This window comes from Mesoplodon densirostris, chromosome 8 (assembly GCF_025265405.1).
Source record: "Mesoplodon densirostris isolate mMesDen1 chromosome 8, mMesDen1 primary haplotype, whole genome shotgun sequence".
Lineage (NCBI taxonomy): Eukaryota > Metazoa > Chordata > Mammalia > Artiodactyla > Ziphiidae > Mesoplodon > Mesoplodon densirostris.
The window spans coordinates 91,416,351-91,704,708 of record NC_082668.1 but is presented as its reverse complement, the minus strand read 5'-3'; the positions used below and the strand labels follow the sequence as shown (position 1 = coordinate 91,704,708).

Below are 288,358 nucleotides of genomic sequence, written 5' to 3'. Positions count from 1 at the left end.
GTGGCACAGAAGGGCATCAGCTTGGCTGAAGTAAGGATTGTTTCTGGGAAAGAGCTGGAGGAAGTGAAGTTAGGTAACCAGAGTTAGAGCATGGATGCCTTTGCAGGCAGGTCAGAGGACACTGGAATTTTCCCTGTAACAGGGTTACCAATGACACCTTATCAGTGCTTAAGGCTCTACAGTTTTCAAGGTGCCCTTTCCTGTCTTATCTCACACACATTATCACAACAAGGGACAGACGGGTTAGGAGGGAACTGGAGGAGTGGGGTTTTGTACTCAGACTCCCTCCTTCCTATCTCCCCATGCGGAGAAAGGAGTTTATAAGGAGAGAGCCCTTTACCTTTGGCCACTGCAAGAACATTCTGCAACTTCAAGAGTAAAGGATCAGTAAATTACACGTTACTTGATTATCTCATTTAATTATTATTTCATTAATTCACTCACTACAGCACTGTGAGGTGTTGGCACTTCACAGATGAGGAGACTGAGATTCAGCGAGTTAAATAAGGTGTTTGGACGCTCCGGAAGCCCAAGCCAGGAATCACAATCATGACGAGAGCAGAGGCAAGGAGAGGAGTGACTTACAGGTTTGTGGAATTAAGGGAAGAAATCAGGGGTGAAGAAAAGACTGGAAAAAGCCACGTAGAAAAGGAACTAATTGAGTATAAGGGGTTCTGAGAGGTGCGGGGAGGCTGGGCAAATGAGGGCATAGGTGTGGTGAATGGAGAGTTCCTTGTCTAAGACTGTGAGCAAAAATGAGGGCTAATTCGAGGGAATTATCCTGAGATAGAGAGGAGAGTAAATGTGGGAATCTCTGGTTGGCCTCAATCTAACTGGCCAAGGAGGAGGTGAAATAGTCCACTGGGATAGAGGAGGCGTCACCAAAAGAGGAACAGGAGATGATTTGCCTATGAAGCTAAACAGCAGGATACCCTCACTAGCAACGCTCTCCAGTCCAGAATGTAGTGATTAGTGGGTCTTGTTTTCCCAAACTTCCAGAAAAGTAAAAGAGATCTAGGGGTTTGTGAATGATCCTGGGATCTCATAACATCCTAGGCCTGCCTGTATCACTGCATCATTTACACTCTGAACCAATATCCCTGGCTAGACTGATAACTTATCTGGCCTCCACTAGATCAACCTTTTGGGCATCAGGGACCGGTTTCGTGGAAGACAATTTTTCCATGGACGGGGGTTGGGGATGGTTTCAGGATGATTCAAGCACATTACATTTATTGTGCACTTTATTTCTATTACTATTACATTGTAATATATAAAGAAATAATTATACAACTCACCATAATGCTGACAGGAGGTGGAGTTCAAGTGGTAATGTGAGCGATGGGGAGCGGCTGTAAATACAGATGAAGCCTTGCTCGCTCACCCGACACTCACCTCCTGCTGTGTGGCCCGGTTCCTAACAGGCCACAGACCAGTGGATTGGGGACCCCTGCACTACATGATAAACTCCTTGAGAAAGGGACCCTGTCTTAGTTGACATGCAAGCCACGATGATTTGTGCTATGTCTGGCAGATAGGAAGCATGCAATGAGCATCTAAGGATGGAGAAAAGTCGAAGGAGGAGAGACTGGCTGACCCTGGGGTCAAGACTGGATAAAGTATCTGAGCTGCCCAAGAGGGGATTCCTCACTGAATGAAAGGAGAAAGCTCGTGGTCCAAAGGGAGATGAAATTGCACTGGAACCAGCTCACACTAGCTCCTAAGAGTAGATTTTGCATCTCTTCCCAACTGCATGTCAGTGAAATTATATTGGCAGCTTAAAATCAGCAGTGGTGTGAGTATTTACACCATGGTAACTGGCAAATGCTACATATCAGGGCTTCTTTTTTCTGAAGAGGTGGCTGTTAAAGAGATATTGGCACACCACTGTATAACACCCAGATTCGTCACAGGTGGAACAGTAGAAGTGATGATTAGAGACTGCAAACAGTGAAGGAGGCCTCCACACAAGACAGCAGCCCCAGGTCCCCTCTGCAGAGGACACACATACCAAAAGAGTCACCCAGAACCAATTCTCATGCTTTTGTTTTTAAGGGCAGGGGTCAGAGGAGCTCCTGTCTTGCTATCTCATCTCTTCTGTCTGTTATTATGACACAAGGAAAGTGTACAGATGAAGAGGAGGAGTAAAGTAAAGCCAAGCAGTATAAAGACGAGTTGGTTTACTATCACCTTTAATTCTCTGGGGAATTGTTTTGGTTTTGGCCTTTAGCTTTTGCAACAGGACAGAAATAAGAGAATGCTCTTGGGAATGTGCACATGCACAGACCAGAGAAAAGAGGTGATATAGACAAGACTTTAAAGGGACACATCTGATGCCCTCCTGTGCTTAAGCGCTTTAACCCTTTGGCAGGAATGGTTGAAAAGTGTCTACACCCCCTTACCCAATACAGACAATATTCCAAACTTTTTCTCACTACTCACCCAGCTCTATGTAACCCTATCTCAGTCATGCACACTAGCGTGGACTCAGAAATCAAAAGAAATTAGAGCAGAACCAAGAAAAACTGAGTTGTGGATCATACAAGGTTTAATGAAGGTTCACAGTCCTTCCCAGGGACCATCTTCAGTCTGATAACTGGGAGCTACTACGTGAATGAGTATAAGCTTTACATTGGAACGGCCAAGGCCATTCTGTGAGAAGTTAAAGGATTTTTATGCTTATCAATTGATTGTCAGAGCGAATTCTTGTGCCAGCAGCACACATAGGAACTGAGACCCAGTGACACAGCAGCATGTTTGTGGTCAGACCTGGCTGCTGGAATTTTTCACTACTGTTGTCCTAGGCACATATTTTATGTGCAGATAATTTTGAGTGAAAAATAAAATCTCTCTTCAAACAAAAGAATGTTTATGTTCAAGAGTGATAAAAAAGAAGTTATTAACCAGGAAGTGTACATTATTAAAACAAGGCAATTTGGTGCATTAACCCAAGAAAAAATTTGCATATCACAGGTAGTTCACTTATAATAACTCTTGAAACCGACATGGCTATTTCGATTTAAAATGGACAGTCTGGGCCTCCCTGGTGGTGCAGTGGTTGAGAGTCTGCCTGCCGATGCAGGGGATACGGGTTCGTGCCCCGGTCTGGGAGGATCCCATATGCCGCGGAGCGGCTGGGCCCGTGAGCCATGGCCGCTGGGCCTGCGCATCCGGAGCCTGCGCATCCGGAGCCTGTGCTCCGCAACGGGGGAGGCCACAACAGTGAGAGGCCCGCATACCACACACACACAAAAAAAAACAAAAACAAAAAATAAAATGGACAGTCTGAGATTTTCTCCTTCACCAATTTAATTTAAAATTTAAAAATGCAATAAATATTTCCAAGGAAAGTATGAAATTGAATCAAAAATTATACCAGAGTTAAATTTGACTGTTTAAAAAAAATCAGTGGATAGTTAATAATCCGTGATATTTAGAGCTGAAAATCTGACATTTGTTTATTGCACTTCTGTTATTTGATGCCTAAGCAACATATGGTATGTACAAAATGTATTATAAGGCCAGAATAACACACCAAGTTTTAAGTTAATATAATCTAATCTACTCACTCACATTCTCTACCAGTGTTTAAATGTTCATTGAGTTCCTAAGGAAAATTAGGAATAAGCAGAATAGCAATTCTTATTTCTGGACTTTAAGAGTGTTTCAAGTAAATAAACATTAAATTTTGTTTGACAGATGAGAACTCTAGTTAAGTGATATGACAAGGCTATTCAAAAGTTTGGGTGAAAATGTTTAAATGCAATGATGAATTAGTGGTCCTGATTTTTATATCCCTACTCAAAACACTAAACTTTTCTTAAGGGGTAGAGTTTGAAGATTAAATTCAAAATGGCACAAATTTGATTCTGTGATTCCAATTCCTATCATGTAGTCTAAGAAAATAATTCTAAAAATAGAAGATGCTTCATGCTCATAGATGTTGATCCAGCATTATTTATAATCTAAAAGTGTTAAATGACTAAAACATCCAGTGATGTTTGGGGAGGTCATCTTGAATATATCAGCGCTATGGGATGATTTGTGAGGGGTTCTTGCATAACTGAGTCACATACCTGGGAGGTACCAGGCCCCACTGTGAAGATCATGGGATCTGGGTCATTTCTCCAAGGATGCTTAAAAAGGTCAAAGACAGTATATCTTTTCTCTTTTTGAGATAGCAAAAGGTGATATTTTGATGTCTACAGCCACCTCTGATTAATTCCACTTGTTAGTTTTAAAAGTATAATCAAATAAGTCTACATAATTAAGAGGATGCCTGCAACTTTTGCCAAAATGTCAGTGTATTATAGAGCTGACTCTAGTTAACCAGAGAAAAGGGAGTACAGAAAAAGGTAGTAAACTTCCTGTTTTCAAATTGTTTATGCTCCTGTTAGGTTAGCACACTAAATTTTTTTAATGGTAAACATTGGGGAAAAAAATCATTTCATGGTGCTTTAAAATACAGTATAAATGAAACTCATCAACACTGAGAGGCTTTCGCATAAAAGGGCTAATCAAAGGCAGGCGGTGTAATCCAGGCCCGCGCACCAGGGCCGGGGGGAAGCAGTCAGCACTGCACAGAGCTCGCTGCTGCCCTGTTTCTGTAAAGTTTTAAGGGACGTGAACAAAGTACAGCCCTCGTCCAGCCAGTGACATGTTTGCTCACTTCATAATCTGCTTCCTACATAAGCTGTTACTGAATGGAAACCAAATGGACGCGCAGCAAGTCTGTGAACAGATGGCGCTTCTGTGTGATGAGAAAAACTGAGCGCAGGGGGACAGCAAGTTTAAAAAGGTGGCTCTGTCCCCTTCCCCCACCATCGCCTAGCTCCCTCTTCAACCTCCTCGGGTAGCCCCGTCCTTCTCGGCGGCTCCTCCCACCTTTGTTAGGATGAAAGACGTTACAGGTTAGAGAGAGGGAAGATGATGCTTAATCCTAAATCCCCTTTGTACGTTTCAGTCAGGCTCTTGTCTCCTCAAGTAAAATAAAGAGGCAAAGGCAGCTGGAAAATGGCAGCGAGGCCATACACAAAGAGCACCCGGCATATGGTGCCCTTCCCTTCTCCCAGACTGGTTGAGCCTCCCTGGTCATGCTGGGGGCTTGTTCTTAAATATCATTTGGATGCTATTGTTTGTCTGAGGCCCAGAAAAATGTGACTGTCTTGCTGAGCTGGAGGGAAGAAGAATCTAAAAAGGGTTTATGGAAATGCCTGGAAATTTTGCCAAAATGTCAGTGTGCTAATTGTATGTTGAACTACATCTGAGGCAGCTCCATCTCTATGTATGGGTCTGAAAGTGTGTGTGTACTTTCTTGTTACCCTTTGGTTCTTCTTGCCTTGTTTTGGATTAGGATTCTATAGCATCACGGTAAAAGCGGTGTGGTATGTGTTATAATGAGAACATTCTGCTAGTGACAATAACCACACAAATCACATTTTCCAGGGTAGTTCCTATTTCAAACATTCTGATTCTGTGCATCTATTTGGGACTCTCCTACTTGTCAGACCATATGTTGCCCAGGTTTTTAATTCCAAAAATAGATGGTCCCTTGTTTATTATGAAACAAGTATAGAGTAGGCATGAATAAACATTGTGGAAAGGAAGGGAGAGAGATATGAATGAGTGAATGAATGGATGAAAGTGCTATACTAGGAGGTGTCAGGAGGCTTAACTAGTTGTGTTAGCGCTTGACCAAGAAAAGTAACTCTCTGTGTCTTTGGTTTCTTCATCCAGAAAATGTCTAGTCAAACCTAATGTATTTCTGAGACCCATCCAGACCCAAAAATCTATATTCTAATAAAAAAGGACTTCACCCAACATTCTTAGCCTCTTTTTCTGAGTTCCTGGTCTGATGACTTAATTGTGACTAATCAGATTTACCAGTCCTCTACACGAACATAGGCAATGACGTTTAAGTTTCTTTATCTTATGGTAGGCGGCAAGTCCAAGACTGGAAGCCACTCAAAGAACAATCTATAATGACGGGGGGATATATGCAGAAACTAGATGATTTAGTCTTATTGTGTTTCTTTAAGGGGAAAACTACTATTAGCTTTAAGGCAGAGGGGATGCCAAGGTGTAGAGGCAAAAATTAAAGGAAACTTAGAAAAGAATTTGAATAGATGATTTAAGAATAATATACTCAGAAACTAACACACCATTGTAAAGCAATTATACTCCAATAAAGATGTTTAAAAAATGCCATTTAAAAAAAAAAAAAAAGAATAATATACTAAGTGAATCGAAAAACATAAAAGTGAAACATGAGCAATTTGGGGCTTGCATGGGACTGTTCTATAATGAAGACAAGACATCTGAATTTATGGCCAAGGGAAGAATGCCTTGTAGTTAACTGCATGCACTCAAAATGTGGTCCAAGTTATAAAAAGAAGAATTGAGGGGTATTTTTGAAAATAATTTTTGTTCTAATATTTAATTTTGCTAGAAAGAGTGTTGTAAATTAAATACAATAGTTAAATTAACGCTGGTAGATATGTAAGCAATGCATTCTTTCAGAGCCCAGGGTTTCTTAAGGGCCCTCCAAGCTGGGGCAGGGTGAGAAGACCCCGGCAAAAGAACCAGCAACTTCTCCTCTCAGCACACCCTTGCCCCCAGCAGGGTGAAGAAGATCTCTCTGAGAACTAGGGGGAGGAGAAGGAAACCAGAGTGGGAGCAGGGGGGAGAAACCTGGGTCTGGGAACAGTCAGGGAACATCTCCCAGAAAGGCCTCCACGGTTCTAGTACATATGGACCAGAACACCAATATTGAGTAGTGTATGCTATTTGCTACATTAGCAACATAATGAACTCTTTAGTTACTTTTTAGTTAACTTACTTTTTTTAAAAAGCATTTACTCTTTTATTTATTTATTTATTTATTTATTTATTTATTTATTTGCCTGCACCGGGTCTTAGTTGCAGCACGTGGGATCTTCAGTTTTTTTTTTTTTTTTTTTTTTTTTTCTTTTTGCGGTATGCGGGCCTCTCACTGTTGTGGCCTCTCCCGTTGCGGAGCACAGGCTCCGGACGCGCAGGCCCAGCGGCCATGGCTCACGGGCCCAGCCGCTCCGCGGCATATGGGATCCTCCCAGACCGGGGCACGAACCCGTATCCCCTGCATCGGCAGGCGAACTCTCAACCACTGCGCCACCAGGGAGGCCCGGATCTTCAGTTTTGGCATGTGGGATCTAGTTCCCTGACCAGGGATGCCCACTGGACCCACTGCCAGACAAATCCTGTAACTTACTCTGTTTTTATTTGACACTTTGTATTGATCAGTTGGAAAACAGATAAGTTTATTCAAGGGGATTTCTTTTTTTTTTAGAATTGATAATTTTTTAAGAGAGAATGAGAAAGAAAGAAAAAGGAAAGAAAGGAGGAAGGAAGAAAGGAGGGAGGAAAGGAAGAAAATGTGCTACAACCCTTCCGTCCCCCTGCGTTAAAAGCTTCATGTTTTTTAAATCCAGGCTCAGTGTATGGTTTCTCACTAAAATCCTGGCCTGTGGCCCTGGCCAGGAGAGTAAACTGCTGGTCACCAGAACATAATTCTGAACTTGTTCTTTAATATCTGTTGAAGTTCCCAGGGCAGCATCCAGGCATAAAACAAAACAACCGAGTTTTTGTGTGGCACTGAAGCAAGGCAAGGAAATAGTCCTCTGCTACTCTCTACTCCCCACTTCCTGCCTCCTGGGAGCCCCCTCCTTGCTTAGAAAAACTCAACAAAAAGAGAAAATCTTTTTTTAAAACATAAGCCTATGTTAGTCCACATTAGACTTTGCACAATTTTACTAGCTCTGCCATTGATCTAAGTGTCTATTCCATCTAAAATAATAATAATAATATCTATCATGTATTCAGCACTTAACATGTGCCAGGTAATGTTCTAAGCACTCTACATGCAACTCCATAGGGAAGTTAGCAAATATTAGTCCCATTTTGAAGATGGAGAAATTGAGGCAAATGAGGTGAATGACTTGCCTGGGTCACAAGACCAGGATCAACCATAGGCATTCTGGCTGCAGCATCTATTTTCCTAATCAGGGAGGTTGAAAACTTTTTGCAGGAATTAAGCCTCCTATTTTCTCTTATCTTCTTCTTGGTAAACCATACAGAATGCTTCATCTCTTCAATGAAATCTGGAATCATGTAAATATACAGAGTAGCTCAAAGACATTCAAGTCCAAGAAAGCTTTGGAAGTGCATATTTGTTCATTTTAAAGGACTTTCAGCAAAAAATTGCTAGTGTTTTCATCTCTACTCCCATATGTTTAAAATAAAAAACATTTATTAGAGCAGGTCATTCAAGTAAGATACACATTTTTTTTAAAAGAAAAAGGAAGGAAGGAAGGAAGGGAGGAAGGAAAGATCTCCTGAATGACCCAGAGCCATTGTCTGGGAAGAAAATGATAACTAGGACTACAGATATAAACAGTTTTTAAAATCTCAAAAGAGTGTTTGAATTTAGTTTGGATAGTTTTTTGGTTTTTTTTTTTTTTTTTTTTTGGCTGTGTTGGGTCTTCGTTTCGTGAGAGGGCTTTCTCTAGTTGTGGCAAGTGGGGGCCACTCTTCATCACAGTGCGCGGGCCTTTCACTATCGCGGCCTCTCTTATTGCAGGGCACAGGCTCCAGACCCGCAGGCTCGGTAGTTGTGGCTCACAGGCCTAGTTGCTCCGCGGCATGTGGGATCTTCCCAGACCAGGGCTCGAACCTGTGTCTCCTGCATTGGGAGGCAGATTCTCAACCCTGCGCCACCAGGGAAGCCCTTGGTTTTTTTTTTTTTAATTTTATTTATTTTTAATTTATTTCTGGCTGTGTTGGGTCTTTGTTGCGCACAGGCTTTCTCTAGTTGTGGTGAGCAGGGGCTACTCTTCGTTGCGGTGCACAGGCTTCTCATTGTGGTGGCTTCTCTTGTTGCAGAGCACAGGCTCTAGGTGCACAGGCTTCAGTAGGTGTGGCATGCAGGCTCAGTAGTTGTGGCTCGGAGGCTCTAGAGCGCAGGCTCAGTAGTTGTGGCGCACAGGCTTAGTTGCTCCGCGGCATGTGGGATCTTCCCAGACCAGGGCTCGAACCCATGTCCCCTGCACTGGCAGGCAGATTCTTAACCACTGCATCAGAGAAGCCCTAGTTTGGATAGTTTTTACATCTACCTTTAATCAACAAGTATGGTCATTGTTAGCATTTTGGAGTATTTCCTCCAATAAGCATTAATATTTCTAATCACAACCATATTGCTTACATAATTTAACTTCCAGATTATGAGTGGGTTGTTTTTGTTTGGGGGGAGGGTTTTGGAGGATTGCTGTGCCTTATAAATAGCTCCCAGAGCCTTGGGGGAAAGTAATGGTATTAATGCGTCAAAAGAAAGTACCTATAATACCAAAAAAGCAAAAAGTTCCATGAAGAAGTTAGTTTTGATTCAAGAATAAGTCCACATTTAATATGCTTTACATTTCACTGTTTCTCATCCACAGAATGAACATCTGTGGCACCAGAACAGCTTGCCAGGAAAATAGCTAGATTCTAGTTATTAAACAAACAAAAATCCAACCAAGTAAGGGTTCTGAGATCATGAAATTGATGCAAAAAAATTAACCATTGGGAAAGTCTAAGTTTTAAACTTTTCCCCCAATGTTTGAGCCTGTGGTCAAAGATACAGCTTAATTTGATCATTTCCTTTCTTGAGTTCCTTAATGGGTTTGGTACAATACAACCACTAGCAGAATATACATAGCTCGATGAACTTATTTAAAACATCTCAAGGTGCTTGTTAAATTGGAATGGAAAAAAGAGGTCAGTACGGTCTGAAATCTCCCTGTGGAATGCCTAATGTGTGGGATGTTCATAGAATGGATTGATAATTGTGTTCAGGGGCATCCACTTTTTTTCTTGTCTGTCCCCCATTACAGTTTGCATGATCTTTGTCACCTGTGACCCATGTGATCCAGGTAAATGTATGTGACATCATGAGGTTGTAAGTTGGTGGGTGGTATGACGTAACCCAGTGGTTTCTAACCCTAGCATCTTGGTAGAATTGCTGGGTGAGTTTCTTAAAAATAATGATGCCCTGGCCCCAGCCCAGACCAATTTCTTTAGAATTTCTGGGTGTGGAACAGGAGCATTGGTGTATTTTTAACTCCCAGAGGATAGGATTGTGGAACCCAGTTTGAGGCACACTGATACAGAGAATCCACCCAGGCTCTGGAGCCAGCTAGTGCTGGGCGCAGAGACTGGCCCTGCCCCTCATGAACTGTGCAAATTTGAATCTTGTTTTCCTGTCTGGAAAAGGGGATGATAAGACCTACTTTATAAAGCCACTGTAACTATTAGATGATAAAATATGTGGAATATGCTTGGTAAATAATAGATACTCATTAATGCCAGGTCTCTTCTTCAAATTTTGTCCTACTCTGAAACAAATCTAATTTTGCTGAATTATTTCAAGAAAGTAGCTCACATAGCCAATGTCTTTTCATTCTGTCCCCAAAACTGGCTTTTTGAAGCTGTGGAGTCCCTGGCTCAGGAGCTTGTCTGGCGGGGCTGTTCAAAAACAAGGCAAGTGTGAACACCATATCCATAGGCAGTAACGCTGTCCCATGCCACACCATAGGAGGAACAGAAAAGTCTGCTCTTGACTATATCTCTGCAGATATAATGTGTAGACTTCCCCCCCTTTAGGAAATGACTCCTTGAAGCAGCCTGGAGGCTCCCTGTTGGATGACTTGCTGAGTCGTAAAGGTTCTGGTGTTCATTTCCAGTGATATCCTACAAACGTGTGGAGCAATGGGAATCTGATGCAAGGCATTTTCTTTAAAATAAGATACATAATGTGGTCTTAAGACCACAACAGACCTCCTCTTAATGACCTGGAGATATCCCATGAGCTCTGTAAGGAGGCACAGAGGGAGTGAACGTTTGCAAGTGCGTGCTGCAGCTTCATTCTCCTGGCAGCCCCACCCAGGGGTGTGTGAGCAGGAAAAAGTCACAAGCCCTTCTCCTTAGCGCTGCTCTTTTTCCATCTTCAAGTCTTCAGCAGACTTCTGCCCACTCGACATTCTAGAAAGGACCAGTAATGTTGTTGACTTCTGTGTTCACTTCAGAACAAGGGGAAGAATTATTCTTATTTTTGTTATCATATTTCATTGGCCTAAATTAAATACTCTCCACTCTTCCTTAATGTTCATTATTTTGCCATGGAACAATGTATGTTTGGGGGTTCAAGTCTGGATTTTCACCAGTCAGAAAAAACTCAGAATGTATCCTTGAGGCAAAGACAGGAAACTTCAGCACAAACAGTGATGGCAACTGCATCAAAAGAAGGCCACTGGGGTTTCCCTGGTAGTGCAGTGGTTGAGAGTCCACCTGCCAATGTTGGGGACACGGGTTCACGCCCCGGTCCGGGAAGATCCCACATGCCATGGAGTGGCTGGGCCCGTGAGCCATGGCCGCTGACCCCGTGTTTCCGGAGCCTGTGCTCTGCAACGGGAGAGGCCACAGCAGTGAGAGGCCCGCGTACCGCGCAAAAAAAAAAAAAAAAAAAAAAAAGGCTGCCACTGGGTTCTACTTCAAATAAGTCCGCATTTCTTGTTACATCTGTGGTGCATTGCAGGACTGAAATCTGTAGCTTTTCAACATAATATGTGTCTAGATCAAACAGTATTAAATAATCATTAAAATCTGCTTTGTCCTTCTTGAAGAGCTGCTCATAGCCTCACATTGTGCTGTGTATTAATGGAATGTTGGATATTATATAAAATGTGAATTGCAACTGTCTTGTGTGGTAGACAGTTTACTAAAGTATTATCCAGAACACATGCTATCTGATTTACTAACTTATTATCCATTAAAAAAATCCCTGGGTAAATAAATGTGTAACTAAAAGAATTGTTACTCTGTATAATCAGATGAATAGATACAAACAGGGAAGATTGCTGTCATTATGTTGTATATTGTGCCAAACAGATGCACATGATTTTTTCAAATAGTGTGCTATATCAAACTGCTTCCTTCCATCTAGGCTTTGCTTTTATCAATAAGACATTTCATATTTCAAATCAATCGTTGTTTTCTGAGAAGGCCATTCCCCCTCCCCTCCTCCTCCTCTCACCCTCCTGCCTTTCCCCCCTGCCCCAAAGCTTCCAGCCAATGGGCTTGGCACAGAAGAGAAATGACTGGAAAGATCGGGTCTATAATGCGTTGCTAGTGCTGGGTCTGCCCTCACCCCAAGGAGCATGTCATGCCCCAGAGAACGCTGGAAACTCAACACAAATCACAGTGACTGGAAAACGAGTCCTTGGAAGTTTGCCAGTTGCCCCAGATAACTGCTCTGACAGAAATGGGCTAAACTGCATCAACAACATCTGTGTTTTGGATTCTTGGGTAGATGACAATGGTGGTGGGGCTGCATGCATCTACCCATCCTGCAGCCATTCTCCCACTGGCGCACATATCTTAGGTGACTGGTAGGACTGCTAAGGCAGTGGTCATGGGCAGAAACGACAACTGGCCCTTTCCCTCTTTCTATCCCATCCAACCATTCCATCCATCCCATCCACGCAAGAAACCTTCTTAGGTACCTAGCACATCAGGCAGCATGCTAGGAATGCTGAAAGACCCCCAGAGACTTGCTAGTGTGGCACCAAGTAGGATATGGAATAATAAAAGAGATGTTCATGTATGAGATGCTTCTGGAGCACAGAGGGGGAGCACTTGACCCAAATTGAGGCCCAACTCCTGCACTAAGAGTTGGAATCAGGGAAGGAGGTAAGCCAGGAACTGAAAGAGTTGAAGATGTCAGGATAAATTTCAGAGCTTGGATTTGGCAAGATGGGTAGAGAGTGTGGCATTTATTAGAATAAACAAGAAGGATATGGTAACTTCCGTGTCCTCAGCCCCTCCTATGGAAAACTACCCAGCAAACACTTTTTATTTATCTTTTATTTTATTTATTTACTTTTTAAAACATCTTTATTGGAGTATATTTGTTTTACAATGGTGTGTTAGTTTCTGCTCTATAACAAAGTGAATCAGGTATGTGTACACATATATCCCCATATCTCCTCCCTCTTGCGTCTCCCTCCCTCCCACCCTCCCTATCCCACCCCTCTAGGTGGTCACAAAGCACCGAGCTGATCTCCCTGTGCTGTGCAGCTGCTTCCCACTAGCTATCGATTTTACATTTGGTAGTGTAGATATGTCCATGCCACTCTCTCACTTCATCCCAGCTTACCTTTCCCACTCCCCGCAAACACTTTTTTTTTAAAAGCACCTTTATTCAGATTAATTCACTTACCATACAGTTTACCCATTTAAAGTGTGCATGTTAAACGATAACTAGATTTATCATGGTGATCATTTTGAAATGTATAGAAATATCAAACCACTATTTTGTATACCAGGAACTAACACAGTGTTATAGGTGAATTATAATTCAAAAACAAAGAAACAAACTCAGAGAAAAAAAAGGTCAGATTTGTGGTAACCAGAGGCAGGGGGTGAGTGGAGGGGGGATTGGATGAAGGTGGTCAAGAGGTACAAACTTCCAGTTAGTATAAGATAAATAAGTACTAGGGATGTCATGTACAATGTGATAAATATAATGAACACTGCTTTATGTTATGTACAAAAGTTGTTAAGAGTAAATCCTGAGTTCTCATCACAAGGAAAAAATTTTTCCATTTCTTTAATATTATGTCTATATGAGATGATGAATGTTCACTTAAAAAAGAAAAAGACTCATAAGCAACCACCATAAAGATGTTTTAAAAAACCTTTGAGCTAAAAAAGGTAATAAAAATAAATAAAGTATACACTTTAACAGCTTTTAGTGCATGCACAGAATTTTGCAACCATCACTACAATCAATTTTAAAACATTTTCATCACCCCAAAAGAAACACCACACCCCTTAACTATCATCTTCCAATTCCTTACCCACCCCCAGCCCTAGGCAACCACTCATCTACTTTCTGTCTCTATAGATTTTTCTATTTTAGACATTTCATAAAAGTGGAATCATACAGTATCCGAACCTTTACAACTGGCTCTTTCACTTAGCATGAGAATTTGGGTTGTAGAAACACTCTTGAAGAAAGGCAGCCCAGGGGTCCTACCCTTGGCCACAGCTGACTGGATTGGATCCGACCCAAGCGTAGCAAATCCATATATACTGGTCAATAACCAGTAAGGTGGTCTGGCAAGAAAGGATGTGCTTGGCAATCAGATTCTCTCCAATCTGAGCTGCAAAAGTACTGAGAGAATGATTCAGTAGGATTCAGTGGCAACAAGCAGCGGGGAGCTGACGATGGCAGGATGCACAGCGCTTCCATGAGCTAGAGTCAGGCTGTGAGGGGTCAAGGCAAGCCAAAGTTATGCTGGAGCAAACTCTATAGTCAAGGTGAGGAAGAGGGAAGTTAACAGAAGCAATGAGGTAAAAAGAAAAGGATGGGGCTTCCCTGGTGGCGCAGTGGTTGAGGGTCCGCCTGCCGACGCAGGGGACACGGGTTTGTGCCCTGGTCCGGGAAGATCCCACATGCCGCGGAGCGGCTGGGCCCGTGAGCCATGGCCGCTGAGCCTGCGTGTCCGGAGCCTGTGCTCCGCAACGGGAGAGGCCACAGCGGTGAGAGGCCCGTGTACCGCAAAAAAAAAAAAAAAGGGAAAGGATGCACAGCATGTAGGGTGGACCAGCTACTCAGTAACAAGTACAGAATCTGGCAGACCCTGGAGGATAGCTGAGTAAGGTTAGCAATGGGGACCAGACTAAAAGCATCCCAGCTCCTGCTGTTTATGTTCCCAGAGCTGCTCTGGGATTCTGCTTTTCCTGATCCACTGTGGTTTCTCTTCTCCTGAAGCCTGGTTTTGTTTTTGTTTTTTCAGCTTTAACAGGTTCTCTCACATATGTATTTTTACAATAAAACCATCATTACCTGAAATGATACGAATAAGCTTAAAAAGAAAAGCAGCTAAGCGGGATGAGGGAATAATGAATTCAGTACAAGATGCGTTACGTATGAGGTGTGGGGCTCCAAGCTGAGTGGGTGTTGGGAATATAACTGCATAACAGGAAGGTGAACAGAGAAAGAGAAGCCAGGGAGATGGGTGAAGAACCAGAGATGGTGTTTGGGGACCAAAGCCACAACTCTGGCGTCATTATGCTCCGGCATAGATGCCAGCAACTTTTGCAATATGGTTGCTTGGGTCTTCATATATTTCCTCCACCTGCTTAGAAAAGCAAAAGGATTTCCTCATTCTCAGCTTTGATTTCCATTTAACTCAATGAACCTTTACTGAGAATCAACTTATACAAGTTGATATTATGGCACTATACCATATGGACTATCTATCTGGCAGGGGTTAGAGGGTGGGGTGATTAGGTCCCTAGACTCAAGGGAAAGGAGAGAAAGACCTAGTGTTTATTGTGAGCTTACTGTGGGTCAGGCTTGCACCATGCTATTTATCTTATTTAAACCTCTCAACAACCAATGCAGAAACCGTAAATAATCACTGGCTAAAAACAGACAAAATATGGCTTTCAATCCTAGCAGCATCAGTAAGTGACGGTGAACCCTTGCTCTAATCTCCACTGTAGAACAGGATAAGAATATAGGCCTCGGGAATTCCCTGGAGGTCCAGTGGTTGGGACTCCATGCTCTCGCTGCTGAGGGCCCAGGTTTGATCACTGGTCGGGATCCTGCAGGCTGCACGGCACAGCCAAAAAACAAAGAAAAATATATGCCTCTCGGGCTGTCATGAGTATTAGATGAGTGCTCCAGACTGAATATCTGTGTCCCCCCTAAATTCAGATGTTAAATCCTAGTCCCCGGGCTTTCCTGGCGGCGCAGTGGTTGAGAGTCCGCCTGCCGATGCAGGGGACACAGGTTCGTGCCCCGGTCTGGGAAGATCCCACATGCCGCGGAGCGGCTGGGCCCGTGAGCCATGGCCGCTGAGCCTGCGCGTCTGGAGCCTGTGCTCCACAACGGGAGAGGCCACAACAGTAAGAGGCCCGCGTACCACACACACACACACAAAAATCCTAGTCCCCAATATGATGGTAGTTGGAAGTGGTGCCTTTGGGAGGTGATGAGGTCATGAGGGTAGAGCCCTCTTGAATGCGATTAGTGCCCTTTAAGAGAGACCCCAGAGAGCTCTCTCCCCGCTTCTGCCACGTGAGGACACAGCGAGAACGCGGCGGTCTATGAACCAGGAAACAGATTCTCTCACCAGACACCGAAGCTGCTAGTGCCCTGATCTTGGACTTCCCAGCCTCCAGAACTGTGAGGAATGAATGTTTGTTAGCAGGGTGTTAGCAAGTCTCTGGCATTAGCAGCCCAAATAGACTAAGACAACGAGGTAAAATGTGTACAATTCCTCGTACATGGTGTGCACTGAATCATGGGAGCTGTTATTATCATCATTACTGTCCACTGGCGTGTGAGGGGCAGGCCGACTTTTAGCCCCAGATTTGCAGACTGCATACTTGTCCTCTACATCTTACTACAGGCTCTGAGGGTAAGAGACGGATCTGCCAATAACCATAAGACAAGGCAAAGCACAGGGCAGGGGAGGGTCAGAAGAACCCTGCCACCTCTTCCTCCCTCTTTGTGTCAGTCACCCGCCCTCGGCCTCTCCACCACTCCCCTCACTTCACCTGGATGTTTACAGCACAGCTGACTCTGCATGGAAGCATTCTGTGGACTCTAAAGACTATTGTGCAAAGGTTACAAATTAGGGTAATTGGGAAAGACCAGTCAAGTTAGGCTTTGTGAAAGACTTCTGGATATTCCAGATCGACTGTTCATGCAAGTGCACACTTGGAAGGGACCCCGCTGTAAAGGCTCATCAGCCCCCACCCTACTTAGGCAATAACCCTGCAGCAGGGAACACCTAAATTGGGTTCCAGGGACTTCCCTCGTGGCGCAGTGGTTAAGAATCTGCCTGCCAATGCAGGGGACACAGGTTCGAGCCCTGGTCCAGGAAGATCCCACATGCCGTGGAGCAACTAAGCCCGTGAGCCACAACTACTGAGCCTGGCTCTAGAGCCTGCGAGCCACAACTACTGAGCCCACGCGCCTAGAGCCTGTGCTCCGCAACAAGAGAAGCCACCGCAATGAGAAGCCTGCGCAACACAATGAAGAGTAGCCCCCGCTCGCCTCAACTAGAGGAAGCCCACGTGCAGCAACGAAGACCCAATGCAGCCAAAAATAATTAAATTTAAAAAAAAATTGGGTTCCAGAGTAGGTAGAGGGAGTGTCTCCAGAAGGTGAGCAACGATGTCAGGAGGAGAGACGTGTGAAAGGCAGAGACAAACGCCCACAATCGTATTGCTCATCTCCCTGTGGGTCTCTCTGAAGGAGCCCAGACCGCACAGCCCCACAAATCCCCTTTTGGGCCATCTGGAGTGTTGGTGCCATCTGTGGTCATCAAACTGACTGAAACCCTCATAATTAGCCACAAACTTGTAAAACAGAAAGCCAGGGAAAAGACCACATCAGTGGAAGTTGCCTTTGGAGATGAATTCAGACCACCCAGAAAGGCACTTAATTCTGCAGAGTTCAACAAATGTTACTGCACAACATTTTCAACAACCAATACTGAGAAGTAAACCCAAAATCTGACCCTCTAATTCTGAAACTAACAAAAACCCACTGAAACAAAGAGAGTAGACAAAATAGATAGTTATGCACACTTAACACGCAACATACACCATTGGCTCAAAAACACGTTTTAATACTCTGAGGTGCAGAGACCTGTTGTCTGAAGGATTCCCCGGATTTGCTGTGATTTGGTGAGTTGTATTTATAGAGGTACCATGGGCAAGGAAAAGTGTTAGGATGTAGTCCCTGCTCTCATGAAGTATTTACATCCTAGTTAGGAATTCATATAAAACTACAGCAACAAGGCAGGATATAATGCATGCTAAGCTGCACGATCCAACCAAAACCGTTTAGCATTTGGCAGCTATCAGTGAAGGCTGCAAATATCAGTGAAGGCTCCAGAAAGGAGCCTGAATTTGAGCCAGAGCTTGGAAGAGAAGACCTTCCACTTGGTGAGAATAAGCACCTGGCACATAGTAGGTGCTCAACCAACATCTGCCGGATTCATTCAACATTGCTGAACAAGGACTTGCAGATGGGCATGCGCAAGATGGATGTCCAGTAACATATCACAAACCCCCGTTTCCCCATCTTCCTTCTGATTCACCTCACCAATATCCCCAAGAAAAGGCATTCATGGTAATACCATTTCTACTTCCAAGAGAAGGAGAGGCAGGGATCTGGGGAAAGACCAGAAAGGCCCTTTCATCCTAGAGGACCCGATACTTCAACCACTGTTCCTTATAGCTCTTTTAGCAAAACCTCTGGCTGTATGCTTTCCAACTTGCACTGTTTCATCAACGCCAGTCCCTAACCACCACCAGCAGGCATTCTGGTTCCTGCTGCTGCTCAGAGAAGCCTGTATGTCCTTGCAATCTGTGGAATCCCTGTTAAGATTCCGGATAAATGTCCTCAACAATTAAAATTCATTCATTACATAAACTAAATCAAAACAAGACCCTTGCAGTTTTGCACATGGAAAGCACAGAGAACCATGCATGCAGCTAATCCATTAAGTAAAGCGGACAGATAAAAACACACAGAAGTAGCCACAGGACTAGTGTGGTTTATAAACCAAATACAAAGAGAAAGGAATATTGCCTCCTTCTGTCGTATGATTTTTGTCAATTTTGTCTGTTCATAGACAAAAGTTCACAACTTATTTTCCACATAAACATGTGATCAATTTCCATCTTCAGAAACACAGGTTTTAGGAGCTCTGAATGTATCTGAACATCTGGGATTCCCAATGCAGCCAGGATGCACATAGATGTGTAGAACTGAAGGATCATCACTTTACGGAAGAGGAAACTGAGGCCCAGAGAGGCTAGATGACTCATCACAAATCATAACAACAGGGAATTCCCTGGTGGTCCAGTGGTTAGGACTCCATGCTTTCACTGCCAAGGACCAGGGGTTCAATCCCTGGTCGGGGAACTAAGATCCCACAAGCCACGTGGCATCGCCAAAAAAAAAAAAAAAAAATCATAACAGTTAAACTCAGAGCCAATCTGCAGAAACGCACAAGTTTCTTCACCCCTAGAACGTGGCTCTTTTATGCATACTCAACATTTCTCAAAGTGCGCTCCAGAGAACACAAGTGCCCGGGGGATAGGTACTGTCTGGAGAGGGGAACAAATATTTCATGGTCAGATCAATTATGGAAATGCTGTAGTAAAGAAAATTAAGTTGTTTTTTTCACTTGTTCATTTGAAGTGGTAACAAGCGTTCTTGCCAGGAGAGGTGGGGAAGGGGGGAATGCATGGATAGCGGTACAGCCTTTCTCAAACTCTATAAGGCAGAAGTTTTTTTGTCCCCGAAATACCTGGAAACTCCCTAGGGACACTGTCATGTGGAACGTTGACACAGCTTGGAACAAGCCGCTGGAAGCCCGGCTGCTTCTCAGATATTTCATGGGCTGGAATGGTTTTTATGTGTCTGCCTTTTGTGGGGCTGCCTTTCTCTCTCTGCAGAACCTTCTACAACAAGCACAGAAGACATGGTAAGTGGAGCCTCTTGGCCCTGATATAGTTACAACTGAAGGGTTTTCTGTGTCTCCTGCCTAAAAAAAATGAGAGCAGCAGAGACCCAGCTGTGACCCAGAGCTGATGGAGGGCATCGAGAAATGCGGCTCATTCCAACGACTGGCAGCTTGTACAGCCCGGGAGGCTCCCCCTACCAAATATGTCTTTGGCGTGTCCCATCAGACCGCGGTCCTGGTCCCCAAGAAACAGAGCTGTGTCCAGGGGCAGAGGAAGGGAAAGGAGGAAGAAGACGCTTTTTCTCTGATGCCTTTGTAAGACTTTGGTCACTGGCTCTTAAAATGTCTCTTTTAGCTCTGTTGCTATAAAGGTATTAACTGCTCTCCTCGTCCAGAGCCCATGCGAAGGGAGACCTCTGTTTCAGGTTCAGTGACGTCACTCGTGGGTCTTCTTACCGACCTCTACGACCACAGAGCTTTCAACTCCTTGGAAAGATCTAGACTCGGTGAAGAGCTTTCCGGGACCACTGACGGGTTTCCGGAGCTAGAGCTCCCCCTGCTGGCAGCCAAAGCGCTTCGTAACGCCGTCCGGCGTTATTTCATTCCTGCAAGTGCTGAAGCCCTGATTGAGTGAGCTTTCAGTCAGCCACTCTATTCTCGTATAGTGGCTCTTTCCAAGGACTTGAGCTGACGTCGGTGTTCAGCCATTTGTGATTCTTACTTCCCCTTGGCTATCTCCCTTTTACTGAAAGATACTCCAGTTTGCCCAGCCTGGATCGAATCGAGCTCCTCTGGACCGGGAAATTAGGTTTGGGAAATTTCCCAAATTAAAACAAGGTCCTTGTAGGACAAGTTTCTCACTAATAAAATTACATTTTCAAATATCAGACCCTTTGCATTGCCCATCTAGATGGAAGAAAGAAAAAGAAGGAAAGAAGGAAGGGAGGATGGCAGGGAGGGAAGGAGAGAGAGAAAGAACAGCCCTGCTTTAGTATCATGGGGAAAAGACATGTCTAAAAAAATGTTTCCCTTAATTGGGATCCAGGGGATGAAGGGTGGAAAAATACCTCAAGAAAGTTGCCCTTAGGAGTGAAGTCTGCTGCACAAACTTTGGGAATCTGGTTTCACTCTGCTCGGATTGCTAAGCCTTTCCTTGCTATAGGACCCTGTGGGTTTCTGTCGAATAGAAGAATGAACAGTGAACATTCCCTCATTTCTAAGTTCATCTTCAGAGACCAGACTCTCCAGGATCCCTGGTGGCTGAGTAACTTCATGTCCCTATTTGGCAAATTCCTGCTAGGTAAAGCTTTAATAGACACTATCCTATTTTAAATTGAGAACTCTGTGCATCTTTTAATTTCCCAAATAGAAAGATGAAGGGAAGGTTCAGAACTGAGACAGTCTGAAATGGACCTCTGGCTTTATGATGTGTGATAGGGGCAAGGTTTTCTGCTGTTTTTTTTCAATCAGACGATGACTCATTATGATCATTGGCACAGAATTTGGAGGCTCTTTATGACCTAAGAATCAGAGAGTGTGTTTGCTATGTTTCCTTCCTCTAAAGGTGGAATGTGTGCACATTTGTGGGCTCATTGAAAATAAGAAATGGAAAGACACCAAATGCAAAAACCTAAATAAAAGCATACCTCCTTCAACCCACTGAATAATTATTCAGATTTACAAAAATGAATAACAAGGGAGCAAATCTTCATTTTACAGAAGGATGCACCATGGGATTCCTTTACGTTTCAAGCTCCCCTGATGCATAAAACATATGATTAGATTTACAAAACTTGATTTACACAGTTTTTTAGGAAAACATCTTTGCAGAAAGATTAGGTGTGATTAGACGCAAGAGCTCTTCTCTCAGGAGGGAAAACAAATGAGCTTAGCTAACAGGAGATGGTAGAGTTAGCAACCCAAATCTCTTTATGCCATTTGGGAGGGCTGATTTCAATTTTGTGGAGTTCTTAGAGATTTCTTAGGCAACTCCAAATGACTGCTTACAGGGATGGGAATAGTGCTCCTCTAATGGCCTGCCTCTCACACTGGGTGGGGTTCAACCTTTTCTGATCTCATGAGTTCTAGAAAAGTCTGAACACGGCAGCTGGGAAATGGTGGCATGGGGCCCCCTGTGAGGCAAAGCACTGCTGGTAGAGAGAGAGAGACAGAGAGAAACAGACAGAGAGACCTGCGTGACATTGAGAGTATTTGGCTGAGGCTAAAAGAAGAAATGTGTTCTTCTAAATTAATTGGGTTGTTCCAGGGAGGTCTAAGAAGACTCTCAGAGCCTACAGGATACAGCCGGGTTTTCCAGTTGCAATCTCCGTTATTTCCAAAGACCTGTCTTCCCATGAAGTCTTGCCATGTACAGGGCAAACAGTACAGCCAGGTAGGTGATGGGCAGGATAAACTCTCATCTAGTTCCCTGGATGGTCAGAACTCACTCTATTATTAAATTCAGATTCAGGATAATGAGCCATTCTAACCTTAAAGGAAAAACAAGATTCAATTCACATACTCTCTTTTCTAATAAAGAAATACTACCCTGATCCGTTCTGAAGTGTCTAGGAATTTCTGTCACATTGTGGTCTAATCCCTGATCTGCCTTTAGCCTTCTGATCTGAGAAGGAGCCATGAGAATCGATATCCACATTCCTTTCTCTCCCTTTCATTCTCACCACGGTCGCACCTTAGGATGGTTAGGAAAGGGAGCGTTCCCTTTCTTTCTTCTCTCTCTTGGACTCAAAGCCACAATAACATTGAAAACCAGTGCAGACGTCCACTTCCGTCTCTGTTCATGTTACAGTATTTGTTTATGATTTTGCCCCCCTTCTGATGATGCAGCACATTTACTGCTCGTGAATATTTGATACTGAATTAAACCATTTGTCATTTGATTACATAAAGAACATAATTCAGTTCAGAGCAAACCATTTGAAAGAGAACTCATTATTATGATACCACGATTTTATTTTATTTTATTGAAGCATTTCAATTGTTAAATAGACAGGTCTTTCTTTTAATTTTTTTTTTTTTTTTTTTTTTGTCTAAAAGATGAAACCCTGCCTTTTACTTTGCAAACTGCATTACTTGATTTCATTTAAATAGGGAATAGTTGTTTTCTAAAATATTAAATTGTTTAATTTGGGACAAGTGGAATAATAATGTTTTGCCACAAGACAGAGCTTCAAAAATTAGAAAGGGAATGTATGCCCCCCCACCCCCCGTTTTTTTAAAATAAAGACCAAGTTAGTATTTCATAACAATTCAGCTAAAAGAACCAGCAGCGGGGCTTCCCTGGTGGCGCAGTGGTTGAGAGTCCGCCTGCCGATGCAGGGGACACGGGTTCGTGCCCCGATCCCGGAAGATCCCACATGCCGCGGAGCGGCTGGGCCCGCGAGCCATGGCCGCGGAGCCTGTGTGTCCGGAGCCTGTGCTCCGCAACGGGAGAGGCCACAGCAGTGAGAGGCCCGCGTACAGCAAAAAAAAAAAAAAAAAAAAGAACCAGCAGCAGCCAGGTTAGAATGTCTGTCAATGAAGAATTTGTAATTGTGTTCTGTGCATATTGTTTTAATGATACAGATTCATTTAGGCATGCAGGGATGCATTATAAATGTTGGGCCATTATCAACGTGACTGCCACAACAGAATCGTTGCCTTGTGCATCTGATCAGGGCACCTACTGCGAGCAATGATGACAACAACTGGGGTTTTGGTAGGTGAGCTGCACAGGCAGCGGGTTCTTGCCCTCCCCACCCTGTTTGGTGGCGGCTTCTCGCCAGATTTCCAGAGATGACCTAGTTGCACAGATGAAAGACTGCCTCAGGGAGGCCTGACCCTGCATGCTCTGTTCCCTCAGGTAGAGGCTGACTTCCTGACGGTGACATTGAGCAGCCTGTTCTACAGCCTGCGCGCCCATCATTGGTGAGGGGACACCACCAGCAATTAGTAAATACACAGAGACGCTCAGAGGGAGGGGTCCATAAACACGCAGAGATGGGAAATTGTTCGCAAAAGTGGCAAAGCATTTGTGTTCTTCTGAATGTTCATCGATTTCACTTAACATAGCTATTTTCTTGTTTGATTTTTTTCTCTTCCCTTTAATTTGACCAAAGCAAAGCAGGAAATGGCCTTACAGCTATAAAAAAAAAAAAAAAAAAAAAAGCCAATAAAACACATCAAACTAAATAAACCACCCTTTGAAATCATAAAGATATTTTCTTTTATTTTCAATAATTGATAAGACGTAGCCACATATGAAATTTTGATTTAGAGAACCAGTTCTCAATATACCATATCAGTAGCAACCATCCCCAAATATTTTCCTTTCTTCATGTTCCTCCCTGTAAGAATATTTTTTGCTTTTTTCCCAGGACACAAATTGCTTTTAAAGGTCCAGCGTAATATTCTACATGCCCAGTATTTGCTGATTCACGTTCTAATATCGAACATTTTTTTTCATCAACTGCTTCATTGGGTGTATAATTTAGATGAAACCATCGTCACATATAACTAGGACAAACTGACTCCTGAATGCTAACCGACTGCATAAGACACCAAAAATATTTAGGATTCCTGTTCTTGCTTACATTTGATAAGTCTACTGTATGATATTCTTTAAAAACTTCCAAAAGCACATGAGCTACATCTGATATTACTTCTAGAATAGCAAGTGGCTCTCTGTAACTTTGTAGAGGATACAGGCAGTCCTCTGTATCCTTGAGTTCCACATCCATGGATTCAACCAACAGAGGACTGACAATATTTCGGAAAAAAAAATCCAGAAAGTTCCAAAAAGCAAAACTTGAACTTGCTGCACACCAGTAACAACTTACATGGCATTTACACTGTATTTACAAGTATTTACCTGGCATTTACATTGTATTAGGTGTTATAAGTAATCTAGAGGTGATTTAAAGTATATGGGAGGATGTGCATAGGTTATACGCAAACACTACACCATTTTATATAATGGATTTGTGCATCCAAGGACTTTGGTGTCCCCTGCGAGTACCGAGGAATGACTGTAAGGGAAAGACGACACCAGTCAAATTGTGCTCTCTCTTCAATAATCTGTTTCATGTCAAAAGTTACTGTACATGCGTTTGTGATGATTTTTCCTCTTGATTAACTTTCTACAGTAATCTGTGTGCATCTGCATTGATCAAATATAATGCCCAGATCATCACAATTTGTGTTTTCATATTAATTCCCCATTGTTGATCAAAAGGCAGTGAACTCTAAGGTAGATTTTATTTGTTAAAAGATTAATAATAACAAAAAGCTGAAGTCATGCAGTTGTTTAAGTGAAGTGCCATGTCTGCACAATGGTATTGCATTTTTTGTTTGTTTGGTTGGTCATTTTTGATCATTTGAGGACCCAGTGTCCTTAGCTGTAAAATGAGGACATTGGATTACATGGTATCTAGGTTTCTTACAATTCTGTTTCAACTTAAGGGTTGGTTTATAGAACAAAGCTTGTCATTTTAGGGTAAAATAATTTAGGCTAACTCATGTGCGGTCTCATCAGCCACCTGGTGTCACTGTCAGATTACCTGGTGGGTGTTGCTGACCTCAGAAATTTGGGGGCAGGACACCATTCTCTGGGTTTTGATGTTGTTATTGTTGTTTGCTTTTGGTTGTTGCCTTTCTTTTTGGTTTTCACTCAAGTACTTTGATTTCTTTCCCCAGCCTTCTTACTGTTTGTTCTCTTTCTCTGTTTCTCTAACACACACAGCCTCCCTCTCTTTTCCTTTCAGGACCCCTGATTCCCGTTTCTAGCTTGCTTGCCTGCCTTCCTCTCCCCAGTCCTCACAAGAGTTTCCTTCTCCGACTTTCTGTTTATTCACCATTTCCCTCAATTACTTGTTTCTAAATCACTTTAGATCCAGGGGCTCCTGAAAGGATTCTCTAGGGGCTCAAACAGGGCCAAGGGTCCTTCAAAAGATAAAGATCGGCCCAGGGAGGAGTCAAGTTTGTCTCCCAGAGGTCACCTAAATGTGGAAAGACCCAGACCTGTATCTGGTCTCCTCTGTGGGCAGGTGAGGGCTTCCCAATGCTGCTGAAGTCACCAAATTAGTGACTGGCATAACCTGAGCATGTCATTCCCACTGACCAACAGAGACGCGCCTTATTGTTCATTGTAGTCCTCCCGTCACCGTGAGTGGACAGATCACCGCAGCCTCCCACCCAGTCATCCTTAAAAGAACAGCTTTCAGGGAAATGCAAACCCCTCAGAGACTAAAGGTTAATCACACCAAGATTCAAACTGCTTTAAGTCTCAGGAGAAAGTATGGCATTTAAAAAATATAGTGAAGTTGGTCATCAAAGGATGTAATGGTAGAGGCCAGCACCCAAAGAGCTGAAAGAAGCACTTTCTAAAAAATCAGAAAGCTCCCCTCCCCCATTGTTATTACTGGTATTTGGTATTGACCATGTTTTCTACCTACACCCAAATGTGGACAGGAAGTGCTATTTCCTACCCTGTTGGTGCTTACATGGCTGACAGGTCACAAAGCCCAGAAGACTTTCCTCTCCACCCCTGCCAGCACCTGGCCTTTCAGATGCATATATAAGAGCCTGTCTTGATTCACTGGGTAACTCCCATCATGAACTCCAAAAGCCAACGCTTGTGCATGTAGGAAGCTTGCATGGGTAGGAATCGGTGGCAGAGATCCTTGGACTTGACTGGAGCATATAGAGACCGAGGCTCAGTCAGAATCCTCTTCTTGAGATCCATGCTAAACAAAACTCTCCAGAGCTCTCAGCAACTCTGGATCAACTAAGTGCAGCAAGCATTTGTTAAGGACCCACTCCAGGCCCAGACCCTGAGGACGCCTAGAGGGGCCAGCCTGGCCCAAAGCTAAGCTCCTACAGCAAGCTCTTGAGATCTAGAACCACCTCTGCTCAGGTCAGAGGAGCCCCACCACCTACTAGACATGGCCTGGTTTGCCATGAGCAGGAGACTCCCCCAGGAGCACCTTGGGGGCCTAGGAATGTTGTGAGAATGCAGGGTCAGCGAGGAGAAAAGTGACTGCTTCCTGCAAGTGCCGTGTGGACTTGAGCTGTCTGTCAAAGCATTTTCGTCTCCACATGCAACTTGTTCACTACGTATCAACTCTTGTGTATTAGCTCAGGAAGCAAGCCTGACAAGATGACCTGAAAACACTTGAAATTGGTGCCATCCCTGCAATTAATGAGGGGTAAAGCATCTCGAGGGGACATCCTATTTGGATACACCCAAGTTCATCCAGGTAGTTTCAGAATCATAATAAACACCCTCGGTGAATCCGTTATACAAACCCCTGTTCCGGGCTATGCCAAATGTAGACCCTACTCTGGATCTTGTGGAGGGAGGAGATCTGCCTAATTCCTTTTTGCTTCACAGTACACTGCGTCTTCTCGTGCAGGCTACCAATGGTCACAGTAAAGCAACTAGAGAAAAGGTACGAAATATTTAAGATTTCTCTTAAGAGTTCTCTTAAAGCTGTTGGCAACACTAGAGAACTTATGCTAAAATTTTTGCAGACGCTTTTGGGGTTCAGACCAGCTTGCCTTCTTAAAATAAACAAGCCTCGGGCTTCCCTGGTGGCGCAGTGGTTAAGAATCCACCTGCCAATGGAGGGGACATGGATTCGAGCTCTGGTCCAGGAAGATCCCACATGCCGCGAAGCAACTAAGCCCGTGTGCCACAACTACTGAGCCTGCACTCCAGAGCCCGCATGCCACAACTACTGAAGCTCACGTGCCACAACTACTGAAGCCCACGCACTTAGAGCCCGTGCTCCACAAGAGAAGCCACTGCAATGAGAAGCCCGCTCACCGCAATGAAGAGTAGACCCCGCTCGCCACAACTAGAAAAAGCCCGTGCGCAGCAATGAAGACCCAACGCAGCCAAAAATAAATTTATTTTTAAAAAAAATAATAATAAAATAATCTTCATCAATGTGCGAGCTGAGGTTTTCTTTGCACGACACGATTTAGCTATCTTGTGTGTTTTTATGGCAACCTCCCTCCCACCCCTAGCCCCACCCCACCATTTATCACGTCATCTTATCATAGTCTCTTTCTAGGAGACGCAAATAGCACACTAATGTTTCCTTTTGTTAGGGTGAGTTGTCAATCTCTTCAGAAAGGGAACAACTACAGACAGCTCTTTCTTTTGATAATCTTCCTGACACTTGCCTGAGCCCGGCTGATCCATCACAGAGAGCCTGGCTCCATGGAGAGGCACATGCCGACAGTCAATCAGTATGGATGTCACTTTGTGTCCATCAAGGAAATATGTAAAGTGAACTATCTTGTATTTTGCGCTAGTAAATAGCGTTCCTTTTTATTCCTAAATCTTGTCTGTTTTTCATAGGCTGACAGTACAAACACAACACACAGACCTCTGCCCTTCTAACACGCAAGTCTGAAAGCCGTCCTCTTTGTGCAGTTTCCGGCTTATTGGTGTACTCTGTTATTTTCCATGACGAGGGAGGGGGAGCACAAACATGAAGACTCAGAACGCCGTACTCTGGGCTCAAGAGCACCTGGTTAGACTCAGGAATGCTGGACTTGGTGTGAAACTGCTACTACATTACATCATCAACCATAAACCTTCCAGCCACCAGAAATCCTCAGAGACCACAGTCATCAGGTTGTAAATGCAGAACAATCCAGAGAACTTGTAGGAGAAAACTAGGAATATGGAACCAGAAAAATAGAATGCAGTCATTTCTCTAAACGAGTTTGATACATCAGCCTAGTTGCTAAGCCCAAAACTTTCTTTTGGAAACTTTTTTCCATGTGGGGGGAAGAGAGGAGGCATGTGGGAGGAAGGAGGTGGGGAGGCTGGGAGGGAAGAAGGAAAAAATAGGTTTTATAGTTACATTCGTGTGCTGGGTAGGCAGGCCAATCACTGGCTGTGGATTCCCCCATTTCTTCTCTTCTGGGAATAGAAATGGATAAAAATAACCACCAACTGCCAATTGCGACTGGTTAAGATCTGTGGCTATAATTATAACGGGACCTGTGAGACATTTAGATTCAATATACAGGCTTGTAAATAGAAAAATCTGTAGGAAAACCTAGATATCCATTGATCAACAATGGTTAAAAAAATTATAGGGATTCATGCTATGGAATCTTCTACTGCCACTCTAATGAGGTAGATCTTTGTGTTCTGCCATAGAGATGTGTCCAATACGTGTGGAGTGAAAACAGCTTTTTGCATCATGATATGAATAATGCAATCCCATATTTTATTTCTAAAGCATGATACAAATGCCAACTATTAACAATGGTTACACCTGAGGTAATGGGACTGTGAGAGACCAAATTTTATTTTTTACATTTCAGAGGTTTGCTTGAATTTTTTTCCAAACAAGTCTTTTTTTGCATGGCTATTTCTTTTAAGCCTATAAGAAAATTTTACTTTCACTCATACATAATCTGGCCAGGGAGGGTTTTAGGAGAGAAACTTCATGTGCCTCATTGCCTTGGAGAAGAGGCTATGTGTATTTTATATATATATTTCCCCCTGGGGGCGGAAAATTATAATGGAAAATCCATGTTTAAAAAACTCCCAGGCAGGGACTTCCCTGGTAGCACAGTGGTTAAGAATCTGCCTGCTGGGCTTCCCTGGTGGCGCAGTGGTTGAGAGTCCGCCTGCCGATGCAAGGGACGCAGGTTCGTGCCCCGGTCCGGGAGGATCCCACATGCCGCGGAGCGGCTGGGCCCGTGAGCCGTGGCCGCTGAGCCTGTGCGTCCGGAACCTGTGCTCCGCAACGGGAGAGGCCACAGCAGTGAGAGGCCTACGTACCACAAAAAAAAAAAAAAAGAATCTGCCTGCCAATGTAGGGGACACAGGTTCAAGCCCTGGTCCGGGAAGATCCCACATGCCACGGAGCAACTAAGCCCGTGTGCCACAACTACTGATCCTGCGCTCTAGAGCTCACGAACCACAACTACTGAGCCCACTACTGAGCGCCTAGAACCCATGCTCCGCAACAAGAGAAGCCACCGCAATGAGAAGCCTGCGCACGGCAAGGAAGAGTAGCCCCCGCTCGCCGCAACTAGAGAAAGCCCGCACGCAGCAACAAACACCCAACGCAGCCAAAAATAAAAAATAAAAAAATAATAATTTAAAAACTCCCAGACTTTCCTCACCTTGGCTGAGAAAAATAAGATTTTGGTGTGCTCTGCCAATGCTAGTGAATTGAATTTGTTTAAATGGAAGAGAAACTGGTTCTTCTAGGCTTCCCACAAAGATCTAGGGATTCCATGACAAAGAAATAATAATCCCTGTGGCTTCTAGACTAAAAAGAACTCTGTAGAGTCAACATAAACAAACATCCTAATAAAACCCCCTTTTACTTTAAACACATATCTCTGAGAATTATTTTTCCTTGTCCTTTTGAGTGAAAATAAAAGATGTCTTTAAAAAATAAATAACTGACCAGGAAAATGAACCCGATTTGAAAATTCAACGAGCGTGCCAACCCACAGCACTGGAATTTTGTACAAGACTCTCACTCCTAATAAAGAGAATGGAGTATTTCACAAAAAGCCTGAGGTGGGGGGCTGAGAGACCAGGGCAGTGATACTCACAGATTAGAGCAGAAAGAAACGCACTGTGCGTATTCATGGAAATGCTTTCTAGTCAAGGGGAAGGGGTGATGTTACAATAAGGATGGAATCAGAGGACTTGAGCCAGATACCTTTTTTTTTGCCCCTGTAAATAGAATGATCTGTGAAGATGTGAAATCCGATGAGAATTTTTAAATGACTTTTAAAACCTCATGACATGATGTGTGGACCCAAACATAACTTTCTGTCTCCTGCTCCAAGACTGGGCTAGATTGGGACTACTACATTAACAATATCTGAATAAACACACACACACACACACACACACACACACACAGTCCTTTAGCATGTGCTGAAAGATGAGTACACACAAGAGAAAGAACAAATGTGGAACAAAAGAGATGGATAATATAAAAATGTAGAAGCATGTAAGAAATACTCACACTCAACAGTAAAGGATTACAAAGCCTTTGGAATAAGTTTGCTCATAAATGTTACCCTAATGGCAATTTCTAAATATAATCAAAAGGGAACAATGCTAAATGTCCATCAGTAGGAAAGTAGTTTACAAATTATGCTACACCTAATAATGGGATGCAGCCATCACAGATGATGGTTTAGTTTTAGATTTAATGACATAGAAAGAATATGAAGTGATAATTATGTAAATTATATATTTGTATATTATATAAATGTGAGATCTTATTGGTATTATATAAAGTGAATTTATATATTTTATTATATATAAATGTAAATTTTTTATTACATAAAGTGAGAAGATTGGATCACAATACTATATGAAGAGTTTGGTTTCTTTTTGTAAAAATGCCTGCTATACATAAGCAAAGCATAAAAAGTGTAATATAGAGAAAACAGTCTAAAATGGGATACATATATTATATGTGCTCAGGAAGGGATGTCTGGTATTGACTAGGAGGGGACACAACAGAGTTTGCTATGGTACAAGGAATGTTTTGATGTAGGTGGTGGTGATATGGATATATACTATTAAAAAATTTTTTTTAATGTTGAGATGTGCATTTATGATTTGTGTACCTTTTCATGTGTATTTTATACCTCAATGTAATAAAAGAAAGAAAAACACAGGACAAAGGTATTAATGATACTATCTTTGGAAAATATGGTTGATGCTTATTTTTCTTGGTCTATCTTTCTATTACTTAAATTTTTTTTACAATCACATACTTCTTTTATGATCTGAAAAAAATAATAAAGCAGTTATTTTGAAAACAAATAAAGCCATAAAGACCATGATCATAGTGATTTTTCAGAATCAAGCTAGAGCATCCCTCTGCTAGACTCATCTCTTTATTTGTGGGAGATACATATTACCCATATCGTGATTTCCATACATTGTACACATTTTCCCCCATCCCAACGAAATCAAGTTTTCACTTTGTGGTTAAAAGGTGTAAGTAACATGGAGACCTCATCCTCCTGCCTCATTAGGAAAACATCCAACCAAAAAAGGTCAGAAACCAGAGCAGTGTCCAGCCCGGGAGGGAAGTGAATGAGAGAGGAGATGAAGGAAGGCCCGTCTCAGATTCCCGCAGCTCTGGCCTACAAGTTGAAGGGCTCCGTTGAGGTGTGTTGCTGTGTACGTGCCAGGTTATGTTTATTTCATGTTCTGAATGATTCCTTTTTAACCTACCAAGTATTTATAGCCCATAGAAACTCAGAGATGAAAGTTTTTCCAATGTGCAAAAGCCACAAATGACAAATTCTTGTTAGAGTGGCCAAAGCCAGGAGGGCTCTCAAGCCCGCGTGTGTGTCTGTCCGTCTGAAGCCCCGTTCATTACGACTGAGCTTTTCTGGGCTGGTCCTCAGTGGAGAATGGGTGACCCTAGGAGACCATTGCGACCACTGTGTTGTGAGCTGAAGGAGAGCCATTGAACACAACAAAAAGGATGCTTCAAGGACGCACTGCAACACAATCAGAACCATGCCACAGGCTCTGATGGCTAGGAGGTGACAGCAGGAGTGACACAATTAGGGACAGGAGTGGTTCAATTTAGGGGGAAAAAAAGCTCACAGAAGTATGCTGTTTTCGGGACAAAGAGGCCGAGTTCTAAAGTACCCCCAGTAAGCAGCTTCCACAAAGGGCTGACCATGTGCCTGTAGCAGATGGCCTTTAAGCCACACTCAGACCTGGTGCTCTAAAGAGTTCAGGGGCAGCAGGCTTGCAGGCGAGGGAGAGCGGAGCTGCGTGAGGATGCACGGGTGCCCCGGGTACCAGAGACAGGCCAGGCCAGACACAGCTGCCCCTGGCAGGACTGGTGAGTCTCCAGCCTGTGTCTCTTCTCCTCCTGCCTCTTCCCCGTCGCCCCCCTCCCCACAACTCCCCACTTTATGCATTCTGAAAGGATAAGCCAGTTGAAAATGCCCACGTCTCATTTGTTCAGCCATTTGGACTACAAAGCTCAGTCAACCCATCAGTGAATGCTTTTCCTCTAGACAAAATTCTTGGAAAATAAGAGCTTTATCGTCTTCTGGAAGTCCGGGTTGGAAAAAGCTACGTCTTCCCTAGCAGGAATACTAAAGATGCACACGATACCTTCATCAACAATGTCTCATATCAAGAAGAAGTAGGGGATGATGTAGATGAAGACAAAATGGAATAAAATACGTGTTTAACCAAATCGTTTTCCTGGACTGTAGTAGCCCAGGTTAATCCTTTATAAATATATTCACAACCCACTCATGACAAATGAATCTCAGCCAGGCTTTGACGTGCTCTTGGGATAGGAGCGATGAGGAATCTCTTCAGCACTTCATCTTTTCCATGTTGCTCTTGAGTTTGGGGACGAGGAGTTCAGGGGTGGCAAAGATCCAACTCGACATACGCTAAACACTGACATCTTTGACTTCTGGGAGGGCTCTGGGTACACATTTTTAATTTTTCTTGCAGTTCTTGCAGGTAAGTTTCCTTCTGCAAATGTGAGTGCTGGGTGCAATAACATTAGTGAGAGGAATATACATGCATCTTTTAGAAAAGATAAACCCTGTAAATCCTATCAGTTTTAGGAAGCAGACTTTCTGTACTAGTAGGCACAAGAGCAGTCTGTCTTGGAAAAAATATACACTTCAGATTGACCACTCTTTAGGCACTCAAAGAATGGTGTGTTGGACTCAGGGCTTCTGAGTGCGGTTGTGCAGTTTGCGTACTGAAGAAATCTCAAAGAAACTATAACGTGCAAGCTCATCTACCATACGTGGAGGTGTTGCTTGATGCTAACAAGTAGATGAATGTTTACTTTGGGATACTGTTATCCTAAATCAACATAAGTACTTGGTCTTCTGGTCTTCTCTACGCCCTGACTCGGGTATAATGGCAGTGCTATGCCTTCACATGCCTCACCTTTGTCCAACTCCCCAGCAGTCCATCTACCACCGAACAAGCACTTGGCTGTCTGCACACCGCCACAGAGCAAGAAGCTCACCAGCCTGCCCCTCAGTAACAATAATGATTATTTCCACACACTGATTTCTACTACATGCCAGGACCCGTGTGTGCTGAGGGCTTTACGGATGATGTTATTTAGGCCCTTACAACGAACACAGAGAGGTCGACTGGCCCTGTCTTTCTGACCCCGGAAGTCACGTTCTTCATGTGATGACTACGGGATCCCCTCTTCCCTCCATCCCTCTGACCTTCCGCCAGTTCCCACGGGCTCAACGTGCTCTCCTGGGCAGGAATGCTGCTTCCTGTGCCTCAAATGCCAACCCCACCCCACCATTCCCCTCCTAACTCCTCATCTTTTGAGTTCTCAGCTCCAATATCACTTCCGCTAAATAAATTAGGTCTTTCCCTCCCCAGCACTTACACCACACGGACACTGCAGGTTAGTTTGTACTTGTGCTTGTTCAGTGTCTGCACTGCTCACCGCGGGCCTCACTTCACCTCACGGGTGCCTGGGCCTGGTACCCGTACTGCTGGGTGCCTGATGCCGGGCACGCAGGAGGCTTATAAACATCTGATGAAGGAATGAATGGCCGAGGGCTTACGCAAGGCAGATAACACTCCTCTTCAAATTGCTTCTAGTTTAGCCACATGCGATTCTAATTGTGATGAAAACTCACAACTGACACTGACTCCTTCCTTCATTTTCTGTCGGGGGCTTCAATCCGTCTCCCTGAGGAGCCCCTGGCTCCCTGCTGCTCTGGTCTCCCCACACAACCCTCATCTTGTCCCTCCCCGCTATTTCTCCCTCTCCAAAGAGGGCTTCTTGACCTTCCCTGATGATGAAATTCCGGCCTCACGTCCCGCAGGGCAGCATCTTTCCTAGGTTCTCTGGTAAGACGCAAGGCTGCTCACCGTTTTCAATGTTAGTGTGACTCAGTCCCACCACTAAGTACAATATTACTCATTAGTTTCGTGTACCATAATCATATTATAGTGATATAATACACTGTGACAATCTTGATACTTTCGTCTGACGAGCCAACAAACCTGACAATTTCATTTTAAGGCATAATTTAAAGAAAAAAATGTACACTCTAATGTCATTGCACCCTCCCCACGAGAGGAGGGGCTGGACCCACTTGGAGTACGACATTCAGAGATGCTGTCAGAATTCTGAAAGTTAAACAAAAATCCTCTGGGTGTTACAAGTGAGAAGACAAAAGCAGCCACCACCTGAATAGATAGTTGTCACTCCAGACGACAGCCTGCCTACTATTCAGAGACGTTACTTTGGAGAGGGACACTGTGCTGAGGCTTCAGCAGGCTTTTCTACTGGGTACCTGACTCCAGCTGCTGGTGGGTGGGAGACCCTCACTCAGCGTGGCTGGTCCCTCATCGGCAGGCCATGGTTCTGTGTCTGGGGAACAAAAGCTACCATAGGGACCTGACATAGTAGCCCTGTTATGGAGTAAGGCTAGTATCCATCGTTTATATTAATCCAGAAAACTGCAGTACAAAGCTGTGTTGAAGCATACCTTGTTGGATATTTAATGTGCCCACTTAACCCTGTTGCTGTATTTTTTTTAAATTGTGCCTACCGGGCTTCCCTGGTGGCGCAGTGGTTGAGAGTCCGCCTACCGAAGCAGGGGACACAGGTTCATGCCCCGGCCTGGGAAGATACCACATGCCGCGGAGCGGCTGGGCCCGTGAGCCATGGCTGCTGAGCCTGCGCATCCGGAGCCTGTGCTCCACAACGGGAGAGGCCACAACAGTGAGAGGCCCGCGTACCGCAAAAAATAAATAAATAAAATAAAATAAAATTGTGCCTACCACCAGATCAATATATTTTCTGGCTTTTTCACATATAGACTTTCAATCAAAATTAATTACTTGCATCCTTTAAAAAAAAACACTTAGCTCCATGCTATAAATAAAGAGCAAAAATTCTATCTAGTTCTGAGCTTTCAGAGCAGGAAGAAACCCGCAGGAGCTTGTAAAAACCATCAGCTGTGTTTGCATTAGAGCCCAGGCTCAGCGGCTGGTTTTGAAAGCGCCAAGCGGAACCTGTACCTCAGCGGTCAGAGTCGAGCCCCCAGACTTGAAGGGCGGCGTGTGTCTGGAATCATTTCCCAGCCTTAATAAGAAGCTCTGTCCTTCCCAGGCACAGATTAGTGCTCCTCTGTGACCCCAGCACGCCGGCAACTCCAAGTCGCTGAGATGATGCTCACCTTTGGGAAAAGAATGCTCTAATCTTGATCCTGTTCCTACGGCTGCAAGAATCCTCCCCCCCACCCCCACCCGGGTTGCATGTCCTTGGTCTTTTTTCTTGTTTGCTTTTGTGGTCTGGGTACACTGCTCCTCTCCTGCCTGGGTGAGGGAGCGCGGAGCCTGTGGGGCTCCCTCCCTCGCATCCTCATCTGGGTAGCAGGCTTTTTCAACCCCCAGTCCTTCTTCACAGGTAGGAAGCACATCACAACTCATTAGTAATTTACTGCTACAGTAATTTTTATAATTACTGCCAGGAGGCCTCATTAAATTTGATCTAATGAATAAATATTGTATTTTTCAACGTGATTACCAGAACAGCTTAAGCTGAGTGCCATAAACAATTATTTTCCTCACTACTCAGGATGTCGGTGACTATTGATTTTTATTTCATAAAGAATTTACTGTAGTAATACTAATATAAATGACTTCAGGAATAGGCAACGTCCCCCATGTCAATTCACAAGCAGCATAGAGCCCCAGAAACAGCCAAAGGGGAAGAAGGCTGGGAGTCAGAAGGAAAGAAAAATCTGTCTGGAATATAGAGGTCGGCTGAGTGTTTGTGGCCAGCTGGGGCGAGGTGGGGACAGTTTGGTGCTGCACTGACTTCCGACAGTGTACGGAGATCAAGATTCCTGACATGTGGGTATGGAGCTCCCCAGCTGAGCTATACTGCTGGCAGCTGATTTTTGCATATTATAAAATAGTCAATACATTCTGCTCAGTTACAAAGTAAAACATGAAAACCAGGCTCTGATGTGGGACGACTCACACCAAACCCTACTTGCTCATTTTTGTTACTTCACGGCCACTGAATATCGTGTGCTTTCCTGCTTCATTTTTTTTCTTGGTTTCTAATGTCATGGACTGGAATTTCACACCTTCACTAGCAGGATGGTTATTTCCCTATATCTTCTGCTTTCTATCCCACTCGATACCCCCTCCTCTTCATATCTAAGCTACTATGAAACATTGGGATTCTCTGTGAATTTTATTACTCTTTCTGTAACCAAAACATGAATTTGCTGCCCCAGGTGACCCTCACCTGTCCAGGCTGGCTCACTGCTCTCGCCAGACCTCTCTTCCACACCAGAGCAGTCATCCTCAACCCTGGCTGCACATTAGAATCATAGAGGAACTTTAAAAATATGCTGGTACCCAGGCCCTACCCCAGAGATTCTGATTTAATTGGTCTGGGGTAGGGCATGGCTTCAACTCTTCTTTTTTGAGCTCACCAGATGATTCTAATGTGTGGCTAGGGTCTAAAACCACTGCCCAGGAAGATAAAGCAGACGAAGGCAGGAGGTAGAGAGGGAGTCAGGAGCCAGAGCTCCACGTCCTGTGGGTAGTTGTTATAGGCTGAACTGTGTCTTCCCCAAATGCGTATGTTGACATTCTAACCCCCAGTACCTCAGAATATTACTGTATTTGAATATAGGGCCTTTCAAGAGGTAATTAAGGTAAAATGAGGTCATACATGTAGGCTCTGTCCTTATAAGAAGAGAAGATTAGGACATCGGAGAGCACAAAAGGAAGACCATGTGAAGATACAGGGGAAAGATGGCATCTACAAGCCAAGGAGAGAGGCTTCAGGAGGAACCAACCCTGCCAACACTTTGATATTGGACTTGTGAGAAAATACATTTCCATTGTTTAAACCACCCAGTCTGTGGTACTTCGTTATGGCAGCCCTAGCAAACGAATACAGTAGTTTTCACAGATTGTGGAACCTAGTGGCTAAAAGCAGAGATTCTGGAGGTGGAACCCTCCTCAAACCCAAGGCTCAGACCCAAGGTCTGTCACTTACCAGATGTATGGTGCCTTGATGTTTTGGTTATCTATTGCTGTGTATGAAATTACCTCAAAGCTTAGTGGCATAAAACTACTCTTTGTCACATTCACCAGTTCTGTGGGTCAGGAATGTGGACAGGGCATAAAGGGGGCAATTTGTCTCTGTTCTACAATGTCTGGGGCCTCAGCTGGAAGATTGGAAGGATGAGAGCGACTCATCAGCTGAGGGCTTGTTTTCTCACATGCCTGGTGATTGATGCCAGCTGTTGTGCTGGCTGGACCCTAAGTTGACACTATTAGCCAGATAACCTACATGTGGCTTCTTCATGGAGCCTGGGCTTCCTTACAACATGGTGGTTGGGTTCCAAGGGTGAGAATCCACAGGGAGAGAGACATTAAGAAGCGTTCCACCTTTCTAAACCCAGGCAAGTCATGCAGCAGCAATATATCCACAGCATTCTACTCATCAAGTCAGCCACAAAGGCTTGCCCAGGCTTAAGGGGTGAGGAAATAGACTCCAAGGCAATGGGGAAATAAATGGCAGTGTTCTGGAAAAGCAGGTGGGACCAGAAATACTGTCGTGGCCATGTTTTGGAAAATGCGATCTGCCACACTTGGACAAGTTTCTACCTCTTTGAACCTCTGTTTCCTTACCATTAAACTAGAATGATGTAAACTAACTCATTCAGTTGTTGTAAGGATTAAAATGGCAACTTTAGAGCAGAGCCTGGTACATATTAAGTGCTTAGGAAATTCTAGTCTCTCCTTATATCTGGGCCAATGTGCTTATTCTGGTCAGGCCTCGAGGGATGATGAGGATGTAGGGAAGAAAGGTCAGGAGATCCAATATATTAGTGTCTAAAGTTGCTAAATCAAAAAATATCAGGAAAAATATTGAGATATGGAGGTCAATCCTCAAAAGTTACAAAAACTGGAGTTAAAAGTGATTTCCCCCTAGAGATCAGCACTGGGATTCTGGAGAAGTGGAGAAAGGCACCATTGCTTTCCATTATGAATCCTTCAGAACTATTTGATTGTTTTAACCAAATGCATGCGTTACACTTATTTAAAAAAAAAAAAAAAAAGGCCCATGAAAGACATGCCAAAAGTGGCTGTCCGAAATAAATGTAAAGAAATTACTATTACTCTTTATTTTTATAGTGTATTTAAATTGATGTTTTCTAACAGTGAGTCATTATTATGGAATTTAGATTTTTTTTTTTTTTTTTTTTTTTGCGGTATGCGGGCCTCTCACTGTTGTGGCCTCCCCCGTTGCGGAGCACAGGCTCCGGACGCGCAGGCTCCGGATGCGCAGGCTCAGCGGCCATGGCTCACGGGCCCAGCCGCTCCGCGGCATATGGGATCCTCCCAGACTGGGGCACGAACCCGTATCCCCTGCATCGGCAGGCAGACTCTCAACCACTTGGGCCACCAGGGAGGCCCAGATATTTTAAAAATAGAAAAAAATTATATGAAGAGTATGATCTTAGCAATATTAACAATACTTATGTTCAGCACCCATGAGTAATCTAATTCTCAACTGTGGTTACCTGTGAGTAGCAGGATTATGGGTGATTTAAATTATGGCATTCTAATTTTATATAATAAGTGATTTAAAAATATAAATAAGAATAAATTTTTAAAATATGATGACTATAAGCTTATTGCCCATATCTCTCTTTTTTTGTGGTACGCAGGCCTCTCACTGTTGTGGCCTCTCCCATTGCGGAGCACAGGCTCCAGACGCACAGGCTCAGCGGCCATGGCTCATGGGTCCAGCTGCTCCACGGCATGTGGGATCTCCCCTGACCGGGACATGAATCTGCGTCCCCTACATCGGCAGGCAGACTCCCAACCACTGAGCCACCAGGGAAGCCCTATATCTCTCTTTTTTTCTCCTCCCCAACATATCAGTCAGCATTTTAAAATGTAGTATTATCCATGGTTAATTAAAGAGCAGAAACTTCTTGCTAACAAGACAGTGTTGAAATCCCTATATCAAGATGGATGAAACTAAGGAGGAATTAATATCCTTCAGCATGAAGGCCAGAGAGTAACTGTTAAATCCAAAGAATTAGCACAAATTATCAAGGATGCACTGGTGAGAAAACAGTTTCCTTAAAAATAATAGTAACTTCAGGGCTTCCCTGGTGGCGCCGTGGTTGAGAGTCCGCCTGCCAGTGCAGGGGACACGGGTTTGTGCCCCGGTCCAGGAGGATCCCACATGCTGCAGAGTGGCTGGGCCCGTGAGCCATGGCCGCCAAGCCTGCGTGTCCAGAGCCTGTGCTCCGCAACAGGAGAGGTCACAACAGTGAGAGGCCCACGTACCACAAAAAAATATATAATAATAATAATAATAGTAACTTCAATATACAAAAACGAGTTGTATTTCTATATATAAGCAATAAATAATCTGAAAATAAAATTAAGAAAATAATTTCAATTATAATAGCATCAAAAAGAATAAAATATTTGGGAATAAATTTAACCAGGGAGATGCAAGACTTGTACACTAGAAACTATAAAACATGGTTGAAAGAAATTTAAAAATACCTAAATAAATGGAAAAACATCCCATGTTCATGGATTAGAAGACTTAATTTTGTTAACATGGCAGTACTCCACAAATCACAGATTCAATGCAATTCTTATCAAAATCCCAACTTCTAATTTTGCAGAAATGGATAAACTGATCCTAAAAATCATATGGAATTGCAAAGGACCCCAAATAATTGAAACAATCTTGAAAAAGAAGAAAGTTGGAGGGATCACATGTCCCAATTTTATAGCTTACTACAAAATAGCAGTAATCAAAACAGTGCAATCTTGGCACAGGATAGACATAAAGATCAATGAAATAGAAATTAAGAGTCCAGAAATAAACCCATACATCTCTGGTTAACTGATTTTCAACAAGGGTGCCCAGATCATTGAACAGGGGAAAAAAAGTCTTTTCAACAAATTGTGCTTGGACAATTGGATATCCACATGCAACAGAATGAAATTGGACACTTACCACACACCATATACAAAAAATTAACTCAGAATGGACCATAGACCTAAATGTAAGAGTTAAAAAGCATAAAACTCTTAGAAGAAAAACACAGGCATAGATCTTCATGATTCTGGATTTGGCAGTGGATTCTTAGATACAACATCAAAAGCACAAGCACCTAAAGAAAAAAATCAATAAATTGGACCCTATGAAAATGAAAACTTTTGTGCATAATAGAGTACAATCAAGCAAGTAAAAAGACAGTCTGGCAGTTACTCAAACTCTATGTCCTAGAAATTCCACTCCTCGCTATATACCCAAGAGAACTGAAATCAGGTGTTTAAACAAAACCTTGCAAATGAATGTTCATAGAAGCACTATTCACAACAGCCAAAAGTGAACACAAACAAAATATCCATCAACTGATGGAGAAATTGTGGTATATCTATAAAATGGAATGTAATTAGGTCACAAAAAGGAATAAAGTACTGAGAACTACTATAAGGTTGAACCTTGAAAACATGCTAAATGAAAGAAATCAGACACAAAAAGCCACATATTGTATGTTCCCAAATGTCCAAAATAGGCATAGCCATGAGACAGAAAAGCAGATGGGTTCTTATGGACTGAGGAGAGAGAAGAAGGGGAGTGACTGTTTTAGTGACTGGTTTCTTTGGGGGAGTGATGAAAATGTTCTGGAGTTACATAGTGGCAATGGTTGCACAACATGGTGAATGTACTGGAAGCCACAGAATTGTACACTTTAAAATAGTTAAAATGGTAAATTTTATGTTATGTGAATTTTACTTCCATCTTTTTTTAAAGTTAAGAATAAAAGTGACAAAAAGCTAAACACTAGGCGAAGACCCAATGAGCTTGATATTAGGTTGTTTCCAAAACCCAGTTTTCTGGTAAAGCAAACTAAGTTGCAATCAAACCTCTCTCTTACCAGGGCCAGCTCTCCCCAATTCTTAAGAATCCCACATCTCACTTTGCTGAAATCAATTAATAGAGTTCTTGGTGTCTGCCCTAATCATCCTTTTCTCCCTCCCCAACACTGAAAAGTAAGATAAATAGAATCTATCTTCATAATTTTACTTAGTCATTTAGTTTGGTAGCATCTGTTTATCATGATTTACAGAAATCTGACTGGCTATGAGAGTTGCAGGGAGCATTTGCATGAAGGAATTTTATTTACATATTTTTCTCCTCAAGCACTAGGTTACTCAAAATGGTCATGTTGGAAATTCAGGCAAGCTCCAGTGGTCATTATTACTTTTTAAAAAGACATACTGGAGGGTCTTCAACAAGTGAGAAACATTTATAGCTATACAATTTAGAAGACAAACTTGAGGACCAGTCTATTAAAAAATGTGTAATCAAATAAAAATAAAACTGAAATACTGGTTCCTACTGATATGGCTTGCCTACTAAGCATGTGAGAAGAGAGAATTTGACTATCTTAGCACGAGCTCACAGAAGAGTCTATCCTTCAGTGTTTGAGTAGGAGAGAAAACCACTCTCTATAATATCTTTTTCTCTGAAACCTCAAGGCTTAGTTCCATGTTCATACATGTGAGTATATTTCAGAATTCTTTGTATAATAAAATTAATCATGACTCTCTCCCATATGTAATTAAGTAAAAAAGGCAAGATAAAGAAAAGTATGTAGTGAGTAGGATACTATCATTTAACTGAGAAGGCAAAAGGAGGGTACATATATATATACGTATTTGCTTATAGTTCTGAAAATCAGAGTATAAGTCATAAAAAATTTTAAGATGTTAATCTAGAGAGGGAGAGAAGGATAAGGGTGGAAGGATAGGAATAAAATTTAGACTTCACTAAAAACACCTTATTTTCTGAGCTTGACTTTGGAAACATGTAACTGTTTTACATCATTACAAGACAAAATTAAATCCTAATTTTTTGAAGAGCAGTCTTTAAAAGCAAAAGCAAAATAACACAAGTAAACCTAACAATGTATCAAGTTGGTGGCTTAACGACATTAAGAGTTTAAGGGCTTCCCTGGTGGCACGGTGGTTAAGAATCCGCCTGACAATTCAGGGGACACGGGTTCGAGCCCTGGTTCGGGAAGATCCCACACGCTGCGGAGCAACTAAGCCCGTGTGCCACAACTATTGAGCCTGTGCTCTAGAGCCCCTGAGCCACAACGACTGAGCCCACATGCCACAGCTACTGAAGCCTGCGTGCCTAGAGCCCATGCTCTGCAACAAGAGAAGCCATTGCAAGGAGAAGCCTGCGCACTGCAACGAAGAGTAGCCCCCACTCGCCACAACTAGAGAAAGCCCGTGCACAGCAATGAAGACCCAATGCAGCCAAAAATAGATAAATAAATAAATTCATTATTTTAAAAAAAAGAGTTTAAAATTACTTTAAAAACAGTAATATGTACCAAAGGACTGATGAAAACAGAAAATTACCTTCAACTGTTTTCAGTAATAATGTTAATATTTAAGTAAAATATTGGTACTATTATTCTGACACCATATATATATTTATATATAGTGATGTTACTAATATATTTATATATAAATGCTAATACATAATTGCTTATATAGGAGCACATTTACACATAAGTACACATAAGTTGTGTGTATATGTAATACATAGATAGATATGAAAGAAATGTGTTTTGAAAACAAAATACTTTGAAGGAATGGTTGATTCTAGGTTTGGGGCAGAAAATGTGTAAGATAAGCCTGGAACATTTTGTCTTACCAGAAAACAAAGGAAACTATCAAAGACCACTGGGGTCATATCAGAAGGATGCAGGAGTCTATGACAAATCTCCCAATGGGCCAAAATTGGGCATCAATAAGAATAATAACTGCTATGGACTGAATCACATCAAATATTTGAAAAATCCAAGAGTTCATGTGATACTTAAACAAATAAACAAAAACCCTTGGTAGGCACCATTAGAAGATACTAGAGAACCAATTCTTGATTCTGAAGACTGGTTAAAAAAAATACTCAAGTCCTTAATACACCTTTTATGTAATATAAACTCTACCTTGTGTAATTAGATACTTGAGGGGAAGTTTCCAGTTGATTAATGAAGAGAGAATTTACAGAAAATGTTTATCAATGGCCACTAACAGTACAAAAAGGGAGAGAACAGGATAGTAAGAGTCTTCTGATGTCAGTACACAATATAAAGTACTGTTGTTGCATCTGAATCAGATCAAGCTTCTAGATAACAGAGAAGACAGAGGAACATATTAAATGACACCATGGGGCTGCAATTAGTAAAATGTGGGAAACTCTTTGGGAAAGATGACTTTTTTCAACAAATAAACAGCAAGGGGAACAAAGGGAGGGGAAACCTAATAATTAAGAGACATTAATATATAAATGAATAAGAGTCGAGTCCTGAATTCAAATAAACCAATTGTATAAATGGAAGGTGAGGGGTGGGATAGTGAAAATTTGAACACTGATTGGATATTTGACATTAAGGAACTCTTGCTAACTTTATGTAGGTGTAATAATGATATTTTATTATGGTTCTAAAAAAAGAGTCATTATCTTTTAGAAATACTGAAGTGTGTATGAATGTCATGTAATGTCTGGGCTTTTCTTCAAAATAATTCAGTGGACTGGGGGTAGTAAAAGAGTATAGATGAAACAGGATGGGCCATGCTTTGATCACTGCTGAAGTTAGTGATGGGCACACACAGTGGGGGAGGGTCTCTTCTCTCTTTAAAAAAAGTTTAACTTCTATGCACACAATTTTTGCCACCAAAAGTTTTCCCCCAACAAATGGATAACACTCAGAGCTACTATATCTAAAATTATCTTTTTGTAGCTCATTTATAGCTCAATAATACAAATTCTTTACTCAGTAGAATATATTCTTTAAAGTTAGTATAATGAAGTAAAATGTATTTTTCCCATAGAAAAATACATTACTAGAAATACATGATTCTTAGTGAACTGACCATTGCAGCTTCATAGAAAGCTAAGCATTATATCACAAAGAAAGGTTACACCTCATAGGGGTTAATGCTGGGATTGACCAACTCTTCAATGTTGGGATCTATCCATTATTTCTCCTCCACCATGACTTTAGTTCTCTCCACCCAAATCTCAGGAACTTTCCTGCCCAGAACCCTCAACTCATCTTTTGATACATATTTAGTGAACTTTTTTCTTTTCTTTTTTTTTTTTTTGCCACGTGGCTTGCGGAATCTCGGTTCCCTGACCAGGGATTGAACCTGGGCCATGGCAGTGAAAGCCCGGAATCCTAACCACTAGACCACCAAGGTGCTCCCTTAGTAAACATTTGTTGAGTACCTAGTACATGATAAGGGTATTCGGATCAAAGATGGTCTTGCTCTCAATGACTTCAGTCTTAATGAGGGGAGAAAGTGAAATAAACACATAACTATGGGTGGCTGGTATTATATGTTATGATCAAGATATGTAGCCCTATCAAGTATGTAGCCTGGTCTATCAGAAGTCCTCAGAACAGTGTTTGGTTCTAATATCTCTCTTCTCTGGCTAGAAAAGCAGGCATGGGCTCTTGAGTTTTCATAAGTTACTTAACCTCGCTGAGTCTCCTCATCTCTAAAATACCTGCTATGAAGAGCTAACGTACATACTGTACTGAGCACTGTGTCTCGTACCTAGGAGGTGGCTCAACTAACTCTAGTGTCCCTCCTTTGGCAAATATTTATCAATATAATGTTGGATTGAGCATTGCTGCAATCATGTGTTATCAGCGGGTGCTTTCATCTGACAATAAACACTCCCAACAAACCTTCAAGGCACAGGATTACGTTAAAAAAAAAAAAAGTTTCCTATTTGGCAGACTATGCACATTTGCAATCCTACAGGTTGAGTTCACCTACAATGAGCCATGCCTCCCATTTTGGTGTCTAGTCAAGTAGCTTTCCTCCTCTCTCCCCACCCTTGGGCTACACACAAGTTCACCTAGAACTCTGTGCTACAGTCTAGGGCTACAGACCAGCCCCACACTCTCCAAAATTCTCAGCCTCCTACCTTTCTTCATCCTTGTAACTAAGAGTTACCACACTTTCTAGAAATCTATTTTAACCAAAGATTTGGGCATAACAATACTAACAATAGCATTACTCGTAATATCAAAAGATTGTTAACCACCAAGATACCCCAATTTTGGGAATTGTTTAAGTAAAATATGGACCATTCATATAAACAAATACTATTATATAGCCATTTTAAATGTTTTGACATTCTTAATGCTATAGAATTTGCATATAGAGTACAATTGCTACCATATAAAACAAAATGCAGGGAAGATTGAAAAAAAAAATGTTAGTGACTTTTAACCTTAAGTGATGTCTCCTTTGTTTCTGGCTTTTTGCCTCAAACAAGTCTTTCATCACCTGGCTATTATTATGAATAAAGGTCCCTACCTGGAGCACACCAATTTCTCTACAGCTGAGCCCATACCTTATACATTGGAAAGCAAAGATCCCCAGCTCCCTCCCGCCATTCCAGGTGTTAGTCCATCCTCCACTATCTCATAGCAATGCCTCCTTTGGAAGTTCTCACCCTCTTCTCCTCCTTCCTCAACCTTGTAGTTAACTAAGGAGTCTTCTAACCACAGGACTTTAATGCCCTGCAGTTAAGAGCCTCATGAGTTTCTAACATCTATGCTGCATGAGCCAATACCTACCACAGTAAGCAGACCCTTTTTATCCGCAGTCTTGCTTTCCTCGGATTCAGTGACCCAAGGTCAACCTTGGTCCAAAAATACTAAATGGAAAATTCCAGAAACAAACAATTCAGAAGCTTTAAATTGTGTGCCATTCAGAGTAGCACAATGAAGTCTCGTGCTGCCCTGCTTGTCTGCTCCTGACATCCAGGGTCACGGGAAGGAGATGATCAACAGTGGCCTAATGCTACGTCTCAACGCCCGCTGTCATTCACCTCACTTCATCTCATCACGAAGGGCATTTTATCCTCTCACATGGCCATCAGAAGGGTGAGTGCAGTAGAATATTGTAAAAGAGCGAGTGTGCACATTCACCTTTTATTACACCTTTGTTCTATTGTATTATTAGGTGTGGCTGTTCATCTCTAACTGTGCCTAATTTATAAATTAAACTTTATCATAGGTATGTATGGATAGGAAGTATAGTATACATAGGGTTTGGTGCTATCTGTGGTTTCCGGCATCCACTGGGGGTCTTGGAACATATCCCCCAGGGATGAGGGGGGCCTACGGAATCCTACCCCCAGCCCCTCCTGACCACAGAAGCCCTCAGCCCCTCCCGGCCATCCTGTCTCCCCACCAACAGGGTTTCCGCATAAGCCACCTCGGCCGGTACTGTCCCAGCACCCAGGACGCCCTTGTTCTCACTGCCACAACCTGATCCACAGCCCTTTCCTCTGTTTCTGACTCCTAAGGCTGCCCGAGTTTTGCTTAGTTACCAAAAAAAGAGAAAAAAGGCTTCTCCCTACAATACTCTAGTCAAGCTCAGCCACTTTAGCTACGTGGCATTGGGCACTTTTCTCAACTTCTCTGGATTTAGTTCATCCTTGAGCTACTACCCGACAAATGTGCAGTTAACATTAACACAGAAGTCACATATGCTCACCTTTTATTCCCCTCAGGACTTATCACTTTCCTATCAGAACCTAATCCTCTGCAGCCATGCTCTAAATCCCTGAACCTGTAATCCATTCCCCTGGCATGCAAATAACTCAATTGTCTACCCGACCTTGAGCCATCAGGAGCTCCCTCTCACTCCTTTTCTGAAAGCAAAATAAAACACAAATAACCCCCTCAGTGCAGCACCTTCTAACTACTGCCTTTGCCCCTCCTATGAAACTACTAAAGTCTATTATAGTTTCTATTTCCTTTCTCAACCTCTTAGTAGGTGAAGATAAAGGTGGATACCATCTCTACCTCTGGGAACCCAGGATGGAGAAATACAAAGGCAAATTCCTGAAGCATGAATATCCTCACACTACTTTTACATCTAATTGTCCAAACTGGAGTTCTCTCAACTCTAAGGATGGTGTGTGGAGCTTTACAGTGGGGTGCATGGGAGAAAGTAGAGGTTCCCACAGTCAAGGCTGAGAGCAGCAGACCTGCCCATCAACGCTGTAAAACGCCTACTAGTGAGAAAACGCCAACTGCTTTTCCTCTCTTCATTCCTACAGAACGTTACTTTTAGGTTTTTGTCTTAGTTCTTCCACTAGATTGTAAATCCTTTCAGGGTATAAGGCTTCAGCATCTACTGTTGCTAGCAATATTTTTAATGAAAACCACCTAAATGCCACTTCATAATTTTAAAACATGGTAACACCAAAAATGTTCCAAACGACGACCAATTTCGATTAACTCCAAACATATAAGCCTCCCAATTGCATCCCTAAAAGGGCTGGGTTATAATTGGGCTTCTTAAGATACTAAGAGTTTATGAAAAGAAATGTCAATTTCTTTTGGACTTGTATAGAATACAGTTACAGTTGTGTAACTTCATTTATCTTGGTCTTCTCCCCAAATGTATGTGGTGTAAACGTGGTTTCTCAGATAAGTCTAGAGCAAGAGTCAGCAAACTTACCATAAAGTATTTCAGGCTTTGTGGGCCACTATGTCACATGCTTTCTTTTTTTTAAAAACTCTCTAAAAATGTAAAAGACCATACTTAGTTCATGTGTCATATGAATATAGGCTGCACCAGAATCTGGTCCCCAGGATGTAGCTTGCCAACCCTGGTCTAAAGAATCGGGTATGAGAACTTTTGAACCATGCTTTTTTCGTCTTTTGATTCTCTCAGTTCTGGAACAGGTCTCAAGGCACAGCGTGCCTGTAATAAATATCTGAACGGTTGATAAAAGCAAGCCAGGTATTGTGAAATCACTGTTGGTTCTTGGGTTGGCAAATGGTCAAAGAAAAGAAAACAACATTGTAAAACCTCAGGGGCTCGTATTTTCTATCTGGTGATGTAGCCGTCTTAGCCGATTCTGATTCACAGCTATCAGGCGTATCACCAAGCCAGGCCCTGTTCAAAAGAGCTGGCCCTTGACTGTCAGAAACTTAAGCCGAAGTGTGTGTGTGCAGGTGGTGGTGGTGGGGCCTCTCGAAAAGGCAGAAATGGTCTTTTGTTTAAATAGGAGGAAAAAATTAGGACTCAGTGCAGTAAGATTGAGCATCAAAGATTTTTAAAAAAGCAGACAAGCTAGAACAAAATGTTTTATTATTAAAATAAAGAACTTTGTATAAAAGCATAACAGATCAAATGCTCTATTTACATTTATTGATTCAAGGTCCAATTATGCACCAAACACTGCACAGGCACAGCTACGGGCTGCAGACGCAAAGCAAAATGAACACAGACACTTAGATTCTACCTCTATTGAACAATTTGATTCATGCCGAAACAGGCGGAGGGACAGACATGGACTCTGCCCAGAAACTAAACTGGCAGAGAGATGTCAAGTTAGCAAACTGTTGAAAGTCACCCTTCTCCCAAAAGGCACTTCTCAGTGTTATAAAAGTGCTTCAAACCTGAATGTGAGCCCTGTGCCTGGCTTATAATTTCTTCAAGAAAGTAAAAACTGCAAAGAATTGTAGCTGAGTATAAGTATCAATTTTCCATGCAACATAAGCAAGAATTTATTTGAAATACCTTACGTTATGAACTGAAATCAACTTGGCAAACTACAGTTATCCTCAAGTTTTATTCCATGAATTCAAGTCGGCCTGTTCCTAGAGGCTCCCCGTCCCAATTCCCCAGGATGGCTTTTCTACAATGATTTCAAGCATAGCACTGCCCGAGAACCTCTGGGTCGTGACCGTGTGGGCCAGATGCACTTGGTGGAAGAAATCAGCAGCAACTAAGCCTCAACTGTGACAACTTGAATAATAAGCACAATACATGGAATATTCTCCTGAGAGGCCTCCACAGTCATATACTCCACTTGCCAAAAATCACCTAATTTTTCCACATGGTTTTAAGACTTTTGTGCCTTGATTCTGTTAAAAATGTCAGCGAACACTAAATCAGACCCAGTGTTTTCACGTAAGCAAGTTAGAGGGCTAGTCTCTGGAAATCAAGAGATGTAGTTAGTTAACACTACTACTGCGTTTCTAAGTGCTTGGTTTTATGGGTGGATTCCAGGGCTATTTCAACACCAATTCAATAAAACATGCTTTCATAAAATTGTCATTTAAAAAGGATTCTGAAACTACCACTGGAGATAAGAGGGGGATGGCATGGGATGAGGGGTGGGGGGAAATGCAAAGGAGAAACTGCAGGAGGGCAGAGTACAGCGGGCACTACACCCCCATGACGCCCAGACACGCATGCATGTCTAATGAGGTTAACCTGATGTGCCTATAAGACAGACTGATCATCAGAATTCTTAAACTCGGGTTTCAATCACATGACAAAATTGAAAACGTTAAAACAAGGAAGATTTGTGAAGTGGAAGGCAGGTAGTGGATCTTCCAATTATTATGCTTGCATTTCAAACTCCTGTTTTAGACTGAAAGAGAAGAGGGAACATGTCAGGATATGGTTTTCGGCCTGAGAATTATCTTCTGAAAACTAATTCCAAGAGACACACGCACCCCAATGTTGACAGCAGCACTATTTACAATAGCCAAGATATAGAAGCAACTTAAGTGTCTATCGACAGAGGAATGGATAAAGAAGATGTGGTACATATATACAATGGAATATTACTCAGCCATTAAAAAGAATGAAATAATGCCATTTGCACCAACAGGGATGGACCTGGAGATTATCATACTAAGTGAAATAAGATAGAGAAAGACAAATACCATATGATATCACTTACATGCAGAATCTAAAATATGATACAAATGAAAACTTATTTACAAAACAAAAACAGACTGACAGACATAGAAAACAAACTTATGGTTACCAAAGGGGAAGGGGGTTGAGGGGATAATAAATCAGAAGTCTGGGATTAACGGATACAAACTACTACATATACAATAGATAACCAACAAGGTCCTACTGTATAGCACAGGGAACTAAACTCAGTATCTTGTAATAAACCATAATGGAAAAGAATATGAAATATATATATATGTATAACTGAATCACTTTACTGTATACCTGAAATACAACATTGTAAATCAACTATACTTCAATTTTAAAAAAGCTAAAAAAATAATAGTCTTCTGAGAGCCTAATTCACTCTTTTAAACGTTTCTATCGAGTTATAACACATCTTAAGTGTACAGCTTGAATTTTACACACGCACGCCCACGAGGGTCACCCTCACCCAGGTGAAGATATAAAATGTTTCCAACGCTCCCCGACTCCCCATGTGCCCCTTTCTAGTTAATACCTGCACCCTCCTGCCCTCCATAAGACCACTATTCTGACTTGTACCATCTTTTTATTAAGATACAAAAATGAATGTCAGATTTGGGTGTAGAAGAGGGAAAAAACAGCCCTACCTTTTCAAGTAAGCATGCACGTTCCCGAAGCCGTGGTACTTGGCTAAGTACACGAGCACCCCAGTTGCACACCGCCCGTCTCTCTGCCGACAGAAGCTACAGTTGCAGATCCCGCGACAAGGTGGGCAGTGCCAGCTCTGAATAAGCATGAAAAGGCACCATTAAGTTAAACCTCATGCCGCCGCTTACTTATCTACTGTTTAACCTTTAAGGTGGGCATGATCAATTGCATTCAGATCTTTTTAGTTATTAAAAAACTCGTGGGCTTCCCTGGTGGCGCAGTGGTTGAGAGTCCGCCTGCCGATGCAGGGGACACGGGTTCGTGCCCCGGTTCAGGAAGATCCCACATGCCGCGGAGCGGCTGGGCCCGTGAGCCATGGCTGCTGAGCCTGCGCGTCTGGAGCCTGTGCTCCGCAGCGGGAGAGGCCACAACAGTGAGAGGCCCGCGTACCGCAAAAAAAAAAAAAAAAAAAAAAACTCGTGGGCTTCCCTGGTGGCACAGTGGTTGAGAGTCCGCCTGCCGATGCAGGCGACACAGGTTCGTGCCCTGGTCCGGGAAGATCCCACATGCCACGGAGTGGCTAGGCCCATGAGCCATGGCCGCTCAGCCTGCGCGTCCGGAGCCTGTGCTCCGCAACGGGAGAGGCCACCGCAGTGAGAGGCCAGCTTACCGCAAAAAAAAAAAACAAAAAAAAACAAAAAAACCCTCTTAACATGGTTAACATCCATTAGTCACGCATCACGTTCCCTTAGGAAATCCCACAGAAAAAGTTCCACAGCCACTAGCAGGGCTAAGTGGAGAATGGACTTCACCGAATTGCCGGGTCGGGAGCACTCCAGAAGGGCTCACAGCTATCTAGCACCAACACTCTGAATTCATCTGCCTTCCCCGAAATGAATGTCCCACGACACTAAGGGCTCAATCTCTTTCTGGCCCTATCAGCTCACGACAGACTCTCGAGCCCACAGGACCCCCCGCTACAAGGCACCTACTGGGTCTAGCAGAGCATCCCTGACTTCTTCACCGTAACGGTTTCGAAGGCAAGGCCCGCAGAACTGGCCTCGAACGCCCCAGCACTCTGGGTTTCTGCAGTTTGTCTTGGTATCCATAGTTTTCTGGCGGCACTGATGACAAGTCGATCCCTGCAAATAATAAGCAAATAAGAACCGAAAACAAAAACACTGCTTTTTGTAGACAAAATACTTAAAGAACGTCCTTCTTTGGGAATTCCCTGGAGGTCCAGTGGTTAGGACTCCACACTTTCACTGCGGAGGGCAAGCCGCACAGCCAAAAAAAGGATGAATTTGACTACAAAAAAAATTTAAAGAATGTCCTTCTTTGTGGGTAGAGTCTCATTTTCTCTTTGAATCCTAGTTCACATCTATATACACATGTATACAAAAGGACATGAAAAGTATCTCAAGCATGGTGATTTCATTCAACTGGCAGACGCAATACCTTATGTTATCAAAACTATATCAAGAAAAGATCTGTTTATCTTTAGCACACCACCATATCCCCAGCACCTATCTATGTAGGCACACGTTAATAGATACTTAGGTTGAATGAATCAATTTCTAAATTAAGAGAAAAGATTTAATGCTACTGAAGACTAAGCAACTACTACTATTGCAAACTTACTAAGCTAAATCCCAAGGATGCTACAAAACTCTCTTACATGAAAAAAACACACAGGCACACATCCCATACGCTGATTGTTAGAACATTAGCAAAATGTCTCTCTCACAGATGTATACATTTCCAGACATCATTTAGAGGCTCTGACCAATGAACGGTTATAGATCTTCTCTCGAGAGTTGTTGCAGATGTTGTCCAATTCTTCCTCCGTGATTTCGTCCACTGGGCGAATTATATGGGGAAGGGTCACGGATCCGGGGCGACGACTTCGGGGCATGTCATCTTCCTGCATAATGAGAAACATGGAACAGAGTGGTCTTCCTGGCTCTCGCCAGCTCTGAATCTCAAGATACTTGCTTTGTCATTTCTTCAGAGAATTCAAGCTGGAAATCATTCTTAGAGCTTACGGAGAAGGGGAGAATCCTACATTTACTAAGGATCATGGGACAACATCGTGGAAATGACTCCTACAATTAAGAAAAGCCCAAGGGCCTCCCTGGTGGCGCAGTGGTTAAGAGTCCGCCTGCCGATGCAGGGGATACGGGTTCGTGCCCCGGTCTGGGAGGATCCCATATGCCGCGGAGGGGCTGGGCCCGTGAGCCATGGCCGCTGGGCCTGCGCATCCGGAGCCTGTGCTCCGCAACGGGAGAGGCCACAACAGTGAGAGGCCCGCATACCGCAAAAAGAAAAAAAAAAAAAAGAAAAGAAAAAAAAAAAAAAAAAAAAGAAAAGCCCAAGATAATTTTGATCCTCTCGCCTGCTACCAAGAACCATCAAAATAAGCTGATGTGGGCTTCCCTGGTGGCGCAGTGGTTGGGGGTCCGCCTGCCGATGCAGGGGACACGGGTTCGTGCCCCGGTCCGGAAAGATCCCACATGCCGCAGAGCGGCTGGGCCCGTGAGCCATGGCCGCTGAGCCTGCGTGTCCAAAGCCTGTGCTCCGCAATGGGAGAGGCCATAACAGTGAGAGGCCCACGTACCGCAAAAAAAAAAAAAAAAAAAAAAAAAAAAAAAAAAAGCTGATGTGACCTTAACCGTTCTGGAGCCTTTGAGACGAACATTAATACGGATCATTGGTGTTGAGGGTGTGTGTGCTCCCATGCTGTGCCCATGATCCTGGGCCCAAACAGAAGAGAAAGCATAAAAGCGGAGAACTCACGTTCATGTAGCCGGCCATGGGCTTCCTCTTTCTCACCAACATGTACTTATCCTCCTCCTCCTCGTCCTCCTCGTCCTCCTCCTCCGTGGGCAGGGCACTGTGCGACCCAAGGACCCGAGACCTTGACCTGGTGAGAGGACGAGCTCTCCGCTCAGGGTTTCTCCTGCAGGAGACACCTGGGAATGTGCGCCTTCGGGGTGTCTTTGGACGCTGAACAAAACACAGAGGATTGGACCCGTTTATTCCACAATGAGAAGTGGCACCTTCTCCTGAACCAGGCTGTCCTTTAAGTAAAAGGAGTACTCCACTTTCCGATTTCCTTCATCCTCTCTGTAATGCATGGAAAATGAGCCCAGAAATGATACAGCCATTGTAATTTGGCTTTTGTTAACACCAAACCTGGTTTCTCTCAAACTGAGGGATGATCTATTTATTCTTTACTCAATAAAGATGTAAGAAAGAATCTCGTTCTCCAAATAAAAACCTTTTCTACAACATCTCTTGAGCCCTGAAACATATTCACTGTTCCTATACTGCCCAAGAGAGAAATGTATGTATGGTTTTCCTTGTTCTATTCTTGCTCACGGAGAGGCGGGAAAGGAAATCTTTCCTTTTGTACCACACCAGACACACCAGATTCCCCTGAGTTGCACCAGCTTAGTTTCCTCAGAATATAATCACATATATTAGGCCATGACTTGGTTAACAAACTGTTTTTTCTTTCTTTTTTTTCATTCTCAGATTTTAAAAACATCCATTACCATGTAGGAGGAATCTGCCAATGCTGGGGATACAGAAAAAACAATTTTCGATCTTTATTTCCTACCCCTGACGGTCTTAGGTTTACTTGGGTGGGAGGAAGAGAAACAACCAATCAAAAGAGGTTTGAGGAACTTCCCTGGCGGTCCAGTGGTGGAGGCTCCGTGCTTCCACTGCAGGGGGTGTGGGTTCGATCTCTGGTTCAGGAACTAGGACCCCACATGCCACGTGGGTGGCCAAGGAAAATGGAGGGGGGTGGGGTTTGAGCCCCACAGGAGCTCGGCATCAGGGGGCAGGGGCACCCCTGGCCCAGGGTGCAAGGAAGAGGTCCCAGAGATCTATCAGAAGCTTTCCTCTATCACCTCTAAGTATGTCTACAAGACCACATGAAATAACGAAATTGGACTTTAAAATCAGACCTGCCCAAAACAGTACCATATAAACAAGGATTTGTACTTACTGAACTGGAGCCTGGCAGGGAACGCCTTCCAGGGAAGGAGCCAGGAAAGCTTTCTAATTCTGACATTAGTTTTGCAAGCTAAAAAGGGAGGAAATTAAACAGAAGTTACTGGTTTAGAATAACTACTGAAAACAAGTAAATTCTGGAAATCACAGTAGCACGTTTCAAAGAGTTTCTGATCTCCCCTATACATCTACCAAGACTTTAATAGATTAAAAAAAAAGAAAAGTTAGTTTAGGGAAAGAAACACATTTTAAAACATATGTTATGAAAATTTCAGAGCTACATGGAAAATAACTCTTATGACAAAGATATAAGCAACAAGTGGCTTAGAGAAAAGCTGGGAAGGGTGAGTTCTAATACATTCAAAGTCAGATACCTACCATTGCTTTGTTTTGCTTTATATTTAAAGCCCTTTTCTCCAAAAAATTCATGCCACTTTCATCTTCTGAATCAGAATTGCAATCGGTCACAGAATTCTCTGAGGGTTCGGGGGGCACTGCTCTCTCATTGGCTGCTCCCCTGGTGTTTCGAGTTGGAAACTTCATGGCCACCCGGAGAGGTCCGGAACTTCTGCACTGACTGCGGGTCCGACAGCCTGCGTGGTCTGTCTGCAGCCTCTAGTCAATCAGAACGAGTGAGGCATTAATGACTTGCTGATTGTTGCACAGTCTGCAAGAGTATGACCACAAAACATGCCTTTGGAACAAAAAAAGCTTCAGGCAAATATATTTGCACTGAACACTTTAATTGTCAAGTTTAATTGACAGCACTGGGTAACAAAGTCAAGAATTACAAATAAATACAACAACCTGAGTGTAGTTTAACTCGAGGAGCCTACCTGAGACACATTGTTATAAGCCACCTTCACAGTCCCTAGGCCAGTGATTCCGAGCCTTTTTTTTTTTTTTTGCGGTACGCGGGCGTCTCACTGTTGTGGCCTCTCCGGAGCACAGGCTCCGGACGCGCAGGCTCAGCGGCCATGGCTCACGGGCCCAGCCGCTCTGCGGCATGCGGGATCCTCCCGGACCGGGGCACGAACCCGTGTCCCCTGCATCGGCAGGCGGACTCTCAACCACTGCGCCACCAGGGAAGCCCAAGCCATTTTTTAAATGTGAAAATCCCAGCTCCCTTTTTCATTTCTTTAAAAATAGAATCTTTGGGCTTCCCTGCTGGCGCATTGGTTGAGAGTCCGCCTGCCGATGCAGGGGACACGGGTTCGTGGCCCGGTCCGGGAGGATCCCGCATGCCGCGGAGCGGCTGGGCCCGTGAGCCATGGCCGCTGGGCCTGCGCGTCCGGAGCCTGTGCTCCGCAACGGGAGAGGCCACAACAGTGAGAGGCCCGCGTACCGCAAAAAAAAAAAAAAATAGAATCTTTATGCATTTTTAAAAGAATTCCCCTAGGAGTAAATATGTGTGCTCTCATAAATATGATTTCAATGCTTATGGCAATACTAAACTTTATTAAAAGATGTCTCAATGCTCTGTACTACTTTTTAAAAAAACTAGCAAAATATATGTAACATAAAATTTTTCACTTGAACTACTTTTAAGTGTACAGTTCAATGACATTAAATACATTCATTGTTCTGCAACCATCACCACCATCCATCTCCAGAACTTTTTCATCTTCACAAACTGAAACTCCATACTCATTAAACAAATACTCCCCACTCGCCTCCCCCTCAACCCCCGGCAACCACCATTCTACTTTCTGTCTCTATGAGATCTAACTACCTCCCTCTCTTATCCACTTTTTGTAAGCCTAAAATTTTAAAAATCTGATTCCAAAAGTAGTATGTTTCCATCATTTAAAATGTATGAAAATTAGCCACTGGGGAAAATGCAAATCAGAATCACAAGACAGCACTTCCCACCCACTAGCAGAGACAAATCAATAAGTACAGCAAGGATGTGGAGAAACTGGAACCCACACACACACTCTGGTAGGACTGTAAAATGGTGCCGCCACTTTGGAAAACAGTCTGGCAGTTCCTCAAAAGGTTAACCATACAGACTATATGACTCAGCAATTCTACTCCTACTGAAGAGTATATATGTCCATACAAAAACCTGTATGCACATGTTCATAGCAGCATCAGTCCTAATAGCCAAAAGGTACCAACAACCGAAACATCCATCAACTGATGAATGGATAAATAAAATGTGGTATATTCACACAATGGAATATTATTCAGCAATAAAAAGATATGAAGTACTGGCACATGGAAGAACCTTGAAAACATTATGCTAAGTGAAAGAAGCCAGTCACAAAAGACCACATATTGTAGGGTTCCACTTCTAGGAAATGCCCAGAATAGGCAAATCTATGAGAGAAAATAGATTAACGGTTGTCAGGAACTGAGGATATTGGGAAAGGATGCAAAGTGACTGCTGATGGGTACAGGGTTTCTTTTTGGGGTGTTGAAAATATTCTGAAATTGACTGTGGTGATGGCTGAAAACAAACAAAAAAAGAGAGAGGAAAAAAATACCACCCATAAAGTCCCAGAAACGGAAGACCCATTTTTTAACATTCCAAAATCCCCACCACTTTTTGTACTCTTCATATATTTGTAGTGTGCATGGGTTGAAAGATATAAAATGACAAAACTTTTATCAGTTCTTAAGCCTTTTAATCAATTGGCATTTTATCAATCGCAACAAATAGCATCTACAAAGAACTGAAACATTGCCCAGAAATGATTTAGGCTATAGACAATGTTGGGTGACATCCAGATTCGCAAATCAGCCCCTGCCAATAACTCCAATACATACTGATTTAGACCAACATCACCTCTTAGAGGAAATATTACATTATCATGAAGTTAGACGGGGATAAACACTCGCTGGTCAGGCGTTCTCACTTATGTCAGTGCCGCTCAAGTGTGGTCCCAGGCAGTGGACCCGTGTCAGACCACAGTGAGCTAAAGGGCACGCACCTGACTGCAAATCAACAGTTTGCCGAGAAAGTCTTGCTAACAGAAAAACGTGTGCAGAAGTAACCAGCATGCTCAGGGAGAGTGGGACCAAGGTGCAGCAGCGGCAGCAGTGTCCTGAGCAGGACAACAGAGGCTAAAGGTAAGACAGCATGCACAGGAAAAGCCAACAAAGGAGCAAAAGTGGAAGCAGGCAGGGCCCTAATTGTCATTACCTGCACTTAAGCTCCTGCATGGGAGTTATCACAGGCTTTCCAGATGCAGGCACAGATCCACTCCAGGACCGACATTTACTGAAGGCCTACTCTATGTCAGGCCCTGGGCTGGGCACTTGAACTTAAATGTGAATGTAGCTCATCTTGAGGACACGTGTGCTTCCTCTGATTAGGCTGGATTTCTGTAGCAACAGAAATCTGCAGGCGGGCCAATTCTATCTTACCAGTTTCCAAGATTTTCAGAGACTACAAAAATGGTCAAGCTTTACAAGTAGAACTACATTTGTAAAAAACTGCTTTAAGACATGAAGAAAATACTCTTAAAACTTTTTAAAAGATCAACAAAATCTCTGGCATGACTAAAACGAAAATCATAAGAAAAAAAAATTTTAAGCAAGTATGTCATGCCTCTAAATATACCTTATTTCTTGATATTGGTGAAATTCTCAAACTCACCATTCCATCTTGTATCTCACTCTCTGAGAAACCGCAAAACGATTCATCATCAGAGTCGGCATGAAAAATACTGGCCAGTTCGTTAGTGACATCTGGCCTTGGTTTCTGTAAAAATCCACAATGGTCTAACACATCTTGCACCTCACTTTCTGAAAAGCCGCAGAAAGATTCATTATCAGAGTCCTCATAAAAAACATTTGCCAGTTCTTCACTGATATCTGACCTGAATTTAGGTTTCTGTAAAATAAATAAATAAATGTGGTTGTGCATTTTTTTCCCTTTTTCAAGAACCAATTTTCCATAAACCGTGCAGAGAGCAAATCACATTTACGAGTGCACTACAAGAGAATAGCTTTTGTTACAAAGAAAAATGGTTCAGAGGTTTACAAATGATTTCTGAGTTGTTATGGCAAATCATCAGGCATGTTAGGTTAGGCGACATTTCAAAAGGATAGAATAAGTAGCTAATCTACCTCCAACAATTACTACCTAGAACCACAGCAAAAAGTGAAATGAAATTACAGTGCATACTGTATTTTCATAACGGCTGTATAGAAATGTAAGCAAAAAGCAAGCAGTTTTAATCACGCACAAAGCATTTGAGGCATTTTGAGCACGGCAGACTCCATTCTGTTTATTCGCAGGCAGCACTTACTGTGTTTGCAAAATTATCAGAAGCAAAGCTGTCACAACTATCATCAGAGGATGACGAGGTTTCCATGGAAATTAACTTCACATATCTGAATTTCTTGAAGTTCTTCTTTGCTCTGCGATCCTTTTGCTGCAAACAGAAATGGCAACACTATTAAATGGGTTGCGTACCGCAGAATCTAACGAAAGATATCATTTTTGAGTTGAGTGGGTTCAAACAGCACTGAGGAGATATATCCATTTCTTATACCCTACACAGAAAAAGGAGGGTTTGCAATTGTTACAAACATTTTTTCAAAGCCAGGTAATATCCTAAAAAGAGATCCCTGTGAAGGAACATTATAATGACAACTATCAATTTATTCAAATATCTGTAGAGCTACCCCTTTACCCACCTTAAGAGCCCCCAACTCTTAACATTACTATACTGAGCTCCCAAGGCATTAAAAGCTAAACTCCTCTAAAATCTGCCCTTAAAAAAAAAAATTAAACTGTACTTCAAAAGTACAAAATGGTAGAGTGATTTCTCTCCCTCAGCCAAAATCAAGCTAATGAGATCTTTCTATGTAAGCTTTGGGCTCTGTACTGTGATGCTAATTTCCCAAACTGTAAAAACTGGGCAGCACCTCTACTTCGAGATGGCAGGCTTTCAAACAGGCCTGTGCCAATCAGGAGGGGTAGAGTGATTTCAGCACAAGTCCTTACAAATCAAATATATCGACCCAGTGAACAAATGTACAGGAGCCAAGTTAAAGGTCAAACAGTCCTCCAAACCCAGGTAGAATGCCTGATTCCACTTCAGGGCTCTATTAGGCTGGCCAGACATTCAGCTCTTTCTGCAGTCCCCTTGCTGCACAAGTCTTAAGTTTTTAGAGGTCCTTTCATAAGACACAAATGGCCTGTGGATATGAAAATGCAGCCTTCCTTCATGAACACTGAATAGCCTGACACTGCTCATCAGAATATGCAACTGGCATCTATCTCATGTAAAAAGATGGCAGTTTCTACCGTTTCTTAATATTTAATGAGATTTCTTAAATGTTGTATTAGTAGTTCCTATATTTTTCTCTTCTGAAGTATAGCCATGGAGTAACAGAAGTGACTCCTTACACTGAAAACTTTTGAAAAGGCAAGCTCTGCTAGGGGTCCCACAAAAATAATGCCAAGATGTGAGGTGAACAGAACATTCTGACCTTCCTTCTACACTTAACATTACGCAATTCTCTTGCAAATAAAATTATTTTCATGATGATGGGACCCAACCACCCAGTACTCCTCAACAGACTCCATTCAATCATCTTAGGAAGTTTTAGTTTTTTGTCCTTTTAGAAAGGCAGGAAAATGTGGTAATGGGTAGAGGTACTACCTATTAATGGAGATCTCAGAAACTCCCCATTTTCCAGATGAGCAAATTAAAGGCTCCAGGGAAGTGAAACAGATTGCCCAAGATCACAGGGTTGGAAGGAGTCTGCAGTCTCCTAAAACAGCAAAGCTCCTTGCACTACTGCAGGAATTATCACCATTCACTCATCAATATACCTGCCAGCAGTCAGACGCTCAAGACAAAGACAGCCTCAAGGGAGGCATTCTTTTGGAAGCTCGCAGGGAAATACCTGTTGAGCTTTAACTAGTCACCACATGCCAAGAGTGAGTTATCAGGCAAATGTATATCTGGAGGAAAAGACCTAGAAAGAAGCAAGGCAAATGATCATGGTTGAGATGGACTTTCTTGGCAGATAGGTAATAACTAACACCACTTAATAGGTGTTTTTTTGTGCCAGGCACTAAGTATGCTTTCACATTAATTCCTTGCAACAAAGGTGGAAACTGAGGCTCAGAGCGGTGAAAGGAACTATTCAAGTCCTACGATAGCCCAAATTTGAACCCAGGCACGTCAGAGTCCAAGTCCAGCTACACGTGTCTTTCTTCATGCGGAAAGCCAATGCCCAGGTCCATTCAGGAGAGCTATCTATGAAACCACGCCCCCAACACGCCCTCTCCCACCCACCCCCCAGGGAATCCCAGCCTTCCCACGTGGGTCCCTTACCCATGATATTTATTTTAAGCGTGTCACTCTCTTCCTTTTCACCCAACCCCCACCCTCTAACCTCTTCTGGGGCAGACCCTCCGTTCCGGTTTCCGTTAGAGCAGAAAGTAACGTTCCATCAGGGCTACATCCTGCTGCTGAGAGGATGGTTGGGGGGTGGGGAAGGGAGTGGGACATGAGCAAACGGTCGGCGAACCGTTCAGACCAAGTCCTTCCACTGCACTAAATCACCGCCTGGGACTGGAAATGTCCCCTCAAGTGTGCATAACCCAAGTTCTAAAGAGACCGATTTGCAAGACCTTTAAACTCCAAACTCCAAACCCTCAGTGGTTAGAAGCGCCTGCCGGCATGGGTGATGCAAAAGCGGGCGGGAAGCGCGCCCAAGGACCCCCAGTGCGCGCGGGGCTGCGCGCGGGAAAGGGCCTGGAGGCTGCAGGGCGGCGCTCCCCTCCGCGCCCCCCGGGCAGGGCTGCGGACAGCGGACACAATGGGCCCCCCCGGCCAGCCCCCAGCACACGTGCACCTCGGGCGCACGTGGCCTCGAGCTCCCCGGGGCTGCCAACCATCCTGCAAACCTCTCAAATCTCCGGACCGCCCGCGCGCCGGGTGCACACGCCCGTCGGGGGCAGCCCCTCGTCCCCGAACTACCCCCCAAGTGCACAAAATCAGGGGCTTGCCTCAACGGGCGCCGCCCAGGACGGCCACCAGTTGATAAGGGCACTCCGCCGCGGAGTTGGAAGGGGTCCGCCCGTGCCCAACACCCACCGCGCCCATCCCGCGCCTTCGCCCGTCCAGCCTCACCGGCACGCGGCGAGCATCCATGCTGGCGGCTGGCGCTCGGAGCGCTGAGAGCTGAGCAGCCGCGCGCGCCTCCGTCCCACCACGCAGGAGCCGGAGTTCGAGCAGCGCGGGCCGGCGGGCGGGGCGTTCAGAGCCCGGGCTGGAGGGGCGGGGCGCGGCAGGCTTTCCCGCGTTGGGGCGCAGGTCCTGCCAGCTATGGTAACGGTCCACCCGCGCGAGAGACCCACTCGGCCCAGGAAAAAAAAAGCGACCCACCCAGCTACCCTGAAGTCCTGTGATAGCCGTGCACTCCCCTAAAATCCTCCTTGGAACTGTGGTGCCTTGGGAGCCCCAGGACAACTCTCTTTACGTAGCTGCACGGTCCCGAGCGAATGGCGCGAAAATGGGTCGTATTGCCCCGGGGTTAGCAGACTGATTTGCATGAATTCCGGGGCTAGGAGAGTAAAAGTGAAGATGGGAGTAGTGGAGAGCTGCGCCGGCCTCCGCATTTAGCACTTTCCCTGCGGTGTACGGTTTACGTTATATAAAATAAAAATCAAAGAACCAAGCACGAACTCCACCGTTTATCAGCACTGTCCCTAGATGTGGCACCTCTTATCTGGTAACCGCACCATTATCTGAAGCAATAAAATGAGTTAAATCCTGATCTTTCTTTCCAGAAAGCACGGGAAGTTGTTTCATATAAGACTTGTGGTTTTGAAATGAGAAAGGGCTACTGTTAGTTAAGACTTATCTATGGGATAATAAAGTCTAGAAATTATAGAAGAATGGAAGCTAAAGACTGTATTAATGTGGTTTGGAGTTAACGTTCTTCCGTCTAAATTTAGAATCACCTAAGTCAGAATGAGCGTGAGATTTTTCATTGCCCTTTGAAACGAACCTGACATTACGACGAAATACAGTGTGAGGCTTAAAAAATTTTTTTTGTAGAGAACGGGGAAAAAAGTTGTTTTTAGAAGAAAAAGTAAAATAAATTGTGTTGCTTTAAAAGATCTTAATTATAATCTTACGTTTAAAACAAGTGCTTTAAATGAAGCATTCGCTTTCTCCTTCAAAACTTCTCTTGGGAATATTCCTTTGCAGGGAGAGAGCATGCGTGAACACACTGAGTTCCTCTCCGGGTATATTGAATACAAAAACTTGAGAATAAGCCATGCACGAAAACGTGGATTGGAAGAATCGTTAAGGACTTGATTGGAGCCTTTCTACTACACGCCTGATCCATGATCACTTTGCCACAGAGCGAGGAACAAAGAACTCAGGGTCTGGAAGGTAGGCGCCAGGAGAGGTTGTTGGTCTGTCTGGCGAAATTCCTGGCAGTAGCGAGCCCTCAATAAATATTTGTTGAGTAAATAAACGACTGCATGAATGGTGAATGAACTAAAATTGTCGTTAGTGCTGTGCCCTTGGGAATACAATTTTGTGCCACTAAAATTAAACATGAGAATTTGGAATTGTTAAACTACATAAAGCAGGGGAAGATTAAGTCACTTTGCCTGTTGATTCTGATAAGAAAAGTATTAGTCTTCCTGGGGCGCCAGAATATAGTTTACATATTTTTTAAGGTTAAGATCACTGGTCTATTAGTCTTTTTAGTAATCAGGAAAATGCAAATTAAAACAGAGATACAGTTTCACTCAGACTGGCAAAAAATTTAAAGCCTGTTAAGACCAGGTGTTGGTAAGGATATGAGGAAATCCCTGAAATGATGTTATTAGTGTAAATGTTTCACTTGGGAGGGCAATTCAGGAATATTTAGCAACACCACTTCCAGATATATACCCTAAAAGTTTTTCATGCTGCAAGTTAGAACCCATTGGCAAATTGTGAAATCAATTTAGTGAGTTGCAACTAGCATACTTTCTTCTTTCTTTTTGAAATAGAATTTTAAAAATAAGAGTAGTGTGAGTATTGTTTCCTGAAGCACTTGTGCCTGTCTGTGTGTATGCTGTATAAAACGCGTACTTCTTACTGTGCTTCACCATCAACAAAGTTTCCAAGATACTGTCCTGGAGAAGGTACATTATGAGTCTTGTGCTGATGCTCTCTCCTTTATTCGTTCAGCTGAGGCTTGCCAACACCCATGACACCAGGCACTATTCTGAGAACTGGGAGATACAGCCCAGGAAGTTTACATTCTAGTGGAGGAATGGAAGTAAACTATAAGATAATTTCAGGTGTGATAACTTCCAAGAAGGAAAAAGTAGGATAGAGGGATAGGAAATGAAAGAGGTACCAATTCAGAAAATAGAAACAGGAAAGGAGGTGTTATCTGATCAGGAACCTGAATAAAAATAAGGGAGGAAGCCATAGGAAGATGAAGGAAGTACTGGTGTCAGGCAGAGTGAACAGAAGCCCAGTAAAGGACTATACTGGACTACAGAAAGCTAGGGAAAGAGAGGGTGAGGGGTCAGATCACATGGGGCTTCCCTGGCCATAGGAAGAGGTTTGGATTTTATATCAGGTATGATAGGAAGGATTCTGATGAAGAAAAGACCCAATCAGACTTCATGGGCTGTGTGAACTGTAAACTAAAGGGGGACAAGAGTGAGACACTTAGGAGCCCCTGGAGGAAAAAATGATGGCTTGGACTAGGGTGATCGTGGGATGGGGGGAAGTGGTCAGATTTTAAGATGTATTATTTTGAAGGTAGAGCTAACCAGACCAGAGGAGTGGATGGTTCATTCACAGTAGTATTTGTGTATCGTAGTGAAATATTGCCAACAACCTAAATGGCTCTCAGAAGGGAAATGGAGACATGAACAGTGGTGTATTCATACAATAGAATTTGAAGTGTTCAAAGGAATGGCATAGCTTACTTGCATCAAGGTAGGTAAATCTTAAAGTTGAGTGGAAAAGCAGATTGCAAACATTTCTGTAAAGTGTACCCCTTATGCAAATTTTAAACACAAAACATACATAAGTTGTGAAAGTATATAAAGACATGTGCAGTTGGAATAGGATACAGGTTAACTCTGAGGAGGGAAAGATGAAGGAGGGGAGGGGAGGGTCTTCAATGTATGAAGCAAATATGGCAAAATGTTAAATGTGCGTGGTAGATACATAAGTGTCTTTTATATTTTCACTTTCTGTGGGATTTTTTTGTATCTGAAACATTTTATGATAAAAAACTTTTTAATTTTGAAACATTTGTCATGTCAGTCAAGATATATATTGTAGTGTTAAATATGCAGTCCCTTTATAGGGTCCTATAAATTGGAATACGAGTTAGTCTTGTAATTTTAGCCATCTCATAAAGGTTTTATGTCACTATGTTAATCATATATGGGTAAATATGTTCATTTTGAATGAAAGACACAACAAATGAGTAAGAATGGAAATTCAGTGTGCAGAGATGAGGGCGCAGCCAGAGCAAAGGTAATAGGTACATACCTGACATTTCATAAGCACACACCTGACATACACAGACAGGATCTGGTACGAGGGCTGTAAATACAGCACATGCTCAGTAACTACCTGTTACTAGCCAGAATGATTGTAGGAGGAATGTTAAATCTGTAAAACATTCTAAAATACCAGTGTCCTGTTAAAGAGCTTTGAACTCCTCAGGCTATTATGAACTTTCAGGATGGTTGTGTGCTGTCCCATAGCTTTAATTCACTTTGCACAAAGAATTCCATTTCTTATTATTAAGTATGATACTTGACCCTGAGGTTCTGAGCACTAATAACAAGGTGAGCTGAAGTCAACCTTGACCTCTAGATGTTTGGTTAGATGGATTTCAAAACAAAGCTAATGTCCCAGTAGGTGTGCCGCTCCAGTCCCACACACCCTTCCTTCTTTCAGGCAATGTAACTTGAATGCAAGCTGCTCTGTAAACAAGAGACCTTCAATAGCTGCCACACACCCAGGAACAAAGGGCTGGGGAGAGTTGTCATTGTATTTGTGGATACAGGCAGGTTGCAGTCTGTCAGGTGACAAATCTTTATTTTAAATAACCCCCTAATTATCGATGTACATGACCCCCCTCTCCCCCCCACCACGCCTGCTTTCAGGATGCACAAAGGCAAGAAACCCAAAAGGTCTAAGTTACCCTTCTGCTGCCAGAAGCCACTCTGCAGGAGGGCCCAGCCCATGACCACCCTGGCTCAGTCAGATCCACAAATCCTACCCCTCCAAACCATATTGGTATGTTTGCTTTTAATCATATGTCAACACCATTTTAAGTAGGTCAGTTTGCTGACATCTGACACCTGATGCGAGAATGGACTATGGAAACATGAATGCAAACCTGGCCATTTTTAGGGAGAGGAAATATTTGTTTTCTCATGGATAAGCATTGTCCATTGTGAAATACTTGATTGCTAGTGTTAGAGCACCATTAAACACTGGATGAGATAAAGTCAAGTTTTAATTACTGAATCAGTCGGTTCCAACATTATGGACACTGAATTATAACTACAACCTAACTCTGCCTACATTTTTATGATCTAGACTCCCCTTTAGCTTGCTCTCCTTCCATAAATTATTTAAAAATGTACACTTAGCAAGGTTTTTGTTTGTACTCAAGAGTTTTGGGTTTGTTTTAAATTTGATCATCCCCCCACATACACTGGAAACAACTGGAGTGTACCAAAAAAAAAGGTGTGAAAATTTTCTGGTTTTTGCTACATAGACAACTTATTGAAAACTGTCCTAGTTGTGAATTTTCCAGATCATTGATTTCTTCTTCAGATCTGTTCCTCTTAAACAACTCTGTGGAAAGAGAATTGCTGTAGAGAGAGGAAGTTTAACTGTTAGCTTAAAGGAGACTTGAGGATTGACTATAGATTGGTTAAAAATTGAAGATATTGGTCAGGGCCCCAAGGAAGGGCCTAATCTGAACACTGATCCGTAGAGTTCAAAACCAGTCCACCAGCAGTCCTTAAAAGTTAAACAGAGAATTACCATATGATCCATCAATTCCACTCCTAGGTATATACCCAAGAGAATTGAAGCAGGGACTCAAAGAGAAACTTGTACACCCATGTTTGTAGCAGTGTTATTAACAATAGCCAGAAGGTGTAAATCATACAAATGTCCATCAACAGATGAATGGATAGGAAAAAAAATGTGGTATATACATACAATAGAATGTTAGCCTTAAAAGGAATGAAATTCTGATACATACTACAATGTAGATGAACCTAAAGAGCATTATGTTAACTGAAATAAGCCAGACACAAAAGGACAAATATTATATGAAGTACCTAGAGTAGAAAAATTCAGAAACACGAAGTAGAATAGAGGTTACCAGGGACTGAAGGGAAAGAGGGAATTAACGTTTAACGCATGCAGAGTTTCTGTTTGGGAAGATGAAAAAGTTCTGGAAATGGATAGTGTTAATGCTTGCACAACACTGTGAATGCACTTAATGCCACTGAATTGTACACTTTTAAATTGTTAAAATGGTAAATTTCATGTACATTTTACCACAAGTTAAAAATAAAAAAATAGCAACAACAACAACAACAACAGCTCACCAAAAATCTGGATTCCACGAGGACTCATGGGGTCAGGTTAAAGGCGCTGGGAGTGAAGAGAAAAACCATGTTCCCATCCCACCCTCTCCCAGATTTCTAGACAGAAGAAATTACCGTGGAAAATGTGATAGAATTATTGATAGTCCAAAAAGTCATCATAATTCACAGCTCCTTTTTGCTACAATAGTGTTTCAAGATTGCAATCTGGGGGGACTTCCCTGGTGGCCCATCGGTTAGGACTCGGCATTTCCATTGCAGGGGGCACAGGTTCGATCCCTGCTCGGGGAACTAAGATCCCACAAGCCGCACAGCAGTGGGGGGGGAAGATTGCAATTTTTTTAATAAAAATAACTTTCATGATCATGACACATAATATCCATAACTCACAAACATGTCCTCTCTTCATGGGCCACCAGGAAGAAACAAGGAGAAAACACCCAGCACTGTCAGTCTGGCCGGGGTGTACAGAGATCCAGCCTTGGGAGAACCAGCATGCCTATTCCTTGGTGAGTGTCACCCAGTGTTAAAGGAAATGACCCTGACAAATACTCAGGCTAGACTGGGAATCTCCCGGACCTATGGATTTTTGGCCCAAAGGGATGTTTTGGAGTAGGACACAATGATTCCACTCAAATGGTCTTTAAACAGCCTGATGAAACTTGTGCCTCCTGGGGTTGTAACTCAGAATGGACTGCTCCCTTTGGCGTTTATTGAAAAGAATTGTAAAAGTGGGCGGTGGGAGAGGGGGTTCTTTTCCTGTCTCAGCAAGACCAGCATCTGCAACTACAAGTGCCACCAAACATCCTCATTAATGACTGAGGAGATGATGAGGTGGTGTGAGTAGTACTAGAGCACGGAGCTTTGCCACGTAGGACTACCAGGCAGTGGCACAGAAAACAGGCACCAACAGGTGCGATACAGACGATTTAATGGCAACCAAGGAGATCACAGGAACCGGTTGGGCTAGAATTGCAAAGGCCTAAGGAGTTTAGGTTGTATCCTGAGAGCAATAGGGGTTTGAGCAAAGGAACAATATAGTAAAATTTGCATTTTAGAAAAATCACTCTGGAAGGATAAAGAACGCACATGAAGGGGACAAGGAAGCTGGATGCTGGGGAAACGGGAAGCTATTCCAGCTATCTAGGACACAGAATGATGAGGGCCTAAATTAATATTGTTCTGGTGGGATTAGAGGGAGGGATGAGCATAAAACAGGATGTAAGAGATATTTAGGAGGTCAGAGAGAACAAGAATATAACCAGTGGGAGAGGAGCATAAAATGGTAGGATTAAAAAAGAGATTCAGAGCGCTGTCGCTAAAAGAAAAATAATCTCATTGATGTCCTCGAAAAACAAGCCAATGAACTACATTCATGATGCTCTGCAAATTTGGAGATATATTTTGAAAGCTATGTGAAAAATCAAAAACCATGATTATAATTCCAATAATCAAATAGCAGTTAGAAGTAGAAGTGCAACATTGGGGGCTTCCCTGGTGGCGCAGTGGTTGAGAATCTGCCTGCTAATGCAGGGGACACGGGTTCGAGCCCTGGTCTGGGAGGATCCCACATGCCGTGGAGCAACTAGGCCAGTGAGCCACGACTACTGAGCCTGCGCGTCTGGAGCCTGTGCTCTGCAACAAGAGAGGCCGCGATAGTGAGAGGCCCGCGCACCGTGATGAAGAGTGGCCCCCCGCTTGCCACAACTAGAGAAAGCCCTCGCACAGAAACGAAGACCCAACACAGTAAAAATAAATTAAAAAAATAAATTAATAAACTCCTACCCCCAACATCTTCTTTAAAAAAAAAAAAAAAAAAAAAAAGAAGTGCAACATTGGTCCTCCAGTTGAAATTATATAATTACTAGGGTTATAAAAAAGTATAAGAGATCCCACATTAGTGTACTTTGCTCTGTCCATAGATATCCACTACGTACCTGGTGCTTTACTAACATATATTAACGTAAGGCAGGAAAATAGGGGATCTGGTTTTCTTGGGGCAAGGCTCATGGTTAGCTGATCTCATCCCTATAATTACTTTAATTCTTAGAAATTTATTTTTTAAATTTCCTCATTAACTAGTAGATACTTTTATACTTAATATACTTACATACTTTAATACTTTCATACACTTTAAAAAGTAGTTAAATAATAAATATCTAAATAATATATCAGCAGTGTTGATGGTGGTTAAAGGTACCATTTATTCCATAGGTTGTAGAATGGCAAGAAAGAATTGTAGCAGAACTAGAGATGAGACGATAGTGCCAGGAGGTTGTGAACGTAGACCGAGAAGCACCTTTGATATTGCTCCATGATACTGTCTCTTGATACAGTAGTTATGATTTTAGGAGCTTTATTTTAAAAATTAGGAACAGGAATATGAGTTTCTGACTAGAAAAGTAATATTTGAATCATGTTGGTCTGGGGTGTCTTTGAAACTACACAATGGAAAAAGTTATGTGCTTGGCAGGCTCAATAATAATAGCTAAAATGTACTGAGCACTTACTATATGCCAGACATGTACTCATTTAATCCTCACACCAATCCTATAAGGCAGGCTTGGTTCATTCTCTCTATTTTATAGATAAAATACAAAAACTGAGAGAGATCAACTTGCTCAAGGTCATAGAATGTGTGGTGAATGGCAGAGCTGCTATTTCAACCCCGACAGAGCCCACACTCTACTGTTATATTGTACCTGACAACATCTGAATACCCAGCCCCACCTGCTTAAGCATCATGTTTGATACCAGGTGATAATGTTCCCCTGCTCCCAGCCACCACAGATTAGACACCTGAGATAGGGGCCGCTGATCCATAATACCTTAGTGGTCCCATATACATACATTCACATACACAGGTGAATTTAAGCCCGTCATTTTCTTCCTCTTAGCTTAGTTAATACCAAGAGATAACACTGGCCAATGGTGGGATTGAAGGCAAATAAATGATGCTCTGAGTCCACGCAGACCAAAGATTACTATGAACCAATGTTATGAGGAAGCAAAAGAGACCAAATGGCCAGTAAGAAAAGAGGGTTGCTTAGGGAAGCAAGAAGAATTATCCAAAACTCAAAAATTTAGAAACTGTAAAAACTGCCTGTCTTAGTTCTAACAAAGATACCATAGACTGGGTGGCTTAAACAACATTTATTTCTCATAGTTCTGGAGGCTGGGAAGTTCACAATCAAGGTGCCAACCGATCTGGTGTCTGGCAAGAGTCTGCTTCCTGATTTGCAGATGGCCCTCTTCTTATATCCTAACAGTGGAGAGCAGAGATAGAGAAGAAAGCTCTCTCATATCTCTTCTCATATCTTCTTCTCATATCTTTTCTTCTAATGGCACTAATCCCATTCATGAGGGCCCCATAACCTAATTCCCTCCCAAAGGCTCCACCTCTAAATACCATCTCACTGGGGATTAAACATCAACATACGAATTTCAGGGGATGGGAGCCACAAACATTCAATCCATAACATTGGTTTCATAAATTCCTAATTGGAAATTGGTAACACCTGGTTATTTTAGTTACTGTCTTTCAAAGTAAGCGTCTGGGGGCTTCCCTGGTGGCGCAGTGATTGAGAGTCCACCTGCCGATGCAGGGGACACGGGTTTGTGCCCCGGTCCGGGAAGATCCCACATGCCGCGGAGCGGCTGGGCCCGTGAGCCATGGCCGCTGACCCTGTGCGTCCGGAGCCTGTGCTCCGCAACGGGAGAGGCCACAGCAGTGAGAGGCCCGCGTAAAGCAAAAAAAAAAAAAAAAAGTAAGCGTCTGAAAGATCTAGTCTAGTTTGTAACCAGAGTTGTGATGGCAATCCCATTTCTAGGATAAGAGCTTGGTCAAGCTGGGTCTGGTGTTGTATGGGAATCCTGTGGCTGCTGTAAGAAATTACCACAAACTCTGTGTCTTAAACAACAGAAAGTTATTCTCTCAGTTTAGGAGACCAGAAGTCTGAAATCAAGGTCTCAGCAGGACTTTGCTCCCTCCAGAAGCTCTAGAGGAGATTCTGTTCCTTGCCTCTTGTAGCTTCTGATTGCTGTCCTCATTCCTTGGCTTATGGTTGCTCACACCGGTCTCTGCCTCCATCTTTGCATGATCTTCTCTGTGTCTGTGACTCCTCCTCTTGTGTCTCTTATAAGGACGCTTGTCATTGGGTTTAGGGCCTACTTGGGTAATCCAAGATGATCTCATCTCAAGATCCTTAACTTAATTACATCTGTAAAGACCCTTTTTCCAAATAAGGTAACATTTACAGTGTTCGGGTACTAGGACAAGGACATATCAATATTTGGGGGGAGGGGGAGCACCACTTCTTTTCCTCCTTTGTTTTCTAATTTATGTTTGATGGTTGAAGAAAAAATTATAACATGTCTAATATGGGTCTAAATTTACGTGGTGGTAATATTTAAAATAATTATAAAATGGGAGCGTAAAGGGATGTAAAAAGAAATAAAGTTTCTATATACTTCACTTGAACTGTTGAAATGAAAACACAAGCAGATTATGACAAATTAGGTATAATAATGTATACCTAGAGCATGCAGTACTAAAGATATACAAAGAGATGCACTATAAAATATTGTAAATAAGTCAAAATGGAATTCTAAAAAATGTTCAAGTAACATGGGAAAGCAGAAAAAACAAAATTGCAGATTTAAGCCCTGATATATCATTACATTAAATGTAAATGGCTTAGGGGACTTCCCTGGTGGTCCAGTGGTAAAGAATCCACCTTCCAATGCAGGGGACACAGGTTGGAACCCTGGTCGGGGAACGAAGGTTCCACATGCTGCACACACCACAACCACTGAGCCCACGCACCTCAACTAAAGAGCCCACATGCTGCAAACTATAGAGCCCATGCGCTCTGGAGCCCGCACGCCACAACTACAGAGCCCATGCACTCTGGAGCCCACGTGCCACAATGAGAGAGAGAAAACCCACATGTCACAACTAGAGAGAAGCCCACATGCCGCAACTAGAGAAGTCTGCACGCTGCAACGAAGATCCCGCATGCCACAACTAAGACCTGAAGCAGCCAAAAATAATAAATAAATGTAAATGGCTTAAATAAATCAATTTAAAAGACAGATTGGCAGAGTCGATTCTTGAAAAATAACCTAACTCTATGCCGTCTATCAGAAACTTACTTATAATAAATTATCAGATGAAAAAAGATACAGCATGCAAACATTAATAAAAGTAGGAGTGGCTATATTCATATAGATAAAGGAGACTTCAAAGTAAGTAAAATGAACAAAGATGGAGAAGGACATTGTATAACAATAAATAGGTTAATCCACCAAGAACAGTAATCCTAAATGTGGATGCACACAACAATAGAGCTGCAAAATATGAGAAACAAAAGATGATAGAAATGGATGGAGAAATAAACCCATATTATAGTTGGAGATTTCAACAATCCTCACTCAATAAGTGATAAAACTAGACAGAAAATCAGCAAGGATATAGAAGAACTCAACACCACCAACCAACAGGATGTAATCAACATTTATATAACACTCCATCCAACAATGGCATAATACACATGCTTTTAAAGTGTCCAGGGACTTCCCTAGTGGTGCGGTGGTTAAGAATCCGCCTGCCAATGCAGGGGACACGGGTTCGAGCCCTGGTCCGGGAAGATCCCACATGCCTCAGAGCAACTAAGCCCATGTGCCACAACTACTGAGCCTGCGCTCTAGAGCCCACGGGCCACAACTACTGAGCCTGCGTGCCACAACTACTGAAGCATGCACGCCTAGAGCCCTGCTCTGTAACAAGAGAAGCCACCGCAATGAGAAGCCCGTGCACCACAACGAAGAGTAACCCCTGCTCGCCACAAATAGAGAAAGCTCGCATGCAGCAACAAAGACCCAATGCAGCCAAAAATAAAAATAAATAAATAACTTTATTTTAAAAAAGAAAGAAGGGCTTCCCTGGTGGCGCAGTGGTTGAGAGTCCGCCTGCTGATTCAGGGGACGCGGGTTCGTGCCCCGGTCCAGGAAGATCCCACATGCCGCGGAGAGGCTGGGCCCGTGAGCCATGGCCGCTGAGCCTGCGCATCCGGAGCCTGTGCTCCGCAACGGGAGAGGCCACAACAGTGAGAGGCCCGCGTACCGCAAAAAAAATAAAAATAAAAATAAATAAATAAATAAATAAATAAATAATGAAAAAGAAAATAACCTAAATAAAATATCTAATGGATAGACTTAAGATTGGAGATGATGTCAGAATATGTGAGCATAAAGATAGATGATTAGAAATTATCCAGAATAAAGAACAGAGAGGAAAAAAGATTGGGGAGAAAAAAGGAAAAAGAATAGAAAAGGGACTTAGTGACCTATAGGAACAATATAAAAAATTCTAATATATGTGTAATCAGAGTCCTAAAAGGAAAGCACAGAGAGAATGAGGCAGAAAAAAATAGTTAAAGGAATAATAACTAGAAATTTCCCAAATTTATAGATTCAAGAAGCTCAGCGAACCCCAAGCAAGATAAATACAAAGAAAACCACATCTGTGATGTCCTTCGTAAATTTTCTGAAAACCAAAGATGAAGAGAAAAATTTTAAAAGCAGTTAAAATATATATATTATATACAAGAGAATGCAAATGACCACTGACTTCTCATCAAAAGTATTTGTATTTCCAAAGTCTGTGTTTTAGCATAATGCAATTTTAGCATAGTACCAGCTAGAAAAGACAGTATAAGGATCATGTCCATGACATGAGGCCCTTAACAGAATTATCAGGAATTTTTTCTTCAGTCCACCCTTCAAAATAGGTCAAAGAACCAGTTACTCCACAGTGAACTGACTAAAACCTACTTACTTAAGAAAATAAAACTGTGCCTTCATTATATAAATAAATAAATATTAACACCAGGTGGTCATACCAATCCTTAAAAAGCCAGGGTAAAAAGAACTGGTAGCAGAGAGTTTAGAAAAAGGAGAGCTGATTAAATTGGATTCTCATCCTGATAACCCCTTTTCTAATCTCTTTTCAGTGCTGCCTCCCCGGGGGTTTATTTTCTTTATATTCTTCCGATAACAAGTGTTACTTTCCAGGTGATATCGACCTGATCTAGGACTAGAGTCAGATGACTTAAAAGAAAATTTATAACCCTCCTCAGGATCAAGATCAATGTAGGAAAAAAAAAGAAAGGTAACAATAGACATTTCTGAAATTGAAGTTTCATCAGAGACATTCAAACAAATGAACTTATAGATGTATTTTAAAGCTACCTTCACAATGGTGGGACATAGAAAGCAAACATCAAATAAAAAACATAAATCAAAAGTGGAATTGAACAGGTTATACTGATTCTTATAAAATTTAACAACCTATAAGGATAAAAACATCTTAGGGAACCAAAGATAGAATCTCTTAGGATGGCTGTATTCTCAACAACATTTTACATTAAAGTTATAAAACCTGATTCTTACAATGGCACTGGACTGAAGGTCTTAAGCCTTTGAATTCTCTAATCTCTAGTTCCTGTCCTGACTTCTCTTCCTAACTCTAAACTTCCATTCACCAGTGTCTCATGGTCACAGGAAGTATGTTACTGAAGGGCGTTTTCCTAACTTCAGTATTCCCAGCACTGTTGTCTTATGTTTTGCCCTAACTGTATAATCCTTCTACTATTACTTATTAGTTTTCTTTACATTGACTCACACTTGTTTTACTTGTATAAAAATTAAAATTATAGCTACAGTTGGAAAAACAGTATAATTGGCCATCAATAAAATGATAGATGGATAAAATATGAAACATGATTATTAAATTCTCACTAGATTTTATTGTCTTCTAAAGTCTGAGACATGATCTCTTGGACAAAACAAAAAGTGTGATGTTAAATATTTACAACATCAAACTGAGGCTTTCTCATTGATATAAGAAAGACTTTTAAAGGATAAAAAGAGAACTGAGAGTTATGGTGTTGATAATGGCAGAATAACCAGCACTAGAATAACTCTCCCACAGATAACAGGCATAAACTGTGGATAAAATGTAATTAACTATTTGAAGATACTGCAGAGGGGCTGAAGCAAGCAAAAACTGGAGGGGCCTTCAAGCCTTAAAAGAAGGGAACTATACTCACTGGATGAGATCCACTCATACAGAATGTTCCCATGTCTAGGGGAGCTAGAAGAACTCAAGCAGAAATCTGCAGTCTTACTGGCTTGTGGTATCAGACTAAAAAGCAAATAGAGGAACTAAAATTGAATAGTAACAAGCATGATTTCCCAAACAGAAGGAGGCAAAGGAGAAATAGAGGAACAAAAATCAGCTGAGACAGATAAAAAACAAATAGCAAAAATAGTGGAATTGAATTAATCACACCAATCAATAATTACAGCAAATGTAAATGGACCTAACAAACCAACTAAAAGACTGGAATTGTCCAACTGAATAAAAAAGGAAGACCTAACTATGTGCTATCAATGAAAGACCCCCTTTATTTTATTTCATTTTTTAAATTTTTGGCTATGCCACATGGCATGTGGGATCTTAGTTCCCCGACCAGGGATTGAACCCATGCCCCCTGCAATGGAAGTGCGGAGTCTTAATCACTGGACCTCCAGGGAAGTCCCCCTGGAGACTTATTAAAGAGACCCACTTTAATACAGGACAAATTAGACTTCGAAACAAAATGTACTACCAGAGATAAAGAGGAATATTTTATAATGATAAAGGGATTGTTTCACCAGGAAGACATATCATTCCTAAATGTATATGAACCTAATAGCAGAACTTCAAAACACATTAAAAAAAATCTGACATAGACCTAGAGTCTGTCATAGAGAGTGAAGTAAGTCAGAACGAGAAAGACAAATACCGTATGCTAACACATATATATGGAATTTAAGGGGGAAAAAAATGTCATGAAGAACCTAGGGGTAAGACAGGAATAAAGACAGACCTACTTGAAAATGGACTTGAGGATATGGGGAGGGGGAAGGGTAAGCTGTGACAAAGAGAGAGAGAGGCATGGACATATATACACTACCAAACGTAAGGTAGATAGCTAGTGGGAAGCAGTCGCATAGCACAGGGAGATCAGCTCGGTGCTTTGTGACCGCCTGGAGGGGTGGGATAGGGAGGGTGGGAGGGAGGGAGACGCAAGAGGGAAGAGATATGGGAACAGATGTATATGTATAACTGATTCACTTTGTTATAAAGCAGACACTAACACACCATTGTAAAGCAATTATACTCCAATAAAGATGTAAAAAAAAAAAATCTGACAAAGCTAAAGGGAGAAATAGAGAAACTCACAATCATAGTTGGAGATTTTAACATCCAATCTCAAAAACTGATAGAATTAGACCAACACACACCCACACACCAAAAAACTAGGATATGGAGAATTTGAAAAACACCATTAAGCAACTTTACCTAATTATATAATTAACATTTATAAAACATTTCATCCAGCAACTGTAGAGTAGCAGAATGCATGTTCTTTTCAAGTGCAAATGGAACATTCATCAAGATACACATTATTCTAGGTTATGAAATAAGTCTCAATAAACTTCAAAAGGAATTGCCATTGTACCTAGTCTATTCCCTGACCACAAGATAATTAAATTAGAAATCAACATCAAGACATCTAGAAAAGTCTCACATATTTGGAAATTGAACAGAACAGCACACATCTAAATAATCCATGAGTCAAAAGAAGAAATCACGAGAGAAAAATGTTTTGAACTGGATGATGAAGTACAATGCAGGTATCCCCTATTTTTCGAAAGTTTACTTTACAACCTCTTTGCTTTTACCTGTTTTCCACACTGGAAAGAAAGCCAAAGAGAATTGTCACTTTTACAGAAAAAAAAAGGTGAAAAATGAAAATAACGTACAGCATTTATTTTGCAGCCAGCCTGCAGCCACCATTATAGAGGTGGCACTGCCAACCTCCTTCCCCGGGAACTACACTCAGCATCTCAGCATCAAGCCGCCACAGATTTGAACTGTGTCTGTGCTTTATCTCAATTTATTTTGTGCATCAGTTAGCAAGAAGTGTTAAGGTAATTGCTTTTTCACTTCATACCATTTCGGCTTACGAAACGTTTCATAGAAGCGCTCTACTTTCAGATAACGGAGGGGAAACCTGTATCAGAACAGGTGAAATGAAACAATGGCAATAGAAATCGGAATGGTGATTGCCTGTGGAACGTGGGGATTACCTGAAAGATGGCACCAAGGGATGACATGTTCTTCAATTAGGAAAGATGTGACTTTATCAGACTGTTTTTGAGGAACAGTGGTTCCATCATATCCTGTGACTCCCAGTATTATATCTCCAGCCAAGACCTTTCCTCTGAACTCCAAACTCGTATATTAAATCAGCTACTTGATGTCATTTTGAATATAACATGTCATAATAGATCTCCAGTTCCCTCCTCAAAAAGCCACTTATCTCCAGATCTTTCTGCCTCAGTAAATAGCATCATCATCTACAACTGATCAAGCTAAAAACCAAGTATTAGTCGATAGTCCTCTCTATCCCTTGTTTCTCCCTTCTAATGTGTCACCAAATACTGTTGCTTTACTTCCACAAATATATCACAAATCCATCCACTTTTCTCCATAGCCACTGCCATTGTTCTAGTCTATACCACCCAGATCCCTCTGGATACTCCAGCGACTTCATAAATTATATATCTACACAGAAGCCAGAACAGTTTTTAAGAAAAGTAACTTGGATGGTTCTCCTGTTTAAAAAGATGCTTCATTAGCTTTCCACTGCTCCAGCCCTGCCGAACTCCTCCATCTCATCCTATACCAATGGCCCCCCTTGCCCAACGTGATTCAGCCACGGGAACCTCAGACTCATAACCACCTAGAGTTCTTTCCACAGGCTATTCTGTCTGCTTGAAAGGACCTTTGTACTTTGATTCCTTCTCCGCCTTCAAGTCTAAGTTCAAATGTCACCTCCCCTAGGCCCTGTATTACATTCAGAAAGCCCTCCCCTCAACCCTATTATGTTCTATGTCAGGACCCTATTGTCTTCACAGCCCCTCTGAGAATCTGAAGTTTTCATGGTTATTTGTTTACAATCTGTCTCACCCACTACTCCCAACATACACACACATATCCAAAATCTACCTAGAATTTAAACTTTAGGAGAGCAAAGACCCGGTCTTTTTAATTTATTTTTGTACAGCACGTTCTTATTAGTTATCAATTTTATACATATTAGTGTATACATGTCAATCCCAATCTCCCAATTCATCCCACCACCCCCCACTGCTTTCCCCACTTGGTGTCCATACGTTTGTTCTCTACGCTGTGTCTCTATTTCTCCCTTGCAAACTGGTTCTGGTCTGTCTGATTCATGGTCCTCATCTTAGTACCATGACTGATACAGGGGTTCAGAACATGTCACCCTAAAATATGCCACTCTGGCTTTTTTTTTTTTTTTTTTGCGGTACGCGGGCCTCTCACTGTTGTGGCCTCTCCCGTTGCGGAGCACAGGCTCCGGATGCGCAGGCTCAGCGGCCATGGCCCACGGGCCCAGCCGCTCCGCGGCATGTGGGATCTTCCCAGACCGGGGCACAAACCCATGTCCCCTACATTGGCAGGCGGACTCTCAACCACTGCGCCACCAGGGAAGCCCACTCTGGCATTTATTTTGCATTAAAGGTACCGGAGAAACAGCCAGTGCAAGGACACTCTGACTCTCCTTTGTCCCCTGAAAGTAGGAGATAAATCTCCTGTGATAAAAAAAAGGACTAAAATAATGCCATTTTCAGCAACATGGATGAACCTAGAGATTATCATACTAAGCTAAGTAAGAAAAAGAAAGACAAATATCATATGATATCACTTATATATGGAATCTAAAATACAACACAAATGAACATATCTATGAAACAGAAACAGACTCACAGATATAGACAACAGACTTGTGGTTGCCGAGGGGGAGGGGGGAGGGAAGGATTGGGGGCTTGGGATTGTTAGCGCAAATTTGTGTGCCCGACGACACAGAGTGAGGCCAAACAAGCTGAAACGTCAGTTTGGAACACAGAAAAAGGTTTATTGCAGGGCCATGCAAGGAGATGAGTGGCTCAGCCCAAAAAAAAACCCCGAGCTCCCCAAACGGTTTCACCAAAGCATTTTTAAAAGCCAGGTGAGGGAGGGGGTGTCGCAAGACATGTGATCAGCACATGTAAAATTCTCTAACTGGTTGATGGTGAGGTAACAGGGTGGTGTCAGAGGGGTTAACATTATTTATCCTTAGGCTCCAGGAGGCCTGGGGCTATGTGCTCATGGTCATCGAGTAGTTAACATCTTCCATTTGGTGGGGGCTTTTCACATCTGTAAAACAGCTCAGGAATGTGCATCAAATACTGTTATCCAGCTACTTCAGAGAGGAACTAAAGCAGAGGATATGGGGGAGGTTATCCCATAGGCTCCTGCTCTGTTAGAGGATGAGCAGATGCAAACTAGTAGATATAGGATGGATAAACAAGGTCCTACTGTATAGCACTGTATATTCAACATCCTGTGACAAATCAGAATGGAAAAGAATATATATATATGTACAACTAAGTCACTTTGCTGTACAGCAGAAATTAAAAAAAAAAAAAATCTCCCCTGTGAAAGGTACCTTCCCTGTACCTGGAGGGTAGAAGGCATCCTCACCACAAGATACAGGGAATCTAGGGCCAAAAAGACTAGATAAACAAGTCTTGGTACTTCCTCACCATTTACTACTTCTAGCCCAAACCTGTTTGTCTTGTCAGTTCTTCACAAATTTATCGTTTCTTTGTCTGAAAGTTAGGAAAGCTTCCTGCTCTGGTCACGTCTTTCAGTCTCTTATCTTTGTGGGGCTTTGGTATATAGGAACGGAATTAAATTTTCCTCTTGTTAATCTGTCTTTTTATTACAGGGGAGTCTCATTCAAGAACCTAAGAAGGGTAGAGGCAAAATTATTTTTCCTCCTCTACAGTGATGTATAGTAAATGTTGAATAAATTAAGATAACACCTGGGGCTGCCAGGACAGCTGAGAGTTTCTTGGTTATAGGACTGATAACAAACCTATTCGGACAGTCTCCTTTTTGTTAAAACCTAGCAAGGCTTCTTGCCTTTCAGTGAAAAAGAGGCTACGTTTGTCACTTTCATTTCTGACAACTGTAAAAAGGAGAAATCACCCCACACAGCCTGGGAAGGAAAATAAGTCTCCGGACTAGGATTTTGTAGGCTCCTATAGATAGGGAGGGGAAGAGCGAAAATAAAAGATGGACAAAGAATGAAGCAGATGTATGGAGCGGCTGAATCATCTCCCTGCCTGTGGTCCCACTGCCAACTGCCCACCCACCCACCCAGATTCTTCCCGGTCAGCGAGCGATTTTAACACACACACAACCACATAGTTCCCCTATTTGCAATACCTCAGTGGCTCTCCATCTGCTACTGAATAAAAATTCAAGAATATCAGCCCAGGGCTTCCCTGGTGGCGCAGTGGTTGAGAGTCCACCTGCCGATGCAGGGGACACGGGCTCGTGCCCCGGTCCGGGAAGATCTCACATGCCGCGAAGCGGCTGGGCCCGTGAGCCATGGCCGCTGAGCCTGCGCGTCCGGAGCCTGTGCTCCGCAACGGGAGAGGCCACAACAGTGAGAGGCCCGCGTACCGAAAAAAAAAAAAAAAAAAAAAAAGAATATCAGCCCAGCTCCCTTACGTATTGGTTTTTATTTGTTTGCCCTTTCCAATGACCGCCTGTTTTTCATGCCTTCTTAAAACTCCCACCATCCACCACCTACTCTATCACTTGGTGTTCTTTTTTCCCTTTTCCAAGACTTGGCTACATTTCCCCAGGAGCCCATGTAGCCACCTTTACAGGCACTCTTTCTCACTTCCTCTGCCCAAGCTAAAGATGCCGGTGTTCCTGGGGCTTGTTCTAGGTGCCCTCCTCTATCCACACACTCTCCGTGACCACACCCAACATGCTTGCCTCTTGTCTCTCCTTTCCTCCTCTACTCACCCTTTTTTGGGCCAAGTCTTTAGAGTTAGGGTGTGTCTTTCTCTTTAAAAGAAAGGTGAACAATTTCACAGGCAGTGAGGGTAAGTGACACCCAAGAGCAGTATATTTGTCTACACCCTTTCTCCCTACAAGCTGGGCCGCCCTAGAATTGGCAAAGGCTCCCCCAACCCAGCTACAAATATCTCCCTCTACCCCCTAGTTTTTTCACTTGGCCCCAGGCTAACTCCTTTTCTCAGAAGGTGGGCCACAAATAGACAATGAGAAACAATAGGTATTCTTTTGTCTTAAGTGGTTTATTTGCATTTTGAAAAAACTTCCTTCCTACCTTCCTTCCTTCCTTCCTCTGTCTCAAAGAGCTTTTGTCTCAGCAAGAAATGTTCTGAGAGGTCACTTTCTATCTCACTTTCTAGACTTAGTTAGGTGTTCCTTTTCTGAGCCCCATCAAGACTTGTTTTGTCTCCCACTCTCTCCTCCTCACCACAGCCATTAAGATCCTTGAGAACAGGGACTTAAGTGTTCCCAATGCCTAGCACAAAAAAGGCAAGGGAGTTTCATTTTTGAGTGCAAACTCTAAGAGATTGGTAGTGGTTGCCTGGAGCACTGAGAATGGCCACGATCCTGGGGGGGTAGAGAACAGCAGCCACCCAACTCTAGAGCTTAATAGGAATTGTTGGGGCCCAGGGTAGGCTGCCCCCAAATGTGCCTCAGTGGCATATTCATTGTTTTGAATTAAAGTTACTTAAGAAATGGCCAACACAGGAGGGACATTCTGACCCTCCTTTCTCTCTCCCTGAAAGCAGGAAATAAATCTCTCATGTGAAGGGTATATACTTCTGATAGGGATTGAGCAGGATAATCAAATAGTCAGCTTAGAAACCCCACTAGGGGACTGTAGATAGAGAGGGAACTTTAGGGGGCTTTGGGAGACCACAGTAAGATTAATGGTCACTCAAGAAAGTAATGGGAAAATCCTGAAACAATGTGGGCTTGCTTGACTCATGAAGCACAACAAGTCACTTAGCATCAAAGCCAGATTGGCTTGCTTAACAACAAAATCAAGCTAACTTGATTAGCGACAAAATCATGCACCAGAAGCACGAGACATGTCCCAAAACAATAAAACAATGGTGGCAGGCATGAGACCTACATCCTGCCCAGTGAGCTCAGTAAGTTAATGACCCTCAAAACATGCTCTTTGACCCCTAGGACATGCTCTTTGCACAGTTCCCTAAAAACAATAAAACAATAGTGAAGAATAAGACTTACAACCTGCCCAGTGGTGTCATCAAGTTAATGATCCCCAGCACATGCTCTGTGCACACAAAAAGTCATTTATAGAAAGGTGATGTTTCCAAATGAAAGACCCTCATGGTACTGAAACCTGAAATAATTTTTCCAATGTGCCATGACAGTCCTGACCTGACCATGTAGGGACAAAAAACCCGACCTGGAGGAGGAGCTGATGATGGAAACGTGATGTCTACTCAAGAAAGATAAGGAAGGTCTTCTCCCCCCGCCTTCCTTGGATTATAAAAATGTAACCCACTAAGTACTTGGGGCAGCGCAAAGCTTGCCTGCCTGCTCGTAAGCCTCACAAGCGTCCTATTCTAATAAATCACTTATCTATCACTTGGCTTCTCGCTGAATTCTTTCTGTGCTGAGACATAAAGAGCTGGGCTCCTTGGAGCCCACAGAAATGACACCCAACGGTTTCACCCCACCTCTCCCTTCAATTCCACTATCCCCCCTTGGGGCTACTTATTTACCAACCTCCAGGTGACCAGGGATTTGTCATTATCCTCAGGAACTTTTACGCCGGTGCAAATGACCCATCTAACAGTTTACCTTCAGATTTCCTCAGTCAGATTCTCTTGATCTCCAAATTCTTCCCACACCTCAGAACAGCTCTGTTCTCAGAATGGTCGGCTCTAATAGCATGACTCAAGACCACTCCTGTCCTCTCTCCAGCTTTCTCACTCCCTTACTTCCACAAGGCCTGCTTTATATTTTATCAAACGTGCTGTCATTTGACTCTTTCTTTTCTTGCCCTCTGGCAAGTTGGTCAGCACGGATAGAGCTTTCATCACTGGCCTAGACCTCACAGTCACTGCTTCACTTTCTCTCACCACTAGCCTAAGCGCCTCACCCCCTTGGGCGGCTGCCCTTAAGGCCTCGTCTGGCAGCTGAGCACTGTTGTAAAAGATCAAAGGATGATGAAACTAGTCCTCATTTTAGATGTATGACGGCTAATTTAAGCTAGATTTTCAATGCCCTTAGTTAATGCCTTATAGGGTTCCTAAGTCAGTTCCTTCATTAAATCTCAGCGAGGCTTACCCAAACCGCTCACTCCTTTTATCACACCTTTTACTCTACTCTTACCTTCTTTTCTGGCTGAGGATTCCGCCTCCTACTTCAGGTAGAAAAAAGATGCAACTTGTCGCCTAGTTTCCACCAACAAACAGTTCTGCGGTTTCATCTATTCTCAGTTTACCTCCTTATCTTCTTTTGTTCGAGACTGTTTTTCTATCTGTGGTTTAGATCAGTGTTCTCTGAGTGTGGCCTGTAGCTTTGGCCAAGGGCTTGGAACTTGTTAAAAATGCAAATTGTGATTGGCCCCGCCCCAGACTTGCTGAATCATTCACTCTAGGGATGGGCCCAGCAGGCTGTTTTAACCAGCCCTCCAGGCTATTCTGAGGCGACTGAAGTTTGAGAATTACTTTTTTGTAAACTTGCTCTTTCATATATCTGCATTCTCTTTTTTCGTGTAATATTTCCTCTGGGCATTTATTCTGTTAAAAGAAAAAGAGACGACAGGCTCCAAATGGAGTCACCTGAGCTAAGCTCCACATCAACAAACCAAGACTCCGTACCTAACCTAATTGCAGTTTCTGCCTCTCCCAGGAATGTAACCTTTAGCTAGCCAGTCTGGAATTGCCTGGTCAGTACTAATGAGGTAATCCACCGGGTAGAACCCTTCCATCCCACGTGGGAAGGTGACCTTGCCTGAAACAGTGCGTGCTTTCCTTATCCCTGCCCCTTTCTACCCTTTTGTACAGCTCCTCGGGGCTCCTCTCTACCTGCCTATCGCGAGATGCTGCCCCGATTCATGAACTGTTGAATAAGCCAATTAGATCTTTACATTTACTCAGCTGAATTTTGTTTTTTAACAGTTCTAAGGAAATCAGCTAAAATCGGGTCATGGTTTTATACACACAGATGTTCATTACAGTATTATTCATAACGGGGAAAAATTAGGAACAAGCCCAATGTCCACGATGGTGAAATTCTTAAGAATGGACAATGGCATATAAGCAGCAGTTAAATGATGTTTCTCGAGTATTTTTTTTATTATACAGGGAAATGATTATGCTATAATGTTAAATTTTAAAATTTTAAAGAAAATATGAAGTTGTATATAAAGGCTGGTTTACATGTTGGCTTTAATACCAGCAATGATCCATGCTCCCTTCCCACACTCCACTAAACCCACAGTAACGGGTTGTTGTTTGCTGGTTTTTAAAAAGAGAAAACCACAAGATCAAAGAAATTGGGAGAGGAAAGAAAAGCAACAACATTTTACAAACTGGAAAAGAAAGGGTGGAATGGGAACCATCTTAAGAAAATGGATTCCTACAGCAGAAACTAACACACCAAGCAGTTATACTCCAATAAAGATGTTTAAAAAAAAAGATTAAAGCAAACAAACAAACAAAAAAAGAAAATGGATTCCTTTTACAGGGCAGAATTCCCCAAAGACTCAGAAATTGGCAGCTTCATATACCTTTCTGAAGAGGGGTACAGGTGAGCTACAAAAAGGAGGAATGGTTGAAATTCAGTGTAAGGAGAAATTGGAGGCCTAGGCCCCTCCCCCACTGGAACTCCCAAGTGGCTGTCTCTCTCCCGAGACTGAGGTTTATCACCTGCAGAGGTTAATATAAAGGGCTTCTGAAGTGAGGGACTCTAAATTGAAAAATTGGTGATTAATAACCGTTCACATGTTGAAGATCAAGGCCCTACCCCAACTTGGCTCCCAGACCTCTGGCCACCAGGCATGAACTGTTGTGAAAGGAAAATCAAAATGAAGTTGGTATCATTAAGAGAGCTCTCCAAAATGTAGCTGGGCAGCCTCTAAGGATTTATGCACATCTCAACCTGAATGGAATCTGACCTTTTGACCTGATGAAGGCATCCAGAACACCTGCCAGAAACTCAAATTACTGTACTTATCAGACCCTTACCCTAAAATAACTCATGACAGTCCAGCTACCTATCAGACCCCTACCCTAAAACAGCCTGTGATTCCTTAAAAACAAATATATTCTGACTCAGTCAGAGTCCATCACAATTCTCACCAGGCAACTTTTAACAACGTCATGACCTTTTGTCTTTATAAGCCCCTGACTCTTTCTCTTCCTCACAACACTCTTTTGGGGTTACCTGAATCTGTGTGTCCTGAATTGCAATACTTAAAACCCCAAATAAACCATTCTGATTTGCAGCTTGCTGTGTGTTTTTTTGTTGTTGTTGTTTTTCAGTTGACACTCTCCATGCAGGGAAAAAGAAAAGTATCTTCTGGGTACTTGTCTAAGAAGTCCAAGAGAGAAGGACTGACCAGGATTCCTCCAGAAAACAGCCCAGCTAGATCACCTCTATTGGTGCTGTTCAACTTATGGTGATAATACTTTACTGCATCATGAATTTATTATGGTAGGTTGTGTCCACAAAATAGAAAAGGAAAAATGAGACTGTATCACATATAATAAAGGAAAGTATTGTCAAAGTATTGTGAAGCTTTTAAGACACACACACACATCCACATATACAGGGTCATTATGTAAAATGCATTTCTTACTGTTCACTTGGTCAAAACATGTAGAAAACCACTGCACTACGGTGAGATCACAGCTAATAGGCTACACTCAAGTGTTCAGAGCTTCCTATCAGCTTTTCTTACTCTAAAAGATGGTACTGGAGGAAAACATGTAATATGAAAGAGACAGAAAACAGAAAAATAGAGAAAAAGCAACTTGGTGAAAACAGAGACTCTGGGGGGGGGAATAAACATTGGGGAAAAAAAGACTATATTAGTATCTGCAGATATGAGAAGATTTTAAACAAGAACAGATTGCTCTAAAGAGGGAATGTTCAGAGCACAACAAAAGGAAAGCTTTTCAAAACAAACAAAATTGCAGAAATGAAAACTTTACTATAAGTGTTGGATAGATTTGAGGCGACCTTATTCACCTTTGCATCCCTTTCTAGCACCACATTCTGCACAGATCAAATGATAATGAAAGATTTGTTAAATGACTGACTCACTGAACTAATCACTATAAATTCAGAGAGGTTACATGATTTGCTTAAGGTCACGTGGGTAATTTGCAGAGCTGGTATTGTAAACCAGGTCACCTGGCTAAAAAAAAAAATCTTTCTACCACACCAGAATAATGCAATAAATAGCTAAATACTTAAATATATTTTGTTTCATGAAGCACGTGTTTTGTTTGCCTTTTGACATGTGGTAGGAAACAGTAGGCTGAGCTGGTGTGACATTTGGACATTGGTGTTTTTATCCTGAAAAATCATTACTTCAGTCAAGTTGATAGTATGAGCTGATCTGTGCCTGTTATTTTTGTGGAGTTATTGGATGGTCAAAGGATATTATCAATGACCCTAAAGAGGAGAGAGCTACTGTCTAGTGAGAGAAGACCAACCTACAGAAACAATGAGATCATTTTAACACTTTATTATATATTCTGTATTAAAATCGAGTGATTAAAAATATCAAGTGACACAATATAAATGTCAGACTGTAAGTGGTACAGAAATTTTTAGGAAGGAAAATCAAACTCTCTGTGGCCTGGGTACTCAGGGAAGGCCAGAAAGTCACTTGGGAGTTGTCACCTAGCCTGGTACCTCCTACAGATGAGAGGCAGATGGACACTGGGGCTACCTCTGCAGTCTTTAGATAAAGCATTCTGCAACTTTGCAGCTGAGTCTAACGTTGGGCCTATACTCTTTTTTCTTTATAAAAATTTTTTTTCAATTTTTATTGAAATATAATTTATTTACAATGTTGTATTAGTTTCAAATATATAGCAAAGTGATTCAGTTATACATATATATGTATATATATATATATATATATATATATTCTGTTTTAGACTCTTTTCCATTATAGGTTATTACAAGATATTGAGTATAATTCCCTGTGCTATACAGTAGGTCCTTGTTGGTTATCTATTTTATATATAGTAGTGTGTAGATTTTAATCCCAAACTCCTAATTTATCGCTCCCCCTGCCCCACTATCCCCTTTGGTAACCATAAATTCATTTTCTATGTCTGTGAGTCTATTTCTGTTTTGCAAATAAGTTTATTTGTCTTATTTTTTTTAGGTTCCACATATAAATGATATTATACGATATTTCACTTTCTCTGTCTGACTTACTTCACTTAGTATGATAATCTCTAGGTGCATCCATGTTGCTGCAAATGGCATTATTTAATTCTTTTTTGTGGCTGAGTATTCTCTTTTTCCATACCGGATGTTCACACATGGTTAAATATAATGTCCACATACTGTTATTAACTTTAGACATATGAAACTCCTCCTCTATAACCCCCAACCTGTCACAACCAACAATGTGATTCTCAGAGTTCTGGAAGTTTATTAGTATAAAAAATTAGACAAAAATATTTCCACATTGCATGCAGCCCATCACAAAGTATTTCTGCTGATCTCTAATTTTTTTACGGGTAGAGAGCATGGTTATTTTCTTCCAATTTATTGATATGAAATGGCAGGAGGTCTTTTTGGCTCAGGTTTTTTCCTCTCAATTTCCAAATAAAGCAACTTGTTTTTTCTGGCTGGGAGTCATAATAGTAATTAATAGTAATTAGGTCAGAGGGCATGTCACTATGGAAGTAAAAATTCAAATGAATATCTTTGAAGCACATCCTCAGTATCTTTGGAGTGGGGTTTATGGAAAACACAGGCTTAAAAGGCAAAGGTTTGATCCTCAGCAGTATCACTTACACCTGGCAACAGAATCATCAGAGGTGCCAGGCACAGAGGTCCAGGTTTTGAGTGATTAGCACGGGAGGCGGGGGAGCTGTTGAGGGAGGAGCAAAGAATGTCTGAGAAACTTTGTGCCCTTCCATCAGCTCAGCAAGTTTCTAGATAATGGCCAGGGAATGGTTTTTTGGTTTTTTGGTTTTTTAACTTATTTTTTTTTTTGGCTGTGTTGGGTCTTTGTTTCTGTGCGAGGGCTTTCTCTAGTTGCGGCGAGCGGGGGCCACTCTTTATCGCGGGGCGTGGGCCTTTCACTGTCACGGCCTCTCTTGTTGCAGAGCATGGGCTCTAGGCACGCAGGCTCAGTAGTTGTGGCTCGCGGGCTCTAGAGCGCAGGCTCAGTAGTTGTGGCACACGGGCTAAGTTGCTCTGCGGCATGTGGGATCTTCCTGGACCAGGGCTCGAACCTGTGTCCCCTGCATTGGCAGGCAGATTCTTAACCACTGTGCCACTAGGGAAGTCCTCATATCTTCCTTTTTTTAATTAATTAATTTTTTAAAATTGAAGTATAGTTGATTTACAGTGTTGTGTTAGTTTCAGATGTACAGCAAAGTGATTCAGTTATACATATACGTGTGTGTGTGTTTTTTCAGATTCTTTTCCTATATAGGTTATTACAAAATATTAAGTATAGTTCCCTGTGCTATACAGTAGGTCCTTGTTGTTTACCTATTTTATATATAGTAGTGTGTATGTTAAAGATATTAGATTATAATAAGTACATTTTTAACTAAAAAAATGATACAAGTAATTCACCCTCATTTTTGAGGTATTATACAAATAAGCAAAACAAAGATAAAATACAAAGCACCTGCTATCTAATCACCCAGAGACAAAATTAATATTTTATTGTATATCCTTCCAGATGTTGTCTTTTCTCTTTCTCTCTCTCTCTCTCTCTGTCTCACACACACACACACACATGTGGGTTTTTTTAGTTGTCTTTTTCAGGTAATGATATTAGATTGGAATAGTGGGAATCCATTAAAAATTTACAGAATTTTGTTCAATGTACTGTCGACTAAAAAAATATTCACAACCTAAAAGTTGAGAGCTATGTTTTATTCAGCTGGAATTTTTAGGACTTCAAGCCCAGGAGGCAACATCTTAAGCAACCCTGAGAGAACTGCTCCAAAGAGCCGAGGTGGGGAGCCAGGAAATATAGGAGTTTTGCAACAAAGGGCAGGTGGTCTGAGCATCAAAAGATTACTGTTAATTAAAGAAAACCAGATATGTCAAGTTAAGGAATTTAGCGCTTTTCTATTTATGGGAAGATGCAAGAGTCTGGGTTCACTGAAATCATTCCTTTGATGTGCACCTCAGCTATCTGGGGCCAGTATCCTGTGTTTTCATATCCTGAGTTTCCTCAGAGCTCACCGTGGGGACTGGCTGCAGTCTAATGGCTATTAGCTGGCAGATATTCTTTTCCTTCCTGAGTTCCCTCAGGGCTCACCAGCTCACCATTGGCTGTGGCTGCAATCGCTGATGAACTGTGACATCCTTAGCTTGCTGATATGGCAGGCAATGTTCCACTTATGGGTACCAAGCCATCATGGTATGTAGTGTTCAGGAACATACAAACTTGTACAACCAAGTCCCGGATATACAACCCTTTAAAAATAGCCAAGGCCTGGAGGCAATAAGTATATTTATTTTGGGGTGGGCAGAAACTGACTGGATTACAAAATTTTAAGGAATTGAAAAATTGGCCCACTACTAACCCAGTCTCCTTAAAACAATATAAAAACAAAACAAAGAAAAAGCCTTGGGAGAATGGTTTAAACAAAGAAGATTAATAAAAAGACTAAAACAAGTAGCTGGAATATAGTTTTATTGCTTCTTTCTCAGGCCTGGCCATTTTAATTTGAGTTTTAAGATCTAATAAAATACTGCTAACAACAATGGTAACAGCTATAATCTATTGAGCCCTTGGCAGGAGCCAGCTACGAACTGAGCACTACATATAGGCCCTTTTGTATTTTTTGTTTGTTTGTTTTGTGGTACGGTACGCCTCTCACTGCTGTGGCCTCTGCCGTTGCGGAGCACAGGCTCCGGACGCGCAGGCTCCGGACGCGCAGGCTCAGCGGCCATGGCTCACGGGCCCAGCCGCTCCGCGGCATGTGGGATCTTCCCGGACCGGGGCACGAATCCGTGTCCCCTGCATCGGCAGACGGACTCTCAACCACTGCGCCACCAGGGAAGCCCCCTTTTGTCTTTTAAAGATACTTAGTTCACTCCTATTATGGAGTAATCTTAGTGAAGTAAGGGCTAAGCACTCTGCTTTCTAAGGTAATGTAGGGGAGGAAAAATAATTACCCTCTACTCTTCCGAGTTCTTGGCTAAGACCCCTCGTCCTCATAATAAAGACAGATTAACAGGAGAAAAATAAAACGATTTTATTACGCACATTCATACTGGAGCCTAAGATTTGAGGCTCAAAAGGCAGTCTCTTACGGTTGAGACTTAAATGCCATCCTGATCTAAGGACAGAGATGGGAGCTGGGGATTCAAGGGGGAAGCAGTTCAGAGGATGGTGAGAAGAGGAAGGTTTGGTAAACAAAGGTTGCCCGCCACTGCAGGTAAGCCTCTCAGCTGAAAACGCAGGCCCCCTTTCTAATGTAAATTTCTTTATAAATGAAGATTTCCCTTTACCAAAGGGTAACTGCTACTGTTTTCAGAGCCTTCTTTGCATCTGCAGTTTCTTTAAAATAATCCCCTCAAAATAATTCTTATACCAAAGAGACAAATTTTGGGGTGGCACATTGAAGCTACCCTTCAGTAAGGAGAAGAAAAAATATTCCCAGAATGACCTCTTTAAAAAAATCGATTTTCATTTTGTTTGGTTTTAGTCTTTAAATTCTATTTACCTTGGTAAATGAGCCGGTACTTCCAGTGGTGGGTCCAACAACCAGATGAGCTAAACTGGGCTCCTCCTTAACCTCAAGCCAGCCTGACTTCGGCACATTTACAAATTTGCCCAGTGTTAAAGGTCAAATCCTGGAAGTGCAGAAAGTGATGGAATTTATTTTCCACTCCCTAGCTTGTTAATAGTAATGTTTTGGTTTTCAAATGCTGCAATCAGCAAACTCGGGAACGATGATTTGAAAAAGAGAGTGTATTGATAATCATTGCGTTATTTTTTATGTTTTTTTTTTTTTTTTTTTTTGCGGTATGCGGGCCTCTCACTGTTGTGGCCTCCCCCGTTGCGGAGCACAGGCTCCGGACGCGCAGGCTCCGGACGCGCAGGCTCAGCGGCCACGGCTCACGGGCCCAGCCGCTCCGCGGCATATGGGATCCTCCCAGACCGGGGCACGAACCCGTATCCCCTGCATCGGCAGGCGGACTCTCAACCACTTGCGCCACCAGGGAGGCCCTGTTTTTGTGTTCTTAATCATTTGTTTTTAAACTAGAATCAATGTAAAGTCACTCTTTTCAATCTTTTTTTTTTTTTTTTTTTTTTTTTTTTTTTTTTTTTTGCTGTACGCGGGCCTCTCACTGCTGTGGCCTCTCCCGTTGCGGAGCACAGGCTCCGCGGCCATGGCTCACGGGCCCAGCCGCTCCGCGGCATGTGGGATCTTCCGGGATAGGGGCACGAACCCGTGTCCCCTGCATCGGCAGGCGGACTCTCAACCACTGCGCCACCAGGGAAGCCCTCTTTTCAATCTTGATACAGCATCAGTGCTAGGGAGCTATAGAACAAATATATCTTTTAGATACGCCTAGATTTTTTTGAGTAAAATAACTTGTTAACAATTTGAGATATGCCTCTCATATAACAGAGTCAGTGACAGCAGGGATGGGGGGAATAGTTATCTTCTGAGAAATTCTCTTTTAAGATTTGTATAAAATTAAAGAGGGAATTTTCCCCAATACTATAAATTGTATGCTTTTCTCCTGTTAATCTGTCTTTGTTGGTTTAATTTTCAGACCCAGCCAGGGACCCTAAGAGGGTCGAGGGAAACTTTTTCCTCCCCTACAATATTCATTCTTTTTATTCTGTAGCTATGATGGCAGTCAGTCTTACAAAGACAGTGTTGTGAATGGGACCACAGTAATCTGAATTAAAGACTAAACTTAAGCTCCAATTTGGATAGCACTCTAGATTTTTCTAGATTTCTAGGGAAACCTTTTCACCTCTGTAGAACAGAGATAAGGGTGTTCAACGCAGGGGTGTTGCCGGCTCTGGGGCCGGCCTTTGTGGCTTGGCTGTAAAGCATTGCATAAAGGGAAGGCATTGTTACATTTGATACTTTTCCTGTCTGTGTTTGAGAAACCTGTCTATGTAAAAATGATGGATTGAGAGGGGAAGAGGAAGGGTGTTTTCTTTCGTGGAACCTAAGGAAGGCAACTCACAGCAGAACACTCTAAAATACAAAGGTTTCCACCAGCATGGAAGCTGTCTTTTATTGAGAACCAAATCACCACAATCATATCCCAAGCAAAATGAACTGTCTCTCTTTAAGGACAACAAAAAGCTCTCGAGATAATGACTGGACAAGTATCATTAATTCATGATTCCTGTAATAGACACAATAGCCTGATTCAGGTTGAAAACGTCACCCTTCAGGAACACTCAGCAGCCTTTCATCCTGAAAAGCTGCCCAGCTAAAGAAACTTACACAAGACAAAGACATGGGAAAAACAAAATGGTAAACAAAACAAAACTGAAGACAATTCAAGATTTGAGGAGTCTAATCAAACATTGAACAAGATAATGTTTATAAAGCACTGGGCACATAGCAAGCTACAGTAAAACTGTGGTTATAATTATTGCTACTACTGAGAATGGGAGAGAGAAAAAAGACAGGAAAAGGAAGTTGGAATACTATGGAAAACAATATGGAGGTTTCTAAAAAATATATAGATTTACCATATAATCTAGCAATTCTACTTCTGAGTATATACCCAAAGGAAATGGAAACAGGCTATTGAAAAGATATTTGCATTCCCATGTTTATTACAGCAGTATTCTCATAGCAAAGATACGGAAACAACCTAAGCGTCCATCAACACAATGGAAGAATATTATTCAGCCACGAGAAAGGAGGAAATCCTGCCATTTGCAGTAACCTTGGATGGACCTTGAGGACATCATGCTAAGTGAGATAAGTTAAGACAGAGATAGACAAATGCTGTGTGATATCACTTATATATGGATTCCAAAAAAGCCAAATTTGTAAAAACAAAAAATAAAATAGTGGTTAGGAGGGGCTGAAGAGTAGGGAGATATGAGAGTGTTGTTTAAGGGTATAAACTTGTAACAAGTAGTAAATAAGTCCTACAGATCTAGTGCACAGTACTGTGAATATAGACAACAATATTCTATTATATTATAATCATCAAACTTACTAAGAGACTAGATCTCGATTATTCCAACTACTAAAGAGAAATGATAATTGTGTGACATGATAAAGGTGCTAATTATTATCACAATGGCCATCATATTATAATATTTAAATGTATCAAATCAACATGTTGTACACCTTACATCTACAATGTTATATGTCAAATATATTTCAATTAAAAAAAGAAAAGAAAGTCACAATTAGGTGATCCAGGTAAGCAAGGAACTGACAAGCCTCTGAGGGCAGGGAATAGGAAAGAAGACAGGTGTAAAAATCTCATCCTGGCTCTCTCACTATCTTGCTGTGGTCTATTTTTTTTAGTTCAGTTACAGGTAACTAGGGATCTAAGTTCTGTGCACTCGGCCTGAATAAGTCACTTCCTGTCTTAAGTAGCTCACAGATTTCTTTATATTTCAGTGCCTTGTACCTACCATCTGAAAATTAGTAGAGTTGACCGAAATCAGTGTTCGTCAAACTTGAGTAATGTATGGTATCCTTTAAAACAAAAAGAATTCTTAAATTCTGCCAGTATTACTAAATTATTTTGGTTATAATGTTACTTACAAATAAACACCACCACCCAAAAAAACTCCTTACCTTATAGTTGTCATTCAACTAACTATACAACCCAAACAAATTTACAAACTAAATGTAAATAAAATCAAGATCCACAGACTTAGGAAATAAACTTATGTTTACTAAAGGGGAAAGGTGGGGGGAAGGGATAAATTAGGAGGTGGCGATGATCATATACACACTACTACATATAAAATAGATAACTAATAAGGACCTACTGTATAACACAGGGAACTCTACTCAATACTCTGTAATGACCTTTATGGGAAAAGAATCTAAATAAGAGTAGATATATGTATAACTGAATCACTTTGCTGTACACCTGAAACTAACACAACATTGTAAATCAACTATACTCCAAAATAAAATTAAAATTAAAAAAAAAGACATTCTGGGGAATTCCCTGGTGGCCCAGTGGTTAGGACTTGGCACTTTCACTGCTGTGGCCCGGGTTCAGTCCCTGGTCAGGGAACTAAGATCCTGCAAGCTGCACGGCATGGCCAAAAATAATAATAATAATAATAATAATAAGGACATTCTATAAAAATAAATAAATAAAATAAAATAAACATTTCATTAGATATGAAGAATGATGTTTTTTGAAGTGAAGTTTCTGTCTCCCTCACGAGTACAGTGCCCTCAACTACACAAATTCTGTCATCATCCTCCTGTGTTCAAACAACTGGAAAACCAAACTGTTAGGGGAACCACTGACCAAAACCACCTGCCCTGGCCAGGCAAGATAGTAGCCACTTGCATGAGTTATCTTACAACAGGAGGTCCTGAAAAGGAACCCGGAACTAACAAGCTACCACCAATGGGGAGAATTCGGGAAAGGTCAAAAGGAGAGAGGAGACTCCAGTCCTTATGTCCTACCAACCTCCCAGAATCCTCCTCACTGGAATCCATCTTGGCTGAGCGATGCACGTGCCACCAGGAAGGACCCTGAGTCAGAATGATTGGCCAGAGACCACCCGGAAACTAACCCCATTACCATAAAACCCGAGACTGCGAGCCACGTGGCAGAGCAGTCCTCCTGGGTTCCCTCACCCTGCTGCCCTCCACCCCAGCACCCCTTCCCAATAAAGTCTCTTGCTTTGTCAGCACGTGTGTCTCCCCAGACAATTCATTTCTGAGTGTTAGACAAGCGGCCACTCTTGGGCCTTGGATTTCCGCAACAAGACCACTGAATGCAGTGGTTTGGGCATAAATGCAGTTCATTTGTATTATTAGGTTTTCCTTTTTTATCATTAGGCCACCAAAATTATGTTAATCTGATTTAGCATCAACAAAAACACAGACTCAAACCCTGAAATTGTACAGCAGTACATAGGTTTGAGGAGGCCAAACAGGTAATCCAAAATACACTCATATTTTTATTTATTTTATTTATTTATTTTTTGCGGTACGCGGGCCTCTCGCTGTTGTGGCCTCTCCCGTTGCGGAGCACAGGCTCCGGACGCGCAGGCCCAGCGGCCATGGCTCACGGGCCCAGCCGCTCCGCGGCATGTGGGATCTTCCGGACCGGGGCACGAACCTGTGTCCCCTGCATCGGCAGGCGGACCCTCAACCACTGCGCCACCAGGGAAGCCCTACACTCATATTTTTTTAGATTATTATTGGAATACAAACAGAAAACTTTTTAAAGATTTTTAAAGGATGTGTGACCTTTAGAACACATCTGACTCCAGTCCAAGGGACACTTAGGGATACTAAGTCATCCCTAAGTCCTTCCTAGCTCTCAAATTCTACAAACTATTTTTACTCTGAAGAAGTTTGTCCGTGATGTTCCTCACAGTAGATGCTCAATTAGATACTGATTTAAATTGATTACCCTTTGGTATATAGAGGTGTCCACTCTGTAAAATAATAGAAATTATATACATGGTCTCTGCCCCGGTTCCTGGCCCAGAGCTACTAAAACCCTTTCCTAAGTGATAAGAGCATTAGGAGCATCTTTTGTTCTAATATTTGACTTTTGACTCTGGTTTCTGACACCAAGCTTCTAGATCCTTTGGCATTTCCTGGGTGATGGGAATGCCTTTTGCACTAATGAGATGATTCTTGGTAAGCTCCTGGATGGGGCTGGTCACAAGAAAGACAAAGTCATGATTAGAAGTTTGGGATTTTCAGCCCCACCACTCGTTCTCCAGAGGGGAGATGGGCTAGAAAAGGAGTTAATAATTGATCACGTCTATGTGATGAAGCCTTCATAAAAATCTCAATCGTATGGAGTTTGGAGAACTGGCTTGGTGAACACATGGAGGTGCTGGGAGAGTAGCACTTCTGGAAAAGGCATGGAAGCTCCGAGCCCCTTCCCACATACCATGCCCTATACAGCTCTTCCATCTGGATGTTCATCTGTAGCCTTTATCACATCATTTTGTAATTAGCTGGTAAATAATGAGTAGACTGTTTTCCTGAGTTCTGTGAGCTGCTCTAGCAAATTAATCAAACCCGAGGAGGGGATCATGGGAACGTCTGATTTATAGCCCACTGGTCTGAAGCACACGTGACAACGTGGACTTGCAATTGACATTCCAAGTTGAGGAGTGTGTGTGGCAGTCTTGTGGGACTGAGCCCTTAACCTGGGGATCTGACACTATCTCCAGGTAGACAGTGTCAGAATGGAGTTAAGTTGTAGGCCACCCCTGCTGGTGTGACAGGACTGCTTGGTGAGGGGGAAAAACCCCACCCATGTGATGTCAGAAGTGTTATGAGTGTGATAGTAATGTGAGAGTGAAGGAGAAACATAGAAGTGGTGTAGGTTTCCTACTCACAAGCCAATCTTTTTTTAAATAAATTTATTTATTTAATTTATTTATTTTTGGCTGCATTGGGTCTTCGTTGCTGCACGCAGGCTTTCTCTAGTTGTGACGAGCAGGGGCTGCTCTTCGTTGCAGTGCGCAGGCTTCTCATTGCAGTGGCTTCTTTTGTTGCAGAGCACAGGCTCTAGGCAGGGGCTTTAGTAGTTGTGGCTCATGGGCTCAGTAGTTGTGGCTCACAGGCTCTAGAGCACAGGCTCAGTAGTTGTGGTTCACGGGCTTAGTTGCTCCGTGGCATGTGGGATCTTCCCAGACCAGGGCTTGAACCTGCGTCCCCTGCATTGGCAGGCGGATTCTCAACCACTGCACCACCAGGGAAGCCCCCAATCTTTTTTAAAAAGCAGACATTTTTATCTGTATAATTTTCTTGGTACAGTTCTTATAAATTACATATACAAAGACTTACTAAATTCAGCCAATGTGTTTGAATATGCCCTTCTAGAAGACAGTGTAGATTAGACATTAGAGAATAAAAATGTGCTGGAAGAGTATGCCTATACCCTGTTCTAAGAGACATGATGGCAGCTGCCTACACTTGCAGCCTACATGGCCATGCTTTCTGTTGTTTGCCATCCTCACACTTCTCTCTTCACAGGTCACAGGACCAGGGAGGGTACCTGCCCAACCTAAGGTCAGCTGAGCAACCTGGGCCTTCTCTGGTCTGTCTCAAAAATATGATCTGTGCCAAGTCGATTCTCTCTCTTTGGGGACTTTGAGACAAGGACTATGGAAGGAATTGAACAGTTACAAGTGGGAGTTGCAGCTGAAAGTTCAGAAAGTAGCACGAGGGATGGGAAGCCCCCTGTTGGTGCAGGTTGAAATATGGGGGAGAAGCAAACAGCAGACGCTGGTGGCTTGGAAAGCAGCAGCGTGGGGAAGCCGAGTCATTGACAGTGGAGCATGGGGCAAGGAGCCAGCAGCCCAACCCAGGCCCTTGGAGCCACCTTCCCTCCAGTACCAGCCTTTGTGGGGTCTTAGCCTGGTACAGTGCCCCTTCTTTAATTACCTTGGTCAGATAATTGACTTCTATGCCTCAAGTTTCTCAACTGTAAAATGGAGATAATAATAGAATCGACCTCATAGGTTGAGAAAATTAAAAGCGGGAAGGGTTTAGAACTGGGCTTGGCACATCATGCTCCGTCAATAAATGTTAACTCTAATCAAAAGTATTTCTTCCATGATACGTTTTATATTACATTACAATAAATTTGTGTTTGAACAAGCTAGCATGGGATGCCGTTTCTTACAGTGAAAACTCCGTAAAATAAGCAGGTGGTGTTATTATCCTTTGAGTCTCCTTGGAACTTCATCTGTGTGGGTAAGAATTAGGGGATTTCTGAAAACTGACCATCTAGCATTGGATGGCTCATTTTCAGTAAACTCATTTTGATTCTTTTTTTTTTTTGCGGTACGCGGGCTTCTCACTGTTATGGCCTCTCCCGTTGCGGAGCACAGGCTCCGGACACACAGGCTCAGCGGCCATGGCCCACGGGCCCAACCGCTCTGCGGCATGTGGGATCTTCCCAGACCGGGGCACGAAACCGTGTCCCCTGCATTGGCAGGCGGACTCTCAACCACTGCGCCACCAGGGAAGCCCTGTGAATACTTTTAAACATGGCAATTTAGGGACTTCCCTGGCGGTCCAGCGGTTAAGACTCTGGGCTTCCAATGCGGGGGGTGTGGGTTCCATCCCTAGTCAGGGAATTAAGATCCCGCAGGCCACGCTGCGCAGCCGAAAAGTAAAACAAAAAAACCATGGCCGTTTAATTTGTATTATTTTTATGAACTACATTCAGGAATTGGTTGAAAATAATTACCAGGTTATGTTTATTTCTAAAGTATCCTTGATAAATAATCTGTAGTTCTCCTTTACATATTTGGCATTATTCAATTACTCAGGTTAGTTCTATAGAATTGCTAGTCTAGTGACTGTGCAAAGAGCAAAACATCCCGCTTTGTCTGGGCAATGCCTGGAGTGATGACTGCTTCGTTGATAGCAAGCAGTATAGACTCAGCTGTTCCAGACTTGATCAGAAGCCTACGAGGGTCGACCACATCACCCACACATAGAGGTGCTCAACTCAAAGAGATACTTTCTTAATTTATTCCTACTATAATTTTTTTCTCTTAAAATATCCCTGGTGCATTTTTTTGGTGGTGTTTGTTGGTGGTTGTTGTTATAAACTCAGTCTCTTGCAACTGATTTAACTTGATGGAAAAAAAAGTCCCGTTCATCCTTGCTCTGCCCTTGACTTACATTCATCTTTCAACCTGGCAAGCAATTTGTGGTGAATAAGCATCATTAGAAAAAAAAATAACATCCACTCTTATTACTTCTTTACAACCAAGAAGCAGACTCCAGATGTTCTTATTTTGGTTTTGGCTGGGAGCATTGAGGTGACAAGTATTTTTTCATGAGATCTTATGTAGTGGTCAGTTTTATGCACTGTTGGAATAACCTCTCATGATCAGCTACTGCACTAACTAGGGATGAGGTCATTAAGTCATTTTACTACCAGGTTGGATTCTCTAACAAATAGCCCAAGAAAGCAAGAAGAGGGGAAACAGCATGAAACAAGCAATCACTGGCATAATACCTTTTAAACCAGAGTCTTAAATAATTCCCCAGAATGCACATTTTGTTTAATAATTAGAGCCACACTTTGTGCTCCCATCAGAGTGACCCAGTTAAGAATATATTCAGCTACTTATCCAGAAATTCTTCTTTTTTTAAAACAAATTTATTTATTTATTTATTTATTTTTGGCTGTGTTGGGTCTTTGTTGCTGCACGCAGGCTTTCTCTAGTTGCGGTGAGCAGGGACTACCCTTCGTTGTGGTGCACAGCTCATTGCAGTGGCTTCTCTTGTTGCGGAGCACAGGCTCTAGACGCAGAGGCTTCAGTAGTTGTGGCTCGTGGGCTCTAAAGCGCAGGCTCGGTAGTTGTGGCGCACGGGCTTAGTTGCTCTGCAGCATGGGGGATCTTCCCGGACCAGGGCTCAAACCCATGTCCCCTGCACTGGCAGGCGGATTCTTAACCACTGCGCCACCAGGGAAGCCCTATCCAGAAATTCTAATCAAAGAAAATATTTTATTGCTTATTTGGAAGCAGCATGCTATGAAGATAGCATACTTTGTATTAGCTCACTTTAAAAAAATTAAACATGAACAAAGGACAAAGGGAAAAAAATAATTGAAAACAGACTGTGGTTGATATAAGCTTCGTGAGAAAGGATCACAGTGGAGCTTAAAACCTTAGAGAAGTTGGTTATCCATGGTGGAAAAGAGGACCTCGGTGTCTGATGTCACCATTTCCCATCTCTTTTGCTTGTAAATGCAGGTGGCAAACAATAAGAGTTAGACAACTGAGTTGTTGGATTGATGTTTAGGTCACAGCTTCCCTCGCAAGTAAAGGTCATTTCCTATAACCTAGATTTTAATGCTGCCCAAATGCAGTTTCCACCCCCAGGCCCCAAGCACTGTATTAGAACAGGGCAGCTACTCTGGGAATATACGCATGTACTTGAAGACTGGTTTCTATTAAAAGAGACCTCCCCCAACCCCCCCGCCATCCCCAGAGCCAGTGTGTCATGTGGATTTCTACAGAGCATTGAGAATCCTATCCAGGCCAAAGGACACTTGATATTCAGGGTTAGTGAATGTTGAACAGAATCTCAGAAGGTACTGAAAGTAACACTTATTCATTCATTTGACATATAATATGTTCGTTGCCACCTGACCCTTTTTTTTTTTTTTTTTTTTGTGGTACCCAGGCCTCTCACTGTTGTGGCCTCTCCCGTTGCGGAGCACAGGCTCCGGACGCGCAGGCTCAGCGGCCATGGCTTATGGGCCTAGCTGCTCCGCGGCATGTGGGATCTTCCTGGACCGGGGCACGAACCCGTGTCCCCTGCATCGGCAGGCGGACTCTCAACCACTGCGCCACCAGGGAAGCCCCCACCTGACCGTTTCATTTGTAAAAATATGAATTTCCCAAGCTGGATCCCACAGTTCCTGTCCTAAACTGCAGGCAGTTTCCGCCCACCTGTACCATTCGCCTCTTTACCCCCAGGTGCTCACAGCTTTCTTGCTACAAGGATGGTATTTACTGTCTTGCTCTAACAGGGTGTTGGTAATTTTAAATTTCTCTGGCTTTTAGCTTGTGATGTTATCATCCCATTCTGTGTCTGTTTGCTTTTAGATTTTAGAGTGCTGACATCCCAAGAGGACTTTATGGACCGTTGTTTTCCCCTCTTTGCTCGTCCTTTGGCGAAATATAGAAAATGATATTCAAGGGCAGTCCCTGGGAACTTTGGGAAAGAAAGAACCACAAATCTCCTAGGCAATTGAGATCTTTGGTTTCTGATGAGTCTTAAGGTATGATATATGGCATCATAATCAACATTAAGTTCAATAACCTTTTTTTTTTTTTTTTTTTTTTTTTGTGGTATGCGGGCCTCTCACTGTTGTGGCCTCCCCCGTCGCGGAGCACAGGCTACGGACGCGCAGGCTCCGGACGCGCAGGCTCAGCGGCCATGGCTCACGGGCCCAGCCGCTCCGCGGCATATGGGATCCTCCCAGACCGGGGCACGAACCCGTATCCCCTGCATCGGCAGGCGGACTCTCAACCACTTGCGCCACCAGGGAGGCCCCAATAACCTTTTTTATTGCCTAAAAATGACAAGTCAAATCAATTTGGCTCTGACAGTGAAAAAAACCCAAATATCTTACTAAAATAAATACTAACCAGCAGTGTGGAGATTGGGTAAGGCAAGTGAGGCACTTGCCTTGGGCACAAAATTTAAGGGGGCATTAAAAAAAAAAACACCTCAGTAATCAAGATAAATGATATTTTAAGGCAATATTTTTAAAAGAGAAAATTCATGCAAAAATTACATGATGAAAAAAATATCAAAATTCTAAATACAGGATCAGTAACAGTGCCTTGCCAAGCTATATGGGAGCCTTAGACAAAAGGAAAAATCAGTAATACTTATTCTGTCTTTATGTAGAATTTCGATTCTTTATCACAGTTATTTTGCATTAATTTTCATTTATTTAAATATTACACCTGAATATTATTTATCTTGATTACTGAGCTTTTTGATTCCTCCCTTAAATTTTGCACCCAAGATGAGTGCCCCATGTAAGTAAGATAAGTTTTTCCATTTAACCTCACCCTAGTCTAGGCCCTGCTAACCAGAACAGCGACGGCTAGGGTAATAAAATGGTATATTCCCGCCTCTAAAGATGTTCATTCAGGGAAATAAAATATGTTTGGTTATATTTAAGTCTAGTTACTTACATTGGACAACCAACACCTATAATGTGGCCCTGTTTTGGCTATAGTCTCACTTAGAAGGTATTTCCCAAATCCAAAAAATGGAAAGGTTGTCTTTTTGTTAATTCTGTTGGAAGGCAGCACATTAGCAAAATCCATTACATTAAAAAAAAAAAAAGTGCTAGGAAAAGCTCAACTAGTTCAATTCATCAAAAGTTTCTCCTTCCACGGAAGTTTCCTCTGGGTCTTTCTCTGTTGGTCTTGGCAGGAGAGGGCCTGTGGGGTTTTCTCCGGTATTCCACCCTCGTCCATCCCCCTTCGCTGACTTTGCTTTCCTCTTCATTGGCTCGTGGGTCAGTGTCTGTGTGCAAGGGCATCCCTGGGATGGTCCTGGGTTGATGGGAGGCATTTGGGCTTCTCTTAAAGTCAGGTGACTGATGGGTATTGAATGCTGACTGAGAAACCCTGCAGAATTTTCCAGAGTATCTTTCTCTTGAAGGAGTGGAATGCTGACTTTTTCCACTGAATCTTCCTCTGAGAGAAGAATTGAGCGACAGGCTAGCATGATTGTATTTGTTCCTGCTTCTACCTGAGTATCGACCCTTCTCTAAAGAGCTGTCAGTATTAAGACTGGAAAATTCACTATCCCTGGAGTTGAGATGCAGAGAAGAGAAGTCTTTGGTCAGTCCATACTGAGTAGGAGAGGAGCTTCTGGACTGATTTATAGGTGTTATCTGTTGGTACTTAATGGGCACCTGGGTCCGTCTCACAGCAGCAGCATAGGAGTCCTGGTCATTGAGATAGGGGAAGAATTGTGACCCCAGGATGCGGTTGCTCTGGGAGCGCTGTAAGGAGGTGTTGGATGCAATCTGCCGCATCCTCAGAGTATCCAGCCACTGGCAATCAGCACCTGCGGAAGAAATGGAAATGAACATCTTTGAAGCTACAGTAAATCTGTATGCCTAATTCATAAGCCTGTCTCAGGATACTTCAAGCCTATTTGGGAAGCTCAAAGTTTTACTATTCACAGACATTCTAGGCTAGTTATAAGGACATTTCCTTTATTATTATAAATACTTAAAAAAATAAGGACATTTATACTTACCGAATTTATGCTATATGCTTGGCACTGTTCCAAAGGCTTTTCATCTAGTATCTCATTTAACCCTTCAAAAATCTTCTCAGGTCAACACTAATAATAACATTCTAGAATTGAGGAGACCGAAGCTTGAGAGGTGAAGTCAATGGACCCACGGTCACTCAGTTAATAATCTCAGGTCCTTCTGCATCTAAATCCCATCTTGTTCCCACTTAGCCATATTGTCACTTCTAGAAATTGCTGTTTAAGTGTCTTTGGATGGCAGAGATATGTTTAGTAAACAAAAGGCTTTTTTTTTTTTTTTTTTGCGATACGTGGGCCTCTCACTGCTGTGGCCTCTCCTGTTGCGGAGCACAGGCTCCGGACGCGCAGGCTCAGCGGCCATGGCTCACGGGCCCAGCCGCTCCGCAGCATGTGGGATCTTCCCGGACCGGGGCACGAACCCGTGTCCCCTGCATCGGCAGGCGGACTCTCAACCACTGCGCCACCAGGGAAGCCCCAAACAAAAGGCTTTTTGACAACCAGCACTTTTAAATCCTCAAGAACCCTAAATGCAGATAAAATAAATTGGGTTCTAATAGTTGCAACAGCTAGACATTGTTCGGGAGAAAGACAGTTCATATCTCCAGAGGAGAGATTCCTGAGGTTCAGGAATAAGAAATGTTTTCTGCATGAAAAATGAAGCTTCATGGCAAACAGGAAGAAGTTATGGTAAAAGAAAATGGTTAATTAACAAGAGCCATTTAGTAAGCTATATTTCAGTGAGTAAGCAAGTTCCTCACACTTAAGATCTTCTCTGTCTTCCCAAGGGCCTGAGTTGCCCACATTCTTGAGTTCCCTGGTGTCCTCATTGAGCTACTCTGGCCGTGCTTGTGCCAATGGAGTTTCTGGAGAGGAACAGAGCATGCTCACCTCCCTCTGCCAGCAAGCAGCCTCCCTCACTGCTCTGCACAGGTGACTCACGCCTCTCAGGTGAGGGACGCATCCAGATACAGGCGACCTCCTGTGTTCAGACACTCCTCACAGGCTTCATTCAACCACCACGCACCTTCTTCCCTTCATTTGGACTTCTCTGAAACCCTAGCTTCCAACAGAACCCTGATTTTGTTCAGTGTCCAACCCCCTCCATGGAGCCACGTGCATGGGGGAAGCGGACCACATCTGGCTCTAAGGCAGACTTTGATTAGTCCAAGCCAGACATAGCGATGCCATGGTTAGGAATGCACAAGGTGCTCAGCTCTGGCCATAGCAAGCTGAAAGGTAGTCTGCAGGGGGTTTCTAAGCAAGTCTTTCTTACTCCAAAACATGAGAGCAGGGAAGGTATTGACCTCTCATTTCCTGTGGGCCTTATCATATCTTTATGTGATGACCGTGAACACGAGAAGAGCTAGGCTGAGGGCAAAGGCAACATATTGAGGATGGCAGAGTGGAAAGAAGGAAAGGTTCATTTCTCATCCTTAACATGGTTCAGCAGCTTATCTTACTGCACCTGGAGCCCGGCCTACCTCTGGACTTCTTGTTATGGAAGACAATAAATTTTATTATAGTTAAAACCCGTGTTGTTGGGTTTAGAGTACTGCCCAGGATCCTGGGCCCCCTGGCTGGTGGGCGTTTAAAAACACCTAGTCTGGGGCTTCCCTGGTGGTGCAGTGCTTAAGAATCTGCCTGCCAGCCTGCCAGTGCACGGGACACGGGTTCGAGCCCTGGTCCAGGAAGATCCCACGTGCTGTGGAACAACTAAGGCCGTGCACCACAACTACTGAGCCTGGGCTCTAGAGCCCATGAGCCACAACTACTGAGCCCGCGTGCCTAGAGCCCGTGCTCCGCAACAAAAGAAGCCACCGCAATGAGAAGCCCATGCACCACAATGAAGAGTAGCCCCCGCTCGCTGCAACTAGAGAGAGCTGGGGTGCGGCAACGAAGACCCAATGCAGCCAAAAATAAATAAAATAAAATAAATTAATTTAAAAGCAACAACAAAAAATGCACCTAGTCTGCTTGGCAAGCGAGTCCTTATAGTGGAGGACACAGAAGCTAGACTTTCATAACTCAGGGACACTAGCCATCAGGGTACTTTGTTTCCATGCCACCAAAGAACCTTCTGTTATGGCTTCTCAGGTATATTTTCTTATTGGGAAGAGGCACTGATCAGAAAACATGTGTTTCTGGTTTGTTGGGGAGGTATGTTTCTCACGGTGAAAAGTGATTTGCATGGGGTTTTATGTAGCCATCTCCTGCACGTTTGTTAGCCTGACTCTGGGTTGTATTAGTTTCTGGACCTGCAAAGGTGAAGGTCAGAACTTCTTCCCTGAAGCTAGCAAATAATGACCAGTTCAACAGCAAGTCAGCCTGCCTTCCTCTGTTACTTCTAAATGGTTTCTTTATAATATCTGTAATTACTATCACCACTACCCAGCATATGTATTTCATGTTTTCTCTTTCTCTATCCTTCCTTCCTTCCTTCCTTCCTTTTATTTTCCTCCTCCCTCCCTTCCCCTATCATTCTTTTTTTTTTTTTTTTCTCATTTTTTGGCCGCACTGCACAGCACGTGGGATCTTAATTCCCTGACCAGGGATCAAACCTACACCGCCTGCAGTGGAAGCTTGGAGTCTTAACCATTGGACCGCGAGGAAAGTCCCACCCCTATCATTCTTATGCTTTGATGGATCCATGGTGTTCAGGACTCAAGAGGTTGCCCCAGTGATAGCAGTGATTCTACAGGAAGGTTTGTTGGACATGAAAGATGATTCTTATCTTTATCTACGATTTTGGAAACTAAATATATATGTGTATAAATATACATACATATTTTTATTTACCAATATAAAATAATCACTAATTTTCATCTTTTATGGTAGTTATCCAAATACTGTATTTTATTATAATATGCCCCTATTTCCAAGCCCATAAATACTACTTTCCATATAATTTGTGTATAAAACCAATATTCTAAAAAAAGAAGAAGGAAGTATTATATTAGAAATCTATATCAATTCACAGACTGGCCCTTATCCCTGGTCTGAGGATTTGACATTTCCACTTTGGAACATGTCTAGTGCACAGCTGACTTACTTGAGTCAGACCTGCTTCCAGGGTTGCCCTCTGAGTTGGGGAATAACGTCTGGATGGCAAGCTGGACAGCTTTCACTTCATCCTGAGGTTTTGTTCTACTCCACTGAATTGAATGGATGTGCTTAGTGCTTTTTGGAGCTCTAACATCACTCTGTAAAAAAAAAAAAAAAAAAAAAAAAAGGGGAGAGAAACCCACAACCAAATATACACACGGTTTTGTTTTGTTTTGTTTTTTGCAGTACGTGGGCCTCTCACTGTTGTGGCCTCTCCCTTTGCGGAGCACAGGCTCTGGACGCGCAGGCTCAGTGGCCATGGCTCACGGGCCCAGCCGCTCCGCAGCATGTGGGATCTTCCTGGACCGGGGCACGAACCCGTGTCCCCTGCATCGGCAGGCAGACTCTCAACCACTGCACCACCAGGGAAGCCCCTATACACACGTTTATAAAATAGGAAGGAAGGAAAACCAGGTTATCATATCCCTTCAGTGTAACTCCTTAGAACACTATCATAATGCATTAGGTAAAATATTTGCACGGTTTGCCTGAATATGGTAATCTGATTAAAAGAAAAATTTTAACCACTTTATTCCTTAGTGGACTATAGTAGTTAAAAAGGTGGTTGTCTTCTCTAAGAATTTGTTAGTTGGCAAATCTCAACTTACCTCTTCATTTAATAAGTAATGATAAACAATGTCTTTTGTTTATAGTAGTTGAATTCAGATATTTTGTTGAATAAATAAAAATCTGACCACTATTTTGCCCAGGACTGCCTGTGATCATCCTGGGTAACTGGGTGAGTGTGGGTAGGTTGGTGGGACTAATTACCCCCATGGGAGGGTACAGGGTAACAAATGCAAAAGTGAGGCAGGATAGAGAATTAAGAATAAGGATTAGAAAAAGGAGAGGACGCTGGATCAAGACACACCACTTTCTTTGTCCTGTGCTCCCCTCATCACCAGGTGTCACAAATCAGACTAGATTGAAGAGCCTCTCAGGATTTGATACGGTTATGAAAATATATATTTTTTAAAATCCTGAAGTGACTGTTACAGACACAAGTAGCATATCGTCATGGAGCCTGAGAAGGAGGAAGAAGGAGAGGAGGAAGAGGCAGGAGAGAGAGAGAGAGAAGGAAAAACCTGGTGAGGTGTATCTCCAGAACTAAGGCAGGTAGAGATGAAACTTGGCTGTTATGACTGTCCAGTTACTAAAAGAGGGCTTTTCCTTAGTAGTGGGGGGTGGGGGTGGGGGGGGCTGGTCAACAGGCTCTAGAATAGTCCAGATTCCAAGTTCCTCAAGACCAGTCAACTTCTTTTTTTTTTTTCTTTTTTTTTTTTCAGTCAACTTCTTTTATTTAGGTTCTGTGCCCTGCAGGCAAAGCTTTGACAATTAATGCTCTTTCTCAGGTGCCTCATCCCTGACAGGCAGTGCACCCTGGCTGATTAGGATAAATCATTGCTGTTGTCCTAATTAGCTTCCAGCAACGGGTCACCATGGATAAGCGGACTGTCCAGGGTTTGGATTTCTCACGTTAAAAAGCCACACCCTGGGGCTTCCCTGGTGGCGCAGTGGTTGAGAGTCCGCCTGCCAATGCAGAGGACATGGGTTCATGACCCGGTCCGGGAAGATCCCACATGCCGTGGAGCGGCTGGGCCCGTGAGCCATGGCCGCTGAGCCTGCGCGTCCGGAGCCTGTGCTCCGCAGCAGGAAAGGCCACAACAGTGAGAGCCCCGCGTACCGCAAAAAAAAAAAAAAAAGCCACACCCTGGCAGCTCAGAAGACCATCTCAATGCAGCAGCGCACAAAGTCCCCTTCCAGGCTGACTTCCCTCACCTTACTGCTAGGAAGGGAACAGATAGAACAGGAAGAGTGGAAACTGTATTCACAGTCAGAGGACCTGGGTGTGACTCCACCGACTCTCATTGACTACCCCAAACCTCGGGACCGCCTTTCATCTCTCTGAGCCCCTTTTCCCTAGCTGCCAGGTGAAGACAATGCTCCCTATTTTTGATTATTTGCACAAGGTTAACGAGGTAACACAGGTGTAAGCTCCTCTTACAGTGCCTAGGTCATGGCAAATACTTATTAAACGTTTCTTGGGTGAATAAATGAGTGAATGAATGAGGGCATGTCCTATTAAGGGTAGCTGCATACTAATATCTCCATGGGTTCCAAGACTCTGCTATAACTGTTTCCCTCCACCCCGTTCCCCCAGGGTTTCTCTACCTCGTGAAGCAGATTTTCCCACCACCATGAAGACCTTGCTGATTTTTAGAACATAATTAGATCATTTAAAGCAGCAGACTACTTAAAACACCCACTGGCTTCCCATGTTGCTTACAGTAAATCCAAACTCTTCACTGCGGCTCCGGAGGCTCTATGCTCGGCCCCGCCCACCTCTCTAGCCTTGTCACGCCCCCTGTGCTTCAGGAACTTGCACTTGCCCTTCCTCTGCTGTTCCTTGTTGCCTCCCCCTCAGAGGAGGAGCCTTCCCTCACCACCCAATCTAACGCCCCTTGTCTCACTATTTTCTGGTTCTCACTTATCACTCTGAGATTACTTATTTATCATCTATCTCCCCCCACTGGAGTACATATAAGCCTTGAGAGAGTAGAGATTTAGTCTATCCTAATCACAGAACGTTACTCGTTGGTAGGTATTTGCTAAATATATGAATTTTAATAGCACATTTTTCTAAAGTATACGTTTTTCTATTTTTCCATATATAAAATATGTGGAGTCTGGTTTTGATAGTAGACCCCCCTTACCCCCAGGTGGTAGTAGAAGTTGCACTCTGTGAAGAACTGCTGATCTACCTTCACCCCTAGACTCTAAGCACCAAGAAGGAAGAGCTCTGTTTTGGTCACTGTTCCGTATCCCCAGTACCTCACACATGCATACGTGGTATGCAGAAGGTGCTCAATCATTAACTGATGAATGAATGAATTACTACCTCAATCTCTAGGCAAGTGTATCCCATTCTCAATCCTTCCCAACACTTCGTTAGAATAATTGTATTGATCTTCCCATACTCATGTTGGTTAAGTAGTTTCTCTTCCAATAAAATTTAAGCACTCTGAGGGAGCAAATAAATCCCTATGGAGAAAATGATGGTGAAGCCAACAGGTGCCCACCCCCTGCCAAGCTTACCTCATATGTGACTGTGCATTCTACAGTCTGATTTTCCATTATTCCTATAATCCACTTCTCCATTACAAACGGGGGCTGAAAAAGATAAAAGTTAGGATGGGTGTAGTGCCATCATACAGCCTGCCCTGCTACAGCACAGGTTTCTTGGAGGCCGGCTGTGCCGTACACAACTGGCAAATAGGGCGTGATTCAGGTTATCATGAAAGCCATGATGTCAGATTATTAGGAAACTCATGTTGGTTCACATATGATTACTCACAACATGCTAACGTCTAATGTTTGGGGGTTTGGTTTCATAAGATATCCTTTCCTATGTTTGTGAACAGCTAATCTTGTCTCCCACAATCTTCTCTTTTCTGATACATCACTCAATCCAATCATTAGGTCATTAACTCAAGCTAATGTCTGGAAGCCTCAGCGGAAAGCTTTCTCAACATTAAGAGAAAGACTTAACAACCTTAGAAGACCCTAAAGTGACTTTTTTGGGTGCAAGCAGTGGCTGGCTTAGCGGCTTCATAACCACCCTGCTTTCTGGCTATATCAGGCTACCGAGCAATGCTGCAGGTGCAAATGAAACTGGGAAGACATTTCTCCACTATATTAAAATAAATGAGTAATAAAGAAGCCTATGCCTTGGATCCTATTTTAAGTTTGATGAAAATGGTCTTTATTAGAAGTGAATCTCCACTCTCTTCCCACCCCCCAACCCATCATTCCAGGTTTAAGGCTGCAAATGACTGACTGGCCATGAGATAGGCACAAAGCAAATGTGGTAGAGATTTAACTGGGCTTTTTTTTTTCTTATCAAGAGAAAAACAAAGAGATTTTTATTAACATGTATACCTCATGTATACACAGGAGATACCCAGGGAAAAATGAGTAACTCAAAGAATTCAGGATTAAATGCCATCTTTATAGAGAAAGGGGAAGAGGGGGATGTAGGCCTCTCGGAGGAGAGTAAATGATTTTTAGGAAAGATGAATGGGCCCTCAGAGGGACAGACGGGAGGTTTGTGACAAAGTTTGTCTGGGTATGGAGTCAACTTCTAGTCTCTCCTGTGACAAGAATCAATCTTCTCTGTTTTTTTTTTTCTTCCTTAATTAGGATTTTTATTATTTCTGTTGATGTTAAAAAGTTCTACAGATTTTGAATGGCCCGCCCCAATCCTGTTTTTCCCATAAGCCCTGTTAATGTTGCTGCATGATTTTGCAGAAGATATGGTTCCTCTAGAATGCCTATATGGCCTTAGAGCAGAAGCACCTGTATTCAGTTTTATAACTCCACCCCGTTCTTTTTGCTCTGAGTGACTTCCTCCTGTTATCAGGCAATGACTTGCTTCTCAGTGACACTGAAGCCACTAACAACTGGCGGCAACCAGAGATGGCACAGGTGGGGAGGAAAGAGAAAGTGTGTGTCCAGTCTCCAAGATACCAAAACACAGTCTGTCCCAACAGAGTAAGGGAAAGGTGAAAGCAGATCATAACGTTTGTGATAAATAACATAACTTCCAGTTACTCAGCGCAATCCAACAAGGAATATGTATATGCTTCTAAATTAAAAGGACTTGGGTGGTTAGCAATCTCATGCCTGGGAAGCGAACATATTAGCAAGTCTAATGCTGTGGCTTTGAAGACTCTTTTCACTTCCCCACTTGTGTTTGTACCATGGCTCTCTGCTGCCAGCCCCATTTTCCTCACTGAAACCAAATACGCAGTCAAGAGTGTACTAGAGTTAATGGCTTATGTGACATTTAGGGTGACTGTCCCATTAACATCATGGTTATTCACCTGAGTTGTTGACCTTCTACAATTGAAGTTTTATATGTATTTTTTCAGTATTATTGGACAGATTTGAATTTTTCCATTTTGAAGAGAAGCTAAGCATTTCTCTAAGACTGTCTTCAGTGTTTTAATGGGCGTGCTTGTACCATTGACCCCAAAGTAGTAAGATGCTCTCTGGCCACTCTGGGAATTCATAGGTGTGAACTCAAGGAAGCCATGAAGACTTCAACATGTGCTTCATGAATAATCTCATCTCAGTTCTTCAAGAAATTCAACAACACCAAGAAAGCCTTTCTCCTGACAAGTTTTTAAAAGTTGAAAATGACCCAAAAATTCGAGGTAAATATTTACATCATTAGCATTTTCTTTCCTTTAATAAATCATGGAATACACATAAAGAAATGTAGAAGAAAGTTAAAAAAAATTAAACAACACTTTTTTGTCGTACTTTTTTTTTTTGTCGTACTTTTTAGTTCACACAGTGTAAGTGGAATTTTAACAAAAAACTATTATGATCTCAATCTGCTAAATAAAATGTTCCTTTCAACAGCCAGCTTGAGGTTGAGCTGGTATGAGCATCACAAGCACAAAAGCACACTGCTGGGGTATTTTAATGTCTTTGTTTGACATCTGTGAATTCAAAAAAGCTTTTAAGCAGTAAATAGAACTCTACCTTTGACATCTTTAAAATCTCTGCATCAGGTAGGTTAGTGTTGAATGTCACATCTTTGATGTAGGTTATTGCAATTTCATCCCCATCCATTTCCATATACATTTTCCACTTACAATCCTGGAATTAAAAGAAAAATTATAGAATTTGAGAAAGTAAAACAATTTTTTTGTCTCAATGTTTTATAACACGTGACGTATTCTAAATGAAGTATAACTGGAGTGGTTTTTTTTTCTTTATCAATAAAAGGACATGAAATTAGATCTCTCTCTATATCTAAATAATTCCCAGGTGGGGCAGTCTTGAAACACCATTTATCAATCTAAATGTTCTATTATAGGAGTTGCAAACTCCACATCCTAAATGAGCAAGGCAGATAAAAATGAATAAAGCCAGGCAGTTTCATTACAGAGCCTTAAATTGTAATATTTCAAAATAGAAATTTACATATTAAACATTGTAGGGATATTTTTCCATTGACCCAAAGAAATGTGGTCTTCCCACTTTTTTTGAAATATAAGTCCCTCTTGATCTACCTTTCACTTTTCCAGTGTTGGTAATGACATGGGTTCAAGAAATAGCTCCCTTTCTTCTTAACAGGAAATGTAAGGATGTACGGCAATGCATAACTGGCCCAAGCATTGGTGGGGGGGGGGGTCAGGGGAAGGGTTAAGGGACTCTTGGGATCTAAAGGGCAACTGCCCTAAAGGGACAGCCACCACTCAGCTTCTGTTGATTTTTCCCATGTGGGAATATGAGTCTAGTCTTGCTAGGTCCTTTAATGATTTATGAAAAGTTGGATATCTGATTCTTGTATGAAACCTCTTGATTTTTTAAATGATGGTATGTTAATTAAATTTTCAGTAGAACCACGATGTAATGAAAGAGCGCTCTACACCATTAGTCACCAGGGGAATGTAAATTAAAACCACAATGAGATACCACTATATGCATACCAGGTGGCTAAGACTGATAACATCAAATGTTGGCTGTGATTTGGAGCTACTGGGTTGTTGGTTGGAGTATAAACGGTAAAATCACTTTGGGAAAAGTTTTGGCAATTTATTATAAAACTAAACATATATGTACTCTATGACACAGAAATTCTACTCCTAAGTATTTACCCAAGTAAAATGAAAAAAGACTTGTACAGTATTCTTCTGAGCAGTTTTATCATACTAGCTAAAAAACTGGAAACAGGCCAAGTGTTGACCAACACTTTCATAGAATGGAATATACTCAGCAATACAAAGGAACTAATTATTGATGCATGCAACAACATGGATAAATCGCAAAAGCATTATAGCGAGTGAAATTTTGTATAAAAAGAACAAACTAAGGCTTCCACTTACATGAATTTCTAGAACAGACAAAACCAATCTACAGTGGAAAATATTCAGAAAAGTGGTTGCTTCTGCAGATGGGGACTGACTGGGAAGGGGCATGAGGGGACTTTCTGGGGATGCTAATGCTCTATAGATAGTGGTTTGGGTTATATAGGTATATGCATTTGTTAAAACTCAGCAAATGTATACTTCAGATATGTGCATTTCTTACTGAACTCTAGTATACTGAAGTATTTAGGAGGAAGTGTACTCGTATCTGCAAATTACTTTGAAATGCATCCAAAAATAAAGATTGATCGATGGTTAAGAAGATAGAGGGATGGACAGATATGTAATAAAGTAAGTAGATCCTGATGCTTGAATCTAGGAGTTGAGTATACAAGAATTCCTATAAAATTTTTCAACTTTGCTGAAAATTTTACATGAAAAATTTACTAATAAAAATGTTGGGGTATAAACACTGTGTATGCAATTAAAAGGAAAAAGAAACCCATGTGCACCAAATTTGACCCCTGGATCATAAATTCATCTTCTTTCTTATATTATTTGAAGAATGAAGGATTCTGAGAGATTAAGGATAAAGCACTGACCACCTTACATGCTGAAACCAGAACATGCTCTCACACAAGCAGACCTGGAATGTTCCCTGAGCAAGCTCGGACACAATTATTATGGAAGAACGCTAACAAAGGGGCTGCTGAAAACCTGTTGGCTTCAGTAGGAAGCTGGGGGCGCCCCATGTTTTAGGAAAGCTTCTGACGAATTGCAGAACCAAGAAGGGCCCAGGCCTGAAGGGAGGGCCCCTCTTTGCCCAGCCACATTCACAAGATGGAGAGCCAATTAGTGAAGGAAAAGGTCTATTCAATAACGTGAAAAACTAGCTCTTGGCTAACACAAGTCAAATTAGTTGCTCAGAATTGACAAATCTCTCAGTATTTCTTTGTTTTGGAGCCACTGCTACCCTGGCAATGTGAGCCCTGAGATAACTGGGCAGGATAATTATTCTTTGGAGTCATGACTGCTCTTCTCTGAAATAGCAAGAGCCTCCTCAAGGCAGTAGCTGGAATAAAAAGCCTTCTAAGACAAGTTTACTTAGTTCTGTTTCTTGTGCCTGGCAAGTTTTGGAATGAAGTTAGTCAAAAGCACAGTTAAAAGACCTTGAATTGTGGTGCAAATGCCCAATCCCCTCTGCTTCACCTCCGTGACCTCAGGCCCCAATCAGACCCTGCGGAGGACAGGCTCAGGGGAGCTCTGCGTGGAGAAGGGTCTGACTGGAGGGAACCCAGGCTGTGGAGTGCTTACTATACTTTCGGCATCTTGCTGGGTACTTACACTGTGCTCTTTTATTTGATATCCATAATGACCCTGCAAGTTAGCTTTATTTTCCCATCAGGCAAGTGAGAAAAAGGAGGCTTAGACAGATTAAGGAATTTTTCTAGGTTTTCCTAGCCAAGAAGTGGTGGAGGTGGGATTAGAAAAGCACAAGGCTGGGGACTTCCCTGGTGGTCCAGTGGTTAAGAATCCGCCTTCCAATGCTGCAGACGCGGGTTCAATCCCTGGTTGGGGAACTAAGATCCCATGTGCCATGGGGCAACTAAGCCCGCGCGCCACAGTTAGAGAGAAGACCCAACACAGCCAAAAATAAAATTAAAAAAAAAGAAAGGGGCTTCCCTGGTGGCGCAGTGGTTGAGAGTCCGCCTGCCGATGCAGGGGACATGGGTTCGTGCCCCAGTCCGGGAAGATTCCACATGCCGCAGAGCGGCTAGGCCCGTGAGCCATGGCCGCTGAGCCTGCGCGTCTGGAGCCTGTGCTCCGCAAAGGGAGAGGCCCACATACCGCAAAAAAAAAAAAAAAAAAAAAAAAAAACGAAAAAAAGAAAGGCACAAGGCTGCTTGGCTCCAAAGTTGGAGGAGATACTAATAGGGAAGGGCAACTGGGAGGGTGGCAGGACAGACTCATTGGATGGTTGACAGAGCGCCAGAATGGGACCAGCTATTAAAGGAGCAGGACCAGAGATGACTTTGCTAATACAACCAAAAAAGCAAGTGGTCACAGGTCCTCCCCTAAGCCCCAACTTCTTTGTTTCCTCAAAGTCCAATGTGGAGAAACAGGATCTAGATATAGGGTTACAGACCTTTTATTTTTTTAATTCTTTTCCTCTTAGCTGAAAGAAAGCCTTTTACCTGAATCATAAAAGACGCTGTCTTCTACAGAAGCCATAAAACTATAATCAGAGAAGTGATAAGAGGGGCATTATCCATTCATTAAAAAGTAGACATTGATTGTTACACAGATGGGAGAGAAAGAAAGGAAATATGCAGCGTTCACCCAAATTATTAATTTAATGTGTCAAGGCCCTGATGTAACTCCTGGGTATTTTCAGGGTATGTATGATTTTATTGTTGTCTAGTTAAGAAAAGTAATCTACAAACAAAGTAATGGAATTCTTTAAATTCTACTCAATTTTAAATTACCCTAAGGTATTCCTGGCATTTCTGTTACTTGGTGAGCCAAAGGTGTCCAGAAGCATTCTCCACAACTCCCAGGATTTAAACAATTTATTGAATTCCACAGGACCCCACTGCAGATGGGATGCCGCCGTGTACGGAGCTCTTCACCAACTGATCATTGGAAAGGTTTTCATATGAATAAGATGAATTAAATCATCAATAATATCACTAAAAATAACAATTGTGCATATTTATGAGCCTAATATAGAATTTTACAAGCACAATTGCTAGCTTTTCAGCTTCTTGGTAGTGATACGGACCAGATAGTGGGAATAGACTCTGATTTAAAAACCATTCACTTTTACCAGGGTGAACTATTGATTTTGGCTTGATGTGAATGACAGAAATGTGGGTATTGATTTTTGAATGGGAAACATTCAAGAGTTACTTTGAACGTCTGCGAACAACTCTTGATCTTGACAGGCAGAAATCAAAAGCAGACAGCTCTGTATTCTGAGAGCCCATGGGGGCCCTGAAGGACTCCTTTTCCAAAACGATTTCACCCCTGGCAGTCTGCAGTGGTTCCGTTATTCACTTATTTGGTTTAAGGTGCTGAGGATTCCTATTAAAATGGAAACAATATAGGAAAGGATCATCACTGAGCCATTACTGGGGGAGCAAGACAGGGGCGAGGCGAAATATCACAAGTTTAAAGTGCAACCACCTGAGTTGGAATCCCAGTTTTGCCACTTTCCCCACAACCTCAGCCAAGTTATATAACCTGTCTGAATCTTAGTGTTCTTTAATGACGAGTGGGTGGTTGTATTTGGACTAAATGAGATAATGTAAGTAAAGTACCCAGCACTGTGCCAGAGCCAAATTAGGAGCCCCCAAAGTAGTGATTACTATTGTTACCAATACAGGTCACCAACAGAGCTCCAATCTGTTATTACATAAGCCAGCCCGTCATCTAGCAGTCATCTAAGAGAATGGGCCAGAAGGTAAGTGAGGCAGGAAGGTTCAAAGAGTGTCTAGAATAGGGACCTGGCCAGAGTGGACAGGCTGGATCAAAGCATCTTCCTTGGGCAGGAGTTCGGGGATCCAGAGGGCACTGACGGACACTGGTGCCGGGGACTGATCAGTGTTGGAAAAAAGAAGGTGCAGCCAAGTGGCAACACAGCAAAGACTGCCTTTATGAAATAAGTAGAAGGAAGAAACTTACATCTTCTTACATACATGGATTAGATAACACCAATACTGCCCTTTCCTGTTTCAACAGATCCTGATGCAGCCCTACCAACAGAAACCAGAAGTCCGGAGGGACAATGGCTGTGAAATGTGACTGATAGCCAGAGAGCCTTATCTTGGATGAGGAAACTAAAGCACAGAGGGATGAGGTAATTTGACCAAGATCACACAGAGAGCAAGTGGTGGAGTTCAGAACTAAACCAAGGGGGCCCACTGTGCTATGAAGAGCAGGTTTCCCCTCTGTCTTTTCTGAATCCTGAACTTTCCCTGTTATGGGTTAACAAGAATAGGAATTATAGTACTTTCCACCTTCCAAAGTCAACGAGTGGTCCAAATTATCTTGGTGAGTTCCTTTATAGGACTCCACGGCAGAGATTGAAATACTCAGTCTCTCCAACCAGTCCAACATAGTCAATTTCCCCCTCCTTTATTGAAAAAGATCATTGTTAAAAGTGTATATGGTGCCATTCCACTGTTTGTAAGCTCCTTTTCTTGACTGATTGGGCCAGGATCTGGAATCACAAACACTTCCCTCCAGTCCTGGCTTAGGCTTTGTGGCTAGGCAGGACGGCCACTCTCCAAAGCAGAAACAACCTTCTCCCATCTGTTTGCACAAGCAAAATCATGGGGCAGGTCCTGACTACCATGGATTTTTTATTTCATAACTAGATTCCCACCCAAGAGGACATTCCCACTTTTCAAATTTGTACCTTGCACATCTTTAGGGAGTGCTAGTTACTAATCTATAGGGAAAAGGCAGTGACACAGCAGCCTTTGGGGAAGTTCTTCGTTGAGGCTGAATAGCAAAAAAACAGCTGTCCAAACCTTTCTACTAGCTAGATAACTGCCCCTCAGTGCAAATCTATAAGAAACAGATGAGATTCTGTTGGGGAGAGGGGAATTTTTGCATTGGAAACTGATGAAAAAAATGACAATTCTGTTGAGTGCCCAGGATATGTACCATTTCAGCTGCTGAAATACCTGGATAATTTTAGGAGCAAGTGTGTGGTTAATGCAGGATGAGAACGCATTCCGTTTGAACTGCTTCAGCATTGCCAATTACGTGAAAACATTTTCTGAATTAAGATTACTGGCCAAGTAAAACAGAAACTCTTACACTGTGAAGTTAACATCCTAAACAACACTCAGTTAATGCTAAATTAAATATCTCTTTGTGAGAAATCACTATTACATTCCCTGCAGGCTGTTTAAAATTCTTTGGAGTTCCAGGCTAATACATGGGATGCCAAACATACACATCCCTTCTCCCTTCCATAAAAAGAAAAAAAAAGAAGAAAAAAAAAAAAAGGAGGAAGGAAGAAAAGAAATTTAAAAAGAACTAATCAAGATAGAAGTAAATTTTCTAAATAGAAAAAGTGATTGAAGTAAGCACAAAAATTATACTTAAATATTACTTTTTAAGTTCTGGGCAATTCAGAAACAGCAACCTCTCTTTCAATTTTTTTTTTCCTACCAAAATTTTATTGCAAACATGAACATTATAGATAAACCTTTAAAAATCTAGGGCCAAGATTATTTAGGACACTTGAGAAGGAAACAGACCTCCACATTCGGCTTTCAGGCTCCTATAGATGACCATTACCTGAAGGTTACAGACAATAACATTTTTTAAATGTATTTTTTATTGAGGTATAATTTGCACACAATAAAATATACACGTTTTTTGTTTTTGTTTTTGTTTTTGTTTTGTGGCCACACCACTCGGGCACGCGGAACTTCCCCAACCAGGGATCAAACCCGCGCCCCCAGCAGTGGAAGTACGGAGTCTTAACCACTGGACCACCAGGGAAGTCCAGTGTACAGATTTTTAAGTTTACAGCTCAATTAATTTTAACAAATGTGTACACCAATGTAATTACCCAAACAGGTAAGATATTCCACTAGCCTAGAAAATTCCCTCATGCCCTTTCCCAGTTGATAACTCCTCCACAACCAGGGGCATCCATTTGTCCCATTCCTACCGCCCTAGATTAATTGTGCCTGCTCTAGAACTTCATAAAATTGGGATTTTGTAGTATGCATGTATACATGTCTGGCTCTTTTCACTAGGCATAATGTTTTCGAGATTCTTATTTAATCCCCACAGGCTTACCCTGTTATATATAGCACTGCCCCCATGTTACAGATGAGCAGACTGAGGCTCAGAAAGTGTAGAGATTTGCAGCAAGTTAACTTAGCTGCACTGGGCATGCCCAGTCTAATGGAGGGGACACTTGTTTTTAAAATCCCCATCACCACCCTACCCGTTCTCCATGACCAGAGAAAAGTAAAATCACCAGAGAATGCCCAGGATTCTAGCAAAGAGGCCCTTCCACCTTAAAAAAAAAAAAAAAAAAAAAAAAAAGGGCCTGTACTGGGGAAACATTTTAAAATCTAAAATACAGAGGTCAGAATAAACTTTTTAAGATTCAAGAGGGGGGAAAAAAGGGAAACAGTCTCATAGCAGGCGACTGACTATTTTGAAATGTAAGAAGTCATACAAGATGAAATAAAAATACGATAGAAATGTTGGTCATGCTGGTATTAAAAGTAGTAAGATGTTGATGATTTAGGCCTCCGAAGGCTCCTTTACATGCGTTGCTATTATCTCGCTCAGCTGCTGAAACCTGCTGTTTTAAAGGCAGGAGACTGGAACATCCCGAGATAGCACCTGGGTTATTTATCATTATGTATAACCCTGGTACACTCTATTTTATTATGCTGCCTTTAAAAGGAAGATAATGCAAGTATGGTTAATTTGTTTCTCTTCTTTATCTATACAGTGTCGTGACCCATCACGGCTTTGTCCCACAGAGATTTGTTTTTCAACCCAAAAGAAATCCACAAGAAACTCTCCCTAAAAATTCCATTAATAACCTCTTTCAGCGCATATAGGTTGCAGGGTCTGGAACTAAGAATGTTTTAATCTCTCCAGCAAAACAATGTCTCATAATGATGTACAGGACTATTGCTGTACTGATGAAGAATCATACATAATTCAGCACCTTTCACTTGGCACCACTGTGATGTCCTCATTAGCCGTGGCTCACAGTGTCTGTCAGATGGTGTCCATGTGAACGCAGGCATTATATTGTCTTTGAGATGTGCAGCTGCTTCCATGACACTGCCAGTATATAAAAACATGACGCCAGTTTGTTTTATTTAGTGCTAAACCTTCCAGTTTGTAAAAACAAGGCTGACACAGAGCCTGACATGAGGCAGTGAAAATAATTAGCTCTCATTTTCTCAGCCTCCTATTTCCTTCTCCCTGCTGTGTTCTCTTTCCACTAAACCACCACATGTCAGTCGAAATGGGAGGCAATTAGTGGGCTCATTTCAGTCCCCACAACTGTGCTGAAAAGAAAGTATTTATGATGGCACAATGAACAGCTGAAAGATTAAATAACATTTGCCTTTTGAAAAGAAAATGACTTCTAGCTAAATGGGCAATTTTTGATTATTCTCAAACAAGCTTAGAGTAGTTGGTTTTTAAAATACAAGAAAGGAAAATGAGTCATTTTTAGGTGAAAGAATCAAATAAAACTTGACACAGTAATGCAAATAACTGATGTTTTATTGCAAAATATGTAAATGCGTTATACCCTTAACAATGGCTTGTGTCTAAGGTCAGGGCAGACTGGTGCCAACTAGACACCAGTGGAGATAAGGTTGTTCTGTTGCCTTCTGGGGGGTTGTTATTTGAGTTATGCTTGAAAAAAGGACTTTAGGGATGATGTTAAAATAAAGTGAAACAAATCAAGTGAGATACACTTTCATATGATGCATCACACACTTGACTACCTGAAATGGTTCAGATGTTAGTTGACATGTTTGGAAAGGGCTTATTTATTTATTTATTTTTAAACTGTATTTGAAATTGGGAGGTACAAGGTATTCATCTTGGAGAAAAAGAATAGTAGGTCTTCCTCTTGATTTTTGAATAAATAAGAATCTATTCTATCTCAGACTGGGTTTCTTAACCAATATAGAAAGTGGTCTCGCTTACCTAATTACTGCTTAAATGTTTTTAATACTGGGAAATGGACTGCAAATAAACTTTCACCCAGGACCCTCAAAATACAAAAACAGTACTTCTACCTACTAAATTCTCCTCCTACCTCCCATGTCTCCAGAAATGACTCTAAGAAATACAATTTTTGTTTCTTTTTTTTAGAAATAGAGTTTTTGGAAAAAAAACCCTAAACTGTCCTAGTTAGCAGGCATTGTTTATTCTCAATCCAAATCCTAATGTTATGTGGTTGTCACACATCTTTGCTTTCCTAACATAGTGCTTTTAATTTCATTCCAAATAATCTGTTCTTTTACAGTTGATTATTTCCAAGATCTAATTTTTGGTTCAGAATACACAAATTACTGTGAGTTATCAAGGCCTTCTCTCTGCAGAACTTACAGTGATTCCCAGAGACTTTTCAAAACCTGCTTCTAAAAGTAAAGATCTCTGTTATTATCAACAACTGCGCCTGTCATCATAAAGTTGCCAGTGATGGCTGTTACAACCGTTTTAAAAGGCAGTCACAAATTTAAGTTCTGTTTCTCTGTTTGTATAATAATATTCTTACTTCCTACAAACTCAAATCCTAACTTGTGATTCATACACTGTGGTCAGTGTAGCTGTATGATCCAATAGCCACCCAAGGGGATTTAAGCCAACAATGGGTTCATTGGGAGCCTGGAACACTCTCTGAGCTAACTACGCATTTTAATATAGCTGGAAACCAGCAATAATGTGTTTGCAATTTATTTAAACCTATGTTTCATCAGGTATACTTCCTTGCTACTCATGATTTTGAAAGGAATTCATAATCTTGATTAAGAAGACTAAGAGTGATCCAATCTGGCTGGAGCCAGCCTCATGAGCTGATTGCTTTCATCTCTTCCCAACTTCAAGTTCGGTGATGTCACATAGGCAATTTGAAATTGGCCACGGTAGGAGTATTGACGACATGGAAAGCTGCAAACACTACAAGTCAGGGCTGTTTCCCCAGTTATTAGACATTTTCTGGCAGGCCATTTCTACACATGACTATCAACCCATCAGCAAGGATGTACTGGACGCCTCTCCCAGTTTTGTTTTAGTTCTATAGGAGGCTGCCTGACCTGTTTGACGAAGCACATCGCCAACGCGAATTAGAAATCAGCAGCAAGTCATGTAGTCAAATTCTGAACTGCATTTGCTCCTTTGCTGTCAATTAAAATTTGTATATCTTACAGAACCCTACCGCTGCAAGCTTATATACTGAGGCACACAAACACATGTGTGTGTACATGTATCTTTCCCCTCAAAAATAGTTGGTCATGGGAAATAAACCTCCCTACACTGAATTTTTCATAAACACAAGACATATCCAAGTAAGGCAAAGCACTGCCTTTTAGTTCTTCCAAAATGTACAAAAGGTGTTGACTTTTTACTTCCTTACAAAATCCTTTGTGCCCTGTTATTTTATTCATGTTTATCTATCTATTTATAAAAACTCCACAATAGGAAAAAAAGCCCTATTTGGCAGTTTTTAATATTTATAGTGCTTTGAGAAAGGGCCTGGAGATTCAATTAAGTTTATTAAATGCCACATTTTATAAGCAATCTACTAAAGACGTAAAAGCACAATAGTAAGTGGGAAGTATTTGTGAAAAGCAGCATTTATAACCTATAGCTGAAACAACTGGAGAAGCAGAACTATTGACTGAATTTCTTCGGGTGGGGAGTGGGAGAAGGGGGCCAGATGCCAACAGTGACGGACGTAAGGAGGGAGGCGAGCGGGATGGAGAAGCCTTCTATTCCGATGGGGGCAGTTAGTGCTGCTTTCACCCTTTCCAAATGTCCCTCTTATTTTCTCTACTTGGTTCGCTTGCCCCTTCAAAATGCCTCTCGAAAGGAAACCAGAAGAGGTCATCTGAAGGGAGGTGGCTGGAGTCTGGAAGCCAGTCTCTAGTTAAGGGTCCACTGGAGCCAGGGTGTCATTTCCCAGGCTTCTCCCCTAAGCTCATCTCCTCTCTACAGCTGGTGATCCACTTAGACCCAAGGGAGCCCAGCTTCAATCAGGTTTCCTTGCCTCACTGGGGAGAAAAGGGACTAAGGACACGAGAGAAAAGTCTGTGACTGTCCAGCACACACAAGGAATGAACGGCTCCTCGGAGAGTTCCCTCCTAACTCTGCTTTTGAATTTTTATGACACAAAGTCTCAAAAGGATCTCGGTGAGAAAACTCCTGGGTGAGTTGATAGTTTATTCCTTGGCAATTTGAGAATCAATGTTCCTGACTGGTGAGCTTATAAGAGATATAATAATAAACTCTATGCAGCTGAATATTTCAATAAAAAAGGGTGGTCGCCACCCTGGGGAGTGCATGAAGCTGCCTGAGATTCCGGAAGCCGCTTTCCTTGTGTAGCAAGTCAAAGGCCTTAGATTACAAAATGCAAGGCACTTTCCACATGAAACAAAAATAGTGGTGGTTTAGTATTAACTGACCAAAAAAAGTGTTTGCCTTTTTATTACCAATACACCTATTTTGGGGGATGATGATACTTTTCAAAAAGAAGCAGTATGACACCATAGTTGAGCCCCTGGGCTGGACCTGCCCCTAACCAGGTAGGGACTCTGGGGGAGGAACTTTTCCTCTCTCCTCCTCAGTTTCCTCCTGGGTCTGATACAGGGATACTGTTCCCTATGAGGGTGGATTGTAACAATTACACCAGAAAAATGTTTGCAAAGCACTTGCCACAATGTCTGGCTGAGGTATGAAATAATAATAATTACCATAAGCATTTCAAGCCCTTCGCCCAGGAAACTTGAGCTGAGAAAGACCCAATTTCTGCCAATACCACTGTCAACTTGGAGGCTGCCTCAATGTCCATTGTTATTCAAATTAATAATTAACTGTACTCTTTAGAAATGGGTCAGGTAAATGGGTAAAACTCATTCTCAACTTCTTATTAATTTAAATTTTCAGGGAACCCTTTTGTCCAATTATTTCCCCTGCCAGGTTGTCTCAAAAAAGGAAAGGAAAAAGGATGTTTGTTTCATTTGTGGATGAATTCTTGAATTCCATATGGTGCTGGTGTCTGGTGAGGGCCTGGTCATCCCAAGGGGTTGGGGGCGGCAGCAGAGACTAAGTTCATGGGCAGGGGGTCACGCAGGTGCTCTGGACTACTGGAGCAGGCACAGGCTCCCAGACGTGAAAGGCTTTCCTTGGTCTGGTGAATCAACCTCACTTATGTGCCATTATCCATCTAGTTGTAAAATGAGGCTAAAAAAAGAATTTAATCTGAATTCTCTGACCATAAAGGTTGACAGGTCTTTCTTACAAGGAAAGGCTTTATTTTCTACATATATTTGTATATTTGTGGATAAGGTCACATTTCCATTGTTTCCTCTTAGCAGGCCAGTTACTGAAACAACAAACCGATTTTAAGTGGTAGCTAACTGGTGGTCCTTTTCAGAGGCAATGGGAAAACACAGCTACTATTTTCATGATAAAGGCACTGTCATACATTATTCCCAATGGCTGTCGTTAGAATATGTCTTTCATTTTAATTGTAAAAGAAAAGGTGAAATGGTCAAGCGAATCTCCCTGATACACAAACTCAGGTTTGGAGAGAACTTCCAAAACCCCAGTGTTCTCGTGTAACTTATTCTAGTCATGGAGACAGGGTAAAGGCTTCATCTTTTCTGTGAAGATGGGCTTATGGGAACTCAGTTAATTGGGATTTTGAGGATGACCTTTTTTCTTGGGTTCTACCTTGAAGGGTCAAGGTAACAAGGTTTTCATGTGGGGAATTTAAATTTCAATTTAAAGCACATTTGTGAGAAGTTATTTCAAAATGTTAGGATATAGTCTGACATAATTGGGTAGTTTAGACCTGGACAATAATTTACTCTAGGATTATTTTGTGGAAGTTTCCAGATGGCTTAAATATCTTGGGCCAGGTATTAGAGCTTAGCACATGTTTAATATATAGGTGATGATGAAGATGTAATTTCTGGTCTCAGCTCCGTCCTCTTACCCTAGGCTGGTAACACACTTTCTCTAATCAAGGATGACAATACCATGTGCCTTATGCATCTCACAGAAATGCCAAGGGGGATAAATGAGATGACATGACGAAATAACTTGAGCTCTTCAGAAAGAAGGACTCTCTAAGCATAAGTTTTAAAACATTATATTCAGAAAATTATTTGCAAACGACCATGAGCCTCTTCGAGCCCACATTCAAAACTCATCCCTTCCAGGGCTTCCCTGGTGGCGCAGTGGTTGAGAGTCCGCCTGCCGATGCAGGGGACAAGGGTTCGTGCCCTGGTCCGGGAGGATCCCACATGCTGTGGAGCGGCTGGGCCCGTGGGCCATGGCCGCTGGGCCTGTGCATCCGGAGCCTGTGCTCCGCAATGGGAGAGGCCACAACAGTGAGAGGCCCGCGTACCGCAAAAAAAAAAAAAAAAAAAAAAAAAAACTCATCCCTTCCAAAAAAGCGTTTCCTGGGAATTCCCTGGTGGTCAGGACTCTGCACTTTCACTGCTGAGGGCCCAGGTTCAATGCCTGGTTGGGTAACTAAGATCCTGCGAGCCGCGCGGCGTGGCCAAAAACTTTTTAAGAATTTAAAAGAAAAGAAAAAAAAGCTTTTCCTGATTAACCTCACCCATTCCCGTCACTTCTTTACTCTTTTAGTACCTTGGTGTTACATCCGCATTGTATATTTCACTTTTTTTTTTTTTTTTTTTTTTTTTTGCGGTACGCGGGCCTCTCACTGCTGTGGCCTCTCCCGTTGCGGAGCACAGGCTCCGGATGCGCAGGCCCAGCGGCCATGGCTCACGGGCCCAGCCGCTCTGCGCGCGGCATGTGGGATCTTCCCAGACAGGGACACGAACCTGTGTCCCCTGCATTGGCAGGCGGACTCTCAACCACTGCGCCATCAGGGAAGCCCTATATTTCACTTTTGATCTATTGCATTATAATGTCATCTATCCAGCTGCTCACCCTCGAAACTGGGTGCCGTCCTGGGTCCTCCCTATCACCCCAACTCCAGCTAGTGACACAGTCTGATCAGTTCGGTCTGATCAGTTCTGTCTCAGTGTCCCTGGACACAGGGCGCTTCCATGGCACTGCATAGCCTCAGCTCCTTGTCCCTTTTCACCTGGTTGTCTGCACTGCCCCACACAGGACTTTATCTCTCTATCCCGAGCCCTTTCCAATTCATCCTTCTCTGTGCTTTTGAGAGATCTTTTTAAAACGCAAATAGAAACCTCTCTACTCCCTGCTTAAAACTCTTCAAACTCCTTAGCTCAGCACATAAAACAGTTCTTTTTCTGGTCTCCAGCCACCATTCTGGCCTTAACTCTCCCCACACTATTCCACCTGCTCCATGTTAAAGTCGCCCCAGAGGGAGCGATGCTTGAGTTGAGTTGTGAGGTCCTATAGAAATCAGTCCAAAGAAGAGCTGCTTGTGTTTTCCTGGCTTCTGAGCTTTTGCACATGCTGTTCCTTTTGCCTTCAGTGTCTTCTCTTTACCTAATAATTCCTGATGGTTTTCAAATTTTAGTTCAAGTATCACCTCTACCAAGAAGACGTCAAGATCCTCTTCTGACCCCTTTCTACATCAGTGCTCATCCACTGTGCTTTCATTGAATGATATGCATGATGTTGTAAAAAATGCATCATTCTGTATTAAAACCATTCATTGATCTTGTCTATTTCTTCCCATAAACTATGGGTTCCTTGCAAGGCAGTACCATACTTTTTTACTTTGCATTCTGAGCATCTAGCATTGAGCCAGACACACAGTATGTCCTCAGTAAATTTCTGCTGAGTGAACGGATGAAATTATTACTCTGCATGGGTGACCAAGGATCAGCAGATAATCGAAAGTTGCAGTGACTTTAGGCCTTGCTGATAACCAATGACTCAAGAAGTCTATACCATCATGGTCAAAACCAGACCACTATATTTGGTCTCCAATATCATTTATAGCTTCTGATTTTTACTAACTATATATATATTTCAGTTTTCCACATTAACAAGTCATTTCTTTGTTAATTGAAAATAATTTTCTTGGTTGAGATTACTCTTGACAAGTCTTTTTCAGGAAAATTCTTCCCTCTTCTTTTACCCCCTCCAAGCCATAAAAATGTTTAAACACAGAGTTCTCATAAATAAAGTGCCATAGAGTTGAGCATACCAAAGAAGGCAAATTAAAATGTACTATTTATTTACCATCAGATGGACCTGGGGTGCCCACAGCTACAGAATCTCAGGATTGGAAGGGCCCTTGCTTATTTTGGAGAGGAACTTACTCTCCTGCCCCGCTTTCTGGTAGCTGCTTCAAACAACAGGAATGAATAGACAGTGACCCGTTCACAGAGGGAAAAGAAAAGTGTTCCTATACCAGACACCTGGAGTCAGAGCAGCTTTCACTCAACCAAGTTCTGTGGCCCAAACAAGGGACGTTAAGATTTCCATTCAGCAAAAGCATCAATATACCTGCAGTGGTGCAGGTAAAACACTCTGTCCAGTGTCTAGAAAGAGCATCTTTTTTTTAAAATAAATTTATTTTATTATTTATTTATTTATCTTGGCTGCATTGGGTCTTTGTTGCTGTGCACGGGCTTTCTCTAGTTGCGGTGAGCGGAGGCTACTCTTCGTTGCGGTGCACGGGCTTCTTATTGCCATGGCTTCTCTTGTTGTGGAGCACGGGCTCTAGGCACACGGGCTTCAGTAGTTGTGGCACGCGGGCTCTAGAGCACAGGCTCAGTAGTTGTGGTGCACGGGCTTAGCTGCTCCGCAGAACGTGGGATCTTCCAGGACCAGGGCTCGAACCCATGTCCCCTGCATTGGCAGGCGGATTCTTAACCACTGCGCCACCAGGGAAGCCCAAGAAAGAGCATCTTTTGAAGCCCCTGGTAAAACGAACCCTTTGCAACAATTTCCAATCATTCCCAAGTGCTGGTTCCAGGAATGACCTGGGGTAAGCATGGTTTAATTAGTGAGGGCCGGTGGGCCAGCTGAGCCCCACCAGCTCTCCCAGAGCAATGGGCTCATGTTGTGAGGAGTTGATTTTACAAGGTCTCTTTGCAGCATCAAAGGAAAGGTACCAATAGTGCAGTAGTTAAGAGTTTGGTTCTGGGGTCAGAGAGGCCTGCGTCAGATCCGTCTTCTGCTACTTGCTAACCATGTAACCCTTGGACAAGTTACTTGGCCTTTCAGAGCTGTAGTCTCCTTATTTGTAAAATGGGGGAAAATAGCACCTACACCTGAGTCCTGTATGCCTGGAACACGAGTGGTCAATGAATAGACGTGATCACTATTACTGGCTATTCATAGTAATCCAAAGTAACACAAACCTATTATGATTCCAATTCATATGACACCTAGCCCACGTAATTTGCCCAGACTCTAAGCATAACATAAAGTAGCAGCCTGACTGAATGAGATTTGGTCAAATGTCCTGCCACCCCATTTAGCACTGATAATCTAGGTTTCCATTTTGCCTACAGTTCCATTCTTGCTGTTGTTCTACTCTTGATATTATAAAAGTGATTCCCCTTAAAAAACAAAGAAACTGGAATCAGGAAGCTGTGATGCCAAGAAGCATAAACAATTACTCTAGTGTCCGTGCCCCCGACCTTAACACTCCCCACTGCCCACCATGGTTTGCAGTGCGTTTCCTTGAGGGTTTGGGTGGCCTCACACAGCGCTCTTCAGCTGAATGAGAAAGATTCCTAGATTGGCTTACAGAGGCAGCTGGCAGCCTTTCAATTAAATTCTATTTTATAAAGTCTATAAATTTACTCAGAATCATGTTACCAGCTGGTAGGGGGTATATAAAACCACAGAGTTCCAGGAGAGAAAAAGAGTAAATTAGACTGAAATTTATCCAAAGGATTTAAAATATGATTTACCTGTAGGCCAGTCCCTGGTTTCAAGTGAAAACCAAAAACAAGTTCAAGGTTCACTATTTTTTCCTCATTTTCTTCAGGTTCACCTACTGAGTCCTGAAACAGAAAACTAAGCACTGTTTATACTACATAGTGTTTTTACTTTTACTTCTCATGTAAAGGAGATGATTTCCCAGCACTAGTTTTTCCATTCTAATCTATTGCTTAATTTTTGGTTATTTTGGATTACACTACAAATTCCAATTACTAAAAGCAAGAGAAATGACATATTAAGCCTTTGAGAACTTTGCCAAATGATTTGTCTCATGCACTACAAACTGAATGTCACCATCTTACATTTTTCACAATGCATCTTGCATTGTGCAATTTTACCCTAGAAATGCACTTCGTCCCTGGAGATGCACAGAGACTTCATCTTGAGAGTTTCACAACACTCAAGATATTTATACCCTAATCCCAAAGAAGAATTATTCAGTTCCTAGAGCATCTGTGGATGGAGGGCCAAGCAGAGAAACAAATGAATCTTGGTGGGCTTAGAGATGGAAAACCAGAGTTGTTAGTGAATGAGGAGAGTTCTGTATATTGTTTGCAAGTATCTACTAATTTTATAACAAACTATGCCATATGCCTTTAGACTATATTCAAAATAATATGTTAAATATACTAATATGTTATTCAAACAATGAAACTCCTACCCCTCAATGCAAGTGGTAATCCAGAGCTTAGCGTGTGAATTCCTTCAGCGGCTTCCACGTCGGACAAAGGTCTCCCGAGCCAGGTGGGAGGCCAGAGGTCCTCACCTACAATGTTAGCACTTATATCCCCTAGCCACTAAGGTGACATGTGTTGTTCTTATCATGACCGTATTGTTAATATTTCAACTTACAGGGAACAAGGTTGTTCCATTTATGCACATCCTCAGCTTCACTCAAAGGGCCTTTTGTTGGACAGATATGATTACATTTCACTTCAAACAACGGTTTCCGACATTGGCAAATTTAGGTGTGGATGTGGCTGGTACATATGTCAATACAAGTAGCATATTCTCAGTAAGAAAAACCTTCCTTACCTTAATTAGTGGTGGGAAGTGAAACAAGTTTAGGTAATCGTGGGTTAACTTCTCAATGGCTGACTGTAAAAAAAAAAAAAAACACAAGAAACCCACGTGACTTTATTAATGATCCGATAATGCCAAGAAAGGATTAAAATTATTGTGCACATATAAAGGCATTCTTTATTTACGTAGTTCACAAAATACCTTGGGGATGTTAATATCCAGCATCTATTGAGAATAAACCTGGTTGTTCAAAGTATTATAGGTAGTTTATAATTATTTAATGGAACAGGATATTTTAAAGATGTTTAATCTCAGAGTAAAAAATAAATAAAACCGTTCTTCAAATACCGGTAGAGTACAGTAGTGATAAGTTAATATTCTAGTGTACAGAATGCAGTTGTCACCCCGAGTAATTGTGGGAAAAACAACAAAGAACATGTATATCACCAGAGGCTCTCATTAGGGCTGAAATCTCACTAAAGGGTTTATTGCATTGAAAGGGCTTTTCTGTGGGTTTGTGGCCAATGCTCCCTCCCCCAGTGGAGGACAAAGGACTCTTAAAGGAAAGGAGGACAATTTAAATTATGATTCTTGTTTATACTCATCAGGTATAATCTGTGAACTGAGCCTATCACATAGAGAGTAAAAACGTACCGACGTAAGAAAAATTAGATGCATTTTTAATAAAGTGAAATGAAAGCTGTTGACACATCATCCAATAATGAGCACTTATTGGATGTTAGGCTCTATTCCTTCTTCAAGGCTCCTCCACAGAGGGCTTCCAGGCTCGGGTGAGGAGGAGGCCCAGACAGGCTGAAAGGAACAACCAAGTAGCAAAGGGCAGGTGGACAGACCGTCTACTTTGCAGTTGTATAATCTACCATCTGTAGGCTGAGAGACTCACTCGTTGAGTTGAGAAGGTGTACGACAATGCCCTGCCTTCCTCAGTGAGATAGCAGAGAATGGAGGGCACTTTCTCACCCTCAGGATGGGTGTGTGTGTGCGCGTGTGAAGCACTGTGACAAGGACCAGGCGGGCTTTTCCAGTCTGGAGGTCCCCTTGCAGCGTCCCATCCTGAATGGCCCAGCTTGAAGGATTCTTTATCCCCGTTGGCCCGAGAGTATATGCAGGATGCTCCCAGACCTCCCATGGAAAGGTCCGTTTCCATGACCCTTTCCCCTTACTCTTTCCCTCTCATGTAAGCTTATTTGTTAGAAGTACCCAGGACCCAGTTGAGTTTAAGAGAGTGTCACCTGTGGGCCAAGCCCACCACCCCTGCCCAACCCTGGGGTGGCCACTGTAATAGGGCCTTGGCTTTGGCAGAAGTGGAGGGCCCGCATGCCTGACTTTTGAGACCCACCCCCCCAGGGACTGACTGTCTTTCTGTGCACACACAGAGTCTTCCAGGAGGGAGTCTCCGGTCCCCGCAGATGCTGGCTACACCCCTCCTTTGGAGTTCAGGACAGACACTCCGCTCCCAAATGCCAAGACTCTGAAGTAAGAGAAGTTGTATATACATGTTTTCTCTCTTTTCTGGGATGTAAATTCCTTAAGGGCAGGATTCTTTGTTTCTTCACAGGCCCAGGACTGTGATCAGTAGGCATCCACTGGATTTGCTGAACCATAATCAGTAAGTCTGGACATCACTTGCTCTAATGATACCAACCAGCACAGAGGGGCACTTAGACTGTCCTAGGCTGGGTCTGGGAATATTTAAATCACCGAGGCTGTTGAGGAGCTACCACAACTCGATACCCCTTTTCCTCCTGACTGCTCCTTAAGGAATAAGTCCTATTTCAAAGGCAGGAGAGGGGAAGGGGAGTTGGGAGCATCTCTTTGGCATCTGCTAAATGGGACAAGATTTACCAAATCTCTCTCTTTGAACCCTGGAACTTCTCTGTACCAGAGAAAAGAATTTTTCCTACTGTAGCCCATCTAAGCCAGCGTTGCTTTTCAGGATGGATTTGCCCACAGCTGGAGGTTGAGATTAAATTATTTACCATCATTTAAGGTGTATGTTTATGCATGAGGTTTCCTGCCCATCTTGTGAGAGGGAGCAGGTGGTAGGTTAAGGCTAAGTCATCATCTAAAGGGTGCTGAGGGGCTTTAAGGATGTTCCTTATGTGGATCCAGGGCCCATAGGACAGAAGTGGATGTGTTCTCTTTGGACCTCAGGGAGGATTTCCCTGAAAAAGCCTGGTATCAGTAGCTCCAACTGAGGCAAAGGGGAAAGTTGTTGGCAAGTTGGTAGAGCCTTTGTCAAGATGTGGATTTGGATAAGAAGTTGCTTTTTCTACATTTCCTTCCCTTTTTTAAAAAAAAATATTTATTTTATTTATCTATTTATTTTCGCCACGCCGGGTCTTAGTTGCGGACTGCAGACTCATAGTTGGCGGCATGCATGCGGGATCTAGTTCCCCGACCAGGGATTGAACCTGGGCCCCCTGCATGGGGAGCGCGGAGTCTTACCCACTGGACCCACCAGCGAAGTCCCTACATTTCCTTCTTTATTCTATTTCTCTTCTTTCTAACCTGTGCCCACCCTTCCATCTACCCACACTGGGGTTGAGGAGGTTTGGGGTGTAAACTCGATTTCTTTGTAAGATCTCTCTTGAAACAGACCTCTGAATAATAACAATGTGCACACAGACGCCAGCAAGTGTTATTTGGTTTGAGTAACTAAAAAGCAAACAAAACAAAGAAACAAAAAACCAGAACTGGTTGCTAAACTACAAAAAAAGCAACAACAACAAAAAGAGAGGTTTAGGGCTTCCCTGGTGGCGCAGTGGTTGAGAGTCTGCCTGCCGATGCAGGGGATACGGGTTTGTGCCCCGGTCTGGGAAGATCCCATATGCCGCGGAGCGGCTGGGCCTGTGAGCCATGGCCGCTGAGCCTGCGCGTCCGGAGCCTGTGCTCCGCAACGGGAGAGGCCACAACAGTGAGAGGCCCGCGTACCGCAAAAAAAGAGGTTTAGCTTTGAAAGTGTTTAAGGGACTTCCCTGGTGGCGCAGTGGTTAAGAATCCGCCTGCCAATGCAGGGGTACACGGGTTCGAGCCCTGGTCTGGGAAGATCCCACATGCCGTGGAGCAACTAAGCCCATGCGTCACAACGACTGAGCCCATGTGCCCCAACTACCAAAGCCCGTGTGCCTAGAGCCCGTGCTCCACAACAAGAGAAGCCACTGCAATGAGAAGCCTGTGCACCTCAAGGAAGAGTAGCCCCCACTGGCCTCAACTAGAGAAAGCCTGCGCACAGCAACGAAGACCCAACGCAGCCAAATAAATAAATAAATAGATTCATTAAGAAAAAAAGAAAAGAAAGCTTTCAAGACTGAAGTTCTGGGGGGAAATGTTAGGATTTCCTGAGAAAATGAGGGATAAGAGTACACATAAGGTGGTGTCTGTTCTGGGTAAAATTCGGAAGATTGCAGACTGAACACACATTCCCATGGTTTTAGGTGCCATGGTGGCTCAGGCTTTACTCAGTCCATGGACACGTTCTGGCATCGTTAGGGGGCCCTAATGGATATCCAGCCTCTCTGGCCTCAAAGCAAGTTGCCTCCTGCTATTGCCGGGTGGGCTGGCAGATCTGCAGGTGCACACGGCCTTAGTGTCACATGACACTTCTTCCCACACTGAGGCCTCTCCACAGGCAGAGCCCTCCCGCCAGAACACCTCCTCCCCACACCCTTCACCCGCTTACACCTCCTGGCCCTTCAGCTCTCAACTCCATCATAACTTCTGCACCTCAGCCCAACCTCAGCTCTCCTTTGTGGCACTTCTTACAGCTGCCATGTTACCATTTTTGCATGATTAATGACTGTCTTCTCCACTAGAGACTTCCTGAGGGCACGGGGGTTCTATGCAGGTGTATCCATGTATTAACCCTTTGTTCTGGGATTATGAAGAAGGAGTGGGGGTCCCATGGGGGCAGCAGCTAATGATCAGCTGGTATGAAGTATTTCCACACTGTGACCACCAGCTCAGCCTCTAACATGACACACGACCTGCTCCACAGTAGGAGCTCAATAAAGATTTGCTGACTGAATGTTCTCCCTTTCTGAGGTACCTTTAAATGGATGATATGCCCCTTGGAGACGATGCCCATGTCTTTCAAGTCTTCTTCCTCGAGAAGAAGCAGCCGCTTTCCTGTAATGTTGTTTTCCTTAAACAAGTTCGCATACACGGTCATCTCCTCTGAAGTGTCACCTGAAGGGAGTGATTAGAAGACAGAATAAAATTAGACTCAATCACATCCCAAGCAAAGTTAACTCCATGAATTAAGAAGGTAAGTTTTTCCACTTGCCTTTTCTGATGAGCTGCTGAACCCAAAAATACTGTGGAAGAGAGGACATATATGGTTTTGAAGATTCATTCATGGTCAGTGGCCAGACTTAACAGTAAAACACATAGTTTTTCAATGGATTAAAGTACCTTTAATTCTTGCTCAACCACAAAGGGAAAACAGAAGACTTTCTCTTTACTGTTTTACAACTTCAAGGTTTCAAATTGGAGACATCCTCCCTTTGGGGGTCTTGGACCCTTGAAGGATCATTGGTTTTCCTCCTTATTTGAAAGATATTTAAAAATCCTTTCAAGAAGATTCTTACTTATGATGCTTTTTCCATTCATGTGCCAGTGGTCCCCTGGGTTGTTGAAGGGCACTGGTTTACCCAGGAATTGTATGAGTAAGAGGGACCACACGGCAGTGGACAGAAAGATGGATAAAATGCGTCCTCTGTTCTAGGCCTGGTCATGAAGTAGCTTTGTGGCCCAAGACAAGTTCAAGTGTGGAGCTTCCTACACAGAATGAGGTTGGACCCAGCAACCTCAGTCCTTGAACTTCCCTTGGTGTGTGTTTACCGTAGCGTCTCACACTATCCAGGTGAAGGGAGACAGAATGGGGGGCCACACCCAGGCCCACCAATTCTCTAGGGAGCCTTTGACCCTGGAATTTTATTTAAATGGTTTGAAAACCACTCAACCTCAGAGCAAAGACTAAAAATAGCTTTTAGAGCTCAGTGCCTTTTAAAATATTTCTTCTCAAAGGAGAAGGGCCAACTTTGCAGCTGGGGATAAAGGGATTATATCCAGGCCTGTGAAGAGGCGAGCCTGAGTCCTCTGTCCTTGTTAAGCAGGGCTGGCAGGAAAGTTAGAATCATCAGGACTCAGGGAATGGGAAATAGAGGCAACTGGTGCCAGCATACTTCCCCTGCAGAAGCCACAGAGATTAGCTTATCTGAAAGCAGTATTACTTCACCAGAAGACCAAGGGCTGGGAGGATGTGCCCTGGCCCAGAAACCAGTTGAGTCTGGTAAACCGTCCAGAGACCTTCTCAAGAGTTTCTAATAATGAGTTTGACTTTGGGGTACCTAGTCTATTTCCTGGGGTGTGGGCCTGCTGAGGCTAGCATACAAGCTTTTATTTTTTCCTTTTTCATTTAATGAAACCCTGAACTTATAAAATGGGCCTGGACAGGCATAAACCCCTGAGGTCTCTGACCAAGAATTCTTGGACCTGTTTTTCACTTAAGGAAACAGATAGAGATAGAACAGGCTAAGCAGGATTGTTCCTCAGGGTCTCTACCCAGACTGTAGGGTGTGGGATTTCCTTTGGACTTAACTAGTCTGTTCACATCCTCCCCCAAACATGGGGCTTCTCCGGCTCCTGCTTCAGAGAATGCCTGGGAGCTCAGGTCTACTCCTTCTTGGGAAGGTCAGAGTAAAGATGGTAAAATGAACAGAGCTAAGGCACTGCCTTTACCAGTTCTTTCCCCACCATGGTTCAAGTCCATTCCTGGTCTTTTGGAAAAACTTAAGATCAATTTTTTTTCCAAGTATGTTTATTTAGTATCCTGGATCCCCCCTTTAACTGGTATTCATTACTGTATTCTGGAATACCTTTCAGAGCAAATAGGGAGGTGGAATCCTCTTGTAAGATTTGAAGAGATACTTGCTTTGCTCGAGGCCTTATTTTAAATCATTACTGCATTAAAAATAGAAAGACATGGAATTTGTCAACTTCTCCTACTTAACACTTTCCTAAGGCCCAAACCCCTTTCCCTGTTTTTTTTTTTTTTTTCCCCTCTCCCTGTATTTTTAACTTGTGGACAAATTTATGAACTACCTGCCCAGGTTAAATGAGGCATTAAAAGAAGCCGCTTACCACGTCCTCTTCTGTCCAAGCACCAATCTCAAAGGAAGGCAGCAGCTGCATGGGAAATATGAATGAAATGGAAAAAAGAAGGAATATTATCACTGTCTTTTTGGTTTATCCCCACTTTTCAGTATTTTAGCTCTGGGCTGCTGCTCTGGCTTGGTTCCTCCTGCAGGTGGCATTGAATGGAAACCAGTTTTCCCAACCGTTAAGGAATTTCTCAGGGTTCCAAAGATGTTGCCCACAGAAGCCAAACCACCTCTCAGTAACAGTTCATTGTGCTTGGTGAGCCGTGACAATGGGACTCTGCACATCTTGGGATTTTCTGCTCTTTGTACTTGGCACGCTGAGAGTAGTTTTACCTCCCACGAGAAGGCCTTGGCAGTCAAGGAATTTCTGACGTTTGTCAGATACCAGAGCCGTCTTCGGAATTCTCAGTCAACACGAAGATCGTTTGATCATTAATGAAAATTCCAAAGCAACCACTTGGTAACCAGATGTTTTACATGCTTATTTTTAGAGGGGAATTTCTAAGTGTTTAAATGTCTCAGTTGCACTATATTTTTAAAACCAAATATCAGAAGGACACGTAAAATTGGAGCCGTCCTAAGGAACTCAGGTTGCAGAGTTGCTCTAACTAAAACTAAACTAACCTAACCTCCCTCCCTGGCAAGTATACAAACATGAACGACAACTTTGCAAGAGGACTCCTGCCTGCCCATTTTCAGAGCCAAAGGGCTACTCGCTTCAATATATGCTCCATGGCCACAGACTAAATAAATACCTACGTAACGGGAAGAAAATCTGTGTCTTGTGACTTGAATTAGTTTGCTATAGCCATTAGTTTTAACCAACTTAACTTGCTGACATGGTTGGATTGCTCCTGAGGCAACATGGCAAAGTGTCTTTCAACCCCTGTTACAAATAGTATTTTTTGTGTGGGTGAGTTGAAAAAAAAAGAAGTTGGATTTGGTTACTTTTACCATTAGTGTAAAAATCAGAGGGTTGGGTGAGTTAATCCTTCTAATCTGCAGGTATTTTAAATTCACATGCTCAAAACCTTGCTAGGAAAGGCATGCCCCTGCCTTCAAGGAGCTTTTAATTTAAGGGGGGGTGGGTAAAGTAGGTATGGATTATACCTTGGGAGGAGTTCAAGGCCACCTTCATTTTAGTTTCCTCAGTGCCCAGCAGAGTGCCTGGCACACAATACCTGGTAAATTTTTGTTGAACAGTTTGTTGAATGAGTAAAACTGCAGGGTGCATTTACTATGATGCTAAATTCTCTGGTATAGAGTTCAATGTCTATGGCTATACCACGGAAAAGGGAGGGTTTCATAGACTAACATGGGGGATGGAAGGCATAGTGGCTTGAGCTGGCACAGCAGGGCTAGAAGAGAGGTGACTCCTGGTGAGAAGCAACAAGGCAAGACACTGGCAGTGGTGGAGGCGGGACAGGAAGGAAGGATGGGCACGGCACGTTTGCCCAACGGGAGCTCCAGATACAGTGTGCGCATGTCCAAGGATAAAGGGGAACTGCGGCCAACTCTAGGGGGCCAGGCAGAATTATTTAAAAAACCCACTAGTTACAGTAAATCTGAATGCATAGAGTTTGAGACCTACAGATAAGTTGCAAGGGTATAAATCGCTACCACTCTATATGTACTCCGCTACCCTCATGTGCTCCGATTCCCACAGGACTGCCCTTTCCCTCTTCTGAAATACCTGGTGTTTGTAGTCACATGCACTCATCTGCTTTAATAATGTAGGAACGAAAGTGACTTGAGAAATAGGATCTAAAGCTGAACTTGATCAAAGAAAATACATGACAAGTTTTATTTCTTCACGGGGCAGCTGGATACAGCTGCAGAAACGTCATTCGCTTTTCCCATCACAGAATCAAATGTGAAATAAGGAACTTGTTTGATTAGTTTAAGAAACAACAGACTGCTTTACAGAGCCGTTTAAGGCTGCATCAAGGCTGGCTTTTAGAAGAAGTGAGGCTGTATGGAATGTTTTGATTTGTATATAATTCCCAAATGTTGTGCTGAGCAAAATTGATAAGTATTTCTTGAAAAAGGTTGTACAGGAAACAACTAATCAAAACCAACAGGGCTTCCCTGGTGGCGCAGTGGTTGAGAGTCCGCCTGCCGATGCAGGGGACACGGGTTCGTGCCCCGGTCCGGGAGGATCCTACATGCCGCGGAGCGGCTGGGCCCGTGAGCCATGGCCGCTGAGCCTGCGCGTCGGAGCCTGTGCTCCGCAACGGGAGAGGCCACAACAGTGAGAGGCCCGCGTACCACACACAAAAAAACAAAAAAACCCTCAACATCTTTGGTTTTCATGTCAGAAGGAGAGGAGAAACAGTTCACTTGTGCTCTGAGGGTGGTTCACCAAGATGACGCCAAGGGAAAGGCACTGGATTCAGTGTGAGACTTGCTCTGGCGGGATTCTTGCATGCTGCTTGCAAAGATTAGTGAGAGGAAGGCTGGAGCCAGGCACTGCTTCAAGATGGTTTGAATTTGGCAGAACAGGGGAGAAGAGTTAATACCTCCAGCCACAGAGCGGCTTCCTGTTTCCTCTATGTCTGCTGTAACTTGTTACCATTATCAGTGTATCTGCTATAGGATGAGATCTAAGCTTTTCTGTCTCTCTTTGGGGATAAAAAAAAAAAAATCCACCTTGTGACTGCTCCATCACTTTACAAATTCATTATTTACATTCCAATTGATTTCAGGAGAGAAGCTCACACTCATGGGCATGCGTGTGATAATGACTCCTTCAAAGGTTGTTGGGAATCCAATCTAACAAAGCTCTGATATACACAATAACACATAACAAAGGGATTTACTGTCAAAACGTTTATTGCAAAATGGAGTCTTAAAACAAAGGAAAGCAAAGAAAAGTTCACATCAAAATGAAATGTATGACAGCGACTTGGATTTCTGAATACATTGTGGACTTTGTGTCGGAATATCAAATTCCAACGATGAAGTCAATAACTGAGTAGTCTTACCACACAAGAGTAAAATTTAATCTTCCATACAAACACGATACAAGATTTTGGCATAGGACTTGCTCAGAGTAACATTGCGATAGAATAATTGAGAAAAACGTTTTGTTAAAAAAAACCCAATAAGGTGATAATGCCATCTATTCAAAGCTCACACAAAGAATATAAATATTTTCTATCATTTAGTACAAAAATTTTAAAACAGTGCAAAAGCAATATGTGCAGTGTATTGTATCTGACATTAAAAGATCTATTATTCTGCACACTATATAAAATAGTTAATGTAGGTGCCTGAAACTCTAGCTCTGAAGTAAATAATCACATGCCAGAAAGCTCCTCACAGGCCAAAGAGTGTAAACTAAGCTGGAGTCTGAGGAAACATAGCTAGTCCTCCAGATGTCCTGGTAGACGCTCATTTCTCATCAGAGAGGCTGCATCTACAGCTATCAGGCTATGTTACAATCAAAAGAACAGAACAGATTCTTCTCTCTGGAAATGCTTAACATCTAAATGGAAAAACAGTCTTACCCCAAAGCAGCAAAAGGTACCTGATTATAGAAAAATTATGCTTTATTATGTATGCGGTATAGTAGACTGCTAGTTTCAAAAGGCAGCAACAAGTCTAGTGTATCAAAAAGAAGGATCAAGATTTAACTCAGAGTAAGTTTTAAAATTATCTTTCATGAAATTCTGACCACTCCAATGAAACCTCTAAGAGCAAAGTTGTGTACATCGTAGTGCCATGAGAAATCGTTTTAGATCTCTCCCAAACCTTCCCCCACCCCAATTCCTTGATTTTCATGGGGATCAAGTTTGAATTCCCCAGCTGGTGTTAAAGTCTAACAAATATTAAAAAAAAAAAAAAAGTCTAACAAATCTACTGCATATTAAAAATCACTGGCTAATAAAAAGAAATGAAACTGAGTTATTTTGTAGTGAGGTGGATGGACCTAGAGTGTGTCATACAGAGTGAAGTAAGTCAGAAAGAGAAAAACCAATACCGTATGCTAACACATATATATGGAATCTAAAAAAAAATGACAAAATGGTTCTGAAGAACCTAGGGGCAGGACAGGAATAAAGACGCAGATGTAGAGAACGGACTTGAGGACACAGGGAGGAGGAAGGGTAAGCTGGGACAAAGTGAGAGAGTGGCAGTGACATATATACACTACCAAATGTAAAACAGCCAGCACAGGGAGATCAGCTTGGTGCTTTGTGTCCACCTAGAGGGGTGGGATAGGGAGGGTGGGAGGGAGATAGACGCAAGAGGGAGGGGATATGGGGATATATGTATATGTATAGTGATTCACTTTGTTATACAGCAGAAACTAACACACCACTGTAAAGCAATTATACTCCAATAAAGATGTTAAAAAACAAAAACAACAACACAAAAACTGATCTGAAAAGTGAATTAAAAGTTGTATAATTAACATCTTCATTAGAAATTCTGCATATGGCTAATAAGTATTTCTTTTAAAATTTAATAAGGCTAATAATAGAGTCTAAAGTCTTCTAAATCATCTTCATAGATCAAGTGAAACCACTTTAAGATTCTGTTTATATGATGCAGATTTCAGGGATGTTCAAAACCCTAGAAAGACACTGATTTGGAACAGAAAGTAAAATAGCCAGAGCCACATAGTAATTATCTATAGCCCAATTTTAGGTTAGAACATTTCAAGCTTATCACTGAGGTTATCAATTCTGCTGTGTCCAAAATCTCTGCAGTTTCTTGATGGCAGAGTATTGAGCTATGACCATCTCTGGAATTTCTGTGAGGAAAATGGCAGCAGTTGAGAGATTAGAGAAATATTACCTGAATGATGGTAAACCTAGGTCTGGGTTATTACCTTTCTCCTTTGGCCTTATTTGGCTGCTTTTATTAATGCACCAAAACCTTATGTATAATCATAATAGATCTAATTATTATTATACATTTTTATTTAATGTAAATTTTTTAAAATGTCCATCCCATTCATTTCATATGTTCTAAATTTATTTCCGGTTATTCTCAAATGAGAGACAAGGTTTACACTCTTTTTTTTTTTTTTTTTTTTTAAGGTTTACACTCTTACATAAGGTGCACAGATCCCAAAATCAGCTCACAGAGATTCCATTATGGGTAAGGCCTTTCCTGACCACACTTTAAAGTCCACAACATTCCCCCATGGGCCTCATCCTTCCCTGCTTCATTTCCCAGCGTGCACTTATCAAATGTTTACTACATGATGCATTTGTTCTGTTTGTTGTCCATCTCTGCTTGCTAGCCTGTAAGCTCCACAAGTGCAGATTTTCATCTAGCTGTTCCCTAGAACGGTACTGGGCGCAAAGGAGGGGCTCAATGAATACTGGTGGGATGGATGACTTTACCTTGGCCTGGGAAGATGTGCAATGACAGGCTGTGAACTACCTGGTCTCTGGCTCTCCTTCAGGTTACATGGCACAGAGCCCCAGGGCATGCTGGGAAGTCAAGAGCTGAAAACCATCCCCTCTGCTCCACTCAGATCTTCTGCTTGAGTGGCTCGTCTTGAATCAAGGAGGACGCCTCCATGTCTGAGTGCAGACAGGATGCCTATTCATGCTTGCACCTGTTTGTCACCAGCAATATACTGTGCTGTGTGTGTATCTGTGTCTATGTTTGCATAGACACAGGAAGTGTATCAGATTGGGTATGTGGGGAACCCATCTTCTAGGGGAAACGTTTACCTCTTCTTTCTGTGTTTGCCTGGTCTGTGGGTGGTAGCAAGGCCTGCAAACACCTCAGACTAGCTAAACCTTGCCATGTGCCTGGTCTTCAAAGGGCAACAGAATAGATCGGCTCGTGTACCTTACGTTCTAAAGATGTCCTCTTTATCTTTCCTGAAAGCTATTCACTTTAACTTTCATCTCATCCTACTCAACAAATAGCACTTGAAATTGATAGTTTCGTTTTCCAGGTTACAGAAGCCACTTATTTTTCAGTCTCTTTTCACTGGCATAGTTAACAGTAGCTAACATTAACTGACCACTTACCATTGGCCTGGTACTGTGTTAAATGCTTTACATGTATCATTTTATTTAATCCTCACAACAATCCTTTAAGTAAGTACTATTACCATTCTCAAGTTAAAGGTGAGCAGACATACAAGTTAAATAATTTGCCCAAGATTGCACAGAGATTCTGAATCACGATCTGACTCCAGATCCTTCTATTTATCACTATTCTATACAGACTGGTCTACATTTCACACCCAGAACTTTTTTTTTTTTTTTTTTTTGCGGTACGCGGGTCTCTCACTGTTGTGGCCTCTCCTGTTGCGGAGCACAGGCTCCGGACGCGCAGGCTCAGCAGCCATGGCTCACAGGCCCAGCCGCTCCGCGGCATGTGGGATCCTCCCGGACCGGGGCCTGCATCGGCAGGCGGACTCTCAACCACTGTGCCACCAGGGAAGCCCCCAGAGCATTTTATTAGTAATGTTGCTCTAAATAAAGCTGGCACAGAGTACTGATCATTTTGTGGTATTTTCCACCCTTAATGGGGATTGGAAGCATCTCATGCTTCAAATTCCAGGAGGCTTTTTATGATCAAATATACTTGGAAATAGTATTAGATAATATCTATGATGATATCCTTTCTTAAATCTTCTATGGGCTTCCCTGGTGGCGCAGTGGTTAAGAATCCACCTGCTAATGCAGGGGACACAGGTTCGAGCCCTGGTCTGGGAAGATCCCACATGACGCGGAGCAACTAAGCCCGTGTGCCACAACTACTGAGCCTGCGTGCCACAGCTACTGAAACCCGTGTGCCTAGAGCCTGTGCTCCACAATGAGAGAAGCCACTGCAATGAGAAGCCTGCACACCGCAATGAAGAGTAGCCCCCGCTCGCCGCAACTAGAGAAAGCCCGCGCACAGCAATGAAGACTCAATGCAGCCAAAAATAAAATTAAAAAAAACAAACAAACCTCCATAAAAAGAACCACCCAAAGTACTTTGGTTTAATAGTCAAATGAACGGCACTGCTTTCAAATTTAGATTGAAAAAAAAGTCTTTCTTTGTTCTTTTGCCTTTCTGTATGTACATAACTACAAATGTTTTGTAGTTTTTTAATAGAGTGTTTTATAGTTTAAACAAGCTTTGACCATTCTGTGATAACATTCTGAGAATATCTCTCTGGCTAGCTAGGTTTTCAGAGCAGCACCTACATTTACTTCTCTTTAACACTAGCATGGCTGAGTCAGGGTTAAAAAAAAGAGAAATCTGGGAGGCTACATCTGCTATAAAAAGGACCCTTCATTCTGCTCTTTTGCCTAAGTAAGGACAGCTTATCTTTGCTATTCTTTTTATAATATTTAGTTCCGTCTTTAAAATATCTCTACATGTATTTAGAATCCAGGATTCTCATGCCCCTCTGGAAAACAAACACACATGCATACACCCCTACCCCCGTATTAACACTCACACTGCCTGAAGTGTGATCCCTTACCCTCTCTTTCTCTTTGTATAAAGTATAAGCTAAGCCTTATATGACAGTGTGCTGTTAAGAAGCTTCTAGGGTGAGCACTGGTATGAAAGTGCCACAACACCTGCTGTTGGTTTCAAGTTAGAGTATTTCTCCTGCAAACATACTACTGAAAACATCTCTTGGGTTTTACTTTCAGTAGTTGTGCTATTAAGTATTAAAAATCCTCAGCACTTAGGTATTTCTGGAGAAGTATTTGTTAGAACCTCCTTTCATTTCAATTTTTTTATTGTTGGATTTTGTAGTCACTATCAATTATTTCTGACAGTATGGTGTATTGCCATAAGGGAAAAAAACATAGTATGTTACAAGAAAATCAAGTGTCAAAGAAGAATTAGGAGTTAAGAGTGCTTGTTCAAAATGTAAGTTTTTTAAAGCAACTGAATAAATCAAATCAAATCAAACTATAATGTATTCATTTTTAAAAAGCCAGAATGTCATTAGTTTAAAAATGCTATATTACATATAGAATCACAAGTTTCTATAATCAGGCACCACATTTGCTGATTCATTGAATAGACCTTTTTGGCTTCATCCCCTCCCCCCTTTTCTGTAAGCAAAGACAAATCAAAAGTAAAATCGTAAAGAAATGACTGTCATATAAATGTGATTGGCCTAAAAATGTAGTGCTTGGTTTTCTACCTCCTTACTGGTTTTTGTACAGACTGAGATAACACGTTTCTTTTGTTTTCCCGGACATTTTCAATTTTATTACTTTGCTCTCTGCTTTCATTCACTATTGTTATCCATGTCATTATCCTCCTCATCACCGTCATCATCACCATCATCATCACCTTCTGACAAGTCAAAATCACTGAACCCCAGGGCCATGTTGACCTTCTTCCCCCTTCTCTTAGATGTAGTTTTGGAAGAATTCTGCTTGGCTTGCATGTTTATCTGCATCCCAGAATGCAGCACAGCTCCTGCTTTGTTCATTGAGAAGATATCCCCAAAGCCCATCAGCATCATGGCCTGCAGACTTTGGTTCATGCCATGGCCCTCCCCGTTACTTGTTGCTGTGATCTGACATGACATCTCTGCACTGTTTGACTCCTCTGTCTTAGATTCAAAGTAAGACTCCTCAGACATTCTTGCAGCAAGAGGCAAGAGAAGCTATCAGGAGGGAAGAAAGGATAGAAGTAAAAAGAGAAATTAGGACCAATTTATATCAAGGAAACAGATACCACAAAATCAGTGGGTGCTGCACAGAGGTAAATGATTAGTGAAATAAATGAATGTAAGGGATTATTTGAGAATTTATTTAATGGCAGGTTTGGCTCCAGCGTGTTTACCATAATTGATAAATGACAGAGTAAATCACAACCAAAGGTTTGCAAAGCACCACAGCAAGCCAAATTTCAAATAGGAAGGAAGTTGTAAGTTTTAAGCCCTCATTTTCCTTAAAACAAAGTAGTTTTTAGAATTTCTCTCAATTTTTCCCAATTTGACGTTCATATGGAAACATTTAGTTAACTATTATATTAAAAGAGAAATTAAGTAGAGATTAAATCTCGAGTTAAAAAAAATAAACAAGAAACCTTGGACCAAAGAAGAAAAGCTTAGAGGAAGCATAAAAACAGTTTAGCAGTCAACTGGGAGATTTGGGTCATTAGCTACCTTTTTAGCTAGATGAAGTATCTATAAACTAATAAACAGTCTAGAATTCACTTGTCTTCCTTTATTATTTATTACAGCCAGATATAATACTTGTTATCCAATTTATGAAATAATTCACTTGTAAACAAATTCTAGATTGTCTCTAACATTTAAGTTATAAACAAGTATGTAAATACATGTGAAAACTGGGAGGAAAGGAAATTAGTATTAATTTAGATTGTTACCTTTGTCTCTATTCTCTACAAGTTTCCTTCTTTTAGCAGAATTTTTTTCTAGGAATTCTTCTCAGAGCGGATACAGACACTTATTTTCAATCTTACATAATTATTTTAAACAGCCGACCTATTTCCATAAATGTTGTTCATTTCAGGGGTAAAACTGTTAGGATCTCAAAGTGTTACTGCCTCTTCCTTTGAGAAAGAAGCAAATTAAGGCTTATATTTTGATGCTGTTTAAATAAGGGTAAAAAAGTAATATAACTCTGGGATGACCTTCATATTCTGCATGTAAAGGTACTTTTTAGGACCAATTTCCTAATTTTTAAATTAAAGTTGGAATCAAGTTTTTTTAAAAAAAACTATCAACTCCATTAGGAAAAGACCTCTACAGTCATTAGTTCAATCAGAACTTCATATAATTCAACTAAAAAGCAGAAGTTACATGGAAGAAAGAAATTGTTTTAGATCCTTTAACACCGGAAACGGGCTATTACTTTCCTTGCAGTCAAATTTCCCAGCCTCTCAAATTTGTTTTCAATTGTTAGATACTCTCAGGATCTCTTTGCTGCTTATCTATTTTATTACTTCATAGGTCTTTCCTCACATTATGTTAAGATCTCAACAAATGCCTCTCAAATAAGCTACTATTTTTAAAAGAAGTAAAATTTCTACATCAAGCTACAACAATCATTAAAAATAAACATCGTTCATATTTGTGTATGGAAAATTCACCTTCCCAAATATCTTTAACTAATGTTTTAATTTCAGGAAAGAAAGCAGTGTCCTTCCTTGAAATAAATGCAGTAATACAATTTTTTATGACGTTACTTAAATATTAAATTTTATAATTAAGATGAGGCTACACAGAGAAAACCTCAATCTCCAGTTGCTTCCTTTTAAAAAAGGTTTATTCTATCAGTCTCTCAGAAACCTCATTTAAAGTCAACTAGAAACTGATGTGAGGATAAAAGAAAATACCTACTTATAAAATACCTGAGCACAAACCTTTCCTTCAGAAATACCAGCTCTATGAAGAAGAGACATTAAAAGCAAGTACTGTACAGAAAGAAAACTTAGCCTTCATAAGTAAAAAAAAAGGAAGAAAATCTCATTGAGATTGTGCTGCATGCTGTCCATTGTTAGATGGTAGCCTTCAGAGCAGTTCCTTTACAGAGAGTTTTCTGCATTTAAAACGCAAGCATACAACCTACTGTGCACTCAGAGTTTTTCATCATTTATTATATAACTGCATTACTAATAGCAATAATGTGTGCAAGGCAGCCCATAATTTCTTAGCAAAACTAATGCCAGTAAACTAAAGAAAGGTTCTAAAGCATACTTTAATGGGTCCTTTAAAGTTTTTTCTTAAAATGCTACATTTAGAAAGAGTCAAGCCATGCAGTGCTTTATAGCTTAAGATTTCAATGTACTTAAAAAATCCCCACAACTCTCAGACTTCAGAAGATGGCCGTATTTTTGCCTCTCATCAGCTCTGGGAGAAGCAGTGTTCCCTTGAAGATCCTTAAGGTAATGCTTTCTGAGTCTGCCTGTTGGTACCAATTCAACCAGAACAGGAAACTTTCCTTAACTTCTTTCTTGAGAGCCAAGTTAAAATTCACTGAACTTATAAGATGTGGTACTGTTTTAATGTCCCATGACAGTCTTATGCATAGAAATTCAGTTCTTACTTTGGGATTCCCTGGATAACCAAAGTCATTTTTGAAAAAGTTAAATCTGATAATAAACATTTAACTTCACTGTATTTTCCTTTTTTTGGAAATCAGGTTATTTCTCCACATAAATTGGAAAAGGAGGCAAACTATTTTATTCTTTAGACACTGGAAAATACTTTGCAGTTGGGCATTGGCTGCTAAATGGAGATTAAGACTTTTAAAAATAGGAAAATTTTTTGAAGATCACAAAGTGAAGGGCATTTAAGAATTTTTTTGGTATAATCACCATAGCAACTATCAAAAATGAATTTAAAGTACATAACAAGTGTATTTTAATCTTATTATTACTTGTGATCTTGAAGTGGACATAATATTGCCCATTAAAACCCCTGGAAAAGCCAATGATAAATTTATACTTAATTCCTAAAATAATAAATTATTTAAAATAGGGAAGAATGCTGAAATTTGACTAGACTTTAATATATCATGTTAACATATAAGCTCATGGTAAGTATATAAATAGCAAAATCCTTACAAAGAATTTTTATCTTAGTCCAAATACAGGACTTGGAAAAAAAACCAAGATATTTTTTGGTGGAGTAAATACTGGAAGCTTGTCCTGAGAGAAGTCTTTTTCCGATCTTTTGCTGCCCATGATTGTGACCCTAAATTGAGCAAGGAATATTAATTCTTGTCATTTATAGGTCATTAAGTTAGCTCTCTTTTAGAAGGAAAACTCGGTTAAGTTCTGACACATCAATGACTTTCTCAGACAGCTAGCTGCCTTGGTATAACATTTATTAATTACCGATGGACTCTAAAGAGTTAATCAGCCTTGAGGCACAGGCTCTGGGGATCTAGCAGATGGTGTGAAAATACACTGAATTTTATTTTTGTAATTCTAATATACAAACACACTGACAGAATAACAGTTCTCAGAGAAAGAGCCAGAAATAGGCTAAGCTTTCCTTCTAAATTTCTGGCATTTTGTTAATTGAAAAGAGATAGGAGCGCTACGGGAGTATAAATGTGGATCCTTTAATGTAGAGGCACAAGGCAGGAAGTGAGGAGGCAGCGGGGTGGGGGGAGGGGTGCCATGCTGCCATGCTCAGCCAGCCTCCTAAGTGCGGGATCCGTGAACCCTGCAGGGAGCACTCACCGGGGTGTTGGACTGTTCCGTCAGCTTTTGCTCCCACATCTTTAGCCGTCTTTCTCGTTCTTTGAGCTCCTGCTCTTTAAAGCTGAGGTCACGTTCTAGTTTCTTCAGCCTCTCAAGAGTTGCTTCAATTTCACACCTGCACAGGGATATAACTCGTTTAAGTCTCAACTTTGCTGAAGAGGTGTTACATGCTGAGGGGTCCATCACAATGCTTAATCAAAGGAATAGGCTAAACCTGTGCTTTGAAACCAAACAGTAAACGAGCAGAGAATAGGAAATCTTTCATATCCTTCAAAATCACCAGGTAGTTTCTAGCTTGGAAACATAAGCTCAGAATACTTTCTCAAAGCAGTGAAGAACCACTGGGTGGGGCCTGAGCTATGGAGCTGGTGTCTTGGTTTAGCCATTTAATAAATGCTTATGGTCAGGAGTTCCCTGGCAGTCCAGTGGTTAAGACTTGGGCTTTTGGGACTTCCCTGGTGGCGCAGTGGTTAAGAATCCACCTGCCAATGCAGGGGACACAGGTTCGAGCCCTGGTCCGGGAAGATCCCACATGCCGTGGAGCAACTAAGCCCGTGAGCCACAACTACTGAGCCTGTGCTCTAGCGCCCATGAGCCACAACTACTGAAGCCCGCATACCTAGAGCCTGTGCTCCGCAACAAGGAAGCCACTGCAACGAGAAGCCCGCGCACTGCAACCAAGAGTAGCCCCCGCTTGCCGCAACCAGAGAAAGCCCGCGTGCAGCAACGAAGACCCAACTCAGCCAAAAATAAATAAGTAAGTAAGAATAAATTTATTTTAAAAAAAAGAAAAAAGACTTGGGCTTTCACTGCCGTGGACCCAGGTTTGATCCCTGGTCGGGGAACTAAGATCCCACAAGCCGCACGGTGCAGCCAAAAAAAAAATGCTTATGGTCATCTGGCTCTATTATATATTATCTCATCTTATTCTCATTACAGCCCCAAGAAACAGGTACTAATCTCACAAAGAGAGAGATGGGAAAATGACACTCCAGTTAGATGATCACTGTCACACCACTAGTAAGTTCACCTTAGCCTGTTCGCTGAGTAGCTCAAGTAACTGACTGATTAACTTGACTCGGTCTCCTCAGTTGTACGGGGTGGTAGTTATCTTCTATCAGGGCTCCACAACTTGCCTGATCCTAATAATTACCTGGGCAAAACACACAACAAAACATAGATTCCTAAGACCCTTCCTCAGAGCTCAGGATTCAGTAGGGCTGGGTAGGGCTTAGGAATCTCCATTATCTGATAAAAGAGCCAGGTCGTTTTTTGACAATCAGGCAAGTGTGGGAACCCTGGGCCAGATGAACTCTAAGGTTCCTTTTAACTCTAATAATTTTAAAAGCAAGTTAGGGGCCTCCCTGGTGGCGCAGTGGTTAAGAGTCCGCCTGCCGATGCAGGGAATACGGGTTCGTGCCCCGGTCTGGGAGGATCCCATATGCCGCGGAGCGGCTGGGCCCGTGAGCCATGGCCGCTGGGCCTGCGCATCCGGAGCCTGTGCTCCGCAACGGGAGAGGCCACAACAGTGAGAGGCCCGCATACAGCAAAAAAAAAAAAAAAAAAAAAAGCAAGTTAGTTCCCTCCTCAGTCTCTATGGGCTGACCAACCTCACCACCTGGAACAGTATGTCCAGTTACAGAGACCTGTCCTTTATAGAGACTGAATTGGTAAGACGGCTCAGGGCAGGTTTTTTTCTCCTTCAGGGCTGTCATCATGTTTAAGTCTAAATGTATGCTCTGAGAGTGGGAAGTTCTTCCCCTTCAGTTTCTGAAGAGCCTGTGAGAAAAGCAACGGTAATGAGAGACTGAGAGAAAGAAGGAGAGACCGAGAGGGAGGGAGGGAAGCAGAGGGAAAGGAGGAGAGGAAGGGCTAGCGAAGGCGCAGAGAGAAGGACACGGAACAAGGGACTGGAAAGAGAAGCCGGTTGGAGATTAGCTGCTGAGCCAGCAGCTGCTCCCATGTGCCCCTGCGACACACCTACACGTCCGACTGTGCGATCCTGGTTGGGACTTTGACTACAGAAGGTAGATGCCCCCAGATCTAAGTTGATGACTGTATGTCGCCAAAGTCTGCCTTTTTATGTCCAGGGAAAATCAGAATAAGTGGACAGCTTATCTCCATGCCCTTGTAGATGAGAAGCAGATAAAGGAAAACAAAAAGGTTCTGGGTATTAATTGGCAAAACCCAACTCCGAGAACAGCTACTGAGGTGTTTCTGGACTTGGGCTCCATGTTTTACTTCCCTGGCTGTCTGCAAAGTACCTCAGAGCAAGGGAGGCGGGAAAGTAAGTGGAAAAGCCTCTGCTGTCAACCCCGTCCCTTTTTATTGGTGCCATCTGAAAATTATAAAGCCAGGTAAGTCAAGTCACACTAGAGTCCCTAAGGAAAGGCAGTAAATCAGTCATCTTTCAAAATGATGACTGTATCCTAAAATCCAAATTTTATCCCTGATATTTCAGACAAAATATGATGCCCATTTATAAATAAGTGTTTTTAGTTTTCACATGGAGGATTAAGGAAAAAAACACAGTGTAGAAAACCTTAGGTTAAAACTTTTGTAACAAAAAGGAAAGAAAGAACGAGCCACATCTTCAATAAATGAGAGGGTGAGAAACGGAGGCAGCGGAGCTGGGCACACCCAGTGGGATACGGCAGGGGCCTGGGCTGCTGCCCACGCGGTGCTTCCACCAAGCCCCGTCCCAACTCTTCTGCCAGGGAGACTGAGCTCACTGGTGTTCTTTTTGATCAGGGTAAATGGCCAACGCATTCAATTTCACTTGTGATTTAAGCCAAGGATTCATCTCAAGTTCCAGCTCTGGGAGCCCACTCTGATTTTGAGCCCTTCTGGAAAAGACATCAACAGTTAGGTAAGCTAAGTAAGCTGAGAGCTGTCGCAGAAAAACAAAAACTGACTGAGTAAATACGCTCCCCAACGAGGCTTTCCCAGACACCCTGGGATCTTAACAGCAGTGGTCGAGGTCCTACACCACGAGAGATGTAACCCAAACCTGGAGGGCAACACAAAGACAGTTGCTCCCCTGGCTGTTCCCTCTGTTTTTCTTGATGCACCGTTTTGCATCAAATGCATTGGCTGATGCACTTATATAACCCTCCTGTTCTAAAAATATAGTTTAATATGTTTTAAGTTGATGAAAATTTTCCACATGTCCAAAACAGGCAATAAACTATAATTGTCTTCTTTTACTAGACAGAAACTTACTTTGAAATAAAAGATTACTTCATAAAAAGTTATATAGGGGGCTTCCCTGGTGGCGCAGTGGTTGAGAGTCCGCCTGCCGATGCAGGGGACGCGGGTTCGCGCCCCGGTCCGGGAAGATCCCACATGCCGCGGGGCGGCTGGGCCCGTGAGCCATGGCCGCTGGGCCTGCGCGTCCGGAGCCTGTGCTCCGCAACGGGAGAGGCCACAGCAGCGAGGGACCCGCGTACCGCAAAACAAACAAACAAACAAAAACCCCCAGTTATATATATATTACATGAGAAATAGATAATATATAATTACATTTAATGTTATATATTAAATTATTTGTGATAAAATCCAAATTACAAAGATTAGTTTTTTAAATCTCTGTGTTCTGTTTTTAAGAAGGTGTGCCAGAGTAAGAATATTTTGATCACCAAGGAAGAATGCAACCAGCAGAGTGTTTTACCAAGAGACAGAGACCCTGAATGCGCCATCACAGCGACATGAGGCTCGCTCAGTGGAGGTGACCACAGGCCTGCAGACAATCACAAAGGGCAACAAGAACTGAAAACATGACCAAGAGGACGACACATTTTCTGTTCTTAATGCTCGTGGCCACTATTGCTAATAAGTCAATAGGAGGAGAAACAAGGTGAAGATGTGATGAACAAGGAAAGGTCTGACACTAGATTTCTTGCCTATCACCTATTAGGTAAAAGGAAAGGACATAGTTCATGTGGTTTTTAATAACCCAGTTTTAAAAAGAATTTTCAGAATAATCATTTAAGTTTCTAAGACTAGATGTTCCATCTGGTTTATGTGTAGAGGAAGCTCCACCAGCAAACAAGCATTTGCCAGAAACACCAGAGCAGGACAGGAATCCGACTTCACCGATACTCGTTAACTTCTTACACACACTTTGGACCCTAGACGCATGGTTTCAGACACCAGATAAAAGTCAGGGGAAAGAGAGGAGTGGTCTGAATGTGCTGTCCTTTGAAATATCCAGATGACCTGACAAAGCATTTCCTTCTTTTGGACACTTGGCACGTTGAGTGGGATAGTTGTTTTGCCCTAATCATCACTTAAAACCATCATGCCCTTGGGCTTCCCTGGTGGCGCAGTGGTTGAGAGTCCACCTGCCGATGCAGGGGACACGGGTTCGTGCCCCGGTCCAGGAAGATCCCACCCACATGCCGCGGAGCGGCTGGGCCCGTGAGCCATGGCCGCTGAGCCTGCGCGTCTGGAGCCTGTGCTCCGCAACGGGAGAGGCCGCAACAGTGAGAGGCCCGCGTACTGCAAAAAACAAAACAAAACAAAAACAAAACAAAACAAAACCCCATCATGCCCCTGTGATGCTTCTCTTTGCTAAAAGGGAATCCAGTGGAGGGCATGACACTGGCCACAAATTCAGGGACAGCACTGCACAGCGTGTGCGCCGCAGCAGGCCCGTGGGATCAGACCACCTGGGTGTCAGCACTGGTTCTGTTTCACATGGTATAATCTTGAGCAGGTGGTCCAACCTGTCCAGGTCTCGGTTCTTGCACCTGTGATGTACATAGTAGGGTTGCTATGTGGATTACAAAAGATAATCCAAATAAAGTACAAGCATCTGGTTAAGAATGTGATAAATGACAGCTGTGTTCGTTATTGTTACTCTAATTAATAATATTATTATTCCCCACGTGTTTAACCAATTGCCAAGTTCAATTAAAACAGCTCTGCTGCCTCTCCAACCGTGGTTTAGTGCTTCAGGTAAAGATATATATTCTTTCTCCAGCTCTCAGGATTAACGAATTCCGGAAAGACAGCCAATGAGGAAGCCCCCTAGGCAACTGTTTGCCTTTTACTCAAATACATTAATGTATTACCAATTTTATTTCTCTCATCTTTTTAGCTTGAAGAATTAAAAAAATTAATTTTTTATTCAACTAATCCAGGTTTATTATACAAAATGAAGATATACACACAGAAAACACTTCCCCATAATCTCATTACCCAATGATATGTAACACTGACCTTTTTATACTTTTCTCTATGTGCACATACATGTACACATAAATGTGTTTCTTTTAGAATAAATGGAATCATTCTGAACAGACTGGACTGTAGCATCCATGTTTGAATAATTTATCAGATCTGTAATATAATGAAAGGCTCCATACTATTTTGTGTGTGGGGATATCATAATTTTCTAAATCATAAAAACCACAAAAAAACCAAATCAATCTTTTATTTCACTTTAAGCTCATTTCCAGTTTTATAATTCTAAAGGATGTGATAAACAAATGTCCATACATTCTTGCACAACCTTCCCATTTATTTTCTCAGGAATGAAATGGCAATGGGAGAGGTGTCTGATCTATATAGCCAAACTGTCCTCCAAAAGGTAGTATTTTCCCACCAGCGAAGTATGAGGAAGTTTATAATACTGGATATTTTCATGATATAAATTTTTGCCAATCTGATGAATAAATTATGTTCCCTTTGATTTGATTGCTAAATGAGGTTGAATACTTTTCACATGTTTATAGGTCATTTGACTTCTTTTTTTGTGAAATGCCATTTCAGGCCCTTTAATATGATATTTTAATTAAAATGTTATTTTAAAGACAGAAGTGGTGGTTTTAGAGTGTGATCTGGGGACTCATGAGAGCTTTTCAAAGGTTAAATTGGTTTTCAGTATAACATTAAGACATGATTTACCTTTTCTACTCTCATTCTCTCACAAGTGTACAGACTTTTCCACAGGTTTCATGACATGGGATAGTACCATAGGCTGAATACAGAAGCAGGATTTATTATTGTCTTTTAAATGAATCAATAACTACATATTTAAATTTTTTTCTCAGTTCTAATTTTGAATGTGGTAAATACTGACAGATGTAACTCATTTAAACAAAAGCCCTTTGGAGTCCTCAATAATTTTTCAGAGTGTAATGGAGTCCTGAGACTAGAAACTTTTAGAACAAATGATCTATCATATAGGAAAAAAGTTGTAACAGTATGGCATTTGTCTTATAAATTTACTGATGGTGGGTATTGCTTTTGGTCTTATGGAGGTTTTACACTTTTATATAGAAAATTTACCAACTTTCCCCCTATTTTCTGATTTTGTTGACATACTTCAAAGACTCCCTATCTCATGGGTATTAATAGTAGTATTAAAATCCTGCTAATCCTTTGGCCAACAGATCAAACAGCAGTTCCTCAGAGAATCCCTTTATTAAACCCTCAGACTAGATTAGATTTCATGGTTATATACACTCAGACGTCCAGTAATGTTCTGTCATAATACTTATCAAAATGGTAATGAAAGTTATTCGTATATTTTGTTTAGTAATCCAATACTGTCACTCCATGTGCACTGGGGCTGTTCTGCTCATCACCAGAGCCGAATACCTAAAGGACACCTTTCCCCAGCAGAGGTTTAATGAATATCTGAATGAATGAATGTAAGAAGCACATTTGTCAAAGCAAACAAATTAACTTACATATTTCTATTCTCTTGTGTAATACTGTGATGTCTTTTAATATTATTACCACCGTGGTATTTCCTTCTCCAAATATTTGTTAACTTACATTTTAGCCAGCGAGACACACATTATTAAACAACAGACTGCAGAACTACTTATTAATTTCCACTGCAGTAGAAGCTATGAAGGAGATGCTCTCAGGGCACATAAAGTGGGACCTCAGCTGGTCTGGGGTCAGGAAACACCTCCTTAAAGGAGTGCTTTTTTTCAGCTACTATCTGAAGCAGTCGTAGGAAGAGCTAAGTTGGGTTTGGGCATCAGGGCTGGTGTGCCGCTGAAATGGGATGAATTTTATACAGAAGAAACTGCATTTGCAAGGTATGAGGGAGAAATATGCATGTGTTCAGGGACCAACGTCAAAAATTAAGGAGTAGAATGATGCTCTTAAGATGAGGCTGCTGAGGCAAGACAACAGAGGGTGTCATGAATCTTCAGTATTTTGGCCTTTGTCTTAGGGTAATGGGAGCCCCTTATACTGATTTAAAAGGGGAGTGATCTGATTAGATTGGTGCTGATCTCTTACTGTAGGAAATAAATATTACTTACATGGTTTGTTTTGTTAATTATTTCAGCCCAGAACAAAGTCCCTCATACACACCTAGACTCCAGCAAACAGTATTACTTTTGTATCACTAAGTAAAAATTCATTTTAACTCACTGGTCCTAGAGATTCCCAAAGAATAAAAAATAAAGAAGGTTATTGTAAAACACCAAACAGAAAGCCCAAAAGAAATGTGTAATCACAGGAGTAAACGATTGTCGTTTTTTAAGTGCCTGCAGTATTCATTTGGCATCGGCAGGTGGCGCCAGGCGTCACGTTACTGCCATAGCTAACAGGAGCAGAGATGAGTTACTTAAATCTCTGCTGAGTCAAGGAGGAATTATGTCAGCTTCCAAACACGCTATTTATATTCATGCATCATGTGACCCGGCTCAAATATCTCATCTCGGGCTTACTTCTTCCACTCACACAATACAGTTCTCTCATTACTAAGTTTGTTTACACCTGAAAAAATTTAATAGGATTTATAACATCAAAAGCTTTCTTTTAAAAGTGTTTTTACAGTCTCCTCTCTTCCATCAACAGATACAGCGCTCTGCATATTTCCAAGCAGACAGTATTTTTATTTCTCACTGGACAGAGGCCAAAGTTTCCTAACACAGTGTATACAGAGGAATGTCAGGTAACCGTCTTCTATCTCAGAAGATACTGCTTTAATATTCTTTCTAAATACTTACACATATGATAAAGCAACAAGCTTAGAGGAACACTCTTTGCTTACATATGAGATGGAGGGCTTACTCGATCTCCAAAATTTTCCAACACAAAAAACACACAAAGTCCGCCTGCCGATGCAGGCAATATGGGTTCGTGCCCCGGTCCGGGAAGATCCCACATGCCGCGAAGCAGCTGGGCCCGTGAGCCATGGCCACTGAGCCTGCGCGTCCAGAGCCTGTGCTCCGCAACGGGAGAGGCCACAACAGTGAGAGGCCCGCGTACCGCAAAAAAAAAAAAAAAAAAAAAAAACCACAAAAAAGCGCCCCAGTTTCTAAGGAATCAGGGCTGTCATCAAGTTTCCAGGTTCTCTTCCTGGCTGATGCTAGTCATGATCCCTTAAAGTCGGATGATGTGACTCGGATGCGAGGCACCTACCTCCACTCTGCCTTATTGTGCAGGAATGAATTACACTGGTCAGGAAGGTTCGCGTCATGCGACATGGACTCCAGGATTGAAATGATTTGCTTGAAAGTTGGCCGTTTCTGAAGGAGAAAAAATAATCACTTGTTGAGACATAAGAAAGTAGATCTTTAAGAGAAAATCTACAGGTATAGTAATAAGGTCAAGTCACCTTATTACTATATAAAATAAAATAAAATATGATGTAATGTCCCGATTTAGTTATTTTACATCTGTCAGACTGCTCAGGTTTAGGGAACCATACTTCTTATTTTCAATCAGTTATTCATAATAGACTCAGATGTCATTTTTCTATTGTGTGGCCTAAGGTTGGAATGATTATAGTATTTTTCCAGGTAAGGAAAGTACTAACTATAATTCTCTCTTTTGGGTATGATTAAGGACTCCTAAAAGGAATAAATTAAGTCTTTAAAAAAATCTATGCGATAGCACTGCCCTGGTGGCGCAGTGGTTAAGAATCTGCCTGACAGTGCAGGGGACACAGGTTCGAGCCCTGGTCCGGGAATATCCCACATGCCGCGGAGCAACTAAGCCTGTGCGCCACAACTACTGAGCCTGTGCTCTACAGCCCGCAAGCCACAACTACTGAGCCTGTGTGCCACAACTACTGAAGCCCACGCGCCTAGAGCCTGTGCTCTGCAACAAGAGAAGCCACCACAATGAGAAGCTCGCGCATTGCAACGAAGAGTAGCCCTCACTCACCGCAACTAGAGAAAGCCCATGTGCAGCAACGAAGACCCAATGCAGCCAAAAAAAGAAATCTATGTGATAGGAGCTTCCCTGGTGGTGCAGTGGTTAAGAATCCACCTGCCAATGCAGGGGACATAGGTTCGAGCCCTGGTCCAGAGAGATCCCACATGCCGCGGAGCAACTAAGCCTGTGCACCACAACTACTGAGCCTGCGCTCTAGAGCCCATGAGCCACAACTACTGAAGCCCACACGCCTAGAGCCTGTGCTCTGCAACGAGAAGCCACCACAATGAGAAGCCTGCACACCGCAAGTAGCCTCCCACTCAATGCAACTAGAGAAAACCCACGTGCAGAAATGAAGACCCAACACAGCCAAAAATAAACAAATAAATAAATAAATTTATTTAAAAAAATATGTGATAAAGCAAGTATAGTAAAAGTTAACAGTAGAGTCTGGGCGATGGTTATACCAGTGTTTACTGCAAAATTCTTTCAACTTTTCCATATGTTTGAAAATTTTTATAATAAAACGTTGGGGGAAATCTACTTATTAATCTAGCAGAACTTATAAAATTTCCTCAACCAGTTGCTCAGAGAAAAATTCCCCAATTTTAAAGCCATCATAACTTCACTGTTTTCAATGTTTATTCCACATTAAAACTAGTTTTGATGCTGGGAAACTCTCAGGTACTGTTTACTAGAAATTGAAAAAGGAGTGGTTAGATGTATTTCTTTAGCTAGCAAAAACTACCCTAGTCTATCTCTTTAGACTCTAGCCAAGACTGAGACAAAAGGTTTAAACAAAAATGGAGAAAGATAATAAAAGGATGATGTACATTCTCTCTTCATCACACCTCATAATTATACCATTTCTGAACAAATTACCGTTGCAGCAATTAAAACATGCATTTTAATTTAGGAGCACAAAAACAAGAAGGAAGAATGTTGAGGTGGCTTGCTCTCAGGACTTGAGTGCTTCCTACATTAAGAAAAGCAATTTTTCTTAGGAATATAAAACTGGGATATTTATTCTGAGTTCTCCCATTATTGTTCCCTTTCAAGGGTGTGTGGGTGTATGTGTGGGTGTGTGTGTTTTAAAAGAGGGCGTAAGTAGCTAAATGTCACTGATTGTACATTAAGCCTTGTAATAAGCAAAGAGAAAAGTGCCTTAAGTAGGAAATTTGAAAAAATTCTGTTTGTCTTCTTTGAATTTGTTCCCATTTTAATTTCTCCCACCACGTGTCAAGGTTGCAAAAGGAAAAATGTTTTAATTGTTTGTACAGGAACTAATTATATAATAAATATAGGATTTTCATTTTTCATGGAAAAGCAGCAGGAGGAACCGACAAATTTTCAAAGAATAATATTGTTCCCTACACTTAATCATTCTTGAGATAAGGTAAAACTTTTTGTAATTGGATGGCAAGTATCCCTGAAAAAATCTTAATTTTATAGTTAGAATACACTCTCAGATGGAAATTATCAAAGTGAACATTTAGAAGGTAGCAACAATGTAGAATTTTGTGTTAATATTTAATGAGTATTCTGGTTACAGAATACAGCATTTGGTCTAGGATCTTCCTCCCAAGCGGTTTAAGTTCCTTTTATGTATTACGTAGGCTTTGCTTACTTAAAAAGGCACAACCAGAACAATTTATTAAGCATCTGTATACATTATTTGTTATTTTTGTTTTATATATAAGGAAGATCAGTCTCAGAAAAGTATGAATTGCCCAGTATCACATAGGAAGCAAGTTACAGAATCAGGGTCTATGCTCTTAAACACTTCAAAATGTTTTATCACATGACGGTAAGACATTATTTCCTATCAAACTCAGGGCTTTAACTATTATTTTTTTCTCCTTTAGAAATATCATTTGAGAACTTGAACCAATACCCACCTTTACGTCCTTCTTTTCTTCAAAAAAAATTTTTTTGAACACCTGGTGGAAGCCACTGGAATGATCTAACATTTATTTACCTAATAGCAGCTTTCTCTTGTATACATTTCTACCTCCTCATTGCAAAATAACGTATTTCTATAGGTGAGCTGAATATTTTAATCTATGTGTTAATACTCTAGAGTCTAAGGACTGAAAAAAAAAGAAATAAAAAATATTTTAACCAACTATTGCTCTATCTTTGGGCATAGAACTGGCACCAACTTCTGGTTGAACTGCTATATACTTCTAGCCAGAGGACTAAAATGTGCCTCTCAGGGAAATAAACCTTGGTCTGGCCACTTGAGTCAACAAAAAATTGTGCATCTACTTACTACATTTACGGAAGATGCTATAGGGAAACAAAGAAAAGCTAGCTCTATTCCCTCATGGAGCCTGTAATCCATTTAGGAAGAAAAGATACTTTTAAAAATGCAGGGCTTCCCTGGTGGCACAGTGGTTGAGAATCCGCCTGCTGATGCAGGGGACACAGGTTTGTGCCCCGGTCCGGGAAGATCCCACATGCCGCAGAGCGGCTAGGCCCGTGAGCCATGGCTGCTGAGCCTGCGCGTCCGGAGCCTGTGCTCCGCGACTGGAGAGGCCACAACAGTGAGAGGCCCGCGTACCGCAAAAAAAAAAAAAAAAAAAAAAAAAAAGCAACAGCACAAGATAAGGCAGTAGCCCAGACTATGGTTTTGGAAAAGAAGTAGTTAGTATGGACGGGGGTAAACAGAATAACCAGGGAAGGCTTGATGATGAAGTAATCAGGGGAGAAAAGAAAAGAAGGAAAAGAACATGTTCAGGGAATAAAGGTGTTAAGGTGTGTCTAGAGGAGAGCAATGAGAGAGTTAGAAATGTGAGCTGGATGAATAATCAAATCAAATATAGAGGGAATATATTATTTGTATCAGAATAAAATGCCATGAATTTAGGAAATAAAATTGATCTCAAACATTCTTCATACTTCACGGGGCTAGAACACAAGATTCCTCTGACCCTAAAAAAGGGTCAGCTTACTACATGTTAAATAGAGACATGCCAGCTTCATGGCATCAACTCTGGACCTAATGTCCTTGTTGTGTAGGTGTTTACACTTATCATTTAATTAATACACCATAAATGTATATTCTTAGAATTTTAATTAACATAGTACAGAGTTTCTGATTAAGAAACTCAAAACCTGCTTTGCATACTGAAATATAATTAAAATTACAGAGATCTAGTTGCATTCATCTAATTCAGCACACATAACTTCAGGTGAAATTTCTACTTGAGTAGCAGTGAGAAAAATACTACAAAAATTACCAACTGGGCCACAGCGGACATATAAGTGGTAGAGTATGAAAAGGGCAGTATTTTAATAGTATAAAATAAATGTGCTACAGAAAGCTTGCAAAGAGCCACTTACAGTTTCCACTGGATTAGTTGCAAAGTGCAGGCATTTCTCTTAATGCTTAAAAATCCCCATATTCTAAAAAATCACACACTAAAATAAGGCCTACACAGGAGCAGGACAGACCATTCAAAACCTATCAACTTTGTCATAAAAAAACTAATGAAACAATAATAAACCTAAATAAAAATACTAACAGTTTGAAAACTGTTAAATTCCTTAATAAAAAACAATACTAAGTAAATATAGGACTCTTTAAAAAAGGGTGAGGGTAGTTTGATGAACAGGAATGAAAGCAGATGGAGGCTGCTGGTTCACCAGGCCAAAGGTGAAACGCACAAGGCTGGGGAGAACCAGCAACAAACTCTTCCAAGACAAAGCACCGCTCATCCCAGCCAACAGGGAGCACGTGGGGCAGAGGGACCTCTCGGGTCCATGTCTCTTGCTGTGCTCCTGGCTGCACTACTGTGCCTGGTGTTCAGCTGTTCTCACTTGTGGTGTGGAACAGTGTGCTGAAAACCACTACTCATGATTCAACATGAATTCTGCGTGATACTAACACAATCCCCATACTCACCAAGTGTTATGAGTTACTCCCACTAGACAAAACGCAGGTTTCCGTATTGGTGAATTCAATCAACCCAAGTTCGAACAGGCTATTGAACCCGAGGATGGTCGGGGGGTTCCTGACTCAACTACGCCATTTGATATACGGGACTTGAGCATCCGTGGATTCCACTGGGGTCCTGGAACCAACTATACCCCCCACCCCCCACCCCATACCGAGGAATTGCTGTATATGTTATCATCATTCATTCTTCTTGGGGGTCATACAGGAACTGTGTTTAAATTAAGGGAGAAATTCCATTCTTAAGTCTTTCTTTTTAGATCTCTATTTAAAAGGTCAGTTTGTAATACACCTATTTCCATGAAAAACCGGACAAATTTGAACTATAAAATTTTAGTTCCTTTCTTGAGTGTATCTCTTTTATTATTATTATTTTAATTAATTAACGAATTATTTTTTGGGCTGCATTGGGTCTTTGTTGCTGCGTGCGGGCTTTCTCTAGATGCAGTGAGTGGGGGCTACTCTTCGTTGCGGTGCACGGGCTTCTCATTGCGGCTTCTCTCATTGCAGAGCACGGGTTCTAGGCACACGGGTTTCAGTAGTTGTGGCATGTGGGCTCAGTAGTTGTGGCTCGCAAGCTCTAGAGTGCAGCCTCAGTAGCTGTGGCGCAAGGGCTTAGTTGCTCTGCAGCATGTGGGATCTTCTTGGACCACGGCTTGAACCCGTGTCCCCTGCATTTGCAGGCGGATTCTTAACCACTGCACCACCAGGGAAGCCCCCTATTATTATTATTTTTTTAATATTTATTTATTTTTGGCTACACCGGGTCTTGGTTGCGGCACGAGGGATCTTTGTTCCAGCATGTAGGATCCTTAGTTGCGGCACTGCGGACTCTTAGTTGCAGCACACATGCGAGATCTAGTTCCCCGACCAGGGGTCAAACCCCGGCACCCTGCATTGGGCACGCAGTGTCTTACCCAATGGACTACCAGGGAAGTCCCTTGAGTGTATCTCTCTTATTCCAATATTTAATCTGTGAGGATCTTTTTTATTTTTTATCTTTTTATTATGGAAAATTCCAAACATATGAGAAAGTAGAGAGAACAATATAATGACCCTCCATATACCTATCACTTCAAAAGTTATCATGGATGACGGTATTTAACCTATACCGTCATCCATTTCCCTTCACTTTATTTTGAAGCAAATCCAAGACTCGCCTATCATTTTACCTATAAACATTTCTGTATGTATGTAAGAGTCTTTTAAACAGATCTTTGTGGGGAAAGGAAATGAGCCATTCATGCTCGAATGGGATAACCACATGAAAGCCTTAATTTTTGGAATTTCTCCAACTCTATTGTGATAGCTTAAAAAACATCACTGAAACTCCACAGGGAGTGCGTATCAAGATTCTCTAGAAGTGCTACCTTTGCCTGGTGTTTGGCTAGAAAGGCAATATGGTGTAGTGGTTAAGCACAGGGACTCATGTCAGCTGGCTTGGCTTCATCCTCCAGCTCCACCACTTACTAGCTGTGTGGTCTTGAGAGCTCACTAATTAACCTCTGTGTTCATGTGTAAAAGGAGGATAATAACACTACCTCGTTCACAGAGATATTCTGAGGAATAAATGAGTTAACATACACAAAGTGCTTGGAACAGTTCCTGGCTTACAGTAAGCACTGTGTGCTAGCATCTGTATAACATGAAGGTGCAACAGTTACTATTAAAGATTAAAAACAAGGTAACAAAATTCTTTTTTATTGACTCAAGAATGCCAGAGTGCTGTAAGAAAGACCCAGTAATGACTTCTAGGGATCAAGACAAGTGGATGTCAACAGAAAGCCTTCACAGTCAATCTGGGGCTCGGAAGAACAGCAACCCAGCTTTGCTTTGTAATGAATTTTATTACCCCAAGTTTTAAAAAGTCAAAGCCCAACAAACAAGTGAAATTTCAGAACAACAACAACAACAACAACAAAATATATGTGTGTGTGTGTGTGTGTGTGTGTGTGTGTGTGTGTACCTTGGCATCAGCTTCCCAACACTGATGTAACAGTTCAGCAAAACTCTTGGGGCAACTGCTTGGAATGGTTAATCTCTGTAACAGGGAAAGAAAAAATAAATCAAACTGAAACAAAACAAAACAGAAGGATTTTCTCACTAAAGGAAGGAAATTCTAATTGAAAGGTATAAAAGAGTTAATTTAGTAGCATAAACAAGACATAAAATTTAAAACTTGCATTGATTAATATGTGACTGGCGAGAATTTACATTTAGGTTCATAGCATCTAATCTCTAAAGACACTTTACCGTTTTCCTCCAAAGAGGAATCACAGTGGGTGAAGAAATAGGGTTCAGCACAAGTGCAACAAAACATAGAATCAAGTCTAAAAGAAACCAGTACGAGAGGGGCAAGTTGGAACTTAAATACTAAATCTAAACCACACATCTATCACTGTATTTTTATAGGCAACTATGAGGTATGCAAACAGGCCAGGTAACTAGGAAAACAGTTCAGCTTTGGCAATAGGTGTACAACTTCTGAAAACATCTTGAGCACAGAGATAACTTTAAAGAAGTGTACATTCTCTCAGCAGCAAATGAGACATTCTGAATGGATGACTCATTATGGCTTAGTTTTGGTCAAATGCATAAACTATAAGGACTTGATAGAACAAAGATTATAATGTGAGGATTAGTCTTGTTCTAACATTGTACAGCAGTGGTTCTCAAAGGACATGTAATGCCCCCAGGGGCAGTTTACAGATCTACAGAGACATTTTTGTTTTAAAGTCTGGAGGGTTGCACCTGGAGCAGGTCAAGAATGCTGGCCATCTTTCGATATATAGTAAAGCCCTGATTAAAATTCTCCTGCATTCCACCAAACTTCAAATGCCCCGTGTGCATTCATGTGAGTAAAACAAGAAAACAATGAGGCTTATAATTTTCTGAGCCTTAGAATCTGATTTATAAATAGACTATTTTAAAAAATATTTTAAAAATACACCGAACATTCTATGAATGCAACTACTAAATAAAATAAATCAAGGGCAGATTGATTTTTGCATTATTCATAACCTTACCAAGATTTTGGGAAAATGTTGCCTACAACAGTGTTGCTCATGGTACTGGAATCATTAATACAACCCATTTCTACTCTGCATTTGTAGCTGTTGAATTCTATTTATCCATAGGTGGAAGTATCTAAAACTTCCATTATCACCTCTACTGTTGTTATGCCTGAGCATTTATACATTGCAATACATATTTACTTCTTCCTTATATTACATTTAGAGCATCATGTTGACTTAAAATACAATGTTGTACTACCTCTGAATTTCATTTCAGGGAAGAAGATGAAGCATTAACATAGTTGTTATAAAGAGAGCATTGGATGTGATAGAGCTGAGAACCTCTGTACTAAGAAGATTTATTTTACAGTATTTTTTATCGAGAAGTTTTGCAAATAAAAAACTGAAAACAACTTAGTTGGATTTGGGGGAGGCTATGTATAAAACTATAAAAACAGTTGCCTTGGCAAGAAAACAACCTATATTTGGAATAAAAATAAAAATAAACCAAAATAAATAAAACTTTAAAGCAAAGTAAAAAAACAAACAAACAACTCTCCAACTTAGAGGCTACACTAAGCATTTTTAAACTTCTGGTCTTGTGATTTCACAGAATAGAGCAAGATGTAGTAAATGGTACTATTATTTTACTGTAATGCAAACTGGGAACCTTTTGATGACGGTCAAGAGGAAAATCATGTGTTTACTTAAAAAAAAAAAGTAAGATGGTTGGGGATGGCAACTAATAAAAACAGACAGTGACTGCAATTATGTGACTGAATGCACTCCATGTGTGATGAAAAATAAGTTTTCATAAAAGGTAACATTTTCAACATAACTTTAGCACAACATTTTCCTAAGAACTGAAATGTGAACTGGCTGAATATGGATGTTGATCTTTTCTTACTGACAAACTTTTTAGATACCACATGTAAGACATTATAAAAGGAGACATAATTATTTTAAATTATCTGAGATGGTCAAATATCAGTTAAATCTAGACTCAGACACTTCATGTAACGGACTATTTTGGTACACTAAAAAGTACTTTAAAAGAGAATCTAAAATATTTAAGTCCTGATTATGTAACTGTGGGCATTCCTAATTCATTGAAACATCCTGAAATAACCAGATATTAGCACCAGGTTTGCAACACTACTTAAAACTTAAATATTTTAAGATAAAACAGTTTCAAATTTAAAATTAAAATATTTCCTAATCACTAAATTAGGCATGATATTTTAAAAAAAGATCCTATTCTTTTTTGCACCATTTTCAACATAAGATGCAATAATTATTTTTTAAGTCAAGTTCATTATCTTTTTTTAAAGTGTAGTCAAGAACAATGGATTAAGTTTTTGAGGATTTCTATGTTAACAAAGAATAGTAATTTTGCTACTTAGAATAAAACACATTTAAGCATTTATAAAGATAGAAATTATAATGCCAGAACATTCTGAATGACTACTAATTGAGTTTTATGGAAATCACAAAGGCAGATAGACATATCTGTAAGATTTTAAAAATGTATTAGTAATACCCTCTTAATTTCATGCTTCCTATGAGTTCACTGTTTGCTTTGTAAAGTTTAACAGTGCTTTATGGATTCTAGTTTCAATAGGATTTAATAATAGGAAAAATGATTGTTTGAAGACCTTATTTCATTATTAAGGCTTTGGAATCAAAGGTCTTCAGATATAATTTTTAGAAAGTATCGATCTTCCTATAGATGCAAAAAGCAATCCTAAATGGTGAAACCAAATAAGGTCTAGAGTCTGGTTAACAGTAATGTATCAGTGTCAATTTTCTGGTTTTGATACTACACTATACCTATGTCTCACCAGTGGGGGAAGCAGGGTGAAGGGTACACAGAATTCTTTGTAATATTTTTGCAGCTTCCTGTGAGTCTAGGATGACTAGCATTCTAGTGTGACTAGCTCACATTTAAAATGTCTCTCTGACAGTTTAAACATGTCATCCTTTATTTCAATGAGGCCTCTTAAAAAAAACTATAGCTTTCTCTTTTCAACTCAATAGCCCAAGGTATTCCAGAGTAAAAATAACTAAAATAAAATAACTGGAATTTGAAGAGATTTTTATAAATTATATTTAAGTCAAAGTCTCAATTTTATTATAAAATAAAATAAATCCTTGGGAATTATTTTAATGCTATCTCAACAGAATTTGTTTTGGTAATAAGTGCCTCCATTTATGAGGTAGAATGAAGACATTTTCTTGAATGATGACAATGGAAACTACATTTGAACTTAATTTCCATATTCTGATAAATGAAATAAATATGCAGAATGAGAACAGACAAACCAATATCCTTGTAATACCCAATTTTCATTAGGTTCGTTAGAAAGTTGAGAAAAATTATTTCACCGTGTGGGTTTCTTTCAAATGACTATTTCATTTAATAACTATAGTATGCGAGGCATTTGAAGAGTCTCCATCTGTTATTAGCTGATCATGAGATCACACCATGGACACTCTACTTTAGGGGATTCCTGGGGAGAAAGGGGGAGATGGCCTCCTCATGTAGCCTGCTGAGGAGATTCTGAAGGTTATTTATGGGGGACTCTCAACCCTCAAGTCAGCTACTCAAAGGCAGCTTCTAAATTCATTTTTCTCTTTGTTTTTAAAGTGCTTTAGATTCACACCTTTTCTGCCCTCCTTTAAATGAAATATTTAAAAATATTAACTACTCTGTCTTACACATATTTGGAGGGTCCAGTCAGCTTTTTAAAAAAATTTCCTCCTAGTTTATCTTGAAATGATACAGAGGGAAACAATGACATTGAGCGTTCTGCTCCAAAGTCAACAGAAGGTCAATAATCTTCTTCACTCTATTTGTCAACCCAGAACTACACGTCTAATCATCTCACTGGCAAAAGAAACTGAACAGAGTCAAGTGGGTTCTCATACCATGAGATAATCAGTTACCCTGTGTGTGAGGTCTGATTTAATAGCACACCAGGAATAACCATCCCATTTAATTAAAACAGAACAGCCTCTGTGAAACAATGAGTAAGACACATTCTTGAATATAACATCTTTCTATTTTTCTTAAATTGGCAGCTCTCTCCCATCAAGTTCAGCTATCATGAACATTTCATCCATTCTCAATGGCTCAGGAGGACAAATTAATAAGATAACCATGAATTATGTGATCTAAAATATGGAAACTTGGTTTCTCTCAGTCAATAGCAGCTTTTTGATTGATCTAGTTTGCTCCTGCACTCACGCGGGGAGCAGATCAATCTAATTCTTTTAAAGCGTTAAAAAGGGAATATTGCTACATATTCACCGTTTTGCAAATTATTTTACCCTAAGGCTGCACCCTTCCCTTTTGTGAAGGGCACAGATAAGATGTGGAAATGAAGAAGTTTTGTGAAATAAAGTTGTTTTGCAGCGTTGCAAAGACAACTGCGTGCTTCCATTACTTGATCTAACTTCTCATAATACCTTGATAATGGATGCTTCATCCTTATGCTGAGAATTTCCATGGCTGTGCGTTTCAGTCACAATTTTAAACCTTTCAAAATGTATTTGCTGTCTTTGATATGAATGTACCATGTCCTCTGATGTTGGCTCATAGGTCCAACTAACGGAAAGCCTCAATTTGTGGGAAGAAGAAAAGCGAGGCTGGGGACACAGCACAAACGGTGTTTACGCCACTGAAGTTCTTTTGAAATGGAAAGGCTCTGCATGAAGAAGGGAACAGTTATGCCACTGCCTCGCCAATTCCAGTGAGGAGCTCATCTTCAATGTAGTGTTCAACGTAGGTGGCAAAACTGTAATTTTTCCCTTTTTTGAAACTATTTTTTCTTCTTTTATTTTTGAAATTCTCATCTAAGCGACAGTTTCTTGTACTATAGTGACTCCTGCTGGGAGAGGTAAGTTGAAGTAGCTGAAGGTCTCTTACAGATATATCAACTCCCGGACAGTAAAAAAGATGTCCTAAACGCAGGAGATGGAGTTAAAACTGTTCCCCTACCTTGGACGCAATGGCTTCTTTCATCACTAAGAACAAACCCCTAGGTTTTACAATTGAGACTGAGAAACTAGTACAGTACTTGTACAATTTTTGATCTACAGCATCACGACGTGAAGCTGCAACAATTAGATGTAAAGGGTCCATTCATGAGGAATAACATCACTTTGACCCTTTGTGTTAGCTCCTACTGCTAATCTTTCCATAAGCGTGAACTTACTTTCAATTTGAAGAAGATGAAAAAGTCTTTTGCAAAACCCCAATACTGTTTTCTGATCTATGTACCTGAATGGAGAATCGCAGTCTTACCTCGTTTTTTTCCACTACAAGCCAAGCTACTTGTAATCCTTCCAGACCTTTAAAGGGGGCCTCCCTTGTTAGCATCTCCCAGAGAACCTGGAACAAAAAGAAAATGGAATTTTTATTCTTGTACTTCATATTTTTGGTATATTACTGAAACTTTAACATTTAACTGTATCCAGTTACCAGGCACAACCAACTCCATCTGTAGAAACTTGGGCAAAATGTATATATTCAGGCAGAGGACTTCTTCCATATATTTTATATATATATATACATATTTTAGTTGTTCTTGTTGCTGTTCTTTTTTCATATTAAAAACAAAATATCTGGTTTAGGAATTAGAATATCTAGAGCCAGGCTTAAAAGTTTATGAAACCAGTGGGCCTCAGTGATTTAACTTCGTCTTGTAAATTAACAGAATTCTCATGTATCACCACAAACTAGATTTTATATTTTGTTGGTCAAAACTGTTTGCACCTTCAATCTCTGATAAATTGCTCTATAAGATAATAACTGGGAATTCAACCATATTTTCAAAGGTTCAATAATGGTCTCATAAAAAAAAAAAAATATCGAGTGCCAAATTCAAATCACTGGCTAAACCACTTACTCCACAATGGTAGGTACTCGCCAAACTGTAACATTTAGATTTTGTGCTTTGGAGGAATCTCTCTCAAAATGAGTCCGTCTAAGGGATTCATTTTCCTCCACCTACCACATAATTTATTATATTATATTCTAAAATGTAATAAACGCCTTATATATATACATATATATAGGCTGTGTATGTGTGCGTGTTCATGCGTGTGCAAATTTATGTTTGTGTTATCTCTCTGCAATCCTTGAGGTTAGCAGGATTAATAAATCTGTACTGGAATGCCCAAACAAAGCAAACTGATGCTGGAAATGCTGAAAACAGCCAATGATTTTGTATTCTCTTTAAACTCTGAGTAATGGAGATTTTTACATTCAGTTTCTTTCTCTATTTATACAAAGGAGTATTAAGATTTGAATCTACCAATACTTTTGTGAAGTGCAAAAACAATTATAATTTTATCAATAATAATCGTAATAATAACAACCACTATCATTTATTGAGTGATTATGTTCCAGTTACTCTGTTAAACCCTTTTGGTATGTTATCATGATTAATCTCAATCCCATCAGAGAGGTATCATTCTCATTGTATAGATGAGGAAACTAAGGCTTAAGGAAGTTAAATAAACTTGCCCAAAGGCACTGAGTTATCAGGTGGCAGAGCTAGAATATGAATTTGCTCTCTCACCCCTGAAGGTCAAGGTCTTGACCACATGTAATTGTAGAGAGGGAAGAGCTACAGTATAAGAGAGAATGCAGCGGGCCCTAGTTTCGGTATGGAGCCACGGCAGAAGTGGCAGAAGCGAATTCAGCACCTCTGATTTACACTTCTGTTGTGCTAAAAACAAAAACCCATTTCTAAATAAGAATGTAGATTGAGGATATATACACTGTTCAAGGGAATCCAATATCCACTATTTCCTCAGCCAGCGCTCGGTCTTATTGGAGCCATAACACGTTAAATGAATTCTGGCTAATACGAAGATAATTAGCAGCAAAATCAGGGAAACTGGCAGATGCTGCTCTAGCAGGAGGAAAAGAAATTCACTGAAACCTCTTTGGGCTTTTAATCAAGTGTGTCAGGTACTTCTTTAGAAGAGCTACTGAATAATTCTATTTGAGTCACAGAAGTGCTTAGGAGAAGGTAAGGGGCATCCCAGAAGGGGATGATGCCAGCAAACACTGAAAGTAAAGAAAGGGTTCTTCCCTGGTGGCGCAGTGGTTGAGAGTCCGCCTGCCGATACAGGGGACACGGGTTCGTGCCCCGGTCCGGGAAGATCCCACGTGCCGCGGAGCAGCTGGGCCCGTGAGCTATGGCCGCTGAGCCTGCGCGTCCGGAGCCTGTGCTCCGCAACGGGAGAGGCCACAGCAGTGAGAGGCCCGCGTACCGCAAAAAAAAAAAAAAAAAAAAAAAAAAAAAAGAAAGGGTGAGAACTAGAACAGGTGTGTGGTAACCTGACACAGGGCGGCACGGGGGTGGGGTGGGGGACAGAGGCAGCAAGAGGGCTGAGCAGGAAATGAAGCCCCTCAGTTTGTTGCAATTACCACCCTCCCGGTGGTGGGACTGGGGAGGGGAAGGTGTATGAAGGGCAGGTAAGTGAATGGATTTGGCATTCCTAAGGAGAATGGGAAGAATGACTGCCTCAAATACATCTAATGCCCTGGACCCCAAAACGTCTGGATAAGCAGCCTTGCACCCCTCCTTCTGGAGTCCAGCCTGCCTGCACAGTACACTGCACGTGCGCACACATGCACAAAGGCGGCCTGGGTTTTGTGGGGTAAGATGCAGAACCAAGAGCCTGGGGAGTGACACCAGAAAAAGATTGATGTCATTCTTTCTCCCAAAATATTCAGTTGGAAAGTGTCCAAAAATCTAATAAGACCCGAGTTATATTTCTCCGAGGGTTCTAATCCTGGAAAAAATAAGATAGTTTCATTCTACTCCCTCTCTGGGTCTCTAAAGAGCTACCACAGCTGAAGGAGCCACTTGATGGATGTGAAACTGGCAAGAATGGCAGGGACGGTGTTCTTAACCACTGGGTCCTGAAGCCCAAATGAGGTCTTTAGTTTAATTCCAGGATCGGCACATCTCAAGACTTCCTATTATTTATTCACCATTCAGAAATGTATCAAAAAAGTAGTAGGTGGTATGAGACAGGACAACAGCTTTTTCTACTGAACAAAATGACATGTGGCACAAAAAATGTAACTTTGTTGAGGAAGTCACTTAGAGGTCAAAAAGTATATTAAACTATGACTGAAAATATCAGTTATGGAAAATGCAGGCCAAACATTATTGTGATCTTTCACCTTAAAAATATTTTCCAACTCATTTTATATTGAGACATCCCCATGTTTAAACTGGGTTCACAAGGGAAATTTCTATTTTCAGTTTACAGAAGAGAAACTTGGACAAGGCTGTGTACTTTTCCTGCCTTTTCTTTTACAAACAATGGAAAGCCATTACCTGAGCCGGGCTGGTTCTGGAACAGGGCTCAGAGACAAGTGAGGCAGTGACGCTCGCTCTTAAGCTACTCTGTTTTCAAAGCTGGGTTTGGCTGAGAAGCTTCTGAGAAGGTAATCCTTTCTGCATTGTCATTAGGAGAGCTTTGTTTTTAAAGAGTGGCCAGGTCTTGAGTTCTCAGAAGGCTAATTCTTCAATGATTTTGGCTCTCCTGCAAGTCTTTTCTTTTTTGTGGATAATATCCTAAACACTCCTGGTTTAGTCCTTCAAGAGAAGTCACCAGAAGGGGGTAGAAAAAAATCTACTGCCTTATAAAACAGAAACAATTGCCTGCCTAGCGAAGCTTACCAGGGCAGAAGCAAGGATCACAAGATCCATTTCTGGCATTTCACCAGCACGTTTATTTCAGGGCTATACAAGGCTGGCTAGTCTCCTCATGTGTTAAGAAGAAACGGAGGTTAATTAAACTGGGGAGGGCTAGGGACTTTGAGACTATGAAGGGCTAAATTCTTACAGCAAGTCTGAGAAAGAAAAATAAGAAGCAAACATATATTGGGGTTTTGGGGATGGGTTTCAAAAAAGGGACACCTGTTTTTTATGTTCTTATTCATCTGCATGTGACTGCTCTGTGGGTGGGAGCTCAATTAATGGAACAGGCTTTTTTTTTTTTTTTTTTTTTTCCTCGGTACGCGGGCCTCTCACTGTTGTGGTCTCTCCCGTTGCGGAGCACAGGCTCCGGACGCGCAGGCTCAGCGGCCATGGGTCATGGGCCCAGCCGCTCCGCGGCATGTGGGATCCTCCCGGACCAGGGCACGAACCCGTGTCCCCTGCATCGGCAGGCGGACTCTCGACCACTGCGCCACCAGGGAATCCCCGGAACAGGCTTTTTAATGAGCCCTGGTATATTTTCTGCAAACAGACGCACCTACTGACAAAGGAGTTCTGGTTACTCACCTGTTTTGAAAGGACATCAAAAATTCTAAATGCCCGCATTGCTCTCCTAGATAGATATCATTTTCAAGATTTATGCACTATAAACTTCTACAGCTAACATGGCCCCTACCTTAATAACTGTCCTCTACTGCTCTTTTAGGGAGTACCTACTTTGGACACGTAACGCTATTTTCATTAAAAAAAAAAAACAACTTTGATTGTTTAAACAAAAAGGCTCAGTAAAGCATGCCTTGTACTTTTTCTTTCACTAATGGTGTTAATTGACAGAACTATGGGAAGGGATCAGAATTAAATAAAATCCTGATTTGTCATTTATAACTAAATGAGCACATGTGCACTTTTCTGAATGGAATTCTGCTGATGCAGCTATGGGGTAAGAATGACCAGCATTCCGAGTAAACCCCTCTCTTTAAGATAGCAAAAGAGTAGCCCCTGTTTTAAAACTAACATGCAATGGGAAAGAGTGAGAATTGTGGTCTCTTATCAGAATACTAGGAACCGTTCTTCAGCCATGTGGCTTGTCTTCCAATCTGGAATAAGAGGGTTCCACAGGGGTCTCAAATGTCAGTCCACTACAGATGGCAGAGTGGTTTCACTGGTTTTAAAGAGTTGTAAAAAACAAAAGATTATGCAACAGAGACTGTAAGTGGCCCTCATAGTCTAAAATATTTACTATCTGGCCTTTATAGAAAAAGTTTGCTGGCTCCTGTTTCCACAGGATAAAATGAGACACTGGCCCCAAGTAGCAGGCAAAGTAAAATGTAAATTGCCCTAAGATGGTGTCTAGCGCAGTGCCTGACACAATAAATAGATTTTTGCTTAAAAATGAGGAACATGACTTCATTAAGAGGAAATAATCTCACAAAAAGTCTTAAATCGCAACAAATTTCCCCATTTTCAGACTCCCCAGCAGATGATTTGTAGGATGGTTAGAACGTAGTAACTTTTGACATACGGGACCAGCTTTAGAGTATTTTTCTTTAGGAACTTTTGTTTTGAACATAAGAATTATTTGATCACTGTCTAAAGTAGGTTATAGCCTTCATTCTTAGAAGCACACAGAATTAAGGAAAATTAGGTTTTTAACCTGATGCTACTACTGTCTTCCAACTTTCACAATTCTAGCCTTTCATCAAAAACATATATTTCATTCATGAAATGATTTTTTTCAATAGCCAACAAAACTGATATTATATTAATTTGGTATACATAAGATGTAGTAATGATTTAAAAAAAGCTAGCTAACTGAAACCAGCCCAGAACTTACTGAGGCTAGCAGTAATTACCTAGAGACTGATGAACTCTAAAGAAAAAGGAATGGGTTTGATAGTGTTGGTCTCCTTCTGTGCTATCAGCTGTCACCTTCAGTTGAAAACACAGCAGTTAGAAAGAAGAGGCATGTTGATTTGGTCTAAAGTTAGACTGCTTTTTCCCCATTATTATGAAAGTCTCCTTTTAAGAAGTTATAAAATAGAGAGGCAATATGATCAGGAGATGAGAGGCGAAGACAGGGGGTTCCAAACACTATTTTGGACTTTTTAAAGGAAATACAGCATTTTTAGGGATAAAAAACTTATCCTCAAAAAAGGGCAACAAACAAATTCCTTCGTCCACCAAGGAACCTCCCTGCCCACTCTCCCCTCCCCGCCTCTCCTCCCCCATTGCCCCCACTTCCTTCTCTCTGCTAATTCAGATACAACTTATTCCTCAAGAATGATCCATCTCAAAACTCCTCCTCTAGCAGCTTCTGCTCCTTCACTGATTCATTCCTGTGGTCTCTATTCCTTGAGCATCCCACCTCCCGACCTTGAGCATCCCACCTCCCGACTGGCACATTATTCTGTTCTTGTAACTATGTTGCTCTGCTGGTATTCTTATGTGAGACCTTAGATTCATGCTTCAGATAGCCATTGCAGCAAACATGGGCAAGGCTATGTGCTGGATGATAAGCACATTTTCTTCTGTAGTCTCCAGAAATTCACTAATCAGTTTAATGGTTGACATTTCCTGTTAATTAACTCATTTGGCAGATCCATTGGTGGTTTTTGAGCAACACATGACAATGAAGTCCTGTTCCACATTGTACCCACTGACTTACAGAGATATTCTACAGACATATGTCCACCCAGGAAGGCACTCTCCACAGGAGGGCATCAGGCCCAACACTATTTTAGGTTTCATCTAAATTTGCTTCTTGCAGATGGCACTGGCTTCTTCTCAACGCAGGACAAAATAACTCAAATGCCTAAAAATGATCAAAGTAAACCTTCTAGTAATTAGAAAATATTCTCTCTGTTGCCACTGCTCTGGGCATTCCACCAGAAACAGCATCATTGTTTTAAAACTGTGTTAAATTGTCATACCCCGCTTCTGTAAGTTGTTTGCTTTTTGCATGTCCTTTAGCAAAAAAAAATAAGAAATGAACTCACCACACCATAGGAATATGTGTCACAAGTTTCAGACACAGGGAGACTCTGGATAACTTCTGGAGCCATCCATGGGAAAGTTCCAACCAAGGACATGTGCGTTGTGTGGTTGTGGAACCGAGAGGCACCAAAATCGCAGATCTGAGAAAAGAGAAACGAGTATCAACTTTTTACTCACTGACTAATAAAAGAATTACCAGTCACAAAACCTACATCTGAAATTAACGAAATTTTTAAAAATTAAAATAAACAGTCCTACCTTCAACACCCCATCAGCAGCAATAACAACTAAAAGGAAAAAAAAAGATAAATTATGAAACTCATCTAATTTGAGTTATACTGAAAAAAATTATAAACTTCTATTTCTATCTTCCATATGGCATTATGAAAGGTAAAATCAAAGTATTTACTGCACTGAAGATTTTGTAAAAAGGAGCTGACATTAAAATAAAAATACAAAACTAATTCTATGAGGTGCTGATTTAAAAAGGCTTCAAAACACTGGTTTAAATTAAATGCAGTAGCATCCAGCAAAAAAGGCATAGATTAGTAGTAGTCAAGAGAACCAAACTTTTACTGGGGTTCTGCCACTAGACTGTCAACATGATACTGAGGAATAATTAGCATTATTACTTCGTGGTATATATGGTTTTCCCTCCCAGTTGAAGAGTAATTTTCTTGAAGGCAGAGATAATACTCATTTATTTACTTATTCATACATTCATTCATTTAACAAATATTTGTTGAGCATATACTATGGGCAAGGCCATGTACTATGTTCTAGCAGAGGAAGGTGAGCAAGACTGGCATTGTCTCAGCTCTGGTAGAGATTACAGTCTAATTGTAAAGACAGGTAAACATCTATAATAAAGTGGGATAAGTTCCATGATGAGAGGCATGGAGACTGCCATAGGACCAAAGAGCAGTCTAATAAGTCAAAGTGTAAGGAGGCTGAAGTTTCCTGGAAGAAATGATGCTATGCTAACCAGAAAGAGGAGACCTGGGGGAGGAAAGCAGTTTTCTAAGCAGAAGAGTGAGCTTGTGCAAAAGGTCAGGAGCAGAGGAAAAGGCATGCAATTTTGGAGAGCACAGGCCAGGTCCAGAAGAGCCTTTGTGAGAAGTGGAAAGGCAATGAATGATTTTAAGTGGAGGAATGAAATGGTCAAATGTGCAGAGGGGAACAGAACACAGGTAAGGAGATCACTGTGTGCACCAGTGCTGTAGTCCAAGAGAGATGAGGATGCCTGCACTAAGGCTGTGGCAAAGGACAGGAGAGAAGTGGACCGAGTTAAGAAACAGCTAGGAAGCAGAATCAACTGGGCTTGGATAATTGGCTATGGGGGAGGAGGAGGAGAACTCAAAGAGGAAATAAAATAGAGGCAATACAGCATAATGGTTAGAACAGGAACTCTGCAATCAAACTGTAATTCCTTTTTATTTGATTACTGGATTAGGCAACTGGTATTGTCACTCACTGAGAAGGGAATGAAGGGATAATTTTTGGGGGGTAGGCAGAAGATGAAAAGATCAACTTGGACACAGTACATTTTAGGGTCACACAAGATACGTATGTGAATATGTTCAATAAGCAGATAGATAGATAGTTTTGAAGCTGAGATCTATTTGAGAGTATTAAGATGTAGTTGGGGCTTTTATGGGAGTGGGCAAATAAGAGCATAAGAAGGGAGAAGGCCAAGGGCAAGATCCTGAAGAAATGTTTCTAGCCTTTCCTTTGTAAGCCACACAGTGCCTTGAACATGGTAGTTTAGCAATACTTATTAGCTGTTACTAATGACCTTGATAAGTGGAGAAAATAACCTTTGCATGATCCAATACACAGAAATAGCCTAAGGGTAAATTTGATACTATATATAATAAGCTATACGTTTTTTCAAATAAAAATATAAATATTGTTAATACTATATTCAGTTATTTTAAAAGTACTTCTACTACTTTTTTTGATTATAAGATTAATAAGTGTTCATTAAAAAAAGTCTAACATTATAAATCTGTGTAACTTAGGGCTTCCTTGGTGGCGCAGTGGTTGAGAATCCGCCTGCCAATGCAGGGGACATGGATTCGAGCCCTGCTCCGGGAAGATCCCACGTGCCGCGGAGCAACTAAGTCCGTGTGCCACAACTACTGAGCCTGCGCTCTAGAGCCCATGCCCCCCAACAAGAGAAGCCACCGCAATGAGAAGCCCACGCACCGCAAAGAGGAGTAGTCGCCGCTCGCCACAACTAGAGAAAGCTTGTGCACAGCAACGAAGACCCAACACAGCCCAAAATAAGTAAATATAATAAATAAATTTAAAATAAATAAATAAATCTATATAACTTAGAAAATGAAAGTCCTACTATTCTGTCTCCACCCCCCACAAAAAACTGTTAAAAGTTTGATCTATATTGTTTCAATGTGTATGTGTTTTCACATCAAGTAACTACACAAACTGTAATTTTTTTTTGGCTGCATTGGGTCTTCGTTGCTGTGCGTGGGCTTTCTCTAGTTGCAGCGAGCAGGGGCTACTCATTGTTGCGGTGCACAGGCTTCCCATTGCGGTGGCTTCTCTTGTTGCGGAGCAAGGGCTCTAGGCATGTGGGCTTCTGTAGTTGTGGCACAGAGGCTCAGTAGTTGTGGCTCGCAGGCTCTAGAGCGCAGGCTCAGCAGTTGCCGTGCGTGGGCTTAGTTGCTCCGTGGCATGTGGGATCTTCCCGGACCAGGGATTGAACCCGTGTCCCCTGCACTGGCAGGCAGATTCTTAACCACTGTGCCACCGGGGAAGCCCGCAAATTGTAATTTTTTTTTTTTTTTTGGCGGTACGCGGGCCTCTCACTGTTGTGGCCTCTCCCATTGCGGAGCACAGGCTCCAGACGCGCAGGCTCAGTGGCCATGGCTCATGGGCCCAGCCGCTCCGCGGCATGTGGGATCTTCCCATACCGGGGCACGAACCCATGTCCCCTGCATCGGCAGGCGGACTCTCAACCACTGCGCCACCAGGGAAGCCCTATAATTTTTAAAAATGGGAACATTCTCCATTGTTAGTCTTCATAATGACATCTTGGATAATTAAACCATTCTCCTCTCATGGGATATTTAGGATATACTGGTAAACTAGATTAAAAGGAGAGATGTTAAACAACTTATTTAGATTGAAATTCTGAGCAAGAAAATGTACAAAGTCATAAAACTCTGATACTTCCTACTAGATTCTTTATTATCTCCTAATGACCTCCTGCTAGCCAATATATATTAAAAGTGTTTAGCTCCAGGAAGCTTATGTCTAAGAAAAGCCAAAGGATAAGTGATGAAACCTAGAAAAGGGCAAGAACAATCAGCCAGAGTGAACTGTCAGGGTCAGGGTGCTGGTCCAACCTGGACTGCTGAGGAGTGGCAGCTGCTGACAACTTCCTCTTCTCCACCCCCACAAGCATCAAGGTCCTGGGCAGCTGGTTGGATTCCTGAGTTCTCTTCCTCCGCTGACCAGACTACCCATTCTAAGGATCACACTATTAGCAGTTACCCATTTTAACTGCAGTGATTTAAAGATTTTCTAAAAATAAATTGTTTTCCTCCTCCTCCATACTTAGAAGAACCACTTAGAAAGCAAGTAAAAAAATTAAAGCATGTGAATGAATTGATAGCAAGATTTTTTGGTTTTAAGTAGCAAACTCTGAGGCAAACTCTGAGTGCTGGCTAGCTAAATAATCCCACTGCCTTTTTCCATTAATTTGCAAGTGATATAATGGACAAAGCATTCTATTACCACTCCTACTTGAAGGTAACATCTAATCCTGCCATTTAAAAGTGCTCACTCTCTGAATTATAAAATACAGGATCATATATAAACTTTAGGAAGTAGAGAAGAAGAAAAAGAAAGCTCTTAATTTCCAAACCTGTGCTGATCATTTTTGGGCGCTCCTTCAGGTAATGTGAGTGACATAAAAAATTTACGCCAAATAACTCAGGAGTAACAAGAACAAAACTCCAAACTGCTAGTACAGAGAGCCATCTAAAAATAGAAGACTAGAAATACACAACTATGTGCTTTGACCAGCAATACCTGTTTTAGAAAATGATTCTACAGAAATAATTAGGGATGTGTTGAAAATTTCTACTGAGAAGTATTAACTTCAACATTTCTTATCATAGAAAAAATAATGTAAACAACCCAAATGTCCATATTCTGTGCTACTTATACAGTGGAATACTATGCAGCCTCTTGAAATAATGTGGAGGATTTTAACATTTATTAATAGAGGAAAGATTTTCACAGTATCAGCAGTGAGTCAAAACAGCAGGTTACAAAAGATATGGAAAGCATGATGCCTATTTCTATACAACGGTGCAAGTATTTTATAATAAAATAGGTAAAATAAAAACATATGACTACGTTACCATTTCTTGACTTGAGATCTCTGTGAATCACCTTGACAGGAGCCTCCATATGTAAATAGTGCATTCCTTTTTGTACAAAAAGGAAGAAAGGTCTATTAATATAATTTTTCAACATTGCCTCAGTATTACCTTTCTATTTTAAACATCAGTATTACTTTCCAGATTTTTGCAAAGGATTTAATAGCAAAAACTAAATTCATGTGCTCTGTTCTTCCACGGTGGATAAAATAGGGACAGGATATGCCCACTTCAAGAAAATTTATACGCTAAGAAAAATTTATGTGCTTTAACCTCTTAGAAGTTGGAATTTTTTCTTTTCTTTTTTTTTTTTTTTTTTTTTTTTTTTGCGGTACGCGGGCCTCTCATTGTTGTGGCCTCTCCTGTTGTGGAGCACAGGCTCCGGACGTGCAGGCTCAGCGGCCATGGCTCACGGGCCTAGTTGCTCCACAGCATGTGGGATCCTCCCGGACCGGGGCACGAACCCGTGTCCCCTGCATCGGCAGGCGGACTCTCAACCACTGCGCCACCAGGGAAGCCCAGAAGTTGGAATTTGATTGTGGATAAAGCTAGTGTCTTATAATACCCAATAAGGACACCTTAATTTTCTGGAGTCTGCATGAAAATAGCACAGATACCACTGGAAGAAATGCTCCAATGACTAAGATATTCTATACTACCAGCTGCCTTCTAAATCAGCCAAAGTTCTGACCAAAAATTTCAGTTTTCATTTGCATGTCTGCAGTTACCCAGTGCAGCTTGGTTTCTCAGTACTCATTCCAGTAAGACCTTGGGAGTAGAGGTGGAGGAGGGGTGGGGAGAACTGGTTGGATTCATTAGTTGTGGTTGGTAAAGGATTTGGGGATCCTCAGATAGAAAAATATACAGTAGTTACAAAATATTTTATTCTTACAAGGATAAATCTTTGAGATAATCTATATTTAAATGTACTCCAAAATTCTCTACAACATATTGAAAATCAGGTTATTTCAGTAAATTGGATGTATATAGAATTTTATTATTTTGAATTAAAAAATGACTCTTTCCCAGTATTTATCCAGTCTATCCCCTTAGAATAAAGAACAAGAGCATTTTCTACTGAAACATTTCCTCTCTTTATTTCTCAAGTTGTCTTTTATAAACAATGGAATAGCCCCTCACCCCAATCAAACAGGTTCCTTTGGTTAATGAACTATCTATTGAACAATACTTTAATAACTAGGCCTTGGTTCTTTTTTTCAGTATATAGAAAATTTCAGTTTTATAAAGGCTAATTTTAAAAATAATCTATTATTTTCTACTACTCTGATTATTATATAGTGAAGAATCATGAAAGAACAAGGAAAAATTTCAAAAAAATTAAACTCTTGCCATATAAAGATATTACTGAAGAGTCAACAAAAGTATTAGTAATTTAAATGATCTTAAACAAGATATAACTGGAATAAAAGAAATATTTCTTCTAATATTAAGTTCTACATATTCTAAGCTGTGAAAATTCAAAAGCTACAACTCAGGAAACTTTTAATAATTTTTATGACAGAATTTCACAGTTATTTCTCTTTTTCTTTAAGAATCAAATTCCTGAATAATTTTTCAGGTAGAAACTATTTAATTACTATTAGAGGTAGACCTAGATCATTTCTACATTTGCTGACAATAAAGAATTTCAAAAAATGCTCAAGCACAAAAGCTTTAAATACAGGCACTTTTCTTCCTCATGGCAGATATTACGAGAAAAAGTATTGTAAATTATTTGTGTATAACATATAGTATACATTTATAGAATATTTAGTGTACATAAACAGTTGTGATCAAAATCATATAAAATTCTATTTAATGTGTTTTTATAGAGCTATCTACAATTCTGTCTGCCTTATTTTTATTGCAAAAAAATAGGAATGCTGAAAAATATTTTCATCAATTTTAAGATTCAGAGTTTCCTAAAAAAAGATTTCACAGGAGTCACTGGGGAGATTTGGAATCAATGATGACCATTTGGATACTGGATCCTGGTTTATTTGCTTTAATTGTTCCTTTTACCCATTGTTGACTGACTTGTAGCAATCTCAGATATACTGGCTGGTCTGCCCTCCATCCCTCTTCCCACCCAGAAAGAAGAGAATCTTTTTTTTTGCCTTTTAGGAGATTTTCTCTTTGCAGTGATGTTAAGCAATGCCTATTTCAAAATGCACGAATCCACTCTTATTTGAAATGAATTATTCATCCTTTGATTTCTCAACATCTTGTTGCTTCAGTGGCTTCAGTCATGGTCAAACTGAAGGGCACAGCTGAATTCAAAATGGAATCAACAAAAATCAAGCCTTCCTATTTCATCTCCAAGTTCTACACATAGCTTTATCAGAGAGGGTAGAAGTCATTCTGAAAGCATTGATTTCTTCTTCCTTTTGTAGGCCATTTTAAGTATTAAGTATTACTTGTGACTACACATAAACAAGTCTCTTCTCTGCCTCACACTTCTCCCCTGAGTCCAAACACATTAGAACTTGCCTTTCAGATTAATTCATCAGCCACCAAAAAGTGATTTTATTACCATGTGGTTCTGGACACTCCCATTTTCTCCATCCCTATTTTTTACCTCTAGTTCCAGCGTGCTATTTAGTCCTGTTCTTTTTCTTCCTTGTCCTTCTGATACAAAGTGCCAGGGCTCTTGAGAAACCACAGGAATGACTGAGCTGATCTGGAGCCAAAGGACTTGCCCTACAGACAGGGACTGTTGCAGGGGAAGGGACCAGGAGGGACGAGGTTTACAGGCTGGGGGCCAGAGAAGCTTAAGTGGAGGGTGTACAGCTGGAAGCTGAGTGACTGGTGTCAGTTGATTTGTTTGCTGTCTATCCATCCTAAGTGCCATTAAGTAATAAGATGGGTGTAATTGGCTGAGCACCCTAAATGCAAATGTCTGTAAGGTGAAGTGTTTTAAGTCAAGGACTGCTTGTATATGTATTTACATTTCTGTAAGTGTATTTCCACAATGCTTCAGGCAGTTTCCAATAATAGCACATTATCCTGCTTACAAACAGGTGGCCTACTAATATGCAGAGAAGTGGCTATGATGTTACATGAAAATGTCTTGAAGAATGTGAAATTTTAAGGCTGATTTGAGACGTCTGATGCATGAATATACAATTAAGTTAATTAACACAGCCAAAGCCTTAGGTATACCATCCTAAACATAGAGCTTATTATTCTTATAAGGTAATGAAGTATCACTCAAGCAGCAGCATTTAGCATGAAACTTTTTTTTTTTTTTAATTTTCACTTTCTCCATTTGAAGAATTTGGCAGGTGTTGATGAAACTTAAAGCCGACAAGATAATTCCCCAAAGGAAAGGTTATTACTTTTGGAAGTCCCTGTGTGACTTCCCAGTGAAAGCAAAGTATGAGTTGCTTTCCTTATTGGATGCTAAATATCCCTTTATTTGCTTTGTAAAGAAATGTTGGTAGAGATTGGAGCGGCAAAATGCAACGGAGTTAATTGCTCCAGTAAAATTTGGAAAGACTTGCTTTCTAGGGGTTGCTAGAATACAAACGTAACCATCAGCATTCATTAGATTAAGTTGTTTCCAAAGCAACTTTGACAGTTATAAATAAAACTCAGAAACATTCAGTTAGGAAAATGGAAAATAAAAAGATAAAAATAAATGGAATTTAAATTGCTTTAGAAAGCATTTGTCTATGCAGGAATTTATGAGGGAAAACGAACTAGCACCTTGTTTAGGCATATTGTGTATTAAAAATATTTCATTTCCAAGGGTGATTTCCAAGTTTACATTAAATATAAAATAAAATCTGAATTGCTTTTGCATGGCAGGATAAATAAAAAAAATTTTTGCAAGTGGTTACTATTTTTAGCATATTATTATGTATCCGAAATGAGTAGAATTAATCCTACAGTAAGTCATGTTTTCTGGATACTGCATCTAAGTAGAGACTTGCAGCACAACAGAATTATAATCTTTCCATTTAATGTATCAAACAAGCTGGTCAATTACAATGTCACAAAATAGGGCAAAAATGCTGCCTTGGAGCCACTGATTTTGTTGGAACTTGGTTTTTGGTAAAAAAGAAAGGAAGGAGAGAAAAGGAATGCAGGAGTAGAAAGGCAATGATCTAAAATATTATGTGCACAGTAAGTTGCAACATTCTTGCTACTCTTGGTCTGAAAAAAGAACATCTTAAGATACAGAATAAGAAATCCTCCGACTAAAGTCACCATGTCAGGATGCTCTCCATCAATTCTGTAAGAATACACGAAGCATTACCTTTGGCTACATCAGTGGCCCAGGTCATAATGTGATCCATGTCCATCTCTTCACTTCTGTTACTGTTAATGTAATCATAGAGTGATCCCAGAGAAGCATATTCTATTTTCAAAGGAAACATAAGCATATAATAAAAACCAAGGCACATTTCAGAAATAAGACTTCATAGTTTCATTGGGAAAATGTGTTAAATAATTTAACAAAAGGCATTAAAAGTTTATAAAAACTGTTCTATGCTGTTTCTAAAAGTTTCTAAAAGTTAATGTCATCCTGATAAGAAATCTGTCAAAGACAAGACCACTAACAGAATGAATAATAAAACTTGAGCTGACAATGAAATCCAAAGACATTCACATGGAATTCAGAAACACAAGGATGTTGCAAGAATGTATTTGAAACAAAGACAGGCATGAATATAGGTGTTTCTTCAAAAATTTGTTATTCTTGGGGCTTCCCTGGTGGTGCAGTGGTTGAGAGTCCGCCTGCCGTGGCAGGGGACACGGGTTCGTGCCCCGGTCCGGGAGGATCCCACATGCCGCGGAGCGGCTGGGCCCGTGAGCCATGGCCGCTGAGCCTGCGTGTCTGGAGCCTGTGCTCCGCAATGGGAGAGGCCACAGCGGTGAGAGGCCCGCGTACCGCAAAAAAAAAAAAAAAAAAAATTTGTTATTCTTATGAGATAAGATTAAACACATAAGTCAGAGGGTTTATGTGACAATGCAAACAAATCAGTATTTGTTGCATCAGGATTTAGAAAGAGCCCTCAAATTTGAAGCACAAAAGGCCAAGAGAGAAAATTCCTTTAAAAATGGCTTTGAGATATAAATTCTCTATCTTAAAATTCACATACTATAAGTGTACAAGTTGACAATTTTTATGATCCATTTTCAGTTTACTTTTGTGTATGGTTTGAGGTGAGGGTCTAAGACTTTTTTTTTTTTTGCATGTGGATTTCTAATTTTCCCAGCACAGTTTGTTGAAAAGACTATCCTTTACCCATTTAATAGTCTTGACACTTTTGTTGAAAATCAGTTGACCATCAGTGCAAGGTTTTTTCCCCTAAATTCTTAATTTTGCTCCATTGCTCTATATGCCTGTCCTTGTGCCAATACTGCACTATGCTAATTACTGCAGATTTATAATAAGTTGTTTTTTTTTTTTTTTTTGCGGTATGTGGGCCTCTCACTGTTGTGGCCTCTCCCGTTGCGGAGCACAGGCTCCGGACGCGCAGGCTCAGTGGCCATGGCTCACGGGCCCAGCCGCTCTGCGGCATGTGGGATCTTCCTGGACCAGGGCACGAACCCGTGTCCCCTACATCAGCAGGCGGACTCTCAACCACTGCGCCACCAGGGAAGCCCCATAAGTTTTTTTTTTAACATCTTTATATAATAAGTTTTGAAATGCGGCAAAGACCTTAAACTTAGATCTTTCTTAAAACTGGTTTGGCTATTCCAGTCTTTTGTATTTCTATGTGAATTTTAGGATCACCTTGTCAACTTCTTACAAAAAAAGTCTGCTGAGATTTAGATAGGAATTGTTTTGAATTTGTAGATCAATTTGGGAGAATTGCCTTCATAACAATATTGAGTCTTCCAAGCCACGAACATGTAATCTTTCCATTTATTTAGATATTTATTTTCTCTCAGCAATGTTTTGTACTTTTCATTGCACACGTCTTAACACCTCTTATGTTAAATTTATACCCAAATACTATTAAATTTATACCAAAGTCTATTCTTTTTTTTTTTCAAAGTACTATTCTTTTTGATAGTACTGTGAATGGAATGGTTTTTTAATTTCATTTTTAGACTCTTCATTCCCAGTATATAGAAATACAATTAATTTTTGTATATTAATCTTGGATCCTTGTGACCTTGCTTACCCTGTTTATTAGTTTTAGTAATTTTTTGTGGATTCCTGGGGTTTCCTGAGTCTTAGAGAATCATGTCACATAAGACAGTTTTACCTCTCCCTTTCCAACCTGGATGCCTTTTATTTTCTTTTTCTTGCCTGATTAAACTGACTAGAACCTCCAGTACAATGTTGACTAGATGTGACAAGAGCAGAACCTCATGCCTTGTTCCCAACCTTGAGGGAAAAACATTCCATTTTTCACCTTTAAGTATGATCTTAGCTGTGGGTTTTAATAGATGCTATTTATCAGGCTGAGAAAATTGACTTCTTTTTTTAGCCTGTTGAGATTTCTTAGCGTAAATGGGTGTTGCAGAATGCCAAATGGCTTTTGTCTTTTATTCTATTATCTATTATGATGTTTTATATTAATTGATTTCAGATGTTAAATCAGCCTTACATTTCTGGGATAAATTCCACTTGGTTGTGGTGTATAATCCTTTTTATTGGTGGCTGGATTCAGTTTGCTAATACATAGTCAAGGATTTTTGCATCTATGTTCAGGAGGGACAGTGGTCTGAAGTTTTCTTATTATGTTTTATCTGGCTTTGATATTAGGATAATACTGGCCTTATAGAATGAGTTGGTAAGTGTTCCTTCTTCTATTTTCAGAAAGAGTATGGGAAGGACTGGTGTTATTTTTTCTATAAACATTTGATAGAATTCACCAGTGAAATCATCTGGGTCTGGCGTTTCATTATGAAGATATTTTGAATTATAAATTTAAATTTCTTTACTTATAGTTCTGGTCAGATTTTGTTTCTTCTTCTTTTTTTTTTTTTTTTTTGCGGTACGCGGGCCTCTCACTGTCGTGGCCTCTCCCGTTGCGGAGCACAGGGTCCGGACGCACAGGCTCAGCGGCCATGGCTCACGGGCCCAGCCGCTCCGCGGCATGTGGGATCTTCCCGGACTGGGCCACGAACCCGTGTCCCCTGCATTGGCAGGCGGACTCTCAACCACTGCGCCACCAGGGAAGCCCACTTCTGTTTCTTCTTGAGTCAGTTTTGAAATTTTTTATCTTTTCAGGGACTTGTTCATTGCAACTAAATTGTCTAATTTGTTGGCATAAAGTTGGTCATAACATTCCCTTATAATCCTTTTAAATTTCTGTAGGGACTGTAGTGCTATCCTCTCCTTCATTCCTGGTTTTGCTAATTTGTATTTTCTTTTTTGTTGGTCAGTCCAGCTAAAAGTTTGTCAGTTTTACTGATCTTTGCAAAGACCAAACTTTTAGTTTCATGGATTTTCTCTATTATTTTTCTGTTTTCTATGTTATTGCATTCTGCTCTAATCCTAATTATTTCCTTTCACTGGGCTTGCTTTGGGTTTATTCTGTTATTTTTGCAATTTGTTAAGGTTGGAGCTTAATGATCAACTTCAGACCTTTGTTTTTTTTAACACAGATGTTTAAAGCTATAAATTCTGCCCCCCCCAAGAATTACTTTATCTGTCACCTACAATTTGATATGCTACATTTTCCTTTTCTCTCTGTCCAAAATATTTAAAAATCCATTGTAGTTTCTTGACTCACTGGGTATTTAGAAATATGTTGTTTAATTTCCAAATATTTGGGAATTTTCCAGGTTTCTTTCTTGCATTAATTTCTAACTTAATTCTATTGTAGTTGGAGAAATTTTCAGTCCTTTTAGATATATTGAGATTTATTTCATGGCCTAACTTATGTATGCTAAAGAATGTTCCATGTGCCCTTGAAAAGAATATGTATTCTTTGTTGGGTGGTGTATTCTATGTATGTGAGTTAGGTAGAGTTGGTTGAGAGCGCTTGTCAAGCCTTCTATATCCTTGCTGATTTTCTATCTAGTTGTTCTCTCAGTTACTGAGAGTGGGGTAATGAAATCCATTATTGTTAAACTGACTATTTATCCTTTAAAGTCTGTCAGTTTTTGCTTCATGTACTTTGAGAACCTATTGTTAGCTGTATATACATTTACAATTGCTGTATCTTCCTGATATGCTGATCCTTTTACCATTATGAAGTGACCCAATTTATCTCTAGTAATATTTCTTTTCTTAAGCATATTTTGTCTGAAATTATGATAGTTACTCCAGTTCATGGTTATTGCTTGCACGGTAGTACAGAATTAAGGTTTCCATAGATCAAAGAAAAGACGGTCCACTATTGTATCTTTTCTTTTGACTTTGGAGATTGAGATTCTAGTCACCCCATTTCTTTGTAGATCTGGGAGAAAGATGTTCACTTCCCTTCCAAGGGAAATAAAATGGCAGCTGCCTCTTGGACTCTGTTCCAGGTCTTATAAGCAGATTTTAGAAAATCTTCTCTGGGATGAGAAGTTTCAGCAAACACACATGCACAGGTGCACACATACACATACACACTCTCACCCAGAAATCATCAATTCTAGTCCCTTCATTCACGTATGAGAAAACTGAGATATAGATCATCAGTAACCCACCTATGCAGCTTTGGCAGAATCAAGACAAGATTTCATCTCTCAATTCCTATTCTGGTGTTCATTCCATTCCATCACTCTGATAAATTATTCTTTTAAGTCCTCAGTATGAGTGACAACAGCTGCCTGCTGCAATAACCTTTTCTATTAACAAGTACACTCAAGTTGGAATAGATTCAAGCCATGGTGATCAAGGTGTGTGTGCCTGTCTCTCTTTCTGCCTTAACCTTCCCGTACTAAGACTTATTTGTGTTCATTTCAAAAGGCAGGGCAAGTGCTATCATCCCCCACCCATCTGATCTTCCACACTTGACTCAGTTCGCGTACGTATGTCGTCCCTCAGCATCTGTGGGGGGTTGGTACCAGGACCCCTTGCAGATACCAAAATCCACAGATACTCAAGTTCCTTATATAAAGTGGAGCAGTATAGTCGGCCCTCCACGTCCGTTGGATCTACAGTATGCTCATAGGCTTCTTGCATACAAGAGGAGATTCTGTATAAAATCAAATTGAGAAGTGTATTCCACTGTAGTTCTACCACTAGCTGGGTAGCCTTGGGAAAGTACTTAAGTACTTAAGTAGCCTTGGGAAAGTACTTAGTTTATGTGAAATAAAATTACTTTATCTATCTCATAGGGTTATTCTAACTATTAGATGAGATAATTTATAAGGAAGTACCTAATCCAGTCCTTTTTACTGAGGGTGTTTTGTTATTTTATATAAAGACAATCCAAGTCCTTAACACTACAGTAGAAGAAGAGAGGGCTAATCTTTTAAGGTTTTCTTGTTTGCTTTGTTTTGATCAAAGAACTGCCATGATAAAGAACCTGGTCAAGGTTACATATTGTAAAATTGAGCACTATACTTATCATAGACCTGAAGTTGCTCATTGGATTATACAAATATGAGTATAAAGTATTAAAAATATGTGCCTTTCTGTGTTTTTATATGGCAAAATTTTCCGTGTGCTCCTTTTTGGAAAGGGTATTTCCATCAGTTATACACTGCTGCTCCAAATTATGTGATAATTTAGATCAAGGTCATTATCAACCCAGATGACCAAATCTGAAGAATATTCTCATGTCAGAGGCCTTGAAGAAAGAATACTCTAACGGGATTAAAATGCCTTGCAAAGAATTATAACATGAATAGCTCAAGAAATCTTAATTTGTAAAAGGTCACAGAGTTACAAAAAACATCGCTCATTTCAACTAATTAAATGAAATTTTAGTTAAACGGCACCTTTAAATATTGGTACTGCAGCTGCGAGTGCATTTAAATAGCATTTACGCAGATATAATTAGCACAATTAAACATGGGTAGAAGTGGAAACACCATTCTTAATTATATTGATATAATCAGTTTTATTAATGCTTTATAGCAACAAAAGTGACATCTGACAGTAGCACACAATTCATGACAGAACCTAATATTAAGCATTTTAGCATATTAAAGAATCTAAAGCTAGGTAATTGGGGAAAGAAAAAAGTCAAATAGAGTTCTTACCTGTGACGATACCATAGTTGGGAGGTTCAAGAATTACTCCATAAAACTGGATGATGTTTCTGTGACTGAGGACACTGAGTATTTCTGCCTATACAAAAATCAAATACAAAATTGCATAAGATTTCACATTTATAAAAGTCTCATAAAATAGGTTTCCTATTCAATTTTCTTTTACATACATTTACAAAGATGTATATGTGCTCAACAAGTATGTGATGCTGATAAAACTCTGTCTTTGGCAGCACTCTTGACAGATTAAGAATTTATATATTGAAGCTTTCTGAAAAATTTAAAAAAGAAGTGGGGTTGAACTGGCGGCAGAAGAGGTGCTTACTGGCAAGCTGGCATGACTGACAGTGGAAGGGGATGACTAAAGAGGGGAGATGCCACATTTATTTACAGTAAAAGCCCTCTTCCTAAAAGTCAAATACACTTTTTCCTGCATAATATTTCTTTTGGGAGACTGCAACAAGACTGAACTTCTGTCGGTTGGATGAGTAGTCATGACAAAATTACGGCAGGGTTTCTTAACTATTGCTGGAATAGATTCAGGTAATACCTATTTATATTATTTATCTAACCATTTATTTAAAATACATTATTGCTCTTGTACCGTATGCAAAGTACTGTAAAGGACAGACACGTGGATTTTTGACCTTCAGTGGTGATTTGATAGGGAAGCCATACTTTACACTGTGAAATGTGTTAATTATTAGAAAACTGTACCGCAGAGTGTCATGGTAAAAAATACTGTTTATTAAACTTAATTGTTTTAAATTTATTTATTTATTTATTTATTTATTTATTTTTGGCTGCATTGGGTCTTCGTTGCTGTGCATGGGCTTTCTCTAGTTGCTGCAAGCGGGGGCTACTCTTTCGTTGGGGTGCACAGGCTTCTCGTTGCAGTGGCTTCTCTTGTTGTGGAGCACGGGCTCTAGGCCCATGGGCTTCAGTAGTTGTGGAATGTGGGCTCAGCAGTTGTGGCTCACGGGCTCTAGAGTACAGGCTCAGTAGTTGTAGCACACGGGCTTATGGGATCTTCCCAGACATGGCATGTGGGATCTTCCCGGACCAGGGCTCAAACCCGTGTCCTCTGCATTGGCAGGTGGATTCTTAACCACTGCGCCACCTGGGAAGCCCTAAACTTAATTTTTAAAATGAAAAATAAAAGAGGTACCACAGTGTATATCTGCTAATGTCTACAGGAGGATGTTCTCTAGATTAAGTAAATCACATGTAGTCATTAAAATTTTATTGCTTTTGTGGAGTTAAAATATGGCTAATCAAGAGTTAAAAGTACAATTAAAGAAAGTCAGCAATGAATAAAAATGGAGAAGCCTTGGTCATAAAGGAGACTCCCCTTTGGGAATTTGCACATTTGTTATACATTTTTCTTTTCATAGTAGGAGTTGCGTTTTCATTTAAAACGCTGTGAAACTTGTTTTGAAGGTGGTGTGACTAGATAGAAAACAGAAGGTTGAGGGTTGACAAGGGGTCAATGTGGGAACAAGAGAAAGGAACATTATTCGTGATTGGATGAGACATTTATCAAGGTTGATTTGACAGTTTTTTCTTTTAGTAATATAGGTGTTGAAGGGAGCCATCAAAACGATTCCTTAACATTCACTGAGCATCCACTGTGTGTAGAGGTTCTGTATTCATCAAACAACCTTCTCATAGTTTAGTTTTCCAAGTAGAAAGAAAATGCATTAATTGAGTAATAAATACAATTATTTATTCATATGACAATTCTATTTCTCATTAAATAATCATAAATGACCTTGGTTGTAAAAATAGAGTTCATGTGAAGTTTGGAAATCATAAGCTTTCTATTTTTTTAAAAATTAATTTATTTTATTTATTTATTTTTGGCTGCACTGGGTCTTCATTGCTGCACACGGGCTTTCTCTAGTTGCGGCGAGTGGGGGCTACTCTTTGCTGCAGTGCGCAGGCTTCTCATTGCAGTGGCTTCTCTTGTTGCGCAGGCCGGGCTCTAGGCACGCGGGCTTCAGTAGTTGTAGCACGTGGGCCCAGTAGTGGTGGCTCGCAGGCTCTAGAGCACAGGCTCAGCAGTTGCGGCGCACGGGCTTAGGTGCTCCGCGGCACGTGGGATCCTCCCTGACCAGGGCTCGAACCCGTGTCCCCTGCATTAGCAGGCGGATTCCTAACCACTGCGCCACCAGGGAAGCCCCAAGCCCTCTATTTTTAAGTGGCAGATCAACTCTTTTGTGAGTAAAGCGTGAGAGTTCAATGTGAGGAAGCATTAATGTTGGGACTAGTATTGGTCAAAATAGGGGACTGTTATCCTTTGGTGTGTTTTGGTATATTCTTTGGAATACCTAAATCCTGTGACCATTAAAAATGTTTGTACCAATAAAGAATAGATACAAGAATATTCTGAATCCTTGGAGAAGCTTTTTTTAAAATTTTATTTATTTATTTATTTTTTGCTCATTGGGTCTTTGTTACTGCACGCAGGCTTTCTCTAGTTGCAGCGAGCAGGGGCTAACTCTTCGTTGCGGTGCGTGGGCTTCTCATTGTGGTGGCTTCTCTTGTTGCAAAGCACGGACTCTAGGCACGCGGGCTTCAGTAGTTGTGGCTTGCAGGCTCTAGAGCACAGGCTCAGTAGTTGTGGCGCACGGGCTTAGTTGCTCCGCGGCGTGTGGGATCTTCCCAGACCAGGGCTCGAACCTGTGTCCCCTGCATTGGTAGGCGGATTCTTAACCACTGTGCCACCAGGGAAGCCCTGGACGACCAGTTTATAAATTCAGCACAACATGGGATTTTCAGTGTTCCAGCTAGTTTTCATGCTTATGTTTAAGATATTGACAAATTATACCCTGGAGAGAGAATTTATCTTTTCAGGTATTGGTAAGCATGTCTAACAGCTCTTTAGTAGGCATATGCTAATGACAAAACAACAACTATTATCTTGTGTCCCTTTGTTGTGCTCGTATTTTAATTTTTTTACAGTTATAAAAAACTCTTGCAGTATGATTTGCAAGTAAAAACATTTTTATGGAATAAGACTTTAGGTTCCAATTTAATAAACTAAGAATTTGATTTAACATCTTGAAAACAACATGCTATTTTAGAGTGCTGTACTAGTTTCATGGAAATGGGCTAATAATAAGCAGAGGTAGATTAAATAAATAAGTGGTATTTGCAATAAATGAAGGTCAAGTGACACCATGTTAGCAATTCAAACAAGCTCCAACAGAAATACCTGGGATTAACTGAATTACTAAAACCTGTACTTGTAGCAGCCAGTAACTGATAGCAAGCGTATGTATTATGTAGATTTGCCTTTATAGGCACCTGCTTGCCAACAGTTCATTAATGGAAATTGCTGAAGTAAGTATGCAGCAAATAATTTTTCCTTAGATTGTTGTTTTCCACATTTAAATTCTGGGATACTCTAGCAAATGGCCTGCACATCAAAATAATGGATTAGTGGTTTTAAAAAGTTCACTATTAAAAAGGAAACATAACAATGACGAAGGCTAAAATAATGTTCCATTGTACTGAAAAATGTAAATATCTTTTTACACTATTAAAACTAACAAAAGAATTATTTTTAGTACATATAATTTAATGAAAGTTGTTTATTTCTGTTGTATTGATTTTATAGTTGCATTTTTATTTAACTGAAAAATTGATTTTGATTTTATGAGCTATACACAATAAAGAGTTAATTCTTAGGTTTATATTTACTCAAGTTACACTGAAATAATAATTTTAGTCAACACTGGAAGTCCAGATGACTTTATTTTTCTACACAATGTATTTACATTTGTTTGCAAAATGCTATTGTAAGAACTCTAACAGATACTTGTATGCGGACTCACAGCGGCATTATTCACAACAGCCAAAAGGCAGAAACCACCCCAGCGTTCATCAAGTGATGAGCAGATAAATAAAACGTAGTATATAAATACAATGAGTATTATTCGGCCATAAAAAGGAATTAAGTTCTGATACTTGCCACAACATGGACGAACTTTGAAAGCATTAGGCTAAGTGAATAAGCCGGGCACAAAAGGGCAAACATTGGATGATTCCACTTATATGACATATCTTGAAGCTGGCAAATTCACAGGTTAGAAAGAATGTAGATTAGAGGTTACCAGGGACTGGAAGAGGAAGAAATGGGGAGTTATCACTTAACATGTAGAATTTCTGTTTTGAGTGATGAAAAATTTTGGAAATAGATAGTGGCGATGGTTGATTACAACACTGTGATTATAGTTAATGCCACTGAACCATACACTTAAATATGGTTAAAATGACAAATATTATGCTGTATGTATTTTACTACAATAAACATTTTAAATGTCTTAAAAATGTTATTCTAGACTTTTGCAGAGATGAATGATCATAATCTATTTACTAATCATCCAAGAGTTACACAACCCAAGGTCTAAAGATCTTTGGGGTAAATAAGTAGTTTTCCAGATTAGGAGGTGAGGATTTAAGGAAAGACTGGGACAGACTACAGCTATTTAAACTCACGCTCAAAGATTCTCCATAAAGTAAAGGATCCCAATGTGACAGACAAGTGGAGTAACCACAGGTCTATTCATAAAAATGTCTAGTAGTAATGTCCTTATCAGAGCACACAGATGTCTATACAGCTATTGGTGTTTGCAGTAAGATATGTGACTGCTCCCACTGTTTCCAGTCAGGGCTGGTTTCTTCTTCCCTCCCTCCCTCCTTCTTTCTTCATAGGAAAACTTATCAGGGATTTGGGGAGGAGGTGGGCACTCTGTTAATTTTCTTTCAGCTGGCATTTCTAAGCATTTATGTGGGGAGATGACCTATTAGCTCAGTTGGCCATGTTTACAGAACTCGACAAGCAGGTTCCAAATGGCTGATCCAATCAGAGAGAATAAGAGAATCTAAATATCATAATTTAACTAAATTTACTAAGTATCATAATTTAACTAAATTTAAGTTTAGGGGGTGGTTAAGTTTTAACATCCTTCCTTTAAAGTACTTTCAACAGTTTTATAATAAGGTTTTAAGTTAATTATTATCTTCATCTTCAGAGCAATCCCTTTCCCTCTATTCAAAACTTTTTTCAACCTAATCCCAAATTTTAATTTGTCTCTTTAATTTTGGAGAGCTACCATAGAACCCTTAAAGATTCTATGAGTTTTTTTCTTTTAGTTGAAGTATAGTTGATTTACAATATTGTGTTAGTTTCAGGTGTACAACAAAGTGATTCAGTTATATATATTTTTTCAGATTATTTTCCATTATAGATTATAAAATATTGAATATAGTTCCCTGTGCTGTACAGTAAATCCTTGTTGCTTATCTATTTTATGTATGGTAGTTTGCATCTGTTAATCCAATACTCCTAATTTATCTCTTCCCCTCTCTTTCCCCTTTGGTAACCATAAGTTTGTTTTCTTTGTAAGTCTGTTTCTGTTTTGTATATAGATGCCTTTGCATTATTTTTTAGATTCCACATATAAGTGATACCATATAATATCTATCTTTCTCTGTCTGAATTACTTCACTCAGTATAATATTCTCTAGGTACATCCATGTTGCTGCAAATGGCAATATTTCATTCTTTTTTATGGCTGAGTAATATTCCACTGTATGTACGCACACATGCGTGTGTGTGTGTATATATATATATATATATATATATATATATATATATGCCTCATCTTCTTAAACCAGTGGGCACTTGGGGGTTGTTTCCATGTATTGGTTACTGTAAATATTGCTGCTATGAACATTGGGGTGAAAGATTTTGTGTTTCTAAAGCTTGTTTTACATTTTAAAATATTCCATTGATACAGTCTGTATGTATTTATGTGATAAACACATATTAAAAATAAAAGTTGGGTTCACTTCTTTTTGTGAAAGAAAGATACCAATGGCACTCTACTACTTATCACTATCAAATCAAAGCAGTAGTTTATGAAGACCCACATCATGAGGCTGGCAGGCTCTATTTACATCTTATATTAGGAACAAGCTTTCTCCCTGGTTGTCAACAGCTCTTAGCCGCTACACAGCAGCAGGACTGTGTCTCACAGGGTCCATCTTTCGGCCTGTGATGTGGTTCCGACCACAAAGACCGTAGGTGTAAAAAATATCCAAGGTACACTTCTACTGTCCACGAATGTCAGCTGCTCCTCCTTGCCCTCTGGTGTGTGGGATTTAAAACACTCCTGATTTCTGGAGGACCCTGATTTCTCAGGTCCTCACCAATTCCAAGATTCTGTGATTCCATCAGAGTATGACAGTAAAAGAAAGAAAAGTGGCTCATCCAATCCTTCAGAAGGAAGCAGTCTCCTTACTGCACTGTGCATTCAAGGTCAAAGGCTCTCTCCAAAGACAGCTCTGTCTCCAAAATGTCAATCGGATCCAGGATCAGTATAGTCCCCCAAAGTTCAAGAAGATAGGAGATGAACCCACTTCTTTTAAAAAATAAAAATTACACATATAAGAAGAGAGATGGGGAAGAAATAAAACAACATATTGATTGTGGTTATCTGTAGGTAGCGAAAAGAATCATAAATGATTTTTAATTTTTATATATTTCCCAAATTCTTTACAATAAGCCTCTATAATTTTTGAATCAGAAAAAGTAATACATGCATGTTATATGTAATATATATGACTAGAGCATATAAATATAAAAATATTGATTTGCATGGAAATTCTGATTTTCCCCAAGGATTGGATCAGGAAGAGATAAAACTCTTTCCTTACCTCCCCAGAACTACCCTAGGTATATAAAAACTAGTTTAGTTAACCTCTGAGTTATGAGTTTCTCTTGATATGGCTCCAGAGCAAACTAGTGTTCACCTGGGTTATTCTTGAAGAAGGCCATGGGCTCTGAGAGGCCATGAGACAAAGGTGCTGGACACCGAGTGCACCTATTCAGAGTCTGGCTCAATGCTTTATTAAATGATCGTCCTTCCTCTCCCTTCTGACATTTGCTCCTATGGCCCAGTGCTCTCGAGGGAAGCCTTCCCTACGAAGCTCATCTTGCACCATGTCTAGTATAATACCACATGGGGGGAAAGGTCAGATGCTTTATATACTGGAAGTACTCAATAATATCTGAAGGCTGGATGAACAAATAGTATTTGATGATAATGATATCAAATGTGTTTAAGTAATTGCCATGGTAAGAGTTCATGTTAGGTAAATGTTTACTCTGAACAGGATAGTAAGAAGATTAAAATGCCTGTGGGTGTGGCTTTGCTTTAATATTCATTCTGTTCTTTTACATGCATAAGGGTTACTTAAGGGTATTATTTTATAAGAATGACAGTCAATCAATTATACAACCATAGTAGAAGCCACATGGAAATTTATGTTCACCAGCTCATTATTGACTTGAACTTTCAGAATGAAGACTTGGATGGCTACAAGTTGCCTCTTGCAGGCTCTGCCGTCCACGACAATCAAACAGGCAAAATTTCTTGACCGCCCTTCCTTGTTTGGCTATTCTCCAAGCATGCCCTCATTGCACTTTTTCAGATTCAGAACGCAGAGGCTTGCCTAGTCTTAAACCTTCCAGTTCCAGTTTTCTACCCAATGCATTTTACCATTTATATTTCCAAAACTCACCTCTGCAAGTAAGCCAGCTTCTTATCAAGTCCACACTTTCCATACCCACTGTGGCAGACACTCCTCTACCACACACTGAAAAATGCAGCCCTGATTCTCAGGAGTGGGGCTACATTTCACAAAGGTTTCTCTCTGTAGACTGAATGTGTTCCCCTAAAATTCATATGTTGAAACCTAACCCCCAATGCGATGGTATTTGAAGGTGGGGCCTGTGGGAGGTGATTAGGTCATGAGGGTGAAGCCCTCATGAATGAGATTAGTGCCCTTATAAAGGTGACCCCAGAGAATTCTCTCACCCTTCCTTCTGCCCTGTGAGGGCACAGCAAGAAGATGGCCATCTGTGAACCAGGAAGCAGGTTCTCACCAGAAAGTGAATCTGCTAACAACTTGATCTCAGACTTCCCAGACTCCAGAACTGTGATGAATAAATGTTTGTTTTTATAAGCCATCCCACCTTCAGTATTCTGTTACAGTAGCCTGAATGGACTAAGACAGCCCTCTTCCTAGGCTTGGGCTAGTATCACAAAACTACAACAACTGAACCAGGCCTCTTATGAACAGGAGGGGTTCGAAAAGACAATGCCACTGGTCTTCTCAGAACAGCACACCTCTTATCATTATCCCCACAGAGCCCAGAACTATCGGACTTAGCAGTGGAATGTAAGGGAAAAGGGGAAATTCTTGATTTAAAAACTCCTAAGACAGTAGTGTGTTTACAAGTCTATAAGGTCAAAATATCTGGCTCTTTCAGGCAAGAAATGGGTAGACCTTCCCTTCCCTTTTAACTCTTTCAGGCTCTGATTATAAAGATAACTGAGGCAGAATGTTCACTCTCAGTAATCAGAAGATTTACATATCAGATCATAAGCACCAGGGTCAAGAAAAAGTTGTTTAATTCATTGCATTTTTACTCCAAGAGTATCATGGCTAGAGGCATTTTCCTAAAATAAAAATTTGATTCTTACATGTATGGCAAGGTGGAAAACCAGCCCCCATTCCTCCTAAAAACTCAGTGCTATAGAACAACTTTAAAAGTAGGCTTGGATGATTCTCAATCCTGTATTTAATCACCAGAGTCATACCCAGGTCATGCTCTTTGAGTCATTTTCGGCTTAATGAGACTCATTCAATAACATGACAAGCAGCAAACCTCTCAGTTCTGTACATTCTCTTTCAAATGCTGCCCTTTAGGTATTCAGGGAAATAAAGAAGGATAAATGAACTGAATTCAGGTTCCATAATATAATACAGCCTATATTCCTCATGACATTTGATGTCATGAAATCTTTTCATTGGAAGAAAAATGGCTAGAAATACTAAGAAGGAAAAATAAACAAGTCATTCTGCTCACTCTTCATGAACAGTCAAGATGGAGCCATGTGGGATGCATTACAAATGTCACCGGTACTGGGAAGTCTAAATTGCTCAATGGTTTTCCTGATGGGTTGCAGCAGACTCACCACATGCAGCTGCTTGGACAGCAGCCTAGGCTCCCCTCCAGGGATCAGGCTGCTCTCTAGTTAAGTACATACCCAACTAAGGGCAGACTAACCTGGCAGGATGGAAGGGTGACTAAAACTGAATGAAATAAATAGTGAAGATTTAAGGATAGGGATTTAAGAGATATCTCCAAGGCATAAAAAGGCTAAGAGACTTTAGAGTCTTCATGCTCACAACAGAATGTCACTGTGATGACATGAAAACGTAAAATATATTATAAACAACCTGTATTCAGTTTGGGTGACAAAAGCACATTCAAGCACCTACCCTTCCACTAAACAACTTATGTAACTTGGTCAAAGAGATCACTTGGGGCTAAAATTACACAGAAAACCTCCCCAAAGAAAGCCCTTGAATAAGACTTGAAGTATGAACTAATGAAGGATTAGGCTTTTTTTTTTTTTAATGAAAAGCAATATAATTTAGTCAAAACCTAGATTAGGCGAGTGAAAATGTAAATTCTAATTACAAAATAGATGGCCCTGGAGCCACCTGGTCACCCTGGACCTTGTTTTCTTCCTAGAAAACTACTTGGTTGGACAAAATTATCTTCCAGATTCCTTCATGCTCTAAATTTCTTTCCATTTCTATAAAAAAAACTTGATGCATTATTAACAGTACTTTATTCAGAGTGGGTGCTCAATAGATATTTGCTAAACTGAACTGAGGTAATTAACTGTGGTGCGTTAGGACATCCTCCGGAGTCAAACAGGCTGAAGCATGAGTCTTGGCTATGCCACCAATAAGCTGGGTGACTTAAAGGAAGTTATTTAACCTCTCTGGGCCCGTCTCCTTAAGGGAGAACAGAAATCCTACCCCAGTGTCTAGCAAATACTAGGTGCTTATCCAATGCTAATTCCTTTCTCTGAAGGCTTTCCCCTTCCTTTTTAATCAGTTCATCATTCAGAGTCAAGTCAAGCTTACGAGCAAAGATCAGATCTCTTCCAGCAGTGGATTACACTTTCATAATTGGTTTGTATTAGTTAGCTTCATGTATTTATTATATTTGACTTTGTTTATCTGTGTTTTTACCTAAATATAGCACTTTAACATTTCCAAAGCACTTATGTTATTTGACTCTCACAAATAAGTTAGATATTTTTATCATATTTAAGACTTAAGAAAACTGGGTCATTGATTTGATTTGTGCAGGCTCATTTTTTTCCCAGGAGCCTAGTAAACGTCAGTAATAAAGTTTGCAACTAGGTCTTCTACTTCTGCCTCTTTTTATAAATTTCCACCCCCTTTAAAAAAAAGTCCAATAAAATATGAGTCCTTTCATCTACATATGTATTTTTAAAAATTTATTTATTTAGTTGTTTTTATTTTTGGCTGTGTTGGGTCTTTGCTGCTGTGTGTGGGCTTTCTCTAGTTGCGGCGAGCGGGGGCTACTCTTCATTGCAGTGCATGGGTTTCTCATTGTGGTTGCTTCTCTTGTTGCGGAGCACGGGCTCTAGGCGCATGGGCTCAGGAGTTGTGGCACGTGGGCTCTAGAGCGCAGGCTTAGTAGTTATGGCGCCTGGGCTTAGTTGCTCCGCGGCATGTGGGATCTTCCTGGATCAGGGTCGAACCCGTGTCCCCTGCATTGGCAGGCGGATTCTAACCACTGTGCCACCAGGAAAGCCCTCTAAATACTTTTTATTAAAAGCTGCCCTTGCTCAAAGAGATTCCAGTTTGCAGACTCCTGAATAATAACAGTTAGGATGTACTAAGTGCCTAGTATGCCAAGCACTTTATGTAGACTGCTTTTGTTTTTTAACGTTTCCATTTTTTTTAAACATCTTTATTGGAGTATAATTGCTTTACAATGGTGTGTTAGTTTCTGCTTTATAACAAAGTGAATCAGCTATACACATACATATATCCCCATATCTCTTTCTTCTTGTGTCTCCCACCCACCCTCCCTATTCCACCCCTCTAGGTGGTCACAAAGCACCGAGCTGATCTCCCTGTGCTATGCGGCTGCTTCCCACTAGCTATCTATTGTACATTTGATAGTGTATATATGTCCATGCCACTCTCTCACTTCGTCCCAGCTTCCCCTTCCCCCTCCTCTTCCATTTGTTTTTATTTCAGTTTGCGATCTTCCTCTTTTATTTTGAAATGTTTTATATTTGCTGTGAATACATTTGCTAATGCTATTTAATGACTTAGATCAATCTAGAGAACTAAAACATAATATAAATGTAATTTTAAAATGCATATTCTTTTGAGCAGAGGTACTTATTTATCTTTATTTTGAAGGTATGTAGTATGAAGAAATTAAAGAAATGAAAGGGGTAGTTAAAGAACTTAATGACAATAATCATATTTTAGAAAGGTGAGTAATGCAAAAAATCATTCTACCTGGTGATTACATATGCAATTGGGGTAGCCTAAACTTTTAAATCCTCACAGCAAACCATGAGCGAGGGCCCTTCACTATCACCCTTCACTAGGCACAGAGAAATTTTAAAATTTGCCTAAGGGCACAGAAAATGGCAAAGCCAGGTTTTTAACACAGGTTATCTTATGTCAAAGCTCTGCTTATAATCACTAAACCATCCCACTTTACTTTATAAGCCTAATTTGAATGCAGAATGGAACGCTAGTTTATAGAACATCTGAAAATTACAATAGGCCTAGAAAATTTAGAAGTGTGAGAAACAACTCCTCATCAACTCCCCCTTAGGGCCTTGGCCACTGCCCCCACTGCAAGATTTCCATACCTTCCTGACACTCAACTGTGCAGGATCAAGTCAAGAACCAAGATCTAATTCCCGCAGGCACTAGGCCGTCAGGCCAGCTAGGAACAACCAAATTGATAGCTAATAAAACCAGTTAATTGCACAGCATGAAGCACCCTCTCTCTATGCAAAAATTACATGGTTAGGAATTTTGAGCGACTCTCACAATCTGATTAACTAAGTGCTTTATAATATTACTCTACAGTGCAACAGAGTTTGATTATTTACATCCCATAAGAGAAATGTTTGCTACATTTATTATGGAAATCTGAAAAATCATTTAGAGGAATTCAGGCAAATTTAATTTTTAAATAGTCTTGAAAAGTCCTTTCACATCTTGTAGACTCCAACTAGACAGTATCTTGAATACTTGGATTCTTCAGCTAAATTAATGATTTCACTATTTCTGGGCTCTGTCAGCATACTCAAACAATAACTAATGACAAAGGCAGGTGTGTGATATCTGCCAGACTACTGAGTGAAAAAAAAGTACCAAATCCCAACAAATGTATAGTAAAAATAATCTGGAATCATAGGCTCTTAAGATCATTTCTCCCCTAAAGGTCTGATGAAGAGATAGCCTCCACTTAAGCAAACCCTCCAATACTAATAACTATCACCACCTACCATGACAGTCTTTCCTTCCACTAACCTTCATGTTGAAATCTGTCTTTCTTTGTGTTCAATAGAGATGGTGAAAGATAACATCTGAAAGCTAATTTTTATATTACATACATTATACGTTTTCCTAAGCCTAAAAATTTTGATTCTTATCAATTTCTTGACATATCTTATTTTTCAATTTTGGGGGGTTATCTTTACCTAAGTTTATGCAAAGACATCAGTGATTCGGAAAACATACTTAAATAATTGGTATTAGGTACAGCCATCTGACTGAATGTATTCACTTTTCAGCCCAATATTGGGATATGTCGTAAACTTGGTTACCGTGGCTCTCCTCAAAACCATCTTTATATTCCTCCCATCTAAAAGAAAATTTTTGATGTTCTTTTTAGTTCAATCATATAAAGTTATAATTTAAGTATAATGGTCTTAGTAAAAGGAATATTTGTGATTTTCCTGAACTGGTTTGTTTTTATCCCATTGCTCAACAATCTATCATGTTACATTTTTCAAGTTGATTGCTAAAAAGCTTAGACACAAATTTGTTGCCTATATCTAGAAAGTACAAAGAACCTCATGAGTGTGTTTTTATCATACTAACTTCATTCCTGTTTTCATTTTGTTTTTCTACCATATTTTCCGTTTGCCCCATTTTCCTACTTTAATTTTTTTACATCTCACAATTTGCATTTTTATTAGCTGCCTTAAATCGTTTTTTTTTTTTTTTTTTTTTTTTTTTTTGCGGTGCGCGGGCCTCTCACTGTTGTGGCTTCTCCCGTTGCGGAGCACAGGCTCCAGACGCGCAGGCTCAGCGGCCATGGCTCACGGGCCCAGCAGCTCCACGGCATGTGGGATCTTCCCAGACCGGGGCACGAACCTGCATTGGCAGGCGGACTCTTAACCACTGCGCCACCAGGGAAGCCCCTTAAATCGTTTTGACAACAAGGTCATACAATAAAATAGTATTCTGCAGTGTATCTCAAATTGGAGTCCTCAAGATAAGATGCCGGGGTCCACAGATAGATCCTTGGCAGCCCATCAAGTGAAAACTCAAAGAAACAATGGTCTAGTCAAAGGGTTACCTCTTGGTTACCTATCTGTGCACACAGATACTATTTCCTTAGCTTTTTCTCCTCCAGCAGGCTTCACCAGCATTCTGCTTTAGCAATTTATGACAATCCCTTAGATCCTTCCATTACCCACCCATCTCAAACTTAGAAGCCCCTCCTTGACCTTAATCTTTTAGCCTTAGTCCCCTTAAACCTGCTCTTCAGTTGATCACATTGAGGTCTCTAGTCCCTTAATTCCTTTCAGTTTTTCCTTTCTAATCAACTGGGTTCTATTGAAAGAAACAGAGATCCAAAATAGCAGTAGTTTAAAGAAGTAGTTTATATTGTCTCAAAACATGAAGGCTGCACGAAGCCCAATATGGCAGCCCCACAATTACCTCTGTCCCACCATCCTCCCTTAGCACTGGTTGGCATCCTCAAGGTTACCTGATGGTCACAATACAACCCCTGAGGTTCCAAGCCATTAGATTTACATTCTACGCAGCAGGAAGGAGGAAAGTGCATAAGGGCATCCTCTTAGGTCAGCCTCCTTTTTTTTTTTTTTTTTTTTTGCGATACGCGGGCCTCTCACTGTTGTGGCCTCTCCCGTTGCGGAGCACAGGCTCCGGACGCGCAGGCTCAGCGGCCATGGCTCACGGGCCCAGCCGCTCCGTGGCATGTGGGATCTTCCCAGACCGGGGCACGAACCCGTGTCCCCTGCATTGGCAGGCGGGCTCTCAACCACTGCGCCACCAGGGAAGCCCAGGTCAGCCTCCTTTTTTTTTTTTTTTTTTTTTTCAGTCTCCTTTAAAGAGCTTTCTCAGCAACCTCATCCAATGAGTTCTGTTTACATCTCCAATTATTGAAAGCTAAAAAACTGTAGCAGTAATTTTGAGTATCTCGAGTTTGCTCCCTTTTTTTTGCTGCACCAGGCAGCAGGCGGGATCTTCCCCAACCAGGGATCGAACCCGTGCCCCCTGCATTGGCAGTGGGGAGTCTTAACCACTGGACCACCAGCGAAGTCCCAGCTCCCTTCTTCATTCTCTGTTCACCCAACAAATACTTACTGAGTGTCTATGTGCCAGGCACTATTTTTTTTTTGGTGCTGAGGATAGTGATGAACAAGATAGCAAAACCCTTGCCTTCATGGAGCTTACAGTCTGGCAGAGGAAGACAGACAATGATGATATCAAGTAGTAAACAAGACAACCTTTATGAATCAGCTACAATAAACCTCGACTATTTTCATGTCCTTTAGCTACTCTTGCCTTTTTCAGTCTCAGATTACTATGACTACTCTACCCTGAGGAAACAGGCATAACTGCCTTCAGTCTTCCTTCCTTATGCTTCCTGCCTTTCTATCTGCCTCTGAGAAAAAGGTATCCTTCCTCCCCCAGACCTTACCCTGACACCTGTGCTCTTTATATCTCCCCTTCTTCCCTCAGGACAGTACGATCCATCAATTATATCTTTCCCGGAGCCTTCAATCTCTTTCTAGTTCTATCCTCTAGGCCGAAAAAATGCTTGAGTTTCATCTCTCCAAGAAACAAACAACCAGGCTTCCCTGGTGGCGCAGTAGTTGAGAGTCCGCCTGCTGATGCAGGGGACACGGGTTCGTGCCCTGGTCCGGGAAGATCCCATGCCGCGGAGTGGCTGAGCCCGTGAGCCATGGCCGCTGAGCCTGTGCGTCCGGAGCCTGTGCTCCGCAACGGGAGAGGCCGCAACAGTGAGAGGCCCGCGTACCGCAAAAAAAAGAAAAAAAAAAAGAAACAAACAACTTTCCTTGACCCTCTCTCCTTCTCAAACTACTTTCCTAAACATCAAAATGTCTTGAAATAATACTTTACATTAAGTTCTGTTTCCTTGCTTTCTATTCACTTCTTAATCCAATTATATTTGGCTGGATTTTTATTCTATTGTTAAAGTTTACCTAACTAACTCTGAATTCTGATCTTTTCTTTTAAATACCCTTTATAGCTTCTGTTTTGAGTTTTTAAGTTAAATATAACCTCCCCTTAACAGTCTGATACTGTCCTTAGCATCTATACCTGTGCTATATCCTGGTATGAAGGAAAACAAGGATGAGACACAGGCATTCTAAGTTATTTAAAAATAAAATAAACCCCTACCATCAAGACTTACACAATATCAGGGGAACAATAGAAGTGCATAATAACAAGATGCAACACAACCACCGTAAGAAGTACAAAGTGTTGTGGAGGACCCATGTGGAGATTAGGTGAAGCTGGAGGTTAATGGAAAGCTTCAGCTAGACAATGCAGAATGAATTGTTTTTTTTTTTTTTTTTTTGTGGTACGCGGGCCTCTCACTGTTGTGGCCTCTCCCGTTGCGGAGCACAGGCTCTGGACGCGCAGGCTCAGCGGCCATGGCTCACGGGCCCAGCTGCTCCGCATTATGTGGGATCCTCCCGGACCAGGGCACGAACCCGCGTCCCCTGCATCGGCAGGCGGACTCTCAACCACTTCGCCACCAGGAAAGCCCCTGAATTCAGTTTTGATTTATAGCTGGTGAAGGTTTGGCATTCCAAGCAAAGGGAATAGCAAGAGCTTTGGTAGAGACACAGCATGGGGCAGCATATTTGAGAAACAGAAGCACTTTTGTTTGGTTGGAACATGGAGTATATGTAGAACACAGATAGGTAATGGACCTGCAAACCTACAGTAACATGACAATACATGCTAAGCTGATTTTCAGGTTGAATTTCAGTAGGAGAGACTCCTAAAAAGTAAGAAAACATATTAATGTTTAAACAGACCTTCCAGCCTGGCCTGCAGAGGTAAAAGAATTATTAATTTACCACTAGTTGGAATTTAAAGGTCACCTGCTCCAACTGTCCTTCTAATGAAGGAATTCCCTTAGTAATATTTTAAGAAATAGGCATTCCACCTCTGATTGAACACTCCTAAGGACAAGTTAACACCAGGAAAGCAGTGATGTATTGCTGGGAATTTGGAAATGACTGACGTAAACAGGTGAAAGCAGAGATATGCCAAGTCCCTCTAAAGTGAAAAGATCCTTTCAGGCCAGCAGTGTGGGAGATAACTTGATTGAAAGTATTGACATACTTAAAGTTCATGTGTGTGCACGTGTGTACACATGTATATATTTGTGTAGCTAGTGGTAGTTATGGATGGTCAGCCATAATGGGGACACGGGTTCATGCCCCGGTCCAGGAAAATCCCACATGCCGCGGAGCGGCTGGGCCCGTGAGCCATGGCCGCTGAGCCTGCGCGTCTGGAGCCTGTGCTCCACAACGGGAGAGGCCACAACAGTGAGAGGCCCGCGTACCGGGGTGGGGGGTGGGGTGGAAATAGTTAGAGATAATAAGCACTGGCAGGGAGGTTTGTAAGGCATAATAACTTCCCCAATGAGGCGGGTCCTGTGGGAGGGTAGATAAATCAGATTATCAGCAGAATGTAGTAGTAGAACATATTCAAACCCCATTACTAACTCCTCTTGTTCTGAGTCCACACTCACAAAGCAATGTCTCACCTATGAATGGAAAATTTTAAAATTAGTAAGTTGACTTTATTCTTCAGTTGCAGTCAAATATGTTAGCATGATTTAGCACTGAGTCCACTCAACTCTGAAATTTCTGATCACATAAAGCAGAAGCTACCTGAGACTTCTCTGGTGGTCCAGTGGTTAAGACTCCGTGCTTCCACTGCAGGGGTCACGGTTCGATCCCTGGTCGGGGAACTAAGATCCCACATGCCACATGATGCAGCCAAAAAATGAAAAAAAAAAAAAAGAAAGAAAGAAAAAGCAGAAGCTACCTTACTAGTGAGCTATTTGGGCAGCTACCAGCTTTCCCTAGAAGTTGCCTTCCCTATATCCTTGGGAGCCTTTGATCTCTTATAGTAGGAAACTACTTTTCAAGATAGCCTATTCTGTTGTCTCAAATTACTTGAGTTGACCTATGTAACTTCCTGTGTTCCTTGAACTTGCTTGCTCAGATTTTTATGTCATTTCCAAACACCATCACACCCCAAATTCTGATTTTTCTCTTTGCTTGAAGAGTCAGTTGGTGTCCTTAATCTGACTGTGGCTCTATTTAATACCTTAACATTGATACCTCTGAGCAGAAAGAAAAAGAGTCCCTTTTTCTTGGCATTTGATAATGGTACTTAGTGATACTGTAACATTCTTCCCACACCTGTTGACTGAAGCAGTGTTTGTGTAACAGGATTCCTTTTATTTCATGCAACAACGCTTAGAACCCTGGAGAGATCAGAGACAGGCCTCAGTTTCTATTCTGAGTGCCCTAGGTGCAACTCTTCTCATGCAACAGACCATTATCATCACTAAAAGTCTCAGATAAAATAATTCAAGATTTTCTGTATAATTATGCTTATCAATGGCATATGACCCTCAAAAGACAAGAATCATTTTGCATGTAAACAAATATAAACCTGGAGATGACGCATGTTATATATCAACAAGAGCAACACTTCTGGGAACCCGAGACCTTTGTTAACAAAACACACAGAAAGTCATTGCTGAATATAACCGGGATGGAATAGTGAGCCCAGAGACACAGGGTCTCACTAAGTAGTGAGGTCCAACAGTGAACCCAGAGATAAAGAAGAAAATAAACCAGAACATCAGCATGTTTTCCGAAGAGTTGGATAGAAGATTGTGGGTTATGAAGCATAAGAACATACACCTTGTTAAGGGCCTAAAGAAAGCTATATAATTTTCTTTAAGGCCGGGAGAAAAGGACTTGATACAGATGAACCAGCTCCCATAAATACTATCATTTTATAATTCTTTTGCAATCAATGAATGTCATAACTTTTGAGTTTCAGAAGTTGAAAGCTGAATACACCATCACTCACACACTACTCTACCTAATACTCATGCAGGGCTTCCTGTATATTAACACTGTCTCATCACTTTACAGACATTAATGCATTTAATCCACAAAGTAAATACTATTATTACCCCCAGTTTATCTCTAAGAAACTAAAGAACAGGAGGCTATGTATCTTGCTCATGGTCAGACAGCTGAGAAGCAGTGAAGCCAAGATTCAAACCAGGCAGTCTGGCTGTACAGCCTGTGATTTAGACCATGACACAGTACTGCTTCTCTCACAAATGAATGTCGATAGATGTACATGCTCTATACACGTACACAGATGTGCATGGACACACATTTCTATATATTTCATATAAATGGACAAACTCACCGGTGACAATACATATGCCTAATATAGTAAATACTCTAACATATTTATTTGATCTGGGTATGGAAAGAACTCCAGAATCAGAATCAAGAGACCCACGTTTAGTCTTGGTTCTGACACTTGATGGCTATGTGATTTGGGGCCTCAGCTCAGCTAATGATAAAATGTCAAAATGTGGAGGTAAAAAGGACGAAATGAATGATCTAAAGTCCCTTCAACTCTAACATTCTGACTCAAATTGGATTTAATTGGTATGAGGTGGGACCCAGGCATGGGTGGGTCTTAGAAGCTTCCCAGGTGAGTCTAATGTGCTCTGGCCTGGAGAGTGGTTTCTGTGGCAAAGCTACACTGTAGCCTCGTTACTTTGGAGCCGGAAACCCTGGGGCTGAATTTCAACTTTCTCATGTGTGAGCTGCGTGGCCTTGCGAGTCTCTTAATGTCACTGAGCTTGCTCTCCATCACAGTGAAGCTCATAAAGGAGAGAATACCTGTCCTGCCACAGGTCTGGGCAGGCGAGTGACCACAAACCAGAGAGTCTAGTGAATACTGCACTGGAAGAGCGTGAAGGCATATGTCATCCTGCAACCACAGCGGCTGGAAGAATCTCTAAATCCAAAGACCAAAATATACCAAGATGACCACAAGTTGTTAAGCCTAGTGCTTCTAATCTCTAAATCAATCTCTTAAAGTCCCCTACTATTTTAAAAATAAAGTGCCAAGCTGAAGGAAAGTGAACATAACTTCTCTCTTCCACACACGGGGTAAGGAGTCCAGCTTACCGTCATTAGCCTCACGATGACTGCATTTGCAGAACGAATGTGAATCTGGTGGGGCAGGTCTTGTGTTTCTGTCCTCCGCCTATTCTCAGATCTCTGTGTCAGAGGTCACAGAAGAGCACACAATATACCATTATTTGTTTTCAAACAGCTGCCTGTGGCCCTGGCTGTCGTTCATCATAATGAGGTTTCTGTTGTGTTCGTTTCATCAAATGAGCCCAGTACACGTAACTGTGTTCTCCATTCAAACATGGAAGGACTACTGGCTCAAGGGCAATGGGGGGAATAGTTTTCAGTTATTTTTCTAGGAGCGAACACGGATCACAATGATCTATTATCTGTAAAATGAGGATATTATCTCTCTAAAGGCTGTTGGGAGGATGGCCCAGAGAGCAGCGCCTTCTTACTGCGGCAGCACGGAGAGGAATACAGGTGTGCGGCATCAGGAATGCAAGGACTTGGGTTTTCGGTTCTGGTTTTTCACTAACTCCCCTGTGTGCCTTTCAAACACTATAAATCTGTGGAATGGGGGATAATAAAAACTTTAAACTTTTTTTTTTTTTTTTGCGGTACACGGGCCTCTCACTGTTGTGGCCTCTCCTGCTGCAGAGCACAGGCTCCGGATGCGCAGGCTCAGCGGCCATGGCTCACGGGCCCAGCCGCTCCACAGCATGTGGGATCTTCCGAGACCGGGGCACGAACCCGTGTCCCCTGCATTGGCAGGCAAACTCTCAACCACTGCGCCACCAAGGAAGCCCCAATTTTTTAACTTTTTATTTTGAGATAATTGTAAATTCAGAGAGCTCAGCTCGGTGTTCTGTGATGACCTAGATGTGTGGGATGGGGGGGGCATGTGGAGGGAAGTCCAAGAGGGAGGGGATATAGGTATACATATAGCTGATTTGCTTCATTGTATAGCAGAAACTAACACAATATTGTAAAGCAACTATACTCAATAAAAAAAATAATAATAATACAGAGAGATCCCATATACTCTTTACACAGTGTACCCTAATGGTAACAACTTGCATAACTACAGTACAAAAACATAACCAGGAAATTGACATTGATACAATCCACAGACCTTATTCAGATTTCACCAGTTTTATATGCACTTGTGTGTGTGTGCGTGTTTAGTTCTACACAATTTTATCATACATGTATTCAACTGAGCTCCACAACAGTCAAGATACAGGCAGTTCCATCACAAATTTCCCACATGATTCTCTTTTTTGGATGATCTATTTTTTTATGGGGTGGAGACAGTATTATCATAGTTATAAATGCAGAGAAAAAATCAATCTGTTAAGTCATTCATAAACTGAGAAGTTTTAGACAATAGGATTGTAGGGAGGAGAAATTTTTTGCCTTTTTTTACTTTCTACTCTATTGTAATGTTTGATTTTATTTTTTTTTACAATGAACATGTATCACTTTTTTTTTTTTTTTTGCATTGGGTCTTTGTTGCTGCATGCGGGCTTTCTCTAGTTGCAGCGAGCAGGGGCTACTCTTCGTTGGGGTGCACGGGCTTCTCATTGCAGTGGCTTCTCTTTTTGCTGAGCACGGGGTCTAGGCATGCGGGTTTCAGTAGTTGTGGCACGTGGGCTCAGTAATTGTGGCTCGCAGGCTCTAGAGTGCAGGCTCAGTAGTTGTGGCACACGGACTTAGTTGCTCCGTGGCATGTAGGATCTTCCTGGACCAGGGCTCGAACCCGTGTCCCTTGCATTGGCAGGCAGATTCTTAACCACTGTGCCACCAGGGAAGTCCAAGTATAAACTTTAAAAAGAGGCATGATACTGAAGTGTATAAAATATAGTATTTAGGACTCTACTTTTCTATTATTAGTATACTATACCCAATTGGGTTCTTCACTTAAGTATGAACTAGTCACTTTAATACTAGAAAGAGATTCCAAAAAACAAGAAAAAAATTTTTTTAATTGACAGAAAGCTAAAAAGCTACAATAAATGAAGCTATATTACTTAAAATTAAAAGTTAGGGGACAATCAAGTACTTAATAAATGTCATTTGGTAAGAGTTTTCTGAGGAGTATAATTTTAATGTTGTTTTTTAAAATCACATTACAGTATTACATTATTCCTTTTATTATTGGCTGAAGATGTACTGTTAGCACTTGGTATAGACTCAGAATAACTCAGAGAAGAACTTTGTGATGGTCACAGTTTTCCAAAGGTGAAGCGGATTGTCCCAGAAGGTCAGTGAGTTCTCCATCTAGTAATCATAATTCAAACAGATGCTAAATGTCCATTCGTGGCAGAATTTTGAAGAGGAGAGCCAGGCATCAGAAATATGGTCAGTTAAGGTCTTTTCCAAAGCTGAGATTCTATCGTAGGTAAAGAGTATTGGATCCAGACCCAAAAAAAACTAAGATTAAGCTCTGGTTTCTAAGGTATAATTTTGGGAGTCACACTGAACCTGTTTCATCATTTTATAAATGGAATGACATAATATAACGGTGCTTTGTAAATGGTAAAAGCACTATCTGAATAATATTATTTATAATCATTTGAGGATAAAGCAAGGGATATTGAGTTAAAACCTTAACAGAAGTTATTTAAGCCAGCCATTAAGCAGACTTCTGAATGGTAAGGATTACAGAACCCGTTTTCCAGAGAGGTGGTGAAATTTTAACATGACATATTATTCTCAGTCTCTGGGATGATTTAGATATAGTCTTGATTGAGAACAAGAAGTTGAATTGTGAGTTATGTGGCACTATTTCTTAGTTGCTAGAAATACTAGGAAGAAGAAGAGCAAAATGACCTTTTACTGCTAATGTTAAAGTGTTATCAAACACTTACCATTCAAGCGTATTTAACCTTCTCTCTTATAACAAGCATAGTGTAGGCAGTTTAACATCATTTGAAAAATAACAGATGCAGTAGGAACTTGCCAGTGTGCTCCTGACAAGAGCTCCAAAGACGCAAACCAAAGGCCTGGCCCCTACAGCTGAATTTATTGCTACCCAATATAACAGTTCTTAACTTCAAATTACTGATTTTTAAAATGGGGGTATGGGATTGTTGGACTAAAATAGCTGTTAAATTTTCAGTTTGAGGGACTTCCCTGGTGGCCCGGTGGTTAAGAATCCATCTTGCAATGCAGGGAACACCGGTTCGATCAGTGGTCGGGGAACTAAGATCTCACATGCTGCAGGGCAGCTAAGCCCGCATGGCAACTAAGCCCGCATGCTGCCACTACTGAGCCCGCGCGCTGCCACTACTGAGCCCGCGCGCCACAACTAGAGAGGCCGTGCACTGCAACTACTGAGCCCATGCACTCTGGAGCCCATGCACCACAACTAGAGAGCAGCCTGCGTGCTGCAATGAAAGATCCCACATGCTGCAACTAAGAGCCAACACAGCCAATAAATAAATATTTTTTTAAATTTCATTTTGAATATTATATTAGGTTTCTGAGATAACAGACCTTTTCACAATTATGTGAAAACCTACCTATTAAGCAAAACCCCTACCACAGTATCAATCCTTCGTCATCTTTCAAATCTCCTTTCTCTTATTATACTGATGAGACTATCTACAAAACAGCCAAATCTTTATCCATCCATAATCAGTTCACAACACACAGAAAAAGAAAAAAGTCCCATAGTTCAAAGTCATGCACACTCTCAGATTTTAAATATTCTCTCTAAAACGACAAATACTTATCAATCTATGTATCTTTTCAAATAAGCTACTTCTCTGAAATAAATGAGGATTGTTAAAGTACAAAGAAATTGCTATGTAATTGTTTAAATAGATTTTTGTAGGTTGGTTGGTTGAAGGGCACTTTTATTTTCTTTTACTTAAACCTCGCTGCCCAAGAGCCAACAGTCCTAGTGTCAGGACATTTTATGTGGGTTACTATTTAAGTCAGAACTTTATGGAGGAATTTTTTAAAAATTTATTTCTTGTATTTAATTTTGGCTGCATTGGGTCTTCGTTGCTGCATGCGGGCTTTCTCTAGTTGTGGCGAGCAGAGGCCACTCTTCGTTGCAGTGCACGGGCTTCTCGTTGTGGTGGCTTCTCTTGCTGTATAGCATGAGCTCTAGGTGCACAGGATTCAGTAGTTGTGGCTTGCGGGCTCTAGAGTGCAGGCTCAGTAGTTGTGGCGCATGGGCTCCGCGACATGTGTAATCTTCCCAGACCAGGGCTTGAACCCGTGTCCCCTGCATTGGCAGGTGGATTCTTAACCACTGCACCACCAGGGAAGCTCTCAAGCTGACATTTTAATTAAGATGGATGCTTCTGTCTTCTGGTGCCTCCATACTGATGCTTGCCTCCCCAAACAGAGAGCTCAGGATATCTGTAATTCTCTTCTCTACACACCTGTACCACCCTGTATGCCTCAATAACAAGGTGACTATCAAAATACAAAAGATTTAATACAGCTATAATCACTATTCTTTAGGTCAAGTGTTTTGGCAGATTTCTAGATTCTGAGAGTAAATGGGGAAATTTACATATAAATTTTATGGTAAATGATTATATTTAAAATATTAAAATATAATGAAGAGCTTAATAAAATCTAACACTTTAACACGACCCAGCAACCAACCCAGGAAATCACATTTTCCCATGCATAGTTCACAAACACAGCTATGGATCCATTTCAGGTTGGGAGAGAAATTGGGAAGACCAATCTTCTGAATATTTTCACAGCTACTGCTCCTGAAAAGTGGTGCTCCTTGTAAAAAAAGGATAGAACAAAGATCTTAATGTTGCAGGTCTGAAAGATAGCCACATCAAAACCAGGTATAGTGGTCCCAACCCGAGCAGCTGGCAAACTGCAGGATGGATGTGGGCACTCTTCTGCCTAATAAAATCTGAATCAAACACTTTGCATCTGATTCTCCATGTGAGCTTTTTATGCAAACTTCTAAAGTGCAAGGAATCCTGGGGTGGAAGAGCTATTCTGAGAGATTTCACAGAGTTCATGTAATTAGGGAAACCACTTCCTTTGATTTTAAGTGTTCAAAACAGCTGAATTTCTCCTATCAAAGGCACTCTGTGATTTGGGTCACCTCTTTTACTTTCTCTTTCATGTTTCTCAGGATGAGAGGTGAAGCTGGAGAGCACATTATTTAGGGGAAAAAAGATCGTGCTTTTTGTTTTAGAGATTGAACTTACACCATTCAAAAGACTGTCATTTAGACTCTCCCTTTCTTTCTCATCCTCTGTCTCTTTCCTTCCCTATCGAGGGTCTCTGGTAGCTACAGAGAACACAAAACAAAATGTCAATGTAAGGTGGATGGAAAACTGTCATATTGTGTGTAAAAGGATTCTAATGTTCATGTCTGGGTTTAAAATATAATTAGAAAGAACTGTAATCTGCAGGCTCTTGATCTCCATATTATGTATTTTTGTTGTTCTAACAGTTGAAAGACAGAGAGACGGAGAAAGAATGGAGAAAAGGAGACCATTCCCACCTCCCAAAAAAGCACAAGCCACCAGTAGCAAAGAGTGTAAAAGAAACTACCACCCTGTTCTTTTCCTATATTCCTGGAGTATCCTTTTCCCCGAAAAGTAGAACACTGGCTATGCAACGAGGTAGTTCATACTGCTTTTGCTATACCTAATCTTAGCCCTGGATGCTGTTGAGGCTTTCAGTACAACGTATTCTAAAATACCTTGGTCAGCTTAATGCACAGTTAGGTTTGCCAGTCAAAATACAAATTAAAAGAGGTAAAAAATAATTCACCATTTACCAGCCACTTTGATGTCCATATTTCTACTGAATGCAAAGCAAGATGAACAATGAAGTATACGGCACAATCTCTTAAGATTTTAGTTATTTAAATTTTAGTTAATTAAAATTCCAGATGGTTAACAAAACTAGTAATATTGTCAGTCATATCAAGGAAAGAGGGTTTTGAACCATATGAATAAAATGTGACAAAATTCTCTAAAGTGACGACAGTCCCACTTGTATTCATTATATTTGATCTTTACAATTCAAAGGAAATACAACTAGGCAGGAGTTATCCCCATACTATAGGTGAAGAAACTAAGTTCCAGGGAAGTTAGCTGACTTGCCCAACATCCCAGTTAATAAGAGCAAAGTAAGAACAGATCTAGAACTTTAAACAGAGAATAGGGCATGATCTTCAATTGTTCAGGATCCTAAATTTCTCTTATCACGGTTTGAAAATCACATTAACTTTTCTGGCAAATATATCACATTTTAACTCATAATAAACCAAATCTAAAATGTCCTTCCCTTAAGCCATATCTTCCTCACCTTCTGTCTACACTTAGCTCTCCACAGTCTACGTATAAGATTTTTCATTTCCATCTGTTGGCTCATTGCTCTCATCCATTGAAATCTTTTCAGGTTCTTGTTCTTACCAAGCCTTTTCTTTTTTTTTGCGGTACGCGGGCCTCTCACTGTTGTGGTCTCTCCCGTTGTGGAGCACAGGCTCCGGAAGCGCAGGCTCAGCGGCCATGGCTCACGGGCCCAGCCGCTCCGCGGCACGTGGGATCTTCCCGGACAGGGGCACGAACCCATGTCCCCTGCATCGGCAGGCGGACTCTCAACCACTGTCACCAGGGAAGCCCTTACCAAGCCTTTTAACATGTCAACTACTTTTCCTACTATCATACTAACTGAATCAGATGCTACCTAAATTATTAAAGTAAGTATTAAGAAGGATGTGAGTAAATGTATTTAGTTTAATTCCACAAGGATTAAATGCTCTTTATGTCTTTATGTATGTGTAAAAGCATGTACAAATTCACCTAATTTGAACATGGAAATTTTAATTCAGTATTTTTATTTCAGTACCAGATAAACTTTGCCTTCCAAGTTGTAATCCATCCTCTTTGTTCCTATCACTATTATTGCCCTTAGCTTATTTTTTATCCAAAATGTACTGAACACTTACTGTATGCCAAGCATTGTACTGAAAACCCTTAATTCCCTCAAAGGTACTCTGCAACAGGTCATATTAGTATTCTCACCCTAGAATGAGGAAATCAGGGCACAAAAAGCTGGTTGAAAGACTAAGCTAGTCAAGTGGTTGAACTAGGGATTCCAAGAAGAGTCTGACTCCAGAACCCACACTTTACACCACTGCCTCTGTACTGAAGGTATCTATTTACAAGTTCATCTCTCCTAGTTCAAATGTAAGATCCCCATGGGTTCTCCAACTTCCAGCACAGTTCTGGCATATACTAAGTCCTTAATATATGGCTATATGGCTTCTGAATTAAGTTGAAGCCATAGCACACTAAGGATGGAGAGGGTTCTACAGCCTAAATAAAAGGTTTTTAAAAGGGCATCATAACTGTCTCCAAATATCTGAAGGCTGCAGATGGCGGAGGTGTCAAACCCAATTTATATGGCTCCAGCAGACCGTACTAAAACCAACGGGCAGAGTTAAAAGGTAGCAAATTCTAACTAAAACCAACAAAGGCCTTTAAAAGAGGGCAGTGCAAAAGAAGAAAGGGTGTCTTAGTGTAAGTTCCAATTACCAGAGGTATTTAAAGCATCCAGATAACCAGATGATGGAGAAAATCATCCCATAATGAGAATCTCTGGTTAGAGGAGATCAGTGCTTCCTAAATGCCAATGTCAGTACACTGACTTGTTACATCAGGGATAATTATTTAAACACACACACACACACACACACACACGCGTGTGCATGCCTAGGTTCTATTCTGGAACTACTAAATCAGAATTCTTGGAAGTAGGGTCAAGCTATGTGTATGTTAACAAGCCCACCAGGTCATTCTGATGTGCAGACAAAATTAGGAAAACGGGACTTGTGAGATCCTTTTCAACTTTTAAGTTTCTATAATTTTATGAAGGTATGCTCTCAACTGCCTCTTCATTTTATGACCGTATTTAACATTCTCAAGCCCTACAGATGCTATAGTCCCCAAATGCCCTCACTCTGCATCAAACTCTAACCTTGTCTCTCCTTCCACGAAGGCCTTTCTGTTACAGTTACTGTGAGAGAGCTTCCTCCAGGAAGTTAGTGTCAATTTGGAGTTTCCAAATTGTGCATCATCTCTCTACATGTTACCCAATCTGTTTTCAGATCGTACCCACTTTTATTACTGTGGATAAAAATAATGACATCAGCTCTATGGGTAAAGGACTTAAAAGTTTTCATTGCTTTACTACTATACAGTCTTCTAAAATTCAGGATTTACATGTAAATTTGTATTCTTCACCAAACTTGCCCTCTTAAAATAGTCAGATAGTTAGGTAAAGCATTTCAAAATATTGCTCCCTAAATTCTATGTATCTCCATCACTTGCTTAATAGAGAAACACTTACTGAGGACTCTATAGAAATGAGCCACAGTTTTTTGGGTTTCCCTGGTGGCTCAGCAGTTGAGACTCCTCCTGCCAATGCAGGGGACATGGGTTCGAGCCCTGGTCCTGGAAGATCCCACATGCCACAGAGCAACTAAGCCCGTGTGCCACAACTACTGAGCCTGTGCTCTAGAGCCCATGAGCCACAACTACTGAGTCCACGTACCACAACTACTGAAGCCTGCGTGCCTAGGGCCCATGCTCCACAACAGAAGACACCACGAGAAGCTCGTGCACCACAATGAAGAGTAGACCTCGCTCGCCGCAACTAGAGAAAGCCCGTGTGCAGCAACGAAGACCCAACGCAGCCAAAAAAAAAAAAAAAAGTTAAAAAAAAAAACGAGCCATGGTTTTCAATCAATAAATATTTTTGAGTACCAACTATAAATAAAGTACCACTGGGAGCTCGGAGACGGAAGAGATAAAAAGAGACACAGTGTATATTTCTAACATTTGTTTAATGCTTACTATGTGCTAGGCAGTGGGCTAAATGCTTCTTGTGTTATCTAATTCCTTAAACGAGCCTATGAAAGAGCTGCCACTGTTATCTACAGTTTCTAATAGAGTGAGATTTAGTGGTTAATTAACTTGCCCTGGGTCACAAAGCTAATAAGTAGAACAGCTGAGATAGATTCAAACGCAGGACGACCACCTCCAAGCTGTACTTCCACCCACTACAGGACGCTGAGCCTGTACTTCTAACCACTATGCTACACATCCTGATGGGGAGAGGAAAGTCTTACAAAAGCAACCTAAGTGCTCAGTAGAGATGTAAACAGACTTCTGTGAAAACAGAGGGACATTTTAACTCCCCTGGGAGGAGGGGAGGAGAGGAAGAAGAGCTTTGAAGGAGGGGTATTTTAAGGACAACTGGCCTCTAACAGGCTGGGAGCACATAGAAATGCACTTCAGCTGGAGGCAGGAAAGCGCACTGCCCATTTGGAGAACGTCCTGTCCTCTCATGAAGCCACACAGCCTGCATGTGTGGAAAGTAGCATAAGAGGTTGAAGAGTTTTACTGGGGGTGAACTTTCTTAAAGGGGGCTAATGTTATATATTTTTTTAAGTGTGCACTTAAAAAAAAATCTTATTCCTTGTATTATTTACTTATTTATTTATTTAGGCTGAGGGGCTTGTGGGATCTTAGTTCCCCAACCAGGGATCGAACCCGGGCCCCCTGCAGTGGAAGCTCGGAGTCCTAACCACCGGACTGCCAGGGAATTCCCCAATGTCATATTAAGGAGTTAGAATTTATTCTATAAGTAATGGAGAACTATCAAAAGTGTCTGGTGCAGAAATGACATGATTTGACCTGGTGATTTTTTTGTCTGTTTGTTTGTTTTGGTATCCATATGGTAGATGGATTAGAAAGGGAAAATAGATACTGGAAGGAGAGGGAATAATGACTTGTATTAAGGGAAGCAGAGGTGGAATAAGGGAACACCAATTCCAAAAAATCTTTCTACTGTCAACAAAATGTACATGGTTGAGAACACAGCTAGATGAACACCCATTTCCTTAGGAGCCCTGTCCTTCCATTCCAGGGAACTTGTTTTGGAATCTATTGGATTAGAGATGAGAATTCCACTGGGGAGTGTTGGGGGTGAGATCAGGGCTACCTCCGGGAAACCCGAGAATTAGAATTAGTCCTGGTTGCAAACTGCTCTTAGACACAGGGGAGGACAGGAAATCATATCAAACTAGTTAGCTGCCATCCTTACCACTGCTTCTGTTCCATCTTATTAATTCTTAAAACTTGTTCCCTTCCCAAATCTTTGCTTTGTAATCAATCCAAAGGCTACCTGAGGGTTCACAGTACTGAGTGCCTCTGAGCAGACCCTCGGAGAACTTGCCTCCTGCCACCTTTCTGTATTTCTACATTTGATTTTTTTTGAGTTTTATTCTTCTTTGATTAAAATATTTTCTCTTAAGAGTATCTATATGCCACACAATTTCCTAGCTGAAATGAAGAATTCTGCCTAGCTTTTTGGCTTACAAAACAACAGACAATATAAATTAACTGTCATTAATTGATACTCATTTTGAAAGATTGATGATTTTGAAAACAGGTATTTGTATATATAAACAACTAGTTTAATGGTTCCTATCTCTAAACAGTTTATTTTTCACTTCATCTCAAGATGAAATCATCGAATTCCTAAGCAACTCTTTCCCTACCTCTATCACATTAGGTATCCATGGCAACATGTCCTGAAAAATTGGTACACTGTGACATTTCATTGTTTAATGGAGCACCTAATGTCAATTACTATACATGCAACTTTACATGTGTATGTATTATTCAATCTCCTTTAGATTCTATAAGACATATACCATAGTCTCTGAATTCCCTGGAGACAATGCATTATCTCCTCTGGGGTAAAAGCCAGAGTAGAAAAACAAAATGAGTGTATACACAAGGATGACTTGAGACCTTTGGGCTGCCGCTGGTTCTGCTATTTCCACCAAGTTAGAACACACAGCCAAGGATTTGATCTAGGCAGACAAAAACTCTGCACAAATGCCACTACCATGTGAAGTAATTATCATCCCTAAGAAATTGCATACACGTTGTTTTCAAAGGTGCTGATAGACAAGTCAAATTCTGTTTCTGACAGTATCTTATTTGTTTTAGACATAGCCACATGTTTCAGTAGAGTTGTGTCAGGTTCTAAAATCTTGTCAAACTCTGAATCCCGGTGCACTTAAAGTTTTTGTTTTACCCTGATGTGATGATACTCCAGCAGCAGTAACAATCATCAGCCTGACTTTTTCTCTCATTGACGATTTCATTTTATCTCCTAGATAGGCGGTGGCAGTGAACAGAAATGCAAAGCCCGTTCCACGAGGGCACTTGCCTAGCAATGCGCTCAGCACTATCCTAGCCCCATCATACCTGAACTTGGTACCTCGGTCAACTAGCACGCTCTGGATGGGGTCCAACAAACTCTTATGTCGTATTTAATTCTCTTTAGTGAGTGTGCATTTAAATTTTAGAACTGGAAAGATTCTAATAATTCTATTTTTTAACACTTTCTTTTACAGAGGAGGGAACCAGAAAGGTGAAGGGACTCATTTCAGAGTCTAGGATAAAAATATGAATTCCACTCTCTCCTTGACAGCATTAAAATATCGATGTAGCTTCATAACCCTTTGTGTGTGTGTGATAGTGATGGAAATTCAGTGGATATCATCTCAAAGCAGTTCTTCATTAGGCAAATATATATTGTCTATAAGCTGCTTTATTTTTCCATGTCAGTAATTATGGATCGAGATCATCGTTTTCCATAGCAGCTTAATTTTCACGGAATGGAAATACCAGAATTCGTTTACCCAGTTCTCTATTGTTGAACATTTAGATTGTTTCTAATTTTTCATGACTATAAAAACATCACTGTATATTTATCAGATGTACTTGTTTGCCCATAAGCTCAGCACATATTCTTAGTTGGGAAATGCCTGGGTCAAAAAGTATGCCCATTTTGATACAGAATAATACACAGATGCAATTTAGAAATATGTCAGCTTAAGCTTCTACCAATAATTTAAGAGTATCCATTTCCCCAGCCCCCTCAATAGTAGTGAAAATTTACATATGTTTTTATCATCATCAACAGTAAATAGTCTATTTTTGGTGAAATGTCTCTTCGTGTCCTTTTTATACTAGTGTATTTGGCCCTACTTTAGTTCTTTACCATGTTAGTTATGTGGGTTTCAATTCTAATTTCTGATTACGTATAAATTTTGAAAAGGCAATTTCAACTTAATTTTAGTAAGTCAAATATAGATAAATCATCCAGTAAAGTGGATCAGTCCCAGATCCCTTAATGAAAGCATTTGTGAGAGCACAAGTGAAACAGTTTGAACATAAAACATATAGTCAGAGCCCTGGGCTCTGATTCTAGCAGGCTACCTATAAACCAGATGATCTCAGGCAAGTTATTTAATTCTCTGTCTCAGTTTCCTCATATGTAAAACTGATACTGACGTATTTCATGGATTCTAAGATGTACATTTATTTCTTCAGATATCACTGAAATCAAGGTTGTATTGCAGCTGGCGGTCATCTTGCAGTTTTCATTGGCAGCATTCTTAGTGGTGCATAAAATAACGGCTCATTTTAAACTGAAGGCGTTTTAGATTTGATGAGATGTGGTAGTGCCTACCTCACAGAGTTGTGGTGGGAATGAAATGAAATAACAAATGTATGAGCTTACCCTCCCTAGTAAACACTCCAGAAATGTTACTATTTATTGACATAGTGTCACATATTTCTGTAATTCTGTTTTCAATGTTTAAGATTTCTAAAATTGAGTTGAAGAATGTTTACAGTTCCCTGAAGCACATTTTATTATAAAACAGTTGAAAATTTCTCATTTTAAAATTATCACAAACAGGTTCTTGTTTAATGGAATTTAAAGGAAATTTTATTTGATCAGGAAATGATCTATCATTTTGAACTTTCAGGAAAGAATCAGCCCACTAAGATCCTAAAATCATGATATTAAACACAGTCTCCAAATAGCTGTGGGAGAAATAATGCAAAGCACAGCATGAAAACTTTTAATTAAAGTCAATGTGGGCTTCCCTGGTGGCGCAGTAGTTAAGAATCTGCCTGCCAATGCAGGGGACAAGGGTTCGAGCCCTGGTCCGGGAAGATCCCACATGCTGCGGAGCAACTAAGCCCATGTGCCACAACTACTGAGCCTGCGCTCTACAGCCCGCGAGCCACAACTACTGAGCCCGCGAGCCACAACTACTGAGCCTGTGTGCCACAACTACTGAAGCCTGCGCGCCTAGAGCCTGTGCTCTGCAACAAGAGGAGCCACTGCAATGAGAAGCCCACGCACCGCAATGAAGAGTAGCCCCTGCCCACAGCAACGAAGACCCAACGCAACCAAAAATAAAAAAATAAAATTTAAAATAAATAAATAAATAAATAAAGTCAACATAACCATGTTTTCCATCTGCTACCAAAGGATCTTTTGCAGATGCATAAACCCAAACCAAGCTGCTTCTTGAGAGCTGCAATTAGAAAACTACCATGAGGGCTTCCCTGGTGGCACAGTGGTTGAGAGTCCGCCTGCCGATGCAGGGGACACGGGTTCGTGCCCCGGTGCGGGAAGATCCCACATGCCGTGGAGCGGCTGGGCCCGTGAGCCATGGCCGCTGAGCCTGCGCATCCGGAGCCTGTGCTCCGCAATGGGAGAGGCCACAGCAGTGAGAGGCCCGCGTACCGCAAAAAAAAAAAAGAAAAGAAAAGAAAAGAAAACTACCATGAGAAGAAACACTGGAGAGAGCATCAAGGAGGCATGTGAGATAAACCTAGTATCAGAGGAAAAAATAAAACTTTCCCTTGTTATTTCAATAGTTTCCATAACATTTTTGCCTCTAAATTAATTCATTATATTTCTCTTGTTAGAATCAAAAAGAAATTTATAACTAGGTGTGGGAGGTCTTCAACTAGGTACGCTTCAGTTAAGAGAGGTCCAGTTGTGTATGCGTATGGTGGAAGCCAGGAAGGTATGGATTCAAATTCGAGTTCTACCACTTACTATGTGTCTTGGGGCATATAAATCCACTACTCTCCATTGCTTCACCTGTGTATTGGTAGTAACCCCTAACTCACAGGGGTGTTACCTATGCACACAGAGTGCTGGTATAAGGGAAGAGTTCAATAAAGGATTGCACATATTATTATTAGTTGATCTGTATAAATGATGGGGCTTCTGACTTCATCTCTTAATGCCTTTGTCCTAATTTAGGATAAACTTTACTAACATTATATTCCAAACTAACATAGACATTTCTGTATCCCTGTCCCCATGCCCATCTCATTTAGGAATTAGGCATTTTTTTAAAAAAAGCTTCCCCAAGAATGAAGGTCTGGTTTGTTACTAAAGATGTACATTTTAGCTTCTTCTCATATTCATACCAGTTTCCATCATCTTTCTTCCCCACCACTCTCCAAAATGTAAACATGCTTGTTTTTTGCTGGGATCCTAAATTTGAAAGATGCTGCTAATTCTTTTTTAAAGGTCACCTTTTAAACAGAATCCTCAGAAAAGCAAAATTTCTGTTTCTAAATAGTTATCAAAGTATTTTTCTTCTCTTTCCCCCATTGTGAATAGCAGAGCAAGTCTTAAGGTGTGAGAGAATAGCAAGTCATTATTTGAATTATTTAAATATCAACGGAATGTTTAAATGAGGGAGGAAATGGAATGAGGAAAAGGGAATCCAACCTCCGGAGAGTTTACCATCAGTGTAGATCCATCCATCCATCTCTTCCTTCTTTCTTAGACTCGCTGAGGTAATTAGAAGGAAATGACCACTGGGTGGTCCTCTGCAGTGGAAATGTGCTTTCTTGTTCCTTGTTTCATTCATTTCGTGATCAAAATCCTGATGTTTACTGAGTGGTCATACTGCTAATCCCTATTTCCTGGTGCATGTCCGAAGAAAACCACAAAACCAACCCAGATAGGATTGTGGTTTGACATGAAAATAAATGTCCATTCCAAAACCACCGGGTTGTCACATAAGTGAAGGATCCTGGTAGGCTCTATTTCATTTTCTAAAATTCAGAACGCACAAACCTCCTACTTGTTGCAGTGGCCACCACCAGAGTTGAACATGTGGATGCTGCCTATCAATATTTATTCTGTTTTTCTAAGCAAACCCTACTGCCCAAAATAGTCTGCGAGAGCACCTGCAATCCGAGCACTTCTCATTCTCCTTCCTTCTGTACTGACAGTAAGAACAGGAAATGAATACTGTCTCTGTAAAGAAGCTTGCTTTGTTCCTTTGGACCATCACCACTGGAATATTACAACATTATCTCTTTCTTGCCCATGCCCGCCATTCTCTTCCCTGCCCCAACTATAAAGTATGAAACCCCAAATTCTATACCCTAATTGATATAAGCCCTATATAAGTGCCATGGGCAAAAGCATCACACAAAGCTCTTTTAAACAATATATATTTAGAGACAATGCCTCATTCTTTGGATTAAACACATTAAAATTCCATAAAGAAATGTAATTATACTGCTTCCGAGCATTTGCTTTTAATCATTCTTTGAGGTATAATTTTCTGTTCATTTATAATGTACAGATTACTGCAAAACAGAAATGGAAAGCATACATCCCTCAATCTAGAAAATTAAAAGGAAATAAAGAAAAGAAAGCTTTCTGAGAAAACTCCTCTCTGGAATGAAATGCATCCTCTCTTCCACTCCCCAGTGTACTGACACTTTTAGTGTTAGGCAAGAAATACTAGTATATAAAGTTCTATTTTCAAAGAACATATCTGAAATTTAACTTTGTTTCCTATTCAAACTATGACGTAAAAACTTCTAAGCAGAAAAACACAAGTAAGTGAGGTTGCTATAAACGTAATCTGAGATCCTTGTATTGCTGTGATGAGAGCTCTCACCAAGCTAAAAAGCCATAAAACAATCTATGTTCTTTAGTTGTGGTCTCAGGATTCATGGATGGAAGGCTGACATACACGGGCAAGAATTTACTGCACTGAGAATGTTCCTTCTCTTAGGAGGTAATATACGAGAGATTCTACAAGGGATATATTTAAAGGCGGATTAAAATACACATCTTCCACAAAACATGTAAACTAAAGACTAGGCAGTTGATTTTCAATATAGGAAGAAAAAATGGTATCATTTCTTCTCAGACTGACCTAGTACTTATAAATAAGTGCCAGTTATGAATTAATTGCCTCTCAGTTAATTCTGCACCCACACTTTGCCCTCCTTTGTAATACTTGAGCTGACCCCCATAACCATTTCTCCTTAATCGGTGGGTGTGGTTTCAGGCTTTGTGAAGGGAGGCTCTGGAGGGTCAATGCAGGCACAGCAGAGGAAGGGGCGTCTCTTTCTTGCTCCTCGGTGCTTCTTCTCCCTCTTTCAGCACGAATCCGGGGGCACTCATCCTTCAGCAGGCTTCTCTGGCACCCCAGCAGCTGGCTTCTTGTCACAAGCTCTGGAAGCCACACCCTAATGGGCAGCTTCCTGCCTGCCAGCTCTGGCCCACAGGAAACCAAGCAGGTGGCTTTATGTTCACCAGCTCTGGCCCACAGATAACCCAGAGAGGGGCTGCGTGTGGGAACGACTCCAACCCAGGGCGCTACATGCAACGTCACCAGCACCCCCGGAGGTGGCTTCTTGTGAACCAGCTCCAGCCCGTGGAACCACCACGAGCTCCCCTATCACCCACTCACAGCTACAGTCCCGCCCACGGGTCTCAAATATAGTGTGGTGGATGGGACCTCTTCCAAGTCTGCTCCTTCCCTGAAGACTCTCCCTCAGCTCCAGAGTTAGTGGCTGCTGTTATTTCTGTACTCCTGAGTCCGTTTTACCCCGCTGGGTGGTTAACCGCCTTTTACTAGTCAATAATTCTCTATATTAACTTTTCTGACTGACAAAGAGCTGGTACTGCTTGTGGTCCCAGGTCACAGACCCTGAAAAATAAGTTTTTAGGGTTAGCTTGGTCACGAACGTGGACTGCAGTGCAGTGCCAAGTTCCCTGTCAACGGGAAAGAGGATGTCATACTCCATGGCAGGAAGAGGTAGCAACATTAATCACGTTCTCACCTGTGGTTAACTGAGGTGAAGCGCCAGTGGAAACAAGGCCTGGAAGCCAAAGCGTCTGTTGTCCTTGACCATCATGGCAGTAATGATGAACATAAGGACTGTAGGGTAGGATGGGTTCTTTTGAGGGCAATGAGGTAGTTACCAAGAGAAAGTGATGAGCCAGGTCCTTTAGTCCCCAGCGCAAGTCATGGTCTAACAACCAAAGAGCTTCCATAGCAGCTCTAAAAGGATGTTTTATTTCCAGTAGCCACAGGACTACTATTTCCAGAAGTTAAAACCGAAGTCTATTGTGTATGTTGCTGAATTACAACATCAGTTGATTTCACAACCTCACCAAGTTCCTCATGTGAAAGTTAGTGTATTGATTGGGAAAGAACTGGACCTGAAGCCTGGAAAGGGGTACATCTGATTAGATTTAAGACAAAACTGACCATATTAAACCCCAAAGACACTCTGAGGCTCCCTTGCCTATAGAAGTAGCTTGCCCTCCTATGTCTCAAGAGACAAGCCTTCTTTTGCTGGAAAACTTTTGCTGGAGAGCCTCACCTACAGTACATGCCTTACAAGGGGATGCTCATTGTTCTCAAGATTGACCAAAACCACTCATTGTCCCCAAATCTCAACATGCTCCAGGTGGTCAGGGACACAGTATCATCCAGAAGTAAATATATTACAGGCCAAAAAAACCTGCAAGATTTTTGTTAATATATATGGGAAAAACCCAGGGAATGTGTGTAGGAGTAAATATCCAAGGTGTTAGACAGAAGAGGGTGGGAATATATAGATCAGGTTGATTTCAGAGATATGGATGCATTTACTAGAGATTCCAGATTTAATATGTTAGCCCATGAAGCTGGAAGTGTCTCTAACAGTTTACTTGATTGGTTGACTAAAACTTGAACCCCGTGGTAGCCTACATGTAATGAGGTTGAGATGCTAGAACTTCCCTGGCGTGATGTGGAAGAAGGAATCCAAAGGCTTAGGAAGAAAAGAATGTTGGAGTTGATTACTACAGGCAAACTGCATACACACCCACCCTAACCAGATCTCCTGAGGAGGACCAGAGACACTCCACTCCCTTCACTAACAAGTTGAAAAATACACTGGTGAAAGGAGCACTGCATCGCTGAAAAACTCTGTGGCTACTCTCATTTGTAGACCAGGTATGACCGCAGGAGATGTCACCATTGAGACAGGCTTTCTGATTTCCTTGGTGATGAAGGAATAGAGGGGTTGGCAGAGGCCAAGCGGCAAGCACTTAATGCCAAAGACAAGACTGGTGCATTTACCATAAAAGGCAGCAGGGATGTATGGATAACCAAAATGCTTAGGGATACTGGGTGTCCCTAGGAATGAAATCAGTGTGGAATCTACTAGAATATTACATGATCTATTAAACAGAAAAATGTCTAGGTCTGGCAACCACTAAGTCACCACCAGGGAGTCAAACATCACACCCAGTTTCTAGGCCTAGGCCGGTTTTCAGACCAGAGCCCTCTGATTGAAGGCAAGTCCAGGTGTCCTTGAGAAAGAGCCCTGCTGTATTGTCACAGGCATAGAAAATCCTCCTCTGAGCATTCACCAAAGGGACCTGCTGCCATTTACTACACGGACAGTGCACTGGGGAAAAGGAAATGCCCAGTAGTTTCAGAGATTATGAAATACTAGCTCTGAATCAATACTAAGTTCCCTAGAGCAGGCTGACTGAGAAAAAAAATACATGAGCTCAATTTATAAATGTTTCTGTGTGATAACGTTCGTACCGACTAAAAGTAGATGTCTGCAGCCCCAAGCAGGGATAATCCCCAAGGAACAGGTTTTAAGGAAAACCCTCCCAGTGGGCAGAACCTGGACGGTACATCTAGCGACCCACTTTGTCTGGAAAGAGAGACGGCCCGAAGTATGAAGTTATACTAACTCATGGGTGATGGCTTACAGTTTGTCTGAATGATCAGCGACTTGAAAGGAACAAGGATTAGAAGACTGATGACAAAGAATTTGGGGGGAAGAGGTAAGCTGATGGATGTCTCAGCTCAGGCACAGACTACGTCCCATATAAATGCTCACCAAAGGGCATCCACCACAGATGGGGAGCTCAATAATCAGATGCACAAAATTATATGCTCTGCAGATGTCATTCAGCCTCTTTCCCAGCCACTGCAATGCTAGCTTAATGGGTCCGTGAACAAAGTGACCGTGGTGGCAGGGATAGAGACTCAGCAACACGGACCTCCCCCTTAGCAAGGCTGAGCAAGCGGTCAGCTGCTGCTGTGGAGGAGCAGTAATGTTCCTGCCAGCACAGCATCCTCACCAGCTGCCTCCCGGCATGCCTCATTCACCATTATCGCACTCCCTTCACTATACTGCACTGCTTCTGACGAAGGAAACCACTTCACGACAAAGGAAGTGCAGCAACGGGCTCATCCCAATGGAAGTGACTAGTCACACCATATACCCCCTCACTCAGAAGCAGCGGCTCCAACAGAAAGGTGGAAGTGGCTTACTGAAGTCTCAGCTAGGTCACCAGTTGAGAGACAACGCCCTAAAAGCGTCTCTGACGTAGAGGATGAAGTACACACTTTGAATCAGAGACCACTGTGCCCCGTGATGGAATACGTGGGTCTGGGAACGGAGAGTGACTCCTATCGCTCTTATACCTAATAATCCCCTCAGAGGATTTGTGCTCCCCACCACAGCAGCTCTGAGCTCTGCTAGTTTGGAAGCCTTAGTCCCAGAGGGTGAAATTTTCCCACCGGGGGACACATAATAATGATTCCAGTGAATTGGAATCTAAGAGTGCCACCTGGCTATTTTAGGTTTTTTATGCCACGGAACCAAAAAGTAGAAAAAGAAGTTCCTCTACTGATGCGAGTGATTGCTCCCAACTACCAAAGAAAAAACTTAGGTTGTTGCTCAACAGTGAGAGGCCAGTGTTCCGCAAAAAAAAAAAAAAAAAAAATAGTAGTTGACCTTTTGCTAGTTAGTAATTTTAATATTGAGTTTTCACTGTTCAAATTACTGGTGTAGTTTCTGTTGCCTGACTGGACCCTGACTGATATAATCTGCTGTTTTGTACTGAGGCATCTCTTATATCATGGTTTTACCCACTGGACAGGACCTACTAACCTTACAAATGGTATGTTTTTCAAACTTAATTACCATTATTTTGATAATATTTTAAGTAAATAACAGGAAGAAGCTGCAATTTCTTGAATAAAGAAGACAGTTTGAAATCAAGCCCTACATATATGGTGATGTAGATGCAAAACATGATGGTGAACAGACATAACTACTACCAACGTCTAAGTCAGGCCCTGCCATTGAGGACTTCCTCCCTTTTAAGGAACCTAGTTTCTGTCAAACACAATCTCCATTCCCTGCTTTATACTGTAAAATCACTGATTCCAGAAAAAGGTCTTGTGAAAACCTAAGGGAGAAAGTGTGTGGGTGTGTTTGTGTGGGTGTATGTGTGTGGCTCCTGAGTATTCACGGAAACAGAGATCAAAATTAGACACACAGTCAACCCAAGGAACCAACACATAAAATATTTATAGGTTACTTTTTTTACTTGCTGCTTTTCTAAATTGCTTCTCCACCACAAGCCCATAACACGGAGCCAAGAATCTGGAAATAATTTCAAAAAACTAACAGGTCCATAAAACTCTGTGGTCTCCCTGAACCAGACTCATTAATGTTACTAACTAATATCAGATCTCATTCATTTGGGTACATCTATTTAAAGAAAGATTTTTATCTCCTTAAATGTAAACAATTCAATAAACTAAGAAATATTCTGATTTGATTGGAAGAAAACAGAATTACAAAGAGAAAAGAGACGAAACATAATTAATCTTAAGGTCTACTATTGTACATGGCTAGATTTCTCCATCTGTAAAAAAACGGGAGCAAAGATAGCTGGCTTCAGATATGTTTTAAGGTCCCAAATTTTCTGATTCTAATTGTATAAAGAACAGAAAACCCCTTGGGGTGAGTCTCCTGCTGTACCAGAGATTTATTTTATTTTATTAAAAAAAATTTTTTTTTTTAATTTATTTTTTGGCTGCATTGGGTCTTCGTTGCTGCACGCGGGCTTTCTCTCGTTGCTTCTCTTGTTGTGGAGCACGGGCTCTAGGTGCACGGGCTTCAGTAGTTGTGGCTCACAGGCTCTAGAGCGCAGGCTCAGTAGTTGTGGTGCAAAGGCTCAGTTGCTCTGCGGCATGTGGGATCTTCCCAGACCGGGGATCGAACCCGTGTGCCCTGCACTGGCAGGCGGATTCTTAACCACTGCACCATAAGGGAAGTCCCCCTTACCAAAGATTTAGATACCGTACTCTTGTTACATCTCTCGATTGACCACTCCCTCAAGCATCCACCACCCCATTCCCACCCTCTTTTACCTTGACAAATGGCAGGTACTTCACTCTAATTGAACAGGGAAGGCCTTTATATATATCTTAGATGTTTTCTTAACATACCTCAGGGGAGAGTGTCTCTGGTATTAGATGCCACAAGAGATTAACAAAAATTTCCATAGCCAAAAATGATTTATGACTGTTGTCCCACTCAGAGACATTTTCTAGATGAGCACTCCTTTACGCTACCCTAACATCTGTCCTATCCTGTACTGTGTAATCTTGGAAATTATTAACCAATTCTTGTGCAATTAAGGATATTGAGGTTACAATTTTATTGTAAAAAACAAAATTTTATTAAGTAAAAATTTTATTAAGAAAATAAATAGCAAAATAGTTGAGGCATATAAGAGCCTTGGCATTTTTTTCATTTATGGGTAAATCATCAAGGAGCCAATTCACATAAAATTTTATCTTTTTATTGCTACAAACTTCATCATTTTTAAAAAAACTCTCTCATCAATGAAACAAAAAATTAAATATACCAATGCACTTAACACTCCTTATATTTGGGGAAAAACTTGCAAAAGAGGCAGAAGCCATTAAATGGAATGGAAATGTCTGCAAATATAATATTTTACTATGCATAAAATGTTACATGTTTATTTCTTTCACTATCATAGAAGCAAATCAGTAAAAACAAGAGTAATATGCACAGTCTGATCATTCCAGAATCTTCAAAGGAAGATTTACTTTTTCAGAGTAGCTTTCCTTACAGAGATAACTGAGGACAGGAGAGAGAGCTTCATGTGGAAAAAGAAAATGGAAAAGAGACAGTGATCTTTTCATTATCACTGTTCTTGGTTTTCGTCTCATTCCTTTATTGACACATAGGACAGAAACCAAAGGGTCACTCCATTAACACTTTGCCACATAAAAATATAATCCATGTCTATAGTTTGGGAAAATGAATGGAGATAAGGAAGGTACCGCTATCAAATCAGAAATAATTCAGGAAATATGATATTTGTAGTTTGCAAAGCTGCTTCTTGCTTAAAGATACATTTCAGCTCATGATTTTTTTTTTTTTTTTTTTTTTTTTTTTTGCGGTATGCGGGCCTCTCCCTGTTGTGGCCTCTCCCGTTGTGAAGCACAGGCTCCAGACGCGCAGGCTCAGCGGCCACGGCTCACGGGCCCAGATGCTCCACGGCATGTGGGATCTTCCCGGACTGGGGCACGAACCCGTGTCCCCTGCATTGGCAGGCGGACTCTCAACCACTGCGTCACCAGGGAAGCCCTCAGCTCATGACTTTTACATTTTGTGTTTTTGTATTGGTACTTTACATTTCTGTGCTAAAAGTCCATTTCAAGAACAGAGTTCAGTATGTTTGTTTGATTAGGGAAAAAATTCAGTGAGGAAGTTTAAAAGTTTACCAAGAACATATCCCTTCTACATAAGAGGCACTCTTGGCATTCTTAAGAGATTCAGCTTAACATTCCTTATCCTTCAGATATATTTCACAGATAAATTTTTTTTTTCTTTTTTTCTTTTTTTTTTTTTTTTGCGGTCCGCGGGCCTCTCACTGTTGTGGCCTTTCCCGTTGCAGAGCGCAGGCTCCGGACGCGCAGGTTCAGCGGCCATGGCTCACAGGCCCAGCCGCTCCGCGACATGTGGGATCTTCCCGGACCGGGGCATGAACCCATAACCCCTGCATCAGCAGGCGGACTGTCAAGCACTGCGCCACCAGGGAAGCCCCACAGTTAAATTTTTAAACAGACTAATTCTTCTTTTTTTTTAAAAAAAAACTTTATTTATTTATTTATTTATTCATGGCTGTGTTGGGTCTTCGTTTCTGTGCGAGGGCTTCCTCTAGCTGCGGCAAGTGGGGGCCACTCTTCATCGCGGTCCGCGGGCCTTCCACTGTCGTGGCCTCTCTTGTTGCGGGGCACAGGCTCCAGACGCGCAGGCTCAGTAGTTGTGGCTCACGGGCCTAGCTGCTCTGCGGCATGTGGGATCCTCCCGGACCAGGGCTCGAACCCGTGTCCCCTGCATTGGCAGGCAGATTCTCAACCAGTGCGCCACCAAGGAAGCCCTAATTCTTCTTTTTATTTTATTGATTGCATTGTAAATACGAATGAAAACTGCATCTTACTAACTGAGGCATAATTATAAAATCATAGCACTGATCTTTCTGAACCTTTTAGAAGTAATACTCCCAAATGAGCTTTGCCCTCATCAAAGAAGTCATCGGTGTCACCAATCAACAACAGGACCCAGTTTGCTCCTTTTTCAAGGAAGCTAGAAATCTGCATTTTCATATAAAATCATCTAAATTTTAAATGTTGACAATGAACTTTTTAAAATGAAAATACTGTGTGGACCAAACACAAAATACCTGTATGACAGAAATACGCATGAACTACCCGTTGGTGCCACGTTTAACAGTGACAACCCTGATGGACTAGCACACAGCTGTACACAGTGGAGCTGCCCTCTCTACCTCCCCAGTTCCCTCCACTTCCCATTGTGCTGACTTTACTCCTTTACATTACCGTATGTAGACTCTGCAGTTTGCAGCCCTGATTTAAAACTACAGGCCCTGCAATTCCATTAGCTGGGTTCCTGAGTGTTATAAACATTTGTCCTCTGATGGCAGGTTTAATTTTTGACACAGTCAAAAGTTATTAAAACTAAACCTGTGAATACATATGTTAATGTCATTTGCCCATTAAGAAAATAGTGAACACTGAGCAAGGTGATGCACAGATGCACAAAGCCATTGTCTTTGTCTTCAAGGAATAGGTCAAGGAGATAAGAACAAAGGGATTTAACAGGATTAAAGAGGTGAACACTGAAATAAGTGCACGGTGGGAAACCTGCAGGCCTGGAGGCAAATGAATCCAAAAGGGAGTGCTGAGGTTGGAGAATAAAGGCTAGATGCCGTGATAAGGATGAAGAAAAGCAGAGCTGCTGAAGACTGGGTAAAATAAATTATGGGCAGAGAAGGGAAGCTCAGGCTTGCTATTTTGAAGGCAGAGCAGTTCTAAGCTATGAGGTTTTACCCATAAGTGGCTGAAGGGAAGTGGAACTAAAAGCCATGCAAATGGTAGTGACAGAAGTCTGCAGTCGGTTCAAGGGTCCTTAAAATGGATGCCAAATTCACTCAGGATGGTTGATGGTCAAAGACAGGACAGAAACAATAACTGAGGCAGGTACTGAAATCAAGGAAGACAGGAATGTGTGCAACATGAAGTGGTTTAAGTAAGTTGCATGGAGAGAGAGTCCCTGAAGAGGGGTGGTAGCAAATGAGAAATCAGGCTGACTTTCTTATACAGCTTACGGACTGATTCAGTCAACCAGGACACCACTTATTTTGATTTATAAGTTGTATTAAAAAAAGAGGACTTTGGGGCTTCCCTGGTGGTGCAGTGGTTGAGAGTCCGCCTGCCGATGCAGGGGACACGGGTTCATGCCCCGGTCCGGGAAGATCCCACATACCGCGGAGCGGCTGGGCCCGTGAGCCATGGCCGCTGAGCCTGCGCGTCTGGAGCCTGTGCTCCGCAACGGGAGAGGCCACAACAGTGAGAGGCCTGCGTACCGCAAAAAAAAAAAAAAAAAAAAGGACTTTGTTTCTTTTTAAAGTTAAAAGGTTATTGGACTTCCCTGGTGGCGCAGTGGTTAAGAATCCACCTGGCAATGCAGGGGACCGGGGTTCGAGCCCTGGTCCGGGAAGATCCCACATGCCACGGACCAACTAAGTCCGTGCGCCACAACTACTGAGCCTGCACCCTAGAGCCCACGAGCCACAACTACTGAGCCCGTGCGCCTAGGACCCGTGCTGTGCACCAAGAGAAGTCCCTGCAATGAGAAGCCCGCGCACCTCAACGCAGAGTGGCCCCCGCTCACCGCAACTAGAGAAAGCCCGCGTGCAGCAACAGAGACCCAACGCAGCCATAAATAAATAAATAAATAATTTTTTTAAAGTTAAAAGGTTATTAATTTTACTTACTATGCCTCACTTATTACTGAATCAAATTAATATCTTAAAAGGAAGAGGATTATCAAACATTCCTTTAGAGGAGACAAATATATCACACCCCACCCACCCTACCCCACCCCACAACTAGATTTCCTAATATACGAGGATAAGAGAGACATTTACTGTTATCAAATGAGGACCAAAACGGAAAGGTAGTTTTCATTCAAGAAAAAAATTCTAAAGTGTCTTTCTGAAAATGTATTATAGAAGTATCTTATGAACATAGACAATTCAGCTAGGTGAGTTGAAAGAACTGTACAGAGGGGCTCAAAAAGAGAAATAAGAAACGTAGGAAAGGTTTCTGTTTGTAGGCACGAATGGCGGGCTCCTCCAGCCAGCTGTGAGTGCTCTTACTCAAGGCTGATAAGGTCACAGGCTGCTCTCTTTTCTAAACTCCTCTCTGAAGGGAAGAGTTAATGGAGAATCTGCCTCTCCTTCTCTGCAGGCCGTGCTAAGATAAACAGGTGTGAAATGTTTTTCTCTGTTTATATGCAGTTCTTAAAAAGGAAAATTTCTTCCTAACTCATCCTGACAAGTGGCTGTGGGTAAACATTCCAGAAGCTTTATGAATTTGCTAAAACAAAAAGAAAAAAAAATCCACCATAATAAAGGAAAAAACACATTTCAAATACCACCCAAGTACTGGTTATGTGTTCTTTACAAGTTTTCACCTACAGAACTAATACAGATTTCTCCCCCTTATAATGACCAGTTCTGGAGCAAGCTAGAAACAAAGGCAAAATTCTAAAGCCCTGTTGGTTAGTAATCAAATGTTCTATTTGTCTTCCTAAAGAATACTACAAGATTAAGATGTCAAACCCAAAGAAATGTACAATATTTTAACTTAAAATGCCTGCAGTGTTTCTTCAGCTATCAACTCATACCCGGAGAGACTCTTAAGTAGAATTCATGTTTACTTTATACCACGTGTATGCAGAACTTCATGACAGCAAAGAAATTAAGGGGAAAAATTAAGATAAACAAGGAGATTAAAAGTGGGGGCCATGGGTAATTCCCTGGTGGTCTAGTGGTTAAGACTCTGCACTTTCACTGCTGAGGGCCCAGTTTGACCCCTGGTCAGGGAACTAATCCCACAAACCGTGTGGCATGAAAAAAAAAAAAAAATGGATGCCATCAATGATACTCTAGGGGAGTTGAAGCAGAAAATACCAAAGCATATGAGTATATTTTCAAGGTACTTTCATGATTTAAAACTAAACAGGGGGTGAGTTGCCCATGTGTACAAAACTGACAAATCATAAAGATGTTTTTCCCATCTCCATGCTATAAGATTCCATGCATTTGGTTAGCTTTTTTTTTTTTTCTGATTATAAAAGTAGCATATGCTCACTGTTTCCCATTTTTCATGGCCATATACAACTCTCAACACATACGCATGTGCCCTTTTCCAATTATTTCCTTAGAACAAGTTCTTAAAAGTTAGAGTTCTTAAAAGTTAGAGTGATTTCATTTTAAGACTTCTGTGAGTCTCCAAAACTGCCCTCCAGCAGGCTATGCCATTTTACACTTCCGCCGAAAGTCTAAACTTCCCTCATCTTCTGACAGGAGCTGGCTCTCCTCTGCAGCTCTCCCGATGACAGCTAGTCTGTCTCTTTCAGCACTTGCTCCATGGGGTCTGGAGGGGAACAAGGTGTCCTCCTGGCTCCTCACAACCGTTTCCAGACAGCTCTCCCTCCCCTCCCTAAAAGCTGAATCTATGCCATTAGATTGCATCATCCATTATCCTTTACAGTTGCCAACATATACCAGTTCCAGAGAGCTCCCTTTCATTGCTTGAGGATTTCAGCTCCTAGCTTACTGCCATTTTCTCCATTTACAATTCTTGTCACATAGTGTAGGAATGTTTACATGCACATAAATGAGCCTCGGACACTTGTCCTCTCAAGTCCTTGAACTCTGCTGCAACAATCTAATCCTTCAACACACCTCAGTAGCACATTCTTTTGGTCACACCCTAGACCCTGCATGACCAGCAACTGCACCCGTCTGTAATCCAAAATCCACCCATCCCACTTCTTATATGTCCTGCTCCCTCCTTCCCGTACCTGGACTCCAGCAATCCTTCGCCCTACAATCACCAGTTCCTATATCTTTTCATGCCACTCCCTTCCCCTCACTTACATTCCATGGCAATTCATAGAATCCTTCCCTTCAATCCATCCTCAACTCCTCTGTCCTGCCTTTACTTCACTTTACTCAGGAAAACCACAATCGTGAATAAATCTGATGTTCTATCTACTCCACTCCTGCACCTGTTGAGCTGAATATGCCTGGAGAAAATACACACCCTTATCGGTACTCAGCAACCAACTACATTTCCCTATTCCAGTGGTTCTGAAATTTTTGGCATATAGATACTAATTGTTCCAGCACCATTTATTGAAAATATGATCCTTTCTTCCTCTTTTCATCCTCATCTGAACTACCTTGGGACCTCTGTCAAAAATCTATTGACCAAATATGTGTGGGTCTATGTCTAGACTCTCTGTTCTGCTCCACTGTTCTATCCATACATCTTGACACCACACAATGTGGAAAACTGTAGCTTTATAGTAAGTACTGATATAAGGCAGTAGCATAAGTTCTCCAGCATTGCTCTCTTTTCCAAAATTCTTTTGGCTATTCCAGGTCCTTCGCATTTCCATATATGTTTTATGATCTGCTTATCAATTTCTACCAAAAGCTGGCTGGTGTTATGGTTGTGATTGTATTGAATATATAAATCAATTTCAGGAGAACTGACATCTTGACATATATTCTGACCTATAAACATAGCATATCTCTCCATTTATTATGTCCTCTTTCATTTCTCTCAGCAATGTTTTATAGTTTTCAGTGTAAAGATACTGCACAATTCTTTTGTTAAATGTATCCCTCAGTATTTCATTTTTTTCTGAAATAGAACTTTATATTTTAGCTGTGCTACATAATACATAACTTACCATTTTAACCATTTTAAGTGTACAATGTATTAAATGCATTCACACTGTTGTGCAACCATCACCACTAATCTATTTCCAGAATTTGTTCACCATCCCAAACAGAAACTTTATACCAATTAAACAATTCCCCATTCCCCACAGCCCCTAGTAATCACTATTCTACTTTCTGTACCTGAATTTGCCTATTTTAGGTATCTCAATAAGTAAAATCATACAATATTTGTCCTTTTGTGTTTCGCTTATTTCTCTAAGCATAATGTTTTCACGATTCATCCACGTTGTAGCATGTATAAGAATTACACTCCTTTTAAAGGAATGAATATTATTTAATTGCATATATACACCATATTTTGTTTTATCCATGCATCTGGTGATGGACATTTGGGTTCTTTCCAATTATTTCATATTTTTGTTGCATTGTAGATGGTATTTTTTAGATGGCTAATTCCTTCCTTGGTTCATTGCCTGTATCAAAAATGAACTCTTGATCTGCTCTCACAAACCTGCTCCACCCATGATTTCCCCCTCTCCCATGATGGCAGATACATCCTTCCATGTCCTCAGTGCAAAACCTTTGAGACTTGCTTGACTCTACTTTCACACAGCACGTCCAGTGAGCAAATCTGGTTAGATCTATCTTTAAAATATACCCCAACTTCAACCGCTTCTGACTGCCACCAGTGCAACCTTCCTGGGCCTAGCCACAAACATCTCTTTGTCTGGATTATAATTTAACTGGTCTTTCTGCCCTGCCCCATATGCTCTTTTCTCAGCAGAGTGACCAGAGTAGTCATATTAAAAAAAAAATAAGTCATTTCACTTCTCTACTCCGAAGCATTGAACTGCTCAGCATTTCCTCCTGATTTAAATCAGAAGCTCTTACAATTGCCTACAGGCCCTATCCCATTTGGCCTTGTTGCCTCTCTGGCCCCATTTCCTGTCTCTTCCCCCACTTCACTCACTCCACTCCAGCCACAACGGCCTCCCTGCTCTTCCCCAACACACCAGGCATGCTCCCACCTGGCATCTGCACGTTCCCTCTGCGTGGACTGTTTCACCCCCGTGTAAGCAGATGGCTCCATCACTTACTCCAGGCATTTACTCAAATACCACCTTCTCAACGAGGCCTACCTAGACCAGCCCATGTAAACTGGCAAGACTAGCCCCATACTGGCGCTCCTGATGCCCTGTACTCTGCTCTATGTTTTTCCTCACTTTTTTTTTTTTTTTTTTTTTTTTGCGGTACCCAGGCCTCTCACTGTTGTGGCCTCTCCTGTTGCGGAGCACAGGCTCCAGATGCGCAGGCTCAGCGGCCATGGCTCACAGGCCCAGCCGCCCGGCGGCATGTGGGATCTTCCCGGACCGGGGCACGAACCCGTGTCCCCTGCATCAGCAGGCGGACTCTCAACCACTGTGCCACCAGGGAAGCCCCTTTCCTCACTTTTTTAATATAAACTTTTTATTTTGGAATAATTTTAGATTTACAGAAAAGTTGGAAAGAGAATGCAGATCATTCCTCTCACCCTGCTTCCCTTAATTTTAACATATTGCATCACCAGGGTACATGTATCAGAACTAAAAAACCATTATTGGTACATTACTATTAACTAAACTCCAGACTTTATCTGGATTTCACCATTTTTAACACCGATATCTTTTTTTTTTTTTTTTCTGTTCTAGAATCCAGTGCAAGATACTACATTATGTTTGGTCATCATGCCTCAATCTCTTCTGGACTGTGACAGTTTCTCAGTCTTTCTTTGTTTCTCAAGACCTTAATAACCTTGAGGAGCACTGGCCAGGTATTTTGTAGAATGTCCATCATTTTGGGTTTATCTGATATTTTCCTCACGACTAGAATGGGGTTATGGGTTTGGGGGGAAGAGGACCACAAAGATGAAGTGGTTTTCTCATCACATCACATTGGGGTTATGGACTAGCAGCACAGCTTAACACTAACGATATTAACCCATGTCACTTGGTTAAGGTAGTGTTTGCCAGCTTTGTCGATTGTAAAGTTACTAATTTTTTCTTTTCTATACTCTAATTTTTGGAAGTGAGTCACAGCCCATATTTACGAGGCATAAGGGTCTTTATAATGTTTTAATATACCGTTTAGTTAGTTGTTTCATTTCCCACATTTGAAGGTAAAGTTCTATAAGGACATGAATTTTGTCTATTTTTTTGTAATCTTTTTGTTTATTTATTTTATTACTGGTGTGGCTCCAGTATCTAGAAGAGTGCCTGGCATGTAATAAATATCCAATATTTTTTGGATGACAGAATACAGAAAAGGAGATTTCCTACTAATCTGCATAGGTCATAGTCTCCTACAGCATCAATTGTGCATCTGCCCACCTAGAAAGGTATGTCCCAGGAAAAAAAATCACATATGTCATTTACTCTGAGGTGTTACTAACATGTTTCTTTTCTCAGTGGTATTTGCAGTTTTATTAGGGTAAACAATCTTAAAGAATGAAATTACAATGCTAAAATTTGAGGCATTAGCAATAGGATTAAATAGAGAATATATGTAAATGGCTTGGAATAGAGGCTGTCAATAACAGGAACTCAGGAAATGTTAATTTGCTTATATTTCCTTACCCTACATTCAGGTCTGGGAGATCTGGTGGGTATAGAGGGTCTTCCTTGGAATCTCAAAAACATGCTTATTCTACCTGCTAATAATCTTAAATAGTTTTTGAAAAAAGGCAGAGTATAAATTTTTAATGCTCCACACCCCCAAAGCCAGTTAATATTAATGTCTTGATCTCTTACTAGATCTGTTCTTGGTCTGATCTGCACTTACAGTAAGTCTAACTGGAATCAGAATTTCCCACATATCCTCCCTGTTCTGAAACCAGTACCCTGGCCTTAGCCACAGTTCCCAAGTTTTTCCCAAAGAAGAATTTAGGTTATACTTAGAGGCCTTATTTTGAGATAAGAAACTATCCTGAGTTTTTTTTTTTTTTAATTTATTTGGTTGCACCTGGTCTTAGTTGCAGCAGGCGGATTCCTTAGTTGCAGCACGTGTGTTCCTTAGTTGCAGCTCATGGGCTCCTTAGTTGCAGCCGGTGGGCTCCCTAGTTGTGGCTCGCCGGCTCCTTAGTTGCAGCTTGCCGGCTCCCTAGTTGTGGCATGTGAACTCTTAGTTGCTGCATGCACGCGGGATCCAATTCCCCGAGCAGGGATTGAACCTGGGTCCTCTGCATTGGAAGCTCAGAGTCTTAACCACTGTGTCACCAGAGAAGTCCCTATCCTGAGATTTTTAAGGGAAAAAAGTTCTCCACTTTCACAACTTTAAAGATTTGGTCAGCAGCTAATTAGTTTAGAAGAAGTTAGTTTAGATGTTAACCAAACTATTATATTTTAAAATACCTATCCAATGACTAAAATAAAATGAATACATACTTAGGATAGGCTCTACAACTATAGTTCCAATAACAGAAGCAACTGTTTCCCTAAAGGATGCACTATTCTGCATGTAGTGAGTTAAATGGATTTTGTTCATTAATTGCTTAATATAATCTGTCTTCAAAAGCAGATCAGCCGTGTAGTCCCCTCCTTCTTGAGCAGAGCCTGCACAAACACTCACCAGACATTTCCATCCTTAACAGTGTCTCTGCTGTAATGTAGCTAATTTTACCAAGTGCTATTCTCCTAAAGAATAGTATCAGGGGTAGAAGTCATATTTTTAAGTCATTAACACTCCAACGGTCTCATTTCATTTAGGACACCTTAATTTTCCTCAGGTCATGAATCATGAACATCAGATATTAACACTGCTAAGAAAAAGAATCTTGGATTCCTTTCTTGGAAACATGTTAAAAAAACAAACCAGATAAGAACCATGGCCAGGAAAATCCTGCCTAACAGCCACAGAACAGAACCTTTCATTCAAAGACAAACTAATTTGTTAAGAGCTCAAAAGATCAGCCAAACATGGAGAAGAAAAGGCTAGGAATGAAGTAGGCTAGGAATGCAGGCTGTTCTTTTCTGTAGATTCAGGAAGAGCAAAACCTTCCTGGAAAATCTTGCAAAAGAAGAGAAAGTTGAGATATGATTGCTAGGTTTATTATTTTATTTACTCCCTATGCATTTATTGATTGCTTATGGTGGGCTGGGTACAATGCAGAGCTTAGAAAAAAAGATCAATCAGATACAAATCTTGTGTTCAAGAAGCAGACATATGGAAGGAAGAGGGTAAGATTTGTTCTGTATGGCCCCAGAAAAAGAGACCAGTATCTATGGCTGGAAGTTACATTATAAAGAACTTTCTAAGAATTAAACTGTTGCAAAATTGAACAGCCTGCAACTCACATGTCATCAATGGCAGCCTTCAAACAGAAACTGGTTGTCCTAACCAGGAGCAGGAATCAAGCATCAGTGAAAAAAAAAATTGATAAGATGGTCTGTCTTAAGTACTTTCATGAGAGTGACTTCCTGTCCTCACTAGAAAGCAGAGAAGAAAATTCTACACACCTTTTTAATACCCAAGTGACATAATTCTATTCTGAAGACAGAGAATTAATCATATCTACTTTAAAACTATCTGAAATACTCACAGGTAGCTCTTCCTCTCCTCCAATTTTTCAGTTTTTTAATTGTTCTCTCTATATTAGGCTTTGTGTTTCTCAAAAATCCAATTCGTGCTTCGTACTATTTTTCTTCTAGCAGCAAGAGCCTAGCTTTGTATAACACCAGTTAGTCAGGATATAACAGCTTTACTGGAATACATTCATTGGTTTGATTTCAGCACAATATTTAGAGGATGGCTGGAAAAAAATTATTAACTAACTGAAATGTTTATTGCCTAATATACTGAGATCAATAATAACTTTAGTGAAAAGCTGAAATAACTGTTGTAATATGTAATGTTACATATAGCAAATTGAAAAAACCTCCACATGCAAGTAAATATGGAATCTAACAAAGTTTTGAAAGGATTAAAAAAATTTTTAATGACTGAGAAGCAAAAATAAGTATAGGGGCTTTTTCTTGAAAATAAAACTTTTACAGTCACATAAGTGATCTGAAAATATCCTAGAATGATGTTTGTCTTAATGTAGCTGCACTTCACATAACATGATAAGAAAATTTTTTATAATTCAGGTAATTTTCTAAATTCCTCTTGGTCCCAGGGGAAGCCATTCCTATAGCTTTTCCTCAGTGTAAGGTTACCTCTCCACAAGGTTTGTGTTACCTTCAGATATATCAGTAGTATACATTTACTAGTGTAATTTCCATATTTGTTCAACATGTGTCCAATTTCCTTTTTTAAATTATTTGTTTATTTATTTTTGACTGCATTGGGTCTTCGTTGCTGCACGCGGACTTTCTCTAGTTGCGGCGAGCAGGGGCTACTCTTCGTTGTGGTGTGCAGGCTTCTCATTGCAGTGGCTTCTCTTGGTGTGGAGCACGGGCTCTAGGCGCATGGGCTTCAGTAGTTGTGGCACAGGGGCTCAGTAGTTGTGGCACACGGGCATGTGGGATCTTCCCGGACCAGGGTTCAAACCTGTGTCCCCTGCACTGGCAGGTGGATTCTCAACCACTGCGTCACCAAGGAAGTCCCTGTCCAATTTTTTCTATCTCTTTATAGCAGTTCACTTTGGGGTGTCTTATAAGCTCGCAGTAACAGAAATGTCTCATAGAAAAGAGCTGAGTGATGGATAGCTGTTTTATATATATACCTTTGGAGTGGTGACTACATTAATGATCAAATAAAATTATCCATTATTTCATTATTTTAAACTGCTTATTCTCTAATTCAAAGTGATGATTTATGTATGTAGTACAAAATCAAAGCAGGGCATAGCAAAATGCTTAAAATCCCTTAAGTGGAAATGGCATGCCAGTCTAAAAAAGGTACAAAAGCAAAGAAATTTATAAAAATCAAACCAATAACTAAGAGTACTACGTAGCTGTAGTATTTTTTAAAAATTATTTTATTTATTTTTGGCTGCGTTGGGTCTTCCCTGCTGCATGCGGGCTTTCTCTAGCTGTGGTGAGCGGGGGCTACTCTTTGTTGTGGTGCACGGGTTTCTCATTGCGGTGGCTTCTCTTTGTTGCAGAGCAGGGGCTCTAGGCACGCGGGTTTCAGTAGTTGTGGCACGCAGGCTCAGCAGTTATGGCTCGCAGGCTCTAGAACACAGGCTCAGTAGTTGTGGTGCACAGGCTTAGTTGCTCCACGGCATGTGGGATCTTCCTGGATCAGGGCTCGAACCCGTGTCCCCTGCATTGGCAGGTGGATTCTTAACCACTTCGCCACCAGGGGAGCCACTATGTAGCTGAATGCAAGTGGTTGGTACAGGGACACAGTTGACACAGTGAAGACAGATGTGCTCTATCCTCTTCATAGCTCAAAGAGAGTAAATGAAGAACATGTAGATACATCCATACAGGCTATCTTTCCTGGATGAGAATGAGAGGGACATCTACGGCGACATGATCCCAAAAACAAATACTTGACTCTGAACAAGGCACAGTGCTAGGTGCTGTGAGACAGGTAAGAAGGGTGCTGTTTATAATGCCAGGTTACTTAACCTCTCTGAGCCTTAATTTCTGAGCCATCAAATGGAGATTATAATCTTGTAACACAACTGTGAAGAGGAAGAGGGCAAGGATGGAAAGCCCCTAACCAAGTGATCAGCTCACAGTTGTACTTGGTACAGTGATGACCAGGATGGTGATAGCATCAGCAACAAAGGCAATGGCTAATGGCTGTTCTGCCCTCAGAGAGTTCTCACCAGGGATGCTGCATACACTTGTGTATACATGCTTGCCCTTCTGCATTCATGCTGAGCCTTGCCATGGATTTTTCCTGCAGGCTGTAAATGTGGCCTCTGACCCCTTCTCAACATAGGTTCTAGGAACCAACAAATTGAAGTTTTCACAAAACATGACACTTATCTGCTATCCTGACTTTAGAGCATGGTTGTGAAGATATAACTGACAGTTAACAGTCACCCAAGTCTTCCTCTGTCAAGCACTCTTCCAGATATTTTATACGTGTTAAGTTCTCTAATCCTCTCGACAACCCTGTGATGGAGGTACTGTTATTAGCCCCACTTTTCGGATGAGAAGACGTGGCATGTTCATGTGAAAAGTTAAGTGGCTATCCCTTGCAGTAATTCTAGAGCCACAAGGCAGTTTTAATCACATGTCAAATTAGTTGTATGGGTGCTAACTGGTATAAATTCAAAAGAAAAAGAAAAATTATGCTTGTGTGATCTGAGAACGTTTCACAGAGACGGAAGAAATTAAAGCTGAACAAGGACCTGCTCAGGCAGAGAACAAAGGTATTACAGGTGAAGGAAAGAATGCGGACAAGGTTACAGAAATGGGAAAGCAGGATGGAAGAACAGCTGGACCCAGCTGGGGAGGCGGGGAGAAGGGAAGGTGGTTTCAGGTCAGAAAATGAAAGACAAAGCTGGGAAGTCAGGTGAGAACCTCAGTGGAAAAGGTTTGGAATCTCAGGGCATCTGCCTGAGGTTTCCCGTCTGTCGGCCATTCCTAAGTCTGTCTTGAGTTCATTATGTCCAATGACCTTGCCAAGCAGGGCCTGCGCACAGGTGGTCACCTGAGCACGGTGAATTTAAGGGTCTCGAAAGCCTCTAACAACAACAATCTCTCCACTACCAGTTTCACTAAGTACCTGAAATTCCAAACTGGAGTCAACATACTGATCGTCTATATTTGACATGATTGGCTAAGTACAACCTAAAGCTCCAGTGAGCACCAGAAACACCTGGGAAGCCTGTTACAGCACAGATTGCCAAGTCCCACACCCCAGAGTTTCTGACTCAGTAGGGGTAGGGTGAGGCCCAAGAATTTGCATTTCTAACAAATTTCCAAGTGACGCTTGATGCTACTGGTCCAGGGGCCACACTTTGAGAACCACTGACCTAAAAGAATAGACTGCAGAATGGGTAAATTCTGATTGCAGACAGAAAAATTCTGCATGGGGTTATCTTAAATAATAACTCACATTCCTACAGTTAAAGCAAAGGCAATAATTCATTAATAAAAAGTCAGCTACAGAACCGCAAAGAAGAGGAAAACGGGTCTCTCAAGGGTTAATAAAATGACAACATTAACTAGTCTTCTAGTGAAGCACTAATTACTATCATGTTGATAAAGTCTATAATAAAAGCTCTTATTTTTAGTTTTGAGTTCTGTGTCAATTTCAAGATTGTATTTTCTATCTCACACAGGTATCTCCCCCTTCATATCAAAAGTTACTGAGAGTTCCTGTTCTTATGATCGGTTTTGATATTTTGATCTTCTCTCTTTACCTATAAATATTTATACTGTGGGAAAGTTTTGAAACTTGAATTTATCTGGCTTTCAACATTTCTACAACAATCAAATTTGGTAGGAAAAAATATTTTTTTTAAATAAAGGAAGCGGGGACTTCCCTGGTGGCGCAGTGGTTGAGAGTCCGCCTGCCGATGCAGGGGACACGGGTTCGTGCCCCGGTCCGGGAAGATCCCATATGCAGTGGAGCGGCTGGGCCCGTGAGCCATGGCTGCTGAGCCTGTGCGTCCAGAGCCTGTGCTCCACAACGGGACAGGCCACAGCACTGAGAGGCCTGCATATCACCAAAAAAAAAAAAAAGGGAGTGGGGCCTTGCAGAAGTCAAGGCAATTGAAGAAAGGGCCTCATATTTCACCTTTTGAGGATTCTGCTTCCTTTTCATTCTTTTGGGGAAATAAAAAGGAATCATGTTTCCTTCATATCTCATACTTAAATCCGGTTTCCTACTATCATTAAATATCAACAGATTTCAAGTTAACACAAATGATTACAGGTTTCCATCTCTCCGACAGAAAAAAGTACCAGGTACAGACATGCCTGGTTCACGCTGTGAAGCTGATGAACCACTTGTGTGGGGACTGCTCTCCTCTGGGTACGTGGTTGGAAAGAGGACACTGGGATCCACAGTGTCTTCCTCTGCCCTCGCCACTCCCTGCTTCAATTTCTGCCTAAACAGTTTGGTTTGATCTCAGCTCATCTGGAATTTACCAAAAAGATACAATAATGGCTCCTACCTTCAGTATATGCCCTTAAGACCATATTATTTTTTCCTGTTGAAAAGTTTTTTTTGTAACAAAACTAAATAGTGCTCTGTAAGTAAATCTGCAACCAACAAAAACAAGCTAAATTCCCACTGAAAAACCTGTAGCACTGCTATGAGAAAGCAATGTAGAAGTAAACATCAAACATTTTGAAAGCACATATTGAGACTGAAAAATTGTGATCTGTGACATACTAAAGAGGTTTATAAAACTTAATTCACTTGAACATCCTTAGAAAGTGACAAAGGTTGTCAGAGCTATGAATTTTTTTGAGTTTTTTTCCTGTAAATATATGGGTTACACTGTGTTTACATTTGTCAAAACTTAGTGATACGTGTATTTCATTGTATGTAAATTTTACCTTAAAAGAAAACAGAACTGCAAACACATAATGAACTCTGGTAATGATATGCATGCTGAAGTATTTAAGGGGAAACTATTGACACCTGCAGCTTATCTTGCAATGCATCAAAATGGATTGATGGATGGAAGAATACATAGACATACATGTGATAAAGGAAGTATTTATGTTAATACAGATCCTAGATGGCAGACATACATATGTTCATTTTTACACTTTCAACTTTTCTTCATGTTTGAAAATTTTCATAATAAAGTGTTATGTTCTTAAAAAAGAAATATGAGATCATCATAGAAAAATATGAAAAACAACGGAAAGTGTAAGAAAAAGAAAAACACCACACAGACACCTGGGATGATATTATATACCTTATTTTGTAACTTTTTTACCACTTAGCAATATATTATGAGCATTTTCCTAGCTCTTTAAGTATTCTTCCAAATGCAATGGAATTCCATTATATAGATGGAGCATAATTTTTTCATCTTTATTGACATATAATTGACAAGTAGAATTGTAATATATTTAAAGTATACAACATGATGATGTCAATATACATATGTATATTGTGAAAGGATTCCCAAGATCAAGTTAATTAACACAACCGTCAACTTTCACATTTACTTTTTGGGGAGGGTGGTAAGATGTAGCATAATTTAAAAGATAATTTGTTGTAGGACACTTGAGTTGTTTCTAATTATTCATTATTTATTTGAGATAAGCAACCTATTATATCCTTCTTCCTGCATATCTCTGATTATTTCCTTAGGATAAAGTCCTAGAAGTAAAATTTCTGGCTCAAAGGAAGGAAACATTTTAATATTTTTGATATATTTTGCTAAACTCTTCTCCAAAACATGTATCAATTTACATTTCTAAAAGGAGTGTATCACAGATCATAGCTATCCAGATATATGATATTAAAATTTTAATTAAATGCTCCCATAAATAAAATTTATCTATAACCATTCTTTCTCCCAGAAGAACAAAGGCTCTTTTTAAAAGAGTCTACAATAAGCAAACCTAGTGCCCAAATCTTGGTTTCTAAATATCATACTCCCAAATCAGGTACCCTGAATCAGGGCTTCGTGAAGAAATACTTGACTCCAGGAATGGAACTAACTGAGACTGGAACATCTTTTTGTGCCAGGGAGTATGAAAAGGCTAAAAAAATGATGAAGAAGTATCAAAAAGACGTAGGAGCCAAATTTAAGGGACTCCTACTTGCTAAATCAGGAAAAATTTAAGCATGAAAGTGAATAACGATAGTAATGAACTATAACATTTTGAATTTGAAAAAGAATCTGTAAGTCTACAATGAAGCAATAAATAAATGAATGAATGAATAAGTGAAAAGTAAGGAAACAAGGAAGAAAGGCTCTCATTTATGCTAGAACCTTTTGCTTTCTACACAGTAACTGTCACAATATTTGATTAGAACAAGAATCATCAATGGATGCTAAAAACATTGGGTAGTGTTTGTTGAGGGAAGATATTTACATAACTTCAAGGTATCTACCAATAGCTTAATTATTAATTACAAAGAGAAAACAGGTATTTTACTGGGGAGATATTGAGTGAGTCCCTCTTAATCAAGGGTTCAAAATTAATATCACCTATAATGGGACAAACTGACATTGGAGGTCTTCCATTAAGACACGCCAGGGGCACATATCCTATATAACATTCCTACCAAAACTACATAAATTTGTTTTTGTTTTTTTTTGCATACACGGGCCTCTCGCTGTTGTGGCCTCTCCTGTTGCGGAGCACAGGCTCTGGACACGCAGGCTCAGCGGCCATGGCTCATGGGCCCAGCCGCTCCGCGGCATGTGGGATCTTCCCGGACTGGGGCACGAACCCGTGTCCCCTGCATCGGCAGGCGGACTCTCAACCACTGCGCCACCAGAGAAGCCCTCAAAACTACATAACTTTAAACTAGGCAAGAGGGAGGGAAAATCAGATAAAGCCCAAATGAGGGACATTCTACAAAACTTTCCAGCACACTTCAAAAATGTCAAAGTGTAAAAGACAAAGAAAGGCAGAGAAACTGTTACAGATTAAAACAGACTAAGTAGATATATCACTAAATACAGTATGTCAGCAGTCCCCAACCTTTCTGGCACCAGGGACCAGTTTCGTGGAAGACAATTTTTCCACAGACTGGGGGTGGGGGGGAGTGGTGGGGGGTGGTTTCGGGATGATTCAAGCGCACTACGTTTATTGTCACTTTATTTCTATTATTATTATATCAGCTCCACCTCAGACCATCAGGCATTAGATCCTGGAGGTTGGGAGCCCCCTGAAGTATGTGATCCTGGACTGGAACCTGGGTTGGGGGAAAAAATGCCATAAAAAGCCTTTACTGGGACAATTGGCAAAACTTGAAAATAGACTCGTACAATAGGTAAAAGTTTTGATAGTTGTATCACAGTTGTGTTCTTGGGAGAAGCTAAAGTATTTAGGGATAAAGGAACATAGCATCTGCAATTTACTCTCATGTTCAGTAAAACTAAAATATGTATGAATATATATAAATAATATATAAAGAGAAAGCAAATGTTGCAAAATGTTAATTAGTTATGATTCTAGGGGAAGGATATGCTAGAGTTCATATTACTACCCTTGTAGTTTTTCACTAAGTGTAAAAGTTTTTTAAAAATGAAGTTTTACAAGATATGGAAGCAACCTAAGTGTCCATCAACAGATGAATGGATAAAGAAGATGTGGTATATGTACACAATGGAATACTACTCAGCGATAAAAAAGAATGAAAATTTTGCCATTTGCAACAACATGGACGGTCCTAGAGGGTATTATGCTTAGTGAAATAAGTCAGAGAAATCAAATACTGTTACTATCACTTATATGTGGAATCTAAAAAATAAAACAAATGGTGAATATTAAAAAAATTAAGTTTTAAAGAACTACCAAGATTTTAAGTAAATGCCATTTTTCTTTCTTTTTTTCTAAATCAGAAGAGTAACATATACTCACTAAACTAGAGGTCTACGAATAAAGCAAAAATAAATAGCATTCCTCTATACTCTTACATAAGCAGAGTTAGAGTTTTGAATATATTTTCTCCACCTTTCACAAAACATATATTTAATCAGATATTAGGTCATTCTTAAAGAGTTCCATGAGCGAGCTACAAACATATTAGTAAATGTTCCATCACTTCTAAAATTCATTGGCAAAAATGACCAAGTGACACAGGACTGAATCTATAAACTGGAAAAAATCCAGAGCTTATTACCTTTATCTTTTCACTGAGAAAACATCTAGCCGCCAAGGCAATACATAGTTCATAAAGTATAACAAACATTTACATAAGAAATGCATATTTCCTTTCCAATAACTGCCAACCCCTAGCCAAAATTATTTACATCTTAAACGCATGTTAAGTCAGTAAGTGTGGGGATGCGTTGCAATAACTTACCATGTCTCTTTATCACTGACAGTCACTGATTAAATCAAGCTCCAAAGCTGAAACTGAGTTTCTGTTTCTCCTACTCAGAAGTTTATGAGGTATGCTCCTGCAGTTTACTGTAATCAACTCCAATTCTGAACGATACTCAGGTTAAATATCTACACAAGAGCAGGATTTGGCAGTTTCCAGTTCCTGTTTTCACCCCTGTGCTTTCCTATGTCATTTTCCTGGCTTTGTCAAAGACAGTGAAAAAAGGTATTGGGTATGGATGGAGGTGGAGTGAATGGGCTGCAATTATTGTCGTCCTATCAAAATCTATTTCATGTCTCATAAAGTCTTTCTCACATCCAACAATCACACAAGAACATGTTCACTGTACTGAAGTTGCATGATGCTTAAAAATATTAGCATACTTATACACTTCTTTGTATATAAATTTGATGGAACTGGTTTATTTTCTGTTCTTAGCTGGTCAACTAGAGGTTTCAGAGTTAAAAACTGGAGAACAGGGGGTCTGATCTGGATTTCACCTGCCCCTACTGGGGCAGCTTAACATGTTTCTCAAAGCTCTATTTCCCAACCTACAGAATGGGTACAATGATGCTTGCCTGTAAAGGGCTTAAGAGTTCACTAGATTAAAAAAAAACTAGGTTCAAGTCCAGAGTAAGAAATGGTTTTCTTATTTAGCTACTATTTAAAAAATTCGTTGATCAAGAAATGAGGGGAAGGAAACTTTTTCTACATAGTGCCCTTCGGTTTGGGGCACACATTGACTTTAAAAGCTATCACTTCTTAATGCTTTCCACAACCTACAGATACCCCAAGGCAGAGATATCTTAGTCCTTCTGACTTGGCTTCAACAATCGGAAACACAGATGGTGATTACACAGTCACACAGCAGTGCTGGGATGAAATGCCACATAGTGCTTTCCATTTGGGTTTCCATCTCCAATCAATTGCTATGGTTCACTGGCAGCAGTTAATGAAAAAATGAAATCATTCAGGGAGATTAAAAGATATTTATGGTGCTCGCTTCGGCAGCACATATACTCAAGATATTTATGGAAAAGTTCACTTCAAAAAGATACTGAAAAGAACAATAATAAGCCAAAACAGGACATAAATAGAAATGACCAAAGCAAACTCCAGAGGGTAACTATTAAAAGTTATCAATGCCCTGAGCCCCTGCAGGTCAGCTCCACAACTAGCTTTATTGTGGAGTTTAGGTACCAAACGGAATGTGGGGATAATGTGTCAATTTCCTAAGAAAGATAAAGGGCCTGTGTATAAGTTTTGGGCTTGACTAGGACCAGCACAAACCCCAGACTCTGAAAGTTAAGACCTTTTCCCCATTTTACAACTAGGCCAGCTCTCTGTCTAGCATCTTTATTAAACAAAGTCCATCACTTTGTGCTTCAAGTAGAGGTGAAATGCAAGAAGCTGGTATTGCTTATATTTCAGTGGAAAAATAATGCTTTTTGTTTTTCAAAAGACAACTTCTGAGGACCACAAATTAATGGACAGAAAATGGAAAGGGGACGAAAACTTTACACGCTACTCTTTACTGACCCCTCTTGGCTGACCCAGGGAAAAGCCTGAAGCCTGGGAAGGCCTGAAAGCTCACCTCCCCTGGACGAGAGCTCAGAGAACACTCGGTCTTTCACGCCATGGAAAGAAATCCTCTCAGTTCAGATGACCCCTAGTAAAATTCAACCCCCAGCACACGTGGCATTGATTGCTATTTATGGAGCTCCCAGAATGGAAACTGGGAAACGGCCTCACGGATCAACCCCAAAGGCTCTGCTAGGTCCCTGGCAGCCTGTGACCTCTGACTCTAGGTTGCACAGCTTACGTAAATGTTATCGTGACCACTTCTGATAGCAGGAAAAGACCTTACCTCTTTCTCTATCTTGAGTAGCTTCTTTACAGCCACCTCCTTGTCCTGTGATATCCATTTGGCTCGATAGACACTCCCAAAACTTCCTCCACCGCAGTTTTCGAAAAACTGCAAGTCATCAAACTTAATTTGCACAAAGGAGGTACCGAGAGACGACATCTCATAATGACAAAGTATTATACTTCCACGAAATCTATAGAGGGAAAGGAAAAGAAAGTTGGATTAGAAACATATTAGAATGAAACCTCTGTATTCCACTTTAGCTAATGTATAACAAGTCCTGCAGCACTTCCAGAAAGGGCCTGATGACTTAGGAGGAAGAAAAGCAAGAGTATAAGCAAATCAACATGAAAACACTTACCCTGGCAGCCCATGCAAAATTCAACAGCAACTTGTCCAGACTCTGAAACACAGCTGTCCGCAGAGAAATGGCTCAGATTCCCACCCCCCCACCGACAAAGCCTGCAGCACCACTTCCTGCACATCCCAAGCAGCTCTGCCTAAAGGCTACTGTGTCACCAGGTCTCCTACCCCAAAGCCCCAACAAATGGGAAGCATGCCCTCAGCAGCAGGCTTGCACAGCTCTTCTGGCATCTGAGGCACGCCATCTCCCCGTGTTGTACTCACTTCACACAAAATATACATAACCTAAGCATCTGAGCATGCTGGCACAGGAGGGCCCAGATGCTGCAAACTGAACGCGCATTCAGTGTTGGGATTTCAAAAGCAAGCGGTCAGCTTCGGGATGGGAGAAGATCTGGCCAAGTGTTTTGCAGAAGTGGCTCCCTGGATTGTATCCTGGAGCAGAACTTAATTAAAGAGCAGAAAATTTGCCCTTGATTACAAAATATATTAAGTCATCCAGAGAACTCTGCCAAGAATGTTTAAAAAAAAATATTATGCTTGTTTCCAGAGGAACTGATTACCTCTCCCAGAGATTATTACAGTGATATTTTCTGCAGTCTAAGGAGTTTTACTATTCTCCAGGTAAGGGGTCATTCTTCACACACTATACCAAACCATAGATTAGCAGGAAAAACAAAACAAAAACACACAAACAAGAAAACGAAGGTCTAAAATTTTGAACCGGCATGAAAAGCAGATGGATAAAAAAGTTTGTATACATATTCTTCCCAAACTGTAAATCAGAATCTTAAAATGAGGGAGCAAAAAGACAAATCCATATGTACAGGACATCTACAAAACAACTCCCCTGGGGTCCTCATAATTGTCAATGTCATGAAAGATTAAAAAAAAAAGAGCAGAGAAACTTACAGCACACAGAGGACTTAAATATGATGACTAAATGCAATGCATAATCACTGACTAGATTCTGGATTCCCCCCCCAAAACTACAGAAGTTATTAAGATTTTAGGGAAATCTGAATATTAACTATATATTAGATAATATTATTTTATCCATGGCAAATAATGGCATTTTGGTTTTGTAGAAGGATGTCCTTGCTCTTGAAAGATATACTGGGTGATGTATTAAAGTATGATATCTCCAATTTAATTTAAAATGGTTCAATTCCCCCTCACCCTCCGAAAAAAGTGAATGGGTATAGAAAGGGAGGAAGCAAATGCAGCAAAATGGTAAGAACTGGTGAATCTAGGTGAAAGTTATATGGGCGTTTTACTACTCTTTCCAATTTTCTGTGGAGTTTGATTATTTTCCAAAGAGAAGGGTGGAGGGAGGCAGTTTGCACCTATATAGATTGACAAAATTTCTTCTTAAACAACTTGCAGCTTTGCAGAGTGATGCACACAGTAAGCTCAGAGATCTTAACGTGCAGCTGACTAGCCATCCCATTTTAGGAACATCAGGTCACCGAAGAATGCTGATTTCTTAACAGAAGCCAAACTCAGCTCTACTTTGGGAAGAAGGCAAGAGAGAGGATTGTTTATCCTCTGCAGTTTAAAAGATAGCTTAGAGGCTACATAAATAAACATAGTATCCAGATACAGTCTGTACCTATCTGAGTCAACAACTTACCTTACTTTTGCTTCAATTCATATTTAGCTAATTACAGAAAAGAAGGCAAAAAAAAAAAAAAAAAAGGTAAAATTTAAGAATGTGCCAAAGGTAGGTACACAGAACATGCAAATTTGTTCTTATCCGCAAAAAGTTTGTTCAACAGGGCTTCCCTGGCGGCGCAGTGGTTGAGAGTCCGCCTGCCGATGCAGGGGACACGGGTTCGTGCCCCTGTCCGGGAAGATCCCACATGCCGTGGAGTGGCTGGGCCCGTGAGCCATGGCCGCTGAGCCTGCGCATCCGGAGCCTGTGCTCCGCAATGGGAGAGGCCACAACAGTGAAAGGCCTGCCTACCGCAAAAAAAAAAAAAAAATTTGTTCAACAAACATAGAGAACAAATGTATGGATACCAAGCGGGAAGGGCGGGTAGGAGGAATTGGGAGATTGGGACTGACATATATACACTATTGATGTTATGTATAAAATAGAGAACTAAACAGGGAACTCTACTTAGTGCTCTGTGGTGACCTAAATGGAAAGGAAATCCAAAAAAGAGGGGATATATGTATACGTATCGCTGATTCACTTTGCTGTACAGTAGAAACTAACACAACACTGTAAAGCAACCATACTCCAATAAAAATTAATAAAAAAAGAAAATGTCATTAAAAATTAAAAATAAAGATAAAAAAGTTTGTTCAACAAAATGCAAAACACCACTTGCAAGAGTTCCTCAGTGTTAAGTATTATAGACACTATATTTTTATTATTCACTTTTATTTTTGTCAGAAAAATAGAACTTTCCTTCCCCCCCCACACACACCCAATTCTCTCTTCAGAGGGAACTAATTTCAACTCGCTTAGGGTTTTATTCTGATATTTATATTTCATATGATATTTTTATATCTATATTTCTAAAAATGTCTTTATATTGCTAATTCCTGATTGTCCCATTTTAGTTATTACCTATTAACTTCTCCCTGTGGAAGATAAGGATTTAGTTCTCATACCCCATCCTTTATCCCCTTACATACAAATATGTCACACTTGCCCAATCCTCCCAGCATCCAACTCTACTGTAATGTTTGGTTAAGTCAATATTCACTGTTTACAGTAGTCTGACAAAGTAAACATTATTCCCAAGAGTGCTGAGCAGGACTTAATGAATTTTCCTTTCTTGGATAATTTGTTCTTTCTCCCAGGGTTACTAGTTGTTCTGCTTTTGTTTTCGTTGTTTGCTTAGCTTTTTATACACCTAAAACGTATTCACCTCATCAAACTCTCCCAAGAACTGCAAAACTCCTCTCAATAAAGTAAAAACATCGGGTAATTTGGCAGGGGTGGGGTGTTCTATTTTCTCTTGGAGACATTCCTGCTATACCCTTCAACTTCAGTCAATCTAGCTGGAATAGTTACTCTAGGCCAGACTTGACTGGGACTTCCCTTCCCCATCATCCTCAGCATTTCCTTCACCTTTTCCTCTGTGGGAACGCCTGTCCTTGGATCTCCTGGCTTCTCTTTCTTGGTTTATTCCCTTACTTTGACAGTGTACCATCTCCCATTAGCTACCTGAACAGAGTGCCCAGGATGCAATTTTTTGGGAGAATCTGTATGTCTTAAAATGTCTTGATTGGTAGTATGGAATTACAGATAGGAAATAATCTCCTTATAATTTCAAAAGTACAATATTACCCCATACCCATCTAGTTTCTAATGTGTCTGTAGAGCAGCCTGAATCTACTCTGGTTATTAATTCTTTTTACATTATTTTTTCCTTTTTGAAAGCTTTTAGGACCTTGTAGTCATCCCTGGAATCCTGAAATTAATAGGATATGCTTAGAGGTGAGTCTTTTTCATTCACCGGTGGGATACTCAGTATACTCTCCGTCTGTGACTCATATCTTTTAATTCCAGGAAATTTCCTTGTGAGGTTCCTTCACCACTTAGAGCCACTTTTACTTCTTGTCTCTTCCCTCCCCAGACACACAGGAGGACTGATTTGCAGTTCCCAGTACACGCTCTCACATCTCCACACCTCTGCACGGGCTAGTGTCTCTGCTTAGAATGCCTTTCCCTGCCCAGTGATGTCCCTGACCACCTCCTCTGGGCCTCACGAGCAGAGTTAATTCTCCTTCTGTACCACAGCCCCTCTCTTTATCCATTCATCATTCCCACTTACTTCCCACCAGACTACACATTCCTTAAAGGCAAGACACATTTCTATTCACATCTGGATCTTCAGCACCTACTACGCAGCAAGGTGCATCACACCTTTTCCATTAAAAAGTATGTATTGAATGAATGAATGAATGAATGAATGAATGAATAAACGAATAAATAATTTCTGGCTATTCCTGTTATGCCTTTTGCAGCTGGAAAGATTCCAATCAGATTAAGTAAAATCTGAGAACTATAGTTTTGTTTGTTTGTTTGTTTGTTTTTGCGGTACGCGGGCCTCTCACTGCTGTGGCCTCTCCCGTTGCAGAGCACAGGCTCCAAACGCGCAGGCCCAGCCGCTCCGCGGCATGTGGGATCTTCCCAGACCGGGGCACGAACCCGCGCCCCCCGCATCGGCAGGCGGACCCCCAACCACTGTGCCACTAGGGAAGCCCTGAGAACTATACTTTTTATAAGCGCCCCCCAGAGGATTCTGAAGCAAATTCTGATCTGGAAACAGCTGCCTAGGCTTCTTGGGAGACTGAGAACAGTATATTTGGGCTCTTCAGGATTAGGTTTCTCTGAGTCTGGAGGAGGGGGAGAGGAGGAGGAGGAGGAGGGAAGAAATCCTTCCAGAACAAACAGATCTGAATGAGGATGAGATCAATATGAATAAGTCTGAACCCTCTGGTACAGAGCAAGTCCAGGGAATGTGGATGAACTGAGGGCAGGATCAGTCCCATCTGAAACTGACCCAGGGGTGCCGGAGGGAGGCTGACCTCTGAGAAGCACAGTTCTCCAGGATCTTCACCCTGAGATGAGGCAACCAGTCAGCTCTTCCCAGAATCACCGTTACTCATTTTGTGATACATCCTGCCTTTTGGAAACTGGCTATGTATGAACGGAACTATATAATTACTTGAGGGTTTTACTGAGACCATAAAAAATTAGGTCCCATCTGATTACCAAAGAGACTAACAATTCTGGGGTGTATGAATATAGGTTTTAACTCCAGTGAGCTTGGCAAAGCATCATGGGCATAGCTGAAAAACCTGACTGAGATTCCCAGTGCCATCTATGTGACTGTCTGACCACATATATTTACTTTTCCCTTTGAGCTTTCTCTCCTTTAAAATCATTATTCTAAGAGGATCAACTTATGACCAGAAGAATGGATAAACTGAGTTGCTGATTAATCATACTTGGAGCATCTTGGGGAAGACTGCTACCTGATGAAATTATGTTCTAATTTTTCAGGTGTATTCTCCAATGAATAGACTAGAATTTAATAAGAGTCATCTATATAAATGTATTTACATAGTATACCCAATCAAATGATGTTTTCATCCCACCATGTTAAAACAATTGCTTTTACACAAGAAAGGCGATTTTTCTCCATGCAATAATTCCCAGTCCTAATTTTGTAGCATCCTAACTTTGGTTTCATAAACTCTCAAAGCTGTTTTAAAGATAAGTATCTATCACAGAGCACTGAAGGGTAAGTTAGAACAGGGATATCACAAAAATGTATAAGAGGGTGTCAGAACTCTGAAAATATTGAAAATCACTAACTCAGTGGTTGCATCCAATCATTTGAGTACTTGAGTGGTAAGACTAATTTTTTTTTTTTAATTTTTAAAGATTTCCTTAGGAAACTGCCCTGCCGTCCAGTGGTTAAGACTCCGTACTTTCACTGCCCGGGCCCTGGGCTCAATCCCTGGTCAGAGAACTAACATCTTGCAAGCCACAGGGCGTGGCCAAAAAAAAAAAAAAAATTTCCTTACATTAAAATATTAAAATATTTTTAAACTATTAATTGCTGAAAGCATATCTAGTACTATCAGGTAATTATCAAAAGTGGAACTATAGGGAGGAAGAAAAAAAACCTTATAGGGAGTATTATTTTACTTTTTAAAGTTTTCAGCCTTCCAATCCAAAAAAATGGACTTTTGCCCTGGATTTTAAAAAAAGAAAAAACCCCCACAAATTTAGAATTAGATAGATGTGAGTTAGAACTCTGCCTCTACCTCTCAGTAACCTTAAATCAATCACTTTTCTCAGACCCTGGCATTTCCAGGCCCAATAAATGAAATATCCATTCTGTTACCATGTGTCTCAAAATTGATAGTCCAAAAGCTATCAAGTTTGAACAGTATTTGACTTCTTCGATTTAAGTCTCACTTCCAAGTAACAGATATTTCAACACGGACACAGCATGATCCAGGGGAAAGACCCCAGTTCGATAGCTCTAGTAGCAAATCTGAACTGACTAGCTGCCAGGCCTTGGGCAGGGCACTGAGCCTCTCCCGTCTCAGCTTTCTCACTGGCAGTAATACCCATTCTGTGTAGTTGTTGAGAAGTAGGAGATGCTGTGAAAGGCCTTGCACAGTGCCCAGCACACGGTATATAATACTCAATAAATGGAAACTATGGTTCTTCAATTATTTTAAGAAATCTTGATATCATATTTAACCATCTATTTTTTCAGCCTTTGTAGTTAGGTATGCTTTCCTCAATAGTTTTCCTCTCCCTGTTTTCAGAATTGTTTTATATTATATCTTCATTAGTTTTGCAGAACAACTATAAATAATGTATTGTTGATCCTTAAATCCCTATTTTGTGAGCTTCTTTGTGTACGTTTTATTTTTTTTTCCTCACTCCTCTAGTTGCTGCTGTTGGTTTTGGCCATTTTTGCAAGATCTATCTTCTTAGTAATATAATTTTCTTTTAAACATTTTTTTCATAAGGAGAATACTTAAGTTATTAAAAGACAATACTTTTATTTTTTGGCACTTTTTAGATACTAGAGTTTCTGGGACCCATTGAGTCAATTATAGCCCTCACTTTGGAAGGGTCTTAAGAGTATACATTTCTGTGGTGGCCATTATCTTCTTTCAAATCTTATCTAGTACATATCAAGTAGACTCAAGATACTTGCAAATCTTTTTTTTTTTTTTTTTTTTTTTTTTTTTTTTTTGCGGTATGCGGGCCTCTCACTGTTGTGGCCTCCACCGTTGCGGAGCACAGGCTCCAGACGCGCAGGCTCAGCGGCCATGGCTCACGGGCCCAGCCGCTCCGCGGCATATGGGATCCTCCCAGACCGGGGCACGAACCCGTATCCCCTGCATCGGCAGGCGGACTCTCAACCACTTGCGCCACCAGGGAGGCCCAAGATACTTGCAAATCTTAATTAAAAAAATTAAATCTACTTATAAAAGGATTAGCTTTATTAGAAAAGAACTTTGGACTTTTTCTGAATTTTTCTATCTTTTAGGTTTATACGGGCCTATTATTTCTCAACTCAGATCCTTTTCTACCCCTAATTTACACTACTCTTCTTCCTCTCTTCACAAAATTTAAAAGTCTATTTTCTGATGCAATATAGAAAAAAAATTCATTTGTTTTGTCATGACCTGAATATGACCAAAAAAACCCCCAAAACCCCTCAGTAAATTCCTTTGCCAAACTCACTGCCCTAATATTTATTTATGTTAGTATTATTTCAGCCTCCTTAACACAAATTAGTAAATAAACTAATAAAAATGTGCTTCATCACCATGTACATAAAAACAATACCACTTGGATTGCAGGTCTGCAATTTTTTTTTTTTTTTCTGCAAGTCTTATCTTCAAAAAAATGGGGAGCTCTGGTTTGATGTATTTGTTTATAACACCAAGGTCAAAGATTCTGTTCCTGAGCAGGACTGCTGTTCTGCTATGATAGATAAGATCTGTAAGACTAGCTAGAGACCAGGTATGAATAGAACTAACTAGTATTGTGTCTACTGTAGCTACATCCTTCCTTCCTCCAAGGCTGCTACCAGAAAGCAGACTATCTTGTCTAGAATAGGTTGCTGGGCTCAGTGAAGAGGATCTTCAGTCATGGATATCTGAGAGAAGCCAACTTTAAGAGTCTATAAAAACAGAAAAGCTATTGTTTCACTTTTTTTCCCCCCTCTCTCCTTTATCACATAAATAACATAGAACTCTCTAGTTAAAGCACAGGTTAAAATTAAAATGAACTAGTTAAATGAGACATTATTTGTACTTTAATACTTCAGTTAATGAAAAGAGACTTCCATGACATACTTTTCTTGCCAGAAATGTTGTTATGAGAAGGAAAATACAGGAGGAACAGGAGTGTACCGGGCAGGGGCACCTATGCCACAGAAATGCCGTGTGTAAATGTGTCTGTGCTCAGACAGAAGCCCAACTAGGAAACTCGAAGTAGTTACAATCCAGGACATGGGTCACTGCAGGGGCTTCTCGTGTCGAATGATTAGAAGCTTCTAGCGTTGCAGGATTGGAGGCATGAGGAAGAGAATGGGGCCAGAGTCTGACTAAAGCAAAGGAGCATGGAGAGGGCACATTGCTATGGGCTGGCCAGAAGAGGAATACACAGGTGTTTGGGGATACGGGTGAGGGTAGGGGAGAAAGCCTGGTGAGTAAACACGGCTTGTTCAGTCAGCAGGCCCATCCATCCCTAGATCCTGCTGCTACTCAGCTTTTATTTCTACTCTAGAACAGTTTGCTGTCAAACAGAAAGTATCTCACCTTCCTGGCTGCTAACAAACAGGACAATTTTGGACACACCTAGAATAAAGGTTCCCTGAGAAAGGGAAATATGAGAGTTAAAAACTGGTAACCTTGGGGGCCTTCCTGGGGGTGCCGTGGTTGAGAGTCCACCTGCCGATGCAGGGGACGTGGGTTCGTGCCCCGGTCCGGGAAGATCCCACATGCCGCGGAGCGGCTGGGCCCGTGAGCCATGGCCGCTAAGCCTGCGCGTCCGGAGCCTGTGCTCCACAACGGGAGAGGCCACAGCAGTGAGAGGCCCACATACCGCAAAAACAAACAAACAAACAAAACCCTGGTAACCTTGATGTAACATGAAAAAAAAAAATGGGGACATTAAAACTAGATAAGACCAAAGGAAGACTCTGTAGTATGTATCAATGAGCCAGAGGCAACGCTCTCTGTGGACAAAAGTTACAGAAAGAATTCTGGGTTATCAGAGCTGCCTAATAAGGAAATATGCTACCCTGTTTAGTAGTGAGTCCTCCATCACTGAGAGTGTTGAACGGGAGTGTGGGTAGGAGACGAGGAGAGCAGAACGACTCGTTTCACAAAGATCCACTCCAACCCTATGAGTACACCATGACTAACTGACCTCTCCCTTTCCTTCTTAGGGATACAGTCATGAACCTGACACTGAGAGCCCCTCGCTTGTGGAGGAACACAGTGATCAATGTCAGCAATGGGAATAATGGAGATGACTGGGCATCCACCTAAATTTCTCCTCCCAGACTGGCTGAGAAGGTGAGAGCCATATTTCAGACTTCTATCCTACAACTATCCTCCCCCCTCCTCTTGACTTCCAAAGCAAAGAGCTCTGCTGACCTCAAAAGCCACAGTATGACCACAGGAAAAAAAAAAAAAACTCTTTGGATGATGATCTACCCCTATTCTTTTCTCAGCATAATGGAATTGCATTACCCCGTGTGGCGGGCTGGCCTATGAAGCAGAATGGTGCAGTACCATTTACCAGAACCAAGACCATGCTCCTCAAGTGTGGGTTATCCCACAGGTGGAGTACCCAGTTGTGAGCAGAAGATGTACGAATAAACACACGTCTTACATCGGCGATTTTACTTTTAAGATTTGGAGGAATAAACTTGCTTAATATCTGTTTGTATTGGTTTGTTCAATAAAGTCAAACAGTACAGAAGACAATGCCAAAGTCACATGAATTTTTAAGATTAAATGCAAGATTTGAAAAAAACTGCTTGCTTACACTAGGGGTATTTATGGCTATACTTACAGATCCCTGAAGGAATACATTCTTCCTCACTTTTGGTAGAAAAGTTTAATAAGCAAAGATTTACTCCATGACCTTTAGGCAGTGATCCTTGCCTTCTCTTTTTGGTTTTCCTCTATGGAAGTCCAGAGATGAGTCCACAGAGAAGAATGTTGGTCCCTGAAGGCAATCTGTGCTCAAAATCAGCTGTAAGAATGGTTCCAATGTTGGCCTTCAAGGTCATAATCTTCCACCATTCCTACAGCTCCCAAATTGTTCAAATATAAATGCACTAATTTTCAGATTCTCCCCCCAAGAATATTACAAAGCTGTGTATAAACACAGAGGTACGCACTGAGCTGCTTCAGAAATCCTTATGTGCAAAGCAGGAGAATAGCTATGAAAACCTCCTAGCCCTACATACACACGTAAGTATGATTTGGGAACAGGGCAGGCTACCAAGGGCAAGCCTTAGCTGGGAACAGGTGAGACAGGCAGCTTTCTCTGTGTATAACTTGAGAGTGTGGAAAACCCCTTCTCTACCACTCAGTGATGGTGGCTAAAGTTCCTGGCACTGGCTCAAGCATTTCCATGTGCTGTCCCATATCCTTCTGCTTATGAAGCAGGGATTACTGTCCTCAGTTTGCATGTGAGGAAACTGAGGATCAACGGTGTAAAAGTTTCCCAAGCCAACTACCTAACTTAAAGTGACGCAACTGAAATTCAAATTCAGGTCTGACTTCAAAGTCATATCATTTTTTCCACCATATCATGTCTTTGTCCCACTATATCATTCTGCCTCCTCCTTCTAGGTTGCCTTTTTTTCTTTAAACAAACTCTTTTCTTATTATAGTAATTACTAGATTGCTTACCATCCACCTAAAGTTCAATCTGAGGCTTTAATGTGATGCTGGGGTTAGGGTGTCAAATGCGGGGCTGCTTTGTTCGCACAGAATCTTCTACTGTGTTTGGGATTACTTAACTGCTATTAGGGCATAATCGATGGTTCAGCTGTCTGTAGGGGGGTCTGACACAAAAGCACCCAGGTATCAGTCAAACCAATCTAAGCTCTAGCATTTATAGCTCTCTTTCCTTGACAGGTACAGTTTTTTGGTCACAGCTGGAAGTCTGCTTATTTGTGTGTAGTGGGGCAAGGTTAATAGCCACAAAAGTAGCCTAAATCTTCCCTGCAGTAAGACCAAAAGGTGCCTTAGCTGTTCCTATTACATGTAGATAGACAAGACACCCTCCCTGTCAATCTGTCCTGGGTAGAATAAAATGGAAAACAAATGACCCAAATTGATTTTTATTTCCAGCATCTCTGGATACAGATATAAGGCTATCTTATTCCAAGAAGGCCTATATCACCACAAACATCCTTTTCTGTTTTTTTAAAAAAATCATTGATTCTCTCCTTTCTTTTCTCTGAATCCATCCATTTCTAAAATCAACTGTCCACTTTTCTCTTTCACTCCACACTAATAGTTTCACTCCATGTCTGACCCCTTTTCATGAAACATCGCTGTAATTTCTCCAGTGTTTTCTCTGATGACTAGATTATTCACTCCACGCCCCTGTTAACTCCTGTTTATAATTTTGTAGCCCTATCAGTTTCACTGCTCATTCCGGATAGGCACTCAGCCAATATACTGCCAATAACACTCACTCTTGTGCTAACTTAAAATACACAGCTTAGCCTGCCAAGTTTCCTTATTTGGCAAGAAGGTCCCTGAGTTCCCAAGATCTTTGACCATCCATTTTTAGATCCAAATCCTCAGTGCTTAATAGTTGGATATTTCTCTCTCTCTCTTTAATTTGTCCTTATGTGTTCCCGAAAAGAATAAGAAAAAGAGATCAATCATCTATTTGCTTTCTTAGACAAGAAAAAAATGTCCTTGCCATTATGGTCATTTACTCTGGAATTATTACCACTAAAACTTTTGTTATAAACAATATTTTCCAGTTTAAACAAATTCCCATAATAATCTCAAAAAAGTTATAATAAAAATTAAATTCTGAAGGATTAAAATAAACAGTACACATTGCTCTAAAAGACCATGTTTCTTTATCTTAATTCTCTCTTTCCAAACAAACTAAATTCGCATTCATTTACAATCTCCCAAATCTCTCACTATTGTAGCAGGAACGGAAAACAAAGGCTCCACAAATGACTAAAACTATAATTAAAATGCAGCCATCCCATATTTTTTGAAAATCAAAAAACGACATGAAATTTCATTGTGGAGATGGGCCTACTACAAAGAAGACACTAACTGTCTTGGATTGCTTGTTTATTTTTTGTCTAAATGTGTCTGTAGGTTTGGTTCCACTGAATCCTAGCTGTTCACTTCAACGGAGGTCAGGAAAGCAAGAAGGCTCTCCTAAAACAGCTTTAAGGTTAAAATATGGATATACTTTAACAACCACTGTAGCTCAAAAATCATAGAATTAATTCTGTAAGTCCATTCTAATACACTATCATACATAAGAAGCTGTTTATTGTAATGTCACTGGAATAGGACACTAAATGGTGTTGCTTTCATTATTAAAGAAACTAACAAAAATAGTAATTAAGTTTCCCCATAAACACTGCTTATCCAAGACCCAGAGGCGCATCAGAAACATACATTTTCAACAATCTAACGATTGCCCCATTTTGCAGGAAATTCAATGTCCTCCGGCCAGTTTTGGATTAAAGTTTGTCTGCAAGCTGTCAGGAGCAAGCGAGGCGTGGCGGCCGCCTCAGCCTTCACCTCCGGCCTGGTGCAGGACCCAGAGCCCAGGAACCCGGGGACGCCACCGGGTCGGCAAAGCGGCCACCCCGACGCCCGCGGAAGGCACGAGCTCCACGCTGCCCGGGGCTGTGCAGGCGCCGCCGCTCTGGGCGGGAGGCGAGCTCCCGGGCCGGCCGGCAGGAAAGCAGAAGTTAGTGGCCTCTCCTCGCACGCAAGCACCTCTGCCGGGAAGCGGCCTGCACCCTGCGCTGATTTGGGAGATTCGAGCCTCGCCTCCCGAGAGACGCCCGGGTCACCCCCGGCGAGGCCGGCGCTCCACGTCCGGGGAGGGGAGCGGCGGCCGGAAGGCGCCGCCCGCCGGGGCCGAGACCACCGGAGTCTCTCCGGCTGCGCCCCACTCTTCCCGGCGCCAACTTCTGCCTGGGACCCGTGCGAACTTCCCGAGCCGCTCCCGGCCGCGCAAGGGCGCGGGAACCGGGGACGCCAGCTCCGGGTCGGGCAGGGGTGCTCCGTGGAGGCCCTGACCCCGGCAGGGCCTGGGCCCGCGACGCCAGGACGAGTCGCGATCGCGGCGGGCCTGCTCCGTACCCTCACCCCCGCAGCCTCCGGCCTGGCCCCTTACCTGGCTCCCGGGCCGGGCGCGAGCAGCAGCCGGGGGCGCCGAGGCCCCGCGCGCGGCAAGGGCAGGGGCGGCGGTCGGGGTTCGAGAGGACTGCGGCCGGCTCGGCTCCCACGCTTTCCGCCCGAGTCAGGAGTTGAACATTCCGCCTCTCCGCCCGCGCCAATGAGGAAGACAGTCACGGCAACAGCACCACCTACCTCCGAGCGCGGAACGGCCGGGCCTCCCTGTCCGCGCCCCACCCGCCCGCCGGCCCGGCCGCAGGGCAGAAGCGCCAGACAGCGAGGCGGGGGCGGGCGCTCGGGCTCCCAGGCTGCACCCCGAGGGCACCTTGCGCCCCGCGCCCTGGGACCCTCCCAGGCCGCCTCACCCCTCAGACCGCACCCCATACCGCGGGGGCGCGGGTAGAGGGGGTGTGCCTCTGCCTCCCTTTGTGCCTTCCCATCTTTTTAACAAGTTAACACCACGTATTCCCTCAACTCATCCTTATCAACAAACATTTACTATGAAAAAGGCGCTGGGATACAAAGACACGGGAGGCTCCTTCGTGCCCTACAGATGTTAATTATCTGCTTCGGAAGGGGACCTCCCGACGTGTACAGGTATTTCCGGGAGGTAGAGCTGAAGGCTGCCTCAGTGGAACCATCAGTAGATACCTACGGAATTTTGAGGAAGGGTCATGGTCTGCTGCCCTGGTTGATGACTTTAGCAAAGCAGAGTTCAGATGAGACTAGAATCCGCTCCAGGTGTGAGAAAAAGGTGGCAATCAGTACTGGGGAGAGAAGTTATGGTCAGTGGGGAGGACTGCTCTGTGGAGGAAACGGGAGACGAGGTTCTAAAAGTATGGGAGGGGAAGGGTAAGCTGTGACAAAGTGAGAGGGTGGCATGGACATATAAACACTACCAAACGTAAAATAGATAGCTAGTGGGAAGCAGCCACATAGCACAGGGAGGTCAGCTCGGTGCTTTGTGACCACCTAGAGGGGTGGGATAGGGAGGGTGGGAGGGAGGGAGACGCAAGAGGGAAGAGATATGGGAATATATGTATATGTATAACTGATTCACTTTGTTTTACAGCAGAAACTAGCACACCATTGTAAAGCAACTATACTCCAATAAAGATGTTAAAAAATAAATAAAAAAAATAAAGTATGGGAGGCATGATCCGGGGCTCACTGATTTAGAATCTTATCATCTATGGACACTAGGGAACTGTGGAAAGTTAGAATCAAAGGGGCGAAGTACGTGTCTGTGGTTTTGTTTTTTAATGGTGATTTCAAGAGAGAGCAGTCCAGGGTGGTTGTAGAATGGGTTGCTAGGGCGAAACTGGGACGCAGCATATTGTCACCACCTGGTTATGCGAGGTGTGAGGATGTGAGCTGGCGTGTACAAAATAGAATTAGGAAAGAAGAAATGAACTTTGGAGACGTTTCAGGAAGAGGCCACAGGAATTGGTGATCCACTAGATGTGGAAAAGAAGAAAGAGAGATGACGCCATGATATCAGACCTGGGTGACTAGAAGAATGATGGTGTCCTTGACAGAAACAGAGATACCGGTGGAGTAGGAGCTGGCTTCCTGTTGCGTTTGAGGTCATGGGAGGAAAAACAGGTAGAGATGCAGCAGTTGAAATATGAAAATGATTCAGAAAAGAGGTCAGGAGGGAAATATAAAATTTGGAGATCATTCATATGGTTAAAGATATGGAAGTGGAGAGATGAGTGAATAGAGGTTAAAAAACCCCACTTTCTGGTTTGTGATTTAGATTAATTATTTGAATTGTCCCTTTGATAAGGACTAGGAACTTTAGCATTGATAGATTCTATTTGGGGAACTGAGAAATTAGGATTGATGAAAACTGTCATGCTAAAAAAAAAAAAATTCCTGATGTAGGTAATGAAAGAATTCCAAAAACCATCTAACCATTAAAGGGAAAACTAAGGCTCTTTAGCACAGACCTAGGTATAGGGTGACTCCAGTTATTTTACTTCAAAGGCACTAAATTGTGATGGAAAGGACACTAGAATGGGAACAGAGAACCTGGCTTCTGGTTTTAGGCCTGCCATTTATCAGCTGGGGTATTTTGCTAGACAGGCCTCGGTTTCCTCCTCTGCTAAATAAGAAGGCCCAATTAAATGTTAGCTGAAGGTTCCAGCTTTAAAACTATGAATAGGGGCTTCCCTGGTGGCGCAGTGGTTGAGAGTCCACCTGCTGATGCAGGGACACGGGTTCGTGCCCCGGTCCGGGAAGATCCCACATGCCGCGCAGCGGCTGGGCCCGTAAGCCATGGCCTCTGAGCCTGCGCGTCGGAGCCTGTGCTCCGCAACGGGAGAGGCCACAACAGTGAGAGGCCTTGCGTACCGCAAAAAAAAAAAAAAAAAAAAAAAAACAACTATGAATAATAATGCTTTAAATTTGGAGCATATGTCATAATACGTTTAGCCACGATCCCCTTCCTTTCCATCCATTCTTTTCTTCATTTTATTTTTCTTCACATAAATTAGGCTAAGAACATAATAACCAGCAGGAACAGTGAATGCTGAAAAGTAGTCTCACAAATATGCTTAAATGATAACCTCGTAGGCACTCTCTTGTCTTCCCAATTAGGTTGCAAGCTCCTTGAGGTCATGTCTTATATTTTATTGTATCTGAAATAAATACATAATAATTGTGTGATAAACTGATTTCTTCAAGTCTTATTTTTCTCTGGTCAACCTGCCTGTTTCCTTGTGACTATACTGATCTCTTTAGGCCCCAGACTTAATAAGTATACTCTGGTGCTTATTCCCATGGTCGACTCTGCTTTGTCAGACTTTCAAATCTTTTTGAAAGCGTATTGGTTAATTCTCACCAGGCAGAGTATAGGTTTACAAATGTAAATAGCAGTAACAAAAGAGACCTAGTTAAACCTCTCTTATCAAGCTTTCCTATTCCTTTACTTCACATGTCTCCATACTAAAAATAGATGTACTTTCAGCAGTAAGGTGACTTAGGAGTCCTTAGCACCCTCTTATATCCAAGAATACCCTCCAAAGTAAACATGCAATGTCAGTAAAAACAGTGTATTTGCTATGCAAATATAGCTTAAAGACAAAGTCTCCTAGCCCCTTATTCAATCAGATTGTTGTCCTCTAAAATAGAAATTCTGGAACTGCTATCAGTGGATCAGAGAAGTGCAGGCATAAATTCCATTAAGGATGGAAGGAAAGGCAACTTAAAAGGAAGCAAAGTATTCTTCCCTCTCTTTATAGCAATAAGAGCTGTGATGCAAGTACCCAGAAGCATTTTTTCTAGCCATCTCAGTTCTCTATCTTAGATTGTGAGTGATCTGTGTCTGGATCATAACTAAGAATTAACCAGCTTTTATACAAAAGTTGATACTTTACCTTCTGCACAACTCTGGATCCCTGGGAAACGAAGGCATACAATCAAACATCTTTTAAGATAAGTAGCCATTACCTTAAGCTGACAAATGAAGCCCAGGTCACTTTTCAAGCTTAGATTTCACATCTAATTTGAGGACTGAAGAATTCACAAGAGTATTTTGGGTACCAAATTTGCTTAGGTGTTCCAGGATATGAAAGGAGCGATAGGGTGAGAAGAGAAATTGGGGACTTTTGCAAAGTTTATTCAACAAGCATTTACTGAACGGCAGGCACTGTGCTGAGCTTTGCAATTATAGCAGTGACCCAGACATGCTCCCCACCGTCACAGAGTTTTCAGAATGCAATAGAAAAGCCATTAAAGATACAAGAAGTGTCCTAAGTGGGCATATATGGGGACCTACAGCAGGACACCTTTTTGGAAAGCCATAAAAGACAAAGAAGCTTCCAAGACAAGAAGCTCTAAGTCCATATGAGAAGAATAATGAGAATTTGCTGGACAGAAAGGTAGGAAAGCTATTCCAGGCAAAGGGAACAACAAGTACAAAGGCCCAAGAGCATTTAACAAGTTCAAAGACTAAATCCCCTAGTAGCTAAGTAAAGACATTGCCAGGAGGGAATAATAATCCTCATAGTGGGAGTAATAGTAGTAGTGATAGCAGTACTAATAACAGTGTTGGCTAATATTTTCTGAGAACTCATGTGCCATGCACCAAGCTAAGAGTTTTACAAGCTCACTCCACCCAATCTTCAAAGTAACCCAACAAGGCAGCTTAAATCATCATCCTACGCTGTAGAGCAGGAAGAAGTCTTGGAAATCTTAGGCAACGTGTCTTCCCTCAGGGAGCAAGACATAAACTTTAGGGCTTGTTCATTTCCACTAAGTTCCACTAAACTTTCTGGTCTCAGGGTTCCTTTACACTCTAAAAAATCCTTGAGATAAAATAAATAAGCCATGGGGTTGGCTTATTAATATACAGCATAAGGTATATGGTCAATAATATTGTAATAATTTTGTATGGGGACAGATGGTTACTAGACTTATTATGGTGATCCTTTCATAATGTATGCACATGCCAAATCACTATACCTGAAACTAACATAACGTTGCATGTCAACGATATTTCAAAATAAATAAAATTTTAAAATAATAAATAAGTGCTTGAGAACATCAAATAGCTTTTGTTTTTGTGAGTTATACCTGTCAATATTCATCATACAGGAAATTAAAACTGAAATCTTTAAATTCATTTAAAAATAACAAAGGCACATATATTAACGTAAATAACATTTTAATGAAAAATAACTGTTGTCCAAAGTAAAAAAAGTTAGTGAGCAGAGTGTTATTGCTTTATATTTTTGCAAATCTCTTTAATATCAGGCCTAATAGAAGACAGCTGATTCTCATATCTGCTTCTGCATTTAATCTATTCCAGTATCATATTACATTTACCCTGTGGAAGATTCCACTGTACACTCATAAGAGAGGACAGTGAAAATAACATCTTAGTATTCTTTTTTTTTTTTTTTTTTTTTTTTTTACGGTATGCGGGTCTCTCACTGTTGTGGCCTCTCCCGTTGCGGAGCACAGGCTCCGGACGCGCAGACTCAGCGGCCATGGCTCACGGGCCTAGCCGCTCTGCAGCATGTGGGATCTTCCTGGACCGGGGCACGAACCCGTGTCCCCTGCATTGGCAGGCGGACTCTCAACCACCGCGCCACCAGGGAAGCCCCAAAATGCAATTTTTAAAAAACTGATATGCCTGGTCTCTGTTTTCTTCATTTTGCTTGCCTCCAGAAAGTCTACAACCAGGTAATATAGTTTTTCTGGTCTACCTAGAAAGGGGATAGAGGAAGGAGTGAAGGAATGACTACTTTCCAGTAGCTGGCTCAGGACCTCTCAGGAGTGAATTAACCAGTTTATTATAATCAGAAAATCCTGTTAAAATTTCAAAATCTCTTTTCCATCTACAATTCTTTTTCAAGTTGAAATTTTTCTAGCAAATATTTTTATAAGTTTTACTTGTTTTTTGTTTTTTTGGGTTTTTTTGCCACCATTGGCTTTTCTCTAACTTTTTAATGTCCATTTGTATTAAGCCCCTGTCCTCGTGGTTTGTAACACCTTCCAATTTACTATCATCTGCAAATTTCATTAACATGCTATTTACTCCCTCTTCCAGATCATTAATAAATGCTATTTTCTTATGTATTAAATTTTGCGGTCGAATAGATTTAATTTGCTGTTGTAATTTCAGGGCATGTTTTCTAAAGATACAATGCAGTTAAGAATGGTCTTAACATAGGCTTAAATCCATACCCAGTTTACAGTTATTTTACTATTATGCAATCCATTTGTGTTCTCTAATCAGCACTGTTGTGAGCTCCATTGAAGCAATAATCTATTGAGTTTCCCTTCCTTCTTTTTCAATACAGTCATCATCTTGGCTTTAAATACACAGCAGTAGCAGAGTTAGAACTATTGTGTAGTTCTAATCCACCACTATTTATAGAAGGAAATTAAGTCTTTTTTCTCAGTGGATATTCTTCCACTGATAAAAGGAATATTCTAACATTAAAAATTTTTTTATAACCATAATATTTGATTTTCCTATGCATGGTATCAATGTTCTAAAAAGAAATAGATTCTAGACTTTTAAAGCAAGTAAATGTAATGTATATCACATTTATATATATTAAATAGATATTTTATATAAATAATATATAATATCTATATCTAGAGAGAGATACAGATACATTAGAAGTGTGTGTATATATTTTCTTTTATAATAAATCAGCTCACTGACTCCCTGACTCCTAGAGACTCTGGGGTGACTTTGTTTTTTATAAAAGTCTTAGTTAGACATGCCACCTTCAAATCAGAGAATGAGATTCATTAAGCTTTTGCTTCACTTTGTGTCACACATCATCCTACTTATTAGGGCCCTCAATAGTGGCAGTTTTCATTTTCAATGAGATGAGGCTTCCCACATGTCACGTAATGTTCAGGTATTGAAAAAATTTTTTTAAATTTATTTTTGGCTGTGTTGGGTGTTTGTTGTTGCCCGTGGGCTCTCTCTAGTTGTGGCGAGCGGGGTCTACTCTTCTTTGCGGTGCACGGGCTTCTCATTGCGGTGGCTTCTCGTTGCGGAGCTCGGGCTCTAGGCATGCTGTCTTCAGTAGTTGTGGCCCGTGGACTTAGTTGCTCTGCGGCATGTGGGATCTTCCCGAACCAGGGATTGAACCCATGTCCCCTGCATTGGCAGGCAGATTCTTAACCACTGCGCCACCAGGGAAGTCCCACATATTGAAATTTTTAATAATTTTTCAGGAGGTTAGTCTTCATGTTTCTATATAATTCAATACATAATATTTCCAGGAAATATTTTCTCTTCCCTCACTCTCAACCTCTCTCTTTTTTCCCCTTATGAAGTCAACTGAGTACAATCCCATGGTAATCTTTTCTTTTCTGCATTGAGAAATTTAACCTCTAGATCTCAGTTTCCCCATCTGTGAATTTGTAACCGAGCAGGACCCTATGGGACCTTCCCGGGACAGACCCTTCCCCCATATTCTCTGCTTTAGCTCCTCTCTAAAGCGCCTAGATAAAAATATGTGATGCACGTTCCCTGAGTTGTTTTACAGATCCTAAAACCACCACCAAATGGAAGAAACTAACTACTTGATGATCGTGAGCATGTAGCCTCCAGACCTGCTGGCACCTGAGGATTGATAATAACCCCAGTGACACAGCCTGTTACCTCACCATCAACCAATCAGAGTATTGTGGACGAGTTGGTTACACATCCTGTGACTCCCTCCCTCATCTTGCCTCTAAAATGTGTCAACTGAAAATAAAATGCACAACATGAGAGTTGTGAGTTAAGTTTTATTGGGGGCAAATTGAGGATTATAGCCCAGGAGACAGAATCCCACATAGCTCTAAGAAACTGCTCCAAAGAGGCAGGGGGAAGGTCAGTATATATGTGATTTTGGTGAAGGGGGGGTACATGCAATTAAGCACATTTTTTTGCAGAAGGTTGCTGCTAGTCATGAGGAGCAGATGTCACCATGAAGGATTTTAGCATTTTCCTAGATATGAGGAGATGCAAGAATTGGGATCATAAAATCTCCTGAAAATATCTAATTATCTGAAGACCTGTTCTGCCAGTTTTTCCCAGAGCACAGAGCGCCTCATTCCTGATCTCCACCCTGAATTCCTTTCAAGGAGTGTTGAAAGTCAGCTGCAGCAGCTCATGATTTAATCCTTGTAGAGGTAGATGGCAAGTGCCAATTTGTAGCTGGCAAATGCTTTCCTGAAGTCCATAGGGGAGTTTGGTTTTTTGGACACGAGCTGTCCTGAACTCCTTGCTTGGTGTCCTGCAATAAACACTGCATTTTCCTTCACCACAACCCGGTGACAGTAGATTGGCTTTACTATGCGCAGGTGAGGGGACCCGTTTGGTTCGGTAATAAGTTGTCCTCTCATAATTCGCCTGTTCATCTCGGAGTGCTGTCAAGTTCAAATGAGATGATTCATGCAAATGTGTTTTATAAGTGATATAAAAGCCAATAAATGGTATTATTTTTATTGAAACATAGTAAAGACAAATACAAATATTGTTTTCATTGAGAAATAAAAGCTGTTTTTCCAGAGATTTTCCATGTTGAACTTTCAGTAAATATCCACTTTTCTGGCAAAAGACACACTATCCTTTCATAACTGGCTCTCAATGCAATTCAGTACTAAGTTTAAGATTTGAAGAGAAATATATCTGCATTTTAGATAACTAAACAACATGCAGTTTTATATTCCAGGTTCATAAATAGTTTCACAGTAGACCTCTGAGTTTAAAAAGACATCAAAAAAACAAGTAAAATCTGTTTTGCTATGGAAAACCCTTTTTTATTCTTTTTTCTTGCTTTTGAAGTCTGAAAGAGTTGAATTTTGGCTGAAAACATTAATTGAGCTATTTATTTAATTTTCTATCCAGAGCAAAATTTTGGCGGTTTTATGAGTTGATGATGATGATGATGATGATATTTTTGGCTGCAAAAAGCTTTACTGTTCCCATTTGGCCCAAGGCTTGGGAGAGGGCCCCAGGTTGGTTACAAAGCTGCCTAGTGGCTGCAGAGACGGGGCTTCAGGCAGAAGCTCTGACGCCAGAGGGGCTCCTCAGACGCCACTGTGGGACAGGCTGGGACCTGGGACCCTTTACTGGAGTGCTTGCACCTGGACAAATGTCTCCTCCAGCAACAGAATACAAAGAAACTATAAGGGACTAAAAATAACTGCCTGCATGCTCAGCTGGGGCAAATTATGAACAAAGAGATAGAAAAAGGCCAAAACCCAACTGACACTTCTGAGGTGTGGGGAGCAAAAGCAGGACACTAGGCCTGATCCCTGCTCACAGCACCACCAAAGGGATGGGCAGACCACCTGAGCCACCCCTCCAGCCCCACCCACCCATCTACCCCTACCCTCACCCCATGTAAGGGACCAGCGCAACGCACCCTCGCCATTCCCAGGAACGAGCGAGGGCACCTGTTACTTGCTTCTGCTCCCTCACGCTGCAGCCTGAGTCCCAGTAAAGCCTTGCCTGAATTCCCCCTCTGGCCTCTTATCAATTTGTATTGATGAAAGAGTCAAGAACCCAGATTGGTAACAGCTGGGCTCCAGAAGGCCCTAGTCATGCTTGAGGGTGAGTGTTTGGAAGAGAACTTGCCCAGCCCAGCCTGGGGACCAACCAGCTTGCAGAGGTGAGTCATGTGGTCCTCATCTTCTCGGTGAATTTCACCTGCTCAGCCAGGTCGCGGCTTGCCAGGAAGTCACAGGGAGGGGAGTCTGGCGGGCAGCCTCCACAGAGTCCTGGGTTTTACCCCACTCATCTTGGGGCGGCTTCTGCACGTCCAGGAAGAGGACACAGCCGCCCCACTGGCTTTGCATTTTCAAGAGACGGCTGGGCACCCTCGCACTTCTCCTCGGCCAATTTGTGGAAAAAGTGGCCCACGCTCTCCAGAACCACGTCGTCTCGGTGGAAATAGGAGCCCAGAGAGAGGTAAGTGTTGAAGGCCTGCAGATGCAGGTTGACCAGGCCGTGGAATAATTCTGACGAATCTGGGAGCTCATGGTTGATTAATAATAAGGCGCTAAGCTCAAAAAATGGTGTTGGCTGGTCCCGGTGGCCGAGGATCGCTCAGTGGGTGGTTCTGAAGGCTGCGACTGGAAAAAGGTTGGAGCTTGGTCGGAGGCTGGAGCAAAGGGCGTCCCTGGGCCTGTTCTGTCCAAATACTGTTGAAGCAAGAGACAGATCCACAGACCGCCAAGCTCACTGCCTCAGACTTTAATCAATATAAAAATTATTACTGAGATACTCTGTCTTTTTTATCCACGTTCAGTTTCCAGAAATATAGTATGTATTTTAAACTTTAGCAAATCTCAGTTTGAACTAGTCATATCTCAAGTACTTGACAGCCTCATGTGGCTAGCAGCTACTATGTTGGATAGTGCTTGCAGGTCTGGGAGTTTGGCTGACCAAATCTTTGGAAGGTAGCAGAAAGTTGCTTTAAATATATCTTCTGATTTATTTCCCCTTATCTTCCTTTTTTTTTTTTTTTTTTTTTTTCTTTTTGCGGTATGTGGGCCTCTCACTGTTGTGGCCTCTCCCGTTGCGGTGCACAGGCTCCGGATGCGCAGGCCCAGCGGCCATGGCTCACGGGCCCAGCCGCTCCGCGGCATATGGGATCCTCCCAGACCGGGGCACGAACCCGCATCCCCTGCATCGGCAGGCGGACTCTCAACCACTTGCGCCACCAGGGAGGCCCCCCTTTTTTTTAATTAAAAAAAATGAAGCAGGAATGAAATTTAGGTAACTGAGAAATCCTCCTAGAGAATGGTTAACTGAGTACTTACTGCTTTCACATACTACTTCATATTGAATATTTCTACCTCATGAGTAACAATTTATAATGTGTGAAAAAAGATGGTTTTAAAATGTCTACTCTGTTATTCCAATTGGATGCTGGAGCTATTTCTGTTTATGGAATCTATGTGATTGTGCTAAATGCTAAACATCAGTGCTAACATTCTCCCCAAGTGGTAAATACTTTCCTTTATTGGGTCTTTAATGATGAAATAAACAGGAAAGAAAAAAAAACATAAATGGATTTCACTATTCTATGCAGGTGAAAACCATGTTTTTCAATGTATTCTTTTCACAATAAAAAGTATTTGATCTGAGGGCCTCTATAATCCCAGGACACACAATCGTTCTCTGTTGTATGACAACTTCCTGCCATGAATAATTATTTTCCAAAAGCATATCAGGTCAGAGATGAAGCAGAGAGTGGGGGAAAGAGTCCATGGTGACCTTAGGCAGATTTTCTTACTAGTAGGAATCAGTTGGCTAGTTATTGCCACCTGGCACTGCTAATGAGTCTAGTTGGGAAAACAAAGCTGCTAAGCATTCCACAGCAGGCTGTGCTGTGGTCCAGGTCTGGGGAGTCCTTTGGGGTCTGGTGAGCATGTGAAGATACATTTTAAGGTGCTTTGATTATTACAGAAATCGACCTCTTAGTTCTTCAGTTTTAAAAGAAACTTGTTGGGAGTTCCCTGGAGGTCTAGTGGTTAGGACTCGGTGCTTTCACTGCAGAGGGCTGGGGTTCTATCCCTGGTTGGGGAACTAAGATCCTACAAGCCGCACAGTGCAACCAAAATTCATTTTAATAATACAATTTTATTGAACTTATATCTAAAATATTTTCAGCCTTTTGTTTTTTGGCTGCAAAAAGCTTTACTGTTCCCATTTGGCCCAAGGCTTGGGAGAGGGCTCCAGGGTGGTTACAAAGCTGCCTAGTGGCTGCAGAGACGGGGCTTCAGGCAGAAGCTCTGACGCCAGAGGGGCTCCTCAGACGCCACTGTGGGACAGGCTGGGACCTGGGACCCTTTACTGGAGTGCTTGCACCTGGACAAATGTCTCCTCCAGCAACAGAATACAAAGAAACTATAAGGGACTAAAAATAACTGCCTGCATGCTCAGCTGGGGCAAATTATGAACAAAGAGATAGAAAAAGGCCAAAACCCAACTGACACTTCTGAGGTGTGGGGAGCAAAAGCAGGACACTAGGCCTGATCCCTGCTCACAGCACCACCAAAGGGATGGGCAGACCACCTGAGCCACCCCTCCAGCCCCACCCACCCATCTACCCCTACCCTCACCCCATGTAAGGGACCAGCGCAACGCACCCTCGCCATTCCCAGGAACGAGCGAGGGCACCTGTTACTTGCTTCTGCTCCCTCACGCTGCAGCCTGAGTCCCAGTAAAGCCTTGCCTGAATTCCCCCTCTGGCCTCTTATCAATTTGTATTGATGAAAGAGTCAAGAACCCAGATTGGTAACAGCTGGGCTCCAGAAGGCCCTAGTCATGCTTGAGGGTGAGTGTTTGGAAGAGAACTTGCCCAGCCCAGCCTGGGGACCAACCAGCTTGCAGAGGTGAGTCATGTGGTCCTCATCTTCTCGGTGAATTTCACCTGCTCAGCCAGGTCGCGGCTTGCCAGGAAGTCACAGGGAGGGGAGTCTGGCGGGCAGCCTCCACAGAGTCCTGGGTTTTACCCCACTCATCTTGGGGCGGCTTCTGCACGTCCAGGAAGAGGACACAGCCGCCCCACTGGCTTTGCATTTTCAAGAGACGGCTGGGCACCCTCGCACTTCTCCTCGGCCAATTTGTGGAAAAAGTGGCCCACGCTCTCCAGAACCACGTCGTCTCGGTGGAAATAGGAGCCCAGAGAGAGGTAAGTGTTGAAGGCCTGCAGATGCAGGTTGACCAGGCCGTGGAATAATTCTGACGAATCTGGGAGCTCATGGTTGATTAATAATAAGGCGCTAAGCTCAAAAAATGGTGTTGGCTGGTCCCGGTGGCCGAGGATCGCTCAGTGGGTGGTTCTGAAGGCTGCGACTGGAAAAAGGTTGGAGCTTGGTCGGAGGCTGGAGCAAAGGGCGTCCCTGGGCCTGTTCTGTCCAAATACTGTTGAAGCAAGAGACAGATCCACAGACCGCCAAGCTCACTGCCTCAGACTTTAATCAATATAAAAATTATTACTGAGATACTCTGTCTTTTTTATCCACGTTCAGTTTCCAGAAATATAGTATGTATTTTAAACTTTAGCAAATCTCAGTTTGAACTAGTCATATCTCAAGTACTTGACAGCCTCATGTGGCTAGCAGCTACTATGTTGGATAGTGCTTGCAGGTCTGGGAGTTTGGCTGACCAAATCTTTGGAAGGTAGCAGAAAGTTGCTTTAAATATATCTTCTGATTTATTTCCCCTTATCTTCCTTTTTTTTTTTTTTTTTTTTTTTCTTTTTGCGGTATGTGGGCCTCTCACTGTTGTGGCCTCTCCCGTTGCGGTGCACAGGCTCCGGATGCGCAGGCCCAGCGGCCATGGCTCACGGGCCCAGCCGCTCCGCGGCATATGGGATCCTCCCAGACCGGGGCACGAACCCGCATCCCCTGCATCGGCAGGCGGACTCTCAACCACTTGCGCCACCAGGGAGGCCCCCCTTTTTTTTAATTAAAAAAAATGAAGCAGGAATGAAATTTAGGTAACTGAGAAATCCTCCTAGAGAATGGTTAACTGAGTACTTACTGCTTTCACATACTACTTCATATTGAATATTTCTACCTCATGAGTAACAATTTATAATGTGTGAAAAAAGATGGTTTTAAAATGTCTACTCTGTTATTCCAATTGGATGCTGGAGCTATTTCTGTTTATGGAATCTATGTGATTGTGCTAAATGCTAAACATCAGTGCTAACATTCTCCCCAAGTGGTAAATACTTTCCTTTATTGGGTCTTTAATGATGAAATAAACAGGAAAGAAAAAAAAACATAAATGGATTTCACTATTCTATGCAGGTGAAAACCATGTTTTTCAATGTATTCTTTTCACAATAAAAAGTATTTGATCTGAGGGCCTCTATAATCCCAGGACACACAATCGTTCTCTGTTGTATGACAACTTCCTGCCATGAATAATTATTTTCCAAAAGCATATCAGGTCAGAGATGAAGCAGAGAGTGGGGGAAAGAGTCCATGGTGACCTTAGGCAGATTTTCTTACTAGTAGGAATCAGTTGGCTAGTTATTGCCACCTGGCACTGCTAATGAGTCTAGTTGGGAAAACAAAGCTGCTAAGCATTCCACAGCAGGCTGTGCTGTGGTCCAGGTCTGGGGAGTCCTTTGGGGTCTGGTGAGCATGTGAAGATACATTTTAAGGTGCTTTGATTATTACAGAAATCGACCTCTTAGTTCTTCAGTTTTAAAAGAAACTTGTTGGGAGTTCCCTGGAGGTCTAGTGGTTAGGACTCGGTGCTTTCACTGCAGAGGGCTGGGGTTCTATCCCTGGTTGGGGAACTAAGATCCTACAAGCCGCACAGTGCAACCAAAATTCATTTTAATAATACAATTTTATTGAACTTATATCTAAAATATTTTCAGCCTTTTGTTTTTTGGCTGCAAAAAGCTTTACTGTTCCCATTTGGCCCAAGGCTTGGGAGAGGGCTCCAGGGTGGTTACAAAGCTGCCTAGTGGCTGCAGAGACGGGGCTTCAGGCAGAAGCTCTGACGCCAGAGGGGCTCCTCAGACGCCACTGTGGGACAGGCTGGGACCTGGGACCCTTTACTGGAGTGCTTGCACCTGGACAAATGTCTCCTCCAGCAACAGAATACAAAGAAACTATAAGGGACTAAAAATAACTGCCTGCATGCTCAGCTGGGGCAAATTATGAACAAAGAGATAGAAAAAGGCCAAAACCCAACTGACACTTCTGAGGTGTGGGGAGCAAAAGCAGGACACTAGGCCTGATCCCTGCTCACAGCACCACCAAAGGGATGGGCAGACCACCTGAGCCACCCCTCCAGCCCCACCCACCCATCTACCCCTACCCTCACCCCATGTAAGGGACCAGCGCAACGCACCCTCGCCATTCCCAGGAACGAGCGAGGGCACCTGTTACTTGCTTCTGCTCCCTCACGCTGCAGCCTGAGTCCCAGTAAAGCCTTGCCTGAATTCCCCCTCTGGCCTCTTATCAATTTGTATTGATGAAAGAGTCAAGAACCCAGATTGGTAACAGCTGGGCTCCAGAAGGCCCTAGTCATGCTTGAGGGTGAGTGTTTGGAAGAGAACTTGCCCAGCCCAGCCTGGGGACCAACCAGCTTGCAGAGGTGAGTCATGTGGTCCTCATCTTCTCGGTGAATTTCACCTGCTCAGCCAGGTCGCGGCTTGCCAGGAAGTCACAGGGAGGGGAGTCTGGCGGGCAGCCTCCACAGAGTCCTGGGTTTTACCCCACTCATCTTGGGGCGGCTTCTGCACGTCCAGAAAGAGGACACAGCCGCCCCACTGGCTTTGCATTTTCAAGAGACGGCTGGGCACCCTCGCACTTCTCCTCGGCCAATTTGTGGAAAAAGTGGCCCACGCTCTCCAGAGCCACATCGTCTCGGTGGAAATAGGAGCCCAGAGAGAGGTAGGTGTTGAAGGCCTGCAGATGCAGGTTGACCAGGCCGTGGACGGTGACCTCCACCTCGGTGGAATAATTCTGACGAATCTGGGAGCTCATGGTTGATTAATAATAAGGCGCTAAGCTCAAAAAATGGTGTTGGCTGGTCCCGGTGGCCGAGGATCGCTCAGTGGTTGGTTCTGAAGGCTGCAACTAGAAAAAGGTTGTAGAGTGGTCAGAGATGTCAGTGAAAATAATCTGTAAACAATCAGTAATAAGAATTGAAACGTTTTGTTTGAGTCTAACTGAGGTCTAGCCAGGAATCTCACTTGCCAGATTACTCTGAGAAACTACTCCAGAGAAGGAGGGTTTTCAGCACAGTTTTATATCTTGTCCAAACAAAGAACACTGAACAAGTCAGGATTACATTTCTTTAAGATTTCAAAAAAAAGAACAGGGAATTCCCTGTCGGTACAGTGGTTAGGACTTTGCGGTCTCACTGCCAAGGGCCTAGGTTCAATCCCTGCTCAGGGAAATAATATCCCTCAAGCCGCCTGCTTTGGCCAAAACAAAACCAAAAAACAAAACAGATCAGCATGTACACAGTGAGTCAGTATGGTCTTGACACCTGGGAAGGCAGTCTTACATTCAAAGGAGTACCAGCATTGGCATCCTAGGAAGAGGGGCATTTAACCTTTAACATGGATATTATTATTATTATTATTTTTTTTTTTTTTGTGGTACGCGGGCCTCTCACTGTTGTGGCCTCTCCCATTGCGGAGCACAGGCTCCGGACGCGCAGGCTCAGCGGCCATGGCTCACGGGCCCAGCTGCTCCGCGGCATGTGGGATCCTCCCAGACCGGGGCACGAACCCATGTCCCCTGCATCGGCAGGCGGACTCTCAACCACTGCGCCACCAGGGAAGCCCTAACATGGATATTATTTACTTCTGGTCAATGTGCCCTTTTCTTTAATAAGTTTTTTTTTAACATCTTTATTGGAGTATAATTTCTTTACAATGGTGTGTTAGTTTCTGCTGTATAACAAAGTGAATCAGCTATACATATACATATATCCCCATATCCCTTCCCTTTTGGGTCTCCCTCCCTCCCACCCTCCCTATCCCACCCCTCTAGGTGGTCACATAGCACCGAGCTGATCTCCCTGTGCTATGCGGCTGCTTCCCACTAGCTATCTGTTTTATATTTGGTAATGTATATATGTCCATGTCACTCTCTCACTTTGTCCCAGCTTACCCCTCCCTCTCCCTGTGTCCTCAAGTCTATTCTCTATGTCTGTGTTTTTATTCCTGTCCTGCCCCCAGGTTCTTCAGAACCTTTTTTTTTTTTAAAGATTCCATATATATGTCTTAGCATACAGTATTTGTTTTTCTCTTTCTGACTTACTTCACTCTGTATGACAGACTCTAGGTCCATCCACCTCACTACAAATAACTCAATTTCGTTTCTTTTTATGGCTGAGTAATATTCCATTGTATATATGTGCCACATCTTCTTTATCCATTCATCTGTCGATGGACACTTAGGTTGCCTCTATACCCTGGCTATTATAAATAGTGCTGCAATGAACATTGTGGTACATGGCTCTTTTTGAATTATGGTTTTCTCAGGGTATATGCCCAGTAGTTGGATTGCTGGGTCGTATGGTAGTTCTATTTTTAGTTTTTAAAGGAACCTCCATACTGTTCTCCATAGTGGCTGTATCAATTTACATTCCTACCAACAGTGCAGGAAGGTTCCCTTTTGTCCACACCCTCTCCAGCATTTATTGTTTGTAGATTTTCTGATGATGCTCATTCTAACTGGTGTGAGGTGATACCTCACTGTAGTTTTGATTTGCATTTCTCTAATAATTAGTGATGTTAAGCAGCTTTTCATGTGCTTCTTGGCCAGCTGTATGTCTTCTTTGGAGAAATGTCTATTTAGGTCTTCTGCCCATTTTTGGATTGGGTTGTTTGTTTTTTTAATATTGAGCTGCATGAGCTGTTTATATATTTCGGAGATTAATCCTTTGTCCGTTGATTTGTTTGCAGATTTTTCTCACATTCTGAGGGTTGTCTTTTTCTCTTCTTTATGGTTTCCTTTGCTGTGCAAAAGCTTTTAAGTTTCATTAGGTCCCATTTGTTTATTTTTGTTTTTATTTCGATTTCTCTAGGAGCTGGGTCAAAAAGGATCTTGCTGTGATTTAAGTCATGGAGTGTTCTGCCTATGTTATCCTCTAAGAGTATTATAGTGTCTGGCCTTACATTTAGGTCGTTAATCCATTTTGAGTTTATTTTTCTGTATGGTGTTAGGGAGTGTTCTAGTTTCATTCTTTTACATGTGGCTGTCCAGTTTTCCCACACCACTTATTGAAGAGGCTGTCTTTTCTCCATTGTATATTCTTGCCTCCTTTATCAAAAATAAGGTGACCATATGTGCGTGGGTTTATCTCTGGGCTTTCTGTCCTGTTCCATTGATCTATATTTCTGTTTTTTGTGCCAGTACCATACTGTCTTGATTACTGTAGCTTTGTAGTATAGTCTGAAGTCCAGGAGCCTGATTCCTCCAGCTCCGTTTTTCTTTCTCAAGATTACTTTGGCTATTCGAGGTCTTTTGTGTTTCCATACAAATTGTGAACTTTTTTGTTCTAGTTCTGTGAAAAATTCCATTCGTAATTTGATAGGGATTGCATTGAATCTGTAGATTGCTTTGGGTAGTATAGTCATTTTCATAATGTTGATTCTTCCAATCCAGGAACATAGTATATCTCTCCATCTGTTTGTATCATCTTTAATTTCTTTCATCAGTGTCTTATATTTTCTGCATACAGGTTTTTTTGTCTCCTTAGGTAGGTTTATTCCTTGGTATTTTGTTCTTTTTTGTTGCAGTGGTAAATGGGAGTGTTTCCTTAATTTCTCTTTCAGATTTTTCATCACATGTATATAGGAATGCAAGAGATTTCTGTACAATAATTTTGTATCCTGCTACTCTACCAGATTCATTGATTAGCTCTAGTAGTTTTCTAGTAGCATCTTTAGGATTCTCTACATAAAGTATCATGTCATCTGCAAACAGTGACAGCTTTACTTCTTCTTTTCCGATTTGGATTCCTTTTATTTCTTTTTTCTCCTCTGATTGCTGTGGCTAAAACTTCCAAAACTATGTTGAATAATAGCGGTGAGAGTGGGCAGCCTTGTCTTGTTCCTGATCTTAGTGGAAATGCTTTCAGTTTTTCACCATTGAGAACAATGTTGGCTGTGGGTTTGTCATATGTGACCTTTATTATGTTGAGGTTAAGTTCCCTCTATGCCTCCTTTCTGGAGGGTGTTTATCATAAATCGGTGTTGAATTTTGTCAAAAGCTTTTTCTGCATCTATTGCGATCATCATAAGGTTTTTCTCCTTCAGTTTGTTAATATGGTGTATCACATTGATTGATTTGCATATAATGAAGAATCTTTGCATTCCTGGGATAAACCCCACTTGATCATGGTGTATGATCCTTTTAATGTGCTGTTGGATTCTGTTTGCTAGTATTTTGTTGAGGATTTTTGCATCTGTGTTCATCTGTGATATTGGCCTGTAGTTTTCTTTTATGGAATCTTTGTCTGGTTTTGGTATCAGTGTGTTAGTGGCCTCATAGAATGAGATTGGGAGTGTTCCTCCCTCTGCTATATTTTGGAAGAGTTTGAGAAGGATAGGTGTTAGCTCTTCTCTAAATGTTTGATAGAATTCGCCTATGAAGCCATCTGGTCCTGGGCTTTTGTTTGTTGGAAGAATTTTATTCACAGTTTCAATTTCAGTGCTTGTGATTGGTCTGTTTGTATTTTCTATTTCTTCCTGATTCAGTCTCGGAAGGTTGTGCTTTTATAAAAATGTGTCCATTTCTTCCAGGTTGTCCACTTTATTGGCATATAGTTGCTTGTAGTAATCTCTCATGATCCTTTGTATTTCTGCAGTGTCAGTTCTTACTTCTCCTTTTTCATTTCTAATTGTATTGATTTGAGTCTTCTCCCTTTTTTTCTTGATGAGTCTGGCTAATGGTTTATCAATTTTGTTTATCCTGTCAAAAACCAGCTTTTAGCTTTATTGATCTTTGTTATTGTTTCCTTCATTTCTTTTTCATTTATTTCTGATCTAATCTTTATGATTTCTTTTCTTCTGCTATTTGGGGGTTTTTTGCTCTTCTTTTTCTCGTTGCTTTATGTGTAAGTTTAGGTTATTTAGTAGAGGTTTTTCTTGTTCTTGAGGTAGGATTATATTGCTATAAACTTCCCTTTAGAACTGCTTTTGCTGCATCCCATAGGTTTTGTGTCGTCGTGTTTTTTTTTTCTTGTGGTACACGGGCCTCTCAATGTTGTGGCCTCTCCCATTGCAGAGCACAGGCTCCGGATGTGCAGGCCCAGCGGCCATGGCTCACAGGCCCAGCCGCTCCACGGCATGTGGGATCTTCCCAGACAGGGGCACGAACCTGTGTCCCCTGCATCAGCAGGTGGACTCTCAACCACTGCCCCACCAGAGATGCCCCCATGTCGTCATTTTTTCATTGTCATTTCTTTCTGGGTAGTTTTTGATTTCTTCTTTAATTTCTTCAGTGATCTCTTCGTTATTTAGTAACGTACTGTTTGGGCTCCATGTTTTTATATTTTTTACAGATATTGTCCTGTAATTTATATCTAGTCTCATAGTGTTGTGGTCAGAAAAGATACTTGATATGATTTCAGTTTTCTTAAATTTACCAACGGTTGATTTGTGACCCAAGATATGGTCTTTCCTGGAGAATATTCTGTCAGCACTTGAGAAGAAAGTATATTTTGCCACTTTCATGAGGAATGTCCTATAAATATTGATTAAGTCTATTTGGTCTATTGTACCACTTAAAGCTTGAGTTTCCTTATTTATTTTCATTTGGATGATCTGTCCATTGATGAAAGTGGGGTGTTAAAGTCCCCTACTATGAATGTGTTACTGTCGATTTCCCCTTCTATGGCTGTTAGTAATTGCCTTATGTATTGAGGTGTTCCTATCTTGGGTGCATAAATATTTACAATTGTTATATCTTCTTCTTGGATTGACCCCTTAATCATTATGTAGTGTCCTTCTTTGTCTCTTGTAATAGTCTTTATTTTAAAGTCTATCTTGTTTGAAATGAATATTGCTACTCCAGCTTTCTTTTGATTCCCATTTGTATGGAATATCTTTTTCCATCCCCTCACTTTCAGTCTGTATGTGTCCCTAAGTCTGAAGTGGGCCTCTTGTAGACAGCATATATACAGGTCTTGTTTCTGTATCCATTTAGCTAGTCTGTGTCTTTTGGTTGGAGCATTTAATCCATTTACGTTTCAAGAGATTATATATATGTATGTTCCTATTACCATTTTCTTAATTGTTTTAGGTTTGTTCTTGTAGGTCTTTTTCTCTTGTGTTTCCCACTTAGAGAAGTTCCTTTAGCGTTTGTTGTAAAGTTGGTTTTGTGGTGCTAAATTCCCTTAGCTTTTGCTTGTCTGTAAAGATTTTGATTTCTTGTCAGATGTGAATGAGATCCTTGCTGGGTAGAGTAATCTTGGTTGTAGGTTTTTCCCTTTCATCACAAGTATGTCCTTCCACTCCCATCTGGCCTGCAGAGTTTCTGCTGAAAAATAAGCTGATAACCTTATGGGGATTCCCTTGTCTGTTATTTGTTGATTTTCCCTTGCGGCCTTTAAATTTTTTCTTTGTATTTAATTTTTGTTAGTTTGATTAATAATGTGTCTCGGTGTGTTTTTCCTTGGGTTTATCCTGTATGGGACTCTCTGAGCTTCCTGGACTTGATTGACTATTTCCTTTCCTATGTTAGGGAAGTTTTTGACTGCAGTCTCTTCAAATAATTTTTCAGGCCCTTTCCCTTTCTCTTCTTCTTCTGGGCCACCTATAATTCGAATGTTGGTGCATTTTATGTTGTCCCAGAGGTCTCTGAGACTGTCCTAATTTCTTTCCATTCTTTTTTCTTTATTCTGCTCTTCAGCAGTTATTTCCACCATTCTGTCTTCCACCTCACTTATCCATTCTTCTGCCTCAGTTATTCTGCTATTGATTCCTTCTAGTGTATTTTTCATTTCAGTTATTGTGTTGTTTATCACTGATTGTTCTCTAGTTCTTGTAGGTCCTTGTTAAACATATCTTGTATCTTCTTGACCCATGCCTCCATTCTATTTCCAAGATCTTGGATCATCTTTACTATCATTACTCTGAGTTCTTTTTCAGATAGATTGCTTATTTCCTCTTCATTGATTTGGTTTTGTTGGATTGTACCTTGCTCCTTCATCTGCAGCATATTTCTCTGTTGTCTCATTTTGTCTAACCTATTGTCTTTGTGGTCTCCTTTCCACTGGCTGCAGGGTCATAATTCCTCTTGTTTCTGTTGTCTGCCCCGTGGTGAGTGAGCTTGGTCCAGGGGCTTGTGTAGGCTCCCTGGTGAGAGGGACTGATGCCTGAGCTCTGGTGGGTGGAGCTGAGTCTTTTTCCTCTAAAGAGCAGGGCCGCATCAGGTGGTGTGTTTTGGAGTGTCTGTTAGATTAGTACGACTTTAGGCAGCCTGTCTGCTGATGGGTGGGACTGTGTTCCTGTCTTGCTGGTTGTTTGGCGTGAGGTCCCCAGCAGTGGAGCCTGCAGGCAGTTGTGTGGGGCCGGGTCTTGGTGTTGATGTGGATAACCCTGAAAGTGTGCATGCCAATTAATATTCCCTGTGCCCAGAAATTCTCTGGCTGTCCAGTGTCCTGGACTTAGCCTTTCCCCCCAGGAGCCCAGGCCTGACCCCTAGCCAGGGAACCAAGAGCACACAAACTGTGCAGTGTGGCCAGAGAAAAAAGAAAAGAAGAGAAGACAAACAGACAAACAAAACCCAAGACAAATGGCAAAAACAACAGCAAACAAATAGCAGCCACCACAACACACACACACACAGAAAAAAAAAAGAAAGAAAAAAACAAAAAGAGAGCAAACAAAAGAATTAAAAAATGAGAAGTCAGTGAGGACTAAACTAACAAAAACAAAATGAAAAATAAAAAAGTAAACAACAAAAATACAAACATAAAATATATCCATAAAAACAATCAAAAAATAAAATAATAAAATAAAAAACAAAGAACAAAAATAAGAAAAATACAACAAAATAAAATAAGAATAGAAAAATAAAAAAAAAATTAAAAATTAAAAAAATTAAAAATAAAAGGTAGGTCTTCCCTGGTGGCGCAGTGGTTGAGAGTCCGCCTGCCAATGCAGGGGACATGGGTTCGTGCCCCGGTCCGGGAAGATCCCACATGCCACAGAGTGGCTAGGCCCGTGAGCCATGGCCTCTGAGCCTGTGTGTCTGGAGCCTGTGCTCCGCA

The 288,358-nt window shown here is 41.4% G+C and overlaps 2 protein-coding genes across 6 annotated transcripts; both read right to left on the bottom strand.

The window, feature by feature from the left end:
* Positions 1-48,823: 48,823 nt before the first annotated feature.
* On the bottom strand, positions 48,824-62,318 carry CDCA7 (cell division cycle associated 7). 2 transcript variants are annotated; one of them, XM_060106342.1, is made up of 10 exons: positions 62,202-62,318; positions 59,358-59,483; positions 58,703-58,939; positions 55,477-55,713; positions 55,094-55,171; positions 53,875-54,084; positions 52,865-53,002; positions 52,071-52,220; positions 51,078-51,214; positions 48,824-50,131 (listed from the first exon to the last, which is right to left on the bottom strand). In XM_060106342.1, exons 1-10 carry the CDS (start codon positions 62,220-62,222, stop codon positions 50,101-50,103), a joined length of 1,365 nt encoding a protein of 454 aa, XP_059962325.1. In that variant the 5' UTR covers positions 62,223-62,318; the 3' UTR covers positions 48,824-50,100. The 2 variants fall into 2 exon arrangements, with proteins under 2 accessions (XP_059962325.1, XP_059962326.1); XM_060106343.1 differs by lacking the exon at positions 58,703-58,939.
* A 40,185-nt stretch (positions 62,319-102,503) lies between these two features.
* MAP3K20 (mitogen-activated protein kinase kinase kinase 20) lies at positions 102,504-266,384 on the bottom strand. 4 transcript variants are annotated; one of them, XM_060107430.1, is made up of 20 exons: positions 253,199-253,297; positions 252,838-253,030; positions 190,282-190,369; positions 184,436-184,537; positions 180,157-180,222; positions 176,021-176,049; positions 175,765-175,902; positions 169,327-169,413; positions 163,973-164,047; positions 157,311-157,417; positions 148,896-149,031; positions 136,723-136,767; positions 134,864-134,894; positions 134,627-134,766; positions 130,570-130,632; positions 129,504-129,596; positions 112,556-112,672; positions 110,102-110,176; positions 106,953-107,103; positions 102,504-103,690 (listed from the first exon to the last, which is right to left on the bottom strand). In XM_060107430.1, the coding sequence occupies exons 2-20, from the start codon at positions 252,994-252,996 to the stop codon at positions 102,990-102,992; spliced, it is 2,403 nt and encodes an 800-aa protein (XP_059963413.1). In that variant the 5' UTR covers positions 252,997-253,030; positions 253,199-253,297; the 3' UTR covers positions 102,504-102,989. The 4 variants fall into 4 exon arrangements, with proteins under 4 accessions (XP_059963413.1, XP_059963415.1, XP_059963414.1 ...); XM_060107432.1 differs by lacking the exon at positions 253,199-253,297 and adding an exon at positions 266,120-266,384 and having other exon boundaries at positions 102,508-103,690; XM_060107431.1 differs by lacking the exon at positions 129,504-129,596 and having other exon boundaries at positions 102,519-103,690.
* Between the last annotated feature and the right edge of the window lie 21,974 nt (positions 266,385-288,358).

Bases quoted from the DNA above. Each gene is read 5' to 3' on its own strand.
- CDCA7 (XM_060106342.1), bottom strand. From the start codon at position 62,222: ATGGATGCTCGCCGCGTGCCG. The intron at 58,940-59,357 runs GTAAGTGCTGCC...TTTATTTTACAG, and splicing joins CTGATAATTTTGCAAACACA to AAACCTAAATTCAGGTCAGA. The intron at 55,172-55,476 runs GTAGGTATCTGA...CTCCCTTTTTAG, and splicing joins TAAAGCAAAACAAAGCAATG to CTTGCAAAACTAATGTCAGA.
- MAP3K20 (XM_060107432.1), bottom strand. From the start codon at position 252,996: ATGTCGTCTCTCGGTACCTCCTTTGTGCAAATTAAGTTTGATGACTTG. The intron at 169,414-175,764 runs GTGAGTTCATTT...TTTTTGTTCCAG, and splicing joins ACACATATTCCTATGGTGTG to GTTCTCTGGGAGATGCTAAC. The intron at 103,691-106,952 runs GTAAGTCAGCTG...TTTCTTCCGCAG, and splicing joins TGGAAGCAGGTCTGACTCAA to GTGCTGATTGCCAGTGGCTG.